The following is a 288,358-nucleotide window of genomic DNA, read 5'->3' on the forward strand; positions in this document are numbered from 1 at the left end:
TCAGTAGTGTGGTTGGTCAAGCTATCACACCAAGTGCATTTAACCAGCAATAGTCTGTTCATTTTTTGGCCATATACTAAATCAGGGGCAAGCTGCGCCCGTCACCAAGTGCATTTAACCCTCAGTAGTGTGGTTGGTCAAGCTGTGACACCAAGTGCATTTAACCAGCAATAGTCTGTTCATTTTTTGGCCATATACTACATCAGGGGCAAGCTGCGCCCATCACCAAGTGCATTTAACCAGCAATAGTGTGGTTATTTTTTGGCCATATCCCAGTCTAATTCTGTCACTAAATCCATACCGGTCACCCAGCGCCTAAATACTAGGCCTCAAATTTATATCCCGCTAAATCTCTCGTTACCGCTGTCCTGTTGTGGCTGGGAAAGTTATTTAGTGTCCGTCAAAGCACATTTTTTGTTCTGGGTTGAAATACAATTCCCAATTTAGCAATTTAAAAATTTAGTGGTTTCTGCTGTATCAGATCTATTTGAAATCTATCCCTAAAAGGGTATATAATATTCAAGGTGCACATAGGGTCATTCAGAATAACTTCACACACCCGCTACTGTGCATTTCCAAGTCTAATTCTGTCACTAAACCCATACCTGTCACCCAGCGCCTAAATACTAGGCCTCAAATTTATATCCAGCTAAATCTGTCCTTAGTGCTGTAGCTGGGCGAGTTATTTAGTGTCCGTTCAAGCACATTTCTTGTTCTGGGTTGAAATACAATTCCCAATTTAGCAATTTCATAACTTAGTGGTTTCTGCTATATCAGAGCTATTTGAAATCTATCCCTAAAAGGGTATATAATATTCAAGGTGCACATTGGGTCATTCAGAATAACTTCACACACACCCGCTACTGTGTATTTCCAAGTCTAATTCTGTCACTAAACCCATACCTGTCACCCAGCGCCTAAATACTAGGCCTCAAATTTATATCCTGCTAAATCTCTCGTTAGTGCTGTAGCTGGGCGAGTTATTTAGTGTCCGTTCAAGCACATTTCTTGTTCTGGGTTGAAATACAATTCCCAATTTAGCAATTTCATAATTTAGTGGTTTCTGCTATATCAGAGCTATTTGAAATCTATCCCTAAAAGGGTAGATCATATTGAAGGTGCACATAGGGACATTCAGAATAACTTCACACACACCCGCTACTGTGTATTTCCAAGTCTAATTCTGTCACTAAACCCATACCTGTCACCCAGCGCCTAAATACTAGGCCTCAAATTTATATCCAGCTAAATCTGTCCTTAGTGCTGTAGCTGGGCGAGTTATTTAGTGTCCGTTCAAGCACATTTCTTGTTCTGGGTTGAAATACAATTCCCAATTTAGCAATTTCATAATTTAGTGGTTTCTGCTATATCAGAGCTATTTGAAATCTATCCCTAAAAGGGTATATAATATTCAAGGTGCACATTGGGTCATTCAGAATAACTTCACACACACCCGCTACTGTGTATTTCCAAGTCTAATTCTGTCACTAAACCCATACCTGTCACCCAGCGCCTAAATACTAGGCCTCAAATTTATATCCTGCTAAATCTCTCGTTAGTGCTGTAGCTGGGCGAGTTATTTAGTGTCCGTTCAAGCACATTTCTTGTTCTGGGTTGAAATACAATTCCCAATTTAGCAATTTCATAATTTAGTGGTTTCTGCTATATCAGAGCTATTTGAAATCTATCCCTAAAAGGGTATATAATATTCAAGGTGCACATTGGGTCATTCAGAATAACTTCACACACACCCGCTACTGTGTATTTCCAAGTCTAATTCTGTCACTAAACCCATACCTGTCACCCAGCGCCTAAATACTAGGCCTCAAATTTATATCCTGCTAAATCTCTCGTTAACGCTGTCCTGTTGTGGCTGGGAAAGTTATTTAGTGTCCGTCAAAGCACATTTTTTGTTCTGGGTTGAAATACAATTCCCAATTTAGCAATTTCATAATTTAGTGGTTTCTGCTATATCAGAGCTATTTGAAATCTATCCCTAAAAGGGTATATAATATTCAAGGTGCACATTGGGTCATTCAGATTAACTTCACACACACCCGCTACTGTGTATTTCTAAGTCTAATTCTGTCACTAAACCCATACCTGTCACCCAGCGCCTAAATACTAGGCCTCAAATTTATATCCTGCTAAATCTCTCGTTAGTGCTGTAGCTGGGCGAGTTATTTAGTGTCCGTTCAAGCACATTTCTTGTTCTGGGTTGAAATACAATTCCCAATTTAGCAATTTCATAATTTAGTGGTTTCTGCTATATCAGAGCTATTTGAAATCTATCCCTAAAAGGGTATATAATATTCAAGGTGCACATTGGGTCATTCAGAATAACTTCACACACACCCGCTACTGTGTATTTCCAAGTCTAATTCTGTCACTAAACCCATACCTGTCACCCAGCGCCTAAATACTAGGCCTCAAATTTATATCCTGCTAAATCTCTCGTTAGTGCTGTAGCTGGGCGAGTTATTTAGTGTCCGTACAAGCACATTTCTTGTTCTGGGTTGAAATACAATTCCCAATTTAGCAATTTCATAATTTAGTGGTTTCTGCTATATCAGAGCTATTTGAAATCTATCCCTAAAAGGGTATATAATATTCAAGGTGCACATTGGGTCATTCAGAATAACTTCACACACACACGCTTCTGTGCATTTCCAAGTCTAATTCTGTCACTAAATCCATACCGGTCACCCAGCGCCTAAATACTAGGCCTCAAATTTATATCCCGCTGAATTTGAATACAATACATTGGGCCAAATAATATATTTGTTGTTGTGGTGAACCATAACAATGAGAAAAACATATAGTAAGGGACGCGGACGTGGACATGGTTGTGGTGGTGTTAGTGGACCCTCTGGTGCTGGGAGAGGACGTGGCCGTTCTGCCACATCCACACGTCCTAGTGTACCAACTACCTCAGGTCCCAGTAGCCGCCAGAATTTACAGCGATATATGGTGGGGCCCAATGCCGTTCTAAGGATGGTAAGGCCTGAGCAGGTACAGGCATTAGTCAATTGGGTGGCCGACAGTGGATCCAGCACGTTCACATTATCTCCCACCCAGTCTTCTGCAGAAAGCGCACAGATGGCGCCTGAAAACCAACCCCATCAGTCTGTCACATCACCCCCATGCATACCAGGGAAACTGTCTCAGCCTCAAGTTATGCAGCAGTCTCTTATGCTGTTTGAAGACTCCGCTGGCAGGGTTTCCCAAGGGCATCCACCTAGCCCTTCCCCAGCGGTGAAAGACATAGAATGCACTGACGCACAACCACTTATGTTTCCTGATGATGAGGACATGGGAATACCACCTCAGCATGTCTCTGATGATGACGAAACACAGGTGCCAACTGCTGCGTCTTTCTGCAGTGTGCAGACTGAACAGGAGGTCAGGGATCAAGACTGGGTGGAAGACGATGCAGGGGACGATGAGGTCCTAGACCCCACATGGAATGAAGGTCGTGCCACTGACTTTCACAGTTCGGAGGAAGAGGCAGTGGTGAGACCGAGCCAACAGCGTAGCAAAAGAGGGAGCAGTGGGCAAAAGCAGAACACCCGCCGCCAAGAGACTCCGCCTGCTACTGACCGCCGCCATCTGGGACCGAGCACCCCAAAGGCAGCTTCAAGGAGTTCCCTGGCATGGCACTTCTTCAAACAATGTGCTGACGACAAGACCCGAGTGGTTTGCACGCTGTGCCATCAGAGCCTGAAGCGAGGCATTAACGTTCTGAACCTGAGCACAACCTGCATGACCAGGCACCTGCATGCAAAGCATGAACTGCAGTGGAGTAAACACCTTAAAACCAAGGAAGTCACTCAGGCTCCCCCTGCTACCTCTTCTGCTGCTGCCGCCTCGGCCTATTCTGCTGCTGCCGCCTCGGCCTCTTCCTCCGCCTCTGGAGGAACGTTGGCACCTGCCGCCCAGCAAACAGGGGATGTACCACCAACACCACCACCACCACCTCCGTCACCAAGCGTCTCAACCATGTCACACGCCAGCGTTCAGCTCTCCATCTCACAAACATTTGATAGAAAGCGTAAATTCCCACCTAGCCACCCTCGATCCCTGGCCCTGAATGCCAGCATTTCTAAACTACTGGCCTATGAAATGCTGTCATTTAGGCTGGTGGACACAGACAGCTTCAAACAGCTCATGTCGCTTGCTGTCCCACAGTATGTTGTTCCCAGCCGGCACTACTTCTCCAAGAGAGCCGTGCCTTCCCTGCACAACCAAGTATCCGATAAAATCAAGTGTGCACTGCGCAACGCCATCTGTAGCAAGGTCCACCTAACCACAGATACGTGGACCAGTAAGCACGGCCAGGGACGCTATATCTCCCTAACTGCACACTGGGTAAATGTAGTGGCAGCTGGGCCCCAGGCGGAGAGCTGTTTGGCGCACGTCCTTCCGCCGCCAAGGATCGCAGGGCAACATTCTTTGCCTCCTGTTGCCACCTCCTCCTTCTCGGCTTCCTCCTCCTCTTCTTCCACCTGCTCATCCAGTCAGCCACACACCTTCACCACCAACTTCAGCACAGCCCGGGGTAAACGTCAGCAGGCCATTCTGAAACTCATATGTTTGGGGGACAGGCCCCACACCGCACAGGAGTTGTGGCGGGGTATTGAACAACAGACCGACGAGTGGTTGCTGCCGGTGAGCCTCAAGCCCGGCCTGGCGGTGTGTGATAATGGGCGAAATCTCGTTGCAGCTCTGGGACTAGCCAATTTGACGCACATCCCTTGCTTGGCGCATGTGCTGAATTTGGTGGTGCAGAAGTTCATTCACAACTACCCCGACATGTCAGAGCTGCTGCATAAAGTGCGGGCCGTCTGTTCGCGCTTCCGGCGTTCACATCCTGCTGCTGCTCGCCTGTCTGCGCTACAGCGTAACTTCGGCCTTCCCGCTCACCGCCTCATATGCGACGTGCCCACCAGGTGGAACTCCACCTTGCACATGCTGGACAGACTGTGCGAGCAGCAGCAGGCCATAGTGGAGTTTCAGCTGCAGCACGCACGGGTCAGTCGCACTACAGAACAGCACCACTTCACCACCAATGACTGGGCCTCCATGCGAGACCTGTGTGCCCTGTTGCGCTGTTTCGAGTACTCCACCAACATGGCCAGTGGCGATGACACCGTTATCAGCGTTACAATACCACTTCTATGTCTCCTTGAGAAAACACTTAGGGCGATGATGGAAGAGGAGGTGGCCCAGGAGGAGGAGGAGGAGGAGGAGGAAGAGGGGTCATTTTTAGCACTTTCAGGCCAGTCTCTTCGAAGTGACTCAGAGGGAGGTTTTTGGCAACAGCAGAGGCCAGGTACAAATGTGGCCAGCCAGGGCCCACTACTGGAGGACGAGGAGGACGAGGATGAGGAGGAGGTGGAGGAGGATGAGGATGAAGCATGGTCACAGCGGGGTGGCACCCAACGCAGCTCGGGTCCATCACTGGTGCGTGGCTGGGGGGAAAGGCAGGACGATGACGATACGCCTCCCACAGAGGACAGCTTGTCCTTACCCCTGGGCAGCCTGGCACACATGAGCGACTACATGCTGCAGTGCCTGCTCAACGACAGCAGAGTTGCCCACATTTTAACCTGTGCGGACTACTGGGTTGCCACCCTGCTGGATCCACGCTACAAAGACAATGTGCCCACCTTACTTCCTGCACTGGAGCGTGATAGGAAGATGCGCGAGTACAAGCGCACGTTGGTAGACGCGCTACTGAGAGCATTCCCAAATGTCACAGGGGAACAAGTGGAAGCCCAAGGCCAAGGCAGAGGAGGAGCAAGAGGTCGCCAAGGCAGCTGTGTCACGGCCAGCTCCTCTGAGGGCAGGGTTAGCATGGCAGAGATGTGGAAAACTTTTGTCAACACGCCACAGCTAACTGCACCACCACCTGATACGCAACGTGTTAGCAGGAGGCAACATTTCACTAACATGGTGGAACAGTACGTGTGCACACCCCTCCACGTACTGACTGATGGTTCGGCCCCATTCAACTTCTGGGTCTCTAAATTGTCCACGTGGCCAGAGCTAGCCTTTTATGCCTTGGAGGTGCTGGCCTGCCCGGCAGCCAGCGTTTTGTCTGAACGTGTATTCAGCACGGCAGGGGGCGTCATTACAGACAAACGCAGCCGCCTGTCTACAGCCAATGTGGACAAGCTGACGTTCATAAAAATGAACCAGGCATGGATCCCACAGGACCTGTCCGTCCCTTGTCCAGATTAGACATTAACTACCTCCCCATAACCATATATTATTGGACTCCAGGTCACTTCCTCATTCAATCCTATTTTTATTTTCATTTTACCATTATATTGCGAGGCTACCCAAAGTTGAATGAACCTCTCCTCTGCCTGTGTGCTAGGCCTAAATATATGCCAATGGACTGTTGCAGTGGTGGGTGACGTGAAGCCTCATTCTCTGCTATGACATGCAGACTGATTCTCTGCTGTCATGAAGCCAGATTGTCTGTTACGGGACCTCTCTGCTCTGCCTGTGTGCTAGGCCTAAATATATGCCAATGGACTGTTGCAGTGGTGGCTGACGTGAAGCCTCATTCTCTGCTATGACATGCAGACTGATTCTCTGCTGACATGAAGCCAGATCGTCTGTTACGGGACCTCTCTGCTCTGCCTGTGTGCTAGGCCTAAATATATGCCAATGGACTGTTGCAGTGGTGGGTGACGTGAAGCCTCATTCTCTGCTATGACATGCAGACTGATTCTCTGCTGTCATGAAGCCAGATTGTCTGTTACGGGACCTCTCTGCTCTGCCTGTGTGCTAGGCCTAAATATATGCCAATGGACTGTTGCAGTGGTGGGTGACGTGAAGCCTCATTCTCTGCTATGACATGCAGACTGATTCTCTGCTGACATGAAGCCAGATTGTCTGTTACGGGACCTCTCTCCTCTGCCTGTGTGTGTGCTGGGCCTAAATATATGCCAATGGACTGTTGCAGTGGTGGCTGACGTGAAGCCTCATTCTCTGCTATGACATGCAGACTGATTCTCTGCTGACATGAAGCCAGATTCTCTGTTACGGGACCTCTCTCCTCTGCCTGTGTGTGTGCTGGGCCTAAATATATGCCAATGGACTGTTGCAGTGGTGGCTGACGTGAAGCCTCATTCTCTGCTATGACATGCAGACTGATTCTCTGCTGACATGAAGCCAGATTGTCTGTTACGGGACCTCTCTCCTCTGCCTGTGTGCTAGGCCTAAATATATGCCAATGGACTGTTGCAGTGGTGGCTGACGTGAAGCCTCATTCTCTGCTATGACATGCAGACTAATTCTCTGCTGACATGAAGCCAGATTGTCTGTTACGGGACCTCTCTCCTCTGCCTGGGTGCTGGGCCTAAATTTATGACAATGGACTGTTGCAGTGGTGGCTGACGTGAAGCCTGATTCTCTGCTATGACATGCAGACTGATTCTCTGCTGACATGAAGCCAGATCCTCTGTTACGGGACCTCTCTCCTCTGCCTGTGTGTGTGCTGGGCCTAAATATATGCCAATGGACTGTTGCAGTGGTGGCTGACGTGAAGCCTCATTCTCTGCTATGACATGCAGACTGATTCTCTGCTGACATGAAGCCAGATTCTCTGTTACGGGACCTCTCTCCTCTGCCTGTGTGTGTGCTGGGCCTAAATATATGCCAATGGACTGTTGCAGTGGTGGCTGACGTGAAGCCTCATTCTCTGCTATGACATGCAGACTAATTCTCTGCTGACATGAAGACAGATTCTCTGTTACGGAACCTCCCTCCTCTGCCTGGGTGCTGGGCCTAAATATATGCCAATGGACTGTTGCAGTGGTGGCTGACGTGAAGCCTCATTCTCTGCTATGACATGCAGACTAATTCTCTGCTGACATGAAGACAGATTCTCTGTTACGGGACCTCTCTCCTCTGCCTGGGTGCCGGGGCCTAAATATCTGAGAATGGACTGTTCCAGTGGTGGTTTCAAAGGAAAGGACCGGCACTTCGCTGATGTAGATCACAATGTAGATTTATTCAGTCACATATTCAAAATGGCATAGTGACGCGTTTCAGCACAGATGTGCTTTCATCAGACTGCATAAAACATCTTACACTCCAGCTATTTATACATAAATGAAACACAAAGGAACTGACATCATCAAAGAAGCTCCGCCTCCCTCATTAAATAAAATTCGCATATCAAATAATCGCAATGAAAAATTCGCATTGAAAAATTCGCAATTGAAAATTCGCAACTGAAAATTCGCAATTGAAAATTGAAAATTCGCAATTGAAAATTCGCAACTAAAAATTCGCAACTGAAAATTCGCAATTGAAAATTCGCAAAAAACATATCCACTCTATACTGGCGAAGATTTTCAGTCACATAGTCCATTCTTGCAGTGATTAATCACGCTGAAGAAAAAAAGAAATATATTTATCAGATTGCATAAGGCCGAATGCCTTATAGGAAGCAGGACACATTGTACTCACGATTGAGGCCCCTGGGCTCCATTGTCTGAAGACGATGGATCCAGTAAGCCTCCCTTTTCAATAACAATTTATTTCTGTCACCCCCTCGACGGGGTAATGATACACCTTCAATAATCTGATACCTCAACTGCGAGATGTTGTGTTTTTTATCATAAAAATGAAGGGGTATTGGGAGTAATAAATTCTGTTTACGGATAGTAGATTTGTGTTTACTTAGTCTGTCCTTCATTCTCATTGAGGTTTCCCCCACATATAGTAATCCACATGGACATTTAAGAATGTAAACCACAAATCTACTATCACAAGTGAACGTGCCCCTTATTGGAATATTTTCACCTGAGTGAGGGTGGGAGAAACATGAACCCTTTATAACGCTGGAACAATTGACACAGTTTAAACAAGGAAAAGTGCCCCGTCTAGGTGTAGATAAAGTACTCTGTCCTCTTTCTATTTTATTACGTCCCACATCCGCCCGGACTATTTTATCCCTAATATTTTCTGCCCGTTTATAGCATATCATGGGTGGCCTCTGGAACTCTCCTATCCGTGGATAGGACTTAGATAATATGTGCCAATGTTGATTAACAATAGTCCTAAGGCGCTGGGACCAGGGATGGTATTTAATCACTAAGGGGATCCTTGTTTCTTTCTTAGTTCTATCTGGTGGTGTAATCTCAGCTTTATTACGCTGTATTTTCAATAGATCAGGGGGGTAGCCTCGCTCTCTAAATTTATTGGTCATATCGTCTAATCTTGTTTGACACATATCCCTATCACTAACGATCCGTCTAACCCTCTGGTATTGCCGCCCTGCTTCTTACTAGAATTGTTCCAGTGGTGGGTGACGGGAAGCCAGATTCTCTGCTATGGAACCTCTCTCCAATTGATTTTGGTTAATTTTTATTTATTTAATTTTTATTTTAATTCATTTCCCTATCCACATTTGTTTGCAGGGGATTTACCTACATGTTGCTGCCTTTTGCAGCCCTCTAGCTCTTTCCTGGGCTGTTTTACAGCCTTTTTAGTGCCGAAAAGTTCGGGTCCCCATTGACTTCAATGGGGTTCGGGTTCGGGACGAAGTTCGGATCGGGTTCGGATCCCGAACCCGAACATTTCCGGGATGTTCGGCCGAACTTCTCGAACCCGAACATCCAGGTGTTCGCTCAACTCTACCGAAGACGGCAATGACCTCCAGGTACACAGCCGCGTACCCTTCAAGTCCCTTAAGCAGCTTGACCATCCGCTGAGAAGTGGCAGGGGCATACTCCATGCCCAAGGGCATCTTGGTGGACGCAGTCCTTCCATGCTTGTTTGCTAACATTTCCCGGAAGGGGTGGCCTTCTGGGAGGGCACCTGCCTCCCGTGCCTTCTGCCTTCCCCGGGCGTGGTCCAGGGTGACCAGGTGCATCCTGGCATTGAGCTGCTGGTGTGCGAGGTACGGTCCCTCCCAGGCCGCCTGAAGCTTAGTCTGAGGTACCGAAACCAGCATCCATGCCAGCGGACCCACGTGATGGGTCCTCTCACAAGCTAACTGGTCGTACCCCTGCTTCTGGACGGTCTGGGCCTGCCCCATACTGTCGCGCACCAACCGCGACAAGGCCGGCGCTTTTTCCTGGAAGCGCACGACACACTCGATGACCGATGCCCCAGGGGTGGCTAGGTCTCCACTCCAAGCCTCTGCCTTAGCGGCCCCTGGGTATCTGGTTACCGGAGTCTCATGCACAGCCCACAGAAATTCTGCCCTGTACGGATAGGATACCACAAATGGTCGGTCCCTAGGCCACGCCCCTGGTGAGCCCTGTGGGACCGTTTCCTGGCACAACCGACCTTGGTCCCAGACCGCCCTCTGGAGGTCTGAATCCAAGGGAGGCCGTGCCCTATGCTCTGTGAGAGCTTTCAAGCTGGCGCTAGCCCCTAACGCCCCCTGAAACCCCTGGTGGGACGTGGTCAGAATGGATGAGACTGCCACGTCCCCTGCCAGTTCTACTAACTGCTGGTCCCTAGGCCACTCCTCCGGTGAGCCCTGCTGGACCGTGACCCGGCACAGCCTTCCTTGGTCCCAGACCACCTGCTTGAGGTCTGAGTCCGAGGGAGGCAGCGCCGCTTGCTCCCTGAGAGCGTTCAGGCTGGCGTCAGCCACTAACGCCACCTGAAACCCCTGACTGGACGTGGTCAGAATAGATGAGACTGCCACGTCCTCTGTCAGGTCCCTGGGACCTGTCTCTGGGCCTCCATCTGACTTGGCAGACACTTGGTCGGAAGGGGGAAAGCCATCAGACCCCTGAGGGGCCCCTAGGGCCCCAGCACTCCCACTGCGCGTGACAGCCGCTGCCACCGCTGGTAGTGCCTGCTTCCCCTCAACTCCCGACCAAGTCGCCAGTCCAGGCGGACTAACCTGGCCCCCTGACATCCCAGTGGTGGAGGAACACTGCACTGAGGCTTCACCTGGCAGTCCCACTTCTCCTGGGACAGCCCTGACCTCATTTGCATCCTCCCCCCCTGCAGCTGTCTGCCCCCTGCTTGTCCCCCCAGTCACCACACTGGAGGACAACAGGTCCCAGCATGCTTGCTGGCTACATCCTGGGGCTTCAGCCCAGCTGACAGGAATGACCCCCTCCCCACTGAGGGGAGAGGCACACATTACATCCCCCACATCCCCATCAACATGCATAATAGGTACATTCACAGTATTATCCGGGGGGGACATTGCATCACATTCTGGGGAATCGGACCCTGGGGCGTCAGCGGCCACATACTTAGACACAAGCCGCCCCAGGTCCGTCCCCAGCAAAACACTGGCAGGGATATTTGCGGATACCCCCACCTCCCTTACTCCTCGACCGGCACCCCAGTCCAGATAAACCTTGGCGACGGGCAGCGCCGGGTCCACTCCTCCAATCCCGGAGACAGTGAGGGATCTCCCGGGCAGTAAATCATGGGGTGTCACCAGTTCAGGTCGTACCAGTGTCATTTCAGCGCCGGTGTCTCTAAGTCCCATGGCCACAGCCTGGCCCACGGTGACCGGTTGAACATTGTCAAGGGACCTCCCACCACCCCCACCCACACACAACACAGTGGACGGTTTCCGGGTTGATGACTGGGACGGATCCCTCGGGCGCTGGGGACACATGGCTTGGAAGTGTCCTGGCTGCTTACACAGGTGACAAAGTCGGGGTTCCCCCACCGATGTGGAAAGTGCAGCAGGGGCCGGTGCCCACTTGGGCCTAGGGGCAGGGGTAGCAGGTGCAGCGTGCGTCTTACCCCCTCTCCAGCCGACAGGTTTCCGGGCCTCTGAAGTCCTGTTGTTGGTGTATTCATCGGCCAGGGCTGCGGTTGCGGAGGCCCCCTTTGGCTTCCTGTCACGGAGGTACTGCTGGAGATCCTCTGGGCAGTTCCACAAGAACTGTTCTGTGGCGATGAGCTCCTTCAGCTGCTGGACGGTGGAGAGCTCCAATCCTGTGGTCCATTGGTCGACCGCTCTCAGCAAGGCCCGCATGTGATCGGCCCAGCTCTGGGTAGAACCCCGGTGCAAATTCCTGAGCCTTTTCCGGTACGACTCAGGGGTTAAGTTATACTGCCTGACCAGAGCCTGTTTGATGTCCTCATAGCTCAGGATGGTCTCGCTGGGCAGGTACCCGAAGATTTCAAGGGCTTTTCCCCTGAGCCGTGGCGTGAGGAATCTGACCCACTGGTCCTCTGGCAGTTGGTATTGATGGCAGGCTGTCTCAAATGCCAACAAAAAGGTGTCCAGGTCCCCATCTTTGTCCAGTAGGGGAAAGTCCTCCGCCCGCAGTTTGGGAATCCGGACCTCTGGAGACTCACATTGGGCTGGGGAGGGCTGCTGGAATTGAAGCTTCAGCTGGAGCATTTGTAGCTGGTGCTCACGCTCGGCCTGGGCTTGCTCGCGACGTTCTGCAGCCTCTGCTCGCTCGCGACGCTCTGCAGCCTCTGCTTGCTCGCGACGCTCTGCAGCTGCCAGTAGGAGCTCAGAGGCTGCCTGGTCTCCAGCCTGGAGACGGTCCATGGCAGCTTGTAGGAGAGCAGCTGAGCCAGCTTGGCTGGGGGGAGGGGCAGGTGGAGCGAGGCCCGCCGCGGACCTCACCTCTGGCGACTGGCTCCTTGGGGAGCTTTGGTTGTGCTCCCCCTCGCCTTCCACCTCCTCTCCGCCCCCATTTAAAGCATCGGCCATCTCCTTCGATTTGCTCCTTGTGATACTGGCCGTCATTGCAATGGATGGTCACTGACACCACTGCAACCTGATGCACACACACCTTATTGTATCTGCCCTCAGACAGTCTAGTGTTGAGCTGATCTTAAGACTCCAGCAGCAAGAGCTACTGCTGGTCGTCTTTAGTGTCTGGAAGTATGGGTCTCACACTCACAAACACTAGTATCTCGATCCCACCGCTGCCACCAATATGTGATGAATACCACCCCTCGTGTCCGCTGACGTCAACCACGTCGAGCTCACGAGACCTGGTATGATCACGGGGTCTACCAAAACATGAAGTTACGCCCTCCAGAGGAGCACGTAAGGTCAGGCTGGTATAGTTTACACACACACCTCCTGTCCACGCGGGCACAGAGAGGCAACAAGCTGGAAGGGCCTTTTCACTGCCGCAGTGAAAACAGCCCACACTCAGCCCGGGTAACTGCCACCAGTTTCTCGTTTGATATAAGCCCGGTCCGCTAACGGGATTATATAGGGTCAGAAACCAACCCACGGTAGCTTATAACTAGGCCAAAACACGGACGTGGGGATTCGTGATCGAGATACAAGATAGCACAAGATTAAATTATAGATTTAATCGCTATAAGAGCACACTAGATATAACACACTATACACAGACAATATATATACAGTGGTCTGAGGTTACAGATTACAGGGTATATGGTTACAATAGGATTAAGCAGAGTGAAAGTAAGTTACCAAGTATGATGAAAGTTCCTTGGCGATGTCCTGAACCGGAGGCCACACGAGGGGCTGTGATCTCCTGCTATTTCCTGGGTCCCTCTAAACACATGTGTAGCATGTGACCCCTCTTCAGAGAAAAGACGCTGCCTACTTGCTGGCACCAGGCTTTTAACCTGTAGCTGGTCCATCCCCTCCCTGCCCCAGGGAGGGGTTAACTCCCCCTCTTCTGGGCTGACGGTGAATGACCCACAAAACCCTTTAGGGGTCATAGCTCCAGACCAGAGAGTCACAGGGAGATGGTTCTGGGACTAATGGACCGGCCTGGGTTCCGGCTACAATTAGAGCCCAAACCTGGTACCGGTAGGTGGCTTCTATGGGGAGATATGGGTATCTCCCTACCCCGACTGGGTACGAGTAAACAAAGACCATGGGACCGTACCTCGTGGCCACCGGGACACAAATATGTATCCGGTTTGCGCCTGCGATGGCCAGGTGATTCATAATTCCTTATGAGAGGTAGGTGCCAATATGTCTAGGAAATCTCATTGATCCAGGCCAAAGCAGATACCCCCTGCTGGGGTTTTTTCCTGCAGATTCAGGTGGCTCCCAACTGCTGCACAGAGGTGTGAACTTCTCCTTGAAGCTTGGACCCCCTGAGGGGTGTCTTCCTGGCCAACTGACATTCAGTTGGCTGGGGGGGGAGTGGAAACTTATTTGGCATGTACACAGAATTACAATCAGAGCTGGGGGCTTTGAAGCAGGGAAATCCTGTCAGCAAATGGGGGGTGTGAGGACATGGCTGACAGTAAATATTAATCCATATTCCTCACAGCCGTGTTTCACACTGCGCCGCTGCCGGACCAACACTTCAAATTGTCAAAATAAAGCCCTTGAGGCCATTCATTTCCCTACACCGTCATGACACACCTCACATTTCAGATTTGCCCATACATACCCATCGTCCCAGGGGGGTGATGGCATGGCCCTCAACAAACCACCCATGAACACTCTGGGGCAGACGCAGCGCAATCCCAGCGCTGCGCTGCCACCAGGTGCCCCCCCACTCACACACCCCAGCACACACCGCTCACAGAGGGGACATCCATCACCACGGCAGTCCCCGCGCAGACCGGCGACCCTTCAGCAACCCTGCCCAGCCCCCCGTCCCAGTAAAAAGAAAAAAAAAAGAAAAAAAAAAAAGAGGACAGAAGGAATTATTATTATTAGTTTTTTTTTTTTTGTTGTTGTTTTTCTCTCCACCACTTTTCTGTCCGCAGGAACGCCCTGCTCTCTTCTCACCTCTTCCCTCTCTCTCGTCGCTTGTCACACACAAGACTTGTTTCCCTCCGTCCTTCCCACTCCACCGGTCTGTGTCCGTCTCTCTCTTTGTTTTTCCTGGTCACGCAACCCACGTGTTTCAAGGTGGTACGCCCACTCCGGCCCTGGTACGCCCAGGCCCCACCTTGTCCCAGCAGTCATCTTCTCAGGTACGCCCTGAACCGCCCCTCAACCCATCCACCCAGGATCGCCCTGGCTCACATTTCACTCAGCCATCCCTCGCCACCACTCCATCAGTTTCGCCGGGACGCAACCCCACCCATGGCACGTGTTTTCCCATCCCTTGGCTTGCCGCCGCAGCAGTCACGCGTCATTCCCGGCACCGGCCCGGTCACATCCCAGGAAACCTCTGGTCACGCACCAGTTGCGTTTTTTCCCAAATCAACACGTTCGGTCTTGTCCTTTCAGGTGACTAAGCTACTCCGTGAGTGCTCCCTTAGAATCCTTTGATCCCATTTTTTGGTCTTCCAGGTAAGTAGCGGCCACGATTCACTATTCCGGCCGCCCGGCACAGCCAATCGTGGCATCATATACTGTTCTTTTCAGGTGAACCAGGGATAATCTCGGCTTCGCCAGGTCTCATCCGTCCCCTCTGTTCACGGCATTAACAGCTCCAGCAGCTTAAGGTAAGGTTATAAACCACGCCCAGTAAGGGGACCTCGCGTCCTCCGGCCTCGCCCCGACGCTGGGCACCTCCGTCCCGCCACGCGCTTCTCTCTGTAATACCACCCGCACCCACCTCGCTTCCCCCTCCAGCTTCCTTTTCCCTCTTCGTTTCAGCTCCAACATGTCCCACGTGTCCGACATCGGGGACGCTCTATCGATCGTGGAGTCTGCGGTATCGGAACGGGCAAGTCGCTCTTCTTACCGGACATGGACCATCCCCAAGATGATTGCCGAGCTGGACAAGCGAGGAATCCGCCATTCGGCCACAGCCCGAAAGGCTGAATTATATCACCTATTGTTTCCTGAGCAATCTACAGGGTCCACGGAGCAGATCCCCATGTCGACCATACAGCTGTCACTAACGCAGCTACACGCCACAATAAACAATTTGTCCAGTTCCATCTGTGACATGAATACCAGGCTCCAGGCGGTCGAAAGCAGGGACGCTTCACCTGCCGCACCCTCCAGTCCCGCCCCTGGTCCTTCCACTTCCCAGCCATCTTCCTCAGGTAGGTTGTCTGGGCCGCCCGAAATAGCCCCCTTCTTTTTCGTCCCCGAAAACCTGCGCAGGGACATTCTCGCAGGCAAGGACGTGAACCTGGCTGCGGTCCTCATCTCCACGCACGACACGGTGGAAAACCGGACCATCGCTTGCGGGGACGTGTCCGTAGTCCTGAAGGCCAAAGACGCGAGGTTGAACAAAAAACTCTCCATCCCGGAGTTCGTGCTCGCGTTCAGCCTCTACCGCGACATCATCTGCGCAGCACACCCAGCCAGAAGAGAGGAGCTGGACGCATATTTATACAGGGTCACGGAGCTTGGGCACAAATACGGAGGATTTGCATATTACGACTATCACCGGTCATTTTCGGCGAAGGCAGCTGCAGCCCTCGCCCAGTTCCAGCATATTACCAACTGGGCCTCCCTCGACATGGAGCTATTCTGCAGACACTTTGCAGGTCTCAGGTCTCCTTTTTGCTCCTTCTGCCAGTCAGTCCTGCACGCCTCCGATTGGTGCCCAAGCTCCCACGCCTCCCCCCTGCCAAAATAGCAGCCGAGCACTTCGGCCCCCCAGAAACCGGGTCCGCTCCTGGACAAATTGGGTCGCCCCATCGTGTACCTGGGGAAAAACCAGTTGTGCAACAATTTCAACTCCAGCTTCTGCAACTATAGCAAATGTAAGGCGCTCCACATTTGTTCCACCTGCTTCCGGGCCCACCCCCAGTCCACCTGCTCCCAACGCTCGGCCAAAAGCTGACTGGCCGACATTAATGTCCCCCTTCTCATCTCCCTCCTCAATACCCACCACGATCCCGCCTTCGTCCAATTCCTGCATTCCGGTTTTTCATCAGGCTTCCACACCGGCCTGGTCACCCTGCCTCGGAATTCCTGGGAGACCCCCAATCTCATGTCAGCCATGACGGACCCGGCCTCGGTGGATTCCCTTCTGCAGGTCGAGCTGCAGAAGGGTTTCATCATAGGGCCTTTTCCCACCCCTCCCTTCCAAGTCTAAAGGGTGAGCCCCATTGGGTTGGTCCGCAGCAAAAATTCCAATAAAAACCGATTAATATATGATTTGTCAGCGCCTCATGCATCCAGCACCCCGAGCCTCAACTCGTTGATACCATCGGAAGAATACTCCATGCGCTATTCTTCCCTGGACGAAGCCATCCAACTCATCCTACAGGTAGGGGCAGGGGCTTGGCTCTCAAAAGCGGACATTTCGGACGCTTTCAAGCTTCTACCAATCCAGCCCCACCTCTGGAGGTTTCACGGGATCAAATGGAGGGACCAGTATTACTTTGCCACCCGCCTCACGTTCGGGTCAAAGAGCAGCCCCTGGCTCTTTGATCAGTTCGCCCAGGCCCTCCATTGGATCCTGGTAAACCACGGCAACTGTCCCAGAGTCATACACTACCTGGACGATTTCTTACTGGTCGAGAACCCAAACCACGTGCCCGACAGGTTGGAAAGCCTCTTCTGCATTTTTTCCGCCTTACAGGTCCCAGTGGCGCCATCAAAGGTTGACGGCCCTAGCACGGTCCTCACCTTCTTGGGTATCACGCTCGATACCTGCAGAATGGAAGCCAGACTCCCAGAGGACAAACTAGTCAGGCTCCAGTCATTCATTTCTGCTCACATCGGTTCCAGAACCATGTCCAAGGGCGAACTGCAGTCACTTTTGGGTTCTCTCAACTTTGCAACCCGCATCATGCCGCAGGGACGATCCTTCACAGCAAGACTCCTCCAGTTGTTACCCACAGCCTCAACCCAGGACTCGCTGATCCAACTGGACCGTGAAGCCCTGGCCGACCTGGACATGTGGAGGGTCTTTCTGTCAGCATGGAATGGCATCTCCATGTTCGTCCCTCACTGGAGCCCCACCTGCCCGACCGTGTACTCCGACGCGGCAGCATCCGTCGGGTTCGGCGCCTTATTCGGCCACCAGTGGTTCGCTGATTCCTGGCCCTCCCAGATCCTCTCAGACCCTCAAGCCATCCAGTCCTCTCCTCTCCTTGAATTGTACCCCATCGTGGCAGCAGCTCAAGTCTGGGGCAAAGTATGGAGCAACATGCCCGTGCGTTTTTTCACCGACAACCACACGGTCGTCGACATCATCTCCAAAGGCAGATCCAGTTCACCCAAAGTCATGCGCTTCCTACGCAAACTCACCTGGCTTGCCCTCAAGTACAATTTCCATGTTTCTTGCACCCACATCCAGGGTATCAGGAACGTCGCAGCAGATGCCTTGTCTCGCTTAAACCTGACTCTCTTCTTCCAGGTCATGCCTCAAGCCGACAGAATCGGGATTCCACCCCCGGACTTCGGCTCTCTGATCCTGGACTAGACAGGTACCTAGTCATGGCTCATACTCTCATCCACAAGTCCCTGTCCGAAAACTCCACAAGGAACTACCAGTCGGGTTGGAAAGCTTTCGAGGTATTTCGTCACCTTCACCCCAAGGGCAACGTAAGCGAAACCGCTTTCATCATGGCTTTCCTGGCATACTGCCACAAGGACCTACACCTCTCCTTCAGCACCATCAGATCGTATCTGTCAGGAGTTCAGCATCACCTCATGATCCGTCAGCCTGACAGCAACCCTATCTTTTCTTCCCACGCCATCAAAGCCACACTGCGGGGTATTCAAAAATGCTCTCACAAATCCGGACCCGCCAGGCAACCCGTCTCAGGGGACCTGTTCAGGAAACTCTCATCCTCCCTAGACGGCAGTCCTTTTGGCCCTTTCAGAAGCTGCATTCTCAAAGCCGCCCTCTACCTAAGCTTCTACGGCTTTCTCCGGCCCGGGGAATTCACCGGCACCTCTCCTCACAACTCAGGCCCGGCTCTAAACCAACTCACCCGTAGTCGCGAGCATTTCACCTTCACCTTGCCAGTCTCCAAAACCTCACAAATCGGGCCCCCAGTGCACATAGAATACTTCCCGACTTCCAACTCCTGGTGTCCCGTGGCCGTCCTCAACGGGTTACTCACCACACTGGGCAATCGGGCTCCCGCCAGCCCTCTCCTTCCTTTCCCGTCACGACCTCTCACGTCCTCGCAGTTTGTCAAACACATTCGCAGCCTCGCGTCCGGGTTAGGGTTCAACCCCCAGGCCATCACGGGCCATTCGTTCCGGATCGGAGCCGCCTCTGCCGCTTCCAAACATGGGGTCCCGGCCCATATCATCCGTAAGATGGGCCGCTGGAAGTCCTCTTGCTTCTCACGATACATCCCGCACCCGAAAGCCGAAATCGCTGCGGCTTTCTCTGACTTAGTTCTGTAGTACCATCTTTTACAATAAAGAGTCGCTCCTTACACCTTTCCTACTCGTATTTTGCCCCCTTTATTTGGCCTACCCTCGTCACGTGGCAACAGGCACACCACCAGCCACTGTAGCTAGATTAGGTTCAGTCACACTCCACAGGCTTCGCGCCGCAGCCAGGACCACAAATGCAGCAGGCTGAATCCAGCCTGCTTTTGTGGGAGGGGCGTAGGGGGCTTCTTAAGCCCAAGCCGCCCAGCTCACCGGGTGCATGTCCTCTCTCGCCCCTCCCTCCCGACCCTTCTCTTTACATCTCCCATAGGGTATGCCCCCTTTATTTGGCCTACCCTCGTCACGTGGCAACAGGCACACCACCAGCCACTGTAGCTAGATTAGGTTCAGTCACACTCCACAGGCTTCGCGCCGCAGCCAGGACCACAAATATAACTTTAATTAGGGGATTTAAGATAGACTATACACTACCATATAGTGGGGACTGAGTTCCGTCAACTTTGTATCACGGACTCCCACGCGTGCGCACTCCCACGCGTGTGCACTCCAGCACTAGGAATCCGCCTGCCAGTAATACAAATACTAGTGACTTGGCGGACGGCGCTGGAGCCAATCTGCCAGGACTACAATGCAAATAGTACGGAGCGCACGCAAGCACAATGGATTCCCTACATGCCCGCATCTTTACGTACATTGACACACATTACATTTTAGGATGAGGCGGCATAACATTGGGCGCGTACATACTAGAGGACGCATGCGCACCTCTAGTTCAGAGACGCCAATATCTGTGACATACAGGGTATTTGAGCCTGTGGGTAGCGCCGCAGGCCATTACATCTATGGGCCTTTACATCAACCATATGCCACCGTGCCTTTTTATCAAGTCCCCTGAAGAACCAATAATGTGAAAGGGGAAACATGTTGAGACTGTTTATTTTGGAGACCTTATTGTTTTATGTGACTACTGATAGGAAAATGTGGGCATCACTACACAAGGGAAACACTTAATAGGTAGGGACATTCAGTGCAGGGTACAGCCACCGATAAGTGGTGCCGCGCCTTTCGGGGCGAATATTCTGCTTTAAGGCAGGGATAGCATAGATATCGAGGGACAGTCTCACTGATGCCTGAAAGCAGATGAAAAGCATTGATGTGTGTGCTCCACTATTACCATTGGCAGATTACAAGCTTCTGCAACTGATATTCAAGTCTCTGCAAGTAGCCTCCAAGTAACCTCCATCCTACTATCTGGTGAAAAGGATCATTTAGTATCCTGGTGACCTACATGTATTCCAAGGTTCCTCAGTATCGTGAGTAGCCAATGTGGTGGTGCTATGTTATTAACACTGATTTTGTGCAGCAGTCCCATCTATTTATAAGTGTCTCCATTATCACTTATTTATATCTTTATACTTTATTTGTGGGGGGATAATTATATATTTTAATGCATTTCTAACAATAGTCAAGTTTTAGGGTAATTAATATACTCAGTGATAGCGCGTTTCTGTACTAACACCTTCAATGAATTGTTCTCTCATTGTTTTATCTTGATCCTCTGCTTTACTGGGGTCTATAACAACTCTGTATAACAGCTCGCAGGGCTTCCTGTAAGGTTAATGCAAAGTCTCTGAGTGACTTACCCAGCGACTGTTCAGTCGTAGGTGCTGGTACACTTATAACATCTTGAAAAGTGACTTTAATCAGTTGAGCAACAAGGTTGTGCTTGGTCAAGGTTATAGTGCTACTACTAAGGCTACTTTCACACTGACGTTTTGAATTCCATTTGTGAAATCCGTTTCAGGGATCTCACAAATGGTTCAAAACGGATCAGTTCAACCCCAATGCATTCTGAATGGATAAGGATCTGTTCAGAATGCATCAGTTTGGCTCCGTTCAGCCTCCATTCCGCTCTGGATGCGGACACCCAAACACTGCAAACAGCGTTTTGGTGTCTGCCTGGCGATGCAGAGCCAAAAGGATCCATCCTGACTTACAATGTAAGTCAATGGGGACGATCCATGTTCACTGACACAATATGGTGCAGTTGAAAACGGATCCGTCCCCCATTGACTTTTCAATGTAAGTCAGGATCCGTTTTGATTTAGACTTTAAAAAAAAAAGAATAATGCAAACAGATCCGTTCTTAACGGATACAAGCTTTTGCATTATAGGTGCGTATCCGTCTGTGCAGATACCAGACGGATCCGCACCTGACGCACGTGTGAAAGTAGCCTTAAGTTCAGGAGGCGAATTTGCACTTTACCTTGGGAAACAGTCAGTAGGCTATTTGCAGCTTGGACTAGAGGATGGTCTTCTAGGTTGATAGGTTCTACCAGGGCTTGGTAGTCTTGACCTTGGATTCCAAGAGCAGCTTGGCACCATAGGAGTGTTTCAGTATTGGGTTTCAGGGTCACTGGTTGGTTACCTTTCATGCGAGCATGGCAAATCTCTCCTTTCTCATTAGCAAATTTCTGTTGTGCACTTAATACATGGATGGTCTGTTGTATCAACTTTTTGGAGGCAGGTGAAGCTGTAAGCATGGACTTGTGTAAAGCTTCAAACATTTCAGTATAACAGTTGCTAAGGACATTCATTCCTAGGACTACTGGAGGGTTGTTATCTTCCCTGACTTGCACAACAACAATAACTTGTTGGGGTAGTGTGGTTCCTCACACTTGAAGAGTTGGCTCCCAGTACTCATGCACTGGCACAGGTTTGCCATTGCTGGCTATAATGCTCAGCCAGGATTCTGGTGGCTGTGTCAGCTGGTTGTGGTCCCAGTATTTCTCAAATGCAGTCTGTTGGATGGTTGTGACTTGAGACCCGGTGTCCAATAAAGCAACAAAGGGAACCCCATTGATTCGGTGGACCACTTCCAGACGGGGTCCTACATAACTGGGCATTCAGCTGGGATCTTCTAGACCTACTGCTCTACCTCCCAAGGGCGGTCCTTGACCACAGGGGTTGACCTTTTAAACTGCCAGAAAATCCTTTCTGTATGGCCTGGCTTGTGACAGTATCTACAAATAGGTCGCTTTTGCTCGTCAAAGCGGTCAATGGGGCGTCTACAATGGTTTCTGGTATAAGTCTCTTTAAAATCACTGAGTGTACTAATATCAACAAGGACCCTTACTAGTATAGAGTTAAATATCACTGAGGGCAATATACTAAAAAATAATAACTTGTATTCTGATAATTATTAAAAACAATATACGAAACCTGAATCAACCATCCTGTTTTGTGTGAAGGAGCTATTAATGGTTAATTGCATGTGGTAGGGAACTGAGCCAGTGGGATACTGGGTTAGGGAATTTTTTTTCCACAATATGCTCAGCCCAGAGATGCACCTTGATAGTAGATGCACTCTGTCCGCATGCCTAGGACTAATCTGTCCTTAGAAAAACCCTATTACGTAATCGTAGATCCCATATGTCACAGATCTCAACTCGTTTCCCCCTCCAGGTAAAAGAAGGGTTCATCAGGGGACTTGAAATTGTACGGGTCAATATATAGAGAGTACAGTCACACTGATATAAAAAACAGTAAAATTTTAAATGCCAACACAATGATACATGGGCAACCAGAACCACGGGTCAAAATATATACTCCTAAAATCAACGATAAAGGGTCAACCGGCAGTGTTAGTACTTTAAAGCATATTAGACCGAGACGTAGTGCCAGATAATTAAAATAATCCGGCTAGTAATTACCAGTAAACAGCGATACCAATAACACAATACTAAAAGCCAGTGCAAGACAAGATATTACCTGCAACGTAGTGACTGGTGTTGTCTCCTTTAAGTGATAAGCAAGACTTAACATACCACTCTGCTCGATGTGGGAGAAGTGCAGATACATACTCACAGTCTGCCGGTTGTTTGACCAAAAGAGGGTTGCTGGTGCCAGATGATTGTGCCTGGGAAAGAACTTGATTTAAAAAGGGGATACTATGGGCGTAGACTACATATTGCACCTCCTGATATGCTGGCTACCTTGTCAGTCCACCCAAAACAAACATACAACAAAAAAATCCAGGTAACCATAGGTTAGGTAGATAATTAGATCAACACCCCCTTCTCACACATCTCCAAACAATAAGCGCTCCAAGCCTCATTCTCAGATGGAGGGACACCCACGTGGCTGCCGTCCCATAAGGGGATGGTTACCGTCTGTAGGTTCAGGGGGTGTTACCCTCCCAAGGATTATTGCCTCCCTTAGTTTCACCCAGGCAAGGCCCATGTATCGATACTTACTAAACCGCCGACTCAATGCGTCCCGTGGAGAATGAGGATTGGAGCGTTTATTTTCATGAAACACAATCAAAATATTAGGCAGTGTGTTTCAGGACACTGCAGATGCAGTTGTCTTTGTGGACATAAGGGGGTGAAACATGCTGAAATTAAAGGGGTTCTGGATAGATCATCAGCATCTGATCGGCGGGTGTCCGAGAACTGGGACCCCTGCCGATCAGCTGTTTGAGAAGTCAGCGACCCTGGCAGTAGCGCTGCAGCCTTCTCGCTGTTTACCGCAGGCCCAGTGACGTCACGACTAGTATCAATGGTCTGGGCGGGGCTAAGCTCTGTTCACTTGAATGGAGCTTAGCTGCACCCAGGCCAGTGATACTAGTCGTGACGTCACTGGGCCTGAAGTAAACAGCAAGAAGGCTGTGGCGCTACTGCCAGTGCCGCTGCCTTCTCAAACAGCCACCGCAGATCAGATGCTGATGAGAGGATAGATCGTTAGTTTAAAAAAACTGCAGAACCCCTTTAAGAAGGAGTGGAGATGAAGACAGTGAAAGAAGTGACAGGCAGGGGAGTAATAGAAATGAATATGACTACATAGAAAATATCTGAATTTTCCAGACAAAATAGGGAGGGTTGGCAAATATTGTTGGTGCTTCAAATCACATTTGCTTGAGGGAATTTATTTAAAGGCTATGTACAACTTTAGGGGCATTTTTTTTTATAATTGCATTTTAGGCTACTTTCACACTAGCGTTCGATCGGATCCGTTCTGAATGGATCCGCTCATATTAATGCAGACGGTGGCTCCGTTCAGTACGGATCCGTCTGCATTAATAACTTAGAAAAATTTTCTAAGTGTGAAAGTAGCCTGAGCGGATCCGTTCAGACTTTACATTGAAAGTCAATGGGGGACGGATCCGCTTGAAGATTGAGCCATATGGTGTCATCTTCAAGCGGATCCGTCCCCATTGACTTCCATTATAAGTCTGGACGGATCCGCTCGCCTCCGCACGGCCAGGCGGACACCCGAACGCTGCTTGCAGCGTTCAGGTGTCCGCTCACTGAGCGGAGCGGAGGCTGAGCGCTGGCAGACGGATGCATTCTCAGTGGATCCGCCTCCACTGAGAATGCATTAGGGCCAGACGGCTGCGTTCAGGGCCGCTCGTGAGCCCCTTCAAATGGAGCTCATGAGCGGACACCTGAGCGCAGGTGTGAAAGTAGCCTAACTCATTTTGGGCTTCATATTTTTTCAATTTGTCTAGCTGTGTGAATCCTACTTTCACTTTGTGGTGGTGATCAAATAAACCTTATCTCTAAATTACTAAGAGGTAATAAAAAACACTTATTTAAGACACAATAATATCAGTAAGATAAGAATTGAGTAATGTTTAGACATCAGAGATAAGGAGGCGTCTGCTTAAATGCCTGACAGAAAAAAGTTTAAATTCATAGCTTCTAGAGAATCTGAACGCTGTACAGAGAACTGGTCTCAAAGACTAATTGAAAAAAAAAGAAAAGGATATTTAACTCAAAATGAGTACAATGCAATTATTAAAAAAATTGCCCCCAAAGGTGTACATAGCCTTTAGGATTGAAAAAGATGGATTAAACAGACTATAGAAGCCTATAGAGCTCTTGTAAAAACAGATGTAAAATATATTTGATAATTATGTGGTAAATTAATAAGGCAGTAAGTAGATCATTTCTATTCTCCTGCGCAAATATGCTCATGCAGTGCCAAACCCTGTAGTCAGCAGGAGTGGCTTATGGCTTTACATATTACTTACACCTCTGAAGCCAAAACTCCTACTACACATCTGCTAATCTATTAGACAACATGTAAGTATAAGACTTATGGTGTTGTTCTTCTCTTCCTATGGTTTTCATTTTTATTGTAGAACATAGAATTATTTCTGGGGGTCATGTACAGCATTAGTTCAGCTTATTACTCAATTGTCAATCTTGTTTCTATTTGTGCTTTTATCCTCATATGTTTTTTTAGACTTGCTCTTGCTTGTCAACTTGAACTTGAAATTCACATTACTCAAATCACTTATCCAATCCTGGAATGTTTGCTGTCATTTCAAGTAAATTCTGTAATTTAATGCAAAGTGCATTAATGAACCCTGATAGGAGATGCATATAAAATCCTTTACATCAGCATCATTTAGTAGATAAAATGAATGCATTTTGCATAGTACTAATATTTAAATTGAGTTTGTCACCTCCATTATCCATTATTACTGCAGCACTCATGAACTGTACTAATGACATGGGGACTGGATCACTCCTATATGTTCACACTCCCCATGTAATACAATACCACTGTAATACAATTATAAGACATACTGTATGAGCCACACACATAATGGAAAGGACCGCCTGAATGTAACCCCTTTAATCAAGGTGACAATTTCCCTTTAATGAATACATTTTGTGTCAGTGTTATGGAATATCTACATTTTAATCTGTTGTAAATTTTATTGTATTAAATTTGTAACAACTAATATGTTTATACTTTATATATAAAATAATGCATTATTGTCATGCAAAGTTGATTCCAGTATGCATGCACAGACAGGTACTATAGATGGTCTCTATGGATATTGCCTCTTGTTCATCATAGTAACTGAGATATTGTGTATTAAGAAATTGATGATAGGTTGATGAATAGATAAATAGTAGATAGACATGATAAACTATCTGTTTCTGTTATGTAAGACTTAATTATCACCCTAAAGGCATCTGTCAGCAGATTTGTACCTATGAAACTGGCTGACCTGTTGCATGTGGGCTTGGCAGCTGAAGGCATCTGTGTTAAGCTACTTTCACACTCGCGTTTTGTGCGGATCCGTCATGGACAGATCCAGTCAAATAATACAACAGCATGCTTCCATTCAGAACGGATCCGTTTGTATTATCTTTAACCTAGCCAAGACGGATCCGTCTTGAACACCATTGAAAGTCAATGGAGGACAGATCCGTTTTCTATTGTGGCAGATTGTGTCAGTGAAAACTGATTGGCTCAGTTTCATCAGACGAACACAGCGTTTTGGTGTCCGTCTCCAAAGCGGAATGGAGACTGAACTGATGCATTCTGAGCGGATCCTTTTTCATTCAGAATGCATTAGAATGCAAACTGATCCATTTTGAACCGCTTGTGAAAGCCCTAAACGGATCTCAAAAATCGAAAGCCAAAACGCGAGTGTGAAAGTAGACTCAGTCCCATGTTCATATGTGCCCGCATTGGTAAGAAAAATGATGTACAGATGTAGTAGAGTTAAAACTCATGCTTTATGAGACGTGTTATCTAAACTAAATGCGTTAAGCAAACACCTTCAATTGCTTTTCAATGGCTTTTGTTTCAAGATAACACGATGAGTTAAGAAATTTGAATTAAGAATTTGAGTGTAAACCCTGCTACATCTGTAGTAATATATGCAAATGAGCTTTGGGCAGGCAGCCCCCCCATGTACCCCGACCCCGTGGACCTGTGGAGAAAAACATACTTACCTGCTCCCCGCTGCTTGGTTCTGGCACTTTCAGTCCACAACGTTTAGGTATCCCCCGCTCATCTTCGAGGATAGACAGGGGTCAACTGTGCATCATTGAGTCCTCTGACCGTAAACTTATCGCAAAGCATTCCCCAGCAGGGGCCCCCAATAATCAGTTAGATAACCAAGTAGAAAGTGTTTAATTTCCCTGCAGCGTTACCACAGGGTAAATGGAACATTATAAATTGCCAGGCTACTGTGGGTCCTCCAGAGTGATAGATGATCCATGTAACTGTTTTTAACTCTGGCCAAGAGATGAGGATCCTGATTAGATGATCCAGACTATTCAGAATTTCTTAATAGGCTGAATAAAAAAGGATCATCTTAACTAGACAAAGCCTTTATGCAGTAAGGCGTGGGACCAGGGGCGTAGCTAAAGGCTCATGGGCCCTGGTGCAAGAGTTAGACTTGGGCCCCCCCTTCCCTCAGTGCTTTGTGTGTCTTCTTATGCAGCACAGGGGTCTTTGGGCCCCCTCAGGCTACTGGGCCCGGTAGCGACTGCTACCTCTGCACCCCCTATAGCTACGCCCCTGCGTGGGACCTGCTCCTTCTGCTCACTTGATACGTTATGGAGAAGCAATAGATATCATAAAACAGCTCACTCAATACAAAACTTTCAGACTGGATTCATTCAGATTATGTATTAATTCTGTCATTCATTTATGTTCTTTTAAAGCAACATTTTTCCAGACATGTCTCATTGTATGTTAACATCTGCATCAGAGACTCTGTTAGGGGCCTTCGTCAAAGATTCCATCAAAAATAAATAATTAATTAGCATCAAGAAATGTTTGTGGCTGTCATATGATGGATCCAGCACTTTCATTATTTTTTTATTCTGCTCCTATAACTGTGTGAAGGCCGCCTTATTATATGTGTGGGTGCAATGCAATTATCCTAATAAGAACATGTATCAACCTCCTGTCTCATTACTTTAGATAACGTCATGTCCACCCTTGATGCGGTTGTTGCTTCAAATAACTATTTTACTGCAGAGCTAGCAAAAACAATGAGCAGTGATGAGAATATTGTGATGTCCCCTCTTAGCATGCTAACTGCTCTGGCACTGGTGTGTCTTGGAGCCAAGGGTAAAACTGAAGCACAAATGAAGAAGGTGAGCATTTTACAGAAATGTTATTTGCATGTTTACAGACCTACGAATTTTCTTTTCACTTTCATGCTTGTAATATCAGACTTAAGTAATGTCATTTGTTTTTTCAGAATTTATAGAGATGGTCCCTATTTTGCTATTTAGGTATTTTAGGCAGGGTGCTGGCTCTACTTAAAAAGACCAGCTATGTATAAAGACTTACTGGCAATGCTGCATTGGAAAAAAAATATGCAAAGTGGTATCTCCCAGGGATAGAGAACCATCTTGGTAGCGACACATTCTGGATGTGGTTCTTTACGAGTCTGAATTTTAAGCAAGTCTTGGGACATGACAAGTTAAACGGGTTGTGCAGCAATATATATTAATGCCCTATCCACAGGATAGGTCATCAATATCCAATTGGCGGGGGTCGAACACCAGGCATTTCTGCCAATCAGCTGTTTAAAGAGGAGGAGACACTGTTCATTACTAGAGATGGCCTTGCGTTTCACCAGACGGTTGTTTCGCAGTGAACTTTGCTAGTTCGCGGTTCGCCGAACAGGCAAACTTAGGGCGATGTCCGCCGGCGCCATATTCTTTTGCATTGTGCAGAACTTTGACCCATGACACATCCATCAGGTGGGACAGGAAAGCCAATTGAGACATTTCAGCACATGAACACACCCCCTACCCTATAAATAAACCCGATCTGGCAGCCATTTTACATTCTGTTTTTTGCCAGTGTAGGGAGAGGTTGCTGTGTGGAGTAGGGATAGACTGTTAGCTAGCTAGCTAATAGGGCCATGAAAGTCCTTTTAAGGACTGGTATAGGTGTGCTATCGATAGGTGTGACATACTGAGGGTGTGATATAATTATAATATACTTTCTAACATAGAAAGTATATTATAGTGCATTTGTGTTGTGCAGCAGTTATGTGCAGTTCTGCTGCGATACTGCAGCCAGATAGAGGGACAAACGCTATTGGAATAACTAATTGCAACTGGTGTGATATACCTGTTGCCCCCCCAAAAAAAATAAACTGATTGAGGGGTGTGATATATCGTATTTTTCGACCCTATAAGACGCACCTGCCCATAAGACGCACCTGGGTTTTTGAGGAGGAAAATAAGAAAAAATAATATTTGGAACCAAAAGGTGTGCTTTTGGTGGGTTTTGAACTAATGGCGGTCTGTGGATGACACTATTATGGGGGATCTGTGGATGGCACTGTTATGGGGGAATATGTGGATAGCACTGATATGGGACATCTGTGGATGGCACTGTTATGGGGGATCATTGTGGGGGCATCTGTGGATGGCACTGTTATGGGGCCATCTGTGGATGACACATATATAGCATCTTATGTGTCATCCACAGATCCCCCATAACAGTGTCCCTGTGTAGTAAATGGATGCCGGCATCTGTATCTGTAATGGCAGCGGGGCCCGGTGCAGTCACTGTATTCTACTATACCGGGCCCCGCTCTCTGTAGTATACGGTAATCATATCTAACTTGTGGGTATTGTTAAAGTATTCCAATCATCTTAAATCTGATGCTGTACTACTTACAACTAACTTCTTGGCAGTCAGAAGGACCGGACGGGCGGGCGCTCATAGCATATCTCACTACGCTCCCTGCGCCTGCGCCGCCTGCTTCATTCATGCAGCCCGCCCGGCCTCCTGACTGCCAAGAAGTTAGTTGTAAGTAGTACAGCACTAGATTTAAGATGATTGGAATACTTTAACAATGCCCACAATTTAGATATGATTACCGTATACTACAGAGAGCGAGGCCGGGTGTAGTAGAATACAGTGACTGCATCGGGCCCCGCTGCCGATACAGAAACAGATGCCGACCCCCAGCCCCCCCTCCCTCTCAGCATATTCACCGGACGGTCGCAGCATTCGCCCCATAAGACGCACTGCTATATTTCCCCCACTTTTGGGGGGGGGGGGAGTGCGTCTTATAGGGCGAAAAATACGGTACCTATAATATAACTTCTAACAGAGAAAGTATATTATAGTGCATTTGTATTGTGCAGCAGTTATGTGCGGTTCTGCTGAGATACCTCAGCTAGATAGAGTGACAAACGCTATTGGAATAACTAATTGCAACTGGTGTGATATACCTGTTGCCCCCCCAAAAAACTGACCCGCTCCACAAAATACTGATTAAACGGTTTGATATACCTGCTTCCACCAAATACTAATTGTGGGATGTGATACACTGGCTTCCACAAAATATTGATTGAGGGGTGTTATACACAAGCTTCCACAAAATATTGATTGAGGCCTGCAATACACTGGCTTCCACCAAATATTGATTTAGGGGTTTTATATACCAGCTTCCAGAAAATACTCATTAAGGGGTTCTATATACCTGTTTCCACAAAATACTGATAGAGGCGATTGATATACTAGCTTCCACCAAATATTGATTGAGGCCTGCAATACACCGGCTTCCACCAAATATTGATTATGGGGTTTGATATACCTGCTTCAAGAAAATACAAATTAAGGGGTTCTATATACCTGTTTCCACAAAATAGTGATAGAGGGGATTGATATACCGGCTTTCACTAAATATTGATTGAGGCCTGCGATACACCGGCTTCCACCAAATATTGATTAAGGGGTTTGATAAACTAGCTTCCAGAAAATACTCATTAAGGGGTTATATATAGGGGTTATATATACCTGATTCCACAAAATACTGATAGAGGGGATTGATATACCGGCTTCCACCAAATATTGATTGAGGCCTGCGATACACCGGCTTCCATCAAATATTGGTAAGGCGTTTGATTTACAGGCTTCCACAAATACTGCTCTTCCATAGGGATTTTGTCACAGGGTCATTTTGAAAATGACAGCCAGAGGAAGAGGCAGGCCATTCCGCAGGGGTGGTAGGGGTCGGGCAGGCGCACCAGGTTGGAGCCTAAGTGGGAGGTTGCAGAAGGTGCGTGAGATTATGTCAAAGGACGCACCAGAGTTGGTTGAGTGGCTCATTGGTGGGAGATTAGATCCCTGGAGAGCTATATACAACACAGTATAGTTCCCAGGGGCCTACGTATCCCAATAGTCCCTGCAGAGAGGATTTCTTCAGCCTCTTCTGGTCTGACAGAAAAATGGGAAGTGGAACTCACTAAGAGTCAGGGCCGGCTCTATCATAAAGCAGCCCAAGCGGCTGCTTGAGGGCGCAGAGAAGAGGGGGCGGCAAAAAATTTACTTACATTTACCTCGCTGAGCCTTTTTGCTAAGCAGCCCGGCCGAACCCTGCCCTCACACTCTCTCTGTCACAGAGCGGCAAGCAGCTGACAGGCTGAAGGAGCACACACACTCTGAGCTACGAGACCCTGGTGTATTTAAATCTCATTTAGCATGTCTTTCAGAAAAGTTTCGCCTGGGATTTGAACTCACAACCTTTCACATCAGAGGCAAGGAATTTACCCACACATCTATGACAGTTGTATAGCCAATTACTTAAAAAAAAATATAAGACTTCTACTGTAGATAACTTTGATACCTAGTGTACATACACATGACAGCTGCCCCAGTAAACTGTGTATGGATGTAGCAGAGCTGGGTGTGTTGGGGCAACTGTCATGTGTATGGTTGTACCCTAGGTATCAAAGTTCTCTACAGTAGAAGTCTTATACTGTCTGTACAGCTTTCGTAGCTGTGTGGGTAGATGCTTTGCCTCTGATACAGAAGGTCATGGGTTTGAATCCCATCACAAGCTTTTCTGAAAGACAGGCTAAATAAGAACACGAGCACCAAACCTTCAACACTAGAGGCTGCATCACATCGCTAACATGGAGGTAAGCAGGGCCGTCTTTACCAAGGGGCAAAAGGGGCAGCTGCCCTGGGCCCAAGGCAGCCGCCTCTTGAGCCCTGTGAGCCACTGCCCTGGGTGTCAGGCTGTCAGCTACACAGGGGGTGCTGCCATGCGATGCCTGCCAGCACTGAGTCCAGGCATCCTACTGTGTTAGAGCTGTGATCTAGGACCTTAGATGACATCATCACCATGTGACCAGTAACCTAGCAATATTACTGGTCACATGGCTATGAGGTCATCACAGGTCCTACCAGGAGTGTTGCAGAAGTTAACTGTGGAGTTTTTTGGTGTGAAGATTACATCAGAAAAAGGTGACAGGGGCTGTTATGTTAATATACTGTATACTACTGTATAGTGTGGTGCTGTATACTGTGTGGGGGCCTGCATACTGTGTTGGTGGCTGTATACTGTGTGGGGGGCCCTTTATAGTGTGGGGGGCTGTATACTGTGTGGGGGGCTGTATACTGTGTGGGGGCCTGTATACTGTGGGGGCCTGTATACTGTGGGGGGGGCTGTATACTGTGGGGGGTTGTATACTGTGGGGGCCTGTATACTGTGTGGGCCTGTATAGTGTGGGGGCCTGTATAGTGTGGGGGCCTGTATAGTGGGGGGGGCCTGTATAGTGTGGGGGGCCCCTCTATAGTCTGGAGTGCTATACTGCTGTACTGTATACTGTGGGTGCTGTATAGTGTGGAGTGCTATACTGCTGTACTGTATAGTGTGGGGGGCTGTATCGTGTATAGTTTGGGGGGCTGTATCGTGTATAGTTTGGGGTGCTGTATACGGTGAGGTGCTATACTGTGAGGTGTTGTATACTGTGGGGTGCTGTATACTGTGGGCTGCTATACTGCTCTACTATATACTGTGGGGTACTGTATAGTGTGGGGTGCTATACTGCATACTGTGTGGTGCTGTATACTATAGGGTGCTATACTGCATACTGTGGGGTGCTGGGGTGCACTGTAACACTAGGGTCAGCCGAGCCCTGGTCTCCTTCCTGCAGAGCGGTGCCCACTTCCAGCCTGAGCCCAGCTGCCCAGAGCACTGATCCTGAGCCGCTGGAGTCTTCAGAACTGGTAGTATTTACAGTCATTCACTGTGTGTGTGTGTTGTGGTGGAGGGCGGGATTGCCTGCTAAGGTGTGGGAAAGCGGGATCCAGGGGGCCCAAGTAAATTTTTGCCCAGGGTCCAATCAATATTAAAGACGGCCCTGGAGGTAAGTAGAAAAGTTTTTTTTTTTTTTTTTTTTCAAATACCAGACTGTTACTTTACTGCCATGGGGTAGGGTGGTAGGGGGGCTATTGGCCACATGATACTGGCACATGGAGGGGGGATGAGAGAGGCACTTGATACTGGCACATTAGGGGGCAGGGGGAGAGGATGGCACTATGATATTGACACATGGGGGGGATATGAATCATGAGGGGCAGAAATGTGAAATGTGAAATGATGGGGGGCAAGAAATGGATATGAATCATGAGGGGCAGAAATGTGAAATGATTGGGGGGGGGGCAAGAAATAGATATGAATCATGAGGGGCAGAAATGTGAAATGATTGGGGGGGCAAGAAATGGACATGAATCATGAGGGGCAGAAATGTGAAATGATTGGGGGGGGGGGGCAAAATGTAGATTCGCTTGTGTTGACAAAAATCCTTGCACCGTCCCTGCTAAGAGTTCACATAATTTGATGAGAATTCTCCTGGAGGAAGAGAAGGTCCTGTTTGAAAATACCTTGGAACAATTGTGTGACTTAAAAGAGGTAGCTCTGAGGTTTGAAAAAGACACAGACTTTAAAAGACGAGAAGCTTGCTTGCAGACATCAGTGGAGCGCTTCCAAGGTCTTCTAAAAGAACGAAAACACAGGCAATTTGTAAAAGATTTAAGTGATTTTCGAGAAAAGAGGGCCTATCAGACTGTTAAAAAAGGTAATAATCCTTCAACATCCGAGATTTCTTCATCAGATATTGACTTCTCGGACTGTGAAGGAACATACAATCCGGGAAGGAACCAGATCAAAAAGGGACAGGGATCATTTAAAAAGCAGGGCAATAGAAGATGGAGATGGGGAAACCAACAAGGTGGAAATTATCAGGGTGCACCTCAAACAGCTCCATATTCCCCCAATATGTGTCCAACCCTAGGGATGGTATCTCAACAGTGGCGTCTCTAGCTTTCAAATTTTGGGGGGCCACACTGGGGGCCAGGACAAAAGTAGGGGGGGGGGCAGCTATAACAACGATATATTTACACAAGTACACTTAGAAATGCTGCGATACTTTACCCAATACCTAAAACCGCAACAGGGAAGAAAAGTCCTGCTGTCTGTGGTTTAAAAAAAAATAAAAAATCACTCAGATTTCAACATGTCCTAGCTGCCTGTGGATGACACTGTTCTAGGGAGGGGGATCTGTGGATGACACTGCTATGGGAGGGGGGGGATCTATGAATGACACTGCTATGGGGGGGGGGGGAATCTGTGGATGATGTGGATGACACATACCGTATATAGCATCTTATGCTATATGTGTCATCCACAGATCCTCCCCATGACAGTGTCATCCACAGATCCCCCTCTCTATAACAGTGTCATCCACAGATCTCCCTCCCCGCCACTCACAGGAGTGTACATTTGACATTTCTAAACTGTAATCCATATCCTGCAGTAACCAACTTTAAATCCGGATTCAAGGGCCGCTCATCTCTACTAGTACCTTAACCTTACACCACTCGGCTAGCTCCGGTAACAGGGCCAGGCTACAGCCTTCAGGTACTGCCTGTTAGTTGTTACCGAGCGAGTGCTGATTTCTGCAGGTCAGAGGATACGGATTACAGTTTAGAAGAAATGTACACTCCTGTGAGCGGTCCAGTGGCGGATCCAGAGCCTGGCCTCGGGAGCGGCACTTCCAGATTATTTTCTGTCCACCGCCACAGAACAAGGGTGCTTATAGAACAGACTACAAAGTGTAGAGGTATATTGTTTATTGTGCGGCACAGTGTAGCGGTATACTGTATATTGTGTGGCACAGTGTAGCGGTATACTGTACATTGTGTGGCACAGTGTAGCGGTATACTGTACATTGTGTGGCACAGTGTAGCGGTATACTGTACATTGTGGGGCACAGTGTATGCTATATGTGTATAACAAACATATTTCACATTAAAACTTACAGTTACTTGGCTTGGCCCTTGGGGATCTCGGACGCCACTTCACCACATTGGCCGGGGGCTCGGCGGAGCTCATGTTCTGTTTCATCCTAATGAGAAAGATTTCATAATAAGGATTTGGAGAAGGGGCAGAGGGATAGCAGAGCAGGTAAAGGCTGGTGCTGCTACTAGGGGGTCATACCATGGGGGAGTAATAAAGCCCACCATAATGCCCCCCCAGTTGAAATAATTCTCCTTATAATGTGACAAAAGTGCAAAAAATACCCCCTTGTAATGCCCCAAGTTGAGCTAATGTCCCCCATAATGTGCCAGTGTAAAATACCCCTATATAGTGCCCCCAGTAAATGCCCCCATAGTGCTCCTCTCCCCCTTCCTCCTAGTGCCCCCCATAATGTACCAGTATAAAATGCCCCATATATAGTGCCCCAGTAGATGCCCTCAGTATCCCCCAAAATTTGCAAGTATAAAATACCCCTTCTTAGTGCCCCCGTAGATGACTCCATAGCACTCCTCTCCCCCCTTCCCCATAGTACCCACCATAATGTGTCCCAGTATAAAATGCTACTGTACAGAGCCCCCCATATAAACAACCCATTCTTTGTGGCCTCAGTAGATGCCCCTATAGTGCCCCCATCATGTGCCAGTAACAAGTGCCCCATCACGTGCCAGTAACAAGTGCCCCCTATCACGTGTCAGTAACAAGTGCCCCCATCACGTGCTAGTAACAAGTACCCCCATCACAATGCCAGTAGCAAGTGCCCCCATCACGTGCCACTAACAAGTGCCCCCATCACGTGCCAGTAACAAGTGCCCCCTATCACGTGCCAGTAACAAGTGCCCCCATCACGTGCTAGTAACAAGTGCCCCCATCACGTGCCAGTAACAAGTGCTCCCCATCACGTGCCAGTAACAAGTGCCCCACATCACGTGCCAGTAACAAGTGCCCCATCATGTGCCAGTAACAAATGCCCTCCATCACGTGCCAGTAACAAGTGCCCCCCATCACGTGCCAGTAACAAGTGCCCCATCACGTGCCAGTAACAAATGCCCTCCATCACGTGCCAGTAACAAGTGCCCCATCACGTGCCAGTAACAAGTGCCCCATCACGTGCCAGTAACAAGAGCCCCCATCACGTGCCAGTAACAAGAGCCCCCCATCACGTGCCAGTAATAAGCCCCCCATCATGTGCCAGTAACAAGAGCCCCCCATCACGTGCCAGCAACAAGAGCCCCCCATCACGTGCCAGTAATAAGTCCCCATCACGTGCCAGTAAAAAGCCCCCCCAACATGTGCCAGTAATAAGCCGCCCCCCCCCAATGTGCAAGTAATAAGCCGGCCCCCCCAATGTGCTAGTAATAAGCCAGCCCCCCCCCAATGTGTCAGTAATAAGCCGCCCCCTACCAATGTGCCAGTAATAAGCCCCCATCACGTGCCAGTAATAAGCCCCCCCATCACGTGCCAGGAATAAGCCCCCCCAATGTGCCAGTGATAAGACCCCCCAATGTGCCAGTAATAAGCTGCCCCCCCCAATGTGCCAGTAATAAGCTGACCCCCCCCCCCCCAATGTGCCAGTAACACTGTTGTAAAAAAATAAATTAAAAATTCATACTTACCTCCATGTCAGCGATGCGATGCAGGCCTCTTCTGGCCTGTGTCCCGCGCTGTATGGCTCAGGCGGCGCGGCCTCTGATAGGCTGCCGGCCTAGTGCCTGCAGCCTATCAGAGAAAGGGGAAGGGACATGCCTCTCCCTCCCCTGCACCGCCGCAGCACACAGGCCAGCAGATGACTATGGAGATGAGCGCAATAGGAGCGCTCATCTCTCTGGCTGTGCCCGACTGCGGCGGCTCACTTGGGGGGGCACGGGCATTTTAGTTGGGGGGGCACAGCATGATGTAGGGGGGCCGTGGCCCCCTCTGGCCCCCCCTGGCGACGCCACTGTATCTCAACAAGTTGCACCCCCCCCCCTCGGTACCCTGATCTACTGCCTCATCCTCCTCTTTTTTGGATAGGGCCAAGCCCCTTACAAACTGAGAGGCAGGACCAAATGAGTGATGCCCTACAGATAATTAATTTATCTCCACGTCACTAAACGAGACTGAGATCTTGGTTCTGCGGAAGGGCCTGTCCTTTGTCCCTATAACCAATTTTAAGGCATTTACTTGGGTAAGGCTACTTTCACATTAGCGTTCGGGGCTTCGCTTGTGAGTTCCGTTTTAAGGCTCTCACAAGCGGCCCCGAACAGGTCCGTCCAGCCCTAATGCATTCTGAGTGGGTGTGGATCCCCTCAGAATGCATCAGTCTGGCACCGTCTGTCCTCCGCTCCGCTCAGCAGGCGGACACCCGAAAGCTGCATGCAGCATTCGGGTGTCCGCCTGGCCGTGCGGAGGCAAACGGATCCGTCCAGAGTTACAATCGAAGTCTGGACGGATCTGTCTGAATACAAATTGTACTTAGACTTTTTAAGTGAAATATAATGCAAACGGGATATCATCGTTTGCATTATAGGAGCGGATCCGTCTGTACAAATACCAGACGGATCCGCTCTGAACACAAGTGTGAAAGTAGCCTAAAGGACTTTGGCCTTTTCTGCTGAAAATTAAAATGGAGAAAGTTCTTTGAGAGTTCCAATAAGCAGTCCCATGAGAGATTGGGAATACAGGACAGCGATCGGGCTGACCTAGAACTGATTATGGAATTATGGGAAGAGGGCTCGAGGGACCCTGGAGCGGGCCCTTTCTCTAAGCTCAGCCTAAAAAGCACCAAGTCACCACCTCTACTATCAAACTACAAATTCATTGATATCTACTGAATTAGAAAATCTCAATGTCCCCCACCATGGGGGGGGGGGGGGGGGGGGACATTGAGAGGAAAAATCTCAGTAGGAAAATCTCTGGCCATTTTAGAAGATCTTACATGGCCATGGCTTGGTGACACCAACTGCCCATCAGACGTCTTGTTTCATTTGTGACAGCCCGACGCGCTGGAACTCCACCTTGTATATGCTTGATAGGCGGCTCCAGCATCAACGTGCCGTTAACGACTACCTGTACGAACTCTGCAGCAGGACAGGTTCTGGGGAGCTTGGTTTCTTTTCACCGTGCCAGTGTCTGCTCATGCGTGATGCATGCAGACTTCTGCGGCCATTTGATAAGATCACCAAACTGGTCAGTCGCAGCCAGGATGCCATCAGTGACATCGTACCGTACGCCTTCTTTCTGGAGCGTGCATTGCATCAAGTAAGAGTAAGGGGGCATGTCAGCAGGAAGTGCAGCAAGAGGCCTGAGCTCCCGGTGTCATCAAGCGGTCGTGTCTTGACCAACAACTCAGCAGATCTTGATTGGTTAACTCGGTCATCCACTTCATACCAAGTGACATCAGACATCCCCAGCCAACAGTCGATGGGTTCGTCAGACACAACCCTTAGTTGGCATGGCCCAGGAGCAGGTATTGTGCCCTCACCTGTCCTCAACCTACCTCTGTCCTTTTCTATTCCCTCACCGCGAAAAGTAGTATATGCTGTAGGCTCAGCTGCACTTTTCAGCAAGGACGAGCTACTAGAGGACAGTCAGCAGCTACTGGCCAGCCAAGATCTGAAGGAGACATCCGCCGCTTCATCCGCTAGGCAGGCAAGTAGTGATGAGGAGAGTGGTGTTGGTGGCGGTTTTGCGAGCGGTCAGGCTCCTGACCCAGAGACCGTTAAGGAGGACATCAGTGACGTGCAAACACTACTCAATGATAATGAAGCCGATTGCACTTGGCAACCAGGTGCAGAAGGGGCTTCATAATCATCAGGAGAAGAGGCAGATTGCCCATCAGGCAGCGGCGGAGCCAGCAAGGTGATAGCATGGCTGGGTGTCAGCATGGTGGCAGCACTGGGAGGTCAGGAGCCAAAAGTGCCCGGGGTAGACCACCTGCTTCACAGCAGCCTACCTACCCGGGAAGTAGTGGGGCAGGGGTTCACGGAGGCAGTAGTGGTAGCAGTCAATCAGTTGGGACTGTTGGGGGGAAAATCACCTACTCGGCGGTGTGGCATTTTTTTTTTTCAAAGCGCCGGAGGAGGTGAACGTGGCCATATGTCGAATCTGTGAGCAGAAGGTGAACCATGGCCAGGCTACCAATGTTGGCACTACGGCCCTGCGTCAACATATGCAGCGTCGCCATACAGTGGCCTGGGAGAACTGTCGCTCCTTTGTGGTGGTCCAGCCTGCCGCAGCAACCGCTGAGTCACCCAGTGGCATGCATCGGGTTTCAGGCAGTCAAGGCTCCACCACCTCAGCCGAAGGGAGCTATCTTCTGCTGGTCCAGATGCTCCTGATCCTCCTCCTCCTCCTACTTCTTGTCAGTAATTCTGTCAGCAATCGATCACTGAAGCGATTGCCAAGAGACAGCAGTATGCGTGCACGCATCCAATGGCGCAGAAGCTGAACATGCTCCTGTCCAAGTTGCTGTTGCTGCAGTCCCTTCATTTCCAAGTGGTGGACTCTGCACCTTTCAGAGAACTGATGGCATGTGCCAAGCCGAGGTGGAGAGTCCCAAACCGGCATTTATTTGCGAAAAAGGAAGTACCAGCCCTGCACAAATATGTAGAACAGAAGGTGGGCCAGTCCTTGAGCCTGACGGTGTCTGCCAAAGTGCACGGCAGCGCCGACGTGTGGAGCTGTAACTACGGTCAGGGACAGTACATGTCCTTTACTGCCCATTGGGTGATTGTGGTTCCTGCAGAGCCACACCAGCAACTTGGCCAGGTCACACTGCTTCCGCCTACACGTTCTACCACCGTTGGTCCAGCAGCAATGTCCGCCTCTGCCTCCTCATTCTCCACCATGTCCTCAGCCTCCACTGCAGGGAAAAGTTACAGTGCCCCTCCAGCATACTACATGTGCAGGGCATGGCATTGTGGCGCTATTCTGCACCTCGTTTCCCTGGGCGAACTGAGTCACACAAGGGAGGAACTGCTCCATGTGATTCATCAAGAAATCGAGTCCTGGCTTTCTCCGTGACAACTGAAAATCAGAACAATGGTGACCGACAACGAGAAGAACATTGTGTTAGCACTGCATCAAGGAAGGCTGAGTCATGCGACCTCCATAGCACACGTGCTCAATCTGGTTGTCAAGCGGTTCCTGAAGTCTTCCACCCATCTACAAATGGCCAGGAAACTTTGCATGCACTTCAGCCACTCGTACACCGCAGAGCACACCAGTAAAATGGGTGTTTTTTTACTCAGCTGACAGGAGAGGAGGAGCAGCCAGAGTAGCTAGAGGGCAATGAGGAAGACGAGACAGAGGACCCAGACACACCCTGGCAGTATGCACTGGAGATGGAGGCAGGGAGTCCCTCTGAGTCACTTGCTCAAATGGCCCGCTGCATGCTCACTTGCTTGCGTAGTGACAGACGAATTGTCACCATTCGGCATACGGATGACTTCTGGCTCTCCACCTTGTTGGATCATCGCTACCGGTCCAGAATGGGGGTCTTTTTTAGACCCACTGAGAGGGAGGACAAACTGAACTACGACAGAGACATCCTATGTAGTCAGTTGGCCGCTGCCTATCTGTGCCATCGTCCATCCTCTCACAGGTCTGATCGGGGGGGCCCTCTGCGCTCACGTTCCACTGCCATGGCTGCTGGTGAGGGGTGGGGTGGCCGGAGCAGTACCATCTCCATCAGCAGCAGCCTATGTCTACACTCGCTGATGAGTAGCTTTCTTCATCTACATAGTGAAGAAACTACTCAACAGCAGCAGTTGATCATCTCTGATCACGTCCATTGATCATGTGACTGCAAAGGGGGTGCCCTGGTTGTTCACCTTACCAAAAGTACACAAGTCTATGACTACCCCCCCAGGGCGTCCCATTGTGGCGTCAACTGACTCCATCCTCTCTCGCCCAGCAATTCTTTTAGAAAAGGTATTGACCCCTCTGACCCAGATATCACCATCATATATATGTGATACAGGTAATTTTTTATCTGAAATTCATCTTCTGACAATTGATAGGGACTGCACACTGGTCACTTTTGACGTATGCAGTCTCTATACTTCTATAATGCATGAGAAGGGACTTGCAGCGGTCGCAGAACTGTTAGAAGCTAGTCCATATGAAGCAAAAGAAAAATAATTTTTCCTATCACTCTTGAGTATAGTACTTAAAGAGAATTTTTTTCTATTTCAAGATTCTTTTTACCAACAGCGCCGCGGGAACGCGCCGGGATCGAATGTCGCACCGCCGTACGCAAATAGCTATATGTCATATTTTGAGAGTCATTTTGTCTATCCTGACCCATTGTACACACAGCATTGTATTTTCTGGCGTCGTTTTATTGACGACATTTTTTGCGTATGGCGGGGCGACATTCGATCCCTCACAGAGTTTGCTACGTACCTAAATTCAATCTGGGCGGAGCTACAGTTTGTCATGACATGCATAAAAATTATTTTCTAGACACATGGGTTCTGAAGGGGGAAGAGGGTGGATTGTATACTGATTAATTTACAAAGGAGATGGATCGCAATAGCTTACTTGCATTTTCAAGCAGTCATCCGGTCACAGCAAAGAAATCCATCCCCTTCTCTCAATTTCAGCGAGTCAGGAAAATAGTCAGCAAGAAATTGAGAATAAGTTCATAGCCAGAGGTTACCCTAGGCCACTTTTACAAGAACAGAGGGAAAAACTAGATACTTTAGGAAATATTAGGACAGAGAACCCACCGCGCATCCCATTGGTGGTCAAATATCACCCATTGACCCAACAACTACGGGGCATTGTCAATAAACATTGGCATACAGTTTCCAAATCATATCCTAAGATTGAGGAATTTCAGAGACCCCCAATGTTATGCTTTAAAAGGGCAAATAACATTAAAGATAAAATAGTCAGGGCCGACATTGGCAGTAATAAACGGGATTTAAGACAGAGTGTACTATACTCTCCCAGACAGGGTACATTCCCCTGTCTGAATTGTGTAAATTGCTCCAGTGTGATTAGGGGGACTCATTTCTCACACCCGCATTCTGGGGAGAGAATCCCCATAAGAGGTGTATTCATATGTGACAGCAGATTTGTTGTTTATATTTTGAAATGTCCATGTGGACTATTATACGTGGGGGAAACCTCTATGAGAATAAAAGATAGGTTAAGCAAACACAAATCCACCATTAGAAAGGGTAATTTACTGCTCCCTGTACCATATCACTTTCATGAAAAAAAGCATACCATAGCGCAATTGCGTTACCAAGTGATTGAAGGTGTTCCACTACCTCGCCGTGGCGGCGACCGTAATAAATTACTTTTGCAAAAAGAGGCGTATTGGATCCATCGTTTACAAACGATGGAGCCAAAAGGCCTAAACTGCGAATATAATATAAGTAGTCTGATTTGATATCTAAAATTAATTTGTTTTCTTTCAGCGGAATTAATTATGGGACTTTTCATTTGAAACAAGTGGAAACAAGTGAAAGCTTCCCTGTCTGGTCTGAGTGTATCTGATCAGGGGGAGGAGTCAGTGTTATGATGTCAGTTCCTTTGTGTTTTTTTCACTTTTTTGCTATTTAAGACATGTTTGAGGTTATGTGAACATAGTTTGATGAAAGCACGTGTGAGTGCTGAAACGCGTCACTAAAACTAATGGAATAAGAAGTGACTTGAATTAAATTTCAGCATCTGAAAATCAAGTGCGAGTGACGGTCATTCCTTTACAGCATTATCACTGGGATGCCTGCCCATTGACACGTGCACCGCCGAACAAGCAAGGTGAGCAGTGACGGCCATTTCATTCTAAATAAATAAAATGCAATCACGGACAGTCAGCACTGGGATTGAAAGAGCTGTAGCAGATGAGCAAAATTTATAAGCCCCTCTGCTTTCCTGAAGGTTTTAAAAACTCCCAGACAATCCCTGTAATACAACCATTGCTACTGCTATTCTGTGCGCAGTTAAAGGGTTCTTTGTTGACCTGATTTTCCTTCCTCTTGAATGATTAATCAGAGCAGATGTGCATTTAATACATACATTCCAAAGTGCAGACTAGACAGGAGAGAACCAGCTTAAGCATCATGACACCTTTCCAACCTACAGGACATTGGGTTGGGTGGCACTGGCAAGCTCAAACATGGGTGAGTCTGGGGGTGTAAACCAGTATCACAGGGAACAGTAGTGACGTTTTAAAACAAATTTACGAGAATGAAGGCGGAATTGAAGAGTGACCTTGCTTTTTGTGATTTTTGATAAGGCTAACATGTCACATTGCCACTGTCTATACACAGAATATTTCAAACATGTGACAGAGGATTAGGAAAAGTCACATGTACGCAGTCACCGATTTATTTTTAGTTTGTAGTAACAATTCTGTATCCACAGAAAATCAAGGGAATATTGTTTAATAACAATAATAGTTAATAACAGATTTGCAAAAAGGTAGATAAATAGCATTGGAACAAGAAAGGCTATGATAAGAGCTGGAAAGCAAAGTTCCATAGAGGAAGCAAATGCAGGGACAGTCAATCCAGACCAATATCAGCAATTCAAATAAATTTGGAAACAGTCACAATAAGATTGGACTAAAATATCTGGATATACAGAATTATTCTTTCCAGCGATAAAAAAATGAAAAATACTGTACTAGTACAGAAGTCTTGGGTTGTGCTCACACTTGTGGCCAAGTTGTCCAGGTTTTTCTAAAATTACCACATTTACCTTACCACAATTGCAACATGTGAACACACCATTAATGTGTTTGAAGTAAGAGATAAGATTACATTCACACGACAGCGAAAATTGGCCATGTGACGGCCTCTTTTAGAACAAATTGGAGTCAGTGATTCTACTCACAAGGCTACGTTTTTAACGACCAGTGAATAGTGGCTGTTATAAAATAGAACATGCTCCTTTTTGGGCCATTTCCACGGCCAGGTGGACCCCATTGACATCAATGGGACCAGTTTTATTGGTCATTAGACAGGAGTGGACCAGTCTAACAGCTGCTAAAATAGGTACACTAGTGCAATATGGACTTGAAAGGAGTTTAAAAAAAAATACTCAATTCATCCATTTGCACGCGCAGAGGCAGTTGTTCCTGTCTTGATGCTGAAGGACCTGCTGAACAACCAGTGCTCAAACGTGTGGAGCATGTGGTGACACCATCACGCTTGAGCGCAGGTCCTTCGGCAAGTCCTTCAGCATCAAGAGAAAAGCGACTTGTACAAGTGGATGAGGCGAGTAATTTTTTTTTTCCTAAAAAACAAAAAAACATTATTACAGTTGAGGACCACTATGGAGGACATTAAGTGCCACTGTAGGGGACTTTATCACTGCTGGGGCCACTATGGGGGAAATTATTACTGCTAGGAGCCACTATGGGGGACATTATGTATACTACAGGTGGTGGTATTTTATTTTAAAAAAGCCAATGAAATTCATCCATTTTTAACGGCCATGAAAAATGGATGCAAAACGGCCATTAAAAAAGGACAGACGGCCAGAAAATAAACGCAAAAAATGGCCATGAAAAACTAACTGTTTCTGTTTTTCAGGGCCATTCTTTTTTTGTGTGATCATTGCCTAAGTTTAACAGAGTTTATTGACAACTAGGGTGAAGTAATTCATTAATCATACACTGTTATCTAAAAGTCAGATGGACAAATGTGGATGAATGTGTAGTGCCAACAATAAAAGTCTTTGGCTAGGACAACACTAGTTACAGTACATTTGTAACGGGCGCTGCCGCCCAGGGCACTCTATATCACGCCCCAGGTTTAGTAGGAATGCCGAGTGGTGTAGTGCGACCTAAACATCTCTTTATGTATCACAGATACTGCTGGACCCCAGGCTTTGTCTCCGAAGGAAATAATAGGGGGAATAATTGAGGGATGAAAGAATAACTTGAGTCCAGACCCTGAGATGAAGTTCAGCAGCAGCTTTACTTTATATAAACATTTCTTCCAACAGCTTACAGGCTTTGTCTTGGTTCCAGCACGCTTTAGCATTAAACTGGCAGGCAAACTCAACACTGCTATATCTTTCTCTCACTCTGCTGTACTGACAAGCTGACTGGATAACTTGGCTTCTTCTTTATGCTGCACTTCTCTTTTTAGTCAGACTTGGCTTCAGCCGAGGAACTAATCTCCTGGTTCCTGAGGCTTCTATGCTTCATCCTCCCTGGCCAGCAGAGCTTAAAGGGGTTTCCCCATCTCATACAATGGGGGAATATCGCTAGGATATGCCCCCAATGTCTGATAGGTGCAGGACCCGCACCTACAATGAGAACGGACCTGGGAAATGGACGGAGGGCGCACTGCGCATGCGCAGCCACCCTCCATTTTTTTTATGAGGCCAACGAAAATAAACGAGCTCTGGCTCGGCTGTTGCCGTCTGCCCCATAGAAATGAATAGGAGCATGGAACGAGCATGCGCGGTGCGCTTCCATTCACTTCTATGCGAGCAGCGCTTGGTGGTGGACAGACCCCGGGAAATCTGGGGTGCTCCAGCCACAGTGCTCCCCGCTTCAGTCTCGTTGTAGGTGCGGGTCCCAGTGGTGGGACCCGCAGCTATCAGACAATGGGACATATCCTAGCGATATGCCCCCATTGTCTGAGATGGGAATACCCCTTTAAGGTCCTCTGGCTGGTGTGGGCACGTCTAGCAGAGGCGTGCACCTACACACAATTCCCCTTGCAGGAGGTAAAACTAAACTCCAACTGTAACTGGTCCCCACCATTCTTTTAGGAAGTTGGGCTAGCCCACTTCCCTACAGAGGGGGGTTAGAATGGAATGGAATGCTCCATTCTACCTGCATACAGCTCTGCTGTGTTTTCTGCCACCAGCTGGTGAACCAGGCACATTACATGAATAGTTACATACACATTAATATAAATGCACAGTATTAAGGGAGCTGGAAATAAATAAATAGGTGACATGCAGGTTAAACCATAAAAGATAGTAGCAAGGTGCAGAAGTGGTAACACCACTATGGGGTGTTACACAGTGTGGTCCATTCCATACTTTGCTTAGACCTATAATGTATGTTTATTGATCCATAAATATGAATTAGATACATCTACTTATCAGCTATTTCAGTCAGTGAACTAAGAAAAACTAAATCCTATGGAAGACATATATAAGGCATATAAGAGTTTACATAGTATGCATAGGATTTGCTAAGGATGGGTTCACATCTGCGTTCTGGATTCCGTTATGGCTTTCCGTTAAAATATGGTTATAACGGAAAATATTGGAATCCATAGACGGAAGTCAAAACTGAAGCCTTTAAGAGGCATTCCATTTTGATCCGTCTTAATAGAAGTCTATAGGAATCAGAACGGATCTGTCTGGTTCCTGTTATGCAAGACGGAAAACAAAGTCAGGACTTTTTTCTCCGTTCTGCATAACGGAAATGGGACGAAACTGTTCTGATTCCCATAGACTTCTATTAAGACGGAATGCCTTTTAAAGGCTTCCGTTTTGCATTCCGTCTTAATACAAGTCTATGGGCAGCATAACGGATCCGTCTATCCGTTTTATGGATTCCGTTATTTTCTCGTATAACCATATTATAACGGAAAGCCATAACGGAATCCAGAACGCAGATGTGAACCCACCCTAAGTAGGTCAGTTTGTCTGTCAATTGCATTTTTCAACTTTTGAAATGATCCCCCCAGAAACTTTAACCTTAAAGTATAACTATAATTTCAGATTTTTAATATGGTGTAAGGACAGGGATGGTAAGCATTTTTATAATACACTTTATTAGTGAAAGATGTTTTTTTTTTAAACTAGAAAACAGGGTGTAAGGAGGCTCTTTAGTAATGCTACTCAGAAGCATAAATTGTCCTGCCGTGCGCATATAGATTTAGGCTATGTAAATCAATTAAATAATCTGTGACACATCTGATGTTTACTGTCCATGACAAAATTCATAGTGGAAATTCTGCTACAGAAAAATGACTCCTTGTGGCCTTACCCTAAAAAAAGAAATATATTCCTGAAATATCTGATGGTATGTTAAGAATTTTTTAAGTTTGAAACATATTCAGAATTATAAACTAGATTTAACTACTGTATAAAAAAAAATATTCTTTGTGGAACAACCTTGTTAAGCACTGCTCTAACATATATTGGAGGGTTTCAAAAAGGTTGTAAGGTTGGAATTGACAGAATATTTATTTTTGGTCCAATTTCAAGTACTTTTTTACACTTTATTCTCTGTGAAAAAAGTTCCACTAGTTGCTATTGCAGGACAGGTAAATTGATACACAATAAAGAACAATGTCTGAATATACACATGTCCTACCACATCTCTGACTAAATCATTATCTTTAAAAACAAAATGTGCCAGCAAGACATGTCGAAATCCAAATGATTTAAAAGGAGAACAAGGTTTAACTTTACCACACCCATATCTACACGACTGCCAGTTTACACATGATCCACATGTATCGATTGGCTTTTGATTAATACGTTTAGTTGGTAAGGGTAATACATTGTATTTGAGGAATTTAGAGCTTCTAGTCTATGTTTTACAAGCATACACAGTAGTATTTATTTCATATTTTATGACGCCTTTACATAAAAGATTCATATTTTATGTAAGCAAATGCCATCTTAGCATGCTACAGAATAGAGCCTAAAATCAGTAAGTACGTACAATTGTAAAAAAAAAAGTAAGTGAACCTATTTGAATTACCTGGATTTCTGCATTGGTTAGTAATAACATATGAACTACTGTAATTGTTAACTATGTCACAATTATAGCCAAAAACATTTTAACTATACTAATAACATACAATGTCGTTGTTTTTTTATTTACTGTTTTTACTGAGAACATTGAGTAAGATCCAAAGTGTAGGGAGCAAAAGTAAGTGAACCCTTTATTCTAATAATACATCAATCCCCCTTTAGCAGCAATAACTTCTACCAAATGTTCCTGTAACAGAGTCCTCGGTGCGACGCTGTCCCCCTGCTCGCCGCCATGGTTCCGGGAGCCGTGCTCACCTGTGATCATGATCTGTGCTTCCCTGTCTCTGGAAATTCCGCTACGCAGCTTCCAGTCTACCTGAACGATGCTTGTGCTCGGCTGCTGTACGCATCACTCCTTGGACGGGGGCTGTGTTGTGTCAGGTGATTCCATTGACCTACCCTTGCTCTCCTTGAGGTATTTAAGTGGCCCAGCCCTCTACTCAAGCATCTCAGAGTCAAGGTCCTATTCTGTGCAATTGAGCTTGTTACCACTTGTGTTCCTGACTACGTGCCTCGTTCCTAGACTATGCTCCTTGTCTGATCCCTGCCTGCTTGTAGTGTTGATCACGAATATTCTAATTTCAAATTTTTATCGCGAATATAGGTACTTCGAAAATTCGCGAATATTTAGAATATAGTTATATATATTCGCAATTTCGAATATTCAATTTTTTTTCTTCCGATTTTTTCTTTTTTTTCTTTCTGATTATAATTTTTTTTTTAATCAGTACACATGAATGATCCATTCCTGCTTCTAGCTTGTGGGCCAATAAGAAGGCTGCAATATACTTGACTTTAGGAGTAGTGATGAGCCGCAGTGGTCATATTCGAAAATGCACGATTTTTTTTTCTTGAAAAAATCGGCAAGGTAATGATTGTGTAATATGCGAATTTTCGTAATTCGAATTTTCGGATTGGCATTTTTATTGCGAATTTTTCAACTTTTAGACAAAGAAGATTATAGCACTATATTAGCTAAATTGCTCTATATTCGTTTTTTCGAATATTCGCTATATTGCTATATATTCTTGTTTTAGAATATTACAAATATTCGAAAAAACGAAGTTATAGCAATATAGCGAATATTCGAAAAAAAAAGAATATATTCGATTTTTTTGAATATTCGCTATATGGCTATAACACTTTTTTCCGAATATTTGTAATATATAGCAATATAGCGAATATTCGAAAAAAAAAACGAATATAGAGCAATTTAGCTAATATAGTGCTATAATCTTCTTTGTCTAATAGTTGCAATTTTTTTCTCATCTGAAGTTCAGATTAGAAAAAAATTACAACTATAAAAAAAAAGATTATAGCACTATATTAGCTAAATTGCTCTATATTCGTTTTTTTTTTTCGAATATTCGCTATATTGCTATATATTACGAATATTCGAAAAAAGTGTTATAGCCATATAGCGAATATTCAAAAAAATCGAATATAGAGCAATTTAGCTAATATAGTGCTATAATCTTCTTTGTCTAATAGTTGTAAGTTGAAAAATTTGCTATAAAAATTTGAATCCGAAAATTCGAATTACGAAAATTCGCATATTACACAATCATTACCTTCGCCGAATATTCTTCAAAATATTCGCGAAATATCGCGAATTCAAATATGACCCCTGCCGCTCATCACTACCTGCTTGCATCACTCCTCCTGTTGCCAACCCGGATTGTCTCACTTCGTTCCTGTGCCACCTGTCCTGACCTATTGCTTGTCTCGACTACGTCTCTGCCTCATCCTCCAGTTCCTGTCTTTGTTGCTTCTGGTAACGACCCTGCCTGTCTAACCACACCTGTACTGTCGGTACCTCCTGGTTCACCTGGACCAGCTGCTACTGACTCTGGGACTGCCCTGGAGTGGTACCTGGCAACTACCCTAACGGCAAAGTCTATCCTTACCATCAGAGGCTCTAGCGAAAACCAGGTAGCTGCTTAGTCACGCCCCTCCAGGGTACAGCCAGTCCGTAGCACAGAGGGTTCACATCCGCTGCTCGTGACAGTACTCTGAGGCCCTGGACCCTGCTGGTCATCCCAAGACCACAGTTCATGACCTCTTACAGGAATTTAAGTGCCAGAGTGAACGACAAGACGTATTGATTCAGTTTATGCAAAATGTTGCTGCTCGCTTGGATACAGTCTCTCATCCGGGCACGGCAGGCATGCCAGTCGCTCCTCCACCTGCTACGATGCTACCAGTGATTCGGGAACAGACTGCTGCCGGAGTGCCACTCCTGCTGCCAACCCGCTATGGTGTTAATCCTAAAACCTGTCGGGGATTCCTTAACCAGTGCCTGATACACTTCGAGTTACATGGGCAGAGGTTCCCTACGGAGTGATCCAAGGTTGCCTTCATCATATCCCTGCTGTCTGATAAGGCCCTCACCTGGGCAAATCCTATTTGGGAACATGGAAGTCTAGAGATGACTAATCTGCAGTCCTTCCTGACTACCTTCCGGATGATCTTTGAGTAGTCGGGTCGTACGTCCTCCGCTGCCTCAGCCCTGCTACATCTACATCAAGGTTTCGCATCTGTCGGTCAGTACGCCATCCAGTTCCGCACCCTAGCAGCCGAACTTGCATGGAATGATGATGCACAACTGGCGATGTTGTGGGAGGGTCTTTCTGACCGTATTAAAGGTGAATTGGCTGGGCGCGACCGCCCGTCAGCTCTGAATGACCTGATTACATTGGCTTCATGGATTTATGTGCGTTTCAGGGAATGTTCTAAGCAGGTCACATGCACCAGAAGACCACCTCGTATGGCTGCTTCATTTCAGAGGCCGGTCCTTTCAACAGCATTCGTTCCTCCTGAAGAGCCCATGCAGATTGAGCACCTTTGTCTAACTGACCAGGATAGTCTATGTCACAAGGCGTATAATCTATGTCTGTATTGTGGAGGCAAGACCCATTCTCTGCGTAACTGTGCTCAGAGGCCGGGAAATGCCATTGTCTAGGATCAGTTGGGAAGGTGGTTCTAGACCAGGAGAAGTCCTCTCCGAAACTTTCCATTCCGGTGACTCTCTCTCACAAGGGAGTTAATCTATCTGTGCCGGCATTCATGGACTCCGGGTCAGCCGGTAACTTCATTCTACAAGCGATGGTTAATCAGTATGGGCTTCCCAGCATCCGGCTGGAGAGGCCTTTGTCAGTGGTTTCAGTAAATGGACTACCGCTTCCTGAACCAGTACTCACTGTTACTGTGCCCCTCAAACTACAAATTGGGGTTCTGCACTTGGAGCTGATCTCTTTCTATGTTCTGCCAGTCTCTGTGAATCCCATTATTCTTGGGCTACGTCTTTATTCACCAATTGTGGACTGGCACTCCAGTGAGATTCGGCGATGGGGATCATCTTGTCACTCCAACTGCTTAGTGGAGGTCCGACTGGCCTCCCCGCCTACGGTACCAGTAGACCTGCCTGGACTACCGCAGCAATATGCCAGCTACTAGGGACGATTCGCAAACTCGATCAAATGTTCGCACATAGTGATAGACGAACATTTGCCGGGATGGTTCGCGAACGTGATCAAATGTTTGCGAACAGCAAGTTCGCGGTGGGCCCCATTCACTTTACTGGCAGGCGAACCTCAAAAACCATCAGCTCATGCACAAATAGTCTTACAACATGGACAGTGACATACTAGAGGGGGATCAATGACAAAAATTCAGACCAAAAATATGTGTCTTAATCAGGGGACATTTTTATGCGTCTTAAAAGGAAATTCTCTTAAATGTGCCCTGTTGCGCTGCCTAAATGCACTACCCCTACTTTAAGCACTTACCACCCCTGCTTTAATCACTTTTTGGGGGGGCAACTGGTATATCACACCAGTAAAAATTATTTGTTCCAATAACGCTTGTGCCTCTATATACCTGTGGTATCGCAGCAGAACCGGACACAACTGCTGCACAATACAAATGCACTATAATATACTTTCTATGTTAGAAAGTGTATTATATCATTGTACAATGAAGGCAACCCATTAGAATATACATAGAGATAACATTTAACCTTTAATAATGTTACTATTAAAAGATATCCATCAAAATGAAAATAAATCTAATTATTAAAGTTAAGCAAAAAGCATAGATGTGGTAGGCAATCACAAGTTCTCGGCGGCATTAAATCAGGTGCTCGGTGACACCAAATCAGAAACCATATGTCCTACCACAATCTAGGGGGTTCCAGTACACATCAATGAATCCCGGAGGGAAAGCAAAAAACATCTATCCCTGAGCTAGAACTGTCCCTGATATTGCCCTACCAGGAGGGTGCTATTCTGGCCCTGATAGCCTAACCACAGAGCACCCGCCCTAATAAGAATGACCCCGTCCGGAACCTTACCATATATAAAAATGGCCCTAGTAAGCCCCTAGCCCCTGACTTTCAGGTGATCACAATATAGATCTATCTATGTGTTTTTGACTCATTATAAAAGTATATTATAAGTATATCACACCCCTCTGTGTATCACAGCTATCGATAGCACACCTACGGTATACCAGTCCTTAAAAGGACTTTTGTGGCCCTATTAGCTAGCGTTTGGTGTCTCTAACAGCCTGTCCCTGCTCCACACAGCAACCTCTCCCTACACTGGTAAAAGACTGAAAGTAAAATGGCGACCAGATCGGGTTTATTTATAAGGTAGGTGGTATGTCAATGTGCTGAAACATCTCAAATGGCTGTCCTGTACCACCTGATGGATGTGTCAAGGGTCAAAGTTCTTCACAATGTAAAAGAATATGGCGGGTGCGAATATCGTCATATGTTTGCATGCTCGGCGAATCGCGAATGGGCAAAGTTCGCCGCGGAACGACCGCCGGGTGAACAGCAAGGCCATCTCTATTTGCAAACCGCAAGTTTGCAGCCAGCCCCATTCACTTTAATGGCAGGCAAACCTTAAAAACCTTCAGGTCATTATTACAGCCACCAAATACTTACAAGAAATGCACAAATCGTCCCACAGCATGGACAGTGACATATCAGAGGAGGATCAATGGCAAAAATTCCCACAAAAAATATGCATTTCATGGGTCCATTTTTATGCGTCTTAAAGGGAAACTGTCAAAAATGTGGCCTGCTGGAGCCTAAAAAATTTTTAGTTTAGGCCACGGGAGTACAGGCCCCAAAGATTAGGCATTTACCCTGACAGAAAACATCAAGTGATTATGTGGCTGGAGGTATTTTAGACGGTCATTGGATATCAATTTTACTGCTGGCCAGTACAAATAGATGTCAAATACATATACTTAAAATAACAAAAAATATAAAATTGGATTAAAAACATGGCTAACAAAATCCCACCTCTTGAAAAAAAAAAAAATGATAATAGTTGAAATTCGATAACACGTGGTCGTTGCCAACAGGTGTTGAATTCCTCCGAGGTCCCAAACATTATTCATTCACCATACAGAAAAGCACAATTGATAATGTGGTTGGAGGTAAATTAGGCGGTCACGTATAAGAATTTAACTGTTTGTCAGTTAGATTACAGGCCCAAAAAATTATGCATTCACTGTATATAAATGATCAAGTGATTATGTGGCTGGAGGTATATTAGACGGCCATTCAATATCAATTTTACTGCAGGCCAGTGTAGTACAGGCCCCAAACATTAGGCATTCACCGGACAGAAAATAACAAGTAATTATGTGGCTGGAGGTATATTAGATGGTCATTAGATATCAATTTTACTGCAGGCCAGTACAAATAGTTGACAAATACAAATGTTTAAAAGAACAAAAAATATTAAATTGGATTTAAAAAATGGAATCCCCCCTCTTGAAAACCCCCCAAATAATAATAGTTGAAATTCGCAAAACACGTGGTCGTCGCAGGTGTTAAATTCCTCAGAGGTCCCAAACATTAGGCATTTACCGGACAGAAAAGGCCTTTTATGCCGCTGTATTTACCTAATACAGGGACCATTATTTGTTCTGGGTGGTGGCGGATATTTGTGGGCTGTTATGAGGAAATTCAATTAAACATGGTCGTCACAGGTGTTGAATTTCTCCGAGATCCATGCCTCATTCATTTTCAGAAATGTGAGGTAGTCCACACTGTCATGAGCTAGGCAAGTGCGCTTATCGGTCACAATCCCCCCTGCTGCGCTGAACGTCCTTTCGGACAGGACACTCGACGAGGGGCAAGCCAAGAGTTCCATGTAAAATTGTGCCAGCTCTGGCCACAGGTCAAGCCTGCACACCCAGTAGTCCAGGGGTTCCTCGCTTCTCAGAGAGTCCACGTCAACTGTTAACCCGATGTAGTCAGACACCTGTCAGTCTAGGCGTTCCCTGAGGATGGATACGTAGGGCAGTTGTCGATGGGTTGGCTGCAAGAATGATCTCATATCCGAAGTGACCAATACATCTTTAAACCGCGCTCTTCTTGCATGTGCTGTAGGATTGGTACCAGCGCCCGCAACAGCAGAATGCAGCATCTCTCGCAGCAAGGCCTGGAAATGCTGCATTCTCACAGCCCTCTGTGATGCTGGTAATATGTCCACCATTTTGTGTTTGTATCAGGGTCTAAGTACGTTACCACCCAATACTGGTCCTTGCCCTTTATGCTTTTTATACAGGGGTCCCTCTTCAAACACTGGAGCATGAAAGCCCCCATTTGCACCAAATTGGAAGTGGTGGAGTGCCCTGGCTCCTGCTCCCCCCATCCACGGACAACACCAGGGATCCCAGAAAAGTTTAAAACCTGCTCTTCTTGCTCCTCATTCTTCCACCAGGCACCACCTTCCTATGAATACTCTTCAGACTCCTGCTGACTTGTCTCAGATGGAGTAGCCCCCCCTGGGAATTCATTTAGCATTGTAACTCCCTCATCTTCCTGCTCCTGCTCTTCGATGGCTTGATCAATGACACGATGCAATGCACGCTCCAGAAAGAAAGGCGTAAGGTACAATGTCACTGATGGAGCCCTGGCTGCTACTGACCAGTTTGGTGATCTCATCAAATGGCCGCAGAAGTCTGCGTGCGTCGCGCATGAGCAGCCACTGGCGTGGTGAAAAAAAAACAAGCTCCCCAGAATCTGTCCTGCCGTAGAGTTCGTAAAGGTAGTCGTTAATGGCACGTTTCTGCTGGAGAAGCCTATCAAGCGTATACATGGTGATGTTCCAGCGCGTCAGGCATTCACAAATCAGACATCTGACGGGCAAGTGGTGTCACCGCTGAACATCAGCAAGGCGAGCCATCTTCCTGGCCTGCTGCAAGACGTCCTGGACCCCGGGGTATTTGGCAACGAATTGCTGCACGACTAAGTTCAGGACGTGTGCCATGGACGGCACGTGTGTCATTTTGCCCTGTTTCAGTGCGCTGAGCAGATTGGGATCATTGTCGCACACCACTTTACCAACTGTCAAATTGAGCGGGGTTAGTCACTGATCGGCCTGTGACCGCAGAGCTGAAAGGAGTGCAGGACCGGTGTGGCTCTTGACTTTCAGGCACAACACCAGCAGCACAGCATGGCAACATCTCACTTGGCACGTCGAATAGGTTCTAGGGAGCTGGTGGGGTGCAGCGGAAGAGGCGGTAGCAGTGGAAAAGGAGGAGTCAGCTAAGAAAGAGATGGAGGATGGCGTGGGAGGAGTAGAAGAGGCAGGCCTGCATGCAATCCGTGGCATTAACACCAAATCCACACGGGTGCCACAGGTTATATGCTTGACAGCCATCAGAAGGTTCACCCAGTGGGCAGTAAAAGTTATGTAACTTCCCTGCCCGTGTTTGCTAGACCACGTGTGTGTGGTTAGATGTATCTTGGCACTGACACTGTGCCACAGATACATTCACTTGCCGCTGAACCAGGCCATATAGCTCTGGGATGCCCTTCTGGGAGAAATATTTCCTTCAAGGGACCTTTCATTGCGGTGGCCTCCGAGTCCATCAATTTATATGGCAGTAGTTGGCGGGCTAGCAGTTCCGACAATCCAGCGGTTAGCCGCTGGGCAATAGGATTATTCGGCGTCATCATTTTTTTACGCTCGAACAATTGGGCCACGGAAGCCTGCCTTGTGCCAGATGAACGCGACAACGGCATGGTTGGAGGTGGAGTGGAGGACAAATGGGAGGAGAGAGGAGAAGAGGCAGGACATGGAGCACCAGTAGTGTGGCTTTGTGGGTTCTCACGGCATTGCTCCCACTGGGCTCGGTGATGGGAGGCCAAGTGCCTTCGTAAGGTGGTCGTCCCTAGGTGAGTGTTGGGCTTGCTGCGACTTATGCATTGACAGCACAGGCTGCAAATGGCAACACTATTATCAGCAGCTAAAAATCTAAAAAAGAAGCCCACACTGCTGAGCCATGTCCCGGCGTCCTGGGAGCGCAAGATGTGACTGTACATGGTGGATGAATCGCTCCAGATACATTTGCAGTCTGCTTTTTGCCTCCTGTGCACTGCAAATTCTGCCTGCTTCTCCTCCTTCTCCTCCCTATCTGCTGCTCCATCTCTCCCTCTAAACTCCCCTCCTCTATCTCTCTTGTGGGCACCCACGTGACTCAGAGTAGGCAGCCACAGTGGGGACCACCCTCCTTGGGCTGATCTGGGTACTGTCGTCAGACCGATGGGTGTCAGCCAGTGCTACCTTCTCTTCCTCATCCGATACCAAGAATGGCTGCGCATCGGTAAGGTCTGGGAATTGATGGGAAAATTATTCCTCTGACTCGAGTGGAGGGGCTATGGTGGTGGTGTCTTTGGGGGTGCACACAGCAGAAAGTGAGGAGGATGTAGATACAGAGGATGAGGAGGGTGCAGAAGCGGAAGGCTGAGTGAGCCACTCAACCAACTCTGGTGCGTCCTTTGACGTAATTGCACGCACCTTCTCCAACTTCCCACTTAGGCTCCGGCCTGGTGCACCTGCCCGACCCCTACTTCCCCTGCCAAATGACCGGCCTTTTCCTCTGCCTGTCATTTTCAAAATGACCCAGTGACAAAGTCCCTATAGAAGAGCAGTATTTGTGGAAGCAGTTATATAGAACTGCTTAATGATTATTTGCTGGAAGCAGGTATATCAAGCCCCTTAATCAGTTTTTTTAGGGTGGGCAACTGGTATATCACACCAGTTGAAATTGTTTTTTCCAATAGCGTTTGTCCCTTTGTATAGCTGAAGTATCTCAGCAGAACTGCACACAACTCCTGCAAATTACAAATGTACTATATGGAAATTATATTATAGGTATATCACACCCCTGCCTCAGTTTTTTTGGGGGGCAACTGGTATATCACACCAGTTGAAATTATTTGTTCCAATAGTGTTTGTCCCTCTGTATAGCTGCGGTAACGCAGCAGAACTGCACACAATTCCTGCACTATCCAAATGCACTATAGAGAAAGTATATTATTGGTATATCATACCCCTGCCGTAATCAGTTTTTTTTGGGGGCAACTGGTATATCACACCAGTTGCAATTAATTCTTCCAATAGCATGTGTCTCTAAGTATAGCTGCGGTATCGCAGCAGAACCGCACACAAATGCTGCATAATCCAAATGCACTATATAGATTAGATAGTATATTATAGATATATCACACCCCTGCCTCAATCATTTTTTGGGGGGGGCAACTGGTATATCACACCAGTTGCAATTAGTTCTTCTAATAGCGTGTGTCTCTATGTATAGCTGGGGTATCTCAGCAGAACCGCACACAACTCCTGCAAATTACAATTGTACTATACAGAAATTTTATTATAGGTATATCACACCGCTGCTTCAATCAGTTTTTTTGGGGTGCAACTGGTATATCACACCAGTTGAAATTATTTGTTCAAATAGCGTGCCACTGTATAACTGCGGTATCTCAGCATAACCGCACACAACTCCTGCAAAATACAAATGCACTATACGGAAAGTATATTCTAGGTATATCACACCCCTGCATCAATCAGTTTTTGGGGGGGCAACTGGTATATCACACCAGTTGAAATTATTTGTTCCAATAGCGTTTGTCGCAGCAGAACTGCACACAACTGCTGGACAATACAAATTCACTATAATATACTTTCAATGTTAGAAAGTATATTATACATATATCACACCCCTCAGTATGTCACACCTATCGATAGCACACCTATACCAGTCCTTAAAAGGACTTTTGTGGCCCTATTAGCTAGCGTTTGGTGTATCTATACTCTCTGTCCCTGCTCCACACAACAACCTCTCCCTACACTGACAAAAGACTGAATGTAAAATGGCGGACAGATCAGGTTTATTTATAGGGTAGGGGGTTTGTCCATGTGCTGAAACATCTCAATTGGCTGTCCTGTCACACCAAAGTTTGGCGCTATGCAAAAAAATATGCCGCGTGCGAATATCGCCATATGTGCACATGTTGGGCAAATCGTGAACGAGCAAAGTTCACCGGGAAACGACCGCCGGGCGCACCGCAAGGCCATCTCTACCAGCTATACTGTCGTCTTTAGTAAAAAGGATGCTGAGACTCTGCCTCCTCACTGTCCATATGACTGTCCGATCGATCTCCTGCCAGTTGCTACCCCTCCTCGTGGTCGAGTCTACCCACTCTCACTCCCAGAGACTCAGGCAATGACCGACTACTTCAAGGAGAATCTTGAGAGGGGGTTTATTCGTAAGTCCACTTCACCAGCCGTGGCCGATTTTTAATTTGTGCAGAAGAAAGATGGGTCCTTGCGGCCCTGTATCGATTATCGAGGTCTGAGTAAGATCACAGTGACAAACAGATATCTCTTCGGTTGATCTCCGAACTTTTGGACAGGATCTGCGTGGTGCATATAATTTAGTCCGCATTCGAAAAGGTGAGTAGTGGAAGACTTTCAACTTTCGTGATGAACACTACAAGTACCTCGTCATGCCCTTCGGTCAATGCAATGCTCCTGCCATATTCCAAGAGCTAGTGAATGATGTCTTTCGGGACCTGCTCTATACCTGCGTGATTGTGTATCTGGATGATATACTTGTCTTCTCTCCAGATTTGACCACTCATCGAAGGCATGTACGACTCACCTTACAGTGCCTGAGGGAGAATAGACTCTATGCCAAACTCAAGAAATGCACCTTTGAGAAAATGACAGTAACATTTCTCGGATACATCATCTCGGATACTGGATTACAGATAGATCCTGAAAAACTGAATATGGTAAAGAACAGGGCTCGTCCACAGTGGCTGAACGCTATACAGCGCTTCCTGGGATTTGCCAATTTTTATTGGCAGTTTATTCCAAACTTTTCCTCCCTAATGTCTCCGATATCCGCTCTTACTCGAAAAGGGGCGAATGCCAAAGACTGGTCTCCTGAGGCAGAGGCCGCTTTCTTCCAATTAAAGAGCTCCTTTGCATCTGCACCTATTCTGCGACATCTGATGTCTCCCACCAATTCTTTTTAGAAGTGGGCGCCTTTTCCATAGGAGTGTGTCTTACTGCAAAAGAATTCCAATAGCAAGATGTTCACTCATTGATTTTCCTCCAAGCTTTTCTCTCCCGCTGAGAGCAACTACTGTCATGGGGACAGAGAGCTCCTGGCCATAAAACTCACCTTGGAGCAGTGGCGTTGTATATTGGTAGAAGCCAAGCATCCGGTAATAATTTTCACCGACCACAAGAATCTCACGTACCTGCAGACAGCTCAGCGTCTGAACCCTCACCAAGCCAGGTGGGCACTTTTCTTCTCCCTTTTTAACTTTGAGTTACACTTCCACCCGGCTGAAAAAAACATCAAAGCAGATGCTCTGTCCCGATCTTTTGATTTTTCTGACCAGCAGAAGGAACCTCAATGCATAATAGATCCTGCTCGCTTCATCACGGTGGCTCCTGTCCTGGTAAGAGACATTCCTCCCGGGAGAACATTCATACCCTCTGCCAAAAGGAAAAGCATCCTGTCATGGGGACACAACTCCAAACTGGCTAGTCATCCCGGAATCCGCAAGACCACTGAATTAGTGTCTTGCCACTACTGGTGGCCCACATTATCCAAAGACGTATGTGACTATGTTTTAGCCTGCACCGTCTATACTCAAAATAAAGTTTCCAGGAGCAAACCTCCAGGCCTGTTGCTACCTCTACCCGCTCCTGATGCTCCAAAGCAATACATTGCCATGGACTTTTTTACTGATCTGTCTTCTTTATCTGAATGTACCGTGATTTGGGTGGTTGTGGATTGCTTCTCCAAGATGGCGCACTTCGTTCTGTTGACTGGATTACCCCCGGCTGCGGAACTTGCCAAACTGTTCATAAAACATATATTTCGTTTAGATGGCTTGCCTGGACATATTGTTTCCAATCGAGGAGTACAGTTTACGTCCACGCTCTGGAGAGCCCTCTGTCGTCTCCTAGAAATACATCTGGACCTCTCTTCCAGTTATCACCCCCAAACCAACAGGCAAGTAGAGCGGGTTATACAAAAAAAAGAGCAAGGATTTTTTCAAGGTAAAAAATCTCATTTTATTCAATATAAATCACATGATCATTACAGGTATTGCTCAATAGGGACAGGACATGGAGACTGAGCCACAAGGGGCTATACAATGTGGAGAATCACAATGGGGGATAATGTGACCATACCCAGCAGAGAACAACAATATACCAGAGGCCGTGAGCAAAAGTGTAGTTGCGGGTGCAAATGCTGACCCCTAGTATAAAACAACTACTGACTATTGCTCACAACCTCTGTCCGGGGATGCTGTGAGGTGTCAATGGACGGTGCAGTACTACTAATAAAGATGGCATATAACAATGAACTGCAAACCTCTCGTCCCACCCTGATCCAGCTACCAAGTTACCTACCCATGTTGCTGCTGTAGAATGGTAACACGACTCCCCCACTGTTTCAACCTCGACACGTGTTTCGCCACGAAGCCTACGTGGCGAAACACGTGTCGAGGTTGAAACAGTGGGGGAGTCGTGTTACCATTCTACAGCAGCAACATGGGTAGGTAACTTGGTAGCTGGATCAGGGTGGGACGAGAGGTTTGCAGTTCATTGTTATATGCCATCTTTATTAGTAGTACTGCACCGTCCATTGACACCTCACAGCATCCCCGGACAGAGGTTGTGAGCAATAGTCAGTAGTTGTTTTATACTAGGGGTCAGCATTTGCACCCGCAACTACACTTTTGCTCACGGCCTCTGGTATATTGTTGTTCTCTGCTGGGTATGGTCACATTATCCCCCATTGTGATTCTCCACATTGTATAGCCCCTTGTGGCTCAGTCTCCATGTCCTGTCCCTATTGAGCAATACCTGTAATGATCATGTGATTTATATTGAATAAAATGAGATTTTTTACCTTGAAAAAATCCTTGCTCCTTTTTTTTGTACAAGTTGCAGTAGGTTGGGGAGTGAGGTACTGTTTTTGGGTTATTGTAGGCTCTAAGTAGAGCGGGTTAATCAGATAATGGAGAACTACCTTCAACATTTTGTTTCAACCCAACACGACAACTGGGTATCACTACTACCTTGGGCAGAGTTCTCCTACAACAACCACACTAGTGAGTCTACTGGCTCGTCGCCATTTTTTGTTGTCTATGGTCAACACCCCCGTACTCCTCTTCCTGAATCTTCCGGCTGCGCTTCCGGCTACGCCTGCGCCGTACGGTGCTCATTCGGCACAGGCGCTCTGAGAGAAGGACGCTTGCTTGGCTGCTCCTTCTTTAGTGCCCTGGTCCGCCCCTGAGTGTCTTTAAGACTCCATATATTGCCATACAATCATTGGATTAAATTTGAATAAATATATTTCTTTATGTGAGTTGTATTAATCCAGATGAGGTGTGCACAACTATCCTATACTTTACTTTGATCAATTAGTACTGATTGATTTAATGATGTATAAATGTAGGCACTGTTGCACTTTGTAATTCACTTGGCTTGAAAAAGGTTCTGAGAGAGAACCGAAACGTTGCTGTATGACATGTGTGAATAAAATACACATTTTTCACTTTTAAGGAGTGCCGTGGATTTTTGCGACTTGTCTACCACCCAGAATCGAGGGGTTACCGCTGGCACCCACTTTACAGTTGGCAAAGGAGTGCTGCCCTACTTTTAATGTACACACATATATATATATATATATTTATACACACGCACATACATATATATATATATATATATATATATATACACTCACCTAAAGAATTGTTAGGAACACCTGTTCTATTTCTCATTAATGCGATTATCTAGTCAACCAATCACATGGCAGTTGCTTCAATGCATGTATGGTTGTGGTCCTGGTCAACACAATCTCCTGAACTCCAAACTGAATGTCAGAATGGGAAAGAAAGGTGATTTATGCAATTTTGAGCGTGGCATGGTTGTTGGTGCCAGACGGGCCGGTCTAAGTATTTCAAAAACTGCTCAGTTACTGGGATTTTCACGCACAACCATTTCTAGGGTTTACAAAGAATGGTGTGAAAAGGGAAAAACATCCAGTATGCGGCAGTCCTGTGGGCGAAAATGCCTTGTTGATGCTAGAGGTCAGGGGACAATGGGCCGACTGATTCAAGCTGATAGAAGAGCAACGTTCTGGGGCTTATTTTTGGAGGTTTCTATCACCGCTGTACATTTGGTTTGTGGAATAAACGTCAAGCAAGAAAAACAAGGTGCTGGATCTTTCTTCCTTTCAGTTCAAGTTTATATGCTTGGGTCTCATCCCATCCGTGCACTCTTAAAACTGCTGATGCAGGTGAGCTGGACTTTTACTATTATTTAGAGCAACGTTGACTGAAATAACCACTCGTTACAATCAAGGTATGCAGCAAAGCATTTGTGAAGCCACAACACGCACAACCTTGAGGCGAATGGGCTACAACAGCAGAAGACCCCACCGGGTACCACTCATCTCCACTACAAATAGGAAAAGGAGGCTACAATTTGCACGAGCTCACCAAAATTGGACTGTTGAAGACTGTAAAAATGGTTTCTTGAACATTACAATGAGTTCACTGTACTAAAATGGCCCCCACAGTCACCAGATCTCAACCCAATAGAGCATCTTTGGGATGTGGTGGAACGGGAGCTTCGTGCCCTGGATGTGCATCCCTCAAATCTCCATCAACTGCAAGATGCTATCCTATTAATATGGGCCAACATTTCTAAAGAATGCTATCAGCACCTTGTTGAATCAATGCCACGTAGAATTAAGGCAGTTCTGAAGGCAAAAGGGGGTCCAACACCGTATTAGTATGGTGTTTCTAATAATTCTTTAGGTGAGTGTATATATATATATATATATATATATAGTGTATATATCATACATATATATATATATATATATACAGTACAGACCAAAAGTTTGGACACACCTTCTCATTCAAAGAGTTTTCTTTATTTTCATGACTATGAAGGCATCAAAACTATGAATTAACACATGTGGAATTATATACATAACAAACAAGTGTGAAGCAACTGAAAATATGTCATATTTTAGGTTCTTCAAAGTAGCCACCTTTTGCTTTAATTACTGCTTTGCACACTCTTGGCATTCTTTTGATGCGCTTCAAGAGGTAGTCCCCTGAAATGGTCTTCCAACAGTCTTGAAGGAGTTCCCAGAGATGCTTAGCACTTGTTGGCACTTTTGCCTTCACTCTGCGGTCCAGCTCACCCCAAATAGCCCTTACTTTCAAAGTTTTCCCAATTTTTTGGCTGACTGATTGACCTTCATTTTTTAAAGTAATGATGGCCACTCGTTTTTCTTTACTTAGCTGCTTTTTTCTTGCCATAATACAAATTCTAACAGTCTATTCAGTAGGACTCTCAGCTGTGTATCCACCTGACTTCTCCTCAACGCAACTGATGGTCCCAACCCCATTTATAAGGTAAGAAATCCCACTTATTAAACCTGACAGGGCACACCTGTGAAGTGAAAACCATTTCAGGGGGCTACCTCTTGAAGCTCATCAAGAGAATGCCAAGAGTGTGCAAAGCAGTAATCAAAGCAAAAGGTGGCTACTTTGAAGAACCTAGAATATGACATATTTTCAGATGTTTCACACTTTTTGTGTTTGTTATGCATATAATTCCACATGTGTTCATTCATAGTTTTGATGCCTTCAGTGTGAATCTACAATTTTCATAGTCATGAAAATAAAGAAAACTCTTTGAATGAGAAGGTCCAAACTTTTGGTCTGTACTGTATATATATATATATATATATATATATATATATATTTATTAATTATGGGTATATTATTTATAAGCGTTGGTGGTATAGTGTGTCTAAATATACTTTTTGTAAAATAATGGCACCCCATTTAGTTAGTTGTTGTAGTGGCTGCATGCTTATTAGGCAGATACCTGAATCAAGCAGCCAGCAATGTCACCGGACTCTCTGCCTCCTTACTAGCGATGCCAGCGTCTTCTCTTCCGGGTGTAGGGCTGACGTCATCAGCGCAGGCGCACTGAGGAAGGAGCAGCCAAGCGAGTGTCCTTCTCTCAGAGCGCCTGCGCCGAATGAGGACTGGTACGGCGCAGGCCCGGAAGGAGGAGAGCGTTATATACTGCTGTGCTATTCTGGTAATAAAAAAACACCCATTTTAGGCAAAATACTTAATTTGCGGCCTTGTCTGCATCTGTCAGTGTGAAATTCAAGCGTTATATACTGCTGTCATATTCTGTTATAAAAAAAAACACCCTTTTTGGGCAAAGTACTTAATATTGTAGCCTTTGCTGCATTTGTGATTGTTAAAAACAAGCTTGAAATACTTCAATAATTTTCTGGGTTTTAAAAAAAAACACATTTTTGGCAATACCCTCCATCTGGGGCCTCTGCCGCATTAGCCAGTGTGCAATTTAAGCTAGAAATGCAGCTATGATTTTCTGGGTTTTAAAAAACACCCTTGTTGGGCAAAATACTCAATTTTACAGCCCTTGCTGCATCTGTACGTGTGAAATTCAAGATTGATATACTGCTGTCATATTCTGTTATTTAAAAAACACCCTTTTTGGGCAAAATACTTAATTTGCGGCCTTGTCTGCATCTGTTAGTGTGAGATACACGCTTTAGACACTGCTGTGCTAGTCTGATATAAAAAAAACACACCAATTTTGGGCAAAATACTTAATTTGTGGCCTTGTCTGCATCTGTACGTGTGAAATTCAAGCGTTCTATACTGCTGTCATATTCTGTTATTCAAAAAACACCCTTTTTGCGCAAAATACTTCATTTGCGGCCTTGTCTGCATCTGTCAGTGTAAGATACACCCTTTTGACACTGCTGTGATATTCTGCTATTAAAAAAAACACCTATTTTGGGCAAAAAAACTTAGTTTTGCAGCCTTTGCTGCATCTGTCATTGTGAGATACATCCTTTAGATACTGTTGTTCTATTCTGATATTTAAAAAAACACCCATTTTGGACAAGATCCTAAATTTGAGATATATGAGGAGAGCGTCAAATAAGGTATGTGGCCCTGGTCGTGGTGCTGCTGGTGAAGCTCCTATTGTAGGGAGAGGACATGGTCGATCTGTACCAGCTACACGCACAAGTGAAACACCTTTTTCAGGTATGAATGGTGAGGCCAGAACAAGTACAGGCGATAGTATATTGGGTTGCTGACAGTGCCTCCAGTTCCTTTACATTTTCCCCCACCCAGTCTCCTGCTGAAAGATCAGAGTTGGCGCCTGCAGGCGATGTTCATCAGTCTTTCACTTCACCCCTTTGCAAATCAGCCAAGCAGTCTGAGCCCCAAGTCATGCAGCAGTCTCTTCTGATTTTTGATGACTCTGCTAGCAGGGTTTCCCAGGGCCATCCACCTAGCCCTGTCCCAGAAGTGGAAGATATTGAGTGCACTGATGCCCAACCACTTATGTTTTAAAATGAGTACATGGGAGGACCACCGCAGCACGTCAACTGCTGTGGCTTTTGAAAGTGTGCATACCGACAAGGAGGGCAGGGGTGAAGACTGGGTGGAAGATGATGTGGCGGATGATGAGGTCCTCGACCCCACATGGAATCAAGGTCATGCGAGTGACCTGTGTAGTTTGGAGGAAGAGGCGGTGGTCGCAAAGAGCCACCAGCCCAGCAAAAGAGGGAGCAGGGTGCAAAAACGGCGCAGCCGTCCCCTAGAAAGTGCGCCTTCTACAGCCCACCGCAGCAAGGGACCGAGCACACCAAAGCCAGCTCCAAGGAGTTCCCTGGCGTGGCAGTTCTTCAGACAATGTGCTAACGACAGGACACGAGTGGTTTGCACGCTGTGCAATCAGAGCCTGAAGCGAGGCATAAACGTTCTCAACCTGAGCACAACCTGCATGATCAGGCATCTAAGTGCAAAGCACGAGCTGCAGTGGAGTAGACACCTCAAAAACCAAGAAAGGTCTCTGACTCCTACTGCTTCCTCTTCTGCTGCAGTCTCGGCCTCTTCATCCACCTCTGGAGTGACAATGCCACCTGCCACCCCGCAAACAGAGGATCTGCCAGCAACACCACCACCTGGGTCACCAAGCATCTCTACAATATCCGACAGAAGCATTCAGCTCTCGATCTCCAAAACACTGTAGCGGAAGGGGAAGTACCCCCCTACCAACCTGCGATCCCTGGCCCTGAATGCCAGCATTTCAAAATTACTGTCCTTTGAAATGCTGTCATTACGTCTGGTGGAGATGGAGAGTTTTAAAAGCCTTATAGCTGTGGCTGTCCCACAGTACGTCGTGCCCAGCCGCAGCTACTTTTCCAGGCGTGCCATCCCTTCCCTGCACAACCAAGTGGGGGACAAAATCAGGTGCACTGCGCAATACCATCTGTGGCAAGGTCCACCTAACTATGAATACATGGACCAGGAAGCAAGGTCAGGGACATTATATCTCCCTAACAGCACACTGAGAAAATGCAGTGGCGACTGGGCCTGAGGCGGATAGCAGTTTGCAGCATGTCCTTCCACCACCGAGGATTGCAGGGCGCTTCAGTTTGCCTCCTGTTGCTTCCTCCTCCTACTCCGCTTCCTTATCCTCTACCGCCTCCTCATCCGGTCAGCGTAACACCTTCACCACCAACTTCAGCACAGTCAGGGGTAAACGACAGCTGGAATTTTTAAAACGTATCTGTTTGGGGGACAAACCCCACACCGCGCAGGAGCTGTGGACGGGCCTTGAACTACAGACCGATGAGTGGTTGGTGCCAATGAGCCTCAAGCCCGGCCTGGTGGTGTGCGTTAATGGGCGGAATCTCGTAGCAGCTCTGAGACTAGCCGGTTCGACACACATCCCTTGCCTGGTGTATGTGCTAAATTTGGTGGTGCAGAGGTTCCTTAATAATTACCCAGATATGTCAGAGCTGCTGCAGTCATTCACAAGTGGCTCCGAGGGTGGGTTCCTGCACCCACAAATGCCAGGTACACAATTGTCCAGCCAGGGCACAGTTCTGGAGGATGACGAGGTGGAGGAGGAGGAGATCGAGAAGGAGGAACCGTGTTCACAGCAGGTTGGCACCCAAACCAGCTCATGGCCATCACTGATGCGTGGCTTGGGGTATACAGAGAATACAGATGATACACCTCCCACAGTGGACAGCTTTTCGTTGCCTCTGGGCAGCCTGGCACACATGAGCGATTACATGCTGCAGTGTCTCCGCGTCGACCGCTGAGTTGCCCACATTCTAACTTGTGCTGATTACTGGGTGGCCACTCTGCTGGATGCCCGTTACAAGGACAACGTACCGTCCTTAATTCCCTCACTCGAGCGTAATTGTGAGATGCGCAAGTACAAGCGCACGCTGGTAGACGCGCTGCTGGTGGCATTCCCACCTGACAGCGGGGGCACAGTGGAAGCACAAGTCGAAGGCAGAGGAGTAGGAAGAGGTCGCCAACGCAGCTGGGGCACCGCCAGCACCTCAGAAGGCAGAGTTAGCATGGCCGAAATGTGGAAAAGCTTTGTCAGCACGCCACAACAACCAGCACCACCAGCTGATATGGAATAATAAAAATAAAAAAATAATTAAAATAATTAAAACCAAAAACCAGTGTTGGCTACCTCGTCCTCCTCCACTGCTGCTTCCATCTACACTGCTACGTCCACCGCCTCCTCAAACTCCTACTCCATATGGACCTCCACCTCATAAATCAAGTTTATTTTTTTAAATTTGTACAGAGTTTATTTTATGTCATTTAACAAATTTGTCTGTTACATTTTCTGGTGAAATTCACAAATTTTTGAGTGTGATATACCCCTGCTCTACTTAGTAGACAGTTAACAATTCACTAATTTGTCTGTTACATATTCGGGTGAAATTCACCAATTTGTGTGTGTGATATACCCCGGCTGTACCTATTAGACAGCTAAAAACATTTCACTAATTTGTCTGTTACATTTTCGGGTGCAATTCACCAATTTTTGGCTGTGATACACCAATCCTATACCTAGTAGACAGGTAACATTTCACTAATTTGTCTGTTACATGTTCGGGTGTAATTCACCAATTTTTGGGTGTGATATACCACTGCTCTACCTAGTAGATAGGTAAAAAAAAAACATTAATTTGTCTGTTACATATTCGGGTGAAATTCACAAATTTTTGGGTGTGATATACCCCTGCTCTACCTAGTACACAGGTAACATTTCACTAATTTGTCTGCTACATATTCGGATGAAATTCACCAATTTTTGGGTGTGATATACCCCGGCTGTACCTAGTAGACAGGTAAAAACATTTAATTAATTTGTCTGTTACATATTCGGGTGAAATTCACCAATTTTTGGCTGTGATATACCCCTGCTCTACCTAGTAGACAGGTTAATAAATGTCACTAATTTTTCTCTCACATTCTTGGGTGACATTTTACAATTTTTGCTGTAAATAAACCCCTGCTCTGCATAATTGACAGGGACCGAAATTTTTAAAAATCTGTTCCATTGGTGGGTGACATTAACCCATTTCTGGCGATGAAAAACCCCTGCTCTGCATAGATGACAGGGAATTACATTTGTAAAATTCATCTTTAATTGGCCCTTTCATTCAATCCTTCTGCTTTAATAACTTGTCCCACATTTCAGCTCGATCACATTGCAGCCATTGACCTCCCTTGGATGTAGTATCCTTTTCTCGCACTCCCTCTCCGGCGTGGAACCCTGATTCGCTGATAACCGTGTTCAACATGGTAGGCTCAGAAAAGAACATCGAAAGTTGATAGAGAAGATATCCATTTGGATCGTGGATAGGGACGTGCGATCAGGCAGAAGTTATCTAGAGTCAACAAAACGGCAGCAGGGCCTCTCCTGTCTAATGTTTCCAAATCCAAAATACCCCAGTGACATTCCCTATATTTTTTTTATTAATCATTCCAATAACAGGGCATCTTAAGAGTCCTGTATTGTTATTTATCGTCACTCCCCCCCCCCCCCCCAGTCCTTTAATTCTTCTGTTTTAATAGCTTCTCCCACATCTCCGCTCGGTCACAATTAAATTTCATCCATTGATCTCCCTTGGATGTGGTCTCTCTTTCTCACGCTCCCTCGCCGGCGTGGAACTCTGATTTGCCGTGATCAACATGATAGTTGCAGAAAAGAACATCGAAAGTTGATAGAGCAGATATTTAATTGGATTGTGAAAATCACGGGGACGTGCGACATGGTGGGGCAGTATGTGTGCATACGCCTACACGAACTGACTGATGAGTCTGCCCCCTGCAACTTCTGGGTCTCCAAATTGGGCACATGGCCTGAGCTTGCCCTCTACGCCTTGGAGGTGCTGGCCTGCCCTGCAGCCAGTGTATTGTCTGAACGTGTGTTTAGCACGACTGGAGGTGGTTATCACAGGTTATATTTCCCAATGTTTTGGGGTGTACCCTAATTTACATAAATAAAACCAAAAAAGTTTAAAACCAAAAAGCAGTGTAGGCTACCTCCTTCTCCACCGCCGCTTCCACCTACACCGCCACATCCACTGCCTCCTCAACCTACTACTCCATATGGACCTCGTCCTCCTAGATCAAGATTATTATTTTTTATTTTTACGTTTTTTATGTTATTTAAAGTCATTTCACTATCCACATTTGTTTGCAGAGAACTTGCCATGCTCTTAACCACATTTTGATGCCATTTGCAGCCCTCTAGCCCTTTCCATGAAATTTTTTGAGCCATTTTAGTGCTCAAAAGTTCAGGTCTCCATTGACTTCAATGGGGTTCGGGTTCAGAGTCACGTTCGGGTCAAGTTCGGGTCCCGAACTCAAACTTTTTTGTGAAGTTCGGCCGAACCCGTCGAACCCGAACATCCAGGTGTCCTCTCAACTCTAACAGTTACATTTAAACTTTATCCTGTGCAAGTCTACCTCTAATCTTTAAACACCTACAACAACCTCATAATCCTCAAACAACACTCATAGATCATAGACCATAGATTGCACCACAAAAACTGATCAATGGGACTAATATCATAAAATATAAAGAAATCTTTATTATGATTATTATCTTGGGAGTAGCATTCCTCTGCACTTTTGCCCCCTCCCCTATCCAATAGAGCGCCTTAATTAGGTGGTACATATGGCTGTGCTTGCTCCTCCTCCCATTGGTTGCTTGATGCACATGGAGGTGACTAGGAGCAGCACACCATATGTGCGGCGTCTGCGCTCCTGAACATAGAAGCCCAACGGCTTAGGTAGGTTTAGCGTAGGACCCGCCTGACCTGAGACCTCCTTGGCGTTCGGTAGGCGGGCTTAGATGTGTTTTGATCAAAATATATTGACTAAGTGTCTCAGATATTATCATATCAGAGTGAGGACTTTGTCCATAGATAGATCAGGGGCGCTGACCTGGTGCAGCGTATCAAGGATACCAGGATTAGTCCATATAAAACTTTCAAGTGCAAATTGTCCATAATAAAACAGTTGTAGTCCATAGAAAATGTAACAATTCTTGGAGGCTCAAAGCATAGGAATGAGTCCGTACCCAGGTTTTAAGTGTTAAGTGAAGCCAAATATAAAGCGGAAACAAAGGTACCAGATCACAGAGGCTCACATACGGTGGAGTCCATCTCTGGGCACATTTCAAAATAGTAGCAAGATCTCAGAGGCTCATGTGTATTAGAGTCTATCCCTGGGCGCATTTCCTTTAAGTTGCACAGTGAAAGCGACAGCACATAAAAATAGTCCACATTATTCAAATGGCATATATAAAAAGAAGTGCTGCAATACCCTTAATCAACCTGAAAAGGGGGTTAAAGGGTTAAAGGTGCACATACAAATAGGCACAACTTGGTTTTTCACTCTGAGAAAGCAGGCAGGGGGTCCTGTAAATAATATGGCCTTGCTGCACTTGGTATTTCAGTGGTTTACCGCCTCCACTGAGCCGTTGGTAACTGGCAGCAGCAACAGAGGGCCAAACAACAAAGGACTCCTGTCCTGGAAGGGTTAATCCACTTTATTAGGGTCCCTTGGCAAAAGAAATCAAATCAATGGCCTAGCAGGCCAATTCACAGGGGCATGTCATATCCACTTGGCATCACAGTGGTGCTCCCTGGCTCCATTTGTAGATTGGGCCTGTAGTGAGAGTCAACAGGCGGATGTGCCCACAACACAGTATTGGGGGGCAACTGCAGCATGAAGGGACCCCTAATAGGTATTGGCCCCATAGGCCTAGGGGTGATCACGGTTGCTGACCGCACCGGTGCAGGCATAGCAATTGAGGGCTGCTGCACTGTCCTGGGTACCGCTGCCGCAAGCGGTCCGGTGGGTTCCTGGACAACTGGCTCTGCGCGCACAGCATAGGAGGTGCACAGCATAGGAGGACCACACCGCAGATGCTGACACTAAAGGTGGCCGGCTGGAAGGGATAGGTACTCTCACCTCAGACCCGGAGACGTCCGAGGCCTTAAGTCCACTTTCTTTTTGGTCAGGTGGAGTCCAGATCCTGGTGGAGGCAATCTGGCGCAGCTCACGCAATTTCTTCTCCAGCCGCACGATCTGGTCGTCCAGGCTTTCGGAGTCGGGATCGCGGTCCTCCGCTGTCGCCGCCGGCACTTGTGAGGTCGATGGCACGTCCTGCGCAGCTGCAGGACGCAGAGACTCCTGACTATGACCTAACCCCTAACTGTCTGGGCCTGGACATTTATACTAGGGGCTCCCTATCTCCCTCTAGTGTCTGGGATGTCAAATTACACCCAACTAGGCCTAATAAGCATATAACAGGGAAACCATACATGTAAAAATACATTGAAAAATACATAGATTAATATAATGTCACTGTCCCTTGTGAGCAGAAGTAACACGTTACCCAATTGACCCTTGTGTAGTGCCCACTCCTACCTAGTGGGACACTACATAAGGTTTAGAAGTTTAGAAGCAATTCTTAAACGTTTTAAGAAAATTAGCAAAACCCACTTTTAAGGACCAGTTCAGGTCTGAAGTCACTTTGTGGGGCCTACATAGTGGATACCCCCATAAATGACCCCATTGTAGAAACTACACCCCTCAAGTTACTAAAAACTGATTTTACAAACTTTGTTAACCCGCTTGTTTCCACAAGAATTAAAGGAAAATGGAGTTGAAATTTAAAAATTTCACTTTTTTGGCAGATTTTACATTTTATAAATTTTTTTTCTTTAACACATTGAGTATTAAGAGCCAAACAAAACTCAATATTTATTACCCTGATTCCGCGGTTTACATAAACACCCCACATATGGTCGTAAACTGCTGTACTGGCACACGGCAGGGCTCAGAAGGAAAGGAATGCCATTCAGTTTTTGGATGGCAGATTTTGCTGGATTGGTTTTCTGAACGCCATATGTTTTTTATTTTTCTGCCGATCGTCTTGTGCAGGGGCTCATTTTTTGCAGAAAGTGTTGAGGTTTTTATTGGTACCATTTTTGGGTACATAGGATTTTTTGATCATTCATTATTACACTTTATGGGGCAAGGTGAGCCAAAAATTGGCTGTTTTGGAATAGTTTTCATTTATTTATTTTTACAGCGTTCATCTGAAGAGTTAGGTCATGTGACAGTTTTATATGGCAGATCGTTACGGACGTGGAAATACCTAATATGTATACTTTTATTTATTTATTTAAGTTTTACACAATAATAGCATTTCTGAAACAAAAAAAATGATGTTTTAGTGTCTCCATAGTCTGAGAGCCATAGCTTTTTTATTTTTTGGGCGATTGTCTTAAATAGGGTATCATTTTTTGTGGGATGAGGTGACGGTTTGATTGGTACTATTTTGGGGGTCATAAGCCTTTTTGATCACTTGCTGTTGCACTTTTTGTGATGTAAGGTGACAAAAATAGCTTTTTTGCCACAGTTTTTTTTTATGGTGTTTATCGGACGGGTTCTATAATGTGATATATTTATAGAGACGGTCGTTACGGACATGGTGACACCTAACATGTGTATTTTATTTTATTTTTTCATTTTTTTTATAGGAAAAGGCAATTTCTTTTTTTTATTTACATTTTTATTTCTTTTTTCTTTTTCATTTTTATTATTTTCACTTTCTTTTTTTATCAAGTCCCTCTTGGATCATGAAGATCCAGTGGGGCTGATGGCTGTACTATACTTTGCAATGCTCTTGCATTGCAAAGTATAATACTATTAGATGCCCTGTAGGTGGCAACAGCGGATGCTTTTGCAAAGCGTCCGGTTGCCATGGCACCCATCGGGCGCTGCCATCACAGCGCGGCAGCCCCGATGGTTGAGAGAGGGAGCTCCCTCCCTCTATTAACCCCATGGATGCCGCAACCGCGGCATCTATGGGGTTACAGCAGAGTGTCAGCATAGAGCAGACACTCGCTGCTGATGGCGGCAGCTCAGGAATGGAGCCGCCGCCATCACACACAGCAGGGGGACCGGGGGCAGCGCTGGAAAGGAAGGGTATGGCCGCCAACATTGAGGGAGGCTGGGGCAGGAGGGACGGGGAGAATGCATGGGGCGGGGAGGGGGCGGACCGCATCAGGGGCAGATTACATGAATATGGATTGGGCGGGGGAACGGCATCAGGGGCAGGCGCAGACTGGGGAGTGTTGGAGGCGCACAGATCGGGGGGCACAGATCAGGGGGCACAGAGACACTACCTGATTTCAGGCTCTGATCTGCAGAGCGCAGATCAGAGCCTGAAACCGGCATTTTTTTCACTGCCGCGATCCGATTGGTTAATCTGCACAGACTAACCAATCGGATCAATTGCCGGCAAGGGGCCACTCTGATTGGTCCCTTGCCGGCATTACTGCACCAGGGCAGGGGCAGAAGCTTTAATCCAAGCGCTTTGCAGCGCTTGGATTAAAGAGCTAGTTTGACGTTTATAGACGTGATAGCTGCACGGGGCATGTGCAAATATCATGTATATAAACGTATTGCAGTCGTGAAGGGGTTAAATCCCATGATCATGATACCAATAATAGATTAAACGCATGATGTAATATAAAATCTTATAGCGCAAATAATCACACGTGATTAATTAAATCCCATTATCATGATACTGATAAAAAAATCATAAGGCAAATACACAATCCTGTATAGAAAATTCACTTATAATAATCATAGGCAATTATTTTTATATAAATTACTATTGTTGTGATTATTTAGTGCTACACATGACATAAGGCTCAAAAATTGAGCAATTATGTGAAAATTGTCATGTAAATATCAGATATGTGAAACAAAGTTGTGCACACAAAAAAAAAAACATTAGTTAATAATCGTGTACCAAAAATTGTGTATTACAAAACACTGTATGCGCCACGTGTGCACAATGTTGATGTGGGGATGCGCTGAAAGATGGCTGTCCGCCATCATCGCGGAGTCGCGCCGCCGCTGATACTCTTCATGTGATTCTAGTGAGGAATTTAGTTGTTACCCTGCCTTTTCCTCCTATATATACCCCTCATTTTATTTAACTAATCACCTCCTGACGAAGCCTGGTAGAGGCGAAACACGTGTCGAGGTTTCAGTACGTCGGGCGACATTCCAGTTTCTGTGCATTATGACTCTGGGTATGTTTTAGACTTATTATGGTCATGTCTATACCTAGGGATGGGTATATAAATATATGAATTGCATATAGGCTGCGGATTAGGACTGATAAACATGTGTGCCATTTAATATTATAGCTAGTTTAATACACCTGATATATATATAGGTGCTATTACTTATTTAATTGCGCGCATTTTCGCTCTTTTAAGGCACACCTGCTTATTACCGGTATCTATGTATAATCTTGGCAGCCTTTTACATTGTTGGTCTGTTGCAATGCCCATTAATATCATAGTAGGACTTTATTGAGCAATATTCCCTCACAGGACAGTGTATTCTCAGAGCCATATTGATGTTACAATAATGATTCTGATGGACATTGTCTGGTAATGTGCCCCATATATTATGCTGTATCAAATTGCCATTGAATCGTCCTTTCTAATGTGCTGAATTTGGTGGTGCAGAGATTCCTTAAAAATTACCCCGATATGTCAGAGCTGCTGCATAAAGTGCGGGCCGTCTGTGCGCGCTTTTGGCGTTCTCACCCTGCTGCTGCTCGCCTGTCAGCACTGCAGCGTAACTTCGGCCTTCCCGCTCACCGCCTCATATGCGACGTGCCCACAAGGTGGAACTCCACCTTGCACATGCTGACCAGACTGTGCGAGCAGCAGCAGGCCATAGTGGAGTTTCAGCTGCAGCACGCACGGGTGAGTCGCTCGGCGGAACAGCACCACTTCACCACCAATGACAGGGCCTCCATGCGAGACCTGTGTTCCTTGTTGTGCTGTTTCGAGTACTCCACCAACATGGCCAGTGCCGATAACGCCGCTCTCAGTGTTACTGTCCCACTTCTATGCCGCCTTGAAAAAACACTGCTGGCGATGATGGAAGAGGATGTGGCACAGGAGGAGGAGGAGGAGGAAAAGGGATCATTTCTTAGGGTTTCCGGCCAGTCATTCACAAGTGGCTCTGAGGGTGGGTTCCTGCACCCACAAACGCCAGGTACACAATTGTCCAGCCAGGGCACAGTTCTGGAGGATGACGAGGTGGAGGAGGAATCCTTGTTCACAGCAGGGTGTGTTTTTTTCTGTCATAGACCCCTGCTCTACCAAGTAGACAGGTTATTACATTTCAGTAATTTTTCTGTTACATTCTTGGGTTGACATTTTACCATTTTTGATGTGAATAAACCCCTGCTCTGCATAGGTGACAGGGAATAAAATTTCTGAAATTCTTCTTTAATGCTTAAACTTTAACAAGTTGTACCATATTTGCGCTTTAATAATTTGTCCCACATTTGCTTGTCCCGCATCTGCGCTTCCATAATTTGTCACACATTTACGCTTTAATAATTTCTGCCACATTTGAACTTCAATAATTTTAAACACATTTGAGCTTTAATAATTTGTCCCACATTTGCATTTCAGTAATTTGTCCCACATTTGCGCCTCAATAACTTTTCCCATATTTCCGCTCTATCAAAAAAAAAATTAATCCATTTATCTCCCTTGGATGTGGTCTCTCTTACTCAGGATCCCTCTCCGGTGTGGAACCCTGATTCGCCGATAACCGTGATCAACATGGTAGGCGCCGAAAAGAACATTGAAAGTTGATAGAGCAGATATCCAATTGGATCGTGAACATCACGGGGACGTGCGACATGGTGGGACAGTATGTGAGCACATACACCAACTGACTTATGGGTCTGCCACCTGCAACTTCTGGGTCTCCAAATTGAGCACATGGCCTGAGCTTGCCCTTTGACCCTTGGAGGTGCTGGCGTGCCATGCAGCCAGTGTATTGTCTGAACGTGTGTTTAGCATGACTGTAGGGGGTTATCACAGGTTATATTTCCCAATGTTTTGGGGTGTACCCTAATTTAAAAAAATACAAATTAATTTAAAACCAAAAAACTGTGTAGGCTACCTCCTTCTCCTCCACCGCCACATCCACCACCTCCTCAACCTCCTACTCCATATGGACCTCGTCCTCCTAGATCATGATTATTTTTTATTTGTATGTATTTTATGTTATGTCATTTTCCTATCCACTTTTGTTTGCAGAGCACTTGCCATTCTCTTAACAACATATTGATGGCAGTTGCAGCCCTCTAGCCCTTTCCATGACATTTTTACAGCCATTTTAGTGCTCCAAAGTTCGGGTCCCCATTGAATTCAATGGGGTTCGGGGTCAAGTTCGGTCAAGTTCGGGTCCTGAACTCGAACTTTTTTGTAAAGTTCGGCCGAACCCGTCGAACCCAAACATCCAGGTGTCCGCTCAACTCTAGTTGCGACCCCCTCCCACCTATTTCACAATTCATATCTTACTTTACTCTACCTCTAGATGGCACTGGAGGTCCTTGTTAAAAAAAAAAATCTAAATACATGACTTACCCTATTTAATTAAGACACACACTTATACCACTCTTGGTCATTGTCTTGGTGAAGTCACAGTGTTTGCTTATTATCACCTGTGTCTACAATACCAAGAAAAGGTTTCCTGAGACTGAAGTAATTCTTTTACGTATACATTGAGATTCTAGAAGAAATTCGCCTAATTCTTATAATAGATCCCATGAATATACCTGATATATAATGTAATTAACACCCTTCTACTTCTATAAAAAACAACACACCAATTAAACTGATGATGGAAAAATCTAAATCCCTTTACATGATCATTAATGTAAACCTTGCAATGAATAATAAAATTATATTCTTTTTACTCACTGGGAATAACCAAAACTTATCACATTCCCTCCGTTGTCTTATCTGAGTAAATGCATTTTATTATATCTGTCTAAACCTCTTACATAAGAACAGACTATGCAAACACTGTTGCACAGATTACTAATCTCTCAGTTAGTCTTTGAGAGCTTCACCTCACCTTAACCTTTTAAAACGAGACAAGATGGATCCCTAATGTTCATTTTCACATATTGAGATAGGCCTTTACAATACGTATATTTTTATACTCAATTAATCTGACAGCACAGGGGGAATGGGGACAGCAGGGGTACCAGGCTGCTGCAACTCTGGAACCCTGTGAAGGGTTTCCTCCTGTGACTGAACAGGGGCTAAAATGGAGGTTAAAGGGGGGGCTGCCACTAATACATTGGTGGCCCGTGTGAGATCCCCAGCGTCTGTTCAGCCAGAGCTGAGGTGACCAGAGGCTCCTCAGCAGAGGAGGAGGCTGTGGGATTATTGCCCATTGTTTGTGAGGGGGCAGAAATGGCTGCCAAAACTGCCTTCTCGTTGGCAATACCTGCAGAAGGAAAATTCATGGTGAAGGTGCCAGTGAAAAGGGAACAAGATGGGGTAAGCCCTCCTATTTATTAACTCTAGGGGAGGGGCAGGAGGAAACCATCTAGACTGCACCAGAAGAGGGAGGGGAGGGGGAAGTAACCAGCAACACAAAACAGGCAGCAGCAGTGTCTAAAGGAAAAAACACCCTTGTGGGCCAAACCACCATGCCTCAGCAGGAAGACATGATAATTCAACCCATGGGCTACCAACCCAATCTCTCTGCAGTCAAAAACGCCTTTGCTATGTGCTGTGGCGTTAACTATGCTGATTAAGAATCTTTGGTCACTCATTTTTGCAGTTTTGCAATATTGCAAATGGCAAAGCCTTGTGCACCGAGCTGCAAGGTAGTGCACCGAGCCGGTGTGATTCTGTGTTCAGCAGCCATACAACCTCTGTGCATTTATGTACGGGCTACACTGGACTTTGTATACATGGAGATACAATACTTATAAGAGAGAATACATCTGTACATACAGAGTCAGATTAAGCATGCTATTTTTTCTGCCAGTCTTGTACAATTTTCTATGCTTTCCTATCAAATCAAAGAGACGTATAGGAACAGTACAGTAAGGGGCTAGTCTCGTGAGACTTTACGAAGTAATAACTTTGGTTCATCTGAGCCAATACATTCTAATACTGTACGGAGTGCTCGTTCCATACAGTATTGAAACAAAGTTGTATGCAAATCGACTTTGGATGTTTCATCTGAAGTCGATTCGTTTATCCCTAGTCACAGTCGACCACAGCATCTGAGAGGTTAAATGTCTGTGATTGGCTTTATCACCCATTGCAGACATTAGTCCCATGTGTCTGCTATTTAAAACAACAAAAACCCAATGGCTATGACACTGTCTGATGCCATTTTTAAAGACCTGACTTCCACTATACATGTATGGCAGCAGTCGGGAAGGGGTTAAAAAAATCTAAGTGCAAAGTGGGAGCCAAAATCAGTTTTGGAAATTGGATCATCTCTATTTCCCAGCATTCTGTACCTGTTGAGAGAAGCTGAGTACACTGACTACAGTCTAAATTGTGTACATACAAGGCACATTTTGGAAAAATGCTCCCTACTATAAGGCCCCTTTCACACGAGCGAGTTTTCCGCACGGGTGCAATGTGTGACGTGAACGCATAGCACCCACACTGAATCCTGACCCATTCATTTCAATGGGTCTGTGTACATGAGCGTTTTTTTTCACGCATAAGTTCTGCATTGCGTGAAAAATGCAGCATGTTCTATATTCTGCGTTTTTCACGCAGCCCTAGCCACATAGAAGTGAATGGGGCTTCAATGAAAAACGCATTGCATCCGGAAGCAAGTGCAGATGCAATGCATTTTTCACTAAAGGTTGCTAAGAGATGATGTTTGTAAACATTTCGGTTTTTTTTTTCACGCGTGTGAAAAATGCATCAAAACACATTACATTCACGCGGAAAAAACTGAACAACTGAACGCAATCACAGACAAAACTGACTGAACTTGCTTGCAAAATGGTGCAAGTTTCACTGAACGCATCCAGTGCCAATCCGTCACACTCATGTGAAAGAGGCCTAAAGCATATACATGTTTATTTGCCAGAATAAAAATTATATATTCTTTGTTTTTCAGGTTCTACACTTTGAAAGCTGCACAGATATACATTCTGGGTTTAAACAACTGTTATCAGCCCTCACTGAGACTGAAGAATATATACTTAACATTGACAACACACTCTTTGTTGAAGAAACATTTAACATATCTGAAGTAAGATAGCCCTAAATGTAATATAGATATTATAGGTTTCTTAATTAAGAATTTTAAGTCTGGTTTTGCTTTGTGTGCCTGCATCAAATTTATGAACTGGTTCATCTTAAAGTGGTTGTCTGGGTTCAGAGGGTTCATACCTTATTTTTCACCCAGACAGCCCCCCTGATAGGAGCATCGGAGCATTTTATGATTCACGCAGGGCAAAGGCATTTTTTGGAGATCTGGTGACCTACCGGGCTCTCCATAGGGACTGCTAGACGGAGGCATCTATCATGCCCATGAGGGGCCAGAGGGGTGAAAATGAGGGTATGTCCGGGTCCAGCTCTGAACCTGACAACCCATTTAATAATATATATAAACCAGGGGGTTGCCTGCAATGGCTTTTGCAAAAGTTACACAAAGTTTTATCAAACTGGTGTATAACAGAATTGCCCATAGCAACCAATCAGATTCCACCTTTCATTTCCCAGAAGAGCTGTCAAAAATGAAAGGAGGAATCTGATTGGTTGCTATGGGCAACTAAGCCAGTTCTGCTTTACACCAGTTTGATAAATGAGCCATAATCCACGTCTAATCTCACTTTAAGTTTAGCTCTTAAACATACAGTAGGTCACTGTGAAAAATGGTGAGGATCACAAGATGTTGCAGTTGCTATGGAAATTTCACAGTTGCCATGGAAATGGCGCAGTTGCCATTGCAATTTATTTTATGTCACAAACCTGACATATCTGATTTCATAAATGACCCCTGTGTATTTATATTCTGAGTATTTACATTTCTGTCCAGTATTTTTGATGACAGGAATGATGCTTTGCCATAACTCTAGTGTGAACAAAGCCTATGAAATGATATATATAATATGCAAATTGAGAAATTTAAACCATATCATAAAAGATGATATACAATGTAAACAAAGAATGTATACCTTTTGGTTAACCCTCAGAGGACAAGGCAATTTTCAGATTCTTCGTTTTAGTTTTTCACTCCACGCCTTCACAGAGTCATAACTGTTTTATTTTTCCGTTCACATAGCCGTATCGGTGCTTAATTTTTGCGGGACAAGTTGTACTTTCTAATGTTACCATGTACCGTTGCATACAACATAATGGGAAGCGGGAAATAAATTCCAAATGGGATGGAATTGGAAAAAAAAATGCAATTCTGACACAGTTTGATTATTTTATTTTTTTTACGGTGTTCACTATGCAGTAAAACTGTTACCTTCATTCTCCAGGTCAGTACGATTACATTGATACCACACTTGTATACTTTTTATTGCATTTTAATACTGAAAAAAAGAAAAACCTTAATTTATTTTTATTTATTTCAGCACCATATTCTGTCCCCTATAACTTTTTGGTAGTTATAAGTACGGAGATATATGAGGGCTAATTTTTGGTGGGGCGATCTGTACTTTTCAGTCGTACCATTTTGAAGTGTGTGACTTTTTGATCACTTTTTATAAAAAAAAGAAATTGGGTAAGGCCTCATGCACACGACCGTTGTGTGCATCCGTGGCCGTTGTGCCGTTTTCCGTTTTTTTTCGCGGACCCATTGACTTTCAATGGGTCCGTGGAAAAATCTGAAAATGCACCGTTTTGCAGCCGAGACCATGATCCGTGTATCCTGTCCGTCAAAAAAATATGACCTGTCCTATTTTTTTTTACGGACAACGGTTCACGGACCCATTCAAGTCAAAGGGTCCGTGAAAAAACACAGATGCACACAAGACTGGCATCCGTGTCCGTGATCCGTGGCCGTAGGTTACTTTCATACAGACGGATCCGAAGATCCGTCTGCATAAAAGCTTTTTCAGAGCTGAGTTTTCAGATCCGACAGTATATTCTAACACAGAGGCGTTCCCATAGTGATGGGGACGCTTCAGGTTAGAATATACTAAAAGAACTGTGTACATGACTGCCCCCTGTTGCCTGACCCCCCCCCCCTGTAGTTAACACATTGGTGGCCAGTGCGGCCGGCCCCCCCCCCCCTCCCTCCCCTGTAGTTAACTCATTGGTAGCCAGTGGCCCCCTCTCCCTTCCCCTGTAGTTAACTCGTTGGTAGCCAGTGGGCCCCCCCTCCCTCCCCTGTAGTTAACTCGTTGGTGGCCAGTTGGCCCTCTCCCCTCCCTCCCCCTCCTAATTAAAATCTCCCCCCCTATCATTGGTGGTAGTGGAGAGTACCGATCGGAGTCCCAGTTTAATCGCTGAGGCTCAGATCGGTAACCATGGCAACCGGGACGCTACTGCAGTCCCAGTTGCCATGGTTACTTAGCAATTTGTAGAAGCATCATACTTACCTGCGAGCTGTGATGTCTGTGTCCGGCCGGGAGCTCCTCCTACTGGTAAGTGACAGGTCTGTGCGGTGCATTGCCTAATGATCTGTCACTTACCAGTAGGAGGAGCTCCCGGCCAGACACAGACATCGCGGCTCGCAGGTAAGTATGATGCTTCTACATATTGCTAAGTAACCATGGCAACCGGGACTGCAGTAGCGTCCCGGTTGCCATGGTTACCGATCAGAGCCCCAGCGATTAAACTGGGACTCCGATCGGTACTCTCCACTGCCACCAATGATAGGGGGGGAGATTTTAATTAGGAGGGGAAGGGAGGGGAGAGGGCCCACTGGCCACCAACGAGTTAACTACAGGAGAGGGAGGGGGGGCCCACTGGCTACCAACGAGTTAACTACAGGGGAGGGAGGGGGGGCCCACTGCCTACCAACGAGTTAACTACAGGGGAGGGAGGGGGGGCTGGCTACCAACGAGTTAACTACAGGGGAGGGAGGGGGGGCTGGCTACCAACGAGTTAACTACAGGGGAGGGGGGGAGGGCTGGCCACCAACGAGTTAACTACAGGGGAGGGAGGGGGTGGGGCCCACTGGCTACCAATGAGCTAACTACAGGGTAGGGAGGGGGGGGGGGCGGCCGCACTGGCCACCAATGAGTTAAAAACAGGGGGGGGGGTCTGCCCCCTGCTGCCTGGCAGCACCTGCCAGGCAGCAGGGGGCAGTCATGTACACAGTTTTTTAGTATATTCTAACCTGAAGCGTCCCCATCACCATAGGAACGCCTCTGTGTTAGAATATACTGTCGGATTTGAGATTCACGATCTAACTCATATCCGACAGTATATTCTAACATAGAGGTGTTTCCATGGTGATGGGGACGCTTCAAGTTAAAATATACCATCGGATTGGAAAAAACTCCGATCCGATGGTATAAAAGGGACTCCTGACTTTACATTAAAAGTCAATGGGGGACGGATCGTTTGCAATTGCACCATATTGTGTCAACGTCAAACGGATCCGTCCCCATTGACTTGCATTGTAGTTCAGGACGGATCCGTTTGGCTCCGCACGGCCATGCGGACACCAAAACGACTTTTTTTTCATGTCCGTGGATCCTCCAAAAATCAAGGAAGACCCACGGATGAAAAAACGGTCACGGACTGTGACAGGTCTGTGCGGTGCATTGCCTAATGATCTGTCACTTACCAGTAGGAGGAGCTCCCGGCCAGACACAGACATCGCGGCTCGCAGGTAAGTATGATGCTTCTACATATTGCTAAGTAACCATGGCAACCGGGACTGCAGTAGCGTCCCGGTTGCCATGGTTACCGATCAGAGCCCCAGCGATTAAACTGGGACTCCGATCGGTACTCTCCACTGCCACCAATGATAGGGGGGGAGATTTTAATTAGGAGGGGAAGGGAGGGGAGAGGGCCCACTGGCCACCAACGAGTTAACTACAGGAGAGGGAGGGGGGGCCCACTGGCTACCAACGAGTTAACTACAGGGGAGGGAGGGGGGCCCACTGCCTACCAACGAGTTAACTACAGGGGAGGGAGGGGGGGCTGGCTACCAACGAGTTAACTACAGGGGAGGGAGGGGGGGCTGGCTACCAACGAGTTAACTACAGGGGAGGGGGGGAGGGCTGGCCACCAACGAGTTAACTACAGGGGAGGGAGGGGGTGGGGCCCACTGGCTACCAATGAGCTAACTACAGGGTAGGGAGGGGGGGGGCGGCCGCACTGGCCACCAATGAGTTAAAAACAGGGGGGGGGTCTGCCCCCTGCTGCCTGGCAGCACCTGCCAGGCAGCAGGGGGCAGTCATGTACACAGTTTTTTAGTATATTCTAACCTGAAGCGTCCCCATCACCATAGGAACGCCTCTGTGTTAGAATATACTGTCGGATTTGAGATTCACGATCTAACTCATATCCGACAGTATATTCTAACATAGAGGTGTTTCCATGGTGATGGGGACGCTTCAAGTTAAAATATACCATCGGATTGGAAAAAACTCCGATCCAATGGTATAAAAGGGACTCCTGACTTTACATTAAAAGTCAATGGGGGACGGATCGTTTGCAATTGCACCATATTGTGTCAACGTCAAACGGATCCGTCCCCATTGACTTGCATTTTAGTTCAGGACGGATCCGTTTGGCTCCGCACGGCCATGCGGACACCAAAACGACTTTTTTTTCATGTCCGTGGATCCTCCAAAAATCAAGGAAGACCCACAGATGAAAAAACGGTCACGGACCACGGACCTACGGACCCCGTTTTTGCGGACCTTAAAAAAAACGGTTGTGTGCATGAGGCCTAAGTCGAAGTGACAAAAAATGGTGAATTGCCCGTTTTTATTTTTTCCCATTATGCCATTTGCCGTATGGGATAAATATTGTTGTATTTTAATAGCATGTGGCGATATCCTTAATGTGCATTTTTTTTTATTGGTTAAGTATTTTTATTTTGGGGAAAGGGGGGTGATTTGAACTTTTATATTTTTTTATTTTTTATATATTTTTAAAAAACTTTTTTTCTTTTTTTTTTTTTTTACTTTTTCACTAGATTGCCTATTGTGTTCTTTGAAACCCGGCGGCTATGGCGTCCGCAGGCGCCATGTTTAAATACACGATTTCTGCTGTACATGTATGGCGGCAGTCACAAAGGGGTTAAAGTAAAGCTCTACTGCTGGAAGCACTTAAAGGGTGGCTTCAAACAAACACACACAACATTTTATAATACAATTTCTTTTAGCCAAAGACAGAAGTGGTTCCAGTAGGAAAGCATATAAGTCCTTCCTTTATATTTCCCATTTTATATTTTGCCGAGAAGTGTTTTTGGCACCTCCATACCCCTCCTCCTTCCCCAACACTCATACCTCTGCAACCATGCGTAACCAACCCTTTATTTACCATTATGGGACCTTTGAAAATAGCCGATCTCTGGTTATTTTTATAGCAGTGAATGGAGAGGACACCGTGCATGCACAGTAGTAGTAGTACAGGTGCTGTATTTATTAAGCCAGGCATGCTCAACCTGCGGCCCTCCAGCTGTTGCAAAACTACAACTCCCAGCATGCCCGAACAGCCTACAGCTATCAGCCTACAGCAGGGCATTGTGGGAGTTGTAGTTTTACAACAGCTGGAGGGCCGCAGGTTGAGCATGCCTGTTAAGCCAAGATCCCTTCCATGGACCGTCCATTAATACAAAACTTTTTTTCCTTTTTCATTTGGATACGCATCAAAACTCAAGCAATAATAAATAGATATAGTTTCCTGCAGCCCGCAAGGGCTAGCAGTATTCTGACACAAAATTAAAATAATTAATTAATTTCTCTACTTTTCAGAGTGTATAATTCACACATAACTTCTAACCCTCTAATTTCCATTCATAAAAAAGTCACATGGTGACACTCCGATCACATGGTTCCCCAGAACCAATCACAGCCCACTATAGCGGCAATACACCCCCCCCCCCACTTATAACTTTTCTTCATTTCACTTGGCAACGCTTCAAAAGGACTCGGCTATTACCTTACATAGTAGTCTTAAACAGGTCAGTGACGGCAGCGATACAGCCCCTCCAAAAATTCCATTAATAAAGTATATTACAAAAAGTATTATTGGGGCATTTAGGACATTTTACCAAAAACTTAATTAAAAGTTTAGTTACTCTTTAAGACATGACTGCTGCCTCTCATCAGTGCAGAGCAGAGAGTACTGGCTTAATTGGGTGAGAAGTTCCAATAAATGTCCTGCATATCAACTTTTAGCTTAGTGTACTTAGGGTCACACTTGCGGCAGAGAGATCAGGAAAGCAGTTCCGTCGCCGGAACTGCCTGCCGGATCAGGCAAAATGTATGCTAACTGATGGCATTGGTAAGACTGATCAGGATCCTGATCAGTCTTAAAAATGCCTGATCAGTCAAAAAAATGCATTGAAATGCCGGATCCAGCTTTCCGGTGTCATCCGGCAAAACGGATCCGGCATTTATTTTTTTCACCTTTTTTTCAGTCTGCGCATGCGCAGACCGGAAGTTTGGATCCGGCATTCCGGTATTCTGAATGCTGGATCCGGCACTAATACATTCTTATGGGAAAAAATGCCGTATACGGCATTCAGGCAAGTCTTTTTCGCCGGAGATAAAACCGTAGCATACTGCGGTTTTCTCTTTTGCCTGATCAGTCAAAACGACTGAACTGAAGACATCCTGATGGAAACTGAACTGATTACTCTCCATTCAGAATGCATGGGGATAAAACTGATCAGTTCTTTTCCGGTATAGAGCCCCTGTGATGGAACTCTATGCCGGAAAAGAAAAACGCAAGTGTGAAAGTACCCTTAGGCCTCTTCAACACTTGCGTTGTCCGGATCCGGCGTGTACTCCACTTGCCGGAATTACACGCCGGATCCGGAAAAACGCAAGTGAACTGAAAGCATTTGAAGACGGATCCGTCTTCAAAATGCGTTCAGTGTTACTATGGCAGCCAAGACGCTATTAACTTCCTGGTTGCCATAGTAGTAGTGGGGAGCGGGGGAGCAGTATACTTACAGTCCGTGCGGCTCCCGGGGCGCTCCAGAATGACGTCAGAGCGCCCCATGCGCATGGATGACGTGCCATGCGATCACGTGATCCATGCGCTTGGGGCGCCCTGACGTCATTCTGGAGCGCCCCGGGAGCCGCACGGACGGTAAGTATGCTGCTCCCCCGCTCCCCACTACACTTTACCATGGCTGCCAGGACTTTAGCGTCCCGGCAGCCATGGTAACCATTCAGAAAAAGCTAAACGTCGGATCCGGCAATGCGCCAGATCCCGATCAATGCCTTTCAATGGGCATTAATTCCGGATCGGCCTTGCGGCAAGTCTTCAGGATTTTTGGCCGGAGCAAAAAGCGCAGCATGCTGCGGTATTTTCTCCGGCCAAAAAACGTTCCGGTCCGGAACAAAAGGCATCCTGATGCATCCTGAATGGATTTCTCTCCATTCAGAATGCATTAGGATAAAACTGATCAGGATTCTTCCGGCATAGAGCCCAGACGACGGAACTCTATGCCGGAAGAAAAGAACGCAAGTGTGAAAGAGCCCTTAGCGAAGAAGGCACACACAGGAGCCTGATCCGCTCAGCTAATCCTGGCATAGTACATGGTTACAGGGTACCAAAGTGCTGTGCCAGCATTTAGTAAACCTCGGGGGGCACAGGCAGGATCAGCAATGTGTGCTCCTGCCCGTACTCCATGCGCAGCGGCCCCATTCATAAACTGTAGACTCCGTACTCTGTACGGTGTGCAGAAATGTAAATATAAAGCATACAGGGAAAGGTACGCTTTAGGGAGGAGAAACTCTATTAAAAATTATAAAGTATATTACAAAGGGTCGTACATTGACATAGGATAGCTGCCTTACATCTGGTGGCATCAGAGGCAGAGCTTGTTAAGAGCTCATTTGCATCCCTTTCTTCCCTGAAAGTAAAGCACCACACACAGTGGTCTTAATCGTAGTGCACCCTTATATAGTGCCACACACTCTGTACCCCATGTATATATCCTCATGCTCTGTGTCCCTATATATAGTGGTAGGTTCTCTGCCCCCATATATAATGCCAGGATCTGTGCCTTCTTTTTATAGGTTTCAGGATCTGTGACCCCTTTATATAGCACCTATTGCTCTGTATCCGCTTAATATGGTGCCAAATTCTGTGCTGGTATCAGATTCTATGCCCCCTTTATATAATGCCAAGAACTGTGCCATATATATACAGTGGGATGCGAAAGTTTGGGCAACCTTGTTAATCGCCATGATTTTCCTGTATAAATCGTTGGTTGTTACGATAAAAAATGTCAGTTAAATATATCATATAGGAGACACACACAGTGATATTTGAGAAGTGAAATGAAGTTTATTGGATTTACAGAAAGTGAGCTAGAATTGTTTAAACAAAATTAGGCAGGTGTAAAAATGTGGGCACTGTTGTCATTTTATTGATTCCAGAACGAATTATTGGAACTCAAATTGGCTTGGTAAGCTCAGTGACCCCTGACCTACATACACAGGTGACTCCAATTATGAGAAACAGTATTTAAGGGGGTCAAATGTAAGTTTCCCTCCTCTTTTAATTTTCTCTGAAGAGTAGCAACATGGGGGTCTCAAAACAACTCTTAAATGACCTGAATACAAAGATTGTTCACCACCATGGTTTAGGAAGGATACAGAAAGCTGTCTCAAAGATTTCAGCCATCTGTTTCCACAGTTAGGAACATTTTGAGGAAATGGAAGACCACAGGCTCAGTTCAAGTTAAGGCTCGAAGTGGCAGACCAAGAAAAATCTCGGATAGACAGAAGCGACGAATGGTGAGAACAGTCAGAGTCAACCCACAGACCAGCACCAAAGACCTACAACATCATCTTGCTGCAGATGGAGTCACTGTGCATCGTTCAACCATTCGGCGCACTTTACACAAGGAGATGCTGTATGCGAGAGTGATGCAGAGGAAGCCTTTTCTCCGCCCACAGCACAAAAAGTGCCGCTTGAGGTGGGCTAAAGCGCATTTGGACAAGCCAGCTTCCTTTTGGAATAAGGTGCTGTGGACTGATGAAACTAAAATTGAGTTATTTGGCCATAACAAGGGGCGTTATGCATGGAGGAAAAAGAACACAGCATTCCAAGAAAAACACCTGCTACCTACAGTAAAATGTGGTGGTGGTTCCATCATGCTGTGGGGCTGTGTGGCCAGTGCAGGGACTGGGAATATTGTCAAAGTTGAGGGACGCATGGATTCCACTCAGTATCAGCAGAATCTGGAGACCGATGTCCAGGAATCAGTGACAAAGCTGAAGCTGCGCCGGGGCTGGATCTTTCAACAAGACAACGAACCTAAACACTGCTCAAAATCCACTAAGGCATTTATGCAGAGGAACAAGTACAACGTTCTGGAATGGCCATCTCAGTCCCCAGACCTGAATATAATTGAAAATCTGTGGTGTGACTTAAAGAGAGCTGTCCATGCTCGGAAGCCATCAAACCTAAATGAACTAAAGATGTTTTGTAAAGAGGAATGGTCCAAAATACCTTCAACCAGAATCCAGACTCTCATTGGAACCTACAGGAAGCGTTTAGAGGCTGAAATTTCTGCAAAAGGAGGATCTACTAAATATTGATTTCATTTCTTTTTTGTGGTGCTCAAATTTATGCACCTGCCTAATTATGTTTAAACAATTATAGCACACTTTCTGTAAATCCAATAAACTTCATTTAACTTCTCAAATATCACTGTGTGTGTCTCCTATATGATATATTTAACTGACATTTTTTATCGTAACAACCAACGATTTATACAGGAAAATCCTGACGATTAACAAGGTTGCTCAAACTTTCGCATCTCATTGTATATATATATATATATATATATATATATACAGTACAGACCAAAAGTTTGGACACACCTTCTCATTCAAAGAGTTTTCTTTATTTTCATGACTATGAAAATTGTAGATTCACACTGAAGGCATCAAAACTATGAATTAACATATGAATTAAAATATGTCATATTCTAGGTTCTTCAAAGTTGCCACCTTTTGCTTTGATTACTGCTTTGCACACTCTTGGCATTCTCTTGATGAGCTTCAAGAGGTAGTCACCTGAAATGGTTTTCACTTCACAGGTGTGCCCTGTCAGGTTTAATAAGTGAGATTTCTTGCCTTATAAAGGGGGTTGGGGCCATCAGTTGCGTTGTGGAGAAGTCAGGTGGATACATAGCTGATAGTCCTACTGAATAGACTGTTAGAATTTGTATTATGGCAAGAAAAATATGTATATATATATATATATATATTAGCAGAAGGACCCAGCTTCGCATTGGTATATTTCATCTATTTCATTTTATGTTTCCGTGTGTCGTAGAAAGATATCAACAGTTTCGCCCATAACAGTGACCTCTACAGTACCCGCCCCTTTAACAGTGATCTCCGCATTGCCTGCCATTTTAACAGTGACCGTCACAGTGTCTGCCCCTTCAATAGTGACCTACATAGTGGTCGTCCCTTTAACAGTGACTTCCACAGTGCCAGCCCATTTAACAGTGACTTCCACAGTGACCACCCCTTTAACCACCTCCGGACCGCCTAACGCAGATGTGCGGTCCGGAGGTAGCAGCGCTGCGCAGAGTCACGCATATACCCGTCATCTCGCGAGACGCGAGATAACGCGAATATGCGCCCGCGCATGCGCAGTTCGCGCCGGCATTTCGTTCAGGACTATTTCGTCAGCAACCTGCCAGCCGTGATCATTGGCTGGCAGGTTGCTGATTTTAAAAAAATCCAATCAGAGAGCCGAATAACAGATCATATTTGTAAATATGATCTGTTATATGGCTGCCTGCTCCTCTGCTGGTTCTTTTCGTCGGTTGGATCCAGCAGAGGAGCAGGCTTCACAGTGAGTACACCAACACTACACACTTAGCCCCAGATCACCCCCCTGAACCCCAATTAACCCTTTGATCACCCCTTTGATCGCCCCTGTCAATCACAAGTGAAAAGAAAAAAGTGATCAGTGCAAACTGTCACTTTTTTTTTTCACTGGTATTGACCGTTAGGTTTCAGTATAGTTTAGGCCCCTTGGTTAGGTAGTTTAGGGATCGGTTAGCGCCCAGTCCACCGCACTCCGTTATTCGCTGATTAGCGTATCGCTAATCAGCATTTGTACTTTTATAGTATCTGGAAGTGATCAAAACTGATCACGGTCAGATCTATAATTGTACTAGTGTCACTTTAGTTCTCCCTCCACCCAAAACGCAGTGTTTGCCCGATCAGGCCTGATCGCTCGCCCACACGTGCGTTCGCCCACACCCGCCCCACCGCAGTGACAAAAAAAAATTTTTTTTTTGATCGCTGCACATTCAATTTACACGCACTGCGGCGATAAAAAAATCAGTTTTGATATTTTTTATCAACCGCAGCGGCCTCCGGTACTTCGCTAGGCTCCCCTTTGTAAGACAGGCTTGCTTTTTTTTCTTGGGTAGTCTCAGGGAATACCCCTAAATTTAGTTGCCCACATGTCTAACAGGGGGTATTCCTCTGAAGAGGCCTACAGGCTTCTGACCCAGTCGGATGAGGAGTGGGAACCCTCATCTGATGAATCCAGCGGGTCAGAATACGAACCTGTAGAAAGCAGTGGCTCTCTGACCCAAAGTTCGGACGAGGAGGCTGAGGTCCCTGATACCACCAGGCATACCCGGCCCCGTGTCGCTAGACCGCAGGTTGCGCAGGATCCGCTTCAAGAGCAGCAGAGTGGGGCTGGTGCTGTCGGATTACGTGGTGAGGCATACACCAGCAGCCCAGCCCTTCCTGGACCTAGTACCAGCACTGCCGTACAACCTGGTGAAGTAGCGAGCACCAGAAGGGCAGTTGAAGCTGGTACGGTGGCACGTGCAGTAGTGACCCCGTCGCAGCCACCGCAAAGACGTGCCCGTAGAGCCCCTAGAATCCCAGAGGTGCTGGCAAACCCTGATTGGCAGTCCCCAACTTCAGCCGCACCTGTAGTTTTCCCTTTCACCGCCCAGTCTGGAGTTCGGGTTGAGACAGCTCAGATCGGTTCGGCCCTGGGATTTTTTGAGCTGTTCTTGACTGCGGAGCTTTTAGACTTAGTTGTGGCAGAAACAAATCGGTATGCCACACAATTTATAACCGCTAACCCGGGAAGCTATTATGCCCAGCCTTTCCGGTGGAAACCAGTCCAAGTTTCCGAAATTAAAACTTTTCTGGGCCTCCTCCTCAACATGGGCCTGACAAAAAAGCATGAATTGCGGTCATATTGGTCCACGAACCAGATTCATCACATGCCCATGTTCTCTGCTGCTATGTCCAGGACACGATTTGAGGTCATCCTGCGTTTCCTGCACTTTAGTGACAACACCGCCTCCCGTCCCAGGGGCCACCCTGCTTTTGACCGGCTCCACAAAATTCGGCCCCTCATAGACCATTTCAACATGAAATTTGCAGATATTTATACCCCAGAGCAAAACATCTGCATAGACGAGTCCCTAATACATTTTACCGGGCGCCTTGGCTTCAAACAATACATCCCAAGCAAGCGCGCCCGGTATGGGGTCAAATTGTATAAGCTCTGTGAAAGGGCCACAGGCTATACCCACAAATTTCGTGTCTATGAGGGAAAAGATCAGACCCTGGAGCCGGTCGGTTGCCCTGACTACCTGGGGAGCAGTGGGAAGACAGTTTGGGACTTGGTGTCACCCTTATTCGGCAAGGGGTACCATCTTTATGTGGACAATTTTTACACAAGTGTGGCCCTCTTTAGGCATTTGTTTCTAGAACGGATTGGCGCCTGTGGTACCGCGCGAACTAGTCGCGCGGGCTTCCCCCAACGGCTCGTTAGCCCCCGTCTTGCAAGGGGGCAGAGGGCCGCACTGTGTAACGAAGAACTGCTCGCGGTGAAATGGAGAGACAAGCGTGACGTTTACATGCTCTCCTCCATTCACGCAGACACGACAATACAAATTGAGCGAGCAACCCGTGTCATTGAAAGCCCCTCTCAGTCCACGACTATAACCTCCACATGGGAGGGGTGGACTTCAATGACCAGATGTTGTCTCCGTATTTAGTTTCCCACAGAACCAGACGCTGGTATAAGAAGGTGTCTGTATATTTAATTCAATTGGCTCTGTACAATAGTTTTGTTCTCTACAGTAAGGCTGGGAGAACTGGATCCTTCCTCAAATTTCAGGAAGAGATCATCGAGAACCTCCTGTACCCAGGAGGTTCCGTGGCCCCATCCACCAGTGTAGTTAGCCGTCTACACGAGCGACATTTCCCCAATGTCGTTCCTGGTACCTCAACCCAACCGTCACCCCGAAAAAGATGTTGTGTCTGTAGCAGGAGTGGAATAAGGCGTGACACCCGCTATTTCTGTCCTGACTGTCCTGACCACCCTGCCCTATGCTTTGGAGAGTGTTTCCGGAAGTACCACTCACAGGTACACTATTAGCATAGGGATCATCTCACCAGGATAGGCACACAGGGCTATTAGGGCCCATTCACTCACTGCTGCTGCAAACGTCTCCTTTCACATGGGACAAAGTGCATAACGCACTTCGCCACATCTTTGGGCGATTTGCGCTTTGCACATTGACCCATGGGGAAGGAGAGGTTTGTTCTATAAAGGAAAAAAAAAAAAAAAAAAAAACACACCAGTAAGCAAACACGTTAATGTTCAGTTCAAAAAGTTAAAGTTACATGTTCTGTTGCAAAGTTAATAAAATTATTGCGTTGCGGCCTGGTTTTTTCTTTTTTTTTTTTTTTTTGTCTTTTTACCTTCCAGGTGGACCAACCGATCGACCAGCTGCAGCACCGATGTGCATTCTGACAGAAGCATTGCGCTGCTGTCAGATTACACGCAAGTCGGTGTATGCGGCGCTGCAAGACGGGATTTTCTCCTCTGCAGTAACAGATATGTTTGCCGAGGCATACGAGCTGAGGAGGAGGCGGCGTTCCTATGCTTTGGCAAACACTTTATATATATATATATAAAAAAAAAAAATGCCAGGGCATACGAGCTAAGTGGGTATGGATGTAGGGCGGAGCTCCTATGTCCTGGCAGACGCCTTTCCCCTCCATTTTTTTTTTTGGCAGAGATTTTTTCATCCACATTGATCAATGCGAATGAAGAAATCTGTGCCGTTCATTTTTTTCTTTCAGCCCAGAGGCTGAACGGAAAAAAAAATCTCATTACCTGTATTCTCAATATAAGGAGAATAGCAGAAACTCCTAATGCTGGCCATACATGTAATGATTGCGGAGACCCTCAAATGCCAGGGCAGTACAAACACCCCACAACTGACCCCATTTTGGAAAGAAGACACCCCAAGGTATTTGCTGAGGGGCATATTGAGTCCATGAAAGATTGAAATTTTTGTCCTAAGTTAGCGGAAAGTGAGACTTTGTGAGAAAAAAACAAAAAAAAATCAATTTCCGCTAACTTTTGCGAAAAAAAAAAAAAATTCTATGAACTTGCCAGGCCCCTCATTGGATACCTTGGGGTGTCTTCTTTCCAAAGTGGGGTCACATGTGGGGTATTTATACTGCCCTGGCTTTTTAGGGGCCCTAAAGCGTGAGAAGAAGTCTGGGATCCAAATGTCTAAAAATGCCCTCCTAAAAGGAATTTGGGCACCTTTGCGCATCTAGGCTGCAAAAAAGTGTGACACATCTGGTATCGCCGTACTCAGGAGAAGTTGGGGAATGTGTTTTGGGGTGTCATTTTACATATACCCATGCTGGGTGAGATAAATATCTTGGTCAAATGCCAACTTTGTATAAAAAAATGGGAAAAGTTGTCTTTTGCCAAGATATTTCTCTCACCCAGCATGGGTATATGTAAAATGGCACCCCAAAACACATTCCCCAACTTCTCCTGAGTACGGCGATACCAGATGTGTGACACTTTTTTGCTGCCAAGGTGGGCAAAGGGGCACATATTCCAAAGTGCACCTTTCGGATTTTGCAGGCCATTTTTTTACACATTTTGATTGCAAAGTACTTCTCACACATATGGGCCCCTAAATTGCCAGGGCAGTATAGACAATCTCGAGAAAGGGAGCTACTCCATCAGCAACTGGCCATGAAGCGGAGCTGGTGTTGGTAATGGTCTGCCTCTGTGAAAACCTGAAAAAAGACTGGAAAATTAAAGTGGGACAGTGCATCGGCTGCGACATTACGTAGCCCACTAATATGTGAGCAAATGAAATTGAAGTTATGATGCAACAACAGCCATACGAGCTTCCGCACGAAAGCCATTATGTGCCTGGATCCTGATCTACCCTTCATTAGACTGTCTGTGAGTGCTGCATTGTCGGTTAGAAATAACACTGTCTGGTTTCTCCACTGTTCACCCCATATCACAACTGCCCCTACCATGGGATAAATTTCGAACAGTGAGGAGCTCCTGGAAAACCCAGGTATGCTGGTAATTTCTGATGGCCATGGGTCAGTAAACCAATGGGTACCATGTATGGCTGCGAAGCCGGCAGTGGGAGAAGCGTCTGTGTGAACTATTGGCTAATGATTGGATACCACTGGAATGAACAAGGAGACTCCATTCCACTGAGAGAGGAAGTTGTCCCACATCAATAAATCAGAAATGGCCTCCTGATCCAGGTAAACTGGGCTATCTTGGCATGGTGCTTGAGGGAGGAGCACCAGCAGTCTTCAAATAAATGATCTGCCCTGCGGAATGATCCGCATGGCAAAATTCAGCATGTCGAGAAGTGACTGAAGATCTGCTTTGGTGGTGACCCTCACTTGGGCTAGCCTGTGTACAACTGCCTTGATTCTGGCCAACTTGTCCTGTGGAAGACTGGCTTGCATGTCTACTGTATCTAGGTGTATGCCTAGAAATGTGATCCCTGTGCTAGGGCCTTCGACCTTGTGTGGGGCCACTGGAACTTTGAGGTCTTCAAATGCAGTACACAAGACCTGTAAGTCTTGAGGCTCCTGATTTGGGGATTCTAACAGGAGAAAGTCGTCCAGGTAATGGATAACATGATTCACCCTGAAGGTATTGGACAAGACCCAATGCAGGGTGCTGGCAAACTGGATTTTGACCAAAAAGTCAATTTGTTAGCAAAATAATATAACCCCTGCCATTTCATGCCATGCCATTGCCATAAGTCTGGTTGGATGGGCAGTAACTTGAATGCAGTCGGTAATGTCTGCTTTTAATAACCAAGTACCCTTCCCTAATTTAATTATTACCTGGATAGCTTCGTCTATAGATGCATATCTCATGGAGAATTAATGAGTTCATGCTTGGTATTTGTAATGAATGCGGGGCCGACAAGTCATAAATTAACTGTTTTTTATTTGAGAACTTTCCAGTTACGATGTCTACTCGATTGATCCTCCAGCATGCAAAGGGAGGTTGGCTGAAGGGACCTATTAGATAACCCCTGTCTAACTCTGTCTCGATTAGTTGTGTAACTGCCTCTGGGTCTCTGGATGCTGACTACAAATTCCCGCACTCGTATGTGGTCTGCGGGAGGGCGAGAAAACCTGTGTGGTAGCCGCTAATTAAACCCTTGACCACGAACTGCACCCACTCTGGATCTGGATGGGCAGTCAAAAACGAGCGAGAAGCTCCATGTTAACCACGCTTAGTCATGCCGGGCCTTGATTTTTCTGAGGGCACGCCACGCGAGGATGGGCTCTGAAACAGATAGCACATAAGTGTAGTAACCTACACTGACTATAATGACAAGCTGTGTAATTATAGCTGTTGCATATCTGAGACTTCCCTAGGTATTTGATGGGACGCCCTAATTTATCGACACCGGAGGCTGAATTATTACCGGATGGACCTGGGCAGAACTAGGCTGAATCGATTCTGCAGTGTTGATCGTATTTGAACACCAACCCGCCGTGTGGGAATGAGAATTACAGACGGTGCAGGTCGGAGCTTTCAGGCCTGCGAAATGGTGACAAAACAATTCAGTGTCTATATTAGACCAATCAAGGATATGTTGACACTGTGTCAGGGCGGCTGCAGCTTTTGCCGAGAATGAGCGATGATAATCGAAAAATGTAGAAAAAGTAGTAGGGCACACCTACATTTGGGTACACATAGGAGATTTATTATACATTTATTCATACAACAGTATATAATAATATCACATAAAAACAAATTAAACAAATATTAGCATGCGGTTACTGCGTAGATAAAAAATAAAAAATCGCTTAAAAAGTGCAAAATGTCACTGGACAAAATAATCCTAAATAGAGGAGTCTTTTCACTAAGTCTTTCTCCAAATTGAAATATTAATGTCGCAAGTCTAATTCCTCAGTCCGTATAAAGTGAAGTTCCCAGAACAGTTTCAATGTAATAGAAGGATAATTTTGTTACTTATGTTTCCTTTACTTGAATCACTTTCTGTGTGTATATCGGTTCAGCATTTATTTGTCTACTCACACTTATGCTGGCTGTATTGCGGTTTACCTTGGCGTCCCACGTATGGTCTGCTTGCAGTCAGCGGTATCGCTTCCTGAGTGTGGATCCAGGGATCTTCGGTAGTGAATTGCAGGGGTGCCGTAGATAGAAATTTGTAAGTGAGAATCACTGCCAGGTGCTTGAATCAAGCTGCAGGTTTGTTCTTGCTCCGGCAATCAGAGTTTGCTTTCTCCTGCCAATTCTTTTTAATACCGATCCCTCTCCTTGTGGTTAGTTTGAAGCGCTTCAATGTTCCAGCTGCATATCCAGTCTTATGGGATCCTCTCTCACCATTTACCGATATAGTGCCAGTGTTTACTAATGATGTGCCTTAATTTCTTGTGTTGTGTGTTAAAAGGTAAAATTATCCTCATATTGTCGCCATTGTTTTGTTTGTCGATTTTTGTTTTCGTATCGAAAAAAGTTTTCCGATCTAACTGGCGTACTGAATCTAGAGCTGTATCTAAGATCTTTATGGGGTACTGTTTTTTGAGGAATTGGTCCTTCATTACCCTAGCTTCCTCCTCAAAAGTATCTATCTTTGAGCAATTCCTCTTTATTCGTCTGAACTGTCCAGTAGGTATATTCAGTAACCACTGTGGTAAATGACAACTGTCATATAGAATGTAGCTGTTTTTTGCGGTCGGTTTGTGATATGTATTACAAATTAATTTATCATTCTCTACCATAATTTGTAGATCTAGGAATTCTACCATCGTCTGACTGATTTTTGCTGTAAAACGTAAGTTGGAATTATTTTGGTTAATCTTTTCCGAAAAATTGTCTAGGGATTCCTGGTCATTCTTCCATATAAACAAGATATCGTCTATATATCTTTTCCAGAGTACCAGGTCTGTCCCCAGCTTGGGATCGATGACCTCCTGTTCCCAATTTGCCATAAAAAGATTGGCGTAGCTGGGGGCAAACCTGGTGCCCATCGCCGTACCGCATATCTGCAGACAGTAACAAAATATATTTTGAACCACATTATTTTTGGTATAACTCTGACATGTATTTACAGATATGCGGTACAGGCGATGGGCACCAGGTTTGCCCCCAGCTACGCCAATCTTTTTATGGCAAATTGGGAACAGGAGGTCATCGATCCCAAGCTGGGGACAGACCTGGTGCTCTGGAAAAGATATATAGACGATATCTTGTTTATATGGAAGAATGACCAGGAATCCCTAGACAATTTTTTGGAAAAGATTAACCAAAATAATTCCAACTTACGTTTTACAGCAAAAATCAGTCAGACGATGGTAGAATTCCTAGATCTACAAATTATGGTAGAGAATGATAAATTAATTTGTAATACATATCACAAACCGACCGCAAAAAACAGCTACATTCTATATGACAGTTGTCATTTACCACAGTGGTTACTGAATATACCTACAGGACAGTTCAGACGAATAAAGAGGAATTGCTCAAAGATAGATACTTTTGAGGAGGAAGCTAGGGTAATGAAGGACCAATTCCTCAAAAAACAGTACCCCATAAAGATCTTAGATACAGCTCTAGATTCAGTACGCCAGTTAGATCGGAAAACTTTTTTTCGATACGAAAACAAAAATAGACAAACAAAACAATGGCGACAATATGAGGATAATTTTACCTTTTAACACACAACACAAGAAATTAAGGCACATCATTAGTAAACACTGGCACTATATCGGTAAATGGTGAGAGAGGATCCCATAAGACTGGATATGCAGCTGGAACATTGAAGCGCTTCAAACTAACCACAAGGAGAGGGACCGGTATTAAAAAGAATTGGCAGGAGAAAGCAAACTCTGATTGCCGGAGCAAGAACAAACCTGCAGCTTGATTCAAGCACCTGGCAGTGATTCTGACTTACAAATTTCTATCTACGGCACCCCTGCAATTCACTACCGAAGATCCCTGGATCCACACTCAGGAAGCGATACCGCTGACTGCAAGCAGACCATACGTGGGACGCCACGGTAAACCGCAATACAGCCAGCATAAGTGTGAGTAGACAAATAAATGTTGAACCGATATACACACAGAAAGTGATTCAAGTAAAGGAAACATAAGTAACAAAATGATCCCTCTATTACATTGAAACTGTTCTGGGAACTTCACTTTATACGGACTGAGGAATTAGACTTGCGACATTAATATTTCAATTTGGAGAAAGACTTAGTGAAAAGACTCCTCTATTTAGGATTATTCTGTCCAGTGACATTTTGCACTTTTTAAGCGATTTTTTATTTTTTATCTACGCAGTAACCGCATGCTAATATTTGTTTAATTTGTTTTTATGTGATATTATTATATACTGTTGTATGAATAAATGTATAATAAATCTCCTATGTGTACCCAAATGTAGGTGTGCCCTACTACTTTTTCTACATTGTTACCATTTTTGAAGATTGGGTGAAATCTTTTTTGTAGGAGCACCCACCCTATTCATTGTTCAGGGAGTGAGCCACCTCTATTCAAAAACTCTGAATACAAAACCCTTTTTCACCCATTGAGAGTGAGCTCCTTCTTGCACAATGATGGACATTTGGAGTCACATGGAGACCAAACGCCTCAAAGTTGAGACGTTTACATTTGATGATAATGGGGAAGGTTATTCAAATCCGCCATATGAAAAATCAATGGCGGATATATTTAAAGATCTAGAAAGCTTGTTACATAAGCAACTCAAACAACGCTGGGAGATTAGAGCCCTGAAACAATACATTGTACAAGGTAAAATACCTACAGGGCTGTTATTATCTAAAACCCCAGCGTATGACCTATATAATGAGGACTTTGAGAAAGAATGGGAGGACTTTTTACGGGCACAATCCATAAATTTAATGGAGATGATCGTGAAGAGAAGATCCCAAATTCTGGATCAAGTAACAACTCAAATAGAGGAAATGAAATTGGTCATTGGAAATTTACCAAAAAATGATGAATATAAAATGTGGCAGGAACGAATATGTAAAAATATTGACAAATTAGAGTATGATATAATCACCAAAAAAGTCAAAAAAATTCAAAATACCAAAAAAGAAACTAAAAAACAAAGGGTAACAAGTAACCCACAAACATTAGAAACTACGGAAATAGAACCCACATATAGCAGGGAACAGAGCGATTTTATTATACCAACGTCTAATAGATTCGAAATATTCACTGAAAATCATTTTTTAGATCAGACCCCCCCCCACCACAAAGTGAGGTCACGACAAAAAACACAGAGAAAATCACCACATATAACACAGAGAGAATCACCGACACACCGATACAACTTAAGACACAGAGACAACAGTCGGGATTATCAATATCACAGGACACGTCAACAATACAACACGCCACAACCACGGGACACAGTACGATATCGGGAATCCCAAAATGCACAAAGACACCAATACAAACCACAAAGACACGAAAGAGGAAACCACGTAGAGGATGTAAACAAAAGAAATTACAACCCACATTATTAATAGAAGAATCTGACGCGATTGTCAATTTGAGTACCACCACCCTGACTGTGTCACAGATAAAGTTACTAAATAAAGGTCTTAAGTTTGCACCATCCAACAAACTTAATAAATTTTACACTCTGATAGGTATAGAGAAATTTATAAGGAAACTTTGCCTAAAGAAATATTTTTTTAAAAATCCGGTAATTAATGAAGTCAACACATTAGGCGGAAGGAAATATATCCACACTGATGTTAAAATGAAATCAACTAAATATCCAAGACAAGAAATTAGTGAAGAACTAAGCACTTTCAGAAAAGCAGTCGAGCATGACATTAGGAAAATAAAAGTAAACAATAACAGAGATAACAACCTGTCTAGAGGAGAAGTACAAGCAATTAAACAACTACAGAAAGATCAGGACATAACAATACGTCCGGCGGACAAAGGCGGGGCCATAGTGGTATGGGATACAAAAAATTATAATAAAGAGTGCTTAAGGCAATTAATAGATACAACCACGTATAAAAAATTACGTACTGACCCTACAGCGGAATACCACAGAGAGCTGGTCACTTTATGTGAAGAAGGGCAAAAAATAGGCATTCTATCCAAACAAGAATTTAGATATATTACCGAGAGCCAATGCAGGCTAACGGTTTTTTATTGTCTCCCAAAGTTACACAAAGACCCTATCAATCCACCTGGACGACCCATAATATCGGGAATAGGGTCACTGACCGCAAATTTGTCCCATTACATAGACAAGTTGCTACAACCTACTGTCAAAAACATAAGATCTTATATAAAAGACACGACTGCGATAATACAAATAGTAGAAAATCTTAAATATGATCACAAGTGGACTATAGGCACATTGGACGTACAGTCTCTATATACCATAATAGACCACACGCAGGGGATAGAAGCTATGGGGCAACAATTAAAAAAAGCAAGTCAGCTACCTGAAGAACAGATAGAATATCTGCAGACAGTAACAAAATATATTTTGAACCACAATTATTTTTGGTATAACTCTGACATGTATTTACAGATATGCGGTACGGCGATGGGCACCAGGTTTGCCCCCAGCTATGCCAATCTTTTTATGGCAAATTGGGAACAGGAGGTCATCGATCCCAAGCTGGGGACAGACCTGGTGCTCTGGAAAAGATATATAGACGATATCTTGTTTATATGGAAGAATGACCCGGAATCCCTAGACAATTTTTCGGAAAAGATTAACCAAAATAATTCCAACTTACGTTTTACAGCAAAAATCAGTCAGACGATGGTAGAATTCCTAGATCTACAAATTATGGTAGAGAATGATAAATTAATTTGTAATACATATCACAAACCGACCGCAAAAAACAGCTACATTCTATATGACAGTTGTCATTTACCACAGTGGTTACTGAATATACCTACAGGACAGTTCAGACGAATAAAGAGGAATTGCTCAAAGATAGATACTTTTGAGGAGGAAGCTAGGGTAATGAAGGACCAATTCCTCAAAAAACAGTACCCCATAAAGATCTTAGATACAGCTCTAGATTCAGTACGCCAGTTAGATCGGAAAACTTTTTTCGATACGAAAACAAAAATAGACAAACAAAACAATGGCGACAATATGAGGATAATTTTACCTTTTAACACACAACACAAGAAATTAAGGCACATCATTAGTAAACACTGGCACTATATCGGTAAATGGTGAGAGAGGATCCCATAAGACTGGATATGCAGCTGGAACATTGAAGCGCTTCAAACTAACCACAAGGAGAGGGATCGGTATTAAAAAGAATTGGCAGGAGAAAGCAAACTCTGATTGCCGGAGCAAGAACAAACCTGCAGCTTGATTCAAGCACCTGGCAGTGATTCTCACTTACAAATTTCTATCTACGGCACCCCTGCAATTCACTACCGAAGATCCCTGGATCCACACTCAGGAAGCGATACCGCTGACTGCAAGCAGACCATACGTGGGATGCCACGGTAAACCGCAATACAGCCAGCATAAGTGTGAGTAGACAAATAAATGTTGAACCGATATACACACAGAAAGTGATTCAAGTAAAGGAAACATAAGTAACAAAATTATCCTTCTATTACATTGAAACTGTTCTGGGAACTTCACTTTATACGGACTGAGGAATTAGACTTGCGACATTAATATTTCAATTTGGAGAAAGACTTAGTGAAAAGACTCCTCTATTTAGGATTATTCTGTCCAGTGACATTTTGCACTTTTTAAGCGATTTTTTATCTACGCAGTAACCGCATGCTAATATTTGTTTAATTTGTTTTTATGTGATATTATTATATACTGTTGTATGAATAAATGTATAATAAATCTCCTATGTGTACCCAAATGTAGGTGTGCCCTACTACTTTTTCTACATTGTTACCATTTTTGAAGATTGGGTGAAATCTTTTTCGTAGGAGCACCCACCCTATTCATTGTTCAGGGAGTGAGCCACCTCTATTCAAAAACTCTGATAATCGAAAAATGCTGTGCCGCCATACTTATAACCTAATTCAACCACTTTGTACATGTATAAGTCTAGCTCAGCCCTCCTATGCGGGTTGGCTGTACAAATGACGTCCCGGTATAAGCTAAATGCTAACATGAACTCTGTGATATTGAGCTTCCTGTTTAACCTGGCATCCTTAGACTTCAGGATGACAGATGCCTCACTGCATGCTATGCTCTTATTGTCCGGGGCCTCATGTGTGGCAATAAGCAGGGATGCCAGATTGACGTCCCTGCTCTCCAATATATCTTGCCTGATATTAGCAGGAATGTAGGGGGATGGAGCGTTTGTGGGAATTTGAGAAGACCCACCAGAAACGCTAAACTACACCACTGCAGCTAACGCTAGTGTCAGTGCCGCCCATGCTGTGGCAGCAGTACTGGCTTCAACCGACTACATCCTGGCCTGTAAGTCAGTCATGGACAACGCCATGTTGTTGATGACGGCGTGTAGCTGTGTGAGCGACGTCTGAATGGTATCCATTGACACCACCTCTTGGCTCACGGGTGGTGCATCCGCGATAAGGAGACGTTATAGTTCCGCTTTCCTAGCGGAGGCGGGAAAGGAGATGCCCCTTTTCCGCAACTCAGCGGATAATTTTGGGATAGTCCAGGATCTTAAGAATGTCACCGCGCTTCACTCAGACTGTGACTCCCCACTGTCCCGAGATGCGGATGAGCCTCCTGGAATGAATTATTGCGACCTCTTCCTACCGGCCAGTAAATGAGAGCAATTAGTACCCCCCTAACCAGAACTGCGACCCGCGAACATTATGCCCATGTGCCTGGCATGACGTGACCACCAGTAGACCCCAACCAACTAGAACGATTGCTATGGCGGCCCCCACTGTGCAACCGCCACCTGCTACGTGCCTGATTGTGCCACCTATCTGTGTCTAGCCGTGACCAGGCCTGTAGGCGAGACGGAACTTGTTATCTATTGGCGTGGTAGATAGCTGCCTACTGTATGACTTGGGTATCGATCTGTAACCTGACCATAGTGGTCGTCTAGCCGTGTCCGTACCAGACATGCCTGGTCTGTGCCTGAAGACGCAACAGGACTTGGTATCGAGTCTGTAGTCGTGTCAGACATGACCTTGCTGCGCCTGTGGGCATGGCACTGGATGTACAAATGTAATAACGTGATTCCGTGCGCCTGTAGTCATGACAGGACTTTATGCCGAGTCTGTGGATGTGACAGACGCGTTAATAGAATTCCTGTAGTCATGACAGGACTTGTATCTGAGTCTGAGGTCGTGACAAACATGCCAGTAATGCACCTGTAGTCGTGACAGGGCTTAAGACATTTGTTGTTATATTTTCTTTGTTTTTTTTCTTCCCCTTCCACCCCCCGCCTATAGGCCTGGAGGTAGTAGGGACCATTATCTGGTCACACCCCCACCAGTACCCAGAACGTGACTGACATACCTACCTTATCTGACCTGCTTATTTGGCCTTGTTGTGTCACACCGACGTGACACGTAACTGTGAAGATATGAAAAAATATTTGTAAACTTTATATATATATATATATATATATATTTTTTTTTTTTACATTGCACTGTACGGCAAAAGCAATTCAATAGAACATGGAAAGACCAGGGCAGGGAGGCTCCAGTCAAGAAGCAATTAGAGAATATGGCTCTCAGTCCTAGAGTATGGAGTATGAATGACGAAGGCTGACAACACAGAGGCACTCCCGGACATGCACAGGCCAGCCCCAGTGACAAACCAGGCTCCAAACAATGTGCCCACAGTCCAGGAAACCGCAGAACCGCACACATGCAACAAAGCAGCAACACCATTCATATAGGGCAGACAACAGCCCCCTCTGACAAGCCTCAGTGAACCCACAGTTAGCTGCTATAATATTTGTAAGCAGCAGAGGGCGCTCACACCCCATGTCGACCACAACAGCACATGCTGATGCGAGGTAGCCGGCGGGCATGCGAGTACCCCTGCTACCACCAGGAGGTCGGGGCTTCATACCACCGCCCTCTCCCCACTGTATCCCCAGCCGCCGAGTGCCGCAGTCAGGTGTCCCCAGAAGCCTGCCCCCACCGCGGCCAAAGCAGACCTAGCCACAGAATGGGCTATGTGCAGCAGAGGGCGCTCACAGGCCCCATCGACAGTGCCCGGCACCTGCTGATGTGAGCAGCCGCCACCGCCGCCACAAGGTAAATGATGCTGTGTCCCGCTGCCCTCCCCTGACAGTGTACTCGGCCGCGTCTTACTTTGGGTGTTGTTTGTGAATCAGCTCTGCAAGACGCCCGATCGCTGACCTGGAGCCGAATAACCCAGAAATGACGTCAACCGTGCAGCAGGTATGTGCTGCTGCCTTTTAACCGTAGATAGCCCCGCCTCCCCTCGCACAAATATGGCAATAATAACAATTGCCTAACACATATACACTCACCTAAAGAATTATTAGGAACACCATACTAATACGGTGTTGGACCCCCTTTTGCCTTCAGAACTGCCTTAATTCTACGTGGCATTGATTCAACAAGGTGCTGCATACCTCGGTTGTAACGAGTGGTTATTTCAGTCAACGTTGCTCTTCTATCAGCTTGAATCAGTCGGCCCATTCTCCTCTGACCTCTAGCATCAACAAGGCATTTTCGCCCCCAGGACTGCCGCATACTGGATGTTTTTCCCTTTTCACACCATTCTTTGTAAACCCTAGAAATGGTTGCACGTGAAAATCCCAGTAACTGAGCAGATTGTGACATACTCAGACCGGCCCATCTGGCACCAACAACCATGCCACGCTCAAAATTTCTTAAATCACCTTTCTTTCCCATTCTGACATTCAGTTTGGAGTTCAGGAGATTGTCTTGACCAGGACCACAGCCCTATATGCATTGAAGCAACTGCCATTTGATTGGTTGACTAGATAATCGCATTAATGATAAATAGAACAGGTGTTCCTAATAATTATTTAGGTGAGTGTACATATATATATATACTGACCAAAAATATAAACACAACACTTAATGTTTTGCTCCCATTTAGCATGAGCTGAACTCAAAGATCTAAAAACATTTTCTACATACTGTACACAAAAGAACCATTACTCTCAAATATTGTTCACAAATCTGTCTAAATCTGTGTTAGTGAGCACTTCTCCTTTGCCGAGATAATCCATCCCACCTCACAGGTGTGGCATATCAAGGTGCTGATTAGACAGCATGAATATTACACAGGTGTGCCTTAGACTGCCCACAATAAAAGGCCACTCTGAGATGTTTTGCCTTACTGGGAAGGGGGGTCAGAAAACCAGTCAGTATCTGGTGCGGCCACAATTTGCCTCACGCAGTGCAACACATCTCCGTCGCATAGAGTTAATCAGGTTGTTGATTGTGGCCCGTGGAATGTTTGTCCACTCCTCTTCAATAGCTGTGCGAAGTTGCAGAATATTGGCAGGAACTGGAACACGCTGTCGTATACGCCGATCCAGAACATCCCAAACATGCTCAATGGGTGACATGTCCGGTGAATATGCTGGCCATACAAGAACTGGGATGTTTTCAGATGTTTTGCAATAAGGGGTTGTGCATTATAATGCTGCAACATGAGGTGATGGTCGTGGATAAATGGCACAACAATGGGCCTCAGGATCTCGTCACGGTATCTCTGTGCATTCAAAATGCCATCAATAAAATGCACCTTTGTTCATTGTCCATAACATACGCCTGCCCATACCATAACCCCACTGCCACCATGGGCCACTCAATCCACAACGTTGACGTCAGCAAACCGCTCAACCACACGACGGCACAAACGCTGTCTGCCATCTGCCCTGAACAGTGAAAACCGTGACTCATCCGTGAACAGAACCCCTCTCCAACGTGCCAGATGCCATCAAATGTGAGCATTTGCCCACTCAAGTCGGTTACAACGACGAACAGCAGTCAGGTCCAGACCCCGATGAGGATGATGAGCATGCAGATAATCTTCCCTGAGATGGTTTCTGACATTTAGCGCAGAAATTTTTTGGTTATGCAAACCGATTGTTGCTCCAGCTGTCTGGGTGGCTGGTCTCAGACGATCATGGAGGTGAACATGCTGGATGTGGAGGTCCTGGGCTGGTGTGGTTACACGTGGTCTGCGGTTGTGAGGCCTTTGGAGACAGCTTATGGTAGAGAAATGAACATTCATTGCACGGGCAGCAGCTCTGGTAGACATTCCTGCAGTCAGCATGCCAATTGCACGCTCCCTACAAACGTTGCGACAGCTGTGGCATTGTGCTGTGTGATCAAACTGCACATTTCAGAGTGGCCTTTTATTGTGGGCAGTCTAAGGCACACCTGTGCAATATTCATGCTGTCAGCACCTTGATATGCCACACCTGTGAGGTGGGATGGATTATCTCGGCAAAGGAGAAGTGCTCACTAACACAGATTTAGACAGATTTGTGAACAATAGTTGAGAGTATTGGGTCTTTTGTGTATGTAGAAAATGTAGAACTCAAAGATCTTTCAGTTCAGCTCATGCAAAATGGGAGCAAAACTGAAAGTGTCGCATTTATAATTTGGGTCAGTGTATATAGTGTAGCTTAGTTGTGTGTCTGCACTTTCACAGAGGTTATGCCCCCTTAGTTCCCCCTCACATTATGAATGCCCTGTTAGTGCCCTCACACAGAAGAATTTCCCTTTAATGCCCCCTTCACAGTAGAATTCCCCCTCAGTGACCCAATATAGTAATATGCCCCTTTAGTAACCACACACAATGAAAAGCCCCTTTAGTGTCCTCTCACAGTAGTAGTATGCCCCCTTAGTGTCCCCATTCAATAGAAGGCCATATAGTGCTCTCACACAGTAGTTATGCCCCCTTGGTGCCCCCACAGTAGTTATGTCCCCTTAGTGCCTCCACTGTAGTTATGACCCATAGTGCCACCACATACTGTAGTAGTGATGCCCTATAGTGTTCCCAAAGAGTAAAATGCCTCCTTAGTGTCCCTACACAGTAAATGGCCCCCACAGTAGTTAATGGCCCCCCACAGTAGTTATTCCCCCACATAGTAGTTATTCTGCCATAGTGCCCCATAGTGTTCCCAAAGAGTAAAATGCCTACTTAGTACCCTACATAGTAAAAGGTCTCCTTAGTGCCCAAATCGAGTAGTGCTGCTTTCTTTGTGCCCTCAATCCAATAGTGTTGGCCTCTTAGTGCCCCAGTTCAGTAGTGCTGCCCTTTTAGTGCCCCCACTCCTGTAGTACTGCCCTAATAGTGCCTCCATCCAGTACTGCTGCCCCCCTTAGTTCCCCAATTCAATAGTGCTGCCTACTTAGTGCCTACATCCAGTAGTACTGTCTGCTTAGTGCCCCCAATCCAGTAGTGCTGCCTGCTTAGTGCCCCCCATCTAGTAGTGCTGACCTTTCAATGCCCCCCAATCCTGTAGTGCTGCCCTCTAAGTGCCCCAAATCCAGTAGTGCTGCCCACTTAGTGTTAATAAGATTAAAAAAAATGTAAGACTATAAAATGTCAGTTTTAGACCTCATTTACACAACCGTATTTTTTGTCCGCACCGTTCTGCAAAAAATGGAGACAGAACAGATGCAATCTGAGGGGTTAAATGACAGGCAATGGTGATCCTGTGGCTGGGTGCCTGCTGTATTATACAGCTGTCACCCGCCACGTATGGAGTGGGCACATTCCCTCAACCACTGTGATGTACTGGTACATCATGATGGTTGAAGGGTTAAGGACGTCCACACAGAACACAAGTAAAATCTCTAGTGATCCCACTAAGTTAAGCCTCATTCACACGTCAGTGTTTAACAGACGTGTGCTGTACGTGTTCTCCATGGACAACACACGTCCTCATTCATTTTGATGTGTGTATTCAGACATCAGTGTTTTAGCACGGTCCGTGGGTCAGTGTTTTTAGTACGGATGCATGCTCTACTTTGTCCGTGTTCATGGATCCATCACGTCCATTATAGTCTATGGGTCCGTGAAAACCACGGATGCAACAAGGATGCCATCCGTGTCGCATCCGTGTTTCACAGATCATTAAGAAGAGATGCTTTGAAAATTATTTTTCAGCTGTGCATTGTCAGTGAAACATGGATGCAACACTGACAGCAAAAAACAGACACACGGACCCAACACGGATCCTTCACGGACAGCTTCACGGATGCATCATTGACTATCTGCTCACGGATTTGAGCACGGACGTGGACGTGTGAATGAGGCTTTACCTGTGGATTTTTTTGTGGATTTTGCAGAAATTTTTTCATGTATTACCCTATGCGTTATGAAGTGTGAAATCTGTGGTGGAAACAAGTAGCATACAATTTGCATCTGCTGAATTTTTCTGTAGCATTTGGATGAGATTTTGTAAAATATTATGCTAGTAATGGTTGCAGTGAACATGCCCTGTGGCTTCATATAGTTTTTAGCATCACTTTTTGGCTTGTAAATAAATTATATGCATTTCTTGACTTTTGGGTGCATGTTTTTAATCATACATTTTTTTTATAATAAATTTTTTGGTGCCTTTTTCTAGTTTCTTGAGAAGCCTATGGGAAAATACATGTAAAAGGCCACACCTAGAGAATGTTTTTTTTTTTATGTCACTGACTCCAAAAAACACACCAAATGCAGTAAAAACGGTGCACTGATTGTAGTGTATTTTATATCTTTATATTAAATTTAAGCTTACATCCGACTGCAGCTTTTTTTTTTTTCAAAACTGCAAAAAACAGCAGGAAAAGTGACACAAAAATGTTCCCCCCCAAAAACAACAACTCTATGTGTGAGACCACCATTAGAGGGCTTGAGCCTAGTTTTAAACGTATCCCTATCAAGATGATAGGGAGCCAGAATCATATTGTCGGGTTCCATCATGATGAGAACAGTGTCATGAGTCTTTGCATTTAAAAGGAGTGGCAGTGAAACATGCGCACTGCTGTTCGATTCATCTCTAAGATACTGCCCAAGACTGCTGAATGCTGCACTTGGCTTCCCTTCAGTAGTCCCATAAAGATGAATTGAACCATACCCTTAGGGCTCATGCACACGAACGCATTTTTCATCCGTGCCCATTCCATTTTTTTTTTTTTTTGTGTAAGCAACATCCCTAGCAACCAATAGGAAAGTTGCTGATCCCTTACTATATAAGAACCTCCCCAGCAGCCACTGTATGCAGTATTTTGCAGATCTGAGAGAGACAGCGGTGTCATTGCTGTGCTCTGTGCTTTACTGTGTCATTACATTATCTAGTTAGTTAGTTAGTTAGCTCATATATAATACAGATAGTTGGTGGGAGATAGTCAGTCAGTGTAGGTTATATCCTGATACAGTGTAGCTGATAGGTTCTGCTTTCCATTAGATACATGCTACATACATAGTACTGTATGTATGTATGTATGCTACATACATACATACAGACATAGTGCTGTGATGTCACAAGTTCACAACAATACTTAGTGCACCAATTACTAATAAATAGTCAGACCTGTTAAAATGTGGAGTTGCATGTATTGCGCCAAAATATTTGAATCATTAGTGCCGATTTCACAATTGCGAATATATTGGAGCACTCTATCTGCATATAAAGCTATTGTAATGTTTTGCCGTGCCAACCATTTTCTCCAGTCTCAGGAAACTTCTAGCAGCTTGAAAAATGTAGCTATAGTGACCCACGTCTGTATTGCTGCGCGCTTTCCGCGAATATTACGTTGCCAATTTTCGCAATCAAGAAAATAATAGCGAATTCGCGAATATATGACGAATATTCTACAAAATATTCGCGAATTCGAATATAGCCCCTGCCGCTCATCACTACTATTTACTTCAATGGTGCCCCAAACGAAATGACTCAGTGTGCATACGTGTCCGTATGGCCATTCCACAAAAGAATAGAACATGTCCTATTACTGTCTGCATTACGGACAAAGATAGGACTGTTCTATTTGGGGCTGGCCATTCCGTTCTGAAAAATGTGGAATGCACATGGCCGGTATCCGTGTTTTTGCGGATCTTTAATTTGGGGACCGCAAAACAACAACGGTCATGTGCATGAGTCCTTATTCTTTATCCTGTGAATAGGTCATATGTTTAAAACTGGGTACAGCCCCCTAAAAATAGTGTACTATAGAACATAGAAGCTAATGGACTGACTTGTGTTTCATTTTCATAATAAAAAAAAATCTATGAGAAAATGTCTGCTGAGTAGCTTGGAGTGCGGAAGATCAATTTCTGATAATTCATTTTAGACTAAAAAAAGAACATACAGTATTAGTTAAATATGTGAAAAGTGATTTTTTGTTTTCATCTGCATAAGCAATTATATTATCCTATTTTTATAGACGTTCATCAATGTTTCTAAAGTATGGTACAACTCAAACCCAGAATTAGTTGACTTCAAAAATCATCCACGAGGTTCCTGGGAGTATATAGTTAACTGGCTTAAAGAAAAGACTGAAGGTAAGACATAAAATACTAGATGCTGCTAGATGCATATATTTTTCATTATTTCTTTGCCTTTCTACACTGTTAAAGGGGTTGTCACCTTCAACAAATGGCATTTATCATGTAGAGAAAGTTAATACAAGCCACTTACTAATGTATTGTGATTGTCCATATTGCCTCCTTTGCTGGCTTGATTCCTTTTTCCATAACATTAGACGCTGCTCGTTTCCTGAGGTTATGACCATCCTGTAATGCAGCAGCAGTGGCTATGCTTGCCCACTATAGGAAAATGTGCCGGACACTCTGGTGTCCGGGACCGTGTGAGCGCACATAGGCATGCATGTGCAGCAGCTCCCCGCCAATGCTGTAGCGCAGATAGCCCTTGGAAATGAGCATTGTATAATATGATGGGAAAATTAATCAATCAGCAAAGGAGGCAATATGGATAAAGACAATACATTAGTCAGCGCCTTATATTAATTTTCTCTACATGATAAATGCCATATGCTGAAATGAGACAACCCCTTTAAAGGGGTTCTCCGGGAATTAAGAAAATTAAAATACCCAAATATTACTTTATTATAAATATTTTCCCATATTAGCTATATTGGTTCATTTTGTCTAGGGAGAAATCATTAGGAGAAATAAAGTGGCCACCGTCTTATTAGTACACAGAAAACCTGTCCTTATCACACAGGAGGACAAGTTACTTCACAACACCGAGCTAAAGAAATGTCTCATCCTCCTCTCTGCCTTGCTTGTCAGGGATTATGATCCTGAATACAGCTGAACTTCAGCTCTCTGAAGAAAAGGAGCTCAGGACAGGATAGACTGGGGTAATGGAGACTGCATACAAATGCTGCTGCTCATTACTCACATCTCCACATCCTCTCTGTACTTCATGTCGCCTCATGAACTTCATTCCTACAGAGATTCAGCTGAAGCTCATATTAAACTGTATAAGGGATCATAACCCCTGGCAAGTAGATCAGAGAGGAGGATGAAGCAGCTCTTTAGCTCAGTGTTGTGAAGTAACTTGTCCTGCTGTGTTATTAGGACAGGTTTTTGCTGTAGTAATAGGACAGCGGCCATTTTGTTTCTTCTAATGATTGCTCCCCAGACAAAACAAGCCATTATAACTAATGAAAGGTATTTGGGAATATATTTGTAATAAAGTATTATTTACGTTTTTTCATTTTCTTAATTCCCGGAGAACCCCTTTAAGATCTTCTACACAGAAACACAGATTATAGTTCACACCAGTTTTTTTAGATTTTAGTCAGTTATTATCATCAGTTATTGTGAGCTAAAACTAGTAGTGAAGCCTACTCATAGATGAGGTATAAGGGCTCATGCACACAAATGTATTTTTTGTCTGCATCCGACCTGCAAATTTTTTTAAATCAAAACAGGCAACGTTTATGTGCGGATCCGCAATTTGCAGATCGCAAAACAGCCTATGATCGTGTGCATGAGCTCTAAAGGAAATATTTGCATCTGTTTTGTGTTTTTAACCCACACCTGGTTTTGGCTCACAATAACTGATGGAAATAACTGACCAAATAAATTAATTGTGAACTTGGCCTTATCGATTCACAATTGTTTTAGAATTGCACTGCAACTGCCAGTTGTAGCATACAGCTGGGATCTTCCTGTAACAGTATCAATAGTCCCCCTACCCCTAAAAATACATGTTGCAACTTTTTTATGCCCAAAAGTGACGAGGCACAATTAGTAAATAGCCCTCAGTATGCTCCTGTAGGGAGTTGTGGTAAGGCTCTGGGCATGATGACAACTTCTCACAGTTAGGCTTCATGCACGTTGCCCGGACTGCAAACAGCTGGTCCACAATATACAGTCCACAGCCGCATGCACACCGCATCAAGGATGCAGACCCATTCACTTGAATGGGTCCGCAATCCGGAAGGTGCAGTGCGGAACGTACCGCACATAACTCCATGGAAGCACTACGGAGTGCTTCCGTGGGGTTTCTCTCTGTGTCTCCGCACCGCAAGAAAGTAGTGCATGCATTACTTTTTTGCGGTGCGGACGGATTACGGACCCATTCAAGTTGAATAGGTCTGGATCCGTCTGTGGAATCTGCAAGGATGTTGTCCATTCAATGGCCGTGTGCATGAGGATTAAGGCTGAGTTCACACGCACAGTTATTGTGAGCCCAGACCAGGTGCGGGTCAAAATCACAGACAGGGCCGGCACCACCTGTAAGGCAACCTAGGCAGCCGCCTAGGGCACAATATAGCAGGGGGCGCCAGCCCCGTGTGGTTTAAGAAAAAAAGGCCTTGGCGCAAGTACGGCGGCGGGCCCTCCCCCGCACCGGGCGGCTGCCGCACTGCCAGGGCTGGTGCATCTATGATTGTGCACCGCCTGAGCGCAGCCTGAAGAGAGGGACTGACAGGAGGGAAGCGCCTCTAATGTAGCGTGGCCGAGCAGGGCCTCTGCAAGGATTTTTGCCGCCCTAGGCAAGATAAAAATTGCCCCCCCCCCCCTTTATCAGATGATCTGCCCATATCATGACATCACATATGTTCCCCCCCTTTCTCAGCATTTAAATTAAAAGAACTGCTATGTTTCCCTTAGGGTTAATCAAGCTTCTTGTAGCTGCCTCCCTGACAGCCGCTAGAGGTGCTTCCGCAATTCTCACAGTGAAAATTACAGTGGGAAGACGCGGAACATACTTTTGAATGCGTGCGCATGCGCATTCGCATTCGCAGCTGAGAGGAGGATCGAGGAGAAGAGTTCCCAGTGCCGGCTCTGGAGAAAGGTAAGTGGCTGAAGGGGTTTTAACCCCTTCAGCCCAGTGGGAGGGGGACACGAGGGTGTGCCCCACTCCTAACAACTATATAGTGCCAGGAAAATGAGTTTGTTTTCCTGGCAGTATAGTGTCCTTTACCACCAGTACTGCACAGTGTCTATTCTCTGCAGGAACAGGCTATAGACACCAGTACCTCTACATTAAACTGTACTGGTTCTGGGACTATAGTGTCCTTTTAGGCTCCATTCACACGTCCGCAATTTCGTTTTGTATTTTGAGGAACGGAATTGCGGACCCATTCACTCCTATGGGGCAGCACGACGTGCTGCCCGGACACGGAATTGCGGATCCGCACTTTCGGGTCCCCACTTCCGTTCCGCAAAAAAATAGAACATGTCCTTTTCTTGTCCACAATTGTGGACAAGAACAGGCATATTCTATTAGTGCCGGCAATGTGCGGTCCGCAAAATGCAGAACGCACATTGCCGCTTTCCATGTTTTGCGGATCCGCGGCTCCGTGTATCCGCAAAACACGTTGCGGACGTGTGAATGGAGCCTTAATGTGAGGTAAATTAGTTTCCAATGTATTCTTTTTTTTTTTTTTTTTTTTTTTTTTTTTCAAAATACTTTATTGTTGTAATACAAAACTTTATATCCATATTACTTTGCAATATTATAAAATTCATAAACCCGTCAGTTCTATTGAGTGACATTAATTTCACTTCACCAACCCCCCACCCAACCCCACTTTGCAGGAAGAGAAAAAAAAAAAAAAAAAAAAAAAAAATCCTTCATAGAGAGCCTAGGGGGGAAAAAGGTTCTGATTAATTAACCCTGTTCCAATCTTTCCAGAGTTTTTTCCACTTCAAGTAAGATCCTCTTTGTTTGTACAGAATCTTTTCATAAGTTTTCACTTTCTTGACCAGGCCCAACCAGTTGTTGTACTCTGGAGCAGAAGGGGAAAACCATAATCTAGTGATCAGGAGCCTAGCCAAAAACATAACCTTTATCAGCAGTTGGCGTTTTATAGGCTGGCAATTAAGCTCCGATAAGTCTCCCAGGACCCATATCCTGGGTGACAAAGGGATAGAGATGTTGAGTTTGTGAGCCAGATTGTTTTGGACCAGACTCCAGTATCTGCTCACCGTGGGGCAGTCCCAGAACAGGTGTAAATGATCTGCCCCGGGGATCGCCACAGCGTGGGCAATCGGAAGAGGCCCTAAGGCCTCTTTTGTATAGCCATATGGGTGTCACATAAATTTTGTGCAAAATATTAAATTGTACAACAATGTGATTAAAATTGTGTGAAACCAACTTTAAACTATCCCCCATGTTCTCCCAACTTGGAGAACCCACCTCTGAAAGTAAGGAAGACCAGGCTCTCTGTCCTGGAGAGAGAACATCCGAAAAAAAATATTCATTAAGTGTTTATAGCAGTGTGATATTTTAATTCTCGTGGACAGTTTTTTTGCAAATTAAATCGTGTAGAAATAAAGGGGTATCAATAAAAAATTGGCTATCCGACGTACAAGATAGTGCTGACCTTAGTTGAAAATATGGAAACCAAACCACCTCACCTAAGTTTGCCCTTTGTTTTAGTTCCATGAGGGGCAATATTTGTCCCTCACTAACCACTTGGTGTAGATACTGAACATTTTTATTCCTCCAATACTGGCAGCAATTTAAGTCATTTAATTTAAGGAGCTTAGAGTTGTGCCACAATGGGGTACAAATAAGTGACGCCTTAACTCCACACCATCTCCTTATGGCCATCCAAGTCCTCATAGCCATTCTGCAGAACAGTGTGTACCCACTCAGTGTGTTTACTAGATAATCAGACTCCAATACAGTAAGAAGTCCGAGAATCCTGAGTCTTTCACCACTCTACTGCAGAAAGGGCTATTTTCCCAGTCATTAAAAAGACATAATTGGGAGGCCATAAAGTAACCCCTAAAATAGGGGAGGTTGAGACCTCCCCGCTCATAGGGCATAGAAAAGTAGAGTGCCTTTAGTCTCACACGCTTCCTCCCCCATATTAAATCATTGAGCATCCGGTCTATCAATCTAAAGTAATTATCTGCAATCCATACAGGCGAGTTGCGCAGAATATAAAGAACCTGGGGCAGTACTACCATTTTTATTAATGAGATTCTGTCCGCTCTAGAGAGCAGGATTTTTTGCCATACCTTAATTTTAGCCCTCACCTTCATCAACAACGGAATCAGATTTAATTGTAGATATTCATGCGGTTTGGCAGAAACTGTTATCCCCAGGTATTTTATTGACTCAGAGATCGTCAACTGATTATCCCATTCGCCACGCAACTCGTCTATAGGAAGGAGGACGGTCTTATCCCAATTGATCTCCAAACCGGATGGATCAGAGAAGAGACCAACCAGCTCCATTATACGAGGGAGAGTAGTGTCTGTTTGATGCATAAAAACCAGGATGTCATCTGCATAGAGTGAAACACGGTCATACTCCCCATTTATACCGAAGCCGGCCACCTTTGAGTCCTGCCTTATACTAGTTGCTAAAGGTTCGATATAAATATTAAATAGCAGGGGGGAGAGGGGACAGCCTTGACGGGTACCTCTTCCCAGGATGAAACTCTCTGTCACTGTCCCATTAATCCTGATCCTAGCAACTGGGGAATTGTATAACAGCTGAATCATTGCCATAAATTTTGGTCCAAAACGCATTTTCTTCATAACCTCCCAGAGGAAAGTCCACTCCACCCTGTCGAAGGCTTTGGTAGCGTCCAACGACAGGATGGAGCGGGTACCACCTCCCGGGGACTGAATATTCGTAAATAATCTATGCAAGTTATGCTGAGTACCCCTTTTTGGCATAAAGCCATTTTGGATCTGGGTGGATAATGGTGGATATGACCCGCGACAGCCTTCTAGCCAGAGCTTTGGATAGTATCTTAGCATCCGTGTTTAATAAGGAGATTGGTCTATAAGAGCTCAATTCTGCCGGGTCCTTATCCTTTTTTAAGATTAAGACAATGAGAGCCTCCATCATGGAGTTTGGTAGTCCCCCTCCCTGTGTTGCTTGGGAAAAAACCTCGAGCAGCTGAGGAAGAATCACATCCCTGTACTTACGGTAAACCTCGTATGGCAGGCCATCCAAGCCTGGCGATGAGTTCCCCGAAATAGACTCAAGGGCCTCCTGCAGCTCTGAGAGAGACAATTCCTCTTCCAGATATTTTATTTGAACTTCATTTAAGGTGCAGAGTGGAATTTTCTCCAAGAACCGCATCGCCAGTTCAGATGTCAAGCCAGAGGAGGGTTTATATATCTGAGCAAAGTAATACAGAAAAGTATTCCTGATTCCTTCTGAATCTGTTATAGTTTCCCCCTCTGTATTCCGGATCAAGGTAATAGATTGATTTTTCTTATCTTGTTGTGAGATTATTCTAGCTAGAAGCTTACCCGGTCGTCCAGACTCGGAAAAATAATTTAGCCCCTTAAAAAATACCCTATGGTTTGCCTTCTCTGTTACACAACTCTCCAGGAGGCAGCTGGCCTTCTGCATCTCTTCCCTGTTGTGCTCAGTGGGTTGCCTGGTGAATCGCTCAGTTGTAGATGCTGCAGTCTTAGCCAATTCCTCCTCCTTCCTTTTAAATGTTCTCTTTAGTGCAGCAATCTCACTTATAAAGGTCCCCCTCAAGTATGCTTTCAAGGCATCCCATACCATATTGATGTTTGCCGAGGGTAGATTCACCTCCCAAAAGGAAGAAATCAGCAGTTTAATAACTTGATGATTTTCCATAATAGTGAGCCAATATGGATTCAGCTTAAATCCCAGCCCCCTAATATCCTTGTTCTCCCCAGTGCAAACCTCAATCAAAACGGGCGAGTGGTCTGAGATTGTTCTTACTCCATATCGCATCTTGCGGATATTACTCAAGTTACACTCATTAGTAAATGCTAAATCAATCCTAGACATTGCTCTACCGCCCCTGCTGACACAGGAATACACTCTCTTTCCTCCGCCAAGATGTTCCCATATATCCACCAGCCCTACTTCCAAACAAAACTGAGACAGCGGGGAGTTACAAGAATTCCTCCGCCTTTCTGTATCTGATGAGAATCTATCTCTGTTGGGGTCCATGACCGCATTAAAGTCTCCCATCAAGATCAGCCGAGATTCTGGTCTCCTTTCAGAAAAGAGCATCAACTGGGTCAGTGGATACATTGAAAATGGCGGGGGTATATAAAAAAAAGCGAGGATATAGCTGCATCCAGACAGCTCGCCATGAAGGAAGATGAATCTACCCTGATCATCTATATGGGATTTTATAAGGGTGAAATCTATCGAATTATGGATAAGAACTGAAACCCCCCTGGCAGAACTGCTGAAAGTAGAATGATAAGATTGAGAATACCATCCCGTTGTCAAACGGGACACGGTTTCTTTAGTTAAATGGGTTTCTACTATGCAGATGATTGCTGGGAGATATCTTTTTACTGCATCCATAATCGCCTGTCTTTTTACTTTTTCCCCCAGCCCTCTGACATTCCAGGATACCATTCTAATAGACATCAATTACAAGAAAAAGAAAAAAAAAAAAAAAAAAAAAAAAACCTGCCTGCAAAGTGGGTAATCATCCCCCCCCTCCCCCCCCCCTTCTCCGTTGATTCGCCCGGTCTATTCAGCGAACCTCTAACCTCCGGCCGTTCTCCCCCATTCTAGCCCCACCCCCCTCCCAACCCTCCGGTAATGAAAGTACACAATGTCAGATGCCCTTTTGATCCATCCACTCTAGCACTTGTTGCGGTGTCTCAAAGAAAAGGGGAGTCCCATTGTGAATCACTCTCAGTTTCGCTGGGTACTGTAGAGAATATTTAATCTCCTTGGATGCCAGGCGTTTCTTTATCTCTGTAAAATTTCTTCTCTTTTCCTGAGTTTGCCGAGCAAAATCAGGAAAGAAGAGCAGCCTTGTGCCCTGATATTCAATGGGTGTCAATTCTCTTGCTCTTCTCAGTATCATATCTCTGTCTGAGGACAATAATAGTTTCATTATAATTGCACGCGGGGGCCTCCCTGGAATAGGTTTCCCTCCTGGGATTCGATGAGCTCTTTCAATTTGAAGTCCCGATGAGAAGTTATCGCTACCTAGGCTATGCAGAACCGCGTCTTTAAGTTGTTCCTCTAAGTGTCGACCCTCCACTCCTTCTGGGAAGCCAATTATTCGAACATTATTTCGCCTTGACCTATTTTCAAGGTCCTCTAACTTATTTTGAAGTACTTGATTTTCTGAGGCGAGAAGCATAGTTTTAGATTTTAGCATGTCCATGTCAGTTTGCAGAGAGGCAACTGTTTTTTCCATATGCAAAACTCGATCACGGATCTTTGCTAGGTCATCTCTTATTAAGGATATATCGATCTGCATTGACCCCAATTGAGCGGACATCCCTTGTACTAAGCTGCCGTTATTTTCCACGGCGCCAAGGATTTTGTCCAAAAGAGATGGATCGTATTCGATTTGTGTTTGTGCAAGGAGGCCTTCCTCCCCCGTCTCCTGATCTGCATCCTCTAATCCGTCCTCAGACTGATCAACTTTTTGAGGAATTTTAGGCGAATTTTCTCAGATTAGCAGAGGGATTCGTTTTTACTAAGTTCTTTTCGAATGGGAGAGGTGATTTCAGGAATTTGTCAATTCTGTTTTCTGGAGTTTTAGACCCCACCTTGATTACAGAGGAATCAACTGAACGTCGCTTTGGGGCCATTCTTTCATAAGAAGAAAGTTTATTCTCTTTTTTTTTTTTTTTTTTTCCCCCTCTCTCCTTTTTTTTCCCTCTCTTTCTTCCCCCTTTATCCTTGTCCTCTTTTTCTCTCCTTTTCTTTTTCTTTTTTTTTCTCTCTCTCCTTATTCCTTTTCTTTATTGCCTCTCCCCCTTTTCTTTCGCCTTCTTATCCTCTTCGGCCTTTTTCTCTATCTTCTCTTTCTCTTTTCTTATCCTTTTATTTATTCATTTATTTATTCCTTTTCTTCTTCCCCCCCCCCTTTTTATCCTTTCGCCCCTACCTCTTCCCTCCCTTATTCCCTTCCTCCCCCCCTTACACTCCCCCCCCTCACCGGGGACGAGAAAAGGAAGGAGAGAGCGGGTAAGCAAAGAGAAAAAAAACAAAACACCTCCAGTCAAAAAGAGGGGGACTATGTCCTCCGTGTGGCAATCTGAGGGAGGAAGAAAAAAAAAAAAAAAAAAAAAAATGAAAAAATCCTGCACACCAGGGATGGAAAGGCTCAGAAAAACTTAGAAGAGGCAAAAATAGGCTATATATATATATTTTTTTTTTTTCTCACGTGTCCGGAGAGGAAGTCCTACTCGTAGGGCACTCCGCAGCTGATTTCCAAATATCGAGGGCAGACGAGAGGGATGGCAACAGTTCAAAGTAGAAGGCACCAACAAAGTGGGAGCCAAGTAACAACCAGTCCGCAAGAAGCAAGCAGCAGGTGGAGAGACGACCCAGCAGCACACAATCCGGGCAATCAATCAGCTGAAGCCCGCCTCCAGAGCAGAGCCAGACGGTCCGATGACAGTGCAGAGCAGAGCAAACAGCAGGGATAGAAGCGGAGGATCCCACCGCACAACGGCTGACAAGCGATGAAAAGCAGCTCACCAGGCAGCCGGACCCAGAGGGCAGGAGGTAAAAGCCTACAGCAGAGAGAGGAGATAGCGCCGGGTCACAGCACTATCCATCAGCTATTCAGCATCAGCTGTTTTCGGATAGACGCGAGAGCCTGGGAGGAGGAGGCCGGTGGAGGGGGAGAACGAGACGCGACGTATTCACGTCATCACGCCGTTCCTCACTGATCCCTGATCCAGTTTCCAATGTATTCTTAATAACTAAACAATTACATAATAAACATATTGCATTGTCTACTTACCACCAGGACAATAAGATTATCTGGTCTCTGGCTCTTGGTCTGGCTCTGGGGACTCCCTTGTCACTCTCTCCCCCCCCCCCCCACTTGTCACTCTCTTCTCCCCCCCCCCCCCCCGACTACCTTGTCACTCTCTTCTCCTCCCTCCCTCCCTTGTCACTCTCTTCTCCCCCCACTTGTCACTCTCTTCTCCCCCTCTTTCTTGTCACTCTCTTCTCCCCCCACTTGTCACTCTCTTCTCCCCCCACTTGTCACTCTCTTCTCCCCCCTTGTCACTTTCTTCTCCCCCCTTGTCACTTTCTTCTCCCCCGTCACTCTCTTCTCCCCCCTCCCTCCCTTGTCACACTCTCCTCCCCCCCTCCCTCCCTTGTCACTCTCTTCTCCCCCCCTCCCTTGTCACTCTCGTCTCACCCCCTCCCTTGTCACTCTCTTCTCCCCCTCCCTTGTCACTCTTATTTCCTCCCCCCCCTCCCTTGTCACTCTCATTCCCCCCCCCCCCCTTGTCACTCTCATTCCATTCCCCCCCCCCCCCCCCGGCCCCACCTCTAGTGTAGCATGGACGAGCTCTGTTCAGTCCGTGGTACAGGAGCTTTTATTTCCTGTACCGGCCCTACTGACAGGAAGTGCTCACTTAGTGTGCACTTCCTTTCAGTCCGGCCGGGTACAGGAAACAAATGCTCCTGTACCGCGGAGCGAACAGAGCTCGTCCATGCTACACTAGAGGTGGGGCCAGGGGGGGGGGGGATGGAATGAGAGTGACAAGGGGGGGAATGAGAGTGACAAGGGAGGGGGGGAGGAAATAAGAGTGACAAGGGAGGGGGGAGGAAATAAGAGTGACAAGGGAGGGGGGGGAGAAGAGAGTGACAAGGGAGGGGGGGAGAAGAGAGTGACAAGGGAGGGGGGGAGAAGAGAGTGACAAGGGGGGAAGGAGAGAGTGACAAGGGGGGGAGAAGAGAGTGACAAGGGGGGGAGAAGAGAGTGACAAGGGGGGAGAAGAGAGTGACAAGGGGGGGAGAAGAGAGTGACAAGTGGGGGAGAAGAGAGTGACAAGGGGGGGGAGAAGAGAGTGACAAGGGGGGGAGAAGAGAGTGACAAGGGGGAGAGAGAGTGACAAGGGGGGGAGAAGAGAGTGACAAGGGAGGGAGGGGGTGAGAGTGACAAGGGAGGGAGGGGGGGGGGAGAGTGACGAGGGAGGGAGGGGGGGGAGAGTGACAAAGGAGGGAGGGGGGGAGGAGAGTGACGAGGGAGGGAGGGGGGGGGAGTGACAAAGGAGGGAGGGGGGGGGAGAAGAGAGTGACAAGGGGGGGGGGGAGTGACAAGGGAGTCCCCAGAGCCAGACTGCAGCCAGAGACCAGATCATCTTATTGTCCTGGTGGTAAGTAGACAATGCAATATGTTTAATATGTAATTGTTTAGTTATTAAGACTACATTGGAAACTAATTTACCTCACATTAAGGCTCCATTCACGGAGCCGCGGATCCACAAAACACGGAAAGCGGCAATGTGCGTTCCGCATTTTGCGGACCGCACATTGCCGGCACTAATAGAATATGCCTGTTCTTGTCCGCAATTGCGGACAAGAATAGGACATGTTCTATTTTTTTGCAGGACGGAAGTGCAGACTCGGAAGTGCGGATCCGCAATTCCGTGTCCGGGCAGCACGTCCTGCTGCCCCATAGGAATGAATGGGTCCGCAATTCCGTTTCTCAAAATGCAGAACGAAATTGCGGACGTATGAATGGAGCCTAAAAGGACACTATAGTCCCAGAACCAGTACAGTTTAATGTAGAGGTACTGGTGTCTATAGCCTGTTCCTACAGAGAACAGACACTGTGCAGTACTGGTGGTAAAGGACACTATAGTGCCAGGAAAACAAACTAATTTTCCTGGCACTATATAGTTGTTAGGAGTGGGGCACACCCTCGTGTCCCCCTCCCACTGGGCTGAAGGGGGACACGCCGGCACTGGGAACTCTTTTTCCCGATCCTCCTCTCAGCTGCGAATGCGCATGCACACGCATTCAAAACTATGTTTTCACAGTGAGAATCGCGGAAGCACCTCTAGCGGCTGTCAGGGAGGCAGCTACAAGAAGCTTGATTAACCCTAAGGTAAACATAGCAGTTCTTTTAATTTAAATGCTGAGAAAGGGGTGGAACATATGTGATGTCATGATATGGGCAGATCATCTGATAAAGGGGGGGCAGCAATTTTTATCTTGCCTAGGGCGGCAAAAATCCTTGCACCGGCCCTGAACACAGAATAGGTGCAAATCAAATCATTACACCTGATCTTTGTGGAGGCTTCCCTACTGGTTTTGACTCACAATAAGGCCTCATTCACACATACGTGGAACACAGTCCATGAAAACCCAGCCTGTCGTCCTGCTGAGTGCAGGAGCACACGGCGTCATTGGTTTCTATGATGCCGTGCGCTTCGTGCTGCCGCTGTTCAGTAGTACACTCATATAGATTATATGAGTGTACTCTGGACATAGGGTGGCCAGACGTCCGGTTTTAGGCCGGACAGTCCGGTTTTCAGGCTCCCTGTCCTCCGTCCGGCGCAGTGCCTGGACGGTCACAGGGATGTCCTCCTTTTTAGTAGCTCACGTCTCAGACAGCAGCATTGTGCTGTCTGAGCGTAAGCTGCAGCAACTGACCGAGGCTTCTCTCACCCCCAGTCAGTCACTAGAGCCGCAGATATGGCTCCCTGTGGATGACTGAGGGGAAGAGAAGTGCCCGGCTGCCCCCGCTCACCTTCCATTCACAAAGTTCTTCCCTCTCCTCCCCCGTGTTTTTTTCAGCCGATGGTGGGGGGCATGGCTTCACTGGCACGGGGGCATGGCTTTATTTGGGTCATTGTGGGAGTGGTTTGGGGCAATGTGGGTGTGGTTTGGGCCGGTCCGGCTTTCTAGGGTGAAGCCAGTGGCCACCCTAGCAGGACAACAGGCCGGGTTTTCAAAGACCATGGTCCACGTATGTGTGAATGAGGCCTAACTGATGGAAATAACTGACCAAATAACTGAAGTGTGAAGTAGCCCAAAAAGTTTGGACCGGATTTCTGCAAGGGTGCACAAATTAGCTGCGGGTTTTTAAAGTTAAGTTGATTTTACAAATCATGTAGAGTCTTTCTTGCAAGGGTCTGGAAAACACAGTTTTTTGGAGGAGGTTTTGAGGTAGATCTGCCTACTGGATTTTCAGCCAAAGCCAGAAGTGGATCCACCAGGAAAGAGTAATTTAAATTCTTCATTTATATTTCCGATTCCTTCAGGGGTGGACTGACAACTCATGGGGCCCCCGGGCAATAGGAGATTATGGGGTCCCTGTGTCCCCGCCCACCCTCAAGCCACACCCACATATTGCACCGCCCACATCCCCTATATCAATATGTAAATCCCAGAGAACCCTTTTACCTTATGTTATCTGTAGTGTTACATAGGACTGCAAAAATACCCAGGAGGCAAATTACATTTTTAGTTGCCAAATTTCAAATACATAAATTAGGCTACTTTCACACTAGCGTTTTTGCTCGATCCAGCAGGGTTCAGCAAAAACACTTCCGTTACTGATAATGCAACCATCTGCATCCGTTATAAACAGATCCGGTTGTTTTATCTGTAACATAGATAAGATGGATCTGTCATGAACTCCATTGAAAGTCAATAGAGACTGAACCGTTTTCTATTGTGTCAGATTCGTCTTGCTCCGCATCCCAGGACGGAAAGCAAAATACAACATGCTGCGGTTTGCTCTCCGACCTGGGAACGTAACTAAATGGAACGGAATGCATTTTGGAGGATTCTGTTCTGTTCAGTTCAGTTTTGTCCCCATTGAAAATGAATGGGGAAAAAACAGAAACGTTGATAGTAGCCTTATAATAAAAAAACAAAACACTTGGAGGAGAAGATGAGATGTAGGTCACAGTACAGTACTCTACATATAGGAGAATACAGCACCACATACCTCTTACTTCCAGTGACATCTCCTCTTCTCCTCCGTTTGACCCAGAACGCCATGACAAATTCTTTCAGCGGCATCTCGTCTCTACAGAGTTTGTTACAAAGACATGTTAGATTTCTCATATTGGGGTCATGTATCAAACTGGTGTAAAGTACAACTGGCTTAGTTGCTCATAGCAATCAGTTTCCACCTTTTATTCTCAAAAGGAGCTGTCTAAAATTAAAAGTGGAATCTGGTTGCAACTAAGCCCCACTCCTCACTCGTGGATAGGCAGGTGCGCGGCACACGTCACAGGCGCGTGCGATGATGTCATCGCGCCCGCCTGCGCTGGGAATAGTACCGCATAGGCTTCAGGCCTGCAGGCAAATCTGCCTTAAAACCTCCTCCCAAAAATTCTATGTAGCTGTACCCTAAAGGGAAGGGCCTACAGTCCTGGGGGACATTTATTAAAATCTGTGTTTTACACTTCAGTTTTAAAGGGGTTATCCAATGTTTAAGGGTACTTTCACACTAGCATTAGTGTGATCCGGCAGGCAGTTCCGTCGTCGGAGCTGCCTGCCGGATCCGCCGATGAGTGTGACAACTGACAGCATTTGTAGATGGATCCGGGTGCGTATCCGTCTACAATTGCATTGCAAGAACGGATCCTTCTCTCCGCTTGTCATGCGGATGGACGGATCGTCTTGCAGTCTTTTTCACAGTTTTCCCGGAAGGACGGATCCGTCCTTCAGTTGTTTTGCAATGCCGGATCCGGCACTAATGCAAGTCAATGGGAATTAATGGTCATTCTGGTGACTGATCAGGCATTTTGGATGGACATAATACTGCAGAATGTTGCGGTATTATGTCCGGCAAAAACGCCTGACGGTGACTGAACGGAAGGCATACTGATACAAACTGAACGGATTTCTATCCATTCAGAATGCATTGGGATATGCCTGAGCAGTTATTTTCTGGCATAGAGCCCTTTTGACAGAACTATATGCCGGAAAAGAATAACGCTAGTGTGAAAGTATCCTAAAACATGCCCCCCAATGCCCGGGCCCCTCATATAGATGATACTTATCCCATTCCCCAGCACCCATGTAGCTTCTGCTCCCTGTGTGACCGCCGCTGCATCTCATCGTCTGGCGGATCAGAACATCCAGCTACAGGGGGAGCAGCCAATAGCAGGCCACGACGGGGATGAGCCTCCTTAGCATCACGGGTGACACTAGGGAGGCTCGTCCCTGTCATGGCCTGCTATTGGCTACTTTGCAACTGTTTTATTTTTTGGCTTAAAGGGGCTTAATGAATGTCCCACTCTGTGCTTAAAGGCTTCTGACATGTAAATCTAGTACACAATGGGGGTAATATCCTTCAGATAAAGGCCATGTTATTTGGAAGTGGAATGATACATTACAGATTTCAGTCCACAATGGCATGTAAATGCTCAATGACACATAGGTGAGCGCATCACTGTAATAGACGTTAATATTAAACCTCTGTTCTTTTTCTAGATACCTTTCAAACCATGTCTGTGGACTCCATAACTAATAATACAAAGCTTGTAGTTGTTAACACGGCATATTTACTGGCAAACTGGACACAGAGTTTTCATCAGCTTCACACACAAAATGAATCATTTACTCTGAGCACTGTAAGTAGCATTGGATGTCTGTAACCTGCATCAATGGGTATATTATTAGTACAGTAAGGGTACGGGCACAAGGTCAGGTTTCCTGATGCAGTTTTGGAAGTCAAAATCAGGGGTGGATCATAAACAGAGAAAAAATATAAAGGATATATATGCAGTGTGCTACTGGATGCTACATCAACCAGGGGGTCCCTTACAGATGTTATGAGGGTTAAAAGTTTGTTGTGACGCCAGTTGCATTTTAGTAACAAGGGATTAGGTCCCCCTAAGTAGATGGTAGTGGTGGAGCCCAGTGCAGAAATGCCAGAGTGGTGTAAGGGCTGCCTATAGTGTCCCTTAGGTGGGACTTTTGCACTTGTCACTCTGCTCCTACCTGGATATCCTGGAACCCCAGGAGTTGTTGTCCGCAGTGGTGCAATGGATAGGTGATGAAGATAAGGGTGAAATAACTTGAGTCCAGACTTGTATTAACGTTGAACACAGCTTTTATTGCATAAAATTTCATCAGGGAACAATCTTCCAACTTTATCTTGGTCATCAGCAGGTTTTGGCACGAAAATGTCAGGCAAACACATTCGGCTCTACTACATCTGTACTCTTTCAGCACTGCTATGCTGGCTGGATTAAATAGGAACTTTTCATTTCTCCTCTGCTGCCCTTAACTTTCTGTAGTCTGACTCTATCTTTACCTTGATCTGTATCTTGTCCAGGGAATCTTTCTTCAGAGGGTGCTCTGCTGGCTGGCACACAGCCTTCCCCTTGCAGGAGCTGCTCTCAACTCACTCTTACTAACACCTCCCTCTCTAAGGAGGGCTGGAATATCCACTCCAGGGAAACTAACACTGTCATTGTTGCCGCCATCTGCTGGTGAACCAGGCACATTACACTTAAACAGTCATTTGAAAGGAAATATGAATACACATTATGCAGGACATGGCAATAAATACACAAGATGACACAGGATCAACCATTGCAGATAGCGGAGGGGCGCAAAAGGTGGTAATGCCCCCTTGCAGGGCACTACAGATACAACTTCTCTTTTTTGAATGCACTCCTGGTTTGGGCTTTTAAACACATGAACTACATTAGCCAATAGAAGCCTGCAAGTCTTTCTCCTCACATCCCAACTGGCATACACACGGTCACATGACCCTTATCAGCCACTAGAAGCTTGCATGCCCTTAGGCCCCTTTCACACGGGCGAGAATTCCGCGCTGGTGCAATGCGTGGGGTTAACGCATTGCACCTGCACCAAATCCGTACCCATTCACTTCAATGGGGTTGTGTACATGAGCAATGATTTTCACGCATCACTTGTGCGTTGCATGAAAATCGCAGCAAGCTCTATATTGTGCGTTTTTTTTACGCAACGCAGCCACCATAGAAGTGAATGGGGCTGAGTGAAAATGGAAACCTGTCACCAGGATTTTGTGCATAGAGCTGGGGACATGGGCTGCTAGATGGCCACTAGCACATCTGCAAAACCCAGTCCCCATAGCTCTCTGTGCTTTTATTGTGTTAAAAAAACTTTTGATCGATATGCAAATGAACCTCATATGTGTCCTGTATCCAGAGATGAGTCCAGCGGAAAGGAGCCCAGCACCGCCCCGCGTCCTCCGAATCTCCTCCTTGCTGGCTGACGTCACAGAGCTGGAGCGCCGAAATCTCGTGATGCGCGAGCTAGCGCATGCGTAGTTCATTCCCTGTGCTGATGCCAGCACAGGGAATGAACATGATGCCAAGACTGCGCAAGCGCTAGCTCGCGCATCGCAAGATTTTGGCGCTCCAGCTCTGTGACGTCAGCCAGCAAGGAGGAGATTCGGAGGACGCGGGGCGGTGCTGGGCTCCTTTCCGCTGGACTCATCTCCGGGGAAGATGAACCTGTCACCAGGATTTTGTGTATAGAGCTGAGGACATGGGTTGCTAGATGGCAGCTAGCACATTGGGCAGTGTTTCAGCAGTCTCAGGTTCCTGTGCATGTGCATTTCTACCATTGAGATTTGCACATGTTGTTAGCAGCTTAGGGAGAGTATCAGGGAATGCTAGGAGGTGACCTCTTTATTCCCTAGGTTTTTGGGTATAGAGCTGAGGGCATGGGTTGCTAGATGGCAGCTAGCACATCCGCAAGCACCAGTCCCCAAAGCTCTGTGAGCTTTTATTGTGTAAAAAAACGATTTGATACATATGTAAATTAACCTGAGATGAGTCCTGTCCCTGACTTATCCCAGGGACAGAGCTATGGGGACTGGGTATTGCGGATGTGCTAGCTGCCATCTAGCAACCCATGCCCTCAGCTCTATACCCAAAAACCTAGGGAATAAAGAGGTCACCTCCTAGCATTCCCTGATACTCTCCCTAAGCTGCTAACAACATGTGCAAATCTCAATGGTAGAAATGCACATGCACAGGAACCTGAGACTGCTGAAACACTGCACCAAACCCTCAGCTTAGGGAACAGGGAAAGAGGCAACCGACTCCTTCCAAACTGAAGGAGCTAGTGTCTCCCTGAGGCCTAGTCAGGACAGACACACCAAAAAAAGGTAAAGGACTTAGCATGAGATGTAACTAGAACAGGAGAACCACCACACAAGCAGAGCACTCCACAGAAGAGCCACAAAGAAACAACTGAGAGGCGGAACATATAAAGAACCACCTGACTAATAATCAGCAGCATCTACGAAGGGATGAAAACCTGTCAGCAACAATGAAAACAAGAGATCTGTCAAATAGACTCCTGAGTCTTCCGTCTATTTGAACTTCTAAGATCTCTCCCAGGGCCGGCGGTGACAGACAGGCTTTTAACCAGGGGAAGTAAAAATTGTAGACTCTTTTCAAGGATGCCAGAATGAAACAAGTTTTTGCATGTCTTGTTATTAATAAAGCAATTTTGAAAATCATTTTATAGCATTACAGTTCATATTCTATTTAATCAGCTGTTTATTTCTATCCATTTTAGAATGAAATAGTATATACGCAGTTGATGAGCGTAGAAGGTTATTTTAATATCCGAGAAATAACAGATGAAATGTTAAGTATCATCGAGCTTCCATATGGAAAAAGTAAAAATCTGCGCATGTATGTTATATTGCCAGGTACATATGATGGTTTAAAAAAGGTAAGTGCTTATAGCAATGGAAACGCTACATGATAAGCTAAAGAATACATAAAAAATAAAATAATACAGAATAAATAAAAATATATATATTTTGTATGGATCAGAATTGTTGGTGGTGGCCATATTTATCTATGTTGATTGCATTTTTCCAGGTACTGTACATGTCATTATTGAGAATGTAATGAGTATGTAATCTTTTCTATATATAATAACAATTTTTTATTTTGAATGATTTTCATTGGTAGCAAATTTCATATATTGGTTAGTAAGTCCATGACCCCAGTTAGATGCATATTTCCGACCAGATCTTTGTATACGAAGGACTCTTAGGGCTGTTTCACCCAAGTGAGTCCATTGTGGGAATCACCCTCCGTGTGTGAGTGTTATCCTCTGTTCTGGACTTGCAGTAGTGCACGGAAATATATATATATATATATATATATATATGTAATGCTACTAGTAAGTACTAGTACTACTAAGTTTTCCTATACAGCAGAAGTCTCATATTTTTTTTTATTTTTTTGTAGCTGGCCGTGCAGCTCTCTAGTGTAGTGGTTAAGATTCTTGACGGAAGGCTGTGAGATTTAATCCCATGAGAAACTTTTCAGAAATAGAGGCTAAATTTAATTTAAACACATACAGTATATATATATATATATATATATATAGTACAGACCAAAAGTTTGGACACCTCATTCAAAGAGTTTTCTTTATTTTTATGACTATGAAAATTATAGATTCACACTGAAGGCATCAAAACTATGAATTAACACATGTGGAATTATATACATAACAAAAAAGTGTGAAACAACTGAAAATATGTCATATTCTAGGTTCTTCAAAGTAGCCACCTTTTACTTTGATTACTGCTTTGCACACTCTTGGCATTCTCTTGATGAGCTTCAAGAGGTAGTCACCTGAAATGGTTTTCACTTCACAGGTGTGCCCTGTCAGGTTTAATAAGTGGGATTTCTTGCCTTATAAATGGGGTTGGGACCATCAGTTGCATTGTGGAGAAGTCAGGTGGATACACAGCTGATAGTCCTACTGAATAGACTGTTAGAATTTGTATTATGGCAAGAAAAAAGCAGCTAAGTAAAGAAAAACGAGTGGCCATCATTACTTTAAGAAATGAAGGTCAGTCAGTCCGAAAAATTGGGAAAACTTTGAAAGTGTCCCCAAGTGCAGTCACAAAAACCATCAAGCGCTACAAAGAAACTGGCTCACATGCGGACCTGCCCCAGGAAAGGAAGACCTAAGAGTCACCTCTGCTGCGGAGGATAAGTTCATCCGAGTCACCAGCCTCAGAAATCGCAGGTTAACAGCAGCTCAGATTAGAGACCAGGTCAATACGCACACAGAGTTCTAGCAGCAGACACATCTCTAGAACAACTGTTAAGAGGAGACTGTGTGAATCAGGCCTTCATGGTAGAATATCTGCTAGGAAACCACTGCTAAGGACAGGCAACAAGCAGAAGAGACTTGTTTGGGCTAAAGAACACAAGGAATGGACATTAGACCAGTGGAAATCTGTGCTTTGGTCTGATGAGTCCAAATTTGAGATCTTTGGTTCCAACCACCGTGTCTTTGTGCGACTGCAGAAAAGGTGAACGGATGGACTCTACATGCCTGGTTCCCACCGTGAAGCATGGAGGAGGAGGTGTGATGGTGTGGGGGTGCTTTGCTGGTGACACTGTTGGGGATTTATTCAAAATTGAAGGCATACTGAACCAGCATGGCTACCACAGCATCTTGCAGCGGCATGCTATTCCATCCGGTTTGCGTTTAGTTGGACCATCATTTATTTTTCAACAGGACAATGACCCCAAACACACCTCCAGGCTGTGTAAGGGCTATTTGACCATGAAGGAGAGTGATGGGGTGCTGCGCCAGAGGACCTGGCCTCCACAGTCACCAGACCTGAACCCAATCAAGATGATTTGGGGTGAGCTGGACCGCAGAGTGAAGGCAAAAGGGCCAACAAGTGCTAAGTATCTCTGGAACTCCTTCAAGACTGTTGGAAGACCATTTCAGGTGACTACCTTTTGAAGCTCATCAAGAGAATGCCAAGAGTGTGCAAAGCAGTAATCAAAGCAAAAGGTGGCTACTTTGAAGAACCTAGAATATGACATATTTTCCGTTGTTTCACACTTTTTTGTTATGTATATAATTCCACCTGTGTTAATTCATAGTTTTGATGCCTTCAGTGTGAATCTACAATTTTCATAGTCATGAAAATAAAGAAAACTCTTTGAATGAGAAGGTGTGTCCAAACTTTTGGTCTGTACTGTATATATATGTTTTTAGCCATAATATATTTACATATATTATTATATATTTATAATATATTATAATATATGTAAATATATTATGGCTAAAACATCAGTAGTTTTTTTTCACATATTATGCATTCATAATTTTTTGTATTCCAATATTTTTTTGTAATTACACATTTTTTACAATTACTAAATATAAAATATATAAATTTAATTTATCCTCTATTTTTGAAATGTTTCTGGCGGCATTTGAACTCAAAACCTTCTACATTACAGCCAAGAACCTTAACCACTACACTATATAGCTGCATGGCCAGTTACTTAAAAAACATAAAAATATATATATGAGACTTCTTCTTACTACTAGTAAGTATTCAGTAAGTAGTAAGTATACAGCAGAAGTCTCATATTTTTTTATTTTTTTATTTATTTTTAAGTAGCTGGCCATGCAGCTCTATAGTGTAGTGGTTAACATTCTTGGCTGTTATATAAAAGGTTGTGAGTTCGAATTCCACCAGAAACTTTTCAGAAATAGAGGCTAATTTAGATTTAAATACACTGACTCAAGCATCGCGCTCGAGCACACGTGATATTCAGCCGAGCATAGCGATGCTCGAGCCTAACTGGTGTTCGGCCGAGCATGCTCACCCAACACTAATGATTAGTGATAAAAAATGCTTATGTGAATATGCTTGTTGAAATTAATGGGTCATGATTCAGTCTGGATGTTATCTGTTAACAAAACGCATCACTCAAAACGCAAGGCATTAGGTTCTCTACATTTACAGTGTTAGTGTCTCATGTCATTTCTACCACCAATCTACTCACTGCCATCTGATAACAATAAGTTAATATGCTGTGGTTCTTATCCCTTGAAAGTCAGTGATTTAGGGGTAATAATAATGTTTCATCCCAGCTGGTGCCTCCAGACAAAGCAGTTTAAGGGACAGAACTGGGCTACATTTTCACCAAAAAAGGTAAGCTACTCATAGGAGCGTAGCTAAAGGCCCTGGTGCAAGAGTTCAGCTTGGGCCCCTCTTTCCTCAGTGCTTTGTGGTCACTGTCAGGGGTGCACCTAGCCTTTCTGCTGTCTGACTCAAAAATTGAAAAGGGCACGCTTGTTTTGCTGATAAGAGTAAGACTTCAGGCTCTGGTACTCTTTAAAGATATACTCTTAACTGAAACTACAGCTACACTTCAAATGAAACCACTCTGCACCACTGGACTCTATGTATGTTGAACTAACAACAGTTTCTTTCATAAAACTATTCTTTGCCTCTGTTGTTCTTAAATGCACAGTCTCTTACCCCTTCTTTCTCCGTGTTGATGTATGAGGGCATTACAGGTGTAATCACAATCCTAAGTGCGGGTTTCAGAGCCGCCTTTAAGTGGTTGTAGAACAGTTCACAACCGTTAAAGTAAAAACCAGCACTGTTGGTGTGTCAAGCCTTTATTTTTGAGTTCAGCAAGCACATACAAAAAATCACGGCATCCCGACTGTAAACGAGTTTTGGACAAACTACACGTCCTTAATCATTACAAACAGTGAGCTAGTACTGCTGGTCTATTTAACTTGTAGCTTCAGAAATATTTACCTTTTCCTGGCGCAGGGAACCATAACAACCGGCGTAGGAAATAATCTTCTTCTTATATTTTCTCAGTTGTAAATACATAAATAAATAAAATACAAATAAAAATGAGAGACAACGTGTTTCGGGGAACAACAGCTCCCCTTCATCAGGTCAAAGTTGCATGCCTTGACCTGATGAAGGGGACCTGTTGTTCCCCGAAATGCGTTGTCTCTCATTTTTATTGCATTTGCATTTTATTTTATTTATTTATGTATTTACAACTGAGAAAATAAAAGAAGAAGAACCTTTCCTACGCCGGTTGTTATGGTTCCTTGTGCTAGGAAAAGGTAAATATTTCTGAAGCTTTATCTGTCCTCCTGGGAGTTTGGACACCTCTACCTTAAGGCTGTTCACCTTGGCAGCATACCGAACAACCAGATTTTACATCCTAACAAACCGACAATAGTGTTGTGCCTATTCAAGCACAACCTCAAAAGGTAAGCCTCCATTTTTTGGAGTAATATTCTTCTTCCTGGGACATACTTACCCTATAGTGCGCCTTTTGTCTCTGGGCAGGGGCGTAGCTATAGGGGGTGCAGAGGTAGCAGTTGCTACCGGGCCCAGGAGCCTGAGAGGGCCCAAAGATCCTTGTGCTGCATAAGAAGACACCAGTATTATAGAAAGTGTATGCTGATCAAGTTGCACCTCTGGCTGGAAGGAAGGGGTTTTGCCTCAGCAGCACGAAGGCAAGGAGCTAAGAGGGAAGGGGGTCCAAGCTTAGCTCTTGCACCAGGGCCCATGAGCCTCTAGCTACGCCCCTGTCTCTGGGTATACAGTGACCCTTGGCCACATTGGATATTTAACTTGTAGAGCCAAGTACTTGTGGCAACTTGTAAAACACGGATTCCAGACAAGCAGCACAAAGTAATATAATACATAGAGAAAATTAAAAGACTAGCTCCTCCCCTCACTGGTCTGCAGTTCATTGTACAAGGTCATCAACCCTGCTGGTTGGCAAGTGTACTGCAGGAAGTTTTGGGCAGATGATTACCTTGGTGGCCCACCCTCCAACAACAGTAGTGCGAGCAGCAAGGCCTTTTTCAGGATGACAAACAAGTGATTAAAGTTTTTTCCTATTGGGTGGCAGGCAGGCCACCATAAGTTATGTTCACATATTATCATATCTGGTCATTAACTTAGGCAGCACCTGGGCACTGCTGAGGTTCTCAGTCCCAGCTCTGATACAGACTGTACTTAGGGACTATAGAATTGAAAACAAACTTGAACAGTTCCACATATTTTAGAAGAAAGAATTCTGTTTCATAATAAAGTCAGTTCAGTATAGCTCAGTCCATGGGTTTTAACTCAGTCCAAAATAACTCAGTCTATGACAATTGAAGCCATTGATGGGGTGGAGTACATTTAATCAGATAGATTAAACAAATGTTCCATTATGACCTTCATCTGTCCAACACTGCTTTTAAATAACATTACCCAATGGAACCATAAAGGTCTCCTGCCAAAGCAAAATACATTTTTCTAAACCCTATGTCTAATCTAGTTGTCTCTATGTTAAAGGGATTGTCTCACTTCAGTAAGTAGCATTTATCATGTAGAGAAAGTTAATATAAGGCACCTAATAATGTATTGTGACTGTCCATATTGTCTCCTTTGTTGGCTGGATTCATTTTTCCATCACATTATACACTACACGTTTTCATGGTTACAGACCACCCTGCAATCCATCAGTGGTGGTCGTGCTTGCACACTATAGGAAAAAGCGTCAGCCTCTCTAGTGGCCGGGATTATAGGAACGCACATAGGCCCGTGCTTTTTCCTATAGTGTGCAAGCACAACCATCACTGCTGGATTCCAGGGTGGTCTGTAACCATGGAAACAAGCAGTGTATAATGTGATAGAAAAATGAATCCAGCCAGCAAAGGAAGCAACATGGATAATATCAATACATTAGAAGGTGCCTTGTATTAACTTTCTCTACATGATGAATGCCACTTACTGAAGTGAGAAGACCCCTTTAACCCCTTAAGGACACAGCCATATTTCACCTTAAGGACCAGGCCATCTTTTGCAAATCTGACCAGTGTCAGTTTATGTGTGAATAACTTTAATACGCTTTTACTTATCCAGGCCATTCTGGGACTGTTTTTTGTCGCATATTATACTTCATGACACTTTAAAAAAAAATGTACCAAAAATTTTGAAAAATTAGCAAATTTCCAAATTGCAATTTCTTTACTTTTATAATAGATGGTAATACCTCCAAAAATAGTTATTTTACATTCCCCATATGTCTACTTCATGTTTGGATCATTTTGAAAATGACATTTTATTTTTTGGGGACGTTACAAGGCTTAGAAGTTTAGAAGGAAATCTTGAAATTTTTCAGAATTTCTAAAACCCACTTTTTCAGGACCAGCTCAGGTCTGAAGTCACTTTGTGAGGCTTTTATAATAGAGACCACCCAAAAATGACCCCATTTTACAAACTACACCCCTCAAGGTATTCAAAACTGATTTTACAAACTTTGTTAACCCTTTAGGTGTTCCACAAGAATTAATGGAAAATAGAGAGAAAATTTCAAAATTTCAATTTTTTGGGCAGATTTTCCGTTTGAATCCATTTTTTCCAGTTACAAGGAAAGGGTTAACAGGCAAACAAAACTCAATATTTATGGCCCTGATTCTGTAGTTTACGGGCACACAGCAGGGCGCAGAAAGAAAGGAATGCCATATGGTTTTTGGAAGGCAGATTTTGGTGAACTGTTTTTTTTACACCATTTCCCATTTGAAGCCCCCCTCATGCACCCCTAGAATAGAAACTCCAAAAGTTTTGTTGGTTCTATTTTAGGGTACATGTGATTTTTGGTTGCTCTATATTACACTTTTTGTGAGGCAAGGTAACAAGAAATAGCTGTTTTGGCAACGTTTTAATTTTTTGTTATTTACAACATTCACATGACAGGTTAGATCATGTAGTATTTTTATAGAGAAGGTTGTCACGGACGCGACAATACCAAAAAAAAAAAAGGATTTTTTAGTCTCTCCACATTCTGAAAGCCATAGTTTTATTTATTTTTTGGGAGACTGTCTTGTGTAGGGGCTATTTTTTTTAAGGATGACATGACGGTTTGATTGGCACTATTTTGGGGTGCGTATGACTTTTTGATCACTTGCTATAACACTTTTTGTGATGTAAGGTGACAAAAAATTGCTTTTTTACACAGTTTTTCTTTTTTTAGGGGTTAGGTCATGTGATATTTTTATAGAGCAGGTTCTTATGGATGCGGCGATACCTAATCTGTATACTTTTTTAATTAACTTTTTAGTTTTACACAATACCAGCATTTTTTAAACAAAAAAAATTTGGTTTTAGTGTCTCCATATTATGAGCCATAGTTTTTTTTTATTGTTTGGGCAATTGGCTTAGGTAGGGGCTAATTTTTTGCGGGATGAGGTGACAGTTAGATTGGAACTATTTTGGGGGGGGGCATACGCCTTTTTGATCACTTGCTGTTGCTTTTTTTGTGATGTAAGGCGACCCCAAATTTTTTTTTTCTGTTTTTTATTATTCTTTTTTTTTCTTTTTTTACTTTATTAATTTTATTAAACTTTTTTTTTACTTTTTTTTCTTTACTTTACTTCTGATGTTCACTTTTGGGGGTCTGATCCCCTCTGCAATGCATTAGCGGCATAGAAGAGGTTAATCCGCAGTGATCGCCAATACGGAGGGAGGAAGGTCACAGGACCCCCCTCGGCATTGACCCAGGGTGCCTGCTGATTGATTTCAGCAGGCACCCAGTTCCGATCACCGCCCGCCACGCGGCAGTGATTGGAAATACACAGAGCGTACAGGTATGCCCTGTTTCCTTAAAGGGGTTCTACACTTTCATTTAACTGATGATCCAGCAGCGCCGCGGCCTTCTCACTGTTTACCGCCGGGACGCCGGCCCACTGACGTCACGACTAGTATCAACTAGCGTGGGCGCGGCTAAGCTCTGTTCACTTGAATGGAGCTTAGCCGCGCCCACGCTAGTTGATACTAGTCGTGATGTCAGTGGGCAGGCGGTCCGGCGGTAAACAGTGAGAAAGCCGCGGCGCTGCAGGAGCGCCACTGCCTTCTCAAACAGCTGATCGGCGGGGGTCCCGGGTGTCAGACACCCGCCAATCAGAAGCTGATGATCTATCTAGAGGATAGGATAGATCATCAGTTAAATGAAAGTGCAGAAACCCTTTAAGTACCTGGACATCAGGGCGTACCTGTGTCTGTAAGAGGTTAAGCTCAACTCAATCTTAATAATAACTCAATCTTAACTTAAAGGATAACTGTCACACTTAGACCCTAATTTCAATTTTCATATATGCACTTACTAATAACACGATATTCCAGAATCAGTTACAATTAGACTGACTCACCCCATATTTAATAAGATTCAGCCCTTAGCAACTAGTCTGCATAAAACTGCAATCTCACTATTCAGTTAAGATGGCCGCCACTGCCCTCACCCTGACGCTAATCCTGCCTGCCCTCACTAGCCAGTAACTATAGCCCCCCAAAAGTGTCAGTAACCAGAGCCCTCCCCCTAAAGGCTTAATCTCCTGCAGCACAAAGGGATCCTCTTACCACATGTTGCTTTCATTTATACACTGAGCAGATGGCAGATCACCCTTCCCTGGTCTGCACTGCTTCAACTCTGCATTGTCCCAGTCTGCTGAGTGAGGGAGCGTCTGCCAAGTGCAGGGACAGGGAGAAGTGCACACAGCCCAGGCACTGTTATCATCTGCTGGGGAGGACCTGGCTTTAATTATTTACTTACAGTCCCTGGCTGTCAGTAATGTGACCTTGCACACAGCATGCTTCTGCGTCCTCCGTCCTTCAACACATAGACGGACCCTGCATAGCAACCTGATTTTAAGCATAGGTAAAAGTAGGCAGTACAGGGAACAAAACTGTGGAATTAAGGGGTAATTGAGTACACAGTGAAAAGTTGAAATAGGGCCACCAAGGTGATATTAACCCCTTCCCAACCGCAATCTGTATATATACGTGATAGCTGCACATACCCCGTGCAGCTATCACGTATATAAACGTTCTGGCAGCTCTTTAATCCAAGCGCTGCAAAGCGCTTGGATTAAAGCTTCTGCCCTGTATGCTGTCACGGACAGCATACAGTGCAGTAATGCCGGCAAGGGACCAATCAGAGTGGCCCCTTGCCGGCAATCGATCCGATTGGTTAGTCTGTGCAGATTGCGGCAGTGAAAAAAATGCTGATTTCAGGCTCTGATCTGTACTCTGCAGATCAGAGCCTGAAATCAATGTCCTCGTGCCCCGCCCCCCCGATCCGTGCAGCCTCCTCCCGATCTGTGCAGGCCCCCCCGATCTGTGCAGCCCCCCATCTGTGCCCCCTCTTCCCATCTTGTGTCCACAGTGCTGCCGCCTCCTTGAGTCCGCCCCCTGCTGGCGTGACACCCTCCCCCCCTTCCAGCGCTGCCCCCCGTCTGCCCCCCATCATCAGAGTGTCAGCTCTATGCTGACACTCTGCTGTAAGTTCTGTAACCCCATAGATGCCGCGGCAGCGGCATCCATGTGGTTAATAGAGGGAGGGGGCTCCCTCTCTCCACCATCGGGACTGCTGCGCTGCGATGGCAGCCCCGATGGTTGCCATGGCAACCGGACGCTTTGCAAAAGCATCCTCTGCTGCCACCTACAGGGCATCTGAATGTATTACACTTTGCAATGCAAGAGCATTGCAAAGTATAGTACAGCCCCACTGGATCTTCAAGATCCAAGAGGGACTTGATAAAAAAAATATGTGAAAAATAAATAAAAGTAAAAATAAATAAATAAAAATTTAAAATTTAAAAAATAAATTGCCTTTTCCTATAAAAAATGAAAAATAAAAAAACTACACATATTAGGTATCACCGCGTCCGTAACAACCGTCTCTATAAAGATATCACATGTCAGACCCCGTCCGATAAACATCATTATAAAAAACAGAATTTTTCCAAATTTTGGTTAAATTTGGAATTTTTTCATAAATAAAGGTGAAATATATTGACTCAAATATATGACTATCATGAAGAACAATGTGTCACGAGAAAACATTCTCAGAATGGCGTGGATAAGTAAAAGTGTTCCAAAGCTATTCCCACATAAAGTGACGCATGTCAGATTTGTAAATTTTGACCTGGACACTGGGGAATCAATGACCCTTGGTCATGAAAGGGTTAATCACCACAATCCAATACTCCAAAAAAAAAAATATATATATATAGATATATATATATATATATATATATGACAGTTATACTTTAACATATACTCAATTAGTAATCATTATGTACACAAAAACAAAGTGATATATTTAACAATTTATACTTCATGGTGATCCTTATCTTCATTCTTGACACATTAAACAATGGCAATAAATATTTTTTTAATGGTTTTGAATGGCCTTTGTCACGTGTTAATGTAACATATATCACTTCCTATATTTTTGAAATGTGCAGGTATAGAAGTGGTCCACAACCCCATGAGAGGGGGGGACAGAAAACGCATTCTCCTGCAGAGAGAAGCTGCATGGATAATTAAAACACAAGCCATGGACCTTTTAGGGTTAAATGACAAGAATGACTTAGCTGTTTTCATTTGATTGATTTTAGCACACATGTTTTCTATACCACTTGAAATTGTAACCAGTGACGTGAATGAGATGGGGGTATTTTTAGCCCCCTCTTCCTTCTCGTCACAGGAGGCTTGACAAAGCGCAACACAGCGCGAAACAGCTGTAGCCTGTTTATTCACCTGTGTCCTGTTCGCGTCCACGATGTGTATTTGAAAAATAAACTGCAAACAGCAACTTTGTGACCAGTGGTGAGTGCCGCGGTGCTTTTTTCTTCTGCTATCGTCATAACTACTATATCACCGATAGAGCACCACCGTGAAGGTTTGGGATCCAAGTGTTTTATGTGCTCCAGTGACTGCATAGGCACATGTAGCAGTGCCGGTTGTGTTCTTTTCTCTCATTCCCTGTGATATTTTGTAGAATATTCGTTGAATCTGAAGTTCAGATTGGAAAAAAATTACAACTAAAATAATTTTTTCGAATATTCACTATATTGCTATATATTCTTGTTTTAGAATATTACGAATATTCGAAAAAACAAATATATAGCACTATAACTAATATATTCGTTTTTTGAATATTCGTCTTTTTTTTCCATCTGAAGTCATGATTCAGGGAAGACTGATTTCTGACATAGCTGAGCTGAGAGAGCTATAAGGAGGATACAGCAGAGAGGAGTTTGTTGCAGAGAGAGGTATTCGTCTGCCATTTGCCTGCTGAAACCTATTGGTGACCAAGATAAAGTCTGGTAACTGTATGGAATGCTTTGAGCTTCCGCTGCTTAACCGCATCTGGCGTCACGTTTACTTGCTTTATAAGAGGGACATATTTTGTAGAAACCTCTTAAGGGGCAAGGGATACCCTAGGTGTGGCCTAGTGGGCTGTTGCACTTCAATAATTATTAGCACACAGTGCCCTAAAAATAACTGTACCCAGCAAATAGTGTCCCTGACACTAACAGTGTAAACATAATGTCCCACAAAAATAATTTTGTTGGGCTGATACTGTACCAGGGTGCCCCCCCCCCCCACACACACACAGTATTAGTGCTCCTCAAAGTCCCACCATAGAAATAATTATCTGCCAGAGTGCATAGTGTTAACAGTGCCCCCAATAGTATTAATACCCCCATTGTGTCCACACTAGTAATTATGTTCCCTGTAGTTCCCCAGTAGTAATAATTCTAGTTATGTTTTTCAGCCCAAAAAAAAAACTATGCCCTAATAGGCGCCAGTAAAAAAAATAGCCTCTTATAATGTGCACCATTGCAAAAATACCCTATTACAATGTGTATCAGTACAAAAAATACCCCCTTACAATGTGCATCAGTACAAAAAAATAACACCTTATAATGTATGCCAATAAGAAAAAATATCCCCTTATCTTTCAGATCAGACCCCTATCAGATCCTTAAGTCAGACCTCCATATGACTGGATAAAGCCTCTGACAAAAAAAGGGTTTTCCATCTGAATCCCAGTATTTTCATCAGAGAGAATTTTCATTGCCAGGGGCATAATAGGCATGAGTAGAAAAAGAGAGATCCCCCTGCAAAGTGGCAGTCCTCTAGGGGAAGGGCTTTTTCTATAATCCCCAAAACTTAATCAAAAGGCCACAATGATGCCATAAGATTGGTTCGGGGAAGACTCAGGGATTTCCACCAGGCATGGGCATCTATAAACACTTCCTCCTGGGTTTCAAGTGTAATTCAATCTAGATGTTGCAAAGAATTTCAAAACCCCCCTCCTCAAAGATATATGGTAAACAGGCATCTCCCCAAAAACACAGACAGTCATCTTTACAGGCAGAGGTTTCAGGTCTCAGGTCTCCTGAAAAAACAGGCCATTATTCAGGTTCCCCCAGACCAGTTCAACAGGGCTTCTATTCTCTTTTGTTCCTTATAAATAAATAAAAAGAAGCAGGTCCTTCAGAGTCATAATAAATCTAAGAACTCTGATTTAATTACGTACAAAAGATTCAAAATGGAGACCATCAAGTCAACTGTGAATCCTTTAGATCAAGATTGTTTCATAGCAACAATCAACCTTACGGATATCTGCTATCACATACCCATCCACAGGGATTGCCAGAAATTCCTCAGATTTGCTCTATACATAGAAGAACTATGCCACTTCCAGTTTCAGGCTCTCCCATTCAGGCTATCTAGAGCACCATGTATCTTCACAAAGATCATGCCAGACGTGACGGGATATCTACATCTACAAATGATCCTAGACGATCTGTTAATAGCTGCAGGCTTGGCTCAGAATCTCTCTCTACAGCTCCAGAAAGTAATAAAGAACATTTCTTCTGTGGGATCGATAGTCAACTTGGAAAAATTCTATCTATATCCCAGTTAACGGAGGATCTTTCTAGGGGTCCTTCTGGACTACCATTTGTTAACAACTTTTCTTCCTCATGAAAAACAGAACTCTCTAATACAGAAGGTGTCCATCTCTCAAGATAGAAATATGTTTTTTATTAGAGACTTCATGAAATTGCTAGGTCTGTTGACATCAACAATCCCTTTGATGCTGGGCCCAAACTCATACCAGAGTAGTATAAATATGCGGCACACAGAATATTCTTTGCAATTCCCCTAGGGAGGAAATCTTCTAGTCCTCTTATAAAATCTGCCACGGCGTTGCTGGCAGACGCCTCTGCGGAATCTGTTAGATTTGCGGCCAAAGATGCGGCCCTTTCAAAATCAGCTAGGCGAGCGCTATGGATGAAATCCTGGGGGGGGGGGACAGAACCTCCAAATTAAAATTATGCTCCATTGCTTTTTCAGGAGAATATGTGTTTGGGCCTATACTAGATAAAATCCTAGAAAAGGCAGCTGATAAATAGAAAGGAAGTAAAAAGGAAGTTTTTTTGTCCTACAACCAGGAATCCAGACCCTACAGGGGAAAAGGAAAAACTGGGCACTGGAGTTATCAGAAGGGGGCAAAGGTAGAGGCTTCCTCCTCAACCCCCAAAACAAACAGAATGAAAAACAATGACGCCAGAGTAGGGAGGAGGTTGAGGAAGTTTCTGACCCAGTGTGAATCTGTCACATCAAACCCCTGGGCAATAGATATTGTAAAAAAAGGGCTACAAAATAGAATTTGCCTCAAACTCCCCAAGAAGATTTCAAATAACATCTCACAGTCCCATCTCTTGGTCAAAGATATGGCAGGGAATTCAGGATTTTAAAAAATCTGAAGTAGTAAGAGTAAGAGGCTCCTGAATCAGAAAGAAAACAAGGTTTTTACTCAAGGAAGTTCAAGATGGAATCAATCTCATCCATTGTTCCCCTAATCAAAAAAGGGGCCTACATGACATCTGCGCCCTTCCATTTCGGATTTCCTCAGCACCAAGGGTCTTCACAAAACTGGTAGTGGAAATGATATCTCCCCTCAGACAAGAAGGTCTGGTAATCTACCCATACTTGGATGATTTTCTCATAGTAGTAAATTCAGAGGCAGAAGCAGTCACACAAACAGACTATTTTTTGCCCAAAAATATCGCATTTGGGTTGGTTGATAAATACTAAAAAAATCTTACTTAATCCCATCATCCAACAGGAGGTTTCTAATCTCTTTCATAATCTCTGCCATGAAAGAAAATAGAAGCCATCATGGAAAAATTTTAAAATTCCAATCTCGAGACCGGTGCTCGATCAGGAATGCCATGGCTTTATGACCTCCTGCATAACAGCAGTAGCCTGGTGCCAAGTCCACACAAGAGCTATGCAAATCTGGATCTTAGGTAGCTGGAACAAAGAACATTCTTCCTTAGGCAAAGAAATAATGTTTCCATACCCAGTAAAATCAGATTTAAATTGGTGGAAAAAAGAAGCAAATCTATCCAGGGGCGTCTTCTGGCTAAAAGAACCAGAAATACAGATAGTGACGGATGCAATCGCTGTGGGTTGGGGAGCAAAAGTAGCTTCCTCAAACTGGCAAGGAAGGTGGCCAGAAGAAATAAGGAACAAATCGTCAAATTAAAGAGAGCTATGGGCTGTCTGGGAAACTCTAAAACAAAATCAGAGTCTTTTAAGCAAAAAAGCATCTAAATATATTTTCAGACAACACAACAGCGGTCGCTTATCTAAAACATCAAGAGGGTACAAGGTCCCTAAGTTTGAAATCCCTTGCAAGAGAAAAAAATTCTGGGCAGAAGAAAATGTCCTATCTATTACAGCAGTTCATCTAAAAGTATCAGAAAACTTAGAGGCAGATTTCCTGGGCAGAAAGACCCTGGACCCAGGGGAGTGGTCCTTAAATCCAGAGATCTTTCAAAAAATATCAACCAGATGGGGCCAGACGCAAATAGACCTATTTGCCTCAAAAAGAAATGCAAAGGTCAAACGCTTTTGTTCCTTAAAGGGCTTCTGTCACCCCACTAAACAGTTTTTTTTTTGTTTACTTATAATCCCTATACTGTGATTTATGCATACATAATCTAATTAATCATTTTGGTTCAGTAGATTCTGTTAAAAACGTACTTTTAAAATATGCAAATATGCTCCATCCTCAATGCGCCTGCGCTGATGACGTCATTGAGTACACCCGGAAGAGACTCTAGCAGACCCTGTAACAGTAATTAATAACCCCCTATTGGCCCAAGAGAAGCTGGTTCTCCTTTCTAAAGAAAATAGCACTGGAGGATCCCTGATAAGGGGGCTAGACTTAGGTCTTAGGCCAAGTACTTTAAAAGTACAGATATCCGCCATAGGGGCGTTCTACGATACAAATATAGCCGATCACAGATGGGTTAGAATATTCATAAGAGCAGTATCCAGACTTCGGTCATCATTAAAAAATAAGGTTCCTCAGTGGGACTTAAATTTAGTCCTAAATGGGTTAACAAAATCACTGTTTGCTTTCCATAAAACACCTTTCCTTTAATGCGGCCTTCTTAAGGGCTCGTTCACATGACTGTATGTCTTTTACAGTGTTTTGTGGGCCGCTTTTTTTTTCGGATCAGTTCTTCTGTTTTTTTTTTTTCAGTAGTGTTTCCGGTTCCGTTCCGTTTTTCCGTATGGCACATATAGTATACAGTTATTACATAGAAAAAATTGGGCTGGACATAAAATTTTCAATAGACGGTTCCGCAAAAACAGAACGGATACGGAAGACATATGGAGTACATTCCGTTTGTGTTCTTTTTTTGTGGACCCATTGACTTGAATAGAGCCACGGAACGTGATTTGCGGGGAATAATAGGACATGTTCTATCTTTCAACGGAACCGGAAAACGGAAATACAGAAACAGAATGCATGCAGAGTACATTCCGTTTTTTTGCGGAACCATTGAAAAGTATGCCTCCGTATACGGAACGCTAAAACGTTCATGTGAACGAGCCTTAATAGCCATAACTTCTGCTAGGCACCTTGGAGAGATTCAGGCTCTCTCATGTAGAGAACCTGATCTTTCCATCTTTTCTGACAGGATTGTGTTCAAATTAGACCCTGGCTTCCTTCCTAAAGTAATTTCAAACTTCCGCAGAGACCAGGAAATTGTTTTGCCATCCTTCTGTAGTGCCATAATAGCCCTATTTCAGGAATATACCAATACATGCCACTAGGCGGCAGCATTGTATTGGTTTAGTGCATGCATGCTCAACCTGCGGCCCTCCAGCTGTTGCAAAACTACAACTCCCAGCATGCCCGAACAGCCTACAGCTTTCAGCCTACAGTAGGGCATTGTGGGAGTTGTAACAAAACAAAAAGTAAAAAAAAAAAAGTAAAAAAAATGTTTGCAAATAAATGCAATAAAAAAAAAAAGTTCAAATCACCCCCCTTTCCTTAAAATAAAAATACATAACCAATAAAAAAAAATAATCATGGTCATCGCTGCGTGCAAAAATGCCCATACAATTAAAATATAACAATATTAATGGCATACAGCAAATGGCGTAACAAGAAAAAAAAAACTGCCAATTTGCCATTTTTTGTCACTTCAACTATCCAATAATTATTTTAGAAAACGTTATTAAAAAGTTGCACACACTTAAAATTGGTATCACTGAAAAGAACAGATTGTCCCGCAAAAAAATAGCCCTTACACAGCCCTGTACACATAACTACAAAAAAGTTACAGGGGTCAGAATATGGTTCTAAAAAATAAATAAAAGATTCCTCAAAGATTTTAATTTGGAGAATAAAGATAACAGGGGTTAAGAAGTTAAATAAAAAAAATAAAAAAAAGATATATATATATATATATATATATATATATTTATATATAAATATATATAATTATATATATATATATATATATATATATATATATATATATATAGAGAGAGAGAGAGAGAGAGAGAGAGATAAAGATATAGATATAGAAGAAAGATTACAGCGGGAGCACCGTCCAGGAGACGGGTGCAATGTCCAACAAAGGGTGACTGCAATACCCAGTAATATAAAAGCGAAAAAGTGGGACTGCATGTGAGCCGAAACGTCGCAAGTTTTCCATATAATGGGTGAATAAAAAGTTTTTTGATTTCACTACAATTCAGGAGTGCAGTCCCACTTTTTCGCTTATATATATATATATATAATGTGTGTGTGTTTTTCTTTAGTGTATATATTAGTATACTTGATAACACCCACTTTGGTAATTGATAAACACTGAAGGGTGAGAGTGGGTGGGGGCTTTTATTTTTATTTTTTATTAGTAAATTATAAAAAAACTAAAAATAGAAATACATTTTACACTTACATAATAAAAACATCAATCATCAGCCAGAGAGGTGAGAGTAATTAAAACAAGTCTATTCCCCTCCCACTTAGGCTACTTTCACAATTGCGCTTGATCGGATCCAATCTGAACGGATCCGATCCTATTAATGCAGACGGAGGCTCCGTTCAGTACGGATCCGTCTGCATTAATAACTTAGAAAAATTTCTAAGTGCGCAAGATGCCTGAGCGAATCCGTTCAGACTTTCAATGTAAAGTCAATGGGGGACGGATCCGCTTGAAGATTGAGCCATATGGTGTCATCTTCAAGCGGATCCGTTCCCATTGACTTACATTGTAAGTCTGAACGGATCCGCTCGCCTCCGCACGGCCAGGCGGACAGCTGAACGCTGCAAGCAGCGTTCAGCTGTCCGCCTGGCCGTGCGGAGGCGAGCGGAGCGGAGGCTGAACGCCGCCAGACTGATGCAGTCTGAGCGGATCCGCTCCATTCAGACTGCATCAGGGCTGGACGGAGGCGTTCGGGTCCGCTCGTGAGCTCCTTCAAACGGAGCTCACGAGCGGACCGACGAACGCAAGTGTGAAAGTAGCCTTAAATACCTTCTACATGGAAATACTTGACCTATCCAGTACATTACAATAAGTATCAGCATTGCTTATCTTACCTTTAAGCCTTTATTCCTTCTTTTCCCCCTCCCCTCCCCCCCCACACCAACCCACCCCCGACCCTTATCCCCCTACCCACAACCACCACCCCATCTATCTCGGATAAGTGGGGGGGGGGGGGGGCAGGACAGAGAGCGAGAGAGACGAGAGAAAAAATAAATAAAATTTTATATATATATATATATATATATATACATATATATTTATTTTAACCACTGAGTCCAAATTTTCTCATATCTGTAACCTCTATTACTCTTAATATATCCTGCGCATCGCGGGCCGTCAAAGGTTAGAGGGGTATTGCATCATCAGCCTGCCAACCAATGATCATCGCTGGCAGGCGGATGATTTTCAAAAAAAAGAATCACAAGCCATATTACACCTTATATTTATAAATATAAGGTGTTAAATGGCTTCTCTGCTCCTCTGCTGGTCCTTTTGGTCGGTTGGTTCCAGCAGAGGAGCAGACATCACAGTGAGTACACCAAACAGCACACTTAGCCCCCAGATCACCCCCTGCACCCCAATTAACCCATTGATCGCCCCTGTCAATCACCTAGTGAAAAGGAAAAAAGTGATCAGTGTAAACTGTCACTTTTTTTTTTCACTGGTATTGACTGTTAGGTTTTAGGATAATTTAGGCTTCTTGGTTAGGTAATTAGCGATCGTTTAGCACCCAGCCCACCGCACCGCAGTCACTGATTCGCTGATTAGCGTATCGCTAATCAGCATTTGTACTTTTATAGTATCTGTAAGTGATCAAAACTGATCACAGTCAGAGCTATAATAGTATTAGTGTCACCTTAGTTCGCCCTTCTCCCAAAACGCAGTGTTTGCCCGATCAGACCTGATCGGTCGCCCACACGTGTGTTCACCCACGCCCACCCCGCCGCAGTGACAAAAATGTATTTATTTTTTTATCACTGCACAATCACTTTACAAGCGCTGCAGCGATAAAAAAATCAGTTTTGATATTTTTTATCAATCGCAGCGGCCTCCGGTACTTCGCTAGCCTCCCATTTGTAAGTCTCAGGGAATACCCCCTAAATTTAGTACTCCAAATGTCAAACAAGGGGTATTCTTCTGAAGAGGCCTACAGGCTTCTGACCCAGTCGGATGAGGAATGGGAACCCTCATCTGACGAATCCAGCGGGTCAGAAGTATGAACCTGTAGAAAGCAGTGGCAGTCTGACCCAAAGTTCGGACGAGGAGGTTGAGGTCCCTGATACCACCAGGCGTACCCGGCCCCATGTTGCTACACCACAGGTTGCGCAGGATCCGCTTCAAGGGCAGCAGAGTGGGGCTGGCGCTGTTGGATTACGTGGTGAGGCATACACCAGCAGCGCAGCCCACCCTGGACCTAGTACCAGCACTGCCGTACAACATGGTGAAGTGGCGAGCACCAGAAGGGCAGTTGAAGCTGGTACGGTGGCACATGCAATAGTTACTCCGTCGCAGCCACCGCACAGACAGGCCCATAGAGCCCCTAGAGTCCCTGAGGTGCTGGCAAACCTTGATTGGCAGTCCCCAACTTTCAGCCGCACCATTAGATCCCCCTTTCACCGCCCAGTCTTCGGGTTGAGACAGCTCAGATCGGTTCGGCACTGGAATTTTTTGAGCTGTTCTTGACTGCGGAGCTCTTGGACATAGTCGTTGCAGAAACAAATCGGTATGCCACTCAATTTATAGCCGCCAACACGGGAAGCTATTATGCCCAGCCTTTCCGGTGGAAACCCGTCCAAGTTTCCGAATTAAAAAAAATTCTGGGCCTTCTCCTCAACATGGGTCTAACCAAAAAGCATGAATTGCGGTCATATTGGTCCACAAACCCAATCATCACATGCTCATGTTCTCTGCTGCCATGCCCAGGGCACGATTTGAGGCCATCCTGCGTTTCCTACACTTTAGCGACAACACCACCTCCCGTCCCAGAGGCCACCCAGCTTTTGACCGGCTCCACAAAATTCGGCCCCTCATAGACCACTTCAACCAGAAATTTGCAGATTTGTATACCCCTGAGCAAAACATCTGCGTAGACGAGTCCCTGATACATTTTACCGGGCGCCTTGGCTTCAAACAATACATCCCAAGCAAGCGCACCCTGTATGGGGTCAAATTGTAGAAGCTCTGTGAAAGGGCCACAGGCTATACCCACAAATTTCGGATCTATGAGGGTAAAGATCAGACCCTGGAGCCGGTCGGTTGCCCTGACTACCTGGGGAGCAGTGGGAAGACAGTCTGGGACTTGGTGTCACCCTTATTTGGCAAGGGGTACCATCTTTATGTGGACAAGTTCTACACAAGTGTGCCCCTCTTCAGGCATTTGTTCCTAGAACAGATTGGCTGCTGTGGCACTGCGCGACCTAGTTGCCGGGGCTTCCCCCAACGGCTCGTTACCACCCGTCTTGCAAGGGGGGAGAGGGCTGCCTTGTGTAATGAAGAAGTGCTTGCGGTGAAATGGAGAGACAAGCGTGACATTTACATGCTCTCCTCCATTCACGCAGACACGACAATACAAATTGAACGAGCAACCAGTGTCATTGAAAAGCCCCTCTGTGTCCACGACTATAATTCGCTCATGGGAGGGGTGGACTTCAATGACCAGATGTTGGCTCCTTATTTAGTTTCCCAACGCACCAGACGCTGGTATAAGAAGGTGTCTGTATATTTGATTCAATTGGCTATGTACAATAGTTTTGTTCTCTACAGTAAGGCTGGGAGAACAGGATCCTTTCTCAAATTTCAGGAAGAGATCATCGAGAACCTCCTGTATCCAGGAGGTTCCGTGGCCCCAACCACCAGTGTAGTGAGCCGTCTACACGAGCGACATTTCCCCAATGTCGTTGCTAGTACCTCAACCCAACCATCACCCCGAAAAAGATGTTGTGTCTGTTGCAGGAGTGGAATAAGGCGTGACACCCGCTATTTCTGTCCTGACTGCCCTGACCACCCTGCCCTATGCTTAGGGGAGTGTTTCCAGAAGTACCACACACAGGTACACTTAGCATAGGGATTGCATCTCACAGGATAGGCACACAGGGCTATTAGGGCCCATTCACACAGAGCTGCTGCAAACCTCTCCTTTCACCTGGGACAAAGTGCATAATGTACTTCGCCACATCTCTGGGCGATTTGCGCTTTGCACATTGTCCCATGGGGAAGGAGAGGTTTGTCCTATAAAGGTAAAAAAAAAAAAAAAATCACTGGTAAGAAAAGAAGTTAACGTTCTGTTCAAAAAGTTAAATAAAGTTTATATGTTCCGTTCAAATGTTATTATAAAGTTAATAAATTTATTGCGTTGCGGCATGTTTTTTTTTTTTTTTTACCTTCCAGGTGGACCAACCGATCGACTAGCTGCAGCACTGATGTGCATTCTGACAGAAGCATTGCGCTGCTGTCAGATTACACAAAAGTCGGTGTATGCGGCGCTGCAAGACGAGATTTCTCCTCTGCAGTAAAAGATACGTTTGCCAGGGCATACAAGCTAAGTGGGTATGGATGTTGGGCGGAGCTCCTATGTCCTGGCAGACGCCTTTCCCCTGCTATTGTTTTTTTTGGGGCAGAGATTTTTTCATCCACATTGATCGATGTGAATGAAGAAATCTGTGCCGTTCATTTTTTATTTCAGCCCAGAGGCTGAACGGAAAAAAAAATCTCATTATTTGTATGCTCAATATAAGGAGAATAGCAGAAACTCCTAATGCTGGCCATACATGTAATGATTGCGGAGACCCTCAAATGCCAGGGCCGTACAAACGCCCAACAAATGACCCGATTTTGGAAAGAAGACACCCCAAGGTATTTGCTGAGGGCATATTGAGTCCATGAAAGATTGAAATTTTTGTCCCAAGTTAGCGGAAAGGGAGACTTTGAGAGAAAAAAACTAAAAAAAAATCTATTCCCGCTAACTTGTGCCCAAAGTTTTTTTTTCCTATGAACTCGCCATGCCCCGCATTGAATACCTTCGGGTGTCTTTTTTCCAAAATGGGGTCACATGTGGGGTATTTACACTGCCCTGGCATTTTAGGAGCCCTAAAGCGTGAGAAGAAGTCTGGGATCCAAATGTCTAAAAATGCCCTCCTAAAAGGAATTTGGGCCCCTTTGCGCATCTAGGCTGCAAAAAAGTGTCACACATGTGGTATCGCCGTACTCAGGAGAAGTTGGAGAATGTGTTTTGGGGTGTCATTTTACATATACCCATGCTGGGTGAGATAAACATCTTGGTCAAATGCCAACTTTGTGATAAAAAAAATGGGAAAAGTTGTCTTTTGCCGAGATATTTCTCTCACCCAGCATGGGTATATGTAAAAAGACACCCCAAAACACATTCCCCAACTTCTCCTGAGTACGGCGATACCACATGTGTGACACTTTTTTGCAGCCTAGGTGCGCAAAGGGGCCCAAATTCCTTTTAGGAGGGCATTTTTAGACATTTGGATCCCAGACTTCTTCTCACGCTTTAGGGCCCCTAAAATGCCAGGGCAGTATAAATACCCAACATGTGACCCCATTTTGGAAAGAAGACACCCCAAGGTATTTCGTGATGGGCATAGTGAGTTCATGGACGTTTTTATTTTTTGTCACAAGTTAGTGGAATATGAGACTTTGTAAGAAAAAAAAAATCATCATTTTCCGCTAACTTGTGACAAAAAATAAAAAATTCTAGGAACTCGCCATGTCCCTCACGGAATACCTTGGGGTGTCTTCTTTCCAAAATGGGGTCATTTGTGGGGTAGTTATACTGCTCTGGCATTTTAGGGGCCCTAATGTGTGAGAAGTAGTTTGAAATCAAAATGTGTAAAAAAATGCCCTGTGAAATCCGAAAGGTACTCTTTGGACTGTGGGCCCCTTTGCCCACCTAGGCTGCAAAAAAGTGTCACACATGAGGTATCGCCGTACACTTTGTTTAGTTGGGCAATGTGTTTTGGGGTGTCATTTTACATATACCCATGCTGGGTGAGATAAATATCTCGGTAAAAGACAATTTTTCCCATTTTTCTATACAAAGTTGGCATTTGACCGAGATATTTATCTCACCCAGCATGGGCATATGTAAAATGACACCCCAAAACACATTGCCCAACTTTTCAATGTAACTGACAAATATATATTTTTTATTAACCGGCCTACTAGGTATAGCAGTGGTACTATACACCCAAAAATTGGTTAATTTCTCCAGAAAATGTTAATGACAATTTATTTTATTTTTTAACCGGCATACTAGGTATAGCAGTGGTACTATACACCCAAAAATTGGTGAATTTCACCAGAAATTGTAAATGACAAAGTAGTAGCAATTGCGCTGCAGTATAACAATCTATGCCCATGCAGTGCTCACTGTTAATTGCACAGTGTGCTGCCTTCTGGCAGCGATTGCCTTAGTGGACTATATTCCTATTCCTCATTTAACTATCACATTACTATAGGTTCAGACCTACACTGGCTAAAAGACACACAGTTATCACTATCTGCCCCCCGACATGTTTCGCCAGGAACTTGGCATCTTCAGGGGTATGGGCAGTGGATTGTGTGTTGGGGGCGGAGCCAGGCTTATAAAACCTCCCTATATGTGTACCGATTTTCTGGGCCAATGTGTATCTTTGTTACAATAAGCTGAAAATAGGCGGCCTATCAGTGTGTGTCTGGCAGATGAAGCTAATTGATAACTCCTCCCACTCACTAGTTGACCTATAGGCTCAGAGCTGCGCTGTTTGGATTGCGCTAATACTTGATGCCCATTTGCTCCTGTGGTGAGTCATGTCCAGATACTTGCTATCTAGCTTGGTATGGATCGTGTTTTTACAACATGTCGGGGGGCAGATAGTGATAACTGTGTGTCTTTTAGCCAGTGTATGTCTGAACCTATAGTAATGTGATAGAGAATGGTAGCATAAAAAACACCATATATAGGAAACCCACTTCCACCAACAGCCTTCTGCATTGGAAAAGCCATCACCCAACCAGCCTCAAAAAAGGAATCCCTATAGGGCAATACCTTCGAGCCAAACGGAATTGCTCGACAACTGAAAGTTTGAAACAGAATGTGGGCTCCTATATGATAAATTCCTAGCAAGAGGATACCCCAAGAAGACTTTACACTATGCATATAACAGAGACAAAAAAAGTAGCAGAATAGGGTTACTCTTGGGTAATGGACAATCTAGAACCCAAAATGACAAAACGATACGTTGTATTGGAAACTATGATGAACAACATGAAAAGATGCAAAAGATCCTGACACGCTACTGGCATATACTACTCTCAGATGATGAATTGAAAGAAATTATCACCCCCAAACCAGCTATCACATATAGAAGAGGGCAGAACATAAAAGAGAAACTAGTGCACAGTCATTTCACCCAGGGTAAAAAACAAAACAAACCCACCTGGCTCCGAACAATTGGGTCATATCCATGTGGGGACTGTAGCTTTTGCAGGATGATGTCACCAAAGAAAGAATTCTTGAATCCTGGAAATAATAAGAAATATAAGATTAAAGAATATATCAATTGCAAGTCTATGGGAGTAGTATATGCCATACAATGTGGTTGTCCAAAAATCTACGTGGGCTTAGATTTATAAAAGTAATTTTTTTTTGGTCAATGGCCTCAGGGCAGGGTGAAACGATTGTGCCCTGCACCCACACAACTATTTCTAGGTAGATCGCTGAGTTAGATTCTCTCCTATTCTCTCCCTGAAATCACAAGTCCAGCACAATCCTCTCGATCCTTATCTTTTTTGGGGATTTAAATAATTGTCGCGTCTCCCATAGACTCTGGTAGATATCCTGTACATTTTGAATATTCAAATACTTCCATTAGTCTATTTGCCCAAAATTCTTTATCTCTTTTATAAAATTCGGGTGAGGGCTTTTAAACTCTCTATCTCTGTGTATTCCTGCCCCTACAGAGGACAAGGGGTCAATCTCATCCATAGCCATCATGGTGGATTCAAGGAAACAGAATTACTGGTAAGTCTAATTAAGTTTTTTTCTGATTAACCCCTTTTCTGATTAACCCCTTAACTACATGTACGGCACTCCTGCCCGCTGTAGGCGCTATAGCCGCAGGTGGCCGCCTGCTTCTTTTAGCAGACACCCGCGGCTCATATACACAATCGGCAGTAATGCTGATCGCGGACATTTAACCCCTAAGATGCCGTAGTCAATCCTGACCACGGCCTCTGAGCGCGCTGAAACCGAAAGTGCGCACTTTTGGTGGTGCTTCGGTTCCCCCTTGTGACGATCGGAGGAGCTGGAGCGTGAATACAGCAGTCTCTGTCCTTATGAATGACAGGAGGCTGCTGCATAGTATTTCCTATGGAGCCCTTGCCTGTAATAGGGCTCCATAGGAAACTAGTAAAATCATCATAGATTCCAATGAAAGTGCATTGGAATCTGTGATAATAGCAGATGATTGATTGTTATAGTTCCCTATGAAAACTATAAAAAAAAGTGTAAAGAAAAAAGTTTAAAAAAATAAATAAATAAAAAATATAAAAATTCAAATCACCGCCCTTTTCCCAAAATAAAAATAAAAGAACTAAAAAAATACACATCATGGGTGTCGCGATGTGCAAAAATGCCCACAGTATAAAAATATAGAAATATATTCCCCATACAGCAAACCGCAAAATGGAAAAAAGCGTCCAAATGGCCGGTTCTCCGTTTTTGGTCGCTTCATTTTCTACAAACAAATAAAAAGTGATCAAAAAGACATACACACCCGAGAATGGTATCAATGAAAAGTTCAGATCGCCCCGCAAAAAATGAGCCCCTAGACAGCTCTGTACACATAATTACATAAAGTTATGGGGTCAAAATATGGCGACAAAAAAATAAATCAGATTTTTTTCCACTTTTAAATTTTTTTACCACTATCAAAACACAAGAAAAACGATACATATAAGGTATCGCTGAATTTGTCATGACCTGTAGAATAAAAGTAACCAGTCAGTTTTATCAAACGTTGCAAATAAAAAAAAATCTTAAAACTGTGGTGGAATTGTTTTTTTTTTTTTTTTGCAATTTCGCCCCAATTGGAATTTTTTTCCCCCCTTCCCACTACATCATATGCAATATTAAATGGTGGAGTTGGAAAGTACAACTTGTCCTGCAAAAAACAAGCCCTCATATGGCTATGTAAACATGGGGTTCCGTAGTTCCGTGATCCGTTTTTGTTTCCGTGTGTCTTCTTTTAATTTTGGAGGATCTCCAGACATGAAGGAAAGTAAAAAAAAAATCTAAGTCAAGTTTGCCATGCAAATGATAGGAAAAAATTGGACGCAGACACAGATGACAATCTTGTGTGCCTCCGCGTTTTTTCACGGTCCCATTGGCTTGAATCGGTCCGTGAACTGTTTTCCATGAAAAAAATAGGACAGGTCATATTATTTTGAAGGACTCAAACCACGGATCACGGACGCGGATGACAAACGGTGCATTAGCCGAGTTTTCAACTGACCCATTGAAAGTCAATGGGTCCGCAGAAAATCACAAAAAACGTAACAACAGACACGAAATTTAACAATGGTACCCTGTTATTCTTTTATAGTGTAGATCAGGCATGCTCAACCTGCGGCCCTCCAGCTGTTGTAAAACTACAACTTCCACAATGCCCTGCTGTAGACTGGTAGCTGTAGGCTGTTCGGGCATGCTGGGAGTTGTAGTTTTGCAACAGCTGGAGGGCCGCAGGTTGAGCATGCCTGGTGTGAATGATGCCTCCCTAACCTTTCCTTACACCTTGACTAATCTTTCCCTCAGCTTCTAAATCATTTTTTCAGCACAATAAAGTCTTTCTTAGCACTGTCCCTAGAGCCAGCTGATGTCTGTCCCTGCACTAAGCAGACTGGAAAATGACAGAATCCAAAATGGCTGAGGCTATTTAGTTTCAAAAGTTGGTTTTATTAAAGAATTACAAAAAGTATGGTTACAAAGCCAAAAGCAATATTGCAGAATTGCACCTCACGCAGGAGGTGGTTAATGATAAGTGTATAGTGTTATACATGTAGTATGAAGCAACCAGGGATTGGTGAACAAGAAAACAACAACAACAAAAAAAAAAAAATAATAATAATAATAACAATAAAATCAATAAATTCACATACAACAGGTAACAAAAACATGGTATCCTAGTAAAAGTAAGGCTGTTTGGAATTCTTAGCCGCATGGAGGGGGCAGGTGTTGCAGACAGAGTGTACCCCAGGGATCTGGGAGCATACATTATGGGGGGTCAAGAACCTCTAACCAACTTTATAATGACATATAGGGTATCCTATGAGAAGTGTGGGAGGAGGCCAGCCACGGCTGCCAGAGTTTCTAGTATGATTCCATTGTATCCCCCATAGTGGCTGCAATTTTTTCATATATTGTCATATTCTATCCATCTGCTGCACAATCTCAGAAAGACAGAGGGTGTTGGATCGCCATTTGGCCGCTACGTGAATGTGCGCCGCGAGCAGAAAGTGTTGGGCCAACTTAAATGGGGCGTATTTTAAGCTTACAGGCTTATCTCCAAGTAGACAAACCGATGGGGTCTTATGGAATTTGGTGCCTAAAACGTCCGACAAGACTGCGCAAACTCCTGACCAAAACAAGCTTGCTACAGGGCATGCCCACCATATATGGTACATTGATCCAGTAGTGCTGCAGCATGGGAAACAAAGAAGTGAGACCGATGGATATATGCGATGTAACCTTTTGGGTACTAAATAGGCCCTGTGGAGGACCTTAAGAGAAGTTTCCACCAGGGATATTTGCCAGCTGCCCCTAGTGATAGTTTCACAGCACGTGTGCCATTTAGTTAAAGACATTGAGCATAGGATGTTCTCTTCCAACTTTAACATATAGGGCAGCTTGATGTCACTGGATGGAGTATTTAACCAACAATAGAGGAGAGATATCAGTCCTACTCTATTAAAAGAATAAAACTATGTAAATGAGAGCAGGAAATGGATGAGATAGTTCCCACAGTGGAGCACCAAAAGGACAAAATCTGGATTAGTCTATAGCTTTCAGATGTGGGGATAGAATATTTAGACCTTAACTGATCGGTAATTTACCAGCAATAAGGAAGCCATGCAGTTTTGTCAAGCGATTGGCGGACCAGCATGAGAAACCACTCAAGTCCATCCCAGGTGGGAAGGTCAGGTTAGTCAGTAGAGGAGTGAAGGGAGCGGGCCTGGATTGGAGAGTAGCCTTAAAACAGACTGATCGCCATAGTTGGATAGCGTAAAAAGGCAATAGGGCCTTGGATTTAAGGTTAGTAGGGATAGGATTTGTATCCCAAAACAATGCAGGCCAAGAAAATGGACCAAAAGAAGCTGTTCTAGGCGAGCTGCTTTGTAATATTTGATGAAATTGGGGACTGAAAGGCCTCCCAATCGCTTGTGAACAAACATGACTTCCAGTTTAATCCTCGGCCGTCGACGCGCCCAGGTGAAAGAGGAGAGGTCTCTATGTAGTTGGTGTACATCCGCTGGGGGAACCAGGATGGGTAAGATTCTAAATAGATACAATAGACGCGGCAATATTACAATCTTAATGGAATGGATTCTACCTAAACAAGACAATAAAGGCGAGTCCCATTTATCCAGGTCAGACCTAATCTCTCTGAAGAGGGGAATGTAGTTCACTTTGTACATATTGGACAGTTGTGAGGTGAGGAAAATTCCCAGATATGACAGCTTGTTAGGGCAGGTGCGGAAACCAAATTCCCTTTCTATCAGGGTGACAGTATTGGTAGGGGTGTTACAATGAAGAACCTCAGACTTAGAAGGGTTACTTTTCAGACCAGAAGCCCTAGAGAACTCATGTAGGAGGATGTTGAGGTTGGGAAGGGAGACAGCTGGGATGGTGATTGTAAGGAGCATATCATCCGCAAATAAATTCACTTTTAGTTCCTGGGTCCCAATTGTAATGCCAGTGATATTAGGCTCTTGCTGTATAAGGGCAGCTAATGGCTCAATCGCTAGGGCAAAGAGGGCTGGGGACAAGGGACATCCTTGTCTCGTGCCTCTTCCAATATTAACAGAAGAAGGGGGGGTAGAGGGTAATTTTTGGAAGGCTGTGGGGTGTGAGTAGAGAGTCGCTAGCACTTGGACAAAGGGGCCATGAAAACCCATAATTTTAAGGACTGATATTCCCAAGAGACACAATCAAAGGCTTTCTCTAGGTCCAATGAAAGTAAGGTTAGAGGACGTTGATGCTGATGTAACCAAGAGATTACATTGAGAATTTTGCGAACTTTATCAGGGGCTTCTCTTTGAGGGATAAATCCAACTTGATTGGGATGGATCAAGAGTGGAAGTAGAAGGTTTAATCTGCTAGCTAGAATTGATGTGAAGATATTTGCATCAAGGTTTAATAAAGAGATCGATCTATAATTAGCTGTGAGGACAAAGGGTTCTTGTTAGGCTTGTGGATAACAGTTATAAGAGCGTCCAGGAATTCATTCAGCATTGCATTACCCTGGAGAAGATGGTTACAGTAGATTCTTATGTGCGGAATGAGGATTGGGGAGAGTAAAGGGCAGTCAGACCATCTGGCCCAGGGGCCTTTCCTAATTTCAGGTTTTTAAGGGTCATCTCAACTTCTTCAGCTGATACCTCCCTATTGAGCTGTAGAAGAGTGAGGGTTTTGGTGTTTATAACAGGCTTGATAAAAAGCATGGAAGGTCTTATATATGGTTAGGGTTACTAGTGACTTGGCCTTCCTTTGTTTGAATTCGGCAGGACTTGGTTAATGCGTTGCTGGGATTTGAGCTTTCTAGCCAATAAATTATCAGGTTTATTGGCCCATTTATAGTACTTAGCTTTGGTCCAGCGTAGGGCTTTTTCAGTCCTATGTGACAATGGAGTCTAGTTACAACTTAGTGATTTTGATGGCCTGTTGGAGGTATAAGGATGGGTGTTGCTGGTGAGCGTGGACTAGACTAGCTAGCTAGCTAGACTCTAATTGGGACTGTGCCTGTCCTCTATCTTTTTTCCTTTTCAACCCCATAGCTATCAATTTACCTCTGATAAAAGCCTTATGGGCTAACCATACCCCGTGCGGAGAGGTGTCAGGCGTTGTGTTCTCGGTAAAGAAATTGGTCAAGTCAGTGGCAATCTGATCCACCAAAAGAGAGGTAAGAAAATCAGCGCCACTCACCAGCTGCAGGATGTCATCATTTCATTCTTTATTCCGATTGCAAAAATTGCATACAAGCATCGTAGGGCTGAGGTGGACAAGCCTTCACAAAAAGTCGCCTGAGCGGCGAGGGGCAGCAACTGCCGTTTCGCACAAATGTGCTTCTTCCGGCTACTTGTATGACGCAGGCAGGTGTGCCGACCTATTTAAGGAGGAGCGTGAGATTAACCCCATGAATGGGTATAGCTCTCAACCGCAAAGGGCACCACCTGTGTGCGTGTTACAAAACAATCATCCATAGCAATTAAATTACATCTCAGACAAATACACTAAGATCATTGCGCTCATTAAGACCTAAGGGCCCCATGGCATCCGTGCGGATTATCCATCGCGCTTCTTTTTGCAATAAGAGGCCTATCACCTCCTTGTGTCAAAACTGGAATCACCTCAATTCCAGCAAAACCCAGGCATTTTTTATCTCCCCGTGTTTCTGCCAAACATGATCTATAAGACGGGGGCAGCCTTTCCTTGTTCTGATGGAATTGAGGTGCTCCCGGAATCTCTCTAACATAGGCCTAATTGTTTTGCCTATATAGAATGCTCCGCACTCACATTTAACCACATACACAACGTACGTGGTTTTACATGTGAAGAATGTCTCATTCTGTGTGATACACCTCCTAGAACAAGTGGCAATCTGAGTCTGGACTGCAAGGTCTGAAAGCAGGGCTTCATTGAAGCGCCAAGAAAAAGGAAGCGACCTTCTAGACGTGAAGTCCAAAACAGAAAAAACAACATCATGGTCAGACCAAGCTGAGACAATGTGTCTACTGTATAGGAAAAGAGGGAGTGCATTAGCTGAGGAAAGAATTAAGTCAATTTGAGTATGGGAATTGTGAGCTGAGGAGTAGAAAGCGTATCCCCTAGCTGATCCATTATGCTCTCTCCAAGTGTCTGAGAGTGTCCAGAGTGGTGTTAAGTACAAAGTTGAAATCTCCACACCATACAAGATATTGGTATTCTAGAGGTTCAATTATTTCAGCTAAATTCTTGAAAAAACGAATGGGGTGCTCATTAGGGGAGTAAGAGTTCACGACACAAATGGATGTATCATAAAGGGTGCCTATAATAATCAGGTATCTACCATCAGGCCGAGTATTCCGCGTGGATGCGATGCGTGAGTTGAACGCATTGCACCCGCTCTGAATCAGGACCCATTCATTTCTATGGGGCTGTGCACATGAGTGGTGATTTTCACACATCACTTGCGTTGCGTGAAAATCACAGCATGCTCTATATTGTGCATTTTCCACGCAAGGCAGGCCCCATAGAAGTGAATGGGGCTGCGTGAAAATCGCAAGCATCCGCAAGCAAGTGGGGAGGCTGTGCGATTTTCACGCACGGTTGCTAGGAGACGATCGGGATGAAGACCCAATCATTTTATTATTTTCCCTTATAACATGGTTATAAGGGAAAATAATAGCATTCTGAATACAGAATGCATAGTACAATAGCGCTAGAGGGGTTAAAAAATAAATAAAAATAATTTAACTCACCTTAATCCACTTAATCGCGCAGCGCGGCTTCTCTTCTGTCTGTCTTCTGTGCTGTGTGCAGAAAAAGGACCTGTGATGACATCACTCCGGTCATCACATGATCCATCACCATGGTAAAAGATCATGTGATTGACTATGTGATGACCGGAGTGACGTCACCACAGGTCCTTTTCCTGCACACAGCACAGAAAACAGACAGAAGAGATGCCGGGCTGCGTGAGCAAGTGGATTAAGGTGAGTTAATTATTATTTTTTTAACCCCTTCAGCGCTATTGTACTATGCATTCTGTATTCAGAATGCTATTATTTTCCCTTATAACCATGTTATAAGGGAAAATAATACAATCTACAGAACACCGATCCCAAGCCCGAACTTCTGTGAAGAAGTTTGGGTTTGGGTACCAAACATGCCGATTTTTTTTCACGCGTGTGCAAAACGCATTACAATGTTTTGCACTCGTGTGAAAGAGGCCTCAGAGTCTAAATAGGTCTGTTTAACCTGAAAATGAAAGTTATTCTTAAAGAGAGTAACCACACCCTTTGTCTTGGATGTAGACGAAGCAGTATAGAAGGTAGAGTACTGAGACTGAATATAAGAGGGGGACAAGGTGGTGGAGAAGTGAGACTCCTGCAGACAAACGATATCAGGGGAATGTTTTAGATAGTCAATAAATGCTTTTTTACGCTTGTGGGGTGAATGAAACCCCCTAGCATTATGTGAGATTATGGAACACATGGTGAAAAACAGGTAATCGCATGAGAAGAGCAAATATGGGAGTACTCACTCTCACAACACTCCCTCCCACCCCCACTGCCATCTCTCCCCCGAATCCACATAATCAAATCCTCGTGTAGCATAATAGAGAGCACCAAAAGGATACCGTACAAAAACACTGTTATGACTAGAACAAAGCAGAGAACAAAAAAAAATGAGGAACCAAAACAACTCAGTAGGTCTGGAGTGGGGGTACCAAGGCCTTTGTCCCCCAGACCAGGAAACATAAGGCAACATGATAATCCTGCCACTACATGGCTACCTAATTTTTCTAACAATATTGACCAGAGGGTTTATCGAGGAGAGTGACTAAAACATGGATTCACTACCTCGAGAGACCTGTCCCTGAACCTTCTCAGGGCGTGGGAGGACTGTTAGGAGTATGGTTGAGCGAACCTAACTTTAGGATATTTGGACCCCGGACCCAAACCCAAACATTTTAGTAAAAGTTCGATGTTCGGCGCTTTCTTGCAGCGCAGCCAATCAACAAGTGTTTACCTCTGTGCCCTTAGAAGACATCACAGTCATGCCTACTAATGGCATGGCTGTGATTGGCCAGTGCAGCATGTGACCCAGCCTCTATATAAGCTGTTACTAGTGTAGGGAGAGGATGCTGCTGGTGATTTCAGGGAGAGAATAGGAGAGCATCTTTGTTCAGAACTGGGATCTAACTCAGTGAACTACATACATTTAGTTGTGTGGGTGCAGGGCACAATCTTTTTGCCCTGCCCTGAGCCAAGTGACAGAAAAAAAAAACTTTTACCCGTCTGTTAGTCAGGTGGGCGGTGGCGGCTGCCATTTTATGCAAGCTCAGTGCACCAGCACTGCATCTGAGCTTTTGTGACATTGAATTCTAAGCTTGAAAAACTGCACTAATAATCTGGTTTAAAAAAATCACCCTTTTTTGGCAATATACAACATCTGGTGCATTTGCAGGAATAGTCAGTGTGCAATTTAAGCTAGAAATACAGCCATAATTTTCTGGGTTTTTAAATACACCCTTTATTGGCAAAATCCACTATTTTACAGCCCTTGCAGCATCAGAACATGTGAAATTAAAGGGTTATATACAGCTTTTATATTCTGTTACTAAAAAAACACATTTTGTTTGCAATATCCAACATCTGGATTAGTCCGTGTGCAATTTAAGCTAGAAATACAGCCATAATTTTCTGGGTTTATAAAAACACACTTTTTGGCCAAAATACCCAATTTTACAGCCCTTGCTGCATCTGTCAGTATGAAATTCAAGGTTTATATACTGCTGTCATATTCTGTTATTAAACAAACACCCATTTTGGGCAAAAAAGTTTATTTTGCAGCCTTTGCTGCATATGTCATTGTGAGATACAGCCTTTACATAGTGTGGTTCTATTAAGTTATTAAACAAACACCCATTTTGGGCACAAATCTTTAATTGCGGCCTAGTCTGGATAAGGGCGTGTGAGATACAGCCTTTACATACTGTGGTTCTATTCAGTTACTCGAAATACAGCCATTTTGGGCACAAATCTTTTATTGCGGCCTAGTGTGGATCAGGGTGTGTGAGATACACCCTTTACATACTGTGGTTCTGTTCTGCTATTAATTAAACACCCATTTAGGGCAAAATCCTAAATTTGAGAAATATGAGGAGAGTGTCAAATAAGCGACGTGGCCCAGGTCGTGGTACTACTGGTGGAGCTCCTGTTGCAGGGAGAGGACGTGGTCCATCTGTGCCAGCTACACGCACAGGTGCGAGAAGGTGACAGAACCTGCAGCGGTATTTGGTCGGGCCTAATGCGGCTCTACGAATGGTGAGGCCAGAACAAGTATAGGCGATAGTAGATTGCGTTGCTTACAGTGCCTCCAGTTCCTTCACATTGTCTCCCACCCAGTCTCCTGCTGAAAGATCAGAGTTGGCAGCTGCAGCTCATGTCCATCAGTCTTTCACCTCACCCCCTTGCAAATCAGCCAAGCAGTCTGAGCCACAAGTCATGCAGCAGTCTCTTCTGCTTTTTGATGACAGGGTTTCCCAGGGCCATCCACCTATCTCTGCCCCAGAAGTGGAAGAGATTGAGTGCACCGATGCCCAATCACTTATGTTTCAAGATGAGTACATGGGAGGACCATCGCAGCACGTCTCGGATGATGACAAAACACAGGTGCCAACTGCTGGGGCTTTCGAAAAGCGTGCAGACCCACAAGGAGGGCAGGGGTGAGGACTGGGTGGAAGATGATGTGGAGGACGATGAGGTCCTCGACCCCACATGGAATCAAGGTCATGCAAGTGACCTATGTAGTTCAGAGGAAGAGGCGGGGGTCGCACAGAGCCACCAGCACAGCAGAAGAGGGAGCAGGGTGCAAAAGCGGAGCGGCCGTCCTCTAGACATTACGCCTGATACTGCCCACCGCAGCTAGGGACCGAGCACACCAAAGCCAGCTGCAAGGAGTTCCCTGGTGTGGCAGTTCTTCAGACAATGTGCTGACGACAAGACACGAGTGGTTTGCGCGCTGTGCAATCAGAGCCTGAAGTGAGGCATAAACGTTCTCAACCTGAGCACAACCTGCATGACCAGGCATTTAAGTGCTAAGCACGAGCTGCAGTGGAATAGACACCTCAAAAACCAAGAAAGGTCTCTGGCTCCTCCTGCTTCCTCTTCTGCTGCAGTCTCAGCCTCTTCATCCACCTCTGGAGTGACAGTGCCACCTGCCACTCAGCAAACAGAGGATCTGCCAGCAACACCACCACCTGGGTCACCAAGCATCTCCACAATGTCCCACGGAAGCGTTCAGCTCTCCATCTCCAAAAACACTGGAGAGGAAGAGGAAGTACCCCCCTACCCACCCTCGATCCCTAGCCTTGAATGCCAGCATTTCAAAATTACCGGCCTTTGAAAAGCTGTCATTCCGTCTGGTGGAGACGGATATTTTTAAATGCCTCATGGCGGTGGCTGTCCCACAGTACGTCGTGCCTAGCTGCCACTACTTCAGTTTTCCTCCTGTTGTTTCATCCTCCTACTCCGCTTCCTCATCCTCTACCGACTCCTCATCCGGTCAGTGTAACACTTTCACCACCAAGTTCAGCACAGCCAGGGGTAAATGACAGCAGGCAGTTATAAAACATATCTGTTTGGGGGACCAACCCCACACCGCGCAGGAGCTGTGGACGGGCCTTGAACAACAGACCGATGAGTCAGCCTCAAGCTCGGCCTGGTTGTGTGCGATAATGGGCGAAATCTCGAAGCAGCTCTGGGACTAGCCAGTTTGACGCACATCCCTTGCCTGGCGCTTGTGCTGAATTTGGTGGTGCAGAGATTCCTTAAAAATTACCGTATTTTTCGCCCTATAAGACGCACCGGCCCATAAGACGCACCTAGGTTTTTGGGGAGGAAAATAAGAAAAAAATTATTTTTAGCTTTTGGTGGGTTTGGAACTAATGGTGGTCTGTGGGTGGCACTATTACTGGGGATCTGTGAAGGACACCGTTATGGGGGGATCTGTGGATGACGGACACTGTTATGGGGGGATCTGTGGATGACGGACACTGTTATGGGGGGATCTGTGGATGACGGACACTGTTATGGGGGATCTGTGGATGACGGACACTGTTATGGGGGGATCTGTGGATGACGGACACTGTTATGGGGGGGATCTGTGGATGACGGACACTGTTATGGGGGGGATCTGTTGATGACTGACACTGTTATGGGGGGGGGATCTGTGGATGACTGACACACTGTTACAGGGGGGGGATCTGTGGATGGCACTGTTATAGGGGGGGATCTGTGGATGGCACTGTTACAGGGGGGCGGATCTGTGGATGGCACTGTTACAGGGGGGGGGATCTGTGGATGGCACTGTTACAGGGGGTGGGGGATCTGTGGATGGCACTGTTACAGGGGGGGGGGAATCTGTGGATGGCACTGTTACAGGGGGGATCTGTGGATGGCACTGTTATATATGTGCCATCCACAGCCCCCCAGCCCAAAACAGTGGCATCCACAGCCCCCCAGCCCATAACAGTGGCATCCACAGACACCCCCCCCCCTTAACTGTGCCATCTACAGATCAGCTCACCCACCCGCCGCCGCCTCTGCCGCCCCCAGTGCTAATATTACATGTCTTATTCGATTAAAATGTATTAGATATGCCCCCTCACTCCTATATTGCTAATTGTACCTTACATCCTATTCCTAGCTTCTGTAATGCAGGCCGGGCGGCCGGCGCGTCACTCGCTGACGTCACTTGCCTGCGCCGCCTGCTTCATTCATAAAGTAGGCGGCGCAGGCACGTGACATCAGGGAGTCACGCTGCCGCCCGCCCGTCCTGCATTACAGAAGCTAGGAATAGGATTTAAGGTACAATTAGCAATATAGGAGTGAGGGGGCATATCTAATACATTTTAATCGAATAAGACATTTAATATTAGTATATCGGAGCGGCGGGGCTATAGTACATTGATTGCACCGCCCCGCCGCTATTCCCGGCCCCCAGCTCCTCCTCCAGTCCCTCCCCCGGCCCCAGCGTACGCTACATCGCATCCAGCGATGTTAAATTGTCCGCATTCGCCCCATAAGACGCAGGGGCATTTCCCCCCGATTTTTGGGGGGGAAAAAGTGCGTCTTATGGGGCGAAAAATACGGTATACGGATTCTTCATTAATTGATGCACGCCACATCCTTTCATTCAATGCTTAAACTTAGACTAAAGTTGTCCCACATTTACGCTTTAATAGTTTGTCCCATATTTCCGCTCTATCTCCATTTTTAATTTGAAACAATTAATCCTCCCTTGGATGTGGTCTCTCTTTCTCACGCTCCCTCACCGGCATGGAACCCTGATTCGCCGATAACCGTGATCAACATGGTAGGCTCAGAAAAGAACATCGAAAGTTGATAGAGAAGATATTCAAATGGATGCTGGACGTCAAAGGGACGTGCAATCAGGCAGAAGTTAGCTAGAGTCAACAAAGCGGCTAACGTTTGCAAATCAAAAACACTCCAGTGACATTCCCTATAATTTTTTATTAATCATTCCAATAACAGGGCATCTTAAGAGTCCTGTATTGTTATTTATCATCACTACCTCCCCGAGTGGGTAATTGCCGCGCGCCCCCTCCTTAACTTGGAAGCTTATGCTTCAATACTTTGTCCCACATTTCTGCTCGATCACATTTAATTTCATCCATTGACCTCCCTTGCATGTGGTAGCCTTTTCTCAGGCTCCATCTCCGGCCTGGAACCCTGATTCCCCACCACCCGTGATCACCATGGTAGGCACATAAAAGAACATTAAAAGTTAATAGAGCAGATATCAAATTGGATCGTGAACATCACGGGGGCGTGCGACCTGGTGGGGCAGTAACTGTGCACACGCCTACAAGAACTGACTGACAGCCCCTGCAACTTCTGGGTCTCCAAATTGGGAACATGGCCTGAGCTTGCCCTTTACCCCTTGGAGGTGCTGGCCTCCCCTGAAGCCAGTGTATTGTCTGAACGTGTGTTTAGCACGACTGGAGAGTGTTATCACAGGTTATATTTCCCAATGTTTTGGGGAGTACCCTAATAAAAAAAAAAAATATATATATTTTTTTTTTTTTAAAAGCAGTGTTGGCTACCCCCTCCTCCTCTACCGCCACTTCCACATTCACTGCCACATACACCGCCTCCTCAACCTTCTACTTCATATGAACCTCGTCCTCCTAGATCAAGATTATTATTTTTTTTTTTTACATATTTTGTTATTTAAAGTCATTTTCCTATCCACAGCTATTTGAAGAGCACTTGCCATGCTCTTAACCACATTTTGAAGCCATTTTCAGCCCTCTAGCCCTTTCCATGACATTTTTACATCCATTTTAGTGCTCAAAAGTTTGGGTCCCCATTGACTTCAATGGGGTTCGGGCTCAAGTTCGGGTCAAGTTCAGGTCCCGAACTCGAATTTTTTGTGAAGTTCGGCCGAACCCGTCGAACCCGAACATCCAGGTGTCTTCTCAACTCTAGTTAGGAGCTATCTGCTCAGATCCTACCCATCAGATAAGTGCAGTCCCAGGAGAAGTGGGAAATGTAGAATGATCAGTTCTGGGGTCCTTCTCTGGATCCCATCGATGGGCGTGCTTTGTTGGACCAAGATCTCGTTGGTCACGCTGTCCTCAGAGGTAGAGGCGCTTGCATCTCCATAGGGATTCCCGCTTTGGATAGGGCTCCTTTACATTCCTCCAGAGAATGGACCGAATAGGTCCTGGAGCTGTGGGAAAAACTCAGGGAGAAAGGAAAGCCCCATCGGTAACGTATTTGGGCTTGTTGGAGAGCCAATGTGATAGGCTTCATATTTCTGCGGTGACCTAGAGTTGAGGGTGCCAAATAAGAAAACAGCTTTGCTGTGGGAGGAAGGCCCGGTAGTGATGATAGATTGCGTGCCGCTAGAAGAATCTTGTTGCGGGCTTCCGGATAGTGGAGTTTCAGCACAATGTCCCTGGGGATGTCCGGATTCTTCGGAGTGCCCAGAGCCCTGCGTATTCTGTCGATATGGAACACTGAAATGTCCTGTTGGGGCAGCAGGGTCTTAAAGAGCTCTGATGCTGTTTGATGCAATGAGGTGAGAGTCTCAGGTACCCCTTGGATACGATGGTTCGCCCTTCTGGAGCGGTTTTCTAGATCTTCCAATTTAAGCTCCAATGCCTCAATTTGCGCTGTGTGGTCATCAATATCATGCCAGTCGACCATGCTTTTGGCTTTCGCTTAAACATTACCGACACGTTGGTCTAGGTCGTGAATTTGGTGGGAGAACTCAGTTACTGTTTGGGCTAGTTCATCCCGGAACATTTGTCTGATGTTTTGAAAGAGGTCTCTCGGTGGAGATGCAGGGGGTGAGGCTGGGGCCAGTGATTGGGATCCCGGTATTCCCTGCTTAGAGTCCTGATTGGCGTCCGCAGTTGGCGGGGCCGCTATTTTGGAAGCGGCCTGAGAGGCGAAGATGGCTGGGATTGACTGGGATAGAGGCTGGGAAGTTGGCTGGGCACCCGATTTCTTGGTTTTAGTCATCGTCTTGGTAGGCTAGAAGCTCTTGTGATTGCTCATGGAGCTGCTAGGTAGCGCTACACAGCCCTTCAGCAGTGGCGGGCACGGAGCTCACTCAGCGGAAACATCTTCCCCCGTGAACTTCATGTATTCAATGCTATTTTAGAGGGTATACATGAAACAGATTATCTTTCCCTCCAGGTTGGTGTGGTGTTATACATCCATTCCTTAGCTTTCCAGAAGGTGTTTCAGAAAAATGTAAGGCTGTGCCTTTTATCAGGTATATGGTGATCCTGTGTGGCCCTCTTCTCAGGAGAGGGTACTGTAAAAAATGAAGGCTGTGCCTTTAAGGAAATGTAGCAGTGCTGCTGCTGTACTGATTTTTGCAAAGTCTGCTGTGATCGGCAGAAGTTTTTGAGGGCTGAAGCACTATGATATATTGGCTGGCCGGGCATGTGGAGTGGGGTCCAGCCCAGGGCACTTAGCTGGGGGCTCTCACTGTGGATCACTCACCCCTAACATGGTTCCAGTAAACAGCGGGCACAGAGAACTTCTGCTCCCTCGTGGGAGGATGCTCGGGAAGGAGAGCGCCGTCTCCAAGGTGGCACCACCGCTATAGCGATTTTCCTAGTCTGACCTGACTGAGGCGATTTATAGGGCTGTGACATCACAGGGGCTGGCTGCTGATTGGCTGCATGCATGGCATTGTGGGTGATCCCTCGTTCCCAGAGTTCTTAGCTCCATGTCCTAACACGTGCAGCAGCCATTTAAGAAAAAATGCGATTCATTTCCACGAAACGTGAGGAAATTCGGATTCAGTGCAAATTGAATTTTTCAACCTTGATTTGCTCATCTCCAATTATCATATATCGTATTATTCAGACTTAATAACAGAGCTAAACTAGAAATTCGATAGGTCTTTTCTCCCCTACCCGGCACTTACGGAGGTTAGGGACCGTCGCCCAGTTGCGCCCCGTCACCTAGGGCAGGTGGTGCAAGTAGGCAGGGACAGGGTTGAGGGTGGTAGTCTAGGGGGTGCACTTCCTTCTACCTTCCCTTCCCGTGACATATGGGTAATGTTAATTAATATTTTATGAGGTATCACTATCTGTCTTAACCCCTTAAGGACACAGCCTTATTTCACCTTAAGGACCAGGCCATCTTTTGCAAATCTGACCAGTGTCACTTTAAGTGCTGATAACTTTAAAACATTTTTGACTTATCCAGGCCATTCTGAAGCCCCCCTGATGCACCCCTAGAGTAGAAACTCCATAAAAGTTACCCCATCAAAAAAACTACACCCCTCGAGGTATTCAAAATGGATTTTACAAACTTTGTTAACCCTTTAGGTGTTGCACAAGATTTAATGGAAAATAGAGATACAATTTCAAAATTTAACTTTTTGGGCAGATTTTCCATTTAATATATTTTTTTCCAGTTACAAAGCAAGGGTTAACAGCCAAACAACAAACTTATTATTTATGGCCTTGATTCTGTAGTTTACAGAAACACCCCATATGTGGTCGTAAACTACTGTACGGGCCGTGTGACCGTACAGTAGTTTACGACCACATATGGGGTGTTTCTGTAAACTACAGAATATGCAGGGCATAGAAGGAAAGGAATGCCATACGGTTTTTGGAAGGCAGATTTTGCTGGACTGGTTTTATTGACACCATGTCCCATTTGAAACCCCCCTGATGCACCCCTAGAGTAGAAACTCCAAAAAAGTGACCCCATTTTAGAAATTGGTACTAGTTTAGGGTACATATGATTTTTGGTTGCTCTATATTACACTTTTTGTGAGAAATAGTTTTTTTGGCACCTTTTTTTTTGTTATTTGCAAAATTCATCTGACAAGTTAGATCATGTGGTATTTTTATAGAGCAGGTTGTCACGGACGCTGCGATACCTAATATGTATGCAATTTTTTTATTTATGTGTTACACAATGATTTCATTTTTGAAAAAAAAATCATGTTTTAGTGTCTCCATAGTCTGAGAGCCATATTTTTTTCAGTTTTTGGGCGGTTTGCTGCAGAAATCTGAATGGCTTGGATAACGAAAAGTGTTCCAAAGTCATTACCACATAAAGTGACACATGTCAGATTTGCAAAATTAGGCCTGGTCAGGTAGGGAGCAAAGCGCGCGGTCTGGGAGTGGTTAAACTTTATAATAGCTTTGGAAAATTACAAGTTTCTCATTATTAGCTAGAAAGTCCCAAAAGTCTCTGTGTTCATTAACCCTTTCTACAACGCTAATACAGTGCAAATGAACAGGATATATATCACAATATACATACAAAAGTTGCACAGTATTAAACAGTAGTGATGAACGAACATTGGCCGGGACGTTTTGCGAATGCGATCAAATGTTTGCGAACTGCAAGTTCGCGGCGGGCCCCATTTAATTTAATGGCAAGTGAACCTGAAAAACCTTCAGCTCATATTTTCAGCCACCAAATACTTAGTATAAGTGTACAAATAGTCCCACAACATGGACAGTGACATACTAGAGGGGGATCAATGACAACAATTCCAACAAAAAAAGCGTATCTTAATCAGGGAACATTTTTATGCGTCTTAAAAGGGAAATTCTTTTAAATCTGCCCTGTTGGAGCCTAGAAAAGGTTTTATTTTAGGCCACAGGAGTACGGGCCTTAAAAATTAGTCATTCATCTGACATAAAAGAAATTCTGATTATGTGGCTCAAGGTACATTATGCGGTCAAAGGATAAAAATTTTACTGTAGGCCACTGGACTACAGGCCCCAAACATTAGGCATTCACGTGACAGAAAAGATCAAGCGATTATGTGGCCGGAGGTATATTACACGGTCAATGGATATCAATTTTACTGCAGGCCAGTACAAAAACAGGTCAAATACATATGTTTAAAAGAACTAAAACTATAGAATTGGGTTAAAAACATGTCTAACGAAATCCCCCCTCATGAAAAAACCCCTAATGATAATAGTTGAATTTCGATAACACGTGGTCGTCACTGGTGTTGAATTCCTCCGAGGCCCCAAAAATTATGCATTTAGCGTACATAAAAGAACAAGTAATTAAGTGGCCAAAGGTAGATTACACAGTCATTGGATATCAATTTTCCAGCAGGCCAGTGTGCTACAGGCCCCCAAAATTATGCATTCAGCATACATAAAAGAACAAGTAAGTAGCTGAAGGTAGATTACATGGTCATTGGATATCAATTTTCCTGCAGGCCAGTGTACTACAGGCCCCAAAAAATTATGTATTCAGCGAACAAGTAAGTATGTGGCTGAAGGTCTATTAGACGGTCAATGGATATCAGTTTTTACTAAAGGCCAGTACAAATACAGGTCAAATACATATGTTTAAAAGAATAAAAAATTTGATTAAAAACATGGCTAGCAAAATCTCCCCTCTTGAAAAAAAACCTAATGATAATAGTTGAAACACGTGGTCGTCACAGCTATTGAATTCCTCCGAGGCCCAAAACATTAGGCATTCAATAAATAGAAAAGGCATTTTATGCCGCTGTATTTACCTAAGACAGGGACCAATATTTGTTGTCGAGGCGGATATTTGAGGGCTGGCATGAGGAAATTCAATTAAACGTGGTTGTCACAGGTGTTGAATTCCTCCCAGATCCATGCCTCATTCATTTTTAAAAATCCACAAGTCCACACTGTCGTGAGCTAGGCGAGTGCGCTTATCAGTCATGATCCCCCCTGCTGTGCTGAACAGCCTTTCGGACAGGACACTGGACGAGGGGCAGGCCAAGAGTTCCATGGCAAATTGTGCCAGCTCTGGCCACAGGTCAAGCCTGCACACCCAGTAGTCTAGGGGTTCCTTGCTTCTCGGAGCATCCACATCGGCCGTTAACCCGATGTAGTCTGACACCAGTCGGTCTAGGCGTTCCCTGAGGCTGGATCCAGAGGGCGGCTGTCGATGGGTTGGTTGCAAGAATGATCTCATATCTGAAGTGACCAACACATCTTCAAACCGCCCTCTTCTTGCATGCGCTGTTGGATTGGTACCCGCAACTGTTTCTCTGTGAGTGGAAATTCCTCTGCCAGCACCCGCAAAAGCAGAATGCAGCATTTCTCGAAGCAAGGCCTGGAAGTGCTGCATTCTGACAGCCCTCTGAGATGGTGGTAACATGTCCGCCATTTTGTGTTTGTATCGGGGATCTAAGTACGTTGCCAACCAGTACTGGTCCTTGGCCTTTATGTTTTTTATACGGGGGTCCCTCTTCAAACACTGGAGCATGAAGGCCCCCATTTGCACTAAACTGGAAGCGGTGGAATGGCCTGGCTCCTGCTCATCGTCCAGGATAATGTCATCCTTGGTCTCCTCCCCCCAGCCACGGACAACACCCGGGATCCCAGAAATGTTTAAAGCATGCTCTTCTTGCTCCTCCTCCGCCCCGGCAGCATTCTCCTCTGACTTCTCTTCAGACTCCTGTTGACTTGTCTCGGAGTTCATCCAGCATTACGACTTCTTCATCTTCCTACTCCTCGACGGCTTGATCAATGTCACAACGCAATGCACGCTCCAGAAAGAAAGTGTAAGGTACGATGTCAGAGATGGCGCTTTGGCTGCGACTGACCAGTTTGGTGATCTCATCAAATGGTCTAAGAAGTCTGCATGCGACGCGTTGAAAAAAAACCTAGCTCCCCAGAACCTGTCCTGCCATAGAATTCGTACAGGTAGTCGGTGCACGTTTCTGCTGGAGCAGCCTATCAAGCTTATACAAGGTGGAGTTCCAGCATGTCGGGCAGTCACAAATCAGACGTCTGACGGGCAGGTGGTGTCGCCGCTGAACGCCAGCAAGGCGAGCGATGGCCGTGTAAGATCTTCTAAAATGGCCAGAGATTTTCCTGGCCTGGCGCAAGACGTCCTGGACCCCGGGGTATTTGGCTGCACAACTAAGTTCAGGATGTGTGCCATGCACGGCACGTGTGTCATTTTGCCCTGTTTCAGCGCGCTCAGCAGATTGGCACCGTTGTCGCACACCACTTTACCAACTGTAAAATTGAGCGTGGTAAGCCACTGATCGGTCTGTGACTGCAAAGCTGAAAGGAGTGCAGGACCAGTGTGGCTCTTGGCTTCCAGGCACAACAGCCGCAGCACAGCATGGCAACGTCTTACCTTGCACGTCGAATAGGTTCTGGGGAGCTTGGGTGGTGCAGCGGAAGAGGCGGAGGATGGAGTAGGAGGAGAAAAAGAGGCAGGCCTGCATGCATTCCGTGGCAGTAACACCAAATCCACATGGGTGCCACGGGTTGAATGCTTGATGGCTGTCAGAAGGTTCACCCAGTGGGCAGTAAAAGTTATATACCTTCCCTGCCCATGTTTGCTAGACCACGTGTCTGTGGTCAGATGAATCTTGGCACCGACACTGTGGAAATACATTCACTTGCCGCTGAACGTGGCCATATGGCTCCGGGATGCCCTTCTGGGAGAAATATTTCCGTCCGGGTACCTTCTATTGCGGTGTGCCAATGGCCACAAATTTTCTAAAGGCCTCAAAGTCCACCAATTTATATGGCAGTAGTTGGCGGGCTAGCAGTTCCGACAAGCCGGATGTCAGCCGTTGGGAAAGAGGGTTATCCGGCGTCATCATCTTTTTTTGCTCTAACATTTGGGCCACGGAAGCCTGCTATCACGCCCTGCACTGTGAGAGGCCTGAGAAGATCTGACAGTCTTGCTGCACGTGAGTCTTTCTGACAGATTGTTCTGTTTCTCTTTGTTGGGGTTTTGGGCAGGATCCCACCTCCCCACAGGTTCTGCTCATTAGCTATTTAGTGGTGCTATTTTTACCCACCTCTCACTATAGCCCTTGCGGTTTATATTTGCTTCTGGAGTTCTCTGCTGGTGTTTGGTGGATCTCCTGCTCCCCATCTGTCTTGAGCTAAGTCCTACTCCTTCTCTTTAGTTTTGTGTTCTGTAATATCATGCTTGTTTGAACTACTGTATATAATACCATGCACATAGTATAAATGACTACAGCTTTTATTCTCTCCAATGGTTTACTGCTTTCTTCATTAGGTAGACAATGCAGCCTTGTTGATTTAAGTCAACAGTGTTCAAGTGCTCTCGTTCACTTATCAATTGTATGGTTCTCACCCTTAAACTGAGACAGAACATTGGGGTAGATTACTGTTACAGCAAACATTTTCCTACCCAGAGATATTTTAAGTCAATGAGGAACATGGAGAGATGTAAAGAATGCTGTCTAGGCAAATGTTATTTTTTACATTTTGGTTTTTTAGTATTATTGTTAATATGAATTAATTTAGTTATTTGCTTATTTATTTTTACCATATGAATTGCAATATAATCCAAGCCAAGATGAACATGGGTGGAGGATATTGTAGTCAATGTAAATATTTTTTATATTGCGTCATTAAAAAATTGAAAAAACTGGTTATTTTTTATGTAGATGGTGTAAGGCAGTGACAGGTCTCATATGTGAAGGTAGGTAAGTGTCTCTTAGAATGGTGCGGGAAACCTATTAGAGGAGATGCATATCTTGGTTTGCTGTGGTTCACCTGAGATGTGCCACCAAGGTGCCCGGACTTGGTGGAGTGAAAGCCAGTATCTAGTGCGTCCACTAGGATAGATAGTGGACGCTGTTGGTACCTAGTATAGCTGGTATCAGCTAATCGAGACCTGGCTTTCATTTGGAATAAGCAAAGAGCTGGGTGGGTGCTTATTCTCAACGATTTCACAGGTGGCCCATGTCCACAGTTGGGATTTAAAAAGTCAGCAGCATGAAGCAGGGTGGGTCTGTATGAGAGAGAGGCTTACAGATCACAGAGAGCAAGGTGTGTGAAGAAACACTGGCCCGAGGATGGTTCTAAGTGAGACCCAAGCCTGTACCACTCTATTCATGTGTTACGGACTGACTACCTGACCCAGCTGCACTGAACTGTAAGCTTGCTGGAACTATCAATAAACCGTATTGAAGTGTCCCTGCTAGTGTTGGGTGAGCGAGTCAGTGTATTTAAATCTAATTTAGCCTCTGTTTCTGAAACGTTTCTGGTTTAAAACTCACAACCCTCTACATTACAGCCCAGAATGTTAACCACTACACTATAGAGCTGCATGGCCAGTTATTAAAAAAATAAAAATAAAAATGTGTGTATATATATATATATATATATATATATATACTTATATACAGCAGAAGTCATAGTAACATAGTACATAAGGCCGGAAAAAGACATTTGTCCATCCAGTTCAGCCTGTCATCCTGCAAGTCTCATATTTATTTTATTTTATTTTTTAAGTAACTGGCCATGCAGCTCTATAGTGTAGTGGTTAACATTCTGGGCGGTAATGTATGTAGAGGGTTGTGAGTTTGAATCCCGTCTGAAACTTTTCAGAAATAGAGGCTAAATTTAATTTAATCAACTCACAGGAGAAAAAATAATTAAAAAATAAAATATATATGTAAAAAATAAAATTGAACAAAGTCTCAAACCACAATTCCTCCTGGAGCGCAGCAAGTCTATGGTGAGGTAAGTTAGCATTCACACTTAGTCTTGAATTTTATGTAAAAGACTGCACAGCTCCTGAATCCACACTGGAAGTGTCAGTATTCAAAGGCACACAGACAGTCTATTTTCAATGCAATTGATCACTGGATAAATGACGGGACTTCCTCTCCAGTCAGACTTCTTGTCTCCTAAGTATTAGTAAGACAACCCAACGTAGTGAAGTACCGCAAGGATTCTTATGATCACACTTTTTTTTATTGTACTCACAAAGTTTAAAAAACAAATAGAAGCATATAAAATAAAACGATGCGTCTTTTTTCATCTGCCCCGGACCGGGTTTCGCTCCTTGCTTCGTCAGGGGCAGCATTTATTTAAACATATATAGTTTTGAGCCATAATATATTTACATAAATATATTATGGCTAAAACATTAGTAGCTGTTTCCCACATATTATGCATTTATATATCAGAAGTATGATTCTATCTATCTATCTATCTATCTATCTATCTATCTATGTATCTATATATTTTTTCTTCTAGTAATTACTAGGGTTGAGCGAACCCGCACTTTAGGATTTTTAGACCCGAACCCAAACATTTCAGTAAAAGTTCGGTGTTTGGCGATTTATTGGCGCTTTTTGAAAGGCTGCAGAGCAGCCAATCAACAAGCGTTTAACGTTGTGCCCTTATAAGACATCACAGCCATGACTACTAATGGCATGGCTGTGATTGGCCAGTGCAGCATGTGACCCAGCCTCTATATAAGCTGGAGTCACGTAGTGCTGCACGTCACTCTGCTGTTACTAGTGTAGGGAGAGGATGCTGCTGCTGTGAGGGAGAGAATAGGAAAGAAATTTTAATCAGAACTGCAATGGAACTCAGCGATATAGATAGATTTAGTTGTGTGGGTGCAGTGCACAATCTTTTTATCCTGCCCTGAGCCCAGTGACAGTGAAAAATAACTTTTATCCGTCTGTTAGCTAGGTGGGTGGCACCAGCACTGCATATGTGCTTTTGTGACATTGAAATCCAAGCTTAAAATACTGCAATAATAATCTGGGTTTAAAAAAAGCTATTTTTGGCAATATCCTACATCTTGTACCTTTGCAGCATTAGTCAGTGTGCAATTTAAGCTAGAAATACAGCTATAATTTTCTGGGTTTAAAAAACACCCTTTTTGGGCAAAATACGAAATGTTAAAGCCCTTGTTGCATCTGTATGTGTGAAATTCAAGCATTATATACTTCTGTCATATTCTGTTAGTAAAAAAAAAACACCAATTTTGGGCAGCCTTTGCTGCATCCTTGATTGTTAAAAACAAGAATTTTCTGGCTTTTAAAAAACACCCATTTTTGGCAATAAACTCCATTTAAGCTAGAAATACAGCTATAATTTTCTGGGTTTTAAAAAAACAACATTTTTGGGCAAAATACAAAATTTTACAGCCCTTGCTGCATCTGTACGTGTGAAATTCAAGCGTTATAAACTGAAATGCCATCTGTGGGAAGGTGCACCTGACTACAGATACGTTGACCAGTAAGCACGGTTAGGGACGTTATATCTCCCTAACAGCACATTGGGTAAATGCAGTGGCGGCTGGGCCTGAAGCGGATTGCAGTTTGGCGCATGTCCTTCCACCACGAGGATTGCAGGTCGCTTTAGTTTGCCTCCTGTTGCTTCCTCCTCCTACTCCGCTTCCTCATCCTCTACCGGATCCTCATCCGGTCAGCATAACTACTTCACCACCAACTTCAGCACAGCCAGGGATAAACGACAGCAGGCAGTTTTAAAACGTATCTGTTTGGGGGACAAACCCCACACCGCGCAGGAGCTGTGGACGGGCCTTGAACAACAGACCGATGAGTGGTTTGTGCCAGTGAGCCTCAAGCCCGGCCTGGTGGTGTGTGATAATGGGCAAAATCTCGTAGCAGCTCTGGGACTAGTCGGTTTGATGCACATCCCTTGCCTGGCGCATGTGCTAAATTTGGTGGTGCAGAGATTCCTTGACACTTACCCCGATATGTCAGAGCTGCTGCATAAAGTGCGGGCCGTCTGTGCGCGCTTTTGGCGTTCTCACCCTGCTGCTGTTCGCCTGTCAGCGCTGTAGCGCAACTTCGGCCTTCCCGCTTACCACGTCATATGCGACGTGCCCACAAGGTGGAGCTCCACCTTGCACATGCTGACCAGGCTGTGCGAGCAGCAGCAGACCATAGTGGAGTTTGAGCTGCAGCACGCACCGGTGAGTCGCTCTGTGGAACAGCACCACTTCACCACCAATTACTGGGCCTCCATGTGAGACCTGTGTTCCTTGTTGTGCTGTTTCAGGTACTCCACCAACATGGCCAGTGCCGATAACGCCGTTCTCAGCGTTACTATCACACTTCTATGCCTCCTTAAAAAAACGCTGCTGGTGATGATGGAAGAGGATGTGGCACAGGAGGAGGAGGAAGAGGGATCATTTCATAGGGTTTCCGGCCAGTCATTCACAAGTGGCTCTGAGGGTGGGTTCCTGCACCTTCAAACGCCAGGTACACGATTGTCCAGCCAGGGCACAGTTCTAGAGGATGACAATGTGGAGGATATGGAAGAGGAGGAACCATGTTCACAGCAGGGTGGCACCCAGACCAGCTTATGGCCATCACTAATGACACAACCGATACACCTCCCACAGAGGACAGCTTTTCGTTGCTTCTGGGCAGCCTGGCACACATGAGCGAATACATTCTGCAGTGTCTCCGCAATGACCGCAGAGTTGCCCACATCCTAACTTGTGCTGATTAATGGGTGGCGACACTGCTGGATCCCCGTTACAAGGACAACGTTCCATCCTTAATTCCCTCACTGGAGCGTGATCGTAAGATGCGCGAGTACAAGCGCACGCTGGTAGATGCGCTGCTGGTGGCATTCCTACCTGACAGCGGGGGCACAGTGGAAGCACAAGGTGAAGGCAGAGGAGGAAGAAGAGGTCACCAACGCAGCTGGGGCACCGCCAGCACCTCAGAAGGCAGGGTTAGCATGGCCAAAATGTGGAAAAGCTTTGTCAGCACGCCACAATAACCAGCACCACTAGCTTATATAGAATGTCTTAGCAGGAGGCAGCATTTCAGCAACATGGTGGAGCAGTATGTGTGCACACGCCTACACGTACTGAATGACGGGTTTGCCCCATTCAAATTCTGGGTCTCCAAATTGGGCACATGGCCTGAGCTTGCCCTTTACGCCTTGGAGGTGCTGGCCTGCCCTGCAGCCAGTGTATTATCTGAACGTGTGTTTAGCACGGCAGGGGGTGTTATCACAGACAAGCGCAGCCGCCTGTCCACAGCCTATGTGGATAAGCTCACATTCATTAAAATGAACCAGGCATGGATCCCCCCCCCCCAGGACTTGTCCGTACCTTGTGCAGAATAGACATGTATACCGGCACTAACCTGCCATTGTTATACTGCAGCGCAATTGCTCATTCTTGTATTTTGGATATTTCACACTCTTTTATAGTGTACCCTACAAAAAAAATAAAAAATTACAAATTAAAACCAAAAAACTGTGTTGGCGACCTCGTCCGCCTCCAGTTACACCGCTACGTCCACCGCCTCCTCAAACTCCTACTCCATATGGACCTCCACCTCATAAATTAAGTTTTTTTATTTTTTTTATTTGTACATATTGTATTTTATTTTATGTCATTTTACTAATTTGTCTGTTACATTTTCAGGTGAAATTCACCAACTTTTCGGTGTGATATACCACTGCTCTATCTATACCCCACGACAGCACTATAAAGAGAGGGATCCACCCCCAGGGACAGGAAACGTACAGAATAAAAAGGTGAAGCAAGAGAGGGACTCCTACACAATTATTCATTCTGAACCAGCATATAGCCAATATATATATATTATATATATATATATATATATATATATATATATAATTTTTTTTTTTGCTACTCCATGTGAAAACACAGAACCCATCACCAAGGGAGGGAATTTGGAAGGGTGCTGTGGTGGGGTCTGGAAAATCCGATTACCGGTAAGTGTAATCATAATTTTTCCCCTCCCCACGACAGCACCTCAGGGAGAATTACAGAGGAATAGAATCCTTCCTAGGGAGGGACCACCGCTTGTAAAACTTTTCTACCGAAAGATAGATCCGAGGAAGAGTGCAGATCCAAACGGTAGTGACAGAAAAAGGTACAAGGCGAAGACCACTTAGTCACCTTACAAATTTGCCCCTGACCTTTCAGCCCAAGAAGTGGAAACAGAGCAAGCAGAGTGAGCCTTCACCAAGACTGGAGGAGACAGACCTTCCCCCAAGTAGGATTGTATAATACCCAGTCGAAGCCACCTAGACAAGGTACTCCTGGTAGCCTTCTTCCCTTTATTCAATCCCGAAAAGAGAATGAACAAAGCAGAAGACTTTCTCCATACTGTAACAAGCATCTCCGGACATCTAGAGTATGAAATGTCATTTCCCCAGATTTTTTGGGATGGTCCCAAAAGGAAGGGAGAATTATTTCTTGGGACGTATGAAATTTAGATGACACTTTGGGTAAAAAGGCCGGATCAGGTAATAGTCACAGGCTTTCTGTTTTTAAGCAAAGTCGCAATGAGTTCCTGAGAGAACCCCTTCCTGATCAATAAGTTCTGCTCAAATTCCAAGCAGTCAGATGGAGAGTAAACCATGCCCTCTTGGGCCAGAAGGGGGCAATGAGGATAACCGTAGCCTTGTCCTTCCTGATCTTTTTCAGGACTGCTGGGATCAACTGGAAGGGTGGAAAGGCATAGGCTAGGGGGAAGTTCCACTTCAGAAGAAAGGCGTCCATCCCATAGGGGGACTCCCTGGGATTTAGCGAGCAAGAAAGGTCTTCTTTCTTGTTCTGGTTTGAACCAAACAGATCTATCACCAGCATGCCCCAAGACTTTGTGATCATGGTAAATATTGAATTGTTCAGGGACCACTCCCCTTGCTTCAAGGGGTACCTGTTTAGGAAGTCTTAATGAACATTCTCCTTCCCTTTTATATGGAGAGCTAATACATGACTGTTCCCCCCTGTTGATTCACATATGCCACGGTCATCTGATTGTCTGAGAGAACTGAGAAGCTTTCACGGCCAGTCTTACCGCCACTAATTCTTTCCGATTGGAAGAGAACAATCTCTGACTTGGGGACCGTAGACCCTGAAAACTGTATCCTTGAATATGGGCTCCTCACCCCCAAGGGCTTGCATCCGTGGTCAGTACATAAGGATCTGGATAGGACCAAGGGATTCCCTGAATTAGATTGTCCTTGTCAAGCCACAAGGATAGACTCCTTACTGTTGTGTTTGAAATTTTTATTCTGACAGCCAATGCCCCCTTGTATTTTTTGAAGGCTGTCAAAATCTCTGACTGCAACTGGCGGGATTGAAATTGTGCCCACTCTACCGCAGGGATGCAAGAAACTAGAGATTCCAGAACCGACATTGCCTTCCGAAGAGTTTTCTTCTGGAAGATATAATCCATAATTACAGGACCAACCTGGGCAAGGTTAATTAAACACGTATTTACAGAAGCCTATACAGGCAATGAAAACCTATCTTGGCCCGGGTCAAATTAATACTTCACTTTTATTAGATACATTGTTAAAAAGTGTCACTATACATTGTGAATCACATTTGAAGAAAGCACACAGACAAGAACACACAAAATAACTACTGTGGTGTTAAAAACACAGTTGTGGCCCACCGCAAAAAATACTGTATGTCATCACATAGAGGCGATATATTGGGTCGCTGGCTCTAAAGTTGAGGACAGCAGTATCAATTCTGTATATCGACAAGAAATGATATTGATTTGGGATACTAATGAATCCACTACTTTGCCAGCATGCAGGCCTCTTGACAAATACGCCCTGGACTAAAAGGTGGATGAACCTAGTAGTGCCAAAGAAATAGCTGTGACCAAGACACACTCGCTACTTATCCATTAGCAAGATATATGACCGCATGTTAGCGTGTTCATGACTACACCAATTGTTTAGTACCCATAGGCAACAAATCGACGATTTGTGACACACCAGATGTATCGGGGGATTTATTGCATCCACCCACTATACAAATAGGCTTGTTCTAAACAAACCAAAAAACTACTTGGTGTCAATTGGGTATATTCTGACGTCCCAAAAACCCTGCTACCAACGGATCTGGTTAGCAGCACAGAAGGTGGCAATTGACTAATGCTACCCTCTGTTGAGGAGGATTTATTGCATCTACCTTCAACAGACTTGGGACTTTATCATGGTGCAGTTTCACACTAACCAGAGGCGATCGCTATACTAATGTGGCCTATATTGACATTGGCCTGACCAGATAATGTCAGTGCAATCAGACTGATGTGTGCTGTATTTGACTAGAGACCACCGCCAATTAGTACTGTTGGTACAAATCGGATGGTATACACAGAGCTGGCAAGACTGCTGTCCTCATACAAATGTGACCGATCATTTACGTGAGACGGGTCACTACTGATGATTATCAAGTGAGGGCCACATAACTGCTAATTAAAACCTAGAACTGCCGGGGCAGTTCTAGGTTTTAATTAGCAGTTATGTGGCCCTCACTTGATAATCATCAGTAGTGACCCGTCTCACGTAAATGATCGGTCACATTTGTATGAGGACAGCAGTCTTGCCAGCTCTGTGTATACCATCCGATTTGTACCAACAGTACTAATTGGCGGTGGTCTCTAGTCAAATACAGCACACATCAGTCTGATTGCACTGACATTATCTGGTCAGGCCAATGTCAATATAGGCCACATTAGTATAGCGATCGCCTCTGGTTAGTGTGAAACTGCACCATGATAAAGTCCCAAGTCTGTTGAAGGTAGATGCAATAAATCCTCCTCAACAGAGGGTAGCATTAGTCAATTGCCACCTTCTGTGCTGCTAACCAGATCCGTTGGTAGCAGGGTTTTTGGGACGTCAGAATATACCCAATTGACACCAAGTAGTTTTTTGGTTTGTTTAGAACAAGCCTATTTGTATAGTGGGTGGATGCAATAAATCCCCCGATACATCTGGTGTGTCACAAATCGTCGATTTGTTGCCTATGGGTACTAAACAATTGGTGTAGTCATGAACACGCTAACATGCGGTCATATATCTTGCTAATGGATAAGTAGCGAGTGTGTCTTGGTCACAGCTATTTCTTTGGCACTACTAGGTTCATCCACCTTTTAGTCCAGGGCGTATTTGTCAAGAGGCCTGCATGCTGGCAAAGTAGTGGATTCATTAGTATCCCAAATCAATATCATTTCTTGTCGATATACAGAATTGATACTGCTGTCCTCAACTTTAGAGCCAGCGACCCAATATATCGCCTCTATGTGATGACATACAGTATTTTTTGCGGTGGGCCACAACTGTGTTTTTAACACCACAGTAGTTATTTTGTGTGTTCTTGTCTGTGTGCTTTCTTCAAATGTGATTCACAATGTATAGTGACACTTTTTAACAATGTATCTAATAAAAGTGAAGTATTAATTTGACCCGGGCCAAGATAGGTTTTCATTGCCTGTATAGGCTTCTGTAAATACGTCTTCTGGAAGATATACCTTCACTGTTTTTTAATTCAAAACCAGGCCCAGAAACCAGTTTTTTTACTGGTTTTAATTTGGATTTTTTGCTGTTTATTATCCAGCCCAGTTCTTAACTGCACGACCATCTAAACATTCTTCTTGCAATTGAGCCAGGAATCCGCTATGATCAAAAAATCGTCCAGGTATGGAATTATCAACACGTTCTTGATCCTTATAAATGAAACCATCTCTGCTACTACCTTTGTGAATATTCTTGGGGCCATGGACAGGCCAAACGGCAATGCCTGGAACTGATATTGTTGAATGTGACCCTCCATCGGAATCGCCACCCTGAGGTATTTCTGAAATTCCTGGTGCATAGGAATCTGAAAATAGGTATCTTTTAAATCTATTACTGCCATGAAACAATGAGGGAAAAGAAGCTGGACCGTATTCCTCATTGTCTCCATTTTGAACTTTTTGTACACCAGAAATTTGTTCAAATCCCTCAGATTGATGATTGTCCTGTGAGAACCGTCTGGCTTTGGAACTAGAAAAAGATGGGAGAAATAGCCTTCGGATTGCTCTTCTAGGGGAACAGGAATCAGGACATCTTTCTTTATAAGGTCTAATACTTCCTTTATTAGGGGAAAAAAGCCTTTTACACAAATGTTTTTTGTAATAGCGAATCTTTACGGAGGCAAGGAAAGGAATTCTGGTTTTAGACCTGAACGAATGACCTCTAAGACCCAAGGCCCCGCGATCTTTTCCCAGGCTGACTGGAAGTATTTTAGCCTTCCTCACATTTTTTGACCTGGCGTCATTGTTGAGGTTGTTTCTTATTTGTAGAGGAAGAGTTTCCAAATAGAAATCCTCTGGTCTCTGGTCTTTATCTCTGACTGGTCTTTTACCCGTGTTATTCTTATAGGGACGAAAGGACTGCCTATTCCTAGAACCAAGTACCCCGGAAGGGTTAGGGACCGGAAACCTTCTTTTCCTATCAGCTGCTTTCTCTAATAGGTCATCTAGCTCAGGACCGAACAAAAATTCTCCCTGGCAGGGGATGCCACATAACCTTTGTTTAGAGGATATATCCCCCCCACTCCAACTCTTAAGCCAAAGAGCCCTCCGAGCGGAGTTGGTAAGAGATTCCGACTGAGCACTGAGCTTGATAGAATCGACAGAAGCATCTGTCAACAAGTTGGCCGCTTTTTGTAATGTAGGTAAGGAAGATAAAATCTGTTTCCTAGGGGGATCTTTCTTTTAATTGCACTTCCAGTTGCTGCAACCAAAGAGCTAATGTTCTAGCCGAAACAGCAGCGGCTATAGCAGGGCAAAAGGATAACGTGGAGGCCTCCCAAGCTCCCCGTAAGGAAAGACTCTGCTTTTTTATCTAAGGGTTCTTTAAGCACACCAGTATCCTGAAAGGGAAGTGAAGATTTTTCGATACCTTAAAATTGGCAATGTCAATTTTAGGGGCTTTCCCCCAAGAGGAGGAATTTACTTACACAAAAGGATACTTGCGTTTAAAAGACCTAGTGGCAAAGACTTTCCCACCTGGCTTTCTCCACTCCCTCTGAATTAAGGACATGATACTATTATGTACAGGAAAACAACGACCTTTCCTTTCCTGTAACCCTTCAAACAAAGAGTCTGCTACTGATTTATCTTCTTTAACATCCTCAATGTTCATGGTAGATCTTATGAGCTTTAATAATTTATCCGTGTCTTCCAGAGGAAAAAAGGAATTTGCCATAATTTCATCATCTGAAGAAGAGACAGAAGAAAACTACTTTCTCCTTTACTGATGTTCTAGCCCTTTTGCTTGGCTTCAAGGAATTTTTAACTTCCATTTTAATGAGGGATCTTATATTCTCTAACAATGAAGGTGACTCGTCGATGCATGTTTGGCATAATTTCTTCACATAAGAAGAAGATAGCGTTGTCCTACATAGCGCACACTCTTTGTTTTTTCTTTTTGCCAGCATCTTCTTAGCTTTAGGCTGGAAAAAAAACAATACAAAGGGCCAAAATTGAGATAGAGTATCATAAATGAGCCACTTAGCCAAAGGAAGATTGATCAACTACCAGGATGGGATTCACCATTTCTCCCTCTGCAGATTCTTGTCTTCTTTCTTCCTCCATGGCAGAAAAGAGGAAGTAGGGAGCCTATTCACTGAGAAAAAAATAAATGGTTAACCCTGAATCCGCATATTACTAATGGCTGAGGGAAATCGATTAGAGGAAAGGTTGATCTTCATAAATTAGTCGAGCGCAGACCGTCCTGTAATAGATCAGGGAACTGGTCTGGCTTGTTCTTACATACTGCCACATGCGGCGTCCCCCTCAGAAAGCGTGTCATCACGCGCACCGCTCCTGGCGTATCCAGAAGCATGTCATCGCACACACCACCTCCCGGAAGTTGCCGCCCACGTGACCTGAATTGACGTGCCAGAAACGCGTCATCACGTGCCCTGCCTTTTTGGAAGTGACCTGGCACAACGTCACGTAGCCGGAAGCGTCCCACACCGGCATGTAATCTAGACAAAAACAGTGCGGCAGAGCCTTGCCTCAATGAAGTCTGCATGCCACGTCCATTCCCGGATGGAGCTTTCATGGGGCAGAGCTAACCCTGAGAGGTAACCCACATGCCTGCCGCAAGATACAGAGGGCCCCCGGAGCACCTCCATATCCTACGAGCCTGTACAGCAGCGCGATGGACCCCGGCAGCTACCGGCAGCGCTCTAGGGCCCCCTAGGAATCATAGACCGACGGTAAGAAAAACCTAAAAGGAAAAAACTGTAGGTCTCCCACTCCAGGGACAGGAAACCACTGAAGGGGTAGATCAACTCCACCTTTTTATTCTGTAGGTTTCCTGTCCCTGGGGGTGGATCCCTCTCAATGTGGTGGGGGAGGGGAAAAATTCACTAATTTGTCTGTTACATTTTCAGGTGAAATTCTACTGCTATACTTAGTAAATTCACTAATTTGTCTGCTTCATTTCCGGGTGAAATTTACAATTTTTTGGGTGTGATATATCACTGCTATATCTAGTAGACAGGTAAAAAAAATTCAATACATTTTTGGGTGAAATTCATCAATTTTTGGCTGTGATATACCTCTGCTCTACCTAGTTGACAGCTTAATAAATTTCACAAATTTTTCTGTTACATTTTTGGGTGACATTCAACAATTTTTGACTGTGATAGACCCCTGCTCTACCTAGTAGACAGGTTATTACATTTCACAAATTTTTCTGTTTCATTCTTGGGTTGACATTTTACAATTTTTGTCGTGAATAAACCCCTGCTCTGCATAAGTCACAGGGACCGAAATTTTGAAAAATAATCTGTTCCATTGGTTGGTGACATTAACCCATTTCCTGCTCTGCATAGGTGACAGGGACTTAAATTTCTAAAATTTGTCTTTAATTGGCCCTTTCATTTGATCCTTCTGCTTTAATAACTTGTCCCACATTTCCACTTCATCCCATTGCAGCCAGTGGCGTACCGCCAATATAGGCAGCGCACGCAGCTGCTATGGGGACCGTGGCAAGGGGGGGCCCGGAGTGCATGGAAGGCTCCGCCCCTATGTCTGTAGTTTTGTATTCATCATTGCCACAGTCTTCCGTCCCGATCCCTATCTAAAGCTTGGGCGGGCCCTGCTTTCCCTCTGCTCAGCCCCCCCCCCCCCTCGACCCAGCCAGTGACATACCGCAATGCCGCTCATTCTCCTCTGTTTGCTGGGCACTCGCACTGCACAGGCCAATCAGCATTTAGTGGTGCAAAGCTCCTGCTGCTGATTGGCCAGTGTGCGAGTCGCAGGCTCAGAAGACAGCAGCAGATCAGAGCAGAACTGTGCAGGCGGCTGGATGGGCAGGACGGCAGGCTTGTGCTTACCGCGCTCACGTCACGCGCTGCAGCTGCCACTGCCACCACCTGCCTCATACTGCCACCAGTTCCACTGAGACCCAAGTCCCATCCCAACTACAACCAGCCCCCAGCATCGCTAGCATGCCCCTTGCCTGTTGCGTGCCACTGCAAATCTGCCACCAAGGACAAAGTAAGTTGTACACTCACAGCAGTGAGTGACAGACTCTACGTTTAAAAAAGTTCATAGGGTGTGGTGAGGGATGGGTATTGTGGGAAAAGGGCAGCAGCAGCAACAAGAAGAGTTCCTGCAGGTTTGGGGAGCACTGTTCTAAAAGGGTTATTATATAGAGGATTTAGGAGGACAGTGTGCCCCAGCCCCCCCTTCCCCTCCCCAATGAACTCTGCAGTTTAATTGCTAATTTGGTGTACTGTGTCATGGGGGGATGGTTAGTGGGGGGAAGAGGGCAGCAGAAAGCAGAGTTTCTGCAGGGTTGGGGAACACTATTCTATAAGGCTCATTATTATTCAGAGGACTCAGGACAGTGCACCACCCACTAGTAATTTAACTCCTCAGGTCCCACGATCAATTAATAGTAAAAAAATGTATAGATTCACAGTTTAAAAAAAAAGTGAAAAAACAAACACTGATATATTAAACATTTAAATCACCCCAATTTTACATATAAAAATATATAAACAATAAAAAAAATCATATTATGTATTGCCGCAACCGAAAATGTCTGCACTATTAAAAAAAAGAACCTGTACGGTGAGCGCCTTAACGGAAAAAAAAAAAAACACAAAAGGGCAGGTGGTGGGATGGGCCAGGGATGGGTAGTGGGTGGAATTAGGGGGCCCAATTCAGATTCTTGCTATGGGGCCCAATGATTTCTATGTACGCCCCTGATTGCAGCCATTGACCTCCCTTGGATGAGGTCTTCCTTTCTCACGCTCCCTCTCGGGTGTGGAACCCTTATTCGCCTATAACCATGATCAACATGGTAGGCTCAGAAAAGAACATCAAAAGTTGATAGAGAAGATATCCAAATGGATTGTGGACGTCACAGGGACGTGCGATCAGGCAGATGTTATCTAGAGTCAGCAAAGCGGCAGCAGGGCCTCTCCTGGCTAATGTTTCCAAATCCCAAAATACTCCAGTGACATTCACTATAATTTTTTATTAATTATTCCAATAACAGGGCATCTTAAGAGTTTATCGTCACTACTTCCTCGAGTAGGTAATTGCCACGCGCCCCCTCCTTAACTTGGAAGCTTATGCTTCAATACTTTGTCCCACATTTCCGCTCGATTACATTTAATTTTATCCATTGACCTCCCATGGATGTGGTATCCCTTTCTCAGGCTCCCTCTCCGGCCTGGAACCCTGATTCCCCACCACCCGTGATCCCCATGGTAGGCGCATAAAATGTCATTGGCGCATACCAATGACAAAGTTAGGGGTAGGTGGAGAGTCCTTAAAAATGATTTCAGGGATTTAGGTCAAAAGCTTAGTGCAAGGACCTCAAAGGTAGTATTTTCCGAAATACTACCTGTACCACGGGCCACACAAGAAAGGCAGCGGGAGATTAGGGAGATTAACAAGTGGCTCAAGAACTGGTGTAGGAAGGAGGGGTTTGGGTTCCTGGAGAACTGTGCCGACTTCTCTATCGGCTACAGGCTCTATCGTAGGGACAGGATGCACCTCAATGGGGAAGGGGCAGCTGTGTTGGGGAAGAAGATGGCTAGAAGGTTGGAGGAGTGTTTGAAACTAGGGACTGGGGGGGAGGGTAATTATGTTATAGGATGGGAAGATAGTGCAGATAGAGACCGGGGGCAAGGTAGTGAGACTGGCGGAGGAATGGAAGGAGGGACTAGAACAGTTCAGAAGGAAAGGTGTGGGGTAAAAAATATACATAAACCTCTCAAATGTATGTATACTAATGCCAGAAGCCTGACTAATAAAACTGGTGAACTGGAATTAGTGATGTGTGAGGAGGACTATGACATAGTGGGAATAACTGAGACATGGCTGGATGATAGCTATGACTGGGCAGTTAATGTACAGGGTTACAGTCTGTTTAGAAAGGATCGTCAAAACCGGAGAGGAGGAGGGGTCTGCCTTTATGTAAAGTCCGGATATAAGTGAGCGACATGAACATGTGGAGTCACTGTGGGTAGAGCTACATGGCGCTAAAAACAATAATAAATTACTAATAGGAGTTTACTATAAACCACCTAATATACCAGAGTCCACAGAAAATCTACTGCTAAAAGAGATTGACAAGGCGGCAAATCATAATGAGGTGGTTATTATGGGGGACTTCAACTACCCAGATATAGACTGGGAAACTGAAACTTGTATATCTCATAAAGGAAACAGGTTCTTGGCAATAACCAAAGACAATTACCTCTCCCAACTGGTTCAGGACCCGACTAGAGGGACGGCCATACTGGACTTAGTATTAACCAATAGGCCTGACAGAACAACAGATGTGCAGGTTGGGGGACACCTGGGAAATAGTGACCACAAAGTAATAACCTTCCAATTATCATTCAAGAGAGCGTTTCTACAGGGAGGAACAAAAATACCAAACTTCAAAAAAGCTAAATTTAGCCAACTAAGAGAGGCCATAGGCCTAACTAAATGGGATAAAGTCCTCACAAATAAAAATACAGCCACAAAATGGGATATCTTTAAAAGCATCCTAAAATCTCATTGTGAGAGGTACATACCGTATGGGAATAAAAGGTTAAGGAACAAAAAGAAACCAATATGGATAAACAGAACTGTAAAGAAAGCAATAAATGACAAAAAAAAGCATATAAAACACTAAAACAGGAAGGTAGCACGGAAGCACTGAAAAACTATAAGGAAAAAAATAGAACATGTAAAAAACTAATAAAAGCGGCCAAACTAGAGACCGAGAGATTAATTGCCAAAGAGAGTAAAACTAACCCTAAAATGTTCTTCAATTATATAAGTGTTAAAAAGTATAAATCTGAAGGTGTCGGCCCATTAAAGAGTAATGAGGGGGAAGTCGCAGAGAGCGACGAGGAGAAAGCAAAGCTGTTAAATATTTTTTTCTCCAATGTATTCACTGAGGAAAATAAACTGTCAGATGACATGCAGAATGTAAAAATAAATTCCCTATTAAAAGTGTCCTGTCTGACCCAGGAAGAAGTACAACAGCGACTTAAAGGGAACCTGTCACCCAAAAATCGCCTATTAAGCTGTTTACAGTACCTTATAGTGCTGTATACTCGTTTCTTGATGCACTTTTTGTTCGTTTTCCCGCATGTCTGCTCATTCAGAAATCGATGTTATATTCAGCTGCTGCCCCGTGCTTCAAGTCAGGCTTGAAGTCACGGGGGCAGCGGCCTCGGCGTCTTACATGGCCCTCTCCCCGCCCCCTGCCTCTGTTACTGACAGCCGAACTCCGAATCCGGGACCGCGCTCAACGGCCGCATGCGCAGTAAAGGGCGGCAGGAGCGCGGTCCCGGCTGCCGCGCGTACTACGCGCCGTCTTACTTTCGCCGCACTGCGCATGCGCCCGACATCCTGTATCAAACGCGCCCGCGCCCGGCATCTGGGCGCGGGCGCGTTTGATACAGGATGTCGGGCGCATGCGCAGTGCGGCGAAAGTAAGACGGCGCGTAGTACGCGCGGCAGCCGGGACCGCGCTCCTGCCGCCCTTTACTGCGCATGCGGCCGTTGAGCGCGGTCCCGGATTCGGAGTTCGGCTGTCAGTAACAGAGGCAGGGGGCGGGGAGAGGGCCATGTAAGACGCCGAGGCCGCTGCCCCCGTGACTTCAAGCCTGACTTGAAGCACGGGGCAGCAGCTGAATATAACATCGATTTCTGAATGAGCAGACATGCGGGAAAACGAACAAAAAGTGCATCAAGAAACGAGTATACAGCACTATAAGGTACTGTAAACAGCTTAATAGGCGATTTTTGGGTGACAGGTTCCCTTTAAAAAGATTAAAATAGACAAATCACCAGTACCAGATGGCATACACCCCCGTATCCTAAGGGAATTAAGTAATGTCATAGCCAGACCCTTATTTCTGATATTTGCAGATTCTATATTGACAGGGAATGTCCCACAGGATTGGCGCATGGCAAATGTGGTGCCAATATTCAAAAAGGGTCCAAAAACAGAGCCTGGAAACTATAGGCCGGTAAGTTTAACATCTGTTGTGGGTAAACTGTTTGAAGGTTTTCTGAGAGATGCTATGTTAGAGCATCTTAACGGAAATAAGCAAATAACGCCATATCAGCATGGCTTTGTGAGGGATCGGTCATGTCAAACAAATTTAATCAGTTTCTATGAGGAGGTAAGTTCTAGACTTGACAGCGGCGAATCAATGGATTTCGTGTATCTGGACTTCTCTAAAGCATTTGACACTGTACCACATAAAAGGTTAGTATATAAAATGAGAATGCTTGGACTGGGAGAAAACGTCTGTAAGTGGGTAAGTAACTGGCTCAATGATAGAAAACAGAGGGTGGTTATTAATGGTACATACTCAGATTGGGTTACTGTCACTAGTGGAGTACCTCAGGGGTCAGTATTGGGCCCTATTCTCTTCAATATATTTATTAATGATCTTGTAGAAGGCTTGCATAGTAAAATATCAATTTTCGCAGATGACACTAAACTGTGTAAAGTAATTAACACTGAAGAGGACAGTATACTACTACAGAGCGATCTGGATAGATTGGAGGCTTGGGCAGATAAGTGGCAGATGAGGTTTAACACTGACAAATGTAAAGTTATGCACATGGGAAGGAATAATGCAAGTCACCCGTACATACTAAATGGTAAAACACTTGATAACACTGACATGGAAAAGGATCTAGGAATTTTAATAAACAGCAAACTAAGCTGCAAAAAACAGTGTCAGGCAGCTGCTGCCAAGGCCAATAAGATAATGGGGTTGCATCAAAAGGGGCATAGATGCCCGTGATGAGAACATAGTTCTACCACTTTACAAATCGCTAGTCAGACCACACATGGAGTACTGTGTACAGTTCTGGGCTCCTGTAAACAAGGCAGACATAGCAGAGCTGGAGAGGGTCCAGAGGAGGGCAACTAAAGTAATAACTGGAATGGGGCAACTACAGTACCCTGAAATATTATCAAAATTAGGGTTATTCACTTTAGAAAAAAGACAACTGAGAGGAGATCTAATTAATATGTATAAATATATCAGGGGACAGTACAGAGATCTATCCCATCATCTATTCATTCCCAGGACTGTGACTGTGATGAGGGAACATGCTCTGCGCCTGGAGGAAAGAAGGTATGTACACAAACATAGAAGAGGATTCTTTACGGTAAGAGCAGTGAGACTATGGAACTCTCTGCCTGAGGAGGTGGTGATGGTGAGTACAATAAAGGAATTCAAGAGGGGCCTGGATGTATTTCTGGAGTGTAATAATATTACAGGATATAGCTACTAGAGAGAGATCGTTGATCCAGGGATTTATTCTGATTGCCTGAAAATTGGCTTCTACCTCACAGTTTTTTTTTTGCCTTCCTCTGGATCAACTTGCAGGATGGCAGGCCGAACTGGATGGACAAATGTCTTTTTTCGGCCTTATGTACTATGTTACTATGTTACTATAAAAGAACATCGAAAGTTTATAGAGAAGATATCTAATTGGATCATGGACATCACTGGGGACTTACGACATGGTGGAGTAGTATGTGTGCACACGCCTACACGTACTGAATGATGGGTCTGCCCCCTGCAACTTCTGGGTCTCCAAATTGGGCATATGGCCTGAGCTTGCCCTTTACGCTTTGGAGGTGCTGGCCTGCCCTGCAGCCAGTGTATGTCTGAACGTGTGTTTAGCACAACTGGAGGGATTATCACAGGTTATATTTCACAATTTTTTGGGGTGTACCCTAATTTAAAAAAAATATAAATAAATTAGGGTACTGCCACTTCCACCTACACCGCCACATGCACCGCCTCCTCATATTCCTACTCCATATGGACCTCTTTCTTTTTTTTACGTATTTGATGTTATTTAAAGTCATTTCCCTATCCACATTTGTTTGCTGAGCACTTGCCATGTTCTTAACCACATTTTGATGCCATTTGCAGCCCTCTAGACTTAGTCCATTACATTTTTACAGCCATTTTAGTGCTCAAAAGTTCTGGTCCCTATTGACTTCAGTAGGGTTCGGGTTCGGGGTCAAACTTTTTTGTGAAGTTCAGCTGAACCCGTCGAACCCGACCATCCAGGAGTCCGCTCAACTCTACTAATTACAAAAAGATATATAATATATATATATATATATATATATATATATATAAGATTTGATTGAGAAAGGCTCTATGGATGAGCCGAAACGTTGCTGCTGCTGATTTATGCTACATTTTTCTATTTTTGATCATTTTGGAGTGCTGTCCATTCTTCCTTTTATATTCTTGGGCTATTAGCCTATGCCCTAGGACATAGCACCCGCATATATATATGAGAGAGAGAGAGAGAGAGAGAGATATAAAATCATACTTCTGATATACAGTATATAAATATATAAATGCATAATTTGTGGGAAACTACTACTGATGTTTATTCTAAATATATAAACAATATGTTATGTTATGTAAATATATTATGGCAAAAAACGTATATATATGTTTAAATTTAATTTAGCCTCTATTTTTGATGGGATTTCAACTCACAACGTTCTACATTATAGCCCAGAATGTTAACCACTACACTATAGAGCTGCATGGCCAGTTACTTCAAAAAATAAAAAAATAAATTATGAGACTTCTGCTGTATAGGAATACTTATACAGCAAGTATTCCTATACAGCAGAAGTCTCATAATTATTTTTATTTTTTTTAGTAACTGGCCATGCAGCGCTATAGTGTAGTAGTTTAGATTATTGGCTGTAATGTAGAAGGTTGCGACTTCAAATCCTGCCAGAAACTTTTCAGAAATAGAGGCTAAATTTGATTTAAATACAGTGGGTGTCCCCAAGCACTGACTCTCTATATGGACATAGCTATATATGGAGTCAGAGCAGGGACTCGTAAGCTGAACTAGAGTCCAGATACCCTCCCCTCTTCAGAGCAGGGGGTGCCTGGTTTAATGCTCAGGTTCTCCCATTGACTTCCCTTGTGCTCGTCCCTGGCTTTCTTCAACACTGGTCGTAGGAGCTGACAGGCTCTACAATGGCTGTATACTGTATAAATCTGGTTGTCGTAAGTTTTTGTCACCTGTATGCTGCCTGTTGGACATTTACAATACTTAGATTTTTATTTTTTTAACAATATTAACACTTATGGCTCATGCTTGTAGTTCTCCATTTTGTACAGAGTCTGAATGGGACTTCCCTGTGTATGCCTTTAATTTCATAGAGACAAAAAGGTGTTTTGAATTTGTTCGGAATGAGACAATATTTAGAAATCATTTCTCAGCAATCTATTTCCTTATCATTACTCATTATTATCAAATTGTTTTTATTTCAGATTCAACAAAATATATCATATGAGCAGCTTAATGACTGGACCAACCCAGAGAATATGAACAGAACATTCACAGAGGTTTACCTCCCTCACTTTAAGATAGACAGTAGCTATTCAATGAAAGATTTCCTGCGTCATATGGGAATGACTGATGTTTTTATTGATACCAGATCAAATCTGACTGAAATACCCCAAGAAAGTTTGTATGTGTCAGACATCATTAATCTAGTAACCATGGAGGCAGATGAAGATGGTACTAAAGAATCAACTAATATTGATGATCATTTGGGATTTTTGTCCTTAAAGCTTCCACAAATGACCTTCAAAGCAGATCATCCATTCATCTTCATTATACGGGATATGCTGAGCAAATGTTTTATATTTTATGGAGCATTTCAAAGGCCATGATTAGTGTTGAGCAAATCAAAACATCCGAAGCAGAATTTGATCCAAATCCAAAGATTTTTTTAAAATCAAAATCCAAAGAAAAAAATTTGATTTGCCCAAAGCTGAATTTTTGGGCGCTTCAAGGTAGCAAATCAATTTTTCCTAAAATAGTGGCTGAAAATAAAAATATATTATACTCACCTCATCCACTTAATCACGGAAAGGTCTTGTGCCTCTGTCTTGATTGAAGAAAACCCAATAAAGGACCTGCTGCGAGCTTGAAGAAGTCACCACGTGATCACACTGGCCGCATGTGGTGTGACCTCAGCCATGATGATGTCACTGTGTGCGGCCAACGTGATCACGTGGTGATGTCATCATGTTTGTCAGAGGTTCTTTGGCAGGTTTTCTTCAATCAACATGAAAGCTCACGGCCATTTCACAAATAAGTGGATGAGGTGAGTATATATATATTTTTTTAACCCTGGATTAACTCCTTGAGCACCTGAATGCAAGCCTCAGATGCCGCGATCTAAATGATGGGGGGGGGTCACCATTCCCTGTCATTGCGCCCTCTCCATACATTGGAAAAGGATTTATGACAAAGTAATTCGTAACAAATTGACGGATCAAATTTTTCTAAACTTCGCTCATCACTAGTCACCATAAAGTGGCGTGGGAAAACCGTGCCACTCACTTAGTGTTACAGCCCCCTCTCCAGCAGTCAAGGCTCGCCAATGTCAGCGGAAGAAGGCTGTCTTCCCTCTCATCGACTTCAGTGTCGTCTAAAGCTCCTGATGTTTGCATTTCCACCCAAAATTTTGAGAGACTAACCTTCATAAAGATGAATCAGGCGTGGATCAACCTGGATTTCCAGATGCTGGTGCCTGATGCAACAGAACATGTGTTCATACTGTAGCCACTAATAATCATATTGTAGTGTTCTGCCGTCAAAATATTCTGAAAAATGGGCGGATACTTCTGCCCATGTGCTGCTGCCATCATTCTGAGTCAACCATCTTCCTGATTCCACCCGCCAGCTGCCTCTACTGCTGTTCCTACAATCGGGCTTCTTGGCCTACTTATATGTACAGCTTACATTTTTAAAAAGGATATGCATGCCATTGAGCTATCACACTTCTGGTTTTGGGTTCTGCTACTACTGTGATTAGACACCATCTTGTGCTGTATGCCACTGCTGCTGCCCCCCACTCTGTCATGGGACCACTATTGTCCCTGTTACTGCCACTGCTGTCCGTCCCCATCTCCACTCTTATGGGTTCACTATGGTCCCTTTTACTGCCACTGTTGATGGCTCCCATACCCACTATGTTATGGGGCCATTATTGTCCCTGTTTGTCCATGTTGACATCACAATATATTTTTCCGTTCTTCTTATTCGTCAGAACACATGGTCAGTATGTACTGGAACAAAGAGATGTGAGGCGGCACTGCCGCAAACCTCATCCAGGTGAGGGATGGTACACTGTAAAAACCAGTCCAGTTAAAGCAATATGAGGAGGTGCTCTGCTATTGAGTAGTATAAAGTCCAAGCAAATAAAGGTATGATCCAGAGATAAGAAATAATAGCGGCAATCACCGATTGCAGTAGTAGCAACTTCTTTATTATCACATATGAGATAGGTTACACGGGCTGGGGCAGACATACAGCATTGAGATCCTGAGTGATCAGCTGATCCCTTAGGATCTCAATGCTGTATGTCTGCCCCAGCCCGTGTAACCTATCTCGTATGTGATGATAAAGAAGTTGCTACTACTGCAATCAGTGAGTGCCGCTATAATTTCTTATTTCTGGATCATACTTTTACATGGTCAGTATTTGTAAGCTAAATGCAGGAGTGGGTTCAAGACACAGATGAGATGCAAATATATATATAATACTTTATCTCAGTTTGGACCCACTCCTGTTTTTGGCTTACAAATACTGATGCAAAATACTGACCGTAGGAAAGAGGCCATTTAAGTCCTGCATGCAAGACTTTCTTCCTTGTTAAAATGATGGCCAAAATGGATGCAAATTGAGCATAAGGCCTCTTTCACACAGTATTTTTCATCAGTATTTGATTCATATTTGTACAGCAAAAGCATGTGGAACACAGTGGAGGGGGAATTACTTATTTTTTTTGCTGTTTTAGCTCCCTCTAAAATATGGTGAGGAGGTTGGAGCCCTGCAACCCGACTGTTGGCAGATGCAAAGGAGCTATTTGCTTCCTGCCTTGCTGTTCACTGTGTAGGATTATTTTAACCAGCAGCCTACACAACCTTCATGTTCTATATTGGTACAGTTTTATTTATGGCGCATAGGGTGTCACTATAAATGGTAAAATTAAAATTTGGACTTTTGGGGGGAGGGGGCACTATCTGTTTTTACTGTAGGGGGACTTTAAAATCTATATGGTACAATTTTTATGGTGCGGTTTTAGTGTGTTGCACTTTGATGGCACTTATGTGTATGGTTTATTTACAGATCCCTATGCAGGCGTTGAACCTATCTTGTCCCAGGCGAAAATGTAATACTTCATTTTTATTATTATTTTGGTTAAAATACGTGCTTTATTAAATTTTACTTAATGAACCAAATAATAGGCAGTTGGATATGGAAAAACCAACTTATAGGCAGTTGGATATGGAAAAACCAGCATTCACTCAGGTGCACGCTGCCCGGGAGAGGACATCACTCCACAGCAATATGAAAAAGGAATCCCAGCAGTCGTGTCTTGATGCAAATCAGATATCTTTTATTCCATAAACGAAAATAGTCCTATGACCAGGACGCGTTTCGGCGGTGTGCCTTCATCAACAGGTTTCTCCAAATACAATTTAAACAAACTATATATACTCTAAGGCTACTTTCACACTTGCGTTCGGGGCTCCGCTTGTGAGTTCCGTTTAAAGGATCTCACAAGCGGCCCCGAACGCATCCGTCCAGCCCTAATGCATTCTGAGTGGATGCGGATTCGCTCAGAATGCATCAGTCTGGTGGCGTTTGGCCTCCGCTCCACTCAGCAGGCGGACACCCGAACGCTGCTTGCAGCGTTCGGGTGTCCGCCTGGCCGTGCGGAGGCAAACGGATCCGTCCAGACTTACAATGTAAGTCAATGGGGACGGATCCGTTTGAATTTGACACTATATGGCTCAATTTTCAAACGGATCCGTCCCCCATTGACTTTCAATGTAAAGTCTGGACGGATCCGTCTGCGGCTACTTTCACACTTAGAATTTTTTTTTACATTGCATTATATGAGCGGATCCATCTCAGACGGATCCGCTCTGAACGCAAGTGTGAAAGTAGCCTAAGTCACCACCCACAGGGGCAGGAGGTCCATCCCATAAGGGGAATGGCCACAAGAATTCGGGTATAATCAATTTAGATAATGAACAAGTCAGAAAAGCAAAAAGACAAAAAACATCTGGATAGATATTCTATCTTACATTTGTAGACAATCCTCTTGTGCAATGTTCAGATATTCAACGTCTGAAAAATAAATAATAAATGTATTGTAAATGCGTAACAAAATTGTTCCTTTATAGATGCATGACCTCATATTCCCTATTGAGGCCTCTAGGGTGCAATGTGTCCAACGTGTGGATCCAAAAGGCTTCCCTCCGTAACAACATCTTTTTGATGTCACCCCCCTCCTGTGGTCTAGTCACCTGTTCTATAACCTGAAATTTCAGCTGGGCAATAGAGTGTCTACATTTTTCAAAATGGCTTGGTATGGGTAATAACAAGTTTTTGGTTCTAATAGTCGATTTATGTTTATTAATTCTGTCCCTCAGTGGCTGCATTGTCTCACCAATGTACAACAGACCACAAGGGTATTTAATAAGATAGATGACATTTGAGGACTCACATGTAAAAAAAACCTTTTACTTCAAATGGATTTCCAGTATGTGGATGATAAAATGTAGGGCCCTTTATGATGTGTGAACATTGGAGACAATGCAGGCAGGGGAACGTACCTCTACGTGGTGTCGATAGTGCACTTTGGCGCAACCCATGTTTAGTACCCCCTATATCCACTTTAACAAGCATATCCCTATAACTGGGGTTCTTCCAATTGCAGATCAGGGGTAAACTTTTAAATTCTAAGACCTCTGGATAGGCCTTACCCAACAGATGCCAGTGTTTTTTAACAATATTATCAATCTGTGTATTAAAGGGGTGAAATTTATGTACAAATGCTATCCTAACATCATCCCTTTTCTTTGGTTTTACTCTGAAAATTGATTGGTCAGCACCACTATTAGATAATACATCTAAGGGGTATCCTCTTTCTTTAAATCTAGTAGTCATTTCCCCCAGCCTCTGGTTCTGTAAAAGCGGATCCGTAACGATCCGCCTCACCCGCTGATATTGAGATTTAGGTATAGATCTTTTCAAGGATGGGGGGTGTCCACTTGAATAATGCAAGATACTATTTTAATCCGTTTACTTCTTATAGAGGTCAGTGGATAATTGACCATCCTGGTTCTTTATGACCAATGTATGCAAGAAGCTGACTTTATCTCTATCACATGTCATGGTAAACCGTAAACCCTCACATGCTACATTTAGATGATCCATAAACGCCATCAGGGTCTCACATGGCCCCGCCCATATGCAAAAAATATAATCGATAAATCTTTTCCAAATTAAGATATTCTCACTATATAATTCATTAGTATAGACATGTACTTCTTCAAATGCAGCCATAAATATATTTGCATAGGGCGCGGCCACGTTCGACCCCATCACGGTCCCACACTTCTGGAGATAATAATTATCCCCAAATAGAAAATAATTTTCCATCAGAACAATGCTCAACGGGTGTAGAAGGAAATCACGTATAGATGATGTATATTCACTGGTTTCCAAAACCTTAGAAACTGCCTGAATCCCCTCCTTGTGACTAATCAGCATGTAAAGACTAACAACGTCGATAGTCACAAGGAGGCTGTCTTCAGGAACATGACCCAAATCATTAATCAGTCCTAAAAAATGAGGTGTATCCAATAAAAAGGATCTAGTATTTTTAACAAGTGGCGTCAGGGCTTTTTCTAATACTATGGCCAATGGACTGAAAATAGAATCTACTGAGGACACAATAGGGCGTCCAGGGGGGTCTATAAGGGTCTTGTGCACTTTAGGTAAAATATATAATACCGGGGTGATGGGGAATTGCTTAATCAAGAATCTACTCATATCCGAGTCAATAGTCCCAGCTGTTTCAAAACGCTTAACCGGAGTAATCATTTTCTCTTTGATACTCCAAATCGGATCTCTGTCAAGTAATTCATATGTTTGGACATCAGACATGTCATGTCTCATGACCTCATTAATATATTTCTCCCTATCCATCATCACAATCGATCCCCCTTATCAGCAGGCTTTATCATAAGAGTATTGTCCTCCATAAGAGCCCTGATCGCTCTTTTCTCTTCTCTAGTAATGTTTGGAGTCATGAATAGTCCACCATGCTTTACCTTGTCACAATGCTCTCTTATCTCTTTAAGTATCAATTGTGCATATGTTTCCACCGGATGATATATTTTCGGAGGCATGAATGTAGACTTATTACTGAGTCCCAGATCTTTCAAATGCAAGCATGTTTCAGCTGATACAATGTCAATATGTTGAACAGGCAGGGCTGGTTGTGCAAAGTGTGCTTTTAGCCTCACCTTGTGAAGAAATTGTTGTATATCTATGTCCATTTGAAAACTATCAAATCTAGGTGAGGGGCTAAACGACAGGCCTTTCTGCAGTGCTTCAACCTGCTGGCTGCTGAGGCACCGGGACGATAGGTTTATAATCAGAGATTGACTCTTACCTGAGACCGAGTCTGTACTTGGTTCAGTCCCGTCTCCGATGCGATGCCGGCGATGCTTACGGCCTGCTCGTCTCTGCCTCCTCCGCCGCGCAGACGCCGTCTGCCTCTCTGAAAAGGGTGCTCCTCTCGTGCGCCTGTTGATTCGTTGCCGGAGCTTGACAAGAAAGATCCCGATCTCGCGGGTCTTCTGAAGCCTGGTCGCTGACGGAATGACGTGTCCTGCCATCTGTAGACTTTGTTCAGGTGATAGCCCTCGCAATCTCGTAGGAACTTGGATCGTTTTCTATCTTCTGTCTCTCTCTTGTAAGTTGAAATATGAGCGTTGACAGTTTCCTTCAGTTTTTCAAATTCATCCGAAGTTAATGAATCCTGTAACTGTTGCTCCGTAGTTACCACTTGCTCTTTATTTTCACCGATCGCTTTTTGGATACGATTAATCGTAAGTAAGATCAGGTCATATGAACATTTATTGATAATACGTTCAAAGTCCTTGCAATATTCACTATCCTCAGCAAAGAAGGTAGGACATAAATGCACTCTGAGACCTCTTGGAATTCCTTTCACTTTATAGTATTCAGCTAATGTAGCCACATGGAGTTCATAAGAGGTCAATCTTCTTAGTTCTCTTTCCAGGTGACGCTTTTTCAATTCACTTGTAGGAATTAGATTTGATAGTTTTCAAATGGACATAGATAAACAACAATTTTTTTCGCAAGGTGAGGCTAAAAGCACACTTTGCACAACCAGCCCTGCCTGTTCAACATATTGACATTGCATCAGCTGAAACATGCTTGCATTTGAAAGATCTGGGACTCAGTAATAAGTCCACATTCATGCCTCCGAAAATATATAATCTGGTGGAAACATATGCACAATTGATACTTAAAGAGATATCATCCCTGCATGCCATCGTCATCCAAGTCGCTTACTGAGAGTGTCATCGGTGACGTCTTGCCCTTCCAGTAGCTGCGCCGACACTTAGAACGTAAAGCCTCGTTTGATTGGGCTGCGTATACGCGCAGGCTTCAATTCTAAACGGGGAAATTACTGCGCGGACAAAGGCACTGTAATTGAACCACGCATGCACGCAGACTTTGAATCTCAACAAGTAGAATACTGCGCACACAGTGGCTGCGCAAACACTTATAACTAGCGTCTAGTTATAAGTGTTTGCGCAACCACTGTGTGCGCAGTATTCTCCTTGTTGAGAATCAAAGTCTGCTCGCATGCGCGGTTCAATTACAGTGCCGCTGTCCGCGCAGTAAATTCCCCCTTTAGAATTGAAGCCTGCGTGTATGCGCAGTCCAATCAAACGAGGCTTTACGTTCTAAGTGTCGGCACAGCTACTGGAAGGGCAAGACGTCACCGATGACACTCTCAGTAAGTGACTTGGATGACGATGGCATGCAGGGATGATGATATAGGTAGATGGCGCAGACTGGTAGCTCACTTCGTCATGGGGGTGTGGTTACAGACACATGATGTAGCTCATGTCATTTTTTCTTTTTTTTTCTTTATTAGTCTGGTAGTTGACCTCATCATGGGGGTGTGGTTACAGTCGCAAGCAGATGACAGGTACTCAGTCACTCCTTGTACTGGGTGCAAAGTCTGTCAATTACATTGCCCCCTATATAAACTTTCTGATAGGGTATTCATTGCTGCCCAAATCCCCTGAAGAAGCCAGTTATCTGGTGAAACATGTTGGGGGGCAGATTTAGCTTTTAAATCAGCAATCCACTCCACTGTCAGTTAGTTAGCAGTAGTCCGGATGGCCTACTTAACAGCTAGTGTAATTTAGCAGTGTGATACGGTATTCAAACCGTGAATGTTATGTACGCAGTGTGCACCACCAAAGCGGTAGAAAGAGGTCAGCTAACACATGGTATTATCCATGTGCTGTATTAGAAGTGGGAAGAGTGAGTTCAGCTCCCACAACTTAGCCTACAGTAGATGAAGGTGTCACTGCAAGCGACATGAAGGCAGCTAACTGCCTATAAGTGACAGGGGGGAGAGATAGTGCACGTGCTCTCCCTCCTGATTCACTGAGCATCATTTGACCACGCAGTGGAGTGTTTACTGTATTTTTAATCTTTTTCTATTATTTGGTTCATTAAGTAAAATTAAATAAAGGTATAAAGCACGTATTTTAACCCAAATAATAATAAAAGTGAAGTATTAAATTTTCACCTGGGACAAGATAGGTTCAACGCCTGCATAGGCAGCTGTAAATAAACTATTTGATAAACCTTACCCAGGATATGTCTCAAATATGAATAAACTTATGTGTATGGTACTATTTACTGTGGGGCATTGTCTTTATTTTACTATCTATATTGCTGTCTGTCTGTTCATCTGTTCTCTATAGGCATCCAAACGACTGAACTATTGGACACCAAATTTGGCAGATAGGGGTACATTGGGTGTCCGGGAAGGTTTTCATAAAGGTCTCGGCTCTCTAGGATGTACCGTTCTTTAAATATTCCCCAAAAATGCAAATATCACACCATCACATGACTCGTATTAGCCAATAAAAGCCTGCAGCTCTTTCACTCATATCGTATTAGTCAATAAAAGCTTGCAGGCCCTTCATATCTCACATGCGCATAGTTTTACACCAGGCTGCCATAACAACTCAGCCATTTTTCTTTCCTGTTATAGGTCACTGTTAAGGGTGCGGGGTGCTGTGGAAGTCACTGTTAAGGTTGGTGGGGCACTCTGGGGATCAATATTAAGGGAGTAGGGTACTGTGGAGCTCACTGTTAAGGGAAGGGGCGCTGTGGAGGTAATTTTTAATGGGGTGGGGAGCTGTGGAGGTCATTGTTAAGGGGGTGATTTCTTGGGAGGTCACAATTAAGGGGGCAGAGCACTGTGGAGGTCACAGTTAAGGAAATGCCTTGGAGGTCACTGTGAAGAGGGTGGAGTGCTATGGAGGTCATTTTTAAGGGAGGAGGCGCTGTGGATGTCACTGTTATGGGGGACAGTTAAAAATAAAATAAACAACTGCAGGGAAATCACTAGTAACCCTATATATATGGTAACTAGCAATTTCCCTGTCAAAAAGAGGTCATGGATTTGCGTCCTGGGCACCCTTGTAACAATTTAGATCAACACACAACAGGAAACCCAGCACTTCATACTTAGACAGCATTGTATACTTTTTCTAATAGTACATATTGTGGCATGGTAAAGTGGTGGAAGGTGTCAGCTGGGTGAGATAGATGAAATCCAGAAAGCTGCACATATTTCGGCAAAACATAGTTTGCTGTAGCTGTTTCATTTAGATTTCATGGGCTGGATTTTATTTGAACTGAGAGGTAGGATTGGCAGAGGACCTCCCAGTCCACACTTTTTCACTACAGCTATTCCCCCTCACCTGAGGGATCCCAGGTGTAGAGTGTAATTAGTGGGGAATAAAAGAAAACTAGACTGTCAGTCTGGGGGGAATGAAGCCTGGAGAGCTGAACTATATGGTTAGAACCTGGGCCTGGATAATGACCTCCCCTGATGTGAACACGACATTGTAGGTGAGAAAGGAATCATCTGCTTTACTAGTTAGAGCCTAGAAGGGCAGGTTTTGTTTTATGTTATGCTGGTGCTGTAACTTCACCTCACCAAGTGATGCTATAACTGTCTCTGTGAAAAGCTGTCATTGCCGACCCCACTACGAGTACAGATCCGGACAATATGTATTGGATGACTGGTAACATCAGGCACACTTTGGCTGCTCTCTAAAGTATTGATAGCGGGAAAAGTATTTAAGGGAGCAGCGGGATGGAGAATATGCTTTGCTATTGAGGGTGGGAATGTATTTGGAAGGTAAATATTTGGTCATTGTATGGTGAAAAATTCTGTATAATATGTGTGGTGATATTATTCAGTCATGATGGGGTAATATTATTTAGTAACTGTTTAAGAATATTCTATTAAAAACATTTATCTCTAAAGTGCAACACTTTTTTTTCCCTGTCACTCATTAGAGCGCATGCCGGACCTATAGTTTATTCAACCTTTAAAGAGTTTTCTGACATTTTCATACTAATGACCTGTCCTCTATATAGGTGATCAGTGGGGTCCAGCAACCGGGACCCCAGCCATTCAGCTGTTTTGAGAAGTCTTCGGTGTTCACAGGAGCACTGGTGCCTTCTCAAACTGCTGATCGTGGGGTCCCGGGTGTTGGACCCCCACGGATCACATACTGATGACTTAGGCCTCATGCACACGACCGTAGTTCTGGTCCGCATCCGAGCCGCAGTTTTTGCGGCTCGGGTGCGGACCTATTCACTTCAATGGGGCCGCAAAAGATGCGGACAGCAAAAAACAGCACGGTCGTGTGCATGAAGCCTTATCCTGAGGATAGGAAATCAGTAAATAAAAATAAAAATCTTGGGAAAACCCCTTTATGCTTGCAGCAGTCAGAATTGGTGATGAGTGAATCAGTTGTAAATTAAACAGATTTGACCCAAATTTTGCAAAGATTCTAGGTGGATCTAAATCAGAATTTTTGTTCATTTGATTTGGGCAAATTTAGAACGAGAGAAAGTGAATTGATGCCTATGATTAGAATTGAGCGAACACCTGGATGTTCGGGTTCGAGAAGTTCGGCCGAACCCGAACCCCATAGAAGTCAATGGGGACCCGAGCTTTTCGGCACTAAAAAGGCTGTAAAATAGCCCAGGAAAGGGCTAGAGGGCTGCAAAAGGCAGCAAAATGTAGTTAAATCCCCTGCAAACAAATGTGGATAGGGAAATGAATAAAAATAAAATAAATAAAAATTAACCAATATCAATTGGAGAGAGGTCCCATAGCAGAGAATCTGGCTTCATGTCAGCAGAGAATCTGGCTTCATGTCAGCAGAGAATCAGTCTTCATGTCATAGCAGAGAATCAGGCTTCACGTCACCCAACACTGGAACAGTCCATTGTCATATATTTAGGCCCCGGCACCAAGGCAGAGGAGAGAGGTCCCATAACAGAGATTCAGGCTTCATGTCAGCAGAGAATCAGTCTTCATGTCATAGCAGAGAATCATGCTTCACGTCACCCAACATTGGAACAGTCCATTGTCATATAATTTAGGCCCCGGCACCCAGACAGAGGAGAGAGGTCCCATAACAGAGATTCAGACTTCATGTCAGCAGAGAATCAGTCTTAATGTCATAGCAGAGAATCAGGCTTCACGTCACCCAACACTGGAACAGTCCATTGTCAGATATTTAGGCCCTGGCACCCAGGCAGAGGAGAGAGGTCCCATAACAGAGATTCAGGCTTCATGTCAGCAGAGAATCAGTCTTCATGTCATAGCAGAGAATCATGCTTCACGTCACCCAACACTGGAACAGTCCATTGTCAGATATTTAGGCCCCGGCACCCAGGCAGAGGAGAGAGGTCCCATAACAGAGATTCAGGCTTCATGTCAGCAGAGAATCAGTCTTCATGTCATAGCAGAGAATCAGGCTTCACGTCACCCACCACTGGAACAGTCCATTGTCATATATTTAGGCCCCGGCACCCAGGCAGAGGAGAGAGGTCCCATAACAGAGATTCAGGCTTCATGTCAGCAGAGAATCAGTCTTCATGTCATAGCAGAGTATCATGCTTCACGTCACCCAACACTGGAACAGTCCATTGTCAGATATTTAGGCCCTGGCACCCAGGCAGAGGAGAGAGGTCCCATAACAGAGATTCAGGCTTCATGTCAGCAGAGAATAAGTCTTCATGTCATAGCAGAGAATCAGGCTTCACGTCACCCACCACTGGAAAAGTCCATTGTCATATATTTAGGCCCCGGCACCCAGGCAGAGGAGAGAGCTCCCATAACAGAGATTCAGGCTTCATGTCAGCAGAGAATCAGTCTTCATGTCATAGCAGAGAATAAGGCTTCACGTCACCCACCACTGGAACAGTCCATTGTCATATATTTAGGCCCCGGCACCCAGGCAGAGGAGAGAGGTCCCATAACAGAGATTCAAGCTTCATGTCAGCAGAGAATCAGTCTTCATGTCATAGCAGAGAATCATGCTTCACGTCACCCAACACTGGAACAGTCCATTGTCAGATATTTAGGCCCCGGCACCCAGGCAGAGGAGAGAGGTCCCATAACAGAGATTCAGGCTTCATGTCAGCAGAGAATCAGTCTTCATGTCATAGCAGAGAATCATGCTTCACGTCACCCAACACTGGAACAGTCCATTGTCAGATATTTAGGCCCCGGCACCCAGGCAGAGGAGAGAGGTCCCATAACAGAGATTCAGGCTTCATGTCAGCAGAGAATCAGTCTTCATGTCATAGCAGAGAATCAGGCTTCACGTCACCCACCACTGGAACAGTCCATTGTCATATATTTAGGCCCCGGCACCCAGGCAGAGGAGAGAGGTCCCATAACAGAGATTCAGGCTTCATGTCAGCAGAGAATCAGTCTTCATGTCATAGCAGAGTATCATGCTTCACGTCACCCAACACTGGAACAGTCCATTGTCAGATATTTAGGCCCTGGCACCCAGGCAGAGGAGAGAGGTCCCATAACAGAGATTCAGGCTTCATGTCAGCAGAGAATAAGTCTTCATGTCATAGCAGAGAATCAGGCTTCACGTCACCCACCACTGGAACAGTCCATTGTCATATATTTAGGCCCCGGCACCCAGGCAGAGGAGAGAGCTCCCATAACAGAGATTCAGGCTTCATGTCAGCAGAGAATCAGTCTTCATGTCATAGCAGAGAATAAGGCTTCACGTCACCCACCACTGGAACAGTCCATTGTCATATATTTAGGCCCCGGCACCCAGGCAGAGGAGAGAGCTCCCATAACAGAGATTCAGGCTTCATGTCAGCAGAGAATAAGTCTTCATGTCATAGCAGAGAATCAGGCTTCACGTCACCCACCACTGGAACAGTCCATTGTCATATATTTAGGCCCCGGCACCCAGGCAGAGGAGAGAGCTCCCATAACAGAGATTCAAGCTTCATGTCAGCAGAGAATCAGTCTTCATGTCATAGCAGAGAATCATGCTTCACGTCACCCAACACTGGAACAGTCCATTGTCAGATATTTAGGCCCCGGCACCCAGGCAGAGGAGAGAGGTCCCATAACAGAGATTCAGGCTTCATGTCAGCGACTCAGCAGAGAATCAGTCTTCATGTCATAGCAGAGAATCATGCTTCACGTCACCCAACATTGGAACAGTCCATTGTCATATAATTTAGGCCCCAGCACCCAGACAGAGGAGAGAGGTTCTATAACAGAGATTCAGGCTTCATGTCAGCGACTCAACAGAGAATCAGTCTTCATGTCATAGCAGAGAATCATGCTTCACGTCACCCAACACTGGAACAGGCCACTGTCACATATCTTTACGCCCCGGCACCCAGGCAGAGGAGAGAGGTCCCATAACAGAGATTCAGGCTTCATGTCAGCAGAGAATCAGTCTTCATGTCATAGCAGAGAATCAGGCTTCACGTCACCCAACATTGGAACAGTCCATTGTCATATAATTTAGGCCCCGGCACCCAGACAGAGGAGAGAGGTCCCATAACAGAGATTCAGGCTTCATGTCAGCGACTCAGCAGAGAATCAGTCTTCATGTCATAGCAGAGAATTATGCTTCACGTCAACCAACACTGGAACAGTCCATTGTCAGATATTTAGGCCCCGGCACCCAGGCAGAGGAGAGAGGTCCCATAACAGAGATTCAGGCTTCATGTCAGCAGAGAATCAGTCTTCATGTCATAGCAGAGAATCATGCTTCACGTCACCCAACATTGGAACAGTCCATTGTCATATAATTTGGGCTCCGGCACCCAGACAGAGGAGAGAGGTCCCATAACAGAGATTAAGGCTTCATGTCAGCGACTCAGCAGAGAATCACTCTTTATGTCATAGCAGAGAATCATGCTTCACGTCACCCAAACTGGAACAGTCCATTGTCATATAATTTAGGCCCGGCACCCAGACAGAGGATAGAGGTCCCATAACAGAGATTCAGGCTTCATGTCAGCGACTCAGTAGAGAATCAGTCTTCATGTCATAGCAGAGAATCATGCTTCACGTCACCCAACACTGGAACAGTCCATTGTCAGATATTTAGGCCCCGGCACTCCGGCAGAGGAGAGAGGTCCCATAACAGAGATTCAGGCTTCATGTCAACAGAGAATCAGTCTTCATGTCATAGCAGAGAATCAGGCTTCACGTCACCCACCACTGGAACAGTCCATTGTCATATATTTAGGCCCCGGCACCCAGGCAGAGGAGAGAGGTCCCATAACAGAGATTCAGGCTTCATGTCAGCAGAGAATCAGTCTTCATGTCATAGCAGAGAATCATGCTTCACATCACCCAACACTGGAACAGTCCATTGTCAGATATTTAGGCCCCAGCACCCAGGCAGAGGAGAGAGGTCCCATAACAGAGATTCAGGCTTCATGTCAGCAGAGAATCAGTCTTCATGTCATAGCAGAGAATCAGGCTTCACGTCACCCAACATTGGAACAGTCCATTGTCATATAATTTAGGCCCCGGCACCCAGACAGAGGAGAGAGGTCCCATAACAGAGATTCAGGCTTCATGTCAGCAGAGAATCAGTCTTCATGTCATAGCAGAGAATAAGGCTTCACGTCACCCACCACTGGAACAGTCCATTGTCAGATATTTAGGCCCCGGCACCCAGGCAGAGGAGAGAGGTCCCATAACAGAGATTCAGGCTTCATGTCAGCAGAGAATCAGTCTTCATGTCATAGCAGAGAATCAGGCTTCACGTCACCCACCACTGGAACAGTACATTGTCATATATTTAGGCCCCGGCACCCAGGCAGAGGAGAGAGGTCCCATAACAGAGATTCAAGCTTCATGTCAGCAGAGAATCACTCTTTATGTCATAGCAGAGAATCATGCTTCACGTCACCCAAACTGGAACAGTCCATTGTCATATAATTTAGGCCCGGCACCCAGACAGAGGATAGAGGTCCCATAACAGAGATTCAGGCTTCATGTCAGCGACTCAGTAGAGAATCAGTCTTCATGTCATAGCAGAGAATCATGCTTCACGTCACCCAACACTGGAACAGTCCATTGTCAGATATTTAGGCCCCGGCACCCAGGCAGAGGAGAGAGGTCCCATAACAGAGATTCAGGCTTCATGTCAGCAGAGAATCAGTCTTCATGTCATAGCAGAGAATCATGCTTCACGTCACCCAACACTGGAACAGTCCATTGTCAGATATTTAGGCCCCGGCACCCAGGCAGAGGAGAGAGGTCCCATAACAGAGATTCAGGCTTCATGTCAGCAGAGAATCAGTCTTCATGTCATAGCAGAGAATCAGGCTTCACGTCACCCACCACTGGAACAGTCCATTGTCATATATTTAGGCCCCGGCACCCAGGCAGAGGAGAGAGGTCCCATAACAGAGATTCAGGCTTCATGTCAGCAGAGAATCAGTCTTCATGTCATAGCAGAGAATCATGCTTCACGTCACCCAACACTGGAACAGTCCATTGTCAGATATTTAGGCCCCAGCACCCAGGCAGAGGAGAGAGGTCCCATAACAGAGATTCAGGCTTCATGTCAGCAGAGAATCAGTCTTCATGTCATAGCAGAGAATCAGGCTTCACGTCACCCAACATTGGAACAGTCCATTGTCATATAATTTAGGCCCCGGCACCCAGACAGAGGAGAGAGGTCCCATAACAGAGATTCAGGCTTCATGTCAGCAGAGAATCAGTCTTCATGTCATAGCAGAGAATAAGGCTTCACGTCACCCACCACTGGAACAGTCCATTGTCAGATATTTAGGCCCCGGCACCCAGGCAGAGGAGAGAGGTCCCATAACAGAGATTCAGGCTTCATGTCAGCAGAGAATCAGTCTTCATGTCATAGCAGAGAATCAGGCTTCACGTCACCCACCACTGGAACAGTACATTGTCATATATTTAGGCCCCGGCACCCAGGCAGAGGAGAGAGGTCCCATAACAGAGATTCAAGCTTCATGTCAGCAGAGAATCAGTCTTCATGTCATAGCAGAGAATCAGGCTTCACGTCACCCAACACTGGAACAGTCCATTGTCAGATATTTAGGCCCCGGCACCCAGGCAGAGGAGAGAGGTCCCATAACAGAGATTCAGGCTTCATGTCAGCAGAGAATCAGTCTTCATGTCATAGCAGAGAATCAGGCTTCACGTCACCCAACATTGGAACAGTCCATTGTCATATAATTAAGGCCCCGTCACCCAGACAGAAGAGAGAGGTCCCATAACAGAGATTCAGGCTTCATGTCAGCGACTCAGCAGAGAATCAGTCTTCGTGTCATAGCAGAGAATCATGCTTCACGTCACCCAACATTGGAACAGGTTATTGTCATATAATTTAGGCCCCGGCACCCGGAGAGAGGTCCCATAACAGAGATTCAGGCTTCATGTCAGCGACTCAGCAGTGAATCAGTCTTCATGTCATAGCAGAGTATCATGCTTCACGTCACCCAACACTGGAACAGGCCTCTGTCACATATTTTTACGCCCCGGCACCCAGACAGAGGAGAGGTTCATTCAACTTTGGGTTGCCCCGCAATATAATGATAAAATGAAAATAAAAATAGGATTGAATGAGGAAGTGCCTTGGAGTACAATAATATATGGTTAAGGGGAGGTAGTTAATGTCTAATCTGCACAAAGGATGGACAGGTCCTGTGGGATCCATGCCTGGTTCATTTTTATGAACGTCAGCTTGTCCACATTAACTGTAGACAGGCGGCTGCGTTTGTCTGTAATGACGCCCCCTGCCGTGCTGAATACACATTCAGACAAAACGCTGGCCGCCGGGCAGGCCAGCACCTCCAAGGCATAAAAGGCTAGCTCTGGCCACGTGGACAATTTAGAGACCCAGAAGTTGAATGGGGCCGAACCATCAGTCAGTACGTGGAGGGGTGTGCACACGTACTGTTCCACCATGTTAGTGAAATGTTGCCTCCTGCTAACATGTTCCGTATCAGGTGGTGGTGCACTTAGCTGTGGCGTGTTGACAAAACTTTTCCACATCTCTGCCATGCTAACCCTGCCCTCAGAGGAGCTGGCCGTGACACAGCTGTGTTGGCGACCTCTTGCTCCTCCTCTGCCTTCGCCTTGGGCTTCCACTTGTTCCCTTGTGACATTTGGGAATGCTCTCAGTAGCGCGTCTACCAACGTGCGCTTGTACTTGCGCATCTTCCTATCATGCTCCAGTGCAGGAAGTAAGGTGGGCACATTGTCTTTGTACCGTGGATCCAGTAGGGTGGCAACCCAGTAGTCCGCACACGTTAAAATGTGGGCAATTCTGCTGTCGTTGCGCAGGCACTGCAGCATGTAGTCGCTCATGTGTGCCAGGCTGCCCAGAGGTAAGGACAAGCTGCCCTGTGTGGGAGGCGTATCGTCATTGTCCTGCGTTTCCCCCCAGCCACGCACCAGTGATGGGCCCGAGCTGCGTTGGGTGCCACCCCGCTGTGACCATGCTTCATCCTCATCCTGATCCACCTTGTCCTCCACGTCCTCCAGTAGTGGGCCCTGGCTGGCCACATTTGCACCTGGCCTCTGCTGTTGCAAAAAAACTCCCTCTGAGTCACTTCGAAGAGACTGGCCTGAAAGTGCTAAAAATGACCACTCTTCCTCTTCCTCCTCCTCCTCCTCCTCCTGGGCCACCTCCTCTTCCATCATCGCCCTAAGTGTTTTCTCAAGGAGACATAGAAGTGGTATTGTAACGCTGATAACGGCGTCATCGCCACTGGCCATGTTGGTGGAGTACTCGAAACAGCGCAACAGGGCACACAGGTTTTGCATGGAGGCCCAGTCATTGGTGGTGAAGTGGTGCTGTTCCGCAGTGCGACTGACCTGTGCGTGCTGCAGCTGAAACTCCATTATGGCCTGCTGCTGCTCGCACAGTCTGTCCAGCATGTGCAAGGTGGAGTTCCACCTGGTGGGCACGTCGCATATGAGGCGGTGAGCGGGAAGGCTGAAGTTACGCTGTAGCGCAGACAGGCGAGCAGCGGCAGGATCTGAACGCCGGAAGCGCGAACAGATGGCCCGCACTTTATGCAGCAGCTCTGACATGTTGGGGTAGTTGTGAATGAACTTCTGCACCACCAAATTCAGCACATGCGCCAGGCAAGGAATGTGCGTCAAACCGGCTAGTCCCAGAGCTGCAACGAGATTTCGCCCATTATCGCACACCACTAGGCCGGGCTTGAGGCTCACCGGCAGCAACCACTCGTCGGTCTGTTGTTCTATACCCCGCCACAACTCCTGTGCGGTGTGGGGCCTGTCCCCCAAACATATGAGTTTCAGAATGGCCTGCTGACGTTTACCCCGGGCTGTGCTGAAGTTGGTGGTGAAGGTGTGTGGCTGAATGGATGAGCAGGTGGAAGAAGAGGAAGAGTAAGCCAAGTAGGAGGAGGAGGCAACAGGAGGCAAAGAATGTTGCCCTGCGATCCTTGGCGGCGGAAGGACGTGCGCCAAACAGCTCTCCGCCTGGGGCCCAGCCGCCACTACATTTACCCAGTGTGCAGTTAGGGAGATATAGCGTCCCTGGCCGTGCTTACTGGTCCACGTATCTGTGGTTAGGTGGACCTTGCCACAGATGGCGTTGCGCAGTGCACACTTGATTTTATCGGATACTTGGTTGTGCAGGGAAGGCACGGTTCTCTTGGAGAAGTAGTGGCGGCTGGGAACAACATAATGTGGGACAGCAAGCGACATGAGCTGTTTGAAGCTGTCTGTGTCCACCAGCCTGAATGACAGCATTTCATAGGCCAGTAGTTTAGAAATGCTGGCATTCAGGGCCAGGGATCGAGGGTGGCTAGGTGGGAATTTACGCTTTCTCTCAAATGTTTGTGAGATGGAGAGCTGAACGCTGCCGTGTGACATGGTTGAGATGCTTGGTGACGGAGGTGGTGGTGTTGTTGGTACATCCTCTGTTTGCTGGGCGGCAGGTGCCAACGTTCCTCCAGAGGCGGAGGAAGAGGCCGAGGTGGCAGCAGCAGAAGAGGCCGAGGCGGCAGCAGCAGAAGAGGTAGCAGGGGGAGCCTGAGTGAGTTCCTTGTTTTTAAGGTGTTTACTCCACTGCAGTTCATGCTTTGCATGCAGGTGCCTGGTCATGCAGGTTGTGCTAAGGTTCAGAACGTTAATGCCTCGCTTCAGGCTCTGATGGCACAGCGTGCAAACCACTCGGGTCTAGTCATCAGCACATTGTTTGAAGAAGTGCCATGCCAGGGAACTCCTTGAATCTGCCTTTGGGGTTGTCATGGTCTTACCTCCTTGCTGTTCCCTTCGTTTGACATGTGCTGGTGGCCATCTTGGTTTCTGGGTTTTCTTGTAGCCTCCCACCCTGCGGCTCCTCCTTCCCACTGGGAGGAGCTGGATGCCCAGCTCATATATATAGGAGGTCTGTGGCTTCAGTTCCTTGCTTGGTCCTCCTGTGTTCACATGCTTCCAAGACTGCTGCTGCTTCTGGTTCCTGATCCTGGCCTCGTCTGACTACCCCGTTGGTTCCTGATTCCGGCTTCGTCTGACTACCCTGTTGGTTCCTGATTCCGGCTTCGTCTGACTACCCCGTTGGTTCCTGTTCCTGGCTTCGTCTGACTACCCTTCTGGTTCCTGACCTCTGTCTCCGCAAGACCCTGCTTCGGTTTAGCCATCCGTTCGGACTTTGCTTACGGCTTGCTCTTCAATAAAACCTTCTTATTTTCCACTTATCTCTTGTTGTACGTCTGGTTCATGGTTCCATGACATTAGGACCAAGCCATGAATTCTGATGGTACAGGGCCACCCTCGCTACCTACGCTGGTTGCCAGACTTGATCAGCAGGATCACCTGTTGGGTCGGTTCGCTGTGGCGTTGCAAACCCTGCTTGAACGCACGGCTCATTTAGCTTCCGTTGCCGATGGGTCGGTTGTCGCTCCTGGGCCCGCTCCTACTGCCGCTCCGGTTGTTGCGCCAGAGTCTACCCTGACACCTGTTGCTGCGCCTGTGGTGTTTCAGGGTATGACCGGTTCTGCCCCCCTTCCACAGCGCTTTGGGGGAGAGCCAACTCAGTGCCGAGGTTTCCTTAACCAGGTGGGCATTTACTTCGAGTTGCTGCCACATGCCTTTCCTACTGAGAGATCAAGGGTGGGCTTCTTGATCTCGCTGCTCTCGGACAAGGCCTTGGCCTGGGCCAGCCCTTTATGGGAGAACAACAATCCGGTGGTTGCCGAGTTTTCCGGTTTTGTTGCTTCTCTTCGGAAGGTATTCGATGTGCCGGCTCGTGCTGCCTCTGCTGCGAAGCTCCTTATGTCCATCAGACAGGGTTCACGATCCGTAGCTGAATACGCCATTGAGTTTCGTACCCTGGCAGCGGAGGTGGGCTGGAATAATGAGGCTCTGGTCGCTGCTTTCTCTCATGGTCTCTCGGATGCCTTGAAGGATGAGGTTGCAGCTAAGGACCTACCAGTGGAGCTCGAGTCTCTTATTTCTTTCCTGATTTTGATTGACACCAGACTCAGGGAGAGACCTTCCTTTAAGGAGAGCCTGCGGAGGTCTCCTAACAGATTGGCGCCTACGTTTGCTGTCCCACCCGTGCCTCCCTCTCCTCCCACGCCTCCTGGGGATGACTTGTCTGGGGGTGAACCCATGCAGCGGGGGTTTGCTCGCCTGTCTGAGGGGGAGAGGGTACTCCGGAGACGCGAGGGCCGATGCATGTACTGTGGTCTCGGTGGGCATTTTCGGTTGGCATGTCCGAACCGTCCGGGAGAACGCTCGCACCTGAGGTCCTGTCGGGGGCAGATCTTGGGTGGAGTCTCCTCGTCCCCGGTTTCCCGTGTTGACAAACCACTGATCACGGTTGTCCTCTCCTGGGTCGGGGGCTCGGTGACGACCCAGGCGTTGGTGGACTCTGGTGCTGGTGGTTTGTTCATTGATAGAGTGTTCGTTGCCGCCAATTCCATTCCTCTGCAGCCTCGAGGTTCCCCACTGGCTCTTGAGGCGATAGACGGCAGACCCCTTCTGCCGCCACACGTGACTCATGAGACCCTTCCAGTGGGGATAGCCATTGGTGCCGTTCACAGAGAGTCGGTCTGTCTCCAGGTTATTTCGTCTCCACACTACTCGGTGGTCTTGGGGTACCCCTGGCTCCAGAAGCATAATCCGACTTTCGATTGGAGATCGGTCGAGATCCTCTCGTGGTCACCGCAGTGTGGGGCTAGTTGCATCCATGGGCCTGTCAAGTTGCTGTGTACTTCCTCGGACTCTCTGTTGCCTCCTGAATACGAAGAGTACCGGGATGTATTCGATAAGGTGCGCGCGGTTGCCCTACCTCCGCACCGCCCATACGATTGTGCCATAGAGTTACAATCCGGTGCCGTTCCTCCTCGTGGCAAAGTCTATCCACTGTCGGTAGCGGAGAATGAGGCCATGGAGGAGTACGTGAGGGAGGCGCTTTCACGCGGACACATTCGCAAATCCTCGTCCCCGGCAGGGGCTGGATTTTTCTTTGTGAAAAAGAAGGGCGGCGAGTTGAGGCCTTGCATCGATTACAGGGGTCTCAATCGCATCACGATCAAGAACGCTTACCCGATACCCTTGATTTCCGAGCTGTTCGATCGCCTCAAAGGGGCCACGGTCTTTACCAAACTCGACCTGAGGGCGGCATATAACCTGGTAAGGATCAAGGCGGGCGATGAGTGGAAGACCGCGTTTAACACCAGGACCGGTCATTATGAATCCTTGGTTATGCCCTTTGGGTTGTGCAATGCGCCCGCAGTCTTCCAGGAATTCATCAACGATGTTTTCCGTGACCTGTTGCAGCAGTGTGTGGTGGTCTATTTGGATGACATCTTGGTATATTCTGCATCCATGGAGGCCCACATTCTGGATGTCAGACGAGTGTTGCAACGCTTACGAGAGAACAAGCTGTTCGGTAAGCTTGAGAAATGCGAATTTCACCGATCCCAGGTAACCTTCTTAGGTTACATCATTTCCGCTGAGGGGTTCTCCATGGATCCTGAGAAGGTTTCGGCTGTCTTACAGTGGCCCCAGCCCAGTGGGCTTCGTGCCCTGCAGCGCTTTTTGGGCTTCGCCAATTATTATCGGAAGTTCATCAGGGACTTTTCCATGCTAGCCAAGCCTCTCACGGATCTGACCAGGAAGGGCAGTAATCCTCAGGTCTGGCCGCTCGAGGCCATCCGAGCTTTTGAGGCTCTAAAGTCCGCCTTTGTGTCGGCTCCGATTCTGTCGCATCCCAACCCTGGGTTGCCTTTTGTCCTCGAGGTGGACGCGTCTGAGACGGGAGTAGGCGCCCTCCTGTCTCAGCGTAGAACACCAGAGGGTCCTCTGCTTCCTTGTGGGTTTTACTCCCGGAAACTGTCTTCCGTGGAGTGCAACTATCAGATTGGTGACAGGGAGTTATTGGCCATCGTGCAGGCCCTTAAAGAATGGAGGCACTTGCTCGAGGGCTCGGTGGTTCCGGTTCTCATCCTGACGGACCACAAGAATCTGACCTACCTCTCTGAGGCCAAGAGATTGACACCACGTCAGGCCAGATGGGCTCTGTTCTTGTCACGTTTTAATTACGTGGTCTCCTACCTACCCGGCTCCAAGAACATCAGAGCGGATGCCTTATCACGGCAGTACTCCGAGCTGTCCGGGGAGGAGTCGATTCCGACTACGGTCATACCCCCGAATCAGATCCTGGCCGCTATTCGCACCAGCCTGACTTCTCCTCTGGGTGAGCAGATTTTGGCGGCTCAATCTGGTGCTCCCTCTGGGAGACCCAACGGCAGATGTTTTGTGCCTGAGGAGTTGCGCACTCGGTTGTTGCGAACCTACCATAACTCCAAGGCCGCGGGGCACCCTGGAAAGAATCAGCTGTCCTGGGCGGTTTCACGTCTGTTCTGGTGGCCTTCTCTACGTTCCGACATCGCCGCATATGTAGCGGCATGCTCCGTTTGTGCCCAGAGTAAGTCCCCTCGGCACCTTCCGTTGGGCCTTTTGCAACCCATAGCCACCGGGGAGCGTCCATGGTCACACCTGGGGATGGATTTCATTGTGGACCTCCCTGCATCCCGAGGCCATACGGTCATTCTCATGATTGTGGATCGGTTTTCCAAAATGTGCCACTGTGTTCCTCTCAAGAAGTTACCCTCTGCACAAGAGTTGGCCTCGATTTTTGCCAGGGAGGTCTTCCGGTTGCACGGTTTGCCCAAGGAGATTGTGTCGGATCGGGGGAGTCAGTTTGTGTCCAGGTTCTGGCGCGCCTTTTGCTCCCAGTTGGGGATTCATCTCTCTTTCTCCTCGGCCTACCACCCTCAGTCCAATGGGGCCGCAGAACGATCCAATCAGGCCTTGGAGCAATTCCTTCGTTGCTATGTCTCCGATCACCAAGACAATTGGGTTGACCTCCTGCCTTGGGCTGAGTTTGCCAGGAACACGGCGGTGAACTCTTCCTCTGGGACATCTCCCTTCATGGCCAATTATGGGTTCCAACCTGCCGTGTTACCGGAGGTATTCTCTCCCCAGGATATTCCGGCTGTGGAGGATCACCTTTCCGTCCTACGTGCTTCTTGGGTACAGATCCAGAGGTCCCTTGAGGTCTCTGCGCAGCGCCAGAAACTCCAGGCTGATCGCAGACGAGCGCCCGCTCCTTCCTACCAGGTCGGAGACCGCGTATGGTTGTCCACCCGCAACCTCAACCTTCGAGTGCCCACTCCCAAGCTGGCGCCTCGCTTTGTTGGTCCCTTCCGAGTGCTTCGCAGGGTAAACCCGGTAGCCTATGCCCTTGCGCTTCCTCCTGGCATGCGGATCTCCAACGTGTTTCATGTCTCCCTGTTGAAGCCACTGGTGTGTAATCGTTTCACTTCCTCGATTCCTCGGCCTCGTCCGGTCCAAGTGGGCAATCGTGAGGAGTATGAGGTGAGCAATATCCTGGACTCACGCCTGGTCCGCGGCCGGGTGCAGTTTTTGGTCCATTGGCGTGGTTATGGTCCAGAGGAGCGTTCCTGGGTTCCCTCCGCAGATGTCCATGCTCCTGTCTTGCTCCGAGCCTTCCACGCACGCTTCCCTCAGAAACCGTTCCTTACTCCGCGGAGGAGGGGCCCTTGAGGGGGAGGTACTGTCATGGTCTTACCTCCTTGCTGTTCCCTTCGTTTGACATGTGCTGGTGGCCATCTTGGTTTCTGGGTTTTCTTGTAGCCTCCCACCCTGTGGCTCCTCCTTCCCACTGGGAGGAGCTGGATGCCCAGCTCATATATATAGGAGGTCTGTGGCTTCAGTTCCTTGCTTGGTCCTCCTGTGTTCACATGCTTCCAAGACTGCTGCTGCTTCTGGTTCCTGATCCTGGCCTCGTCTGACTACCCCGTTGGTTCCTGATTCCGGCTTCGTCTGACTACCCTGTTGGTTCCTGATTCCGGCTTCGTCTGACTACCCCGTTGGTTCCTGTTCCTGGCTTCGTCTGACTACCCTTCTGGTTCCTGACCTCTGTCTCCGCAAGACCCTGCTTCGGTTTAGCCATCCGTTCGGACTTTGCTTACGGCTTGCTCTTCAATAAAACCTTCTTATTTTCCACTTATCTCTTGTTGTACGTCTGGTTCATGGTTCCATGACAGGGGTGCTCGGTCCCAGATGGCGGTGGTCAGTAGCAGGCGGAGTCTCTTGGCGGCGGGTGTTCTTCTTTTGCCCACTGCTCCCTCTTTTGCTACGCTGTTGGCTCGGTCTCACCACTGCCTCTTCCTCCGAACTGTGAAAGTCAGTGGCACGACCTTCATTCCATGTGGGGTCTAGGACCTCATCGTCCCCTGCATCGTCTTCCACCCAGTCTTCCTCCCTGACCTCCTGTTCAGTCTGCACACTGCAGAAAGACGCAGCAGTTGGCACCTGTGTTTCGTCATCATCAGAGACGTGCTGAGGTGGTATTCCCATGTCCTCATCATCAGGAAACATAAGTGGTTGTGCGTCAGTGCATTCTATGTCTTTCACCGCTGGGGAAGAGCTAGGTGGATGCCCTTGGGAAACCCTGCCAGCAGAGTCTTCAAACAGCATAAGAGACTGCTGCATAACTTGAGGCTCAGACAGTTTCCCTGATATGCATGGGGGTGATGTGACAGACTGATGGGCTTGGTTTTCAGGCGCCATCTGTGCGCTTTCTGCAGAAGACTGGGTGGGAGATAATGTGAACGTGCTGGATCCACTGTCGGCCTCCCAATTGACTAATGCCTGTACCTGCTCAGGCCTTACCATCCTTAGAACGGCATTGGGCCCCACCAAATATCGCTGTAAATTCTGGCGGCTACTGGGACCTGAGGTAGTTGGTTGACTAGGATGTGTGGCTGTGGCAGAACGGCCACGTCCTCTCCCAGCACCAGAGGGTCCACTAACACCACCAAGACCATGTCCGCGTCCGCGTCCCTTACTAGATGTTTTCCTCATTGTTACCGTTCACCACAATAAGAAAAAAATTATTTGGCTCAATGTATTGAATTCAAATTCAGCCCTTTTTTTACAGGAACCTAACACTATCTGGCTATCTATTTAGGTACCGTATTACACTAATACAGGCACAGCAGTAACGACAGATTTAGCTGAATATAAATTGTAGGCCTATTATTTAGGCGCTGGATGACATGTATACGTTTACGAACAGAATTAGACTTGGAAATGCACGGTAGCGTGTGAAGTTGTTGAGGATGACCCTATCAGCACCTTCAATCTAATATACCCTTTTATGGATCGATTTAAACTTGGCCTGTTACAGCAGAAACCACTGATTTAGGGAATTGCTAAGTTGGGAATTGTATTTCAACCCAGAACAAAAATATATCCTTTGCCAGACAGCAGACAGTATTACAATTGGCTAGCCACAGCTGAAACACCAGATTTAGGGTACTGCTATTTTGGCAATTGTATTTCACCCCTCAATAAAATAGCAAGCACAGCCAAGCCCCTGATGTAGGATATAGCAAAAATAAATAAATCACATTTGCAAGCCCGTGTGTGTCAGGCTCCCACACATACTCTATTGTGTCCACTGGCTAGTGGCTGGTTAGGCCTGCACTCATACCGTTACAGGGTGTCATTCACCAAATACCTTTCAGAAAAAAAATATTCTATTTTAAATTTAACTGTGACCTAATCACATTTGTAAGTCCGTGTGTGTCAGGCCCCCACACATACTGTATTGTGTCCACTGGCTAGTGGCTAGGCCTGCACTCATACCGTTACAGGGTGTCATTCACCAAATATCTTTCAGAAAAAAAAAATTATATTTAAAATGTAACTGTGATCTAATCACATTTGCAAGCCCGTGTGTGTCAGGCCCACACAGACTGTACTGTGCCCACTGCCCACCACTTATATAGAGTGACACAGTACCTTGCACGCATAGTAACACTTATCTAATAAAAAATGACAGGCAGAGGCAGGCCACGCCGCAGGGGCCGTCGTGTTCGTGGTGCTGTGACTTCTACTGGCCCTGGAATAATGCCCAGTGTTCAGAGGCCACGTACCCTGAACCCAAAAAATTCTGAGAAAATAGTTGACTGGCTCACACAGGACACCTAATCTTCAACAGCTTCCGCTAAGAACCTTGACGCACCATCCTCCTCCAGCTCAGCTTTGGTCACCACTCTCCCGCCCGCCGCCACCACTACCACCACAGCCACCACAGCCGCTTCACTTGATCCCTCAGAGGAGTTATTTACACATCAGTTCGATGAAATTAGTGATGCGCAACCATTATTGCCAGGGGATGTAGATAACAGGGATATGTCTCAGTCAGGCAGCATTACACACATGGACGTACAGTGTGATGATGATGATGATGTTGTACCTGCTGCTGCTTTCTTTGCTGAGGTGTCAGATACAAGTGAAGCGGTTGATGATGACGATGTGTCCGTGGATGCCACGTGGGTGCCTGCTCAAAGAGAAGAAGAGGGGGAAAGTTCAGAAGGGGAGACAGAGAGAAGGAGGAGACGAGTTGGAAACAGGGGGAGGTCGTCGTAAGGAGCTAGTGGCACAGTCAGACATCATGTATCGGCACCCGGGGTCAACCAGACAGCACGCCAATCAACGCATGCTGTTGCCACCACCAGAATGCTGTCATTGCAAAGCTCAGCACTGTGGCATTTTTTTTGTGTGTCTGCCTCTGACAACAGCGATGCCATTTGCAACCTGTGCCAAAAGAAACTGAGTCGTGGGAAATCCAACACCCACCAAGGTACAACTGCTTTGCGAAGGCACATGATCGCACATCACAAACGCCTATGGGATCAACACATGATGACGAGTAGAAGCAGCACACAAGCTCAAAGCCACCATCCTCCTCCTGGTGTAGCATCTTCAGCCACGTCAACCACTGCTGTCCTCCTTGCCCCCTCTCAACCACCCGCCACTCCGCCTCTCACCTTGAGCAGTTCCATCTCATCTGCCCACAGTCAGGTGTCTGTTAAGGAAATGTTTGAGCATAAGAAGCCAATGTCACAGAGTCACCCCCTTGCCCGGCGTCTGACAGCTGGCTTGGCGGAACTCTTAGCCCGCCAGCTTTTACCATACCAGCTGGTGGAGTCTGAGGCCCTCAAAAATTTGTCGCTATTGGGACACCACAGTGGAAGGTACCCGGACGATTTTTTTTTTCTAATAAAGACAATCCCAAACCTCTACTCGGTGATTGAAAAGGAAGTGATGGCATCTCTGGCATACAGTGTTGGGGCAAGGGTCCATCTGACCACTGATACCTGGTCTGCAAAGCACGGTCAGGGCAGGTATATCACCTACACTGCGCATTGGGTCAACCGCCACGACTTGCAGGCAGGCTTACTGCCACCTCCTCTACTCCTCCTACTTCATCCTCTTCCATAACCTCCTCGGCTGAGTCCTCTTCTGCTGCGGCGTCTGGCTGCACATCAACTGAACCCCCCCAGCTCCCCAGGGGCTATTCCACATCCCGGATACGACAGTGTCACGCTGTCTTGGGGTTGACTTGCCTGAAAGCAGAGAGCCACACCGGACCAGCACTCCTGTCCGCCTGAACGCACAGGTGAATCAGTGGCTGACCCCGCACCAACTGGAAATTGGCAAAGTGGTGTGTGACAATGGAAGCAATTTGTTGGCGGCGTTGAATTTGGGCAAGTTGTCACATGTGCCATGCATGGCACATGTGTTGAATCTCATCGTACAACGCTTTGTGTCTAAGTACCCAGGCTTACAGGACGTCCTCAAGCAGGCCAGGAAGGTGTGTGGCCATTTCAGGCGTTCCTACACGGCCATGGCGGCGCACTTTGCAGACATTCAGCGCCGAAACAACATGACAGTGAGGCGCTTGATTTGCGACAGCCCGACACGTTGGAATTCAACACTTCTAATGTTCGACCGCCTGCTCCAACAAGAAAAATCCGTCAACGAGTATTTGTATGACCGGGGTGCTAGGACAGACTCTGCGGAGCTGGGAATTTTTTGGCCACGTTACTGGATTCTTATGCACAATGCCTGTAGGCTCATGCGTCCTTTTGAGGAGGTGACAAACCTAGTCAGTCGCACCGAAGGCACCATCAGCGACCTCATCCCATTTGTTTACTTCCTGGAGCATGCCCTGCGAAGAGTGCTGGATCAGGCTGTAGATGAGCGGGAAGAGGAAGAGTTGTGGTCACCATCACCACCAGAAACAGCCTTGTCATCATCGCTTGCCGGACCTGCGGCAACGCTGCAAGAGGAGTATGAGGAAGAGGAGTCAGAGGAGGAATGTGGCTTTGAGGAGGAGGAAGACCATCCACAGCAGGCATCCCAGGGTGCTCGTTGTTGTCACATATCTGGAACCCGTGGTCTTGTACGTGGCTGGGGGGAAGAACAGACCGTCAATGACATCAGTGAGGAGGAGGAACGGGAAATGAGTCGCTCGGCATTCAACCTTGTGCAAATGGGGTCTTTCATGCTGTCATGTCTGTTGAGGGACCCTCGTATAAATAGGATGAAGGAGAACGACCTGCACTGGGTGGCCACGCTATTAGACCCCCGGTATAAGCAGAAAGTGGCGGAAATGTTACCAAATTACTGGAAGTCAGAAAGGATGCAGCAGTTCAAAACCAAACCAAAAAATATGCTTTACACAGCTCATAAGGGGGACATCACAGCACAACGGGAATCTAACTGTGGAAGAGGTCAAAGTAATCCTCCTCCTACCACGACCACGGCGGCAAGGACAGGACGCTTTACAGATGTGTTGTTGATGGAGGACATGCAGAGCTTTTTTAGTCCTACACATTGCCACAGCCCTTCGGGATCCAGCCTTAGAGAACGACTCGACAGGTGGCAGACTACCTCGCCTTAACTGCAGATATCGACATCGATATCTGAGGAGCGATGAACCCCTTGACTACTGGGTGTAGAGGGCTAGACCTGTGGCCTGAGCTATCCCAGTTTGCGATAGAACTTCTGGCCTGCCCCGCTTCAAGTGTCCTGTCAGAAAGGACCTTCAGTGCAGCAGGAGGCATTGTCACTGACAAAAGAAGTCGCCTCGGTCAAAAAAGTGTTGATTACCTCACCTTCATTAAGATGAATGAGGCATGGATCCCGAAGGGACTGACAGTAGGGGATACGTTTAACTAACAAAAGGCCTGACATGCCTTGGCCTCAAAATGGTCCCCACGCTGCTGTATTTAATGTCTGCATACCGGATGACTTTCGTGAATTCTCACCACCAACTAGGTTTCAAGCCGCAATGTTTTAGTCACCTTTCTGTCTTGAAAACATAAATTTTTCCGGCCGCTGCTACAACAGCGGCTGCAACAATAACATTGTTTTTCAGGCATGTGTACATGCCTAATTTTTCTGGCCTCTAGTGCTGCACTGTGGCTGCAAAAACAAAACAAACAAAATGCACATACAAGTGTCAATTCCCCTTTCGTGATCGTTACCTTGTTGTGGTGAACGGGCATGCGTATCACAATGAAGCGATCATCACCTCTATGAGTGTGTTGGCAATGTTGCCACACCTCAGATGATAAGGCCGTTGCTTCATTATGATCAGACCAAAAGCGATCGGGACGGCTGGATGTTTTTTCATAGAAAAAAACAAAAAAATAATATTTATCTTTTTTTAAGTTGTATGGGTGGGTTTTTAATACATAAAATAAAAAAAATCATAATAAAGTCTCTTAATAGTTTATTAGAAATAATGCAGACAATTTAAAAAATCCCCAACAATTCCAATACAAATCAAGTACAAAGCTCAGAACTAAATTATTCCAGGATGTCGTAATGGTTTGTTAATTCGACAATGGTTAATCAATTCGACACACGTCCCCGGATAGGGGACGTAACAGGGATTAAACTGATAGGAATAGGACTAGTTAAGACACCACTCATATAGGGTGTCACAGCACATTGCTCCGTGCACGCGCAGTGCCCCAACTTGGGAGTAAGAGGACCGACCGAGCTGCTTTTTCCATCTCCCGGTTCCTAAAATCAATTCAGTTTGGTGTATCAGAGTTTGGTCTGTCACTGTGAAGGCAGTCGAAGATACCCGGCCTAAATTTTTTTTCACAAAAGGCAATCCCACCCTGATATGGGACGTAACAGGGATTAAACTGATGAGAAGAGAGAACTACAGGAAATACCACTCATATCGGGTGGGACAGTAAATTGCACGGCGCAGACGCAGTGACCGTGGCATGGATTCAAACAAAGGGGAGGGTGCCAGCAATTTTTTAACCATCTCCCCGTTCGAAAAATCTATTTAATAAATGGACCCCAGATTGGGGATTTAACAGGGATTAAACTGATGAGAAGAGAGAACTACAGGAAATACCACTCATATCGGGTGGGACAGTAAATTGCACGGCGCAGACGTAGTGACCGTGGCGTGGATTCAAACAAAGGGGAGGGAGCCAGCAATTTTTTAACCATCTCCCCGTTCGAAAAATCTATTTAATAAATGGACTCCAGATTGGGGACGTAACAGGGATTAAACTGATGAGAAGAGAGAACTATAGAAAATAGCACTCATATCGGGTGGGACAGTAAATTGCACGGCACAGATGCAGTGACCGTGGATTCAAACAAAGGGGAGGGAGCCAGCGTTTTTTTAACCATCTCCCCATTCGAAAAATCAATTCAGTTCACCTTTCCGGGACCCTTGGTGTTGTACGTGGCTGGGTGGAGGAAGAAACCTTCAATGACATCAACGGGACATAGCTAGCTTGGTATCCAACCTTGTGCAAATGGGAAGTTTGCTGTTGGGCAAATGGACTGTTTGTGGTTGTTTGCGGTATATTAAAAGGGGAGTTTGGTCTGTCAATGTCTGTGAAGCGGGCGTAACCCTTACACTACCTGATCGATACAACATCATACCTGATCGTATACACACACTGGATGTTTTAAACCACGTTGTTCAAAAAAAAATTGGATTGTTAGGTGATTTATGCCCTTTATGGATTAAAACCCAATTCTGCGTCAACTATGTAATTTTCCATGGGAGTTTTGCCATGGATCCCCCTCCGGCATGCCACAGTCCAGGTGTTAGTCCCCTTGAAACAACTTTTCCATTACTATTGTGGCCAGAATGAGTTCTTGTGGGTTTTTAAATTCGCCTGCTCATTGAAGTTAATGACAGTACGCCCGGTTCGCCCATTCGTGAACATTTGCGAAAATTCGCGTTCGCTGATCGCGAACGGAAAATTTTATGTTTGCGACATCTCTACTTACTACATATAACACTTAATGAAATAAAATTATTACAAAAGCACTGTGCACTTATAATTCATTTCAATACTCTCTTAAATAAAGCCACTATATTGGATAAATAACGAGAAATAAATAACATACTTATGCATATAAGAAAACACAGTGTATGAACTATGCTAAAAACTAATGTATGGCATTGGTGTGAAAATATGTAAAAACACTCTCCCTGTTATAAATTAGACTAACATATTAGCTTGGTCATTATAGAGCGGTGCATAATTATCCAGACCAATGTAAAATTATTTTTTTTATATCACCTCCTCTAGGGGGAGCCATAACCTTTTCCATTGCAAATGCCTGAAACCTTTTTAGGTTGCGTTTGAAAAAGAAATGAAATGCTTGGCTACATTTGATATATTTAAATGGTGTGGATTTTCTATATAATTAATATGCTCTACTATTCTAGTTTTTAATTTTATCAACAAGCTACCCACATACATCAGATAATATTCAATGCATAATATAATATAAACTATACCGCTTGTATTACAATTTACATAATTCTTGATTGGAAATGTGATTTTTCGTTCTGAGTAATGAAAATGTTTTATAGGCAAGACCTGATTACAAGTCTTGCAAGGATGACTACCACATTTTGCAAAACCTATATATGTTAGCTACATATTTTGTTTTTTACCGAAAACAAGAAAAAGGAGGGAATGTCTCCTGATCTTGGCTTGGCAGTAGCTGCTGACTGTCCTCTAGTAGCGTGTCCACACTGAAAAGTGGAGCCAAGCAGGTTGAGAGGCAGGTTGAGGACAGTTTGGGGCACAGGGCCTGCTCCCGGGCCATGTCAACTAAGCGTCGTGTCAGAGGAACCCACCGACTCTTGGCTGGGGGTGTCTGATGTCACTTGCGACAAAGTCGAAGACTGAATCAACCATTCAAGCACCGCTGGGTTGCTGGTCAAGACACGACCGCTAGATGACACCGGGAGCTCAGGGCTCTTACTGTGACTCCTGCTGCCACCCCTCCTTCTTCTGTTGCTACTTCTGCCTGCAACAGAAACATTTTGGCCACTGCCTGTTCCCTTTGAAGGGCCTGTCACCTGTCTGTCTGACATAGTATATAAGACAAGAATTAAATTAAAATGAAAAAAAAAATACACCACAAAAAATGCTATAGTACAATGTAACTTTACTGCAGAACGGCAATTAAGACCCATTATTTTTCCTATTAACCCTTTAGTGACCACTCATACGCCCTTTTTACGGCTGTCACTAAGGGGCCTTAGGCTGGGCCGCCTCTTTATTACGGTGGCCCAGTCTGGCTCATGCAGCGGGGAGCCGTGGCCCTGCTCTAACAGCCAAGATCGGCACTCCTGCAATGGCACCCGCCAGACTCCCTCTGTCTCCCAACGGCACCTGCCAAATGCGATCGTGTGGTGCCGATGAGTGTGAAGGCGGCTTGGAGTTTGATGTAGGCCCCAGACCAGCCTTGAGTAATCTCCAGCAGACTGCACCTCTCAGGCACAGCCTGCTGGTCAATGTCAGAATCACATTGCCATTAAAATGCAATGCACTATAGGAATAGTGCATTGCATTTTAAAGCAATAAAAAATCTGTCTGTTATAGTCCCCTTGTGGGACTATAAAGTGGTAAAAAAGTTAAAAAAAATCATTTATTCAATATAAAAAATCCCATTAAAAGCACGCTTTTCAATAAAAAAAAGCAAAAAATATATATTCCTCATATGTTTGGTATTGCCACGTCCGTAACGACCAAGACTACATAGATATCATGTAAATTATCCCCTACAGTGAACGCTGTAAAAAAAATTAATAAAGAACAGAATTACTAATTTATTCTTAGTTGCCACCGAAAAAACATAATAACAAGCCATGAAAAAGCACCATTTACTCCAAAATTCTACCAATTAAAAATAAAATTTTTCCCTCAAAAATTAAGCCCTCACGCAACTCCATATAAAGAAAAATAAAAAAAAGTTATTGGTCTTGGGAAGTGGCAATGCAAAAAAAATTTTTTCTTAAAAAAAAAGAAGGTTTTATTACAAAAAAGTTGTAAAACGAAGAAAAACTATATGTATTTGGTATCACTGTAATCGTACTGACCCATTGAATAAAGATATTATGTTATTTATACCAAAAATTAACGCCGTAAAATTTATAATGTAAAAATGCAGTGGCGGTATTGCTGTTTTTCCCATCTCCCTCCCAGAAAGAGTTAATAAAAGTTAATCAGAAAGTTATGTGTACCCCAAAATGGTGCCATTAAAAAGTACAACTTATCCCACAAAAAAACAAGCTCTCATAAAGCTATATAGATGGAAAAATTTTAAAGTTATAACTCTTTGAACGCGATGATGAAAAAAGGAAGAAAAATGCTTGGTCAGTAAGGCTGAGTTCACACGAGCGTGACAGATTTGGTCCGGATGCGTTCAGGGTGCGTTCAGTTAAACTCGCACCATTTTGCAAGCAAGTTCAGTCAGTTTTGGCTGCAATTGCGTTTAGTTGTTCAGTTTTTTCCGCGCGGGTACAATGCGTTTTGATGCATTTTTCACGCGCGTGATAAAAAACTGAATGTTTACAAACAACATCTCCTAGCAACCATCAGTGAAAAACGCATTGCATCCGCACTTGCTTGCAGATGCAATGCGTTATTAACGCAGCCCCATTCACTTCTATGGAGCCAGGGCTGCGTTAAAAACGCAGAATATAGAACATGCTGCGAATTTAAAGCATTGCAGAAGTGATGCGTGAAAAAAAATGCTCATGTGCACAGCCCCATTGAAATGAATGGGTCAGGATTCAGTGCAGGTGCAATGCGTTCACCTACTGCATTGCACCCGCGCGGAAATCTCGCCCGTGTGAACTCAGCCTAAGGCCCAAAACAGGTTGGTTACTAAGGGGTCAATGCACCCAAAAAAAAAGAAATATAACAATCACAATTCACAGCAGAATGGCTAATTGGACGTATGTTTATTTCCTTTCAAAACACCTGTAAATGGCTGTAGTACAACGTAACTTCACCGCAGAAAGGGAATTAAGACATATTCTCTTTTCTATTAATACACCCCAAAAAAAATATATAACAATCACAATTCACTGCAGAATGGCTAATAGGGCGCATGTATATTTCCTTTTAATACACCATGTAAATGGCTGTAGTACAATGTAACTTCACCGCAGAACGGCAATTAAAACATATATTAACAAACCCCCCCAAAAAAATATAACAGTCACAATTCACCGCAGAATAGGACGTACATATTTTCCTATTAATACACCCCGTAAATGGATGTACTACAATGTACAGCAATATACAGCTGAACGGCAATTATGACATCATTTTCCTTTTTTTTCCTATTAATACACCCCCCAAAAAACAAAAATATTCAAAATTCACTGCAGAATAGCTACTAGGACTGAGGTACTTCCTATTAAAATACCTTGTAAATAACTGTAGTACAATGTAACTTCACAGCAGAATGACAATTAAGACGTATTCTTTTTACTATTAATAAACCCCCACAAAAAACAATCAAAATTCAACGCAGAACGGCTAATAGGACATACGTGTATTTCCTATTAGTACACCCCGTAAATGGCTGTAGTAGAATGTAACTATTCTTTTTACTATTAATAACCCCCAAAAAAAGTATAACAATCAAAATTCACCGCAGAACGTCAAATAGGACGTACATATCTTTTAACCCGTAAATGGCTGTAGTACAATGAAACTTCACAGCTGCACGGCAATTATGACATATATTTTTTCCTTTTTTTCTCTCCTATTAATACACCCCTCCCCACAAAAAAGAAACAATAAAAATTTACGGCAGTATGGCTACTAGAATGAAGGTATATTTCATATTAAAACACCCCGTAAATTACTGTAGTACAATGTAACTTCACCGCAGAATGGCAATTAAGACATATTCTTTTTGCTATTAATAAACCCCCCCCCCCCCCAAAAAAAAGTATTGCAATCAAAATTCATCACAGAACAGCTAACAGGACGTATGTGTATTTCCTATTAATACACCCCGTAAATGACTGTAGTACAATGTAACTTCACTGCTGAACGGTAATTATGACATATGTTTTCCTTTCTTTTTTCCTATTAATAGACCCCCCCCCGCCCCCCAAAAAAATAAATAAAAATTCACTGCAGAACGACTACTAGGAAGAAGGTATATTTCCTATTAAAACCCCTTATAAATAACTGTAGTACAATGTAACTTCACCGCAGAATGGCAATTAAGACGTATTCTCTTTACTATTAATAACCCCCCCAAAAAAGTATAACAATCAAAATTCACAGCAGAACGGCTAATAGGACATACGTATCTTTCCTATTAATACACCCCGTAAATGGCTGTAGTACAATGTAACTTCATCATTGAACGGCAATTTTGACACATATTTTTTTTTTCTATTAATACAACGGCAAAAAAAAAATTAATCTGTGTAAAATCAGCGCAGAATGGCCAATAGTACTTACGTATATTTTCTATTATTACACCCCGCAAATGGCTGTATCACATAGAACTTGTACCTCAATAACAAGCAAGGTTAGCTGGAATTAGTGATGTATCATATAGTGCAAACAACCTAAAAGCAGCAGTAAAACTGCAATTTGGATCCCAAATTAGTGCAGCAAGGTGTAATTGAATCGCTTCTATTACCCAGGCTTTCCACTTTCCTATTGCACCCTGTTCTCCTTTTATCGTGTAGATGATGCCTCCCTATCTTTTCCCTACACCTTGAATAATCTTTCCCGGAACTTCAAAATCGAATTTATTTTCACCACAATAAAGTCTTTCCTAGCACTGTCCCTAGTGCCTGCTGATGTCACTCCCTGCACTAAGTAGACAGGAAAATGGCTGAATCCAAGATGGCTGAGGCTAGTTATAGGTCTGTGACATGGGGCTGGATGGCTGGTGATTGGCTGCATGCATGGCATTGTGGGTGATCCCTCATTCCCAGAGTTTTTAGCTCCATCTCCTAACACATGCAGCAGCCATTTTTTTCCTGAAATTTGGATCGAATTCCACTTCATCAACTTCGATTCGCTCATCTCTATTTTTAAGTGGATTGTTAGCGTACACTTTCTGTTTTAAATTTCCCACACAGATCTCAGCTTTCAGTTTTTACAGGGCTCTGAAAAAATGAAAACTGAGCTCTGATTGGTTGCTATGGACAACTAAAACAGATTTACTATGAGGAATTTTGATTTGGAGATATTTGAGGTGGGCTACTTTTTCGTGGACCACCTTGTATAAATCAACAGATTTAGATTTTATTTACCGAACAGCAACCTTGTCCTTTAAATTCGGAGACTTTAAATCCTTCATCAAAAACCTTAAAAATTAAATTAACTTTCAGTCAGTCTGTAAATTGCTCTAGCCAAGGTAGCATCTTTTCTAGGTTCACTGGCACCAAAGCTTTTGTATATTTACTCTTTAGTACTACGTTGCTGTTGGTTAGATTGATTTTTTATTTTAAAACATCTGGACATGGGATGAGGAACACCATTTACAGATTGACTCAATAAATACAAAGCAAATCCCTTTTCTAAGGGAAACTTGACTAGTGAGCAGTAACATTATATTTAGTCACAAACCAATGTTTTTAACACCCCATCTAAGTGGTAGATGCACTGCCAATTTTTGTTTAAATAATTATACCAGGCCATATCACCAAAGTTACAGTATACCTCTAGTATAATATCAATATGCTGGAAAAGACCTGCACATGTCTCTCTAAGGCTACTTTCACACTAGCGTTCGTCGGTCCGCTCGTGAGCTCCGTTTGAAGGGGCTCACGAGCGGACCCGAACGCAGCCGTCCAGCCCTGATGCAGTCTGAATGGAGCGGATCCGCTCAGACTGCATCAGTCTGGCGGCGTTCAGCCTCCGCTCCGCTCGCCTCCGCACGGACAGGCGGACAGCTGAACGCTGCTTGCAGCGTTCGGGTGTCCGCCTGGCCGTGCGGAGGCGTGCGGATCCGTGCGGATCCGTCCAGACTTACAATGTAAGTCAATGGGGACGGATCCGTTTGAAGATGCCACAATGTGGCTCAATCTTCAAGCGGATCCGTCCCCCATTGACTTTACATTGAAAGTCTGGACGGATCCGTCCAAGGCTATTTTCACACTTAGCTTTTTTTTTGCCATTTTAATGCAGACGGATCCGTTCTGAACGGAGCCTCCGTCTGCATTATTATGAGCGGATCCGTTCAGAACGGATCCGCCCGAACGCTAGTGTGAAAGTAGCCTAACACAGCAGGAAAATAAACAAAACACAAAATGCTTGCTCATAGTTATTACACGATTTTGGCAAACTGCACTTCCTGTCATCTTCTTCCTTGTCCTCTTTTTTATCCTGACGATCAATGCAATCAATATATTGCCTACAGTAACTGAGACGCTGATTAATAGAAATTGGTAAATGATAACTCAGATGATAAATCTCACAAGCCTAAGCCACTTTGACATGTCTCTGAGACACCCTTTTCTAATAACGATAACTTACCTAATTGTTCAGTTCTACAAGATTCCTGACTGACCCTAGCAGTATGCAGATTTAACCAGACTCCAAAAACCGAAGGAGGTGTAATGGCAGGTACTGTAGCTTTAGATAAAAATTCTGACAAAACCTTTATACTATTCAGCATAACATCAGTAAAATTGTGTGGGATAAACTGTACATAGAAGTTATCCCCAAGAGCTGAGTTCATCTGGCTTGATCCATAGTTTCCAGAACATGATAGCTCAAACATTGACACTCCTACCACTGCCATGCTGTAGACCAAACTAAAGGTGCCTGCTTCAGGCATGCCTTCCCTGAAGCAAGATGACCCTTCTCTCCCTGAGGAACTTGTGAATAGTAGAGGTATATTGGTGACTGCTCTCTGCCGCCAGGTTCCTGCTGCTGCCACTAACTTACTTGTCTCTGCTGCCCTTCTTCTGTTGGTGTCCTGCTACCTGGCCCATACGCTGATACCCCAATGTCAGTCACTGACAGCCAACACTCCCTCTGGTCACCTGGTTCAGAACATCAGGCTCTGCTTCCACTAGCCACTCTTCCTCCAGGAGCTATCAGGAGGCAAAATATAAATAGTTTTTAACCGCCTCACTCTTTTCGCTAGTAGATCGCTTTTTGGCACTTCTTTTACATCTGGGACTGCCTCCTGAAGCTCTGGCAATTCAAGCTCCTGGCTCTCAGTCTCTTCATCCTGAACTCCAGGCTCTGGCAACTCCAGACATGTTCTCAGCCATTCTTCTTTGTCAGACGCATTAGTCTTAAATATCAGCTGACTCAGAAGCTTTTCCATCCCTCTTGATAGACGCAGCTTCTTGCTGATCTTCTTAACTGGCACCAGACCACCATAGATGCTGACTGTTAGGCCTCATGCACACGGCCGTTGCCCGGCCGTGGCCGTATGGTGGCCCGCAAACAGCGGGTCCGCAATATGCGGGCATTGGACGTGTGCTCCACGCATCACGGATCCATTCACTTGAATGGGTCCGCAATCTGGAGCTGCGGTGCAGAATGGAGGCACGAAACCCCACAGAAATACTACGGAGTGCTTCCGTGGTGTTTCTGTCTATGCTTCAGCACCGCAAAAAAATAGAGCATGTTCTATTTTTTTTGCGGTGTGGACGGATCACGGACCCATTCAAGTTAAATGGGTCTCGATCCATCCCGGCTGCCGCACGGACGTTGCCCATGCATTGAGGACTGCAAATTGCGGTCCCCAATGCATGGAATTGGCCGCACAACGGCCGTGTGCCTGAGGCCTTAAGCAGATTTGTTTACACCATAACTGCCATCTGGCCAATCAGATGAGAGCCAGATTACACGAGCTACCAGCTAAAACTTCTGCAAACTGCTTGTGCATTGCATGCAGTGGACCCAAAGATGACCTTCTTTGTAAGAGCCACTGAAATAAAATGGAAGTTTTGTGGGAAGGAGACAACCAGGAACAAGACACTAAGTAATTAATATCACCCCCCCCCCCCCCCCCCCCAAACACCCTATTCAAGTTTATAAACAGAAAGGGGAATAAGGGGCCGTTACACCAATTTTTCTCCAAGCTAAATGCTCTGGGGGACCCCATTGTCATTAAAACTGTGTTAAAAGGCATCTTTAACCTTTCACTTTTTTTCACATTTTGTTGTGCTAAAGCAGAAAAATTCTGGTTTTCCTCCATCATTCTGCACTCAATATCCCATAATAACAAAGTGAAAACAGAATTTAAACTTTTTAGAAAATTCATGAAAAATTAAAATTAATATGTCACATGGTCATACGTATTCAGACTCTTTGCTTTGACACTTGAAATTTAGTTCTGGGCGGCATCACATTTCTCTTGATCACATTTGAAGTTATTCTACACCTTGATTGGAGTCCATATAACCGCCTGTAGAGATTTGATGTTTTGATGCCACAGAGAAGGGAAAAATAGTTTCTGCTGCAATGAAAGTTCCCAAGAGCACAGTGGTCTCCATAATTCTTAAATGGAAGAAGTATCCATTATAACAACTGAGATACAACCTAGAGCTGGCTGCCCCACAAAACTAGGTAGGAGAGGTGCCTTGGTAAGAGAGGTGACAAAGAACCTGGTCATTCTGGCTAAGCGCCAAAGATCCTGTGTGCAGTTGTGAGAAACTTCAAGAAGGTCAACCATCACTGCAGCACTCCAGCAATCTGGGCTTTATGGCAGAATTACCAGAAAGAAGCCTCTCCTCAATGCTAATTGCCATGTCTGAAGGAAAACAGGTATTGTTCATCACCTGCCCAATACCACCCCAACAGTGAAGCATGGTGATGGCAGCATCATGCTTTGGGGTGTTTTTAAGTGTCTAGGACAGGGAGACACATGGTGGAGGGAAAGCAGAATAGAGCAAAGCACATGGATATTCTTAATGAAAACCAGATCCAGAATGCTTTGGACCTCAGAGTGGGTTGAAGGTTCACCTTCCAACAACACAATAAACCTAGAAACACAGCCAAGACAACACAGGAGCGGCTTAGGGACAACTTTGTGAATGTCCTTGAGCCCTGACTTGACCCCAATCGAACATCTCTGGAAAGACCTGAAAAGTCACTATCCACCCTGATAGAGCTTGAGAGAATCTGCAGAAAGGAATGGCAGATCCTCAAATCCAGGTGTGCATACCTTGTGGAATCATACCCAAGAACACTGGAGGTTGCAATAGCTGCCAAAGGTACTTCAACTAAGGGCTCATGCATACGAACATACTGTATTTTTTTTCCATGTCAGTTCTTTTATTTTTTTTGCGCAGCTATTCACTTGAATAGGGCCGCAAAAATGGAAATTACTCTATGTGTATTCTGCATCCGTATGTCCGCATGGCTGTTCCACAAAAATATAGAACATGTCCTATTATTGTCCGCATTATGGACAAGGATACATAGTAACATAGTATAGAAGGCCAAAAAAAGATATTTGTCCATTCCCTCATTCCCGTAATTACTTTATTTGCCCTCCTCTGAACCCTCTGCAGCTCTGCTATGTCTGCCTTGTTCACATGAGCCCAGAACTGTACACAGTACTCCATGTGTGGTCTGACCAGTGATTTGTAAAGTGGTAGGACTATGTTCTCATCACGGGCATCTACGCCCCTTTTGCTGCAACCCATTATCTTATTGGCCTTGGCAGCAGCTGTCTGACACTGGTTTTTACAGCTTAGTTTGCTGTTCACTAAAATTCCTAGTTCCTTTTCCTAGTCAGTGTTACCCAGTGTTTTACCATTTAGTATGTAAGGACGACTTGTATTATTTGTACCCATGTGCATAACCCTACATTTGTCAGTGTTAAACCTCATCTGCCACTTCATCTGCCAGTCCCGGTACTGACCCCTGAGATACTCCACTAGTGACACTGACCCAATCTGAGTGTGTACCATTAATAACCACCCTCTGTTTTCTATTACTAAGCCAGTTACTTACCCACATACAGACATTTTCTCCCAGTACGAGCATTCTCATTTTATATACTAACTTTTTATGCGGTACAGTGTCAAATGCTTTGGAGAAGTCCAGAAATGCAACATCCATTGATTTGCCGCTGTCTAGAACTTATTTCCTCATAGAAACTGATTAAATTAGTTTGACATGACCGATTCCTCATGAAGCCATGCTGATATGGCGTTATTTGCTTATTTTCATTGAGGTGCTCCAAGATAGCATCTCTTAGACAACCTTCAAAACAGTATACCCACGACAGATGTTAAACTTACTGGCCTATAGTTTCCAGGCTCTGTTTTTGGACCCTTTTTAAATATTGGCACCACATTTGTTATGCGCCAATTCTGTGGAACACTCCCTGTCAGTATAGAGTCCTTAAATATCAGAAATAAGGGTCTGGCTATGACATTACTTAATTCTCTTAGGATACGGGGGGATTGCCATCCAATCCTGGCATTTGTCTACATTAATCTTTTTAAGATGCCGCTGTACTTCTTCCTGGGTCAGACACGGCACTTTTAATGGGGAATTTACTTTTACATTCTGCATTTCATCTGACAGTTTATTTTCTTCAGTGAATACAGTGGAGAAAAAAATATTTAATAGCTTTGCCTTCTCCTCATCACTTTCTGCAACTCCCCCCTCATCACTCTGTAAAGGGTCAACACTTTCAGATTTATACTTTTTACCATTTATATAATTGAAGAACATTTTACGGTTAGTTTTAATCTCTTTGGCAATGAATCTCTCGGTCTCTAGTTTGGTCGCTTTTATTAGTTTTTTACATATTCAATTTTTTGCTTATAGTTTTCCAGTGCTTCCTCACTACCCTCCTGTTTTAGTGAATAAAATGCTTTCTTTTTGTCATTTATTGCCTTCTTTACAGTTCTATTTATCCACATTGGTTTATTTTTGTTCCTTAACCTTTTATTCCCATAAGGTATGTACCTCTCACAATTAGATTTTAGGATGCTTTAAAAATATCCCATTTTGTGGCTGTATTTATATTTTTGAGGACTTTGTCCCAGTTAGTTAGGCCTATGGTCTCTCTTAGTTGGGTAAATTTAGCTTTTTTGAAGTTTGGTATTTTTGTTCCTCCTTGAAGAAACACTCTTTTGAATGATAATTGGAAGGTTATTACTTTATGGTCACTATTTTCCAGGTGTCCCCCAACCTGCACGTCTGTTGTTCTGTCAGGACTATTGGTTAATACTAAGTCTAGTATAGGATTATTCTATTAGTGGCCGGCCATTCCGTTCCTCAAAATGCGGAATGCATAAGACTGGTATCGATGTTTTGCAGATCTGCAGTTTGCAGACCGCAAAACATCCAACGGTCTTGTGCAAGAGCCCTAAGTCCTGAATAAAGGTTCTGAATGTTGAATAGTTAAGTCTATACAATATTTGAGTTTTTCATTTTCAATAAATTAGCAAAGATTTTGAACATTCTGTTTTCATGATGTCATTATGGTATATTGAGTGCAGAATGATGGTGAAAAAATAGATTATATGTTTTACATTTTAGCACAATGCAGCAAAATAAATTGTGAAAAAAATTAAAAGTTCTGAAGACCTTCCGAATGCATCGTAAATATGCTGTGGTATGTAAGGGCAAAAAATTGCAGGGACAGGTTTGTTCTTCTATGATCCAAAACACTAGCTGTTTGAAAAGGACAGTATATAAAGAAAACTACATAACCCCATACAACTATTAAAATTACTATCATTATTACAGATTTCCTGTAATACTTTTTATGCATACAGGACCTTCCCCCTAGAAAACCACTTTTCAGTGCAGTTTTGAGTGGCCGTCTCAAAAAAGTTTCAATTTATTTCAGTTATCTCTCTCTCAGTAGGATTAATAGTGTTATATCGCAAACTTTGCACATAGGATGGTTCACAATTTTTGAAATAGAAAATAAGATGTTAATATACAAAGTGGTTGCCTCACTTCAGCATGCATGGCATGTATCATGTAGAGAACGTTAATACAAGTCACTTACTAATGTAATGTTATCATCCATTTTGCTTCCTTTGCTGGCTGGATTCATTTTTACATTGAATTATCCACGGCTGCTTTTCATGGTTACGACCACCCTACAATTCATCAGCAGTGGTCGTGCTTGCACACTATAGAAAAAAAGCTTTTTCCTACAGTGTGCAAGCACAGCCACCTTTTCTGGATTGCAGGATGATCCTAACCATAGAAATGAGCAGTGTACAAGGCGATAGAAAAATAAATCAAGCCAGCAAAGGAAGCAAAATGGACAATAACAATATATTAGTAAGTGCCTTGTATTAACTTTTTATACATGATGCATGCCATTTGCCGAAGCAAGACAATCGCAGTGGCCAGGTTTAGGGTGGCCCCAATGCCATACTGGGTCCCCCGGACACTGTCGAGGTGTCACCACATGTTGCTGGTCTCCGGAAGGGATGGTAAGGCATGGTGCACCTCAATGGGAAATAAGTCCAGAGAGTCAGGGTCTGCAGTTAACCAGGGTGCTTCTTTACTGGAAGAATTCGGGTGCAAAACAATACAGGCGAGGCACAGGGCTGGCTTCTCCAGTCTCCTCCCTGGCAGGAGGAGGGTTTGATGCTAAGGAAAGACCTAAGCTAGCTATCCCTCTCTTTCTCAGAAGGCTGTCATCCTGGTCAAGGGTCCACGGTCTGTAGCTCAGTAGTCCGGGTGGCTCCTTTATCACAGAGCTGGCGACCCATGGTCACTCATGCAGGCTGGCATGAGTTTCCCCTCCAAGCACTGGTCCCTAACTGCAGAACACTAGGGGCTCTGACTGCTCTTCTTATATACAGTTTTAGCTCGACTAGAACCTTCTAGTGGAAGGGCTGGAGCTGAGAAACTCAGCACAGTTACATTGTAATACTTTCCGTTTCTCTGAGACTTACATTACAGATTCAATGATACTTAATGGCAATGACACAGCAGACAAAAACAAGTTTCCAGACATAACAGAGCTAAACCAGATAGTCACAAGTAGCATCTGTGAAAAATTACCAGCTTCTCATTAAAAATTAGAGATGAGCGAATCGTAGTTGACAAAGTAGAATTCGATCCGAAATTCAGAAAAAATGTGATTAGTCCCAAAGTCGAATTTCCTCACGCTTTGTGATAACGAATCGTATTTTTTCCTAAAATGCCTGCTACACATGTTAGAACATGGAGCTAAGAACTCTGGGAACGAGGGATCCCCACAATGCCATGCATGCAGCCAATCAGCAGCCAGACAGCCCTTGTGATGGCACAGCCCTATAAATAGCCTCAGCCATCTTGGATTCAGCCATTTTCTAGTGTACTTAGTGCAGGGAGAGACGTCAACAGGCGCTAGAGACAGTACTAGGATAGACTTTATTGTGCTGGAAAATCGATTTAGAAGTTCAGTGAAAGATTATTCAAGGTGTAGGAAAAGTATAGGGAGGCATCGTCTACACTATAAAAGGAGAACAGGGTGCAATAGGAGAGTGTACAACCTGGGTAATAGGAGCGATTCGAATACACTCTGCTGCACTAAATGGGGAACAAAACTGCAGTTATACTGCTACTTTTCGGTTGTTTGCAGTATATAATACATTGGTAATTCCAGCAAACCTTGCTTGTTATTGTAAAAGTTCTATGTGATACAAGCAGTTTTGGGGTTGTGAGGCAGTGACAGGCCTCATGGTTGTTAGGGGAGATATATGGCAGGATTTGCTGTGTCTTCCCCTTTCTGAAGAAAGACCAGGTGCAGTAATCACCTGGGGATAAAGGAATCCTCAGAGTGAGAGGGGGTGGGGACTTGCACACAGAAGCTCAGAGAGGCTCTGTGTGGTCTGAGCCAGGAGAGCTGAGAGACCACTATCCCCCAAGAGACACAGGTGTGGGAGCCGCCTGGAGGTTGGGCTGGAAAAGCTGCATATCATCACAGGTGTGAACTGTGTTACGCTTTAGGGAAACCTATGTGTTTAGGTAGGGCCCAGACAGGAAAGGTATTTAATTTTTGTATGTTTTTTCTTTATGCCGTGTGCCACAATAAAGCACAGTTTGGCCCCTAAATCCTGGTGTCCGTGAAGAAGTGTGTGGTTGCAACCCCCAAAAAAGAGCTAATCCCCCACAATTGAAAGAAGGTAAAGTTGTTGCTAGGGGCAAAGTCATCACTGAAAGGAGCAGGTGCTGCTCGTGCTGTTCTGGACATTTTTTTTTTTCTGGGTTGCAAAGGAGTCGCTGTGTGGAGTTTAAAGGGCCAGAAGCCTGGTGAGAGAGACTGACTGGAAAAAAAAATAAAAATAATTTGGGGTCTCTAGCTAAGTGGACTTGGTTGCTGAAAATGTCTCTTAAGGTAACTTTTATGACGGAATATGCCAGATGGTGGCAGCATATAAAGCGGCAAGAAAACCTGGCCAAGGAGCTGGGTTATGGCCCAAGTGAAATGGAGTATTTTGATGTAGAGCGGGCGGCGTTGAGGGCGCAATTGCAGTGGGCCCGGGAGACAAATTCTCCCATGCTGAGTGGACCCTCTGTAAGCGTCCAAGATGTCGTGGTGTGCCTTAAGTTCCAAAAGAAAAGCGGACCTATGCCGTTGCCAAGGGCAACCGTCGGGAAGACAAAGAGGTGAAGAGCGGTGCAGCTCTCAGGGGTGCCTGTGATTGTGCACAAGGTCCTAAAGGGTGCGCCTGAAGTGACCATCTGGGAGAGGTCCGGACTCCAGGCCATGTGGTTTCCGGTGTCAACAATTTCAGTAAGGAGTCTGCTGGTGGTCGTGGTACCAGGAACCCAGAGAAGGATGGAGATGTCGGTAGAGGTGATCTTGGGATATCTTCATCTCCAGAGACTGCAGAATCGGCGACGTCAGGCGGTAAGAACATTCCTGTATTTATTGGGCTAGCAGACCTCGGGACAGTACGCCGACGACAGTTGCTACCTGCTGGGCTGGCAGGTGGTAAGTCCCAGAGGCAAGGAACTGTCGCAAGGGAATATGTCTATGTGGAAACCGCGGTTTCTGAACAGGCGGGTAAGCCTGTTGCAGTTGCTCCCTCACAGGAATCTGCATGGGAGAAGGGTATTGTGTTGGCCAAAATGCCCTTGACCAAGGCAAGGCTCGGGGTCCTGAAAGTTAGAGACCCTATGCTAGCCCGGGTAAGGGGTAGCACGATACTGAAAACTAAGACTGGTATAGTGATAAATATGCTGGACAGACATGCGATTAAAAAGGACTGTCAGATAGCTCCCACCAGACGTGAGACTATGGTGACAGCTGGTACTGAAGTGACAACTAGAACCAATGGTAACAAGTTATCTGCATTGCCTAATGAAAATGTGAAGCTATGTAAACTATGTGAGAATGATGACTAGAGATGTCGCGAACATAAAATTTTCCGTTCGCAAACGGCGAACGCGAATTTTTGCAAATGTTCGCGAACGGGCGAACCGCCATTGACTTTAATAGGCAGGCGAATTTTAAAACCCACAGGGACTCTTTCTAGCCACAGTATTGATGGAAAAGTTGTTTCAAGGGGACTAACACCTGGACAGTGGCATGCTGGAGGGGGATCCATGGCAAAACTCCCATGGAAAATTACATAGTTGACACAGAGTTGGATTTTAATCCATAAAGGGCATAAATCACCTAACAATCCTAAATTCTTTTGAACAACGTGGTTTAAAACATCCAGTGTGTGTATACGATCAGGTATGATGTTGTATCGATCAGGTAGTGTAAGGGTTACGCCCGCTTCACAGACATTGACAGACCAAACTCCCCTTTTAATGCACCGCAAACAGTCCATTTGCCCAACAGCAAACTTCCCATTTGCACAAGGTTGGAAACCAAGCTAGCCATGTCCCGTTGATGTCATTGAAGGTTTCTTCCTCCACCCAGCCAAGTACAACACCAAGGGTCCCCGAAAGGTGAATTGAATTGATTTTTTGAATGGGGAGATGGTTCAAAAAACGCTGGCTCCCTCCCTTTTGTTTGAATCCACGCCACGGTCACTGCGTCTGCGCCGTGCAATTTACTGTCACACCCGATATGAGTGGTATTTTCTGTAGTGCTATTCTCATTAGTTTAATCCCTGTTACGTAATGTCCCCAATCTAGGGTCCATTTATTAAATTGATTTTTCGAACGGGGAGATGGTTAAAAAAACGCTGGCTCCCTCCCCTTTGTTTGAATCCACGCCACGGTCACTGCGTCTGCACCGTGCAATTTACTGTCACGCCCGATATGAGTGGTATTTTCTGTAGTACTATTCTCATCAGTTTAATCCCTGTTACGTCCCCTATCCGGGGACGTGTGTCGAATTGATTAATCATTGTCAAATTAACGACATCCTGAAATAATTTTGTTCTGAGCTCTGTACTTGCTTTGTATTGGAATTGATGGGGATTTTTTAAATTGTCTGCATTATTTCTAATAAACTATTAAGAGACTTTATTATGATTTTTTTATTTTATGTATTAAAAACCCATACCAAAAAAAAAATAATAATGTTTTTTCTATGAAAAAACATCCAGCCGATTGCTTTTAGTCTGATCATAATGAAGCAACGGCCTTATCTGGGATATGGCAACATTGCCAACACACTCATAGAGGTGATGATTGCTTCATTGTGATACGCAAGCCCCTTCACCACAACAAGGTACCGATCACAAAGGGGAATTGACACATGTATGTGCCTTTTTTTTGTTTTGTTTTTGCAGCCACAGTGCAGCACTAGAGGCCAGAAAAATTAGGCATGTACACATGCCTGAATAATTAGGTATTGTTGCACCCGCAGCTGTAGCTGCTGATGTTTTCCAGGAAGAAAGGTGACTAAAACATTGCGGCTTGAACCCTAGTTGGTGGCGGAGAATTCACAAAAGTCATCTGGTATGCAGACATTAAATACAGCAGCGTGGGGACCATTTTGAGGCCAATGCATGTCATCAGGCCTTTTGTTAGTCAAACGTATCCCCCACTGTCAGTCCCTTCGGGATCCATGCCTCATTCATCTTAATGAAGGTGAGGCAATCAACACTTTTTTGACCGAGGCAACTTCTTTTGTCAGTGACAATGCCTCCTGCTGCACTGAAGGTCCTTTCTGACAGGACACTTGAAGCGGGGCAGGCCAGAAATTCTATCGCAAACTGGGATAGTTCAGGCCACAGGTCAAGCCTGCCCACCCAGTAGTCAAGGGGTTTATCGCTCCTCAGAGTGTCGATATCTGCAGTTAAGGCGAGGTAGTCTGCTACCTGTCGGTCGAGTCGTTCTCTAAGGCTGGATCCCGAAGGGCTGTGGCGATGTGTAGGACTGAAAAAGCTCTGCATGTCCTCCATCAACAACACATCTGTAAAGCGCCCTGTCCTTGACGCCGTGGTCATGGTAGGAGGAGGATTACTTTCCCCTCTTCCCCTGTTATATTCCCGTTGTGCTGTGACATCCCCCTTATAAGCTGTGTAAAGCATATTTTTTAGTTTGGTTTTGAACTGCTGCATCCTTTCTGACCCCATTTGCACAAGGTTGGATGCCGAGCGACTCATTTCCCGTTCCTCCTCCTCACTGATGTCATTGATGGTCTGTTCTCCACCCCAGCCACGTACAACACCATGGGTCCCAGATAGGTGACAACAACGAGCACCCTGGGATGCCTGCTGTGGTTGGTCTTCCTCCTCCTCAAAGCCACATTCCTCCTCTGACTCCTCTTCCTCATACTCCTCTTGCAGCGTTGCCGCAGGTCCGGCAAGCGATGATGACAAGGCTGTTTCTGGTGGTGATGGTGACCACAACTCTTTCTCTTCCTCTTCACGCTCATCTACAGCCTGATCCAGCACTCTTCGCAGGGCACGCTCCAGGAAGAAAACAAATGGGATGAGGTCACTGATGGTGCCTTCGGTGCGACTGACTAGGTTTGTCACCTCCTCAAAAGGACGCATGAGCCTACAGGCATTGCGCATGAGCGCCCAGTAATGTGGCAAAAAAATTCGCAGCTCTGCAGAGGCTGTCCTAGCACCCCGGTCATACAAATACTCGTTGACGGCTTTTTCTTGTTGGAGCAGGCGGTCGAACATTAGGAGTGTTGAATTTCAACGTGTCGGGCTGTCACAAATCAAGCGCCTCACTGGCATGTTGTTTCGGCGCTGAATGTCTGAAAAGTGCGCCATGGCCGTGTAGGAACGCCTGAAATGGCCACACACCTTCCTGGCCTGCTTGAGGACGTCCTGTAAGCCTGGGTACTTAGACACAAAGCATTGTACGATGAGATTCAACACATGTGCCATGCACGGCACATGTGACAACTTGCCCAAATTCAATACCGCCAACAAATTGCTTCCATTGTCACACACCACTTTGCCGATCTCCAGTTGGTGCGGGGTCAGCCACTGATCCACCTGTGTGTACAGGGCGGACAGGAGTGCTGGTCTGGTGTGGCTCTCTGCTTTCAGGCAAGTCAACCCCAAGACAGCGTGAAACTATCGTATCCGGGATGTGGAATAGCCCCTGGGGAGCTAAGGGGATTCAGTTGATGTGCAGCCAGACGCTGCAGCAGAAGAGGACTCAGCCGAGGAGGGTATGGAAGAGGATGGAGTAGGAGGAGTAGAGGAGGTGGCAGTAAGCCTGCCTGCAAGTCGTAGCGGGGTCACCAACTCCGCTGCAGAGCCACGCATTCCATGCTTGGCAGCCGTCAGCAGGTTGACCCAATGCGCAGTGTAGGTGATATACCTGCCCTGACCGTGCTTTGCAGACCAGGTATCAGTGGTCAGATGGACCCTTGCCCCAACACTGTATGCCAGAGATACCATGACTTCCTTTTCAATCACTGAGTAGAGGTTTGGGATTGCCTTATTTGAAAAAAATATTCGTCTGGGTACCTTCCACTGTGGTGTCCCAATAGCGACACATTTTTTGAAGGCCTTAGACTCCACCAGCTGGTATGGTGAAAGCTGGCGGGCTAAGAGTTCCGTCAAGCCAGCTGTCAGATGCCGGGCAAGGGGGTGACTCTGTGACATTGGCTTCTTACGCTCAAACATTTCCTTTACAGACACCTGACTGTGGGCAGATGAGATGGAACTGCTGAAGGTGAGAGGCGGAGTGGCAGGTGGTTGAGAGAGGGCAAGGAGGACAGCAGTGGTTGACGTGGCTGAAGATGCTGGACCAGGAGGAGGATGGTGGCTTTGAGCTTGTGTGCTGCTTCTACTCGTCATCATGTGTTGATCCTATAGACGTTTGTGATGTGTGATCATGTGCCTTCGCAAAGCAGTTGTACCAAGGTGGGTGTTGGATTTCCCACGACTCAGTTTCTTTTGGCACAGGTTGCCAATGGCATCGCTGTTATCAGAGGCAGACACACAAAAAAAATGCCACACTGCTGAGCTTTGCAATGACGGCATTCTGGTGGTGGCAACAGCATGCGTTGATTGGGGTGCTGTCTGGCTGACCCCGGGTGCCGATACATGCCGTCTGACTGTGCCACTAGCTCCTTGCGACGACCTCCCCCTGCTTCCATCTCGTCTCCTCCTTCTCTCTGTCTCCCCTTCTGAACTTTCCCCCTCTACTTCTTCTCTTCGAGCAGGGACCCACGTGGCATCCACGGACACATCGTCATCATCAACCACTTCACTTGTATCTGACACCTCAGCAAATGAAGCAGCAGCGGGTACAGCATCATCATCATCACACTGTACGTCCATGTGTGTAATGCTGCCTGACTGAGACATATCCTTGTTATCTACATCCCCTGGCAATAATGGTTGCGCATTACTAATGTCATCCAACTGATGTGTAAATAACTCCTCTGAGGGATCAAGTGAAGCGGCTGTGGTGGTAGTGGTGGTGGTGGAGGCGGGCGGAAGAGTGGTAACTTGAGAGCAGGTGACCAAAGCTGAGCTGGAGGAGGATGGTGCGTCAAGGTTCTTAGCGGAAGCTGTTGAAGATTGGGTGTCCTGTGTATGCCAGTCAACTATTTTCTCAGAAGTTTTTGGGTTCAGGGTACGTGGCCTCTGAACACTGGGCATTATTCCAGGGCCAGTGGAAATCACAGCACCACGACCACGACGGCCCCTGCGGGGTGGCCTGCCTCTGCCTGTCATTATTTTTTTTTTTATGTGAAGTGGTATTATGCGTGCAAGGTACTGTGCCAACCTATATAAGTGGTGGGCAGTGGGCACAGTATAGGCTGTGTGGGCCTGACACACACGGGCTTGCAAATGTGATTATATCACAGAAAAATTTTAAATATAATTTTTTTTATCTGCAAGGTATTTGAGTGAATGACACCCTGTAACGGTATAAGTGGAGGACTAGCCACTAGCCAGTATACAGTATGTGTGGGCCTGACACACACGGGCTTGCAAATGTGATTATGTCACAGAAAAATATTAAATATAATTTTTTTTATCTGCAAGGTATTTTCTGTAACACCCTGTATGAATGGTGTGCAGTGCACACAGTGCTGTCTGTGACTGAGCCTGCAGCCTCTCACACGGGCAGCCAGGCAACTGCAATATATATATATATATATACCAGCCCTGAAAAGGGCTTTTTGGGGTGCTGTCAGGATGCTGTCCTAACAGCAGATGAGTCTGTAGACACAGAACAATGCCCTAGCTAACGCTTTCCCTATTGAATCAGCAGCAGCAGCACTCTACCTCCTCTCACTGTGAATGCAGCTTCCGAATGAATCTAAAATGGATGCTGTCCAGGAGGTGGGAGGGTCTGCTGCTGATTGGCTGGAATGTGTCTGCTGACTGTGAGGTACAGGGTCAAAGTTTACTCAATGATGATGTATAGGGGGCGGACCGAACATCGCATATGTTCGCCCGCAGCGGCGAACTATTCGGGACATCACTAGTGATGACACCCCTTTTCCTTTACAGGCTGTGATCAGGAAAAAAGCTACCCCTGCTGGCTTAATTGTATATGTAAATGTATATTTGAAAAGACCGGCACTCTCAACATACAGAACCATATGGATGATAGCAAATCACAATGTTTAATTAATAATATAAAATAAAAAGAATAAAAGGATAAAATATACACTAGCACTGGTTTGATATGGTATCTCACAAAGTTAAGCTAATTCTATAGTGGTGACATCAATCTACACATATCCAATGTTCACTGTTGAAAAGAAACCGCTGTAGGAAAAAAAGCTGTAGGAAAAAAAGGACCGCTATAGGAAAAAAAGATCATATGTGTTCACATGTAAGTTCCTGGAAGGAAAAAGAATGAGGATCCTTTTTGGTTCTGTCCTGAATATGAACAAGCAATGCAAGATGGTATTTGCTGGAATAAAATCAATGTTCTGTTGTAAATGACTACCACTTTTCCATATAGATGTCGCTTAACGGTTTAGCAGAGAAATGTCCCTGGTGATCACCCACTGTGTGGGCTTACCTTCCCTTCGTGCCGGTCAGTCAAATAGATTCCTCGGGGCTCGCTGTGAGCCGGCATCCCGGCTGTAGCGCTATCAGCGTCCCACGTGCGTTTGGAGAAGAAGTTTGTCGCTCCGGAAATGACGTATCGGCATGTAGGCTGGTATTCAGTAGTTTACTCAGGCTCGGCTCTTCGTTGTAGCGGCTGAGATAAAACTTACAGTGCACTGTAGTTGAAGTTCTTACTTCTCACAGATGGGTCATATTCTGATCTCTGGTTTAGATCTCTTAGTACCAAACGCGTTTCGGGAAACACTGTTCCCTTCTTCAGTGGTGATGACCCTCCTTCATGTTTGATTGGCTTTTATACCTTCCATTGGAAATTGCCAAGAACAGACATGGAATCTGTCCATTTTTTTTCTTTATCTATTTTTAGTCATCTACAGCATAATTATTTCATATCTGTTATCATTTCCATCCCTTTGTTCCATAGTTCTTTTCGTATGTTTAATATTTTTTCTTTGTTTAATATTTTTTCTTTTTTTCTTTTTTTCATTTTTTCACTTGCGGTTATGTCGCGTTTTTAATGCGTTTTGTTTTTGACATATGCGTTTTTTTAAACAAAAGTTATAATGTACTTTATAGTACAAGGTCCATAAAGGGTTTTATTGCACAAACTATAGTTAGCTTTATATATCATTTATTGTGATCTATTGTATATATATGTGCAACTGAACATATATTTACATCTGATAATACTTTAAAAATATTTCCAATGTCAAAAATTGAAAATATAAAAAATAATAAAATAATAATAAGTAAAATTGTGACTTACTAGTCTAATACATTTTACATCTTCATATTTTGTTGATGATATCAACATACAACATTGTATATATTTCTATCCATACATTTGGTCCTGGAATATAAAGGACATGCCTTAGTACTATTCAATGGTTTACAATGTACTAAAGATACATCCGCAAATTAATGCGGGTGTATCTATAGGTTGTGCTTTGCATCTGGTTTTACAAATTTCTTCTGGGACATTTCTTTCTTTCCCAAGAAGCACCTTGTTTGGATGAAAGAGGGGTACGTGCGCCTTTCCCCAAGGGAGGGTCGTAGTGCCGGTAAACGGCCAAACATGCGACTCTCCATTGGAAAAAAAGGCGAACGACCCATAAAATCAAAGAAAGCCAAAGATCTCTAGGTCAGCATTTAATCCCCTAGGTGTGAGGCTTCCAAAGTCATATATTCTTTTAGACTCTGCCCTTGACATTCTTTCAATATGGTTACCTCCTCTCCAGTCGTGATCTATCTGTTCCAGCGCTGAGAAGGACAGGCCCTTACAGTTTTTATTGTGGACCTCTTTAAAATGTCTTGAGAGGGCATTGTTTTCACAGCCTTTAGCTATATTGTTAAGATGTTCAGATATTCGTGTTTTAAGTTGTCGTTTTGTCCTCCCAATGTATTGTTTATTACATGGGCACTGGATCAGATAGATCACGCTGGAGGAATTACATGTTAAGAGGCCCTTAATTGTCATTGAGAACGAGTTCTGTGTTGAGGTGATTTTTATAGTTTTTTTAGGGAATTTGGTTTTTCTACACCCAATACATGATCCACATCTAAAGAAACCATCAGGTTTTAACCAGCTTTGATTTGTTGTTTTTTTGCCCTTTTTTTTAACAGTTGGTGCTATTTGAATCCCTAAGTTTGGTGCCTTAGTATATGTTATGAGGGGATTCATTGGCATTAATGGGCCTATTGTTTTGTCTTGGAAGAAATGATGCCAATGGCGTTTGATAATTCCACTTATTTGTTTGGAGCAGACACTATAAGGTAGAACCATTCTAAATTCGGAATTTTGTTTTTGTTTTTGTATCTTTACTTCATCAAAAAAAGTTTTTCGATCTAATTTTCTTACTTTATCAAGTGCCTTTCCCAGTATTTTTTCTGGGTAAAGTTTTTCTCTAAATTGTGCCTGCATTATGGAGGCTTCTTTTTCGAATTGGCTATCTTCCGTGCAGTTTCTTCTGATGCGGCGAAACTGTCCGAAAGGAATGTTAATAAGCCAATTCGGTAAATGGCAACTTGAAAAAAGTATGAATCCGTTTTTAGTTGTAGGTTTATGATATGTATTGCAAACGTATTTATTTCCGTTTTTAGTAATTTGGATGTCTAAGAAATCTACTGTTTTTGTCTTTGGTCCAGATGTAAAACGTAGATTATATATATTGTTGTTTAGATCTTCCAAAAATTCTAAAAGGCTAGTTTCATCTTTGCGCCAAATAAAAATAATATCGTCAATATAGCGTCGCCATAGGACCTGGTCCTATGGCGACGCTATATTGACGATATTATTTTTATTTGGCGCAAAGATGAAACTAGCCTTTTAGAATTTTTGGAAGATCTAAACAACAATATATATAATCTACGTTTTACATCTGGACCAAAGACAAAAACAGTAGATTTCTTAGACATCCAAATTACTAAAAACGGAAATAAATACGTTTGCAATACATATCATAAACCTACAACTAAAAACGGATTCATACTTTTTTCAAGTTGCCATTTACCGAATTGGCTTATTAACATTCCTTTCGGACAGTTTCGCCGCATCAGAAGAAACTGCACGGAAGATAGCCAATTCGAAAAAGAAGCCTCCATAATGCAGGCACAATTTAGAGAAAAACTTTACCCAGAAAAAATACTGGGAAAGGCACTTGATAAAGTAAGAAAATTAGATCGAAAAACTTTTTTTGATGAAGTAAAGATACAAAAACAAAAACAAAATTCCGAATTTAGAATGGTTCTACCTTATAGTGTCTGCTCCAAACAAATAAGTGGAATTATCAAACGCCATTGGCATCATTTCTTCCAAGACAAAACAATAGGCCCATTAATGCCAATGAATCCCCTCATAACATATACTAAGGCACCAAACTTAGGGATTCAAATAGCACCAACTGTTAAAAAAAAGGGCAAAAAAACAACAAATCAAAGCTGGTTAAAACCTGATGGTTTCTTTAGATGTGGATCATGTATTGGGTGTAGAAAAACCAAATTCCCTAAAAAAACTATAAAAATCACCTCAACACAGAACTCGTTCTCAATGACAATTAAGGGCCTCTTAACATGTAATTCCTCCAGCGTGATCTATCTGATCCAGTGCCCATGTAATAAACAATACATTGGGAGGACAAAACGACAACTTAAAACACGAATATCTGAACATCTTAACAATATAGCTAAAGGCTGTGAAAACAATGCCCTCTCAAGACATTTTAAAGAGGTCCACAATAAAAACTGTAAGGGCCTGTCCTTCTCAGCGCTGGAACAGATAGATCACGACTGGAGAGGAGGTAACCATATTGAAAGAATGTCAAGGGCAGAGTCTAAAAGAATATATGACTTTGGAAGCCTTATACCTAGAGGGTTGAATGCTGACCTAGAGATTTTCGGCTTTCTTTGATTATATGGGTCGTTCGCCTTTTTTCCAATGGAGAGTCGCATGTTTGGCCGTTTATCGGCACTGCGACCCTCCCTTGGGGAAAGGCGCACGTACCCCCCTCTTATCCAAACAGAATGCTTCTTGGGAAAGAAATAAATATCCCAGAAAAAATTCTGTAGAACCGGATGCAAAGCATAATCTATAGATACACCCGCATTAATTTGCGGATATGTCTTTAGTATATTGCAAACCATTGAATAACACTAAGATATGTCCTTTATATTCTAGGACTAAATGTATGGATAGAAAAATATACATAATGTTGTATGTTGACATTTATCAACAAATATGAAAATGCTAAATGTATTAGATTAGTAAATTATAATTTTATTTATTATCATTTTATTTTATATTCCCAATTGTTGACATAGGAAATATTTTTAAAGTATTACCAGATGTAAATATCTGTTCAGTTGCACATATATATACAATAGATCACAATAAATGATATATAAAGCTAACTATAGTTTGTGCAATAAAACCCTTTATGGACCTTGTACTATAAAGTACATTATAACTTTTGTTTAAAAAAACGCATATGTCAAAAACAAAACGCATTAAAAACGCGACATAACCGCAGGTGAAAAAATGAAAAAATGAAAAAAAGAAAAAATATTAAACAAAGAAGAAAAAATATTAAACATACGAAAAGAACTATGGAACAAAGAGATGGAAATGATAACAGATATGAAATAATTATGCTGTAGATGACTAAAAATAGATAAAGAAAAAAAATGGACAGATTCCATGTCTGTTCTTGGCAATTTCCAATGGAAGGTATAAAAGCCAATCAAACATGAAGGAGGGTCATCACCACTGAAGAAGGGAACAGTGTTTCCCGAAACGCGTTTGGTACTAAGAGATCTAAACCAGAGATCAGAATATGACCCATCTGTGAGAAGTAAGAACTTCAACTACAGTGCACTGTAAGTTTTTATCTCAGCCGCTACAACGAAAAGTCGAGTCTGAGTAAACTATTGAACACCAACCCATATGCCGATACGTCATTTCCGGATTGACAAACTTTTCCTCCAAACCCACGTGGGACGCTGACAGTGCTACAGCCGGGACGCCGGCTCACAGCGAGCCCCGAGGAATCTATCTGACCGGCAAGAAGGGAAGGTAAGCCCACACAGTGGGTAATCACCAAGGACATTTGTTTGCCAAACCGTTAAGTAACATCTATATGGAAAAGCGATAACCATCTATAACGGAACATTGTTTCTATCTTGGCAAACACTATCTTACATTGCTTGTTCTCATTCAGGACAGAACTAAAAAGGATCCTCATTTTTCTTTTTCCTTTCAGGAATTCATATGTGAATACATACGATCTTTTTTTCCCACAGCGGTCCACTTCTTTTTTCCCACAGCGGTTTCTTTTTAACAATGAATATTGGATATGTGATGTTCACACTATAGAATTAGCTTAACTTTGTGAGATACCATATCAAACCAGTGCTAGTGTATATTTTATCCTTTTATTCTTTTTATTTTATATTATTAATTAAACATTGTGATTTGCTATCATCCATATGGTTCTGTATGTTGAGAGTGCCGGTCTTTTCAAATATACATTTTCTTACATTTGTGAAGGGTGAATCACTTTAGACCAGAGCACCTCATTGTGTCTGTGAGAGGGTGAGCTATTTCCCTTTTCCTCTTTTAATTGTATATGTGGTAGGGATGTTGATTGATGGTGAGAGCACACAGCTGAAGCACCCCCCTGTGATAAACGTACAGGAAACTGAGGCAATGCTAGAAGGTATACCACATGTACTAGGTGCAAATAAGCAGTCTCCCCAGGGTTCTATGGTTAGTGAGCTCTGATGTAAGATAGATGAAAGTGGTGTGACCTATAATGTGAACCAGGCACCTGAAAGAGAGCCTGAGCAAGTGCAGGTGGTTCTCACTGAGGGGGAGTCTCCAGTGAGAACTGGGTCTTGTGGACCTGATGTTGCAAATATGTTCATATACAGTCCTGATCAAAAGTTTAAGACCACTTGAAAAATGGCAAAAAAATCATATTTTACATTGCTGAATCTTAACAAGGTTCCAAGTAGAGCTTCAACATGCAACAAGAAGAAATGAGGGTGAGATAAAACATTTTTTGAGCATAGAATTAATTGAAAATAACAATTAAACAGAAACAGGCTGTTTTTCAGCTGATCCAAATTTTAGGACCACATGCCTTTAAAAGGCCAAATCTGTGCAAAGATGTGGATTCATTGTCATTTTCTGTCAGGTAGCCACACGTTGTGATGGCAAAGGAAAAAAACTCTCCCTTTTTGAATGTGCAGGGGCGTCAAACGGCCGCTGGCTATGTCCAGATGTTGCAGAGAGCATTCCTCATGATTAAGGGCCCTCGTCTGTGTGGTAACGACTAAGTTTTTCAACAGGACAACGCTACAGTACACAATGCCCACAGGACAAGGGACTTCTTCCAGGAGAATAACATCACTCTTTTGGCCCATCCTGCGTGTTCCCCTGATCTAAATCCAATTGAGAAACTTTGGGGATAGATGGCAAGGCAAGTTTACAAAAAGGCAATTTCTTCTTGTTGTATGTTAAAGCTCTACTTGGAACCTTGTTAAGATCCAGCCATGCTAAATATGATTTTTTGCCATTTTTCAAGTGGTCTTAAATAGAGTTGAGCGAACCCGAACTGTAAAGTTCGGCTTCGTACCGAACTTTTGGGTTTTCGGCACCCGGCTCCGAACCCGAACATTTACGTAAAAGTTCAGGTTTGGTGTTTAGCGATTTTTATGGCGTTTTTTAACCGCCTCCGGACCGCCTAACGCAGATCCACGGTCCGGAGGCGGCGGCTCTGCGCAGAGTGACGCATATACGCGTCATCTCGCGAGAGACGTGATTTCCTGTGAACGAGCGCACACAGGCGCGCGTTCACAGGAACGGAAGGTAAGAGACAGGATCTCCAGCCTGCCAGCGGCGATCGTTCGCTGGCAGGCTGGAGATGCGATTTTTTTTAACCCCTAACAGGTATATTAAAAGCTGTTTTGATAACAGCGTCTAATATACCTGCTAGCTGGTCCTTTGTTTGGATCGACCACCAGAGGACACAGGTAGCTCAGTAAAGTACCACAAAACACCACTACACTACACTACACCCCCCCTGTCACTTATTAACCCCTTATGAACCCCTGATCACCCATGATCACCCCATATAGACTCCCTGATCACCCCCCTGTCATTGATCAGCCCCCTGTCATTGATCACCCCCCTGTAAGGCTCCATTCAGACGTCCGTATGATTTTTACGGATCCACGGATACATGGATCTGATCCGCAAAACACATACGGACGTCTGAATGGAGCCTTACAGGGGGGTGATCAATGAAAGGCGGGTGATCACCCATATAGATTCCCTGATCACCCCCCTGTCATTGATCACCCCCCTGTCATTGATCACCCCCCTGTAAGGCTCCATTCAGACGTCCGTATGAGTTTTACGGATCCACGAATACATGGATCGGATCCGCAAAACACATACGGACGTCTGAATGGAGCCTTACAGGGGGGGTGATCAATGACAGGGGGGTGATCACCCATATAGATTCCCTGATCACCCCCCTGTCATTGATCACCCCCCTGTCATTGATCACCCCCCTGTAAGGCTCCATTCAGACGTCCGTATGATTTTTACGGATCCACAGATACATGGATCGGATCCGCAAAACACATACGGACGTCTGAATGGAGCCTTACAGGGGGGTGATCAATGAAGGGGGGTGATCACCCATATAGACTCCCTGATCACCCCCCTTTCATTGATCACCCCCCTGTCATTGATCACCCCCCTGTAAGGCTCCATTCAGACGTCCGTATGTTTTTTTATGGATCCACGGATACATGGATCGGATCCGCAAAACACATACGGACGTCTGAATGGAGCCTTACAGGGGGGTGATCAATGACAGGGGGGGTGATCACCCCATACAGACTCCCTGATCACCCCCCTGTCATTGATCACCCCCTGTAAGGCTCCAGTTAGACATTTTTTTGGGCACAAGTTAGCGGAATTAGATATTTTATTTTAATTTTATTTTTCTTACAAAGTCTCATATTCCACTAACTTGTGTCAAAAAATAAAATCTCACATGAACTCACCATACCCCTCACGGAATCCAAATGCATAAAATTATTTAGACATTTATATTCCAGACTTCTTCTCACGCTTTAGGGCCCCTAAAATGCCAGGGCAGTATATATACCCCACATGTGACCCCATTTCGGAAAGAAGACACCCCAAGGTATTCCGTGAGGGGCATATTGAGTCTATGAAAGATTGAAATTTTTGTCCCAAGTTAGCGGAAAGGGAGACTTTGTGAGAAAATAAAAAAATAAAAAAAATTTCCGCTAACTTGTGCCAAAAAAATAATAATTCTATGAACTCGCTATGCCCTTCATTGAATACCTTGGGGTGTCTTCTTTCCAAAATGGGGTCACATGTGGGGTATTTATACTGCCCTGGCATTTTAGGGGACCGAAAGCGTGAGAAGAAGTCTGGGATCCAAATGTCTAAAAATGCCCTCCTAAAAGGAATTTGGGCCCCTTTGCGCATCTAGGCTGCATAAAAGTGTCACACATGTGGTATCGCCATACTCAGGAGAAGTTGGCCAATGTGTTTTGGGGTGTCATCTTACATATACCCATGCTGGGTGAGATAAATATCTTGGTCAAATGCCAACTTTGTATAAAAAAATGGGAAAAGTTGTCTTTTGCCAAGATATTTCTCTCACTCAGCATGGGTATATGTAAAATGACACCCCAAAACACATTCCCCAACTTCTCCTGACTACGGCGATACCAGATGTGTGACACTTTTTTGCAGCCTAGGTGGGCAAAGGGGCACACATTCCAAAGAGCACCTTTCGGATTTCACCGGTCATTTTTTACAGATTTTGATTTCAAACTACTTCTCACGCATCTGGGCCCCTAAAATGCCAGGGCAGTATAACTACCCCACAAGTGACCCCATTTTGGAAAGAAGACACCCCAAGGTATTTTGTGATGGGCATAGTGAGTTCATGGAAGTTTTTATTTTTTGTCACAAGTTAGTGGAATATGAGACTTTGTAAGAAAAAAAAAAAAAAAAAAATCATCATTTTCCGCTAACTTGTGACAAAAAATAAAAAGTTCTATGAACTCACTATGCCCATCAGTGAATACCTTAGGGTGTCTACTTTCCGAAATGGGGTCATTTGTGGGGTGTTTGTACTGTCTGGGCATTGTAGAACCTCAGGAAACATGACAGGTGCTCAGAAAGTCAGAGCTGCTTCAAAAAGCGGAAATTTACATTTTTGTACCATAGTTTGTAAACGCTATAACTTTTACCCAAACCATTTTTTTTTTTTTACCCAAACATTTTTTTTTTATCAAAGACATGTAGAACAATAAATTTCGTGAAAAATGTATATATAGATGTTGTTTTTTTTGCAAAATTTTACAACTGAAAGTGAAAAATGTCATTTTTTTGCAAACAAATCGTTAAATTTCGATTAATAACAAAGAAAGTAAAAATGTCAGCAGCAGCAGTTAAATACCACCAAATGAAAGCTCTATTAGTGAGAAGAAAAGGAGGTAAAATTCATTTGGGTGGTAAGTTGCATGACCGAGCAATAAACGGTGAAAGTAGTGTAGTGCAGAAGTGTAAAAAGTGGCCTGGTCATTAAGGGTGTTTCAGCTAGGGGGGTTGAAGTGGTTAAAAGGCTGCAAAGCAGCCAATCAACAAGCGTCATACTACTTGCCCCAAAAGGCCATCACAGCCATGCCTACTATTGGCATGGCTGTGATTGGCCAACTGCAGCATGTGACTCAGCCTCTATTTAAGCTGGAGTCACGTAGCGCCACCCGTCACTCTGCTCGGATTCGTGTAGGGAGAGGCTGCAGCTGCTGTGAGGGAGATATCAGGGAGAAATCTTATCAAGAACTGTTTTTTGTACTCAGCGATCTACAGCAAATGTGTTTTGTGGGTGCAGTGCACAATTTTTTTAAGCTTGCCCTGAGCCAACAACTACTGAAAACGAACTTTTTTTTCTTCAGTTAGTCAATATCAATACATAATCGGCAGCCATCTTATGCAACAATAGTGCACCAGCACAGGCTATCTGCATGTCTGCAAGTCCAGAAATGCAGCTTTTTGCTTACAGGGGTTAAAAAAATAAATCTGTTAAATATAGTGCATATCTGGGATTACACGTGCATAAGTGACTGTCACATTTAGGCCAGAAATACGGCTTTTTGGTTACTGGGGTGAAAAAAACCCTCTAATATACTGCATATCTGATGTAAGACGTGCATACGTGACTGTCACATTTAGGCCAGAAATACGGCTTTTTGGTTACTGGGGTGAAAAAAAACTCTAATATACTTCACATCTGGGATAAGACATGCATAAGTGAGTTTCACATTTAGGCCAGAAATATTTTTTTGCTTACTGGGGTAAAAAAACCCTCTAATATACTGCACATCTAGGATTAGACAAGCATAAGTGACTGTCACATTTAGGCCAGAAATACGGCTTTGGCATACTGTGGTGAAAAAACCCTCTAATATATTGCACATCTGGGATTACACATGCATAAGTGACTGTCACATTTAGGCCAGAAATACGGCTTTTTGCTTACTAGGGTGAAAAAAACCTCTAATATATTGCACATCTGGGATTAGACAAGCATAAGTGACTGTCACATTTAGGCCAGAAATACGGGTTTTTGGTTACTGGGGTGAAACACCCTCTAATATACTGCATATCTGGGATAAGATCTGAATAAGTGACTGTCACATTTAGGCCAGAAATACATCTTTTTGCTTACTGGGGTAAAAAAAACCTCAAATATACTGCACATTTGGGATAAGACATGCATAAGTGACTGTCACATTTTGGCCAGAAATACGGATTTTTGGTTACTGGGGTGAAAAAACCCTCTAATATACTGCACATCTGGGTTTAGACAAGCATAAGTGACTGTCACATTTAGGCCAGAAATACGGCTTTTTGGTTACTGGGGTGAAAAACCCTCTAATATACTGCACATCTGGGATAAGACATGCATAAGTGACTGTCACATTTAGTCCAGAAATACATCTTTTTAGTTACTGGGGTTAAAAAAACCTCTAATATACTGTACATCTGGGATAGGACATGCATAAGTGAGTGGCGCATTTAGGCCACAAATACCGCTGTCATATAGAGTTTAAAAAAAATATTGAGTGCAATACCCTACATCAGGGTTTTTATTGGCGGTTAATTATTTTTAAGTCTTACTTTGCTTTGTAAACGCTAACTATGAGGCAATACATCTAATAAGGGACGCGGTCATGGTCGTGGTGGTGGTGTTGGTGGAGCCTCTGGTGCAGGGAGAGGACGTGGCCGTTCTGCCACAGCTACACGTCCTACTGAACCTACTACCTCAGGTCCCAGTAGCCGCCAGAATCTACAGCGATATTTGGTCGGGCCTAATGCCGTTCTAAGGATGGTAAGGCCTGAGCAAGTACAGGCGCTAGTCAATTGGGTGGCCGACAGTGGATCCAGCACGTTCACATTATCTCCCACTCAGTCTTCTGCAGAATGTGCACAGGTGGCGCTTGAAACCCATGCCCATCAGTCTGTCACATCACCCACGTTCATATCGGGGAACCTGTCTGAGCCTCAAGTCATGCAGCAGTCTTTTATGCTGTTTGAGGACTCTGCTGGCAGGGTTTCCCAAGGGCATCCACCTAGCCCTTCCCCAGGGGTGGAAGACATAGAATGCACTGACGCACAACCACTTATGTTTCCTGATGAGGACATGGGAATACCACCTCAGCACGTCTCTGATGATGACGAAACACAGGTGCCAACTGCTGCGTCTTTCTGCAGTGTGCAGACCGAAAAGGAGGTCAGGGAGGAAGACTGGGTGGAAGACGATGCAGGGGACGATGAGTTCCTAGACCCCACATGGAATGAAGGTCGTGCCACTGACTTTCAGAGTTCGGAGGAAGAGGCAGTGGTGAGACCGAGCCAACAGCGTAGCAAAAGCGGGAGCAGGGTGCAAAATCAGAGCACACCAAAGGCAGCTTCAAGGAGTTCCCTGGCATGGCACTTCTTCACACAATGTGCTGACGACAAGACCAGAGTGGTTTGCACACTGTGCCATCAGAGCCTGAAGCGAGGCATTAACGTTCTGAACCTTAGCACAACCTGCATGACCAGGCATCTACATGCGAGACACGGGCTGCAGTGGAGTAAGCGCCTTCAAAACCAAGAAAGGGCTCAGGCCCCTCCTGCTCCCTCTTCTGCTGCTGCCTCAGCCTCTTCCTCCGCCTCTGGAGGAACGTTGGCACCTCCCGCCCAGCAAACAGAGGATGTGCCACCAACAACACCACCTCCATCACCAAGCATCTCCACCATGTCACACAGAAGCGTGAAAGCGTAAATTCCCACCTAGCCACCCTCGATCCCTGGCCCTGAATGCCAGCATTTCTAAACTGCTGGCCTTTGAAATGCTGTCATTCAGGCTGGTGGAGACGGACAGCTTCAAACAGCTCACAGCTCATGTCGCTTGCTGTCCCACAGTACGTCGTTCCCAACCGCCACTACTTCTCCAGGAGAGCCGTGCCTTCCCTGCACAACCAAGTATCGGACAAAATCAAGTGTGCACTGCGCAACGCCATCTGTGGCAAGGTCCACCTAACCACAGATACGTGGACCAGTAAGCACGGCCAGGGACGCTATATCTCCCTAACTGCACACTGGGTTAATGTAGTGGCGGCTGGGCCCCAGGCGGAGAGCTGTTTGGCGCACGTCCTTCCGCTGCCAAGGATCGCAGGGCATCATTCTTTGCCTCCTGTTGCCTCCTCTTCCTACTCGGCTTCCTCCTCCTCTTCTATCACCTCCTCATCCGGTCAGCGACAGACCATCAGCACAGCCAGGGGTAAACGTCAGCAGGCCATTCTGAAACCAATGTGTTTGGGGGACAGGCCCAACAACGCGCAGGAGTTGTGGCGGTGTTTAGAACAACATACCGACAAATGGTTGCTGCCAGTGAGCCTCAAGCCCGGCCTGGTGGTGTGCTATAATAGGCGAAATCTCGTTGCAGCTCTGGGACTAGTCGGTTTGACACACATTCCTTGCCTGGCGCATGTGCTGAATTTGGTGGTGCAGAAATTAATTCACAACTACCCCGACATGTCTGAGCTCCTGTATAAAGTGCGGGACGTCTGTGCGCACTTCTGGCGTTTTCATCCTGCCGCTGCTCGGCTGTCTGCTCTACAGCGTAACTTCGGCCTTCCCGCTCACTGCCTCATATGCGACGTGTCCACCAGGTAGAACTCCACCTTGCACATGCTGGAGAGACTATGCGAGCAGCAGCAGGCCACAGTGGAGTTTCAGCTGCAGCACGCACGGGTGAGTCGCACTGTGGAACAGCACCACTTCACCACCAATGACTGGGCCTCCATGCGAGACATGTGTGCCCTGTTTCGAGTACTCCACCAACATGGCCAGTGGCGATGACGCCGTTATCAGCGTTACAATACCACTTCTATGTCTCCTTGAGAAAACACTTAGGGCGATGATGGAAGAGGATGGGGCCCAGGATGAGGAGGAGAAAGAGGGGTCATCTCTAACACTTTCAGGCCAGTCTTTTAGAAGTGGCTCAGAAAGAGGATTTTTGCAACAGCAGAGGCCAGGTACAAATTTGGCCAGCCAGGGCCCACTACTGGAGGACAAGGAGAAGGAGGATGAGGAGGAGGATGGGGATGAAGCATGTTCACAGCGGGGTGGCATCCAACGCAGCTCGGGCCCATCACTGGTGCATAGCTGGGGGGAAAAGGAGGACGCGGACGATACGCCTCCCACAGATGACAGCTTGTCCTTACCTCTGGGCAGCCTGGCACACATGAGTGACTACATGCTGCAGTGCCTGCACAACGACTGCAGAGTTGCCCACATTTTAACATGTGCTGACTACTGGGTGGCCACCCTGCTGGATCCACATTACAAAGACAATGTGCTGTCCTTAATTCCATCACTGGAGCGTGATCGGAAGATGCGTGACTAAAGGCGCACGCTAGTAGATGCGCTCCTGAGAGCATTCCCGACTGACACCGGGGACAAGTTGAAGCACAAGGCGAAGGCAGGGGAGGAGGAAGAGGTCGCCAACGCAGCTGTGTCAGCGCAAGCACCTCAGAAGGCAGGGTTAGCATGGCCGACATGTGGAAAAGCTTTGTCACCTCGCCACAACAATCAGCCCCAACTGCTGCTGATATGGAGCGTGTTAGCAAGAAGCAGCATTTGAACAACATGGTGGAACAGTACCTGTGCACACGACTACACTTACTGACTGATGGTTCTGCCCCATTCAACTTCGGGGTCTCCAAATTGTCCACATGACCAGAGCTTGCCCTGTATGCCTTGGAGGTGCTGGCCTGCCCTGCAGCCAGTGTACTCTCTGAACGTGTATTTAGCACGGCAGGAAGCGTCATTACAGACAGACGCAGCCGTCTGTCCACAGCCAACGTGGACAAGCTCACGTTCATTAAAATGAACCAGGTTTGGTTCCCACAAGACTTAACTGTACCTTGTGCAGAATAGACATTTATACCACCATCAAACATAAATTCTTGTACTCAAGTCAAGAATTCTTTGGTTTCTTTTTTTTTATTTGTCCCAATAATTTGGCGGCTACCTACCCCAATAAAAAAATAAAAAATAAACATTGTTGGCTACCTCCTCCTCCTCCATTGCTGCCTTCACCTACAACACCACATTCACCGCCTTCTCAACGTCCAACTCCATATCCACCTCCTTCTCTGAGTTGCAGGTTAATAATTTGTAATTTTTAGTTATTTTATTTCATTTTAAGTTATTTCCCTATCCACATTTGTTTGCAGAGCAATTGCCGTGCTCTTGAGCACATTTTACTGCCTTTTAAATCCCTCTATCCTTTTCAAGGACAATTTTAGAGCCATTTTAATGCAAAAAAGTGCCCTGAATTGAAAAAAATCTTATTTTCAATTGTCGTGTGACATTTTACCATTTTTGACGCAGTCAAATCCCTGCTGTGCCTGGGTGACAGGGGCCTTAATCTCTCAAAATCCTCTGTTCTTTTGCTGGGTGACAAGATCCCCTTTTGACTTAAATGAACCCCTGCTGTGCCTGGGTGACATGGGCCACGTTCTCTCAAAATCCTCTGTTCTATTGCTGGGTGACATGAACCCCCTTTTGCCGTGAATGAACCCCTGCTGTGCCTGGGTCACATGGGCCTAAATCTCTCAAAACCGTCGGTTCTATTGCTGGGTGACAAGAACCCACTTTTGCCGTAAATGAACCCCTGCTGTGCCTGGGTGACATGGGCCTAAATCTCTCAAAATCCTCTGTTCTTTTGCTGGGTGACAAGATCCCCCTTTTGCCGTGAATGAACCCCTGCTGTGCCTGGGTGACAGGTGCCTAAATCTCTCAAAATCCTCTGTTCTATTGCAGGGTGACAAGAACCCACTTTTGCCGTTAATGAACCCCTGCTGTGCCTGGCTGACAAAGGCCTAAATCTCTCAAAATCCTCTGTTCTATTGCTGGGTGACAAGAACCCACTTTTGCCGTGAATGAACCCCTGCTGTGCCTGGGTGACAGTGGCTTAAATCTCTCAAAATTGTCTGTTCTTTTGCTGGGTGACAAGATCCCCCTTTTGTCGTGAATGAACCCCTGCTGTGCCTGGGTGACAGGGGCCTAAATCTCCCAAAATCCTCTGTTCTATTGCTGGGTGACAAGAACCCCCCTTTGCCGTGAATGAACCCCTACTGTCCCTGGGTGACATGGGCCTAAATCTCTCAAAATCCTCTGTTCTATTGCTGGGTGACAAGAACCCACTTTTGCCGTTAATGAACCCCTGCTGTGCCTGGCTGACAAAGGCCTAAATCTCTCAAAATCCTCTGTTCTATTGCTGGGTGACAAGAACCCACTTTTGCCGTGAATGAACCCCTGCTGTGCCTGGGTGACAGTGGCTTAAATCTCTCAAAATTGTCTGTTCTTTTGCTGGGTGACAAGATCCCCCTTTTGTCGTGAATGAACCCCTGCTGTGCCTGGGTGACAGGGGCCTAAATCTCCCAAAATCCTCTGTTCTATTGCTGGGTGACAAGAACCCCCCTTTGCCGTGAATGAACCCCTACTGTCCCTGGGTGACAGTGGCCTAAATCTCTCAAAATCCTCTGTTCTATTGCTGGGTGACAAGAACCCACTTTTGCCGTGATTGAACCCCTGCTGTGCCTGGGTGACAGGGGCATAAATCTCTCAAAATTGTCTTTTCTATTGCTGGGTGACAAGAACCCCCTTTTGCCATGAATGAACCCCTGCTGTGCCTGGCTGACATGGGCCTAAATCTCTAAAAATTGTCTGTTCTATTGCTGGGTGACAAGAACCCACTTTTGCCGTGAATGAACCCCTGCTGTGCCTGGGTTACAGTGACCTAAATCTCTCAAAATTGTCTGTTCTATTGCTGGGTGACAAGAACCCACTTTTGCCATGAATGAACGCCTGCTGTGCCTGGGTGACATGGGCCTAAATCTCTCAAAATTGTCTGTTCTATTGCTGGGTGACATGAACCCCCTTTTGCCGTGATTGAACCCCTGCTGTGCCTGGGAGACAGGGGCCTAAATCTCTCAAATTTGTCTGTTCTATTGCTGGGTGACAAGAACCCCCTTTTGCCATGAATGAACCTCTGCTGTGCCTGGGTGACAGGTGCCTAAATCTCTCAAAATCCTCTGTTCTATTGCTGGGTGACATGAACCCCCTTTTGCCGTGAATAAACCCCTGCTGTGCCTGGGTGACATGGGCCTAAATCTCTCAAAATCCTCTGTTCTATTGCTGGGTGACATGAACCCACTTTTGCCGTTAATGAACCCCTGCTGTGCCTGGCTGACAAAGGCCTAAATCTCCCAAAATCCTCTGTTCTATTGCTGGGTGACAAGAACCCCCTTTTGCCGTGAATGAACCCCTGCTGTGCCTGGGTGACAGTGGCCTAAATCTCTCAAAATTGTCTGTTCTTTTGCTGGGTGACAAGATCCCCCTTTTGCCGTGAATGAACCCCTGCTGTGCCTGGGTGACAGGGGCCTAAATCTCCCAAAATCCTCTGTTCTATTGCTGGGTGACAAGAACCCCCTTTTGCCGTGAATGAACCCCTACTGTCCCTGGGTGACATGGGCCTAAATCTCTCAAAATCCTCTGTTCTATTGCTGGGTGACAAGAACCCACTTTTACCGTGAAGGAACCCCTGCTGTGCCTGGCTGACATGGGCCTAAATCTCTAAAAATTGCCTGTTCTATTACTGGGTGACAAGAACCCACTTTTGCCGTGAATGAACCCCTGCTGTGCCTGGGTTACAGTGGCCTAAATCTCTCAAAATTGTCTGTTCTATTGCTGGGTGACAAGAACCCACTTTTGCCATGAATGAACCCCTGCTGTGCCTGGGTGACATGGGCCTAAATCTCTCAAAATTGTCTGTTCTATTGCTGGGTGACATGAACCCCCTTTTGCCGTGATTGAACCCCTGCTGTGCCTGGGTGACAGGGGCATAAATCTCTCAAAATTGTCTTTTCTATTGCTGGGTGACAAGAACCCCCTTTTGCCATGAATGAACCCCTGCTGTGCCTGGGTGACAGGTGCCTAAATCTCTCAAAATCCTCTGTTCTATTGCTGGGTGACATGAACCCCCTTTTGCCGTGAATAAACCCCTGCTGTGCCTGGTTGACATGAGCCTAAATCTCTCAAAATCCTCTGTTCTATTGCCGGGTGAAATGAACCCCCTTTTGCCGTAAATGAACCCCTGCTGTGCCTGGGTGACAGTGGCCTAAATCTCTCAAAATCCTGTGTTCAATTGCTGGGTGACATGAACCCCCTTTTGCCGTGAATGAATCCCTGATCTGCATTGCTGACAGGGAACTAAATTTAGTGAAAACATCTGTTACTGATCGGAAGATGTGCGACTACAAGCGCACGCTGCTGATGGCATTCCCACCTGACAGCGGGGGCACAGTGGAAGCACAAGGCGAAGGCAGAGGAGGAGCAACGCATCTGGAGCACCGCCAGCACCTGAGAAGGCAGAGTTAGCATGGCCCAAATGTGGAAAAGCTTTGTCAGCCTTGGAGGTGCTGACCTGCCTTGCAGCCAGTGTACAGTCGTGGCCAAAAGTTTTGAGAATGACACAAATATTAGTCTTCACAAAGTTTGTTGCTAAACTGCTTTTAGATCTTTGTTTCAGTTGTTTCTGTGATGTAGTGAAATATAATTACATGCACTTCATACGTTTCAAAGGCTTTTATCGACAATTACATGTCATTTATGCAAAGAGTCAGTATTTGCAGTGTTGGCCCTTCTTTTTCAGGACCTCTGCAATTCGACTGGGCTTGCTCTCAATCAACTTCTGGGCCAATTCCTGACTGATAGCAATTCATTCTTTCATAATCACTTCTTGGAGTTTGTCAGAATTAGTGGGTTTTTGTTTGTCCACACGCCTCTTGAGGATTGACCACAAGTTCTCAATGGGATTAAGATGTGGGGAGTTTCCAGGCTATGGACCCAAAATGTCAACGTTTTGGTCCCCGAGCCACTTAGTAATCACTTTTGCCTTATGGCACGGTGCTCCATTGTGCTGGAAAATGCATTGTTCTTCACCAAACTGTTGTTGGATTGTTGGAAGAAGTTGCTGTTGGAGGGTGTTTTGGTACCATTCTTTATTCATGGCTGTGTTTGTGGGCAAAATTGTGAGTGAGCCCACTCCCTTGGATGAGTAGCAACCCCACACATGAATGGTCTCAGGATGCTTTACTGTTGGCATGACACAGCACTGATGGTAGCGTTCACCTTTTCTTCTCCAGACAAGCCTTTTTCCTGATGCCCCGACGAATCGGAAAGAGGCTTCATCGGAGAATATGACTTTGCCCCAGTCCTCAGCAGTCCATTCACCATATTTTCTGCAGAAGATCAATCTGGCACTCCGATCCCGCAGCTGAATCCTCTTTAGGAAACGATCCTGGCGCTTGCTGGACTTTCTTTGATGCCCTGAAGCCTTCTTAAAAAGAATTGAACCTCTTTCCTTGAAGTGCTCGATGATCCTATAAATAGTTTGGTTAACAATGGAAGAACAATGATTTTAACCACTTCAGCCCCGCTAGGTGAAACCCCCTTCATGACCAGGCCACTTTTTACACTTCGGCACTACACTACTTTCACCGTTTATCGCTCGGTCATGCAACTTACCACCCAAATGAATTTTACCTCCTTTTCTTCTCACTAATGGAGCTTTCATTTGGTGGTATTTTATTGCTGCTGACATTTTTACTTTTTTTGTTATTAATCAAAATGTAACGATTTTTTTGCAAAAAAATGACATTTTTCACTTTCAGCTGTGAAATTTTGCAAAAAAAACGACATCCATATATAAATTTTTCGCTAAATTTATAGTTCTACATGTCTTTGATAAAAAAAAAATGTTTGGGCAAAAAAAAAATGGTTTGGGTAAAAGTTATAGCATTTACAAACTATGGTACAAAAATGTGAATTTCCGCTTTTTGAAACGGCTCTGATTTTCTGAGCACCTGTCATGTTTCCTGAGGTTCTACAATGCCCAAACAGTAGAAAAACCCCACAAATGACCCCATTTCGGAAAGTAGACACCCTAAGGTATTCGCTGATGGGCATAGTGAGTTCATAGAACTTTTTATTTTTTGTCACAAGTTAGCGGAAAATGATGATGATTTTTTATTTTTTATTTTTTTCTTACAAAGTCTCATATTCCACTAACTTGCGACAAAAAATAAAAAATTCTAGGAACTCACCATGCCCCTCACAGAATACCTTGGGGTGTCTTCTTTCCAAAATGGGGTCACTTGTGGGGTAGTTATACTGCCCTGGCAATTTAGGGGCCCAAATGTGTGAGAAGAACTTTGCAATCAAAATGTGTAAGAAATGACCGGTGAAATCCGAAAGGTGCACTTTGGAATATGCGCCCCTTTGCCCACCTTGGCAGCAAAAAAGTGTCACACATGTGGTATCGCCGTACTCAGGAGAAGTTGGGGAATGTGTTTTGGGGTGTCATTTTACATATACCCATGCTGGGTGAGAGAAATATCTTGGCAAAAGACAACTTTTCCCATTTTTTTATACAAAGTTGGCATTTGACCAAGATATTTTTCTCACCCAGCATGGGTATATGTAAAATGACACCCCAAAACACATTCCCCAACTTCTCCTGAGTACGGCGATACCAGATGTGTCACACTTTTTTGCTGCCAAGGTGGGCAAAGGGGCACATATTCCAAAGTGCACCTTTCGGATTTTGCAGGGCATTTTTTACACATTTTGATTGCAAAGTTCTTCTCACACATTTGGGCCCCTAAATTGCCAGGGCAGTATAACTACGCCACAAGTGACCCCATTTTGGAAAGAAGACACCCTAAGGTATTCCGTGAGGGGCACTGCGAGTTCCTAGAATTTTTTATTTTTTGTCACAAGTTAGCGGAAAATGATGATTTTTTTTTTTTCTCTTTTTTCCTTACAAAGTCTCATATTCCACTAACTTGCGACAAAAAATAAAAAATTCTAGGAACTCGCCATGCCCCTCACGGAATACCTTGGGGTGTCTTCTTTCCAAAATGGGGTCACTTGTGGCGTAGTTATACTGCCCTGGCAATTTAGGGGCCCAAATGTGTGAGAAGTACTTTGTAATCAAAATCTGTAAAAAATGACCGGTGAAATCCGAAAGGTGCACTTTGGAATATGTGCCCCTTTGCCCACCTTGGCATCAAAAAGTGTCACACATCTGGTATCGCCGTACTCAGGAGAAGTTGGGGAATGTGTTTTGGGCTGTCATTTTACATATACCCATGCTGGGTGAGAGAAATATCTTGGCAAAAGACAACTTTTCCAATTTTTTTATACAAAGTTGGCATTTGACCAAGATATTTTTCTCACCCAGCATGGGTATATGTAAAATGACACCCCAAAACACATTGCCCAACTTCTCCTGAGTACGGCGATACCAGATGTGTCACACTTTTTTGCTGCCAAGGTGGGCAAAGGGGCACATATTCCAAAGTGCACCTTTCGGATTTTGCAGGGCATTTTTTACACATTTTGATTGCAAAGTTCTTCTCACACATTTGGGCCCCTAAATTGCCAGGGCAGTATAACTACCCCACAAGTGACCCCATTTTGGAAAGAAGACACCCCAAGGTATTCCGTGAGGGGCATGGCGAGTTCCTAGAATTTTTTATTTTTTGTCGCAAGTTAGTGGAATATGAGACTTTGTAAGGAAAAAAGAAAAAAAAAAGAAAAATCATCATTTTCCGCTAAATTGTGACAAAAAATAAAAAATTCTAGGAACTCGCCGTGCCCCCCACGGAATACCTTGGGGTGTCTTCTTTCCAAAATGGGGTCACTTGTGGCGTAGTTATACTGCCCTGGCAATTTAGGGGCCCAAATGTGTAAGAAGTACCTTGAAATCAAAATGTGTAAAAAATGGCCTGCGAAATCCGAAAGGTGCCCCTTTGCCCACCTTGGCTGCAAAAAAGTGTGACACATCTGGTATCGCCGTACTCAGGAGAAGTTGGGCAATGTGTTTTGGGGGGTCATTTTACATATACCCATGCTGGGTGAGAGAAATATCTTGGCAAAAGACAACTTTTCCCATTTTTTTATACAAAGTTGGCATTTGACCAAGATATTTTTCTCACCCAGCATGGGTATATGTAAAATGACACCCCAAAACACATTCCCCAACTTCTCCTGAGTACGGCGATACCACATGTGTGACACATTTTTGCAGCCTAGATGCGCAAAGGGGCCCAAATTCCTTTTAGGAGGGCATTTTTAGACATTTGGATCCCAGACTTCTTCTCACACTTTCGGGCCCCTAAAAAGCCAGGGCAGTATAAATACCCCACATGTGACCCCACTTTGGAAAGAAGACACCCCGAGGTATTCAATGAGGGGCATGGCGAGTTCCTAGAATTTTTTATTTTTTTTGCATAAGTTAGCGGATATTGATTTTTTTTGTTTTTTTTCTCACAAAGTCTCACTTTCCGCTAACTTAGGACAAAAATTTCAATCTTTCATGGACTCAATATGCCCCTCACGGAATACCTTGGGGTGTCTTCTTTCCGAAATGGGGTCACATGTGGGGTATTTATACTGCCCTGGCTTTTTAGGGGCCCTAAAGCGTGAGAAGTCTGGAATATAAATGTCTAAAAATGTTTACGCATTTGGATTCCGTGAGGGGTATGGTGCGTCCATGTGAGATTTTATTTTTTGACACAAGTTAGTGGAATATGAGACTTTGTAAGAAAAAACAAAAACAAACAAAAAATGTCCGCTAACTTGTGCCAAAAAAAATGGCTGAATGGAGCCTTACCAGGGGGGGAGTGATCAATGACAGGGGGGTGATCAATGACAGGGGGGTGATCACCCATATAGACTCCCTGATCACCCCCCCTGTAAGGCTCCATTCAGACGTCCGCATGATTTTTACGGATCCATGGATACATGGATCGGATCCACAGAACGCATGCGGACGTCTGAATGGAGCCTTACAGGGGGGTTATCAATGACAGGGGGTGATCAGGGTAATCAGGGTGATCACCCCCCTGTCACTGATCACCCCCCCTGTAAGGCTCCATTCAGACATCCGCATGATTTTTTACGGATCCATGGATACATGGATCGGATCCACAGAACGCATGCGGACGTCTGAATGGAGCCTTACAGGGGGGTTATCAATGACAGGGGGTGATCAGGGTAATCAGGGTGATCACCCCCCCTGTAAGGCTCCATTCAGACATCCGCATGATTTTTTACGGATCCATGGATACATGGATCGGATCCACAGAACGCATGCGGACGTCTGAATGGAGCCTTACAGGGGGGTTATCAATGACAGAGGGTGATCAGGGTGATCAGGGTGATCACCCCCCTGTCACTGATCACCCCCCCTGTAAGGCTCCATTCAGACATCCGCATGATTTTTTACGGATCCATGGATACATGGATCGGATCCACAGAACGCATGCGGACGTCTGAATGGAGCCTTACAGGGGGGTTATCAATGACAGGGGGTGATCAGGGTAATCAGGGTGATCACCCCCCTGTCACTGATCACCCCCCCTGTAAGGCTCCATTCAGACATCCGCATGATTTTGTACGGATCCATGGATACATGGATCGGATCCACAGAACGCATGCGGACGTCTGAATGGAGCCTTACAGGGGGGTTATCAATGACAGAGGGTGATCAGGGTGATCAGGGTGATTACCCCCCCTGTAAGGCTCCATTCAGACGTCCGCATGATTTTTACGGATCCATGGATACATGGATCGGATCCGTAAAAATCATGCGGACGTCTGAATGGAGCCTGACAGGGCGGTGATCAATGACAGGGGGTGATCAGGGAGTGTATATGGGTGATCACCCGCCTGTCATCGATCACCCCCCTGTAAGGCTCCATTCAGACGTCCGCATGATTTTTACGGATCCATGGATACATGGATCGGATCCGTAAAAATCATGCGGACGTCTGAATGGAGCCTGACAGGGCGGTGATCAATGACAGGGGGTGATCAGGGAGTGTATATGGGTGATCACCCGCCTGTCATTGATCACCCCCCTGTAAGGCTCCATTCAGACGTCCGCATGATTTTTACGGATCCATGGATACATGGATCGGATCCGTAAAAATCATGCGGACGTCTGAACGGAGCCTGACAGGGCGGTGATCAATGACAGGGCGGTGATCAATGACAGGGGGGTGATCAGGGAGTTTATATGGGGTGATCAGGGGTTTATAAGGGTTAATAAGTGACCGGGGGGGGGGGTGTAGTGTAGTGTAGTGTGGTGTTTGGTGGGACTGTACTGACCTACCTGAGTCCTCTGGTGGTCGATCCTAACAAAAGGGACCACCAGAGGACCAGGTAGGAGGTATATTAGACGCTGTTATGAAAACAGCGTCTAATATACCTGTTAGGGGTTAAAAAATTCGGATCTCCAGCCTGCCAGCGAACGATCGCCGCTGGCAGGCTGGAGATCCACTCGCTTACCTTCTGTTCCTGTGAGCGCGCGCGTTCACAGGAAATCTCGCGTCTCGCGAGAAGACGCGTATATGCGTCCAGGAGGAATAAAGCAACCACCTCCTGGACGCATATACGCGTACGGCGGTCGGGAGGTGGTTAAGCATCACCCTCCTTTTAACAGGTCAAGTCTGCCATTTTAACCCAATCAGCCTGACATAATTATCTCCAGCCTTGTGCTCGTCAACATTCTTACCTGAGTTAACAAGACGATTACTGAAATGATCTAAGCAGGTCCTTTAATGACAGCAATGAAATGCAGTGGAAAGTTTTTTTTGGGATTAAGTTAATTTTCACGGCAAAGGACTATGCAATTCATCTGATCATAACATTCTGGAGTATATGCAAATTGCTATTATAAAAACTTAAGCAGCAACTTTTCCAATTTCCAATATTTATGTAATTCTCAAAACTTTTGGCCACGACTGTATTCAGTACATTTTAAAAAACACTTTATGTTTAGCGACTTTGCTCTGGTGGAGTAGAGAAGTCAGGGGCAAACCGGGCCTTGTTCATTTTTTTATGAGTCAACCTGTCAACATTTTCAGTTGACAGGCGGATGCGCTTATCAGTTATTATGCCCTCAGCAGCACTAAATACCTGCTCTGACAAAGAGCGCCAGTTCATGCGACGTGTCCAGCTTGAACACCCAGTACTTGTAAGGCACAGAGGGATCATTGAGAACGCTGACACGGTCTGCTACGTACTCCTTCACCATTTTCCAAACTATTTCCCTCCTTGTGACACTAGGCTGCACATCAGGGTAAGGGTGCTGGCGGAGTGTCTACAAAATGTCCCAGGCTTTGGAGAGTGTTGCCCTGACTCTGTTGTGTGTTTCCCTCGTTTCCCCTCCTCGGTTACCCAAGGTACTACTTACTCTGCCGCCAGCATTGTCAGCTGGAAATATTTTGGAGCAATTTTGTCCACAAGGACCTGGTATTGCACCATTTTGCTCATCCTCTCCACCACAGGAATGAGAGATGAGAAGTTCTCTTTGTAGCGGGGGTCGAGAAGGGTAAACAATCAGTAATCGGTGTTGTCCAAAATGCATAAAACAGCGGGTAACGGGAAAGGCAGCCTAACATAAAGTCAGCCACGTGTGCCAGATTCCCAACAGGCAAGACTTCGCTGTCGTCATCAGTAGAATGACTCTCAATCTCATCATCCTCTTCCTCCTCTTCTACCCATCCATACTGAACAGATGGAATTAAATTCCATGGGTACTACCCTCTGTAGCGGAGGCAACCTTGCTCCTCCTCCTCATTATCATCATCCAATTTGTGCTAAGACGAACTGAGGGTGGTCTGGCTATCACCCTGTGTACTTTCTTCCCCTATTTCCACCTCTTCCACAAACAAAGCGTCCGCCTTAATTGTGAGCAGTGAGCGTTTGAGTAGACACAAAAGTGGGATGGTTACGCTGATAATAGCATTATCGCCGCTCACCATCTGTGTTGATTCATCAAAGTTGCGTAAAACCTCACAGAGGTCAGACATCAATGCCCACTCGTCGCTTGTGAAGACCGGAAGCTGACTGGAAAGGCGATGAGCATGTTGCAGCTGGTATTCCACTACTGGCCTCTGCTGCTCACAAAGCATGGCCAACATGTGGAACGTCGAGTTCCAGCGCGTGCTCATGTTGCACTACAGTCGATGAGCTGGCAATTGTAAGCACTGCTGCAGTGTTGACAGACTGGTGGAAGCTGTCGATGACTTGCCAAAATGGGCACACACGCGGCTCACCTTCACCAGTAGCTCAGGCAAATTGGGGTAGGTTTTCAGAAATCGCTGAAACCACTAAGTTGAAGGCGTGGGCTAGGCATGGGATGTGTGTGAGCTTGCCGTGCTTCAAAGCCGCCACCAAGTTACGGCCATTATCAGACACCATTATCAGACACAACCATGCCTGGTTCTAGGTTGAGTGACGAGAGACGCAACTCTGGTCTCTTATCCCTTTCCACAGCTCTGCGGTGGTGTGTTGTTTATCACCTAAGCAGATCAGCTTAAGCACAGCCTGTTCACACTTCCCCACTGCAGTGCTACACTGCTTCCAGCTACTGACTGATGGCTGACTGGTGCTGCAAGTGGATAATTCTGAGGTGGAAGTGGAGGTGGAGGCAGAGGAGGAGAAGTGGGGGTTAGAGCCACTAACGTAGGTGGTGGCGGAAACTCTGATGGAATAAGGGCCCGCAATCCTTGGCGTCGGTAGCACCTGTGCCATCCCAGGGTATGACTCGCTCCCGGCCTCCATAACATTCACCCAGTGTGCCGTCAGGGAAATGTAGTGTCCCTGGCCGAAAGCACTTGTCCCTGTGTCAGTGGTTAAGTGGACCTTCCCAGTAACTGCGTTGGTCAGGGCACGGGTGATGTTACGGGACACATGCTGGTGTAAGGCGGCTACGGCACACTGTGAAAAATAGTGGCAGCTGGGGACTGAGTAACAAGGCACCGACATTAGGCTGCGGAAGTCCTCAGTGTCCACAAGCATAAATGGCAACATTTCCAGGGCCAATAATTTGGAAAGTTGCGCATTTAGTGCTATGGCCTGTGGGTGGGTGGCTGGGTATTTGCGCTTGCGCTCAAATGCCTAGAGTAAGGACATTTTTACCCTGCGCTGGGACGCGGAAGTGGATCTGGTCGCTGATGGTGCTTGCGAAGGTCCAGGTGCAGGGCGGGAGGCATTCCGGCCTGCATCTTAGACAGGAGATTGGCCAGCACATAACACAGGGGAAGAGGAGGCAGTGGTGTGACTCGCAGACACAGATTATGGACCCAGGCTTTTGGCCCACTAATTATGGTGCTTTGATGCCATGTGGCGGATCATGCTGGTGGTGGAGAGGTTGCTAGTGTTCATGCCCCTGCTCATTTTTTTATGGCACAGGTTGCAAATTACAACTATTTTGTCATCCGCACTTTCCTCAAAAAAGCGCCAGACTGCGGAACACATAACCCTTAGCAAGGGAGGTTTCCGCAAGTGTGTTCTCCGGGGAACATTTGCTGGTATGTTTGGTGTGGCCCGCCTTCTCGCTTTTGCCACCCCACTGTCTCTTCCAGCCGGTTGCAGTACTGCGGATCCCAACCCCTCTGTACTGCTGTTCTCGCTTAGCTTCTCACCTTCCCAGGTTGGATCAGTCATTTCATCGTCCACCACCTCCTCTTCCACTTCCTCACTCTGCTCATCCTCCTGACTTGTTGAACTAACAACAACCTCAGTTATTGACAACTGTGTCTCATCCTCATCATCAACCTCTTGAGACACTAATTGCCATTGACTTATTGGCAACTGTGTCTCATCATCATCATCCACCTCGTGAAACACTAATTGCCGTTCTCCACCGTCATCTTCTTGTTACTGTGGATGCTCAAGAGTTTGGGAATCAGGGCACAAGATCTCATGTCCCTCTTCAAGCGGGCTTGTCGAGAGGCCCAAATAAAGGAATGACGCTGAAAAGAGCTCCTCGGAATATCCAAGTGTGGGATCACTTGTTTGGCAAGACTCTCCATGGCGGGAGGAAGGAGGATCAGGGTGAGGATTGTGTTGAAAAGACTCTTGGCTACTGAGACTGGACTTGGTGGAAGACAGGATGGTGTATAACTGACTGGAAGCATTATCTGCTGCAATTCAACCGACCACCTGGTCGCACTGATCTGACTTTGAGAGCGTTGTTCTGCACCGTCCGGCAAAGTGGGACATGAAGCTAGGAGAAATACTGCAGATAATGTCGCTGATGTCAGCAGCGGCTAATATAAAATTACAAGGAATGTCAAAGGTATTTGGGATGTGAAAACATTACACAAGAGAAATACCGCAGATAATGTCGCTGATGTCACCAGCGGCTAATAAAAAATTACAGGGAATATCACAGGTATTTGGGATGTGGAAACGTTACACAGGAGAAATACCGCAAATAATGTCGCTGATGTCACCAGCGGCTAATAAAACATTACAGGGAATGTCACAGGTATTTGGGATGTAGAAAAGTTACACAGGAGATGTACCCCAGGTAAGGTCACTGTCCGCAGCGGTCACCGTCTACGGAAAAAGTACACTGGAAATCACAGATATTTTTGGGATGTGCACACGTTACACAGGAGATGTAGTGCAGCTAATGTCACTGTCCGCAGCGGACACCGCCTACAGAAAAAGTACACTGGATGTCAAAGATATATTTTTGGGATGCGAACACGTTACAAAGGAGATGTAGCGCAGATAATGTCCCTGTCTGCAGCGGCCTAACTATTGAACGCTATTTAGCGCAGGATGCACTAAAAGTATATATTGCTGCTGCCACACACAATAGTCCTTAAAAGGACTTTTGGGTCTCTGACAAATTTTTCAACAAAAATAAATAAAATTCACTCCCTACACTAACTTTCCCTTCTTCAGCACAGCTCTCCCTGACTAACACTGAGCCGAACACGTGTCATTGGGTGCTATATAGCACCCAATAGCGCATTCCGGCCAGCCAACAAACATACAGAGAGGAGACTCGGGCATTGCGCTCGAGCACATGCGGTATTCGGCCGAATACCGCCATGTGCCAAGCATCGAGATGCACCAGTCGAACTGGTGTTCGGCCGAGCATGCTCGGTCAACACTAGTTAGTAGCCGTTCTGCGGTGAATTTACACTGTGATACAGCTATTTTTGGGGTATATTAATAGAAAATATAAGTATGTGTTATTAGCCGTTCTGTGGTGAAGTTACATTGTGAAACAGGTGCTGCGTCAAGAAGGGCTGACCCATGCAACCTGCTTGGCGCACGTGTTTAATCTGATTGTAAATAGGTTCCTGAAGTCCTCCACCCATCTGCAAGACATTCTGAAAATGGCCATGAAACTTCAGCCACTCTTAAACTGCAAAGCACACCCTCCTTAAGCTGCAAAGGCAGAATGGCGTTCTCCAACAATCGGCTGATATACAACTTTTCCACCAATTGCAATTCCACCCTTTATATTTTGGACCTACTATATGAACAGAGAAAAGCAAAAAAAGATTTCTTGATGATACAGGCGGACAGAGGTACTCCTCTGTGTAACTTCGATGTCAGCCAGTGGCAGCTCATGCGTGACACCTGCCGTTTGCTCAGGCCCTTTGAGGAGGCCACGTTATTTGTCAGTCGCCATGACTACATGATGAACAATGTCATTCCACTGCTTCGTGTCCTGGAACAGATGCTGGTAAATCTGGCTGGTCAGTGGACTGGAGACGTGGCGCCTACATCTCAAGGCCACATGAGCCATGTGGGGGCTGAACTAGAGGAGGAGAACATTTGCGCACAAGCAATGTGTAAATAAATGGGTGTTTTTTCTGCACAGGTGAAAGGATAAGCTACAGGGCAATGAGGAAGACCAGACAGATAACCCAGACACACCATGGCAGTATGCATGTGGTCTCCTCATCCTTCTGCCAACTCAACACATTACGCATGAACTTTAGTCCAATAGACTTGAATGGGATTACGCAGATTCGTTCACACTTCAAACTTTATGCATGTTTATTTTCACATGTGTAATTTTGCGTGGTTAGGCCATTTTCCTGTGATTATTCCGTCATACAGATATATGTCTGCCTTGTCTAGGAAGGTCTATGTGCAACTTTCAGGTGCCTAAGCCGACTATATTCGATACAGGGCCGGATTAAGAGCATCATGGGCCTGGTGCAGAAGATTTTAATGGGCCTTTTTATAGAAAAAAAAAACGCAACGCAGAGCAACTTTTTATAGCACAAATAAAGTGTGAATTTACGCAAAATTACACATGTGAAAATAAACATGCATAAAGTTTGAAGTGTGAACGAATCTGCGTAATCCCATTCAAGTCTATTGGACTAAAGTTCATGCGTAATTTTGAAGCAGATTTACGCACGGGTTTGCGTGTGAAAAATCTGCTGTGTTAACTTAGCCTAAGGCCTCATGCACACGACAGTTTTTTTTCACGGCCCGCAAAAACGGGGTCCGTGGGTCCGTGATCCGTGACCGTTTTTTCGTCCGTGGGTCTTCCTTGATTTTTGGAGGATCCACGGACATGAAAAAAAAGTCATTTTGGTGTCCGCCTGGCCGTGCGGAGCCAAACGGATCCGTCCTGAATTACAATGCAAGTCAATGGGGACGGATCCGTTTGATGTTGACACAATATGGTGCCATTTCAAACGGATCCGTCCCCATTGACTTTCAATGTAAAGTCTGGAGTTCTGTTATACCATCGGATTGGAGTTTTCTCCAATCCGATGGTATATTTTAACTTGTAGCGTCCCCATCACCATGGGAACGCCTCTATGTTAGAATATACTGTCGGATATGAGCTACATCGTGAAACTCATTTCCGACAGTATATTCTAACACAGAGGCGTTTCCATGGTGATGGAGACGCTTCAGGTTAGAATATACAAAAAAACTGTGTACATGACTGTCCCCTGCTGCCTGGCAGGTGCTGCCAGGCAGCAGGGGGCAGACCCCCCCCCCCTGTTTTTAACTCATTGGTGGCCAGTGGGCCCCCCCCTCCCCTGTTGTTAACTCGTTGGTGGCCAGTGTGCGCACCCCCCTCCCTCCCTCCCTCTATTGTAATAATAGCATTGGGGCCAGTGTGCGCGCCCCCCCAACCCCCCCTCCCTCCCTCTATTGTAATAATAGCATTGGGGCCAGTGTGCGCGCCCCCCCAACCCCCCCCCCCTCCCTCCCTCCCTCTATTGTAATAATAGCATTGGGGCCAGTGTGCCCCCCCCCCCCCCCCCGATCATCGGTGGCAGCGGAGTAGAAGATTCATACTTACCTGGCTGCTGGCTGCTGCGATCTCTGTGTCCGGCCGGGAGCTCCTCCTACTGGTAAGTGACAGGTCTGTGCGGCGCATTGCTGTCACTTACCAGTAGGAGGAGCTCCCGGCCGGACGCAGACATCGCAGCAGCCAGCAGCCAGGTAAGTATGAAAATCTTCTACTCCGCTGCCACCGATGATCGGGGGGGGGGGGGGGTGTGCGCACACTGGCCCCAATGCTATTATTACAATAGAGGGAGGGAGGGAGGGGGGGGGGGTTGGGGGGGTGCGCACACTGGCCCCAATGTATTAAAACAATAGAGGGAGGGAGGGGGGGGTTGGGGGGGCGCGCGCACACTGGCCCCAATGTATTAAAACAATAGAGGGAGGGAGGGAGGGGGGTGCGCACACTGGCCACCAACGAGTTAACAACAGGGGAGGGGGGGGCCGCACAATGATATTCAAACTGGGGAGGGGGGGGGGGGTCTGCCCCCTGCTGCCTGGCAGCCCTGATCTCTTACAGGGGGATATGATAGTACAATTAACCCCTTCAGGTGCCGCACCTGATGGGGTTAATTGTACTATCATATCCCCCTGTAAGAGATCGGGTGCTGCCAGGCAGCAGGGGGCAGTCTTGTACACAGTTTGTAGTGTATTCTAACTAGAAGCGTCCCATCACCATGGGAACGCCTCTGTGTTAGAATATACTGTCGGATCTGAGTTTTCACGAAGTGAAAACTCAGCTCTGAAAAAGCTTTTATGCAGACGGATCTTCGGATCCGTCTGTATGAAACTAAAACCTACGGCCACGGATCACGGACACGGATGCCAATCTTGTGTGCATCCGTGTTCTTTCACGGACCCATTGACTTGAATGGGCCCGTGAACCGTTGGCCGTGAAAAAAATAGGACAGGTCATATTTTTTTCACGGCCAGGAAACACGGCTCACGGATGCGGCTGCCAAACGGTGCATTTTCCGATTTTTCCACGGACCCATTGAAAGTCAATGGGTCCGTGAAAAAAAACGGAAAACGGCACAACGGCCACGGATGCACACAACGGTCGTGTGCATGAGGCCTAAGTGTACATCTCTGGCCACAGTTTAAATATACAGCCATCTATATAGATGGCTGTATTATGTATAGCCAACCCCAAGGAGTTAACTAGTGCTGCTGGATATGTCATTCAGGAGCATGAAAAAGCTATTCACGACTAGCTTTTCCATGCTCCTGAATGGCATATGTGTTTATAAAAGCTAATCTATTATAAGTAGGGATGAGCGAACTCGAACTGTATAGTTCGGGTTCGTACCGAATTTTGGGGTGTCCGTGACACGGACCCGAACCCGGACATTTTCGTAAAAGTCCGGGTTCGGTTTCGGTGTTCGTCGCTTTCTTGGCGCTTTTGTGACGCTTTCTTGGCGCTTTTTGGCTCAAAGCAGCCAATCAACAAGCGTCATACTACTTGCCCCAAGAGGCCATCACAGCCATGCCTACTATTGGCATGGCTGTGATTGGCCAGAGCACCATGTGACCCAGCCTCTATTTAAGCTGGAGTCACATAGCGCCGCCCGTCACTCTGCTCTGATTAGCGTAGGGTGAGGTTGCGGCTGCGACAGTAGGGCGAGATTAGGCAGATTAACTCCTCCAAAGTACTTGATTATTGATCGATCTGCAGCTGTGGATCATTGAGCTGCTGATACTCAATTGCTCACTGTTTTTAGGCTGCCCAGACCGTTTGTCAGTCACATTTTTCTGGGGTGATCGGCGGCCATTTTGTGTCTTGTGGTGCGCCAGCACAAGCTGCGACCAAGTGCATTTAACCCTCAATGGTGTGGTTGTTTTTTGGCTAAAGCCTACATCAGGGTGAAGCTGTCACACCAAGTGCATTTAACCAGCAATAGTCTGTTCATTTTTTGGCCATATACAAAATCAGGGGCAAGCTGCGCCTGTCACCAAGTGCATTTAACCCTCAATGGTGTGGTTGTTTTTTGGCTAAAGCCTACATCAGGGTGAAGCTGTCACACCAAGTGCATTTAACCAGCAATAGTCTGTTTATTTTTTGGCCATATACTACATCAGGGGCAAGCTGCGCCCGTCACCAAGTGCATTTAACCCTCAGTAGTGTGGTTGGTCAAGCTATCACACCAAGTGCATTTAACCAGCAATAGTCTGTTCATTTTTTGGCCATATACTAAATCAGGGGCAAGCTGCGCCCGTCACCAAGTGCATTTAACCAGCAATAGTCTGTTCATTTTTTGGCCATATACTACATCAGGGGCAAGCTGCGCCCGTCACCAAGTGCATTTAACCCTCAGTAGTGTGGTTGGTCAAGCTGTGACACCAAGTGCATTTAACCAGCAATAGTCTGTTTATTTTTTGGCCATATACTACATCAGAGGCAAGCTGCGCCCGTCACCAAGTGCATTTAACCCTCAGTAGTGTGGTTGGTCAAGCTATCACACCAAGTGTATTTAACCAGCAATAGTCTGTTCATTTTTTGGCCATATACTAAATCAGGGGCAAGCTGCGCCCGTCACCAAGTGCATTTAACCAGCAATAGTCTGTTCATTTTTTGGCCATATACTACATCAGGGGCAAGCTGCGCCCGTCACCAAGTGCATTTAACCCTCAGTAGTGTGGTTGGTCAAGCTGTGACACCAAGTGCATTTAACCAGCAATAGTCTGTTCATTTTTTGGCCATATACTACATCAGGGGCAAGCTGCGCCCGTCACCAAGTGCATTTAACCCTCAGTAGTGTGGTTGGTCAAGCTGTGACACCAAGTGCATTTAACCAGCAATAGTCTGTTCATTTTTTGGCCATATACTACATCAGGGGCAAGCTGCGCCCGTCACCAAGTGCATTTAACCAGCAATAGTGTGGTTATTTTTTGGCCATATCCCAGTCTAATTCTGTCACTAAATCCATACCGGTCACCCAGCGCCTAAATACTAGGCCTCAAATTTATATCCCGCTAAATCTCTCGTTACCGCTGTACTGTTGTGGCTGGGAAAGTTATTTAGTGTCCGTCAAAGCACATTTTTTGTTCTGGGTTGAAATACAAATCCCAATTTAGCAATTTCATAATTTAGTGGTTTCTGCTATATCAGAGCTATTTGAAATCTATCCCTAAAAGGGTATATAATATTCAAGGTGCACATAGGGTCATTCAGAATAACTTCACACACACACGCTACTGTGCATTTCCAAGTCCAATTCTGTTAGTAAATCCATACCGGTCACCCAGCGCCTAAATACTAGGCCTCAAATTTATATCCCGCTAAATCTCTCGTTACCGCTGTCCTGTTGTGGCTGGGAAAGTTATTTAGTGTCCGTCAAAGCACATTTTTTGTTCTGGGTTGAAATACAATTCCCAATTTAGCAATTTCATAATTTAGTGGTTTCTGCTATATCAGAGCAATTTGAAATCTATCCCTAAAAGGGTATATAATATTCAAGGTGCACATAGGGTCATTCAGAATAACTTCACACACACACGCTACTGTGCATTTCCAAGTCCAATTCTGTCACTAAATCCATACCGGTCACCCAGCGCCTAAATACTAGGCCTCAAATTTATATCCCGCTAAATCTCTCGTTACCGCTGTCCTGTTGTGGCTGGGAAAGTTATTTAGTGTCCGTCAAAGCACATTTTTTGTTCTGGGTTGAAATACAATTCCCAATTTAGCAATTTCATAATTTAGTGGTTTCTGCTATATCAGAGCTATTTGAAATCTATCCCTAAAAGGGTATATAATATTCAAGGTGCACATAGGGTCATTCAGAATAACTTCACACACACACGCTACTGTGCATTTCCAAGTCCAATTCTGTCACTAAATCCATACCGGTCACCCAGCGCCTAAATACTAGGCCTCAAATTTATATCCCGCTAAATCTCTCGTTACCGCTGTCCTGTTGTGGCTGGGAAAGTTATTTAGTGTCCGTCAAAGCACATTTTTTGTTCTGGGTTGAAATACAATTCTCAATTTAGCAATTTCATAATTTAGTGGTTTCTGCTATATCAGAGCTATTTGAAATCTATCCCTAAAAGGGTATATAATATTCAAGGTGCACATAGGGTCATTCAGAATAACTTCACACACACACGCTACTGTGCATTTCCAAGTCCAATTCTGTCACTAAATCCATACCGGTCACCCAGCGCCTAAATACTAGGCCTCAAATTTATATCCCGCTAAATCTCTCGTTACCACTGTCCTGTTGTGGCTGGGAAAGTTATTTAGTGTCCGTCAAAGCACATTTTTTGTTCTGGGTTGAAATACAATTCCCAATTTAGCAATTTCATAATTTAGTGGTTTCTGCTATATCAGAGCTATTTGAAATCTATCCCTAAAAGGGTATATAATATTCAAGGTGCACATAGGGTCATTCAGAATAACTTCACACACACACGCTACTGTGCATTTCCAAGTCCAATTCTGTCACTAAATCCATACCGGTCACCCAGCGCCTAAATACTAGGCCTCAAATTTATATCCCGCTAAATCTCTCGTTACCGCTGTCCTGTTGTGGCTGGGAAAGTTATTTAGTGTCCGTCAAAGCACATTTTTTGTTCTGGGTTGAAATACAATTCCCAATTTAGCAATTTCATAATTTAGTGGTTTCTGCTATATCAGAGCTATTTGAAATCTATCCCTAAAAGGGTATATAATATTCAAGGTGCACATAGGGTCATTCAGAATAACTTCACACACACACGCTACTGTGCATTTCCAAGTCCAATTCTGTCACTAAATCCATACCGGTCACCCAGCGCCTAAATACTAGGCCTCAAATTTATATCCCGCTAAATCTCTCGTTACCGCTGTCCTGTTGTGGCTGGGAAAGTTATTTAGTGTCCGTCAAAGCACATTTTTTGTTCTGGGTTGAAATACAATTCCCAATTTAGCAATTTCATAATTTAGTGGTTTCTGCTATATCAGAGCAATTTGAAATCTATCCCTAAAAGGGTATATAATATTCAAGGTGCACATAGGGTCATTCAGAATAACTTCACACACACACGCTACTGTGCATTTCCAAGTCCAATTCTGTCACTAAATCCATACCGGTCACCCAGCGCCTAAATACTAGGCCTCAAATTTATATCCCGCTAAATCTCTCGTTACCGCTGTCCTGTTGTGGCTGGGAAAGTTATTTAGTGTCCGTCAAAGCACATTTTTTGTTCTGGGTTGAAATACAATTCCCAATTTAGCAATTTCATAATTTAGTGGTTTCTGCTATATCAGAGCTATTTGAAATCTATCCCTAAAAGGGTATATAATATTCAAGGTGCACATAGGGTCATTCAGAATAACTTCACACACACGCTACTGTGCATTTCCAAGTCCAATTCTGTCACTAAATCCATACCGGTCACCCAGCGCCTAAATACTAGGCCTCAAATTTATATCCTGCTAAATCTCTCGTTACCGCTGTCCTGTTGTGGCTGGGAAAGTTATTTAGTGTCCGTCAAAGCACATTTTTTGTTCTGGGTTGAAATACAATTCCCAATTTAGCAATTTCATAATTTAGTGGTTTCTGCTATATCAGAGCTATTTGAAATCTATCCCTAAAAGGGTATATAATATTCAAGGTGCACATAGGGTCATTCAGAATAACTTCACACACACACGCTACTGTGCATTTCCAAGTCCAATTCTGTCACTAAATCCATACCGGTCACCCAGCGCCTAAATACTAGGCCTCAAATTTATATCCCGCTAAATCTCTCGTTACCGCTGTCCTGTTGTGGCTGGGAAAGTTATTTAGTGTCCGTCAAAGCACATTTTTTGTTCTGGGTTGAAATACAATTCCCAATTTAGCAATTTCATAATTTAGTGGTTTCTGCTATATCAGAGCTATTTGAAATCTATCCCTAAAAGGGTATATAATATTCAAGGTGCACATAGGGTCATTCAGAATAACTTCACACACACGCTACTGTGCATTTCCAAGTCTAATTCTGTCACTAAATCCATACCGGTCACCCAGCGCCTAAATACTAGGCCTCAAATTTATATCCCGCTGAATTTGAATACAATACATTGGGCCAAATAATATTTTTGTTGTTGTGGTGAACCATAACAATGAGGAAAACATCTAGTAAGGGACGCGGACGTGGACATGGTCGTGGTGGTGTTACTGGACCCTCTGGTGCTGGGAGAGGACGTGGCCGTTCTGCCACATCTACACGTCCTAGTGTACCAACTACCTCAGGTCCCAGTAGCCGCCAGAATTTACAGCGATATATGGTGGGGCCCAATGCCGTTCTAAGGATGGTAAGGCCTGAGCAGGTACAGGCATTAGTCAATTGGGTGGCCGACAGTGGATCCAGCACGTTCACATTATCTCCCACCCAGTCTTCTGCAGAAAGCGCACAGATGGCGCCTGAAAACCAACCCCATCAGTCTGTCACATCACCCCCATGCATACCAGGGAAACTGTCTCAGCCTCAAGTTATGCAGCAGTCTCTTATGCTGTTTGAAGACTCCGCTGGCAGGGTTTCCCAAGGGCATCCACCTAGCCCTTCCCCAGCGGTGAAAGACATAGAATGCACTGACGCACAACCACTTATGTTTCCTGATGATGAGGACATGGGAATACCACCTCAGCATGTCTCTGATGATGACGAAACACAGGTGCCAACTGCTGCGTCTTTCTGCAGTGTGCAGACTGAACAGGAGGTCACGGATCAAGACTGGGTGGAAGACGATGCAGGGGACGATGAGGTCCTAGACCCCACATGGAATGAAGGTCGTGCCACTGACTTTCACAGTTCGGAGGAAGAGGCAGTGGTGAGACCGAGCCAACAGCGTAGCAAAAGAGGGAGCAGTGGGCAAAAGCAGAACACCCGCCGCCAAGAGACTCCGCCTGCTACTGACCACCGCCATCTGGGACCGAGCACCCCAAAGGCAGCTTTAAGGAGTTCCCTGGCATGGCACTTCTTCAAACAATGTGCTGACGACAAGACCCGAGTGGTTTGCACGCTGTGCCATCAGAGCCTGAAGCGAGGCACTAACGTTCTGAACCTGAGCACAACCTGCATGACCAGGCACCTGCATGCAAAGCATGAACTGCAGTGGAGTAAACACCTTAAAACCAAGGAAGTCACTCAGGCTCCCCCTGCCACCTCTTCTGCTGCTGCCGCCTCGGCCTCTTCTGCTGCTGCCGCCTCGGCCTCTTCCTCCGCCTCTGGAGGAACGTTGGCACCTGCCGCCCAGCAAACAGGGGATGTACCACCAACACCACCACCTCCGTCACCAAGCGTCTCAACCATGTCACACGGCAGCGTTCAGCTCTCCATCTCACAAACATTTGAGAGAAAGCGTTAATTCCCACCTAGCCACCCTCGATCCCTGGCCCTGAATGCCAGCATTTCTAAACTACTGGCCTATGAAATGCTGTCATTTAGGCTGGTGGACACAGACAGCTTCAAACAGCTCATGTCGCTTGCTGTTCCACAGTATGTTGTTCCCAGCCGCCACTACTTCTCCAAGAGAGCCGTGCCTTCCCTGCACAACCAAGTATCCGATAAAATCAAGTGTGCACTGCGCAACGCCATCTGTAGCAAGGTCCACCTAACCACAGATACGTGGACCAGTAAGCACGGCCAGGGACGCTATATCTCCCTAACTGCACACTGGGTAAATGTAGTGGCAGCTGGGCCCCAGGCGGAGAGCTGTTTGGCGCACGTCCTTCCGCCGCCAAGGATCGCAGGGCAACATTCTTTGCCTCCTGTTGCCACCTCCTCCTTCTCGGCTTCCTCCTCCTCTTCTTCCACCTGCTCATCCAGTCAGCCACACACCTTCACCACCAACTTCAGCACAGCCCGGGGTAAACGTCAGCAGGCCATTCTGAAACTCATATGTTTGGGGGACAGGCCCCACACCGCACAGGAGTTGTGGCGGGGTATAGAACAACAGACCGACGAGTGGTTGCTGCCGGTGAGCCTCAAGCCCGGCCTGGTGGTGTGTGATAATGGGCGAAATCTCGTTGCAGCTCTGGGACTAGCCAATTTGACGCACATCCCTTGCTTGGCGCATGTGCTGAATTTGGTGGTGCAGAAGTGCATACACAACTACCCCGACATGTCAGAGCTGCTGCATAAAGTGCGGGCCGTCTGTTCGCGCTTCCGGCGTTCACATCCTGCTGCTGCTCGCCTGTCTGCGCTACAGCGTAACTTCGGCCTTCCCGCTCACCGCCTCATATGCGACGTGCCCACCAGGTGGAACTCCACCTTGCACATGCTGGACAGACTGTGCGAGCAGCAGCAGGCCATAGTGGAGTTTCAGCTGCAGCACGCACGGGTCAGTCGCACTACAGAACAGCACCACTTCACCACCAATGACTGGGCCTCCATGCGAGACCTGTGTGCCCTGTTGCGCTGTTTCGAGTACTCCACCAACATGGCCAGTGGCGATGACGCCGTTATCAGCGTTACAATACCACTTCTATGTCTCCTTGAGAAAACACTTAGGGCGATGATGGAAGAGGAGGTGGCCCAGGAGGAGGAGGAGGAGGAGGAGGAAGAGGGGTCATTTTTAGCACTTTCAGGCCAGTCTCTTCGAAGTGACTCAGAGGGAGGTTTTTGGCAACAGCAGAGGCCAGGTACAAATGTGGCCAGCCAGGGCCCACTACTGGAGGACGAGGAGGACGAGGATGAGGAGGAGGTGGAGGAGGATGAGGATGAAGCATGGTCACAGTGGGGTGGCACCCAACGCAGCTCGGGTCCATCACTGGTGCGTGGCTGGGGGGAAAGGCAGGACGATGACGATACGCCTCCCACAGAGGACAGCTTGTCCTTACCCCTGGGCAGCCTGGCACACATGAGCGACTACATGCTGCAGTGCCTGCGCAACGACAGCAGAGTTGCCCACATTTTAACCTGTGCGGACTACTGGGTTGCCACCCTGCTGGATCCACGCTACAAAGAGAATGTGCCCACCTTACTTCCTGCACTGGAGCGTGATAGGAAGATGCGCGAGTACAAGCGCACGTTGGTAGACGCGCTACTGAGAGCATTCCCAAATGTCACAGGGGAACAAGTGGAAGCCCAAGGCCAAGGCAGAGGAGGAGCAAGAGGTTGCCAAGGCAGCTGTGTCAATGCCAGCTCCTCTGAGGGCAGGGTTAGCATGGCAGAGATGTGGAAAACTTTTGTCAACACGCCACAGCTAACTGCACCACCACCTGATACGCAACGTGTTAGCAGGAGGCAACATTTCACTAACATGGTGGAACAGTACATGTGCA

At 45.3% G+C, this 288,358-nt stretch overlaps 1 protein-coding gene across 1 annotated transcript; it reads left to right on the forward strand.

Moving 5' to 3' along the window:
* Positions 1–25,250: 25,250 nt before the first annotated feature.
* Positions 25,251–197,487, forward strand: LOC122937870 (ovalbumin-related protein Y-like). The gene is made up of 7 exons (XM_044293020.1): positions 25,251–25,269; positions 27,923–28,098; positions 79,591–79,725; positions 111,306–111,423; positions 126,536–126,675; positions 129,629–129,787; positions 195,500–197,487. Exons 2-7 carry the CDS (start codon positions 27,931–27,933, stop codon positions 195,902–195,904), a joined length of 1,125 nt encoding a protein of 374 aa, XP_044148955.1. The 5' UTR covers positions 25,251–25,269; positions 27,923–27,930; the 3' UTR covers positions 195,905–197,487.
* Positions 197,488–288,358: the final 90,871 nt, after the last annotated feature.

Source organism: Bufo gargarizans, chromosome 5, assembly GCF_014858855.1.
Source record: "Bufo gargarizans isolate SCDJY-AF-19 chromosome 5, ASM1485885v1, whole genome shotgun sequence".
NCBI classification, from domain to species: domain Eukaryota; kingdom Metazoa; phylum Chordata; class Amphibia; order Anura; family Bufonidae; genus Bufo; species Bufo gargarizans.

Bases quoted from the DNA above. Each gene is read 5' to 3' on its own strand.
- LOC122937870 (XM_044293020.1), top strand. From the start codon at position 27,931: ATGTCCACCCTTGATGCGGTTGTTGCTTCAAATAACTATTTTACTGCA. The intron at 111,424-126,535 runs GTAAGACATAAA...TTCTTTTTCTAG, and splicing joins GCTTAAAGAAAAGACTGAAG to ATACCTTTCAAACCATGTCT. The intron at 126,676-129,628 runs GTAAGTAGCATT...TATCCATTTTAG, and splicing joins AATCATTTACTCTGAGCACT to AATGAAATAGTATATACGCA.